The sequence below is a fragment of the Homarus americanus genome, unplaced genomic scaffold (assembly GCF_018991925.1).
Source record: "Homarus americanus isolate GMGI-L3 unplaced genomic scaffold, GMGI_Hamer_2.0 scaffold47177, whole genome shotgun sequence".
NCBI lineage: Eukaryota > Metazoa > Arthropoda > Malacostraca > Decapoda > Nephropidae > Homarus > Homarus americanus.
Genome location: NW_024723484.1, coordinates 193,026 through 481,383, shown reverse-complemented (window position 1 = coordinate 481,383; position 288,358 = coordinate 193,026).

Sequence of the window (288,358 nt, the reverse complement as noted above, 5' to 3'; positions counted from 1 at the left end):
TTTTTAGCCACAATATAACCAAACAATACCGTTATAATTATATTACAGCGCTCTAACTGCTTAGATCTTTAAATGCATATTTTGAGTTAGTTCATTGAGTCAACACTCAGGAATCAAGAGTTACATCTCCCCGGTTAGGTTAGGTTACTTAGACTATTATTGATGCTGTTCATTTATAGCTTGTGTTATGATTACAGGATCGTCGCTATGTAGACTTGTTAAAATGTTGGGAAAACTATATTTATATAAAACAATGCTGATTCGCAATTATCCCTTAAAACGCTTGGCTTTACATGCATATCAGTATATGCTGTTCATATCGCCTATATTAATCGTCCACCATCCCTGCTTTTAGGTATTTACTCCACCTCATTGTGCAGTAGCTGTAGCTCTCGCCTCTGGCCCTAAGGGTCACCGGTTCGCGCCCGGGGCTCTCCCAGTTTGCCCACTTTTGAATGGGTAATTTGTTTATAATTGGAAGTGAAGGCGGTCGAGTGTAGTGCCGGCCACACCACCTCCTTGTGTACTGATTAAAAGCTCGATCTCCAATGTTGTATCCAGCATTACTTATTTTCACTTTCATTCCATATAAGTAGTACGTTATTAGTCCTCGCCGGAAAACTAAATTACTGAAGCTCGCGACTAATGTAGACAGTATATCTAATTTATTTATTTATTTATTTATTTATTTATTATACTGCTAATGGACTAGTGTAGTTTACTAACCAAGATGCACATCTAAAGACCTGAATAGTCGAAGCACAGGAAGATGATAATGTCAAAAATATCATCATAGATTCTTTTCTTTTTATTTGATGTCGTCAGTATGATGTTTACTGTACATGAAGGTTTTATTGATCACGTTAACAAGTAACTTAATTGTGAACAAATGAAAATCAGATCGAATATTATTATTACGTCAGGATGAACGAAACGAAATGGAAAATGGACTGAGAGGCAATTGACCAGTGCATCTAAGAGTAGGTGAAAGGGAGAGGATATATTGAGAGCATTGTACATATATGATCTCTGCAGTGGTTAATAAAGGAGACCAGAAGTTAAGGAAAAGTCTATTCAAGTGTGTAGACATACAGTAAGTATATTAAGATATTTAATTTCTGACCAAGGTTATATTTACATGGTTTGTAAGAGGAAGAAATAATTGCCATTGTGTAGGTTCCGTGGATTTGTATTTCCATATGAGAAATTATACGTTAAAAAAAGTAAAAAAAGTTAAATGGTTTATATGGAAACGTCCCCATAGTCAATGTTCTTCACTTTCTACACGCGTGCCGATAATACCTGAGGGGATAATGGGCACCAGTTGCAGACATGTGAGCGTACAGTAGTTAAATTTTTGTTTTCTCGTTTATCTTTACAATTTCATTTTCGCCTCTTGGCTCGGCTGGCACGCTCCTGTTAGACATTCTGAGAGGGTACAGAACACGTCTTTGTCTTTCGCCGGGATATCGGTCCTTAATTCCTTAGACATATTAGGGATGATCCATTTGGCCTTATCACAGAAAATTCGACCAATATTTTTTTTTTAGCTACACGAGGATTGTTTTATGAGTATTCCCGCTCACGTATTACCTCAGGAGTGTTGCATCTTTTCTTGACAAATTGAGAACAAATTTAGAGTATTGAGCGGCCGGGCAGGTACCAAAGCTTATTAATGACAAAAAAAACAAAAAAACTAAGAGCCGCAAACTTCCATATTTCCTATACCTGTATTACATAAGTGGACAACATTTCTCTGGTAGCTGTTCATCTTGCCGTCTCTGTATCCACTCTTTCCATGCCCATTGTTCCCTTCTCTGACTTTACTCACAAAGACATTCTCCACATCGTTCCCTTTCCTCCTCCACCATCTCGCCATGTCCTTCGTTTTATAAGGTTTGTCATGATCACACTGTAACAAAGGCTGCTCTACAGAAACACATTTAACTAAAATGCATTTTATTCAATTTTGGTCTCAGATCTTGTCTTCATATTCAGGAGAATCTGAATCACTTTTTCCAGGTGTATTTACAGTATTTATTATTCAGTGTTCGTTGTAATAAACAAAATTAGAAAATCTGTATCTGTAATGTAATAATTTATTTACCATTAAGAAGAAGAACGACGACGATGACAAGACGACGACGATGACAAGAAATAGACGACGACAAGATGAAGACGATCTAATTTTATATACCTTACAGGGTGACCCATTTCTATTGTACAAATCTGCATGAGATACGTCTGTTGTTGATACGAGAGCATTCAGAAGGAACCTCAACACAACATGGTTGAAATGAGAGCAGTAACTTGTCTACACAAAAATCCCCTTAGCTACATACAGTGTGGTTAGGGTCATTTTGCAAAACGACCGGGATTTTGGCCTGTTTGCAAATTGACCGGTCTTTTTGCAATATAACCTATTTCGCAAAAATCCCGCCCTATATGTAAATAAATTTGTCAGCAACCAAAGAGATATATAGAGAAGAACAATGAAGAAGACCAGCCTGGATTGGTTGGCAGGACAATTGACCTTCAACAACTGGGCGGCACCTGCCTCGCCAGCCTAATTACGGTGTGCTTTCCAACATCAGAGGATAGTCAGTGGTGCCGCAGGCAGAGCCTGTTATTGTCTTGGCGTCTTGTTTGCTGCTTCTGTATTTGATCTGCAACACAATGTTTATAAACAAATCAGCGTCACTATCAACTACTCTTAGATCTTGCGCGTTATTACATTGAATTATTTTAACATATTAGGGCGACAAGATGTTTTCTAAAGGTTCATACTGGATCACAATCTTAAGTGGTTTTACCTAATATTTTGGTCGGGATTGGATCAAACCCTGCGGACTAAAAGTAGAATATTAACCCTAATTATTAGAATTAATGTTATTTTCGCAAAAACTAGAACTTAATTAGCGTAATTCTAAATTATCTATGCAACGTGACCCAGAATATTGCAGACATGGACGCAACATTATCTACCCTGTATATTCATTAATGGACTGGAATTTACATCGTCTTGGTTTCACTTACTGGAAGTGTAAATCTAGTTTAAATTTGCTCCTTGGACTCGACCTGTATTATCTTAAACCATTCTTTCCCAGTGTTCAGTTACATCGACAGTTGGTTATGTCTGGTTGATTAAGGATTCGTGTCGTCATGCATTGTACATCACCAGTAATCTTCTTCCCTTGTCATTTCTATATTCAATCACTTATCCATATTTGCTTTTGTACGTTTTATTAGTACTCTTTTATTTTACAAGTTACTGAATGCAATACCATACACGGTGCTACACGTAACTCTGGAACTAGAGTTCTTTTTTTTTTTACAGGTATTAGCCCACCCGGGCACAGGTCACTGACCCACACCGGGGCCTGGGGTGGCGAAAATGAGATAATAATAAAACAAATTATAATAATTAGTTCATAGTAAATCATATTTCTAAAACAAAATACAAGATTAAAAATAAAATATTAATAACAACACTAATAATAATAATAATAATAACAATAATAATAATAATAATAATAATAACAACTATAACAACAATAATAATAATAATAGTAATAACAATAAATAACCATAAAGAAATACAAAAATGAAACAAACATCAAACTGAGAAACAATATATGTATGTTGTGTTACCAATGGTAAGAGAAACAATTGAGAACTGCAATTGTGTGTAAATGAGGCAGAAAGTCAGAACAGCAACCCGGGACTTGGTCTCAATTTTCGTGATGCCATATGGCAGCAGCGTCTACCATTAGACAACACATTATGCTTCTAATATCTTATATCTTCCCAGGCGGTAATACCTACCTGCTTGATAGCTGCCTACTACTTAAAGATATACAACGAATACATTTACGAGAGCAATAGTCGCCAACTCTGAGAGTGAGGCTGGCACTTTGATTGATAGAATGTTGTTGTTTTATTCACAATAAGTAAAGGTTTAAAATTCGGAATTCTATTATGTTGGTGGATATTGCTGTTGTTTTAATGTGGATCTGTATTATGCACCACATTCGGCAAATTCTGAAAAAGAATGTGAACAAGAACCACATTCCTGTTATTTTAGTTCGTGGTATTTGGTAAACATAAAGGTAACTGTACAATAAATATTGACCAGTGTGTTTTTAAAATCAGTAACAGTCTGGGTATTACTACAGGTACAGGGTAATAAAAGGTGTAGACTAATGATATGCCTAGCAAATTTATTTGGTCTTACAGTACAGTGCTCATCAGATAGGTCAAATAAAGTCTCCAATATCGACAATGCTAAGAAATAATTTTTATTGCCATCAGTGACTGGTTTTTGGTGACTGCAACTTCTAAAGCCAATTTAAATTTGTTTAAAAGTAAGTCAAGTGAAACCAAGAGAAAAACAGATGCCGGAAAAAATAGTTTCAAATCAGGTTAACGGAAATATCTCTAATTGCATCAGACAGCGGTTGGTATTTGTGTGTTTGGTGTAGTAATGTATCACTCAGCGAGAAGCGTTTGTGTTTGACTTCCAGCACTATTGGCGCCACAATATACACGTTAAGAGTTAAAAATCTGAGATCACACCCATCAAAAATCCGCGTGGACTAGTAGTTTCTAGTGACGGATTATAAAGTGATTCCCCCATGTAATCAAATAAGAATAGGTTCACAGTCTGAACTTCCCAGATTATAAAACGAAAATATTTATAATCGAACTATTCCTGTGTGTTGTTAGGTCACCACTGCACACCAGGCTCCATCCACATCCCTGTATCTTTTTATGTTTCCTCACGATTAATGCGTTCATGAGAATAGCCGGTCAGTCTTAAGGACACGTTTTCCATGGCCTTAAGGTCCTCCCCCCTGGCGAGACGTGAGAAACAAAAGTAAGTGTTATGTGAGTCAAGTTGATTGTGGATGAATCTGTCGGAGCCGAGTTAAATTCCTCGTGTTTAATATATACTCAGATTTTATTCAGTGATGTTCGGGATTCGGGACTTCTGAGAATTGAAAGTTTAATAGGCGTTGCATTTTGAGATGAACATTAAACAAAATAGTTTACAGTGAAGTGACTGTTTTATATTTTATTGTATGAATTTCTACAACAGACATTAATTGTAGAACAAAAGTTCTTTCATACTCCTTTTTTTGTTTACCATTCTGTCTATTTTTCGGATGTAGTATTTTTCTTTAACAAAACAGAATATAATTAAAGAAAATGGTTTCAACATGTAAATAATTGTGACGTGAAGCCTTCGGTGTAATACCAAGGACACCAGACCACAGTGGGAGGAAATATCAGGAGTGGCTTCTCTGTAATGTGGCTTACAACTTTCTTGCCTCAACATTATTCTCTGCTTTGACTAACTGGTGAAATTCAGATTGACTCTTTCTGGATATGGTGTGTGTGTGTGGGCAACATAGTGATACTGGCTTACGTGTTTAAATACTGGCTGGTGGGATAACGATGGGATAACTATTTCATGTATTTATAAAATGTTGGACGCTGGGTATGTCAGTCACTACGTTGTGGTTTGACTCGTGGTTGAATGTTGTGATGTCTATAATTGCTAGTGTTAGACGTACGGTGGCAGCTGTGATGGTCACCATAAATAAAGGCCACATACCACAGCATTGGTTAAACTCAGAGTACTGCAGCTTGTCCTTTACTTTGCACTTTACTGAGCTGCTGTACCTTAAGATACATGAAACTCGGTAGTCGTTGGATTGTAGGAAGACTCATGGTAATCTAAATCGACAAGGCTGAGTATTTTAACAACTCGCTTAATATGGCGCTGGACTTGAATTATTTTGCATCTTGAGAAGGTATAGTACTCCATACACTGGCAGAATTATTGTAACCTGCCATACATAACTTTCTCAGCGGGTAGGGGTGACGTTCGTGCTGCTTCACTAATGAGACATTCCACCTCCAGAGTGAGTGTAACAATTTATCAACAGACAGTGTACTACATGTGTGTTCAGTAGGCGAGTGCCAACCTTACTCATGGTTATAACCAGCAAGACGAATTGACGTGCGAGTTGTTGTGTGCCATGATGCTGTATTTTTTTTTTGAAATTTTTGCGGTAATAAACCTCTTCCACTGCCCTTACCCTATATAGACATGCAGGACAACCTTAGTTTATTTTGTCTTGGAGAGAAACAAGAAGTGTAACATTTTGGGAATAAGTTGAGCCATCGAACGAAAATTTTAGCTTAGAAAGACTCAAAATTTAAGGCCTTACAACGATATTTTTCTCATGTTTAACCCATTGTACTTCGATTAAATCTGCCCGAAGCCCCAGACTCATTTTTTGCTTCACCGAGACTTAAAATTAATGCAGTTAAGAGGAAGGGTCGACGTGTGTATGTGTGATATTCATCTCAACTAAACCAATAATTGTAAAGGTGATGAAATAATAGGTATTAAGTGCTGGTTCGTGTGTCTTGGCAACGTTGGGAGTAGCGAGCAACAATAGGTGGACTAGTGGAGGCCTCGGGTCTAGGACTGTCTTTCATTACCTGCAGATCTTATCAGTTCAACAAACAGAGCTTATATGGAATACATTGATAGATGGTGGTGTGTGTGTGTGTGTGTGTGTGTGTGTGTGTGTGTGTGTGTGTGTGTGTGTGTGTGTGTGTGTGTGTGTGTGTGTGTGTGTGTGTGTGTGTGTGTGTGTGTGCGCGCGCGTTAATATGCGTATGTGGGTGAGAGGGTGGGTGAAATGTTTTCATATGCATGTTTCTTTGAGGGCTCGTGTTTTATTTCTGTTCTGTAATCATCGCTACAACACTACACTAACATCATCACTACAACAGAACACTAACATCATCACTACAACACTACACTATCGTCCCTACAGCACTACACTAACATCATCACTACAACACTACACTAACATCATCACTAAAATACTACACTAACATCATCACTACAACTCTACACTAACATCATCACTAAAATACTACACTAACATCAACACTACAACACTACACTAACATCATCACTAAAATACTGCACTAACATCATCACTATAACACTAAACTAATATCATTACTAAAATACTACACTAACATCCTCACTACAACACTAGACTAATATCATCACTACAACTCTACACTAACATCATCACTACAACACTACACTAACATCATCACTACAACACAACACTAACATCATAACTACAACACTAACATCATCACTACAACAGAACACTAACACCATCGCTACAACACAACACTAACATCATCACTACAACACTAACATCATCACTACAACAGAACACTAACACCATCACTACAACAGAACACTAACCTCATCACTACAACACTACACTATCATCACTACAGCACTACACTAACATCATCACTAAAATACTCCACTAACACTATCACTACAACGGAACACTCTCATCATTACTATAACACAACGATTTATGGACCAAAATTCCAACCCCAATATATTTCTGGACAGTCGAATTTTAAGTTGAGGTCCCTGAGTAAACTTCTTACTTCTCACAGCAGCTGAAGATGAGCCAAGTCCGACGCGAAAACAACTTCAAAGGGAAGGAAGGATTTATCTCCTTCTTCTCCCAGAATGTTACTTTTACTCATGATAAATCAGACATAATAATAAAAGATGATTTGTTACGAAAATATAAAAAGTACTGTCTTCACCACGACCTCGTCCAGGCATCAACAATAAATATTGGACGCTATCTAGGAATGTTGGGAGTGAGACCCTCCGTCCGAATCGGGGGAGTAAATGGTACACATCAAAAATATTGTTACCCAGGAATAACTTTCCAACCTCTTACCGAGGGGGTCACCCGGTCCTCGTCCTCCGCCGGCAAAGTGCAGGATTACAAAATTAAATTGAAAAAAAGAACCCAAAGACATGTTGAAGCGAATGAGCACTCCTTCGACCATTATGCCACACCTGACCAGGCCACGCCAGACCAGGCCACGCCAGACCAGGCCACGCCAGACCAGGCCACGCCAGACCAGTTCCAGAGTGACATTGATAACATCATGACGGATTATTTTTTCGAAATTATAAATGATATACTCCATCAACAGTGAATCTGATTAGTCTTCAGCTGCAACTGCGAGGTATTTAATGTAAAAAAAATTTTAAGAAATAAAAAATATTCTTTATTATTTACTTTTTTTCCCTTGTCTAAAATACTGTGTCACGATTATCAGTGATTTTGTTCAACACCTACAGTATAAACAATATAAAAAGATACACACACAAAGATAGATAAACAAAGTCTGATCGTAATTGCGATCCAGCGAGGTTCATTTGTCTTCTACACTGAAATCCGGCAAGACAAATAATTATCTAACCACAGTGTGTTAAAAATAGTTCTCTGTAATGTATATGATCTGTTTCACCTCCGTCAGAGTATCTACTTGGTGCTCTCTTGGAGGTCACCCATTTATGCCTAAACTTACTCGATTTTATTTTATTTTTTTATTCTATACAGTTATTTAAGATTAGTTAGACCAGGTACTCTTAACCTGTGGTCCATGGCCTATTTGTCAGTGGTCCACAGAAGGGTAAATATTCATCAAACTTACAAAGTAACTTTATTTTTATTTATTTATCTATGTATTTTATTTTTTTTACAAGGTTTAGCCCACCCGGGTACAGGTCACTGACCCACATCGGGGCCTGGGGGGCGAAAATATAATAATAATAATAATTCATAGTAAATAAAATTTATAATACAAAATACAAAATTGATAATAATAATGATGATAATATTAACAACACTGCAATGATAATAATAATAATAATAATAATAATAATAATAATAATAATAATAATAATAATTATAATAATAAAGAAATACAAAATGAAAAAAAATTATCAAACTTGAGAAAAAATATATGTATGTTGTGTTGCCAATGGTAAGAGAAACAATTGAGAACAGCAATTGTGTGTAAATGAGGCAGAAAGTCACATGAGCAACCTGGGACTTATTTTATATTACGGAAAAATAAAGTCCCTTTTAATTTTGAAGATTTTTTTATTCAGACGAAGTTTTTATTATTGATGGGTGTGTGTAATGTAATATTATGTATGTTTGTTTTTTGCTTGCTTGCTTGTTTGTTTGTTTGTTTGTTGATGCCATTTTCCTCTTTCTACCCAGTATTAATTGGGAACTTGGATGTTAATCGATTTGCGGATCGTGTTCCGGGGTAATGGTTAGCCAGTGCAGTTGGCGAGTTGTCCGGTCTTCTAGAATTATTCCTTGACACTGGGTCATGCAACTCGTTAACTTAGGGTGTGGTTGTTGTGTTGGCCACAGTTTCTACGTCTTAAATTCACGCCTAGGTGACTCTAGGGCCGGCCATCCTCGTTACACGAAGGGCTACCATTATGTATTATCGTATCATTCAAAGAGCAACATGGTCAAGGTTGAAGGCCACATTGGATACTTGTCATGTTTTATTTTCTTTTTCTTTTTTTCTTGTCAAGTTTTAGGCGTTCTTTAAAACCTATTTTATATGAGCCAATTTAATTCTCATGGAAGAAGTTTTCAAAAGCTTTTACTGTGTATTAAAAAAGACGGGAATTATTAATCTAGAAATCCTTTCTAATTATTGTTTAAATGCTAAAATCAACCCTGAATTATTAAGTAATGTAGAATACACTTTATTTACTGGGTCTCTGTTGTTTTTGTGAACTATCATATAAGTATAGTAGATTACCAGCAAGGGGCAGCAGACTCTACCATGATTCATTTAAGAAAAATGCTCTTATTAATTGATCTTCCGGAGAAACCATAAGATATTATTTTCCTTTATATGGAAAGTTTGGTGACTGGGGACTGGATTGAGCCTAAAACAGTGACGCTGTGACTCAACATTTGGCCCAAGAGTTTTTAAGTTATTTTTACTTACAGAGTTTACATAAATACCCAACAAATTTCAGAGAATTTTCCTGGTTGAATATACCACTGCAGCTTAGGTGTAAGGAGAGCGTCTCACGTTCTCTAAACTAAGATGACACTAATGCATATTTACGGTCATCAGTAAACTTCAAATCATACTAAAAGCGACAGATACAAAAACAAAAAATTATCAAGTTAACATAAGTATGACTGTTTAATTACTATTTTTTGTATTACCGACTAGACTGGTTTGTATCCCAAAATAGGAAGGCATACTTTAAAGTGGTGTTATCGTTTCCCAATTTAGTGTAGCGTTGAGAGGCAGTAACAACAACACTAGCGGCGGCTTGTTCCTTTTGTCATGGTGGGCTATATGCAGATGCTGTATTGCGGTCATAAAGAACGGTGAGTTATAGCGTACCTTTTTTCTACCACCTGCTAGTTCTGACCATTTCCATATTGCAATCTTGTCGAAATTGCCCTTTTTTTCATTAAACCGCTACTCCTTCATCCAAATCCTGTATCCCAGCGTTAGATGTTTGGTAGAATTACTGACCATCTTTCCCAAGGTTAATTGACCATTACTGGAATTGAAGCAACAGCTTTAAGAGTCACCTAAGATATTCATATTTTAGTATTCATGTTCCAGCCGTGCCTCTGGTCCCTCTTTCAAAGCATGACGCTACAACCTGTAAAGATCTGTTTTGTTTAAATGAATCATTTATGAAATTAAAGCATTTACTTTAGGAACCTGAGGACGACTTTACACTCAGGTACGGTAGGAAGACAGTTTTATGGCCAAGCGCAATGGTAAGTGTCTCATTCCGGAGCTACTGGGTGACGTTGTAACTTTATCTAACAAGGGCTGTTATAGAGGTGTTTGTGAAGGACGCAATAACGGTCCCGGATCCCCTGTCTGGGGAATTCTGATCTGGAAACGAAAGAAATCCCTTACATTAGGCGTAACTCGATACCATCTCAGTCATGGATTACGCATATTATGCGTACTTCAATTTTGCAACAATTATTCATTGTTTCCACAAATCGATTAAGTTACGGCCACAAATTCAAGAACTACATGACATGGAGATAAAAACTTATCCTATAGTGATAAAAAAGCGAAGTTAATAATTTTGTTTCAATAACTAGAATTCATCCAAGGAGAAATAAGGAACGTATCTCATCATTTTCGACTCTGGTGAATTAAGTTTCTCACACAAGTACCTGCTAATTTCGCGTTCTCGTTTCGTGGTAATTCTCAAACACTGAAGCTAATCTGGAGATAATGAGTGATCGGTATCAATAAACTGACTAACTCATAGAATGGTAAACAAGATTCTATCACGACACATTGTTGCATAACGTTAAGTGGGTTGAATTTTCCAATATAATTTTTCCGTCTTGTTACCTTGAACAGTGTTATTAACAATTTCTGAATCAATGTAAGAAAATTGTCTATACTGTACCAACGTCGTGAGTATAATATATATTTAGGTTATGTCAAATATATCTTTAAATAATTTTTTGCAACTCCTGACCGACAGAGGCATACTCCAGGTCGAGGATTGTATTGAATCCGAGCAAAAACTTGACAGCGTCTTCCAAGAGCTTATTACTCTTGGCATACAAGGCCAAGCCGGCTGGAGTTACCAAGCAAAAAGAACACCACGGCCTCTCATCCTGCCGTTTTTTACATGGTGGTACAAGGTTCGTGTTGTCCTGCGTATGGCCTGCCAGGCTACTGCATCATGAAAATTCTGATTATTTTGACATTAAAAAAATCGGTTTTACTCATCATAAATTTCAAAATACAAAGACATTTCTCATGCATATTTCTCACACTGAACAAACCCGAATTTATTTCGAAATTAAATGATAAAGTCTACGACCAATTACCCTGTGAGTGGTAGCTGTGAGCTTTCTTTGGTTTCAGTATCGTCCTCAGGAATGAAATTCATTAAATAGTCGAGTTGGGGTGAAACTCAAAGAGCTAACCCGGACCAAACCAATACCTATTGACAATTAGCTGGCGGGAATTATTGTTTTAGTTACTTGCCTATTCATGTTTTACTCGGACTCATTCCCAGGACCTTGAGCTGTAAATTCAGTACATGTACCGATTAAAAGAGAAATACATCCGCTTACAAATTAGCCTAAACCGAATTAAATTTCGAAAGCGTGATGAAGGAAATTCCTCTTTTAAAGTGATGACGGCCACAAAGCTGAGACAAACCAGCTGTTATAACTTCACAAAGATCAATCGGCTGTTACCATAACTTTTACACTGCCACAACTTTGCCAGGCATTTAAACACTAAGTAGCTAAAAACGGCATCATTGTCACAAATTCCAAAAACCTATTACTGGCAGGTAGTACTAGTGTTTTTGCGTTTGAATTTAAGTCCCATCTGTTTGGTTATCATATTATGCTACATTAAAAAAAAATGTTCGTAGGTGTTGTTACTCGTTAGTCAATTACGCACCTGAGAATCTGTCAAATTTTATCATCTTATCTGAGCCATCAACTGTTGGCCATTGCTTACAACATGCCTTCAGCGTTATTCGATTTGGTGGGAATGTCCTACTGTGTAACTTGATCCTAAAGAACCAATTATATGTCTTGCTTTTTACAATTAACATGACCTTTAAGAGTTTATCCAACCATGCGTACGTATAAAAAGTTTGTTAAGACAGATTCCGAGTTGGTTATTGGTAGGGTGAAACCATGATGTAGAAGTCCAACATAACCTAATGCACCCCCTTGTGATACACCCTTTTCTGATAGCACCCCATTCTGACTTACTCATTTTTTACACGTCCCCATCAGATATCCACCTCCTAGTGCCCTATTCTGATCAACCCATCCCCCTCTCATACCCATCCTTATCCCCACCTCCTTACCTGCTAATTCCTCTTCCTCTTCCCCTTTACAACCTTTTACTGACCCTTCGACAATACCTACCCGCAATCAAGTTCTAGATCCTTCACTGCCAGAACACGTAGCAATCTGTGAACTCCAGCCACAACTTTTCAGAATTACATATATTTATACTGACAGGTGATCTTTAGGATAAGTGGTGAATGTAAAGACGGTAATAGATAAGAATAATAAGGACTAGGTTCAAGTTTTGCGTGAGATAAGCTTTTGTGATCTTGAGGCTAAGGCGTGTGATGGTGACGATAACACTGAGAGATGCTCCTGCGAGAGGCTTCTTGCATGCACCGAAGGCAAGGTTATGGGAGGGGGGAAAATAATATCCTAACCACGGAGAATGTAATTTTTTTTAAGAGGAATTTCCAATTTATAAACGAGACGTCAAAATCTTTCATGAAGTACTTTTTCATTGTATTTATAATGACCTATTACTGTGTCTTGTTGCTGGTACCGCGAGCATCCCTGTCTCCCTGTAATGGCTAGGGCCATGTGTGTGTGTGTGTGTGTGTGTGTGTGTGTGTGTGTGTGTGTGTGTGTGTGTGTGTGTGTGTGTGTGTGTGTGTGTGTGTGTGTTTACAATCTAAAAAATAACTCTCTTCCCAAGATTGGAAACCTTGGAAAGGGTAGAGTTACACCATTGATTCCTTAAGCCACTTATTTGTTGACTTCAGGTTATAATAAGCAAATAATAAAAAAATAAACCTCAGAAGTGAATTTGTAACATTTAATTACGCCGAGAGCATCTGCCCGGGTGTCACTTAGCCTCCCGGATCGGAGCTTGACCGGGAGACACACCGAAACATATTTATTTAATATAGGTATTTAAATATTTGTTACAGGTATATATAGCAGTAGCAGTATTATATAAATATAAATAACATCTAAATGCATGTATTAAGTTTCAGGGTCTATTTAGTTTCTTATAATTTGCATTTACCACAATATTTGCTTTCCTCTCATCTGTATAGTTTAAACCTTTACTGTTGTGTTGAGTAACTTTACATTTAATTGTTTTTCTCCGAAACTCTAAGCGTGTAGTCACGATTACACTCTCAGTATTATCCGCCAGTTTTCAATATTCTTCGACCAAGACTGAGGATATACTTGTTTCTCGAACTGAACACATCTGTCCTATGGGGCTAGTGCTTGGGCTGCACCTGTCTCCTTTTTACGAGGCATGATACGTGTATATCCGTCTCCTTAATAGACTATCTCCACTAACCCCATCACTACAGCAACGTCACGTTTAATGTCTTATTGGCTCACGCCAGACGACTGAATTCATATTATAGACTACCCCGTACACAAGGAGTTTACAACTCATGTCTTGGAATACTAGTGTCTGTCTTGGCTCACCCCGTATGTGTGACCACTTAGTATCAGGGTGACGGGATGATCATTACAGTACCTGTCATCTATTCATCATTATCGCAGGTGCCCTTACGCATCTTTACACGTAACAGTTGGTTTACCTGTGTCCTTGTATTGCTGGTTTACCCGTGGCCTTGTATTGTTGGTTTACCCGTGGCCTTGTAAGGTCGGTGCAGCGGTCACTGTAGCAATCATCAAAACACCTTAGATGCCTTGTCTGGTGACCAATATCTTATGGTTGATAGCTGGACATGGTCCTCCCATATTAGGAAGGACTGGAGGGAAACAGTGTGAATACAGGCGATGGAATACATGATGGAATCGTTTTGATAATTTAAAGCCATAGCTTCCTGATCTTGAAGGAGAATGAAAGAGGAAGTGAGCGAGACTGATTGAGAAAGCGATTGATAAAGAATATTGATGAATCACACACACACACACATACGCAACTACACACACACACACACACACACACACACACACACATACTACACACACACACACACACACACACACACACACACGTCAACTAAGCAGACGTAACAAGAGACTCGTAAAGTGGGGAATGACAATCGTCGTCTGTCAGCTTGTTGTCTCTATTAATCATTTTGCAACATGTATAGTCTAACCAGCTATCTGAATTTCGCTGTTTAGTTTCTCAAACTTACATCCGTTTTGGACTACTTGATTTAAACAGAAAATTAAGTTTGGTGACCATTCCAACGAGAAAGAAGTGATGTAGATTCATTTGATACTCTTTTTTAGTTACTAGATGTAATGGTAAGTCTTTGGTCGTGTTGATCGTGGTGGTGTTCATAATTATCTCTGATTTCTTAGTCGTTTTCTTTTCTGTCTCGTATTGTGATTGTTTGTTATGTTGTTTATTAGATTCTTTGGTTCCTAGTTTTCATAACAGCATTAAATTGGTTATCTATTTTATAATTGTGGTGTGGACCATTTCTCCGTCGTCATCATCGAACTGCAGATTACAGGTCTTGGCGTCCCTCAAGGCGACAATCAGCGTGTCGTCGACCAAGACGATGTACTCAAATATTAGACTCAATACCTGTGGTTACTGGCGGTCTCCTCATCACAAGTGCAAACACATTATTCCGTCTTAGTGATGATGATAATTTTCTTCTCTTTCAGTACTGTATCATCATAACAGAAACAGGGCCACTTACCCTCATAAATTAGTCTTATATTTATTTATCTTATTGTGGTTGAAACGCCTGTCTGTGTTGATACTTTTCCAAGTGACCACAGTCGATTTGCCAATGATAGCTGTCTAGACTCCAGCTTGTCAAGAGTCAGTTGAGCTTAATCGTCCTGCCATTTGGGAGAGGATGGTATCACGACTGAGAGGAACACCGATTAGTATGACCATGGTCTCTAAATAAACTAGGTTAGGCCAGAAACCCGAATACGCTCATTTTGCACTAGAAGTCATGCAAGCCACACGCTCCCTAGTTACAGATTATAGATTCCGCTACTTATTTGTGCCTCTGTAGCACTCTCTCATGATTGACTCTGCTCACGACTAAATTCACTCAGCAACCAGGAGCCTCATTCTCTTACTGTATCTCGCAGACACGAATCAACAAATGGACCCTCTTAAAGCGCATAGGATCTCAGAAGGCAAATTCTTTCTTAGAAACACAAAGAGAAAAAGGTTTGTTGATTCCGGGCAAATTGCTATGGAACTTCAGCGGGTGATCTGTATTATAATCCCATTATATGAGGCTTGTATTGTAGAGTTCCAGTAGAAGAACCTTGTGGAATTTCAACTGGTGGACCAGGTGGGACTCAGGCAAATGTATCATGTTTGAACCCCTAAGAAGGTGTGGATCTTATGCAACCCAACAGAGGGACCTTGTGGAACCTATTAGGTATAGTTTTTGAAGCCTCTGCTGATGGTATAGAACACCGGCAGATAGGTCTTTATGGAGCCCCAGCAACCCGGCACGTACAGCCTGTGAACCACATCATAAACAACACCATGGACCACGCCAGTAACACACCATGGACCACACCAGTAACACACCATGGACCACACCAGTAGCAACACCATGGACCACGTTGCACCACCATACTGCATCACGTCACATATACTGCCGCTGGGACACCTCCATTATCTTTTACGTTAATTACCAAAAGCTTCAACTTCTCCTACGCTAATTAGATATATTTCATGGTTATCAACCTTGGGCAGACTACATCTATGGTGAAGGGCGGTAGCTGGTGTTAGCCTCAGGTAAGCCCTTATTAAGATTGATATCACCAAACAAATGAATTTAATCATAGCCATTGTATAGGGGTTTTCGGGACCACTTTTCCAGACCGTTAATTGAATTTGTAGATTAATTGTCCCTTTAACTACACTGGCTCCATCATTATTTGACAATTTGGAACAACGCAATTAATCCAGAGAATAGAATTAAAGTACTTCATAGGACTACATGTTTCCACGCTGATGAAGTATTTGTTATGATTGCATATAATGATTGTGTGTTTAAAGTGCTCTGATTCCTACCACAGAGGCAACCAGCTGTCAAGATGTCAGCAAAACTGGGAATTTCAGATGAGAGTTTAAGATAATGAATGTAGTTTCTAATTCCACCATAAGATGATAATGTGTGCTGTATCCCAGTTGGTGTTAGAGCAAGTGGATAAATTAATTAAAGGATTTCGTTTCGGTTATAAATTCGGATGAACTTGTAGATTTGGCTCACAACACTGCCTCCACTCATACATCTAAACAACGAAATCATTAGGAAGTATTGAACGCTGTTTACATAAAATAAATAATCGGAATTCTATGGGGTTAAACCGGTCACATTAGTAGTTATATTATTGTAATAAATAAAGTTTGCTTGTCATAATTACGTAGAAGTCAAAGAACAGACTTAAGGTTGGCACGAAGTAGTGTTTGTGTGATTGAGTATACTGGGTCTAACTCCCGCGTGTGTAGCGAGTGTAGCGCCTGACAGCTATAGACGACAAAGTACACATTTTCACGATACCTGGTGATCTTCACACACACCTTGAACAAAAAAAAAGTTGTGTCTCTTGATAGGAAACTTTTTACACACTGGAAACCACAACCTAGTTTACTCAAAAGTATTTACAAAAAGTAGTTTCACAGATGGTAGACCACGTTTCTGGCTGTAGTAGACGGGCCACAGTCTTACTGGTTCTTCATTCGGCTCCATAAATCAACCAATAGTTACTACATTATAATTCTATTCACTTCTTTGTTTCGGAGCATAACATAAACTTATTAATGAATAAATAAATAATTAATCAGAGAATTTATCTCCGGTAAATATGTAATCGTTGTCAACGTTGTCTATAAGAACTAACTGAAACGATAAACCATCACCCTAGCGTGACAGCGATAATTAGAAACTGGAGAAGCCAAATTATACCTCAGGACAAGCAGAAGGCACGACAAGACTTGGCAAACGGTGAGGGCTGGTAGCGCTCTCCTCCCTGGCAGCGGTCAGTAGTGCACCATCTGCGTTTTCTTGTTAACCTTGCAGTCTTATTTAGGATATTGTTTGTCTGTGATGCTTGTTTTTGTAGTTCACACGTAGCATCATATATGGCGTGCGCTTTAACAATATCCGACTTATTTAGTCTTAAAATGCAACGAATAGTTTTGTGATACATATATAATTTTGTTTTTTTATTGGAAAAAGTGTGTGAGTGTGTGTGTGTGTTATTTAAAGTTAACTATTTCCTTCCTACAACACATCCTTCGCTTTCTTCTCAAAACTTTACTTAAATTGGGTTGGGTTAGGTTTGTTAATTTATTACCACTGTTAACCTTTTATAGTATGTACTGTAGTTAGCAATACGATCTACTCCATAGAAAGATAAGTTGAAAGTTTCGATAATATGAAATGTATGGAAATTATCGCTAAGTCGAAATCATGCCCAAAACACATGATTTCATATATGAATTCTAACGATGATAAAATAAGAGAGATGTAAACAGCGAAGAATATTAATGCAATGATTATCCATATAGACAAAGCAGAAGATATATTTTCCTGCGACTCAATGATGTCGTGATTGATATGATTACATTGTGTGCATCATCATGAATTATTCATATATGTAAATGATCTTTCGTGACCCACAAGCTTCTGCGTTTGGACACACACACACACACACAGAGGGAGGACATAGTATTTCCTTTACTCAACTTTATAAGCTATAATGTATTGTTTCTCTGGTTATTGTCACGATGTATGAGACTATTTCGCTAACAAATAAAATCAATAAAGGAAGAAGTAAGAGCCAAGTGAGGTATAAAACAGGAGGTTGGATCCAGTAGCTCAACGGGAAAATGCTAACATCTCCCTCCCTGTTGGTTGACTCACGGATAACCCTCAATCATTAATATGTCATCAATCATTTCTTCTTCAACTTGCTGACAGACTGGATTTCTCTTATTCACTTATACTTTGGCTACATCCTCCCAGAAAGTTATAAAAATTGTTGCCTACTGAACAACTTAATGGTATTCTCGATCTTCCAAAGGCGGGCGTATCCTTGTGGGGACAATTGTTGGTTTAGGGAAGATGATGATAATGTCTATGGGAGGTACCTTGCCCCAAATCACTGGTATGGGAACCTCACACGGTTGATTTTCCACGCGAGAGGTTAGAAGGGACGATGGTTACTCAATGTAAAGTCCCCCAGAACCTCTCCTTATTACACACGTAATCACACCTCACACACGTACGTCGACCTGCCCTTGGTATCGTCATTTAGGGCCGTTCCCCCCCCCCCCTCTCTCTCTCTCTCTCATCCTGTTGACATGTCTCACTTGAATATCTACTTCGCGAGTGCGGATAGAGAATAGGGATGTCGTCCGTCTGTTCAGATGTTATCGTTACCTCTGAATGCGACACTCACACCACACCTCGCTATGGCTAGTGAGCTATCTGAGAGGTAGCTGACGGCAGCAGCGAATGCATTAGCCATTCCATTAAAGTCTTTTCTTATCCTCCAAGAAGGGATCTTAACAGAGGATTAATCTACTTTCATTGTGATGGTTCAGGCCTATTGTGATAATTGAATTTCAACGATCAGATCCTTTGATAGTTTGGAGAAAAAATCACAATAGTGCAACATAGTTCATAAGCGTTTTTTGCTACTTATTGTTAATGTAATAGATAATGTGGACTAAATGTGGATAATGTGGTCTTACTGAAGCACTAGTCACGAGTTTATCTTGGGCATACACCTTATAACAATTACTGTGTTGGCCAGCATATGTCGGTAACTATAATCTGTTAAGTATGTAAAACAAATTAGAGTATTCCCAGTATGTGTGTACACAATATCCAGTATTGTATTTCATGTAAGATTCTTTTGAAATTACATCTCTTTTAACAGTCGTCCAGTCATCACTACAGTATATACAGTACTATCTTAATTTTTTTTCTTATTCCAGGACACATAATTCAGTTATTGAAAACACTCTAGAATGATGAAGCTCTCTTGATTTTTAAAATGTTGATGACTAACCTTTGTTGTTGTTGAGCAGTAATCCATTAAAATATCAACACAAACCCATCAATAAATAATTGGCGACAAACACAATAGCCTGTTAAAAACCCTAATTTCAACACCTCCTTCACACACCCATATATTGTCGGAGCCAACATACCAGATAATTGCCTTCGTGCTCGGTAAAGTCATTTACTCAGTGCCTGAAGGTTAGGAGGGGATGTTACTGTGTAGCTTCTCATCTGTCTGTCTGACCATCACGCATCCTTCCGTTCGTCACGCACTGTTCTCAGCTCGTAAACCTACACTGAAAATCCCACCAAATAATGTGGGAGTAATTTGATATGAATAACAGGGCTTTTATCCTTCAAAGTCAGAATAGTTTAGCTTTCCTGTAACATTGATTTTTAAGTATTGTGTAACCTGTAATGTTGATGATTTTTTTAAATAAGAACCCTATTCATTTATTTGCCTAAAGTAAAAAGTTCGGTACAGTTACAAAGGACACCCGAGTCACGAAGTGGCTGAAACTACTGTAGACCCAGCGGGAGGAAGCTGACCGCCTTAAGGTATACACGCCCTCCAGTCCTTGCCATCACTGGAACGTCAAGCATAACTAACTAGATTGACTCGGTGTGGAAGATCACCTCTTTTCTACTCATAATTATTTATCTCACTCTCGTTTCATTTTTTGACCATATGAAAATTTCCAGTTAGGTTAGGTTAGGTCATACCTGCGCTAGATCAGGTACCTAACCTCTATTCCTTCACTTGATCATAACATAAGCACTTATAGTTAACAGCGGACTTCACTGCTCACTAGATGGACTTCCACTGCACCGTACAAGTTAATCATGACACACAATTCAGCAGCCTTTATAGTTAATATGCGCTACACCTTGAGCTCTAATTCCACTACGCTCTTTAAGGGGTAAAATACAGTTTGCTAGATCACCTGCTCGTATAAAGCCTGACCGTCCTCATACTATGCTTTCAGAAAACCTTATTTATATTAATACCATTCAAGAATTATCACACAAAGCGACTAATTGCGATACTTGAAGACTAAGACCTGACAATATTAATACACGCATGGATATAATAAAAACAAAATTACATACATTGATGATTAGGTTAGAACACATACAAAAATCAATACGTACATCTGTGTTCTTTCCTTCTAATCGGCTCCTCATGTACTATCATTATTGTTTTATCAAAAGCCAGCAACAAGTAAATGGATCAAAAGGAGTACATGGAATTTCATTCTGGACACCCCTTCCAAGAAAACAACAACATAAATGTTTCGGATATCGAGGAGACTAAAAAGTTTAAAAAGATTGGCATTTAAACACTTTATCATTAACCCTTTCATTAAGGGGACACCACTTTTAATAATTTATTTGGCTAGCCCCAGACGATTTTATTCAGCAGAGTGGACCCCGTACACAAATGATTAGTAGACTATCTCCCATAAAGTCTTCCATGATAGCATATCGAAATACCGACACGTAAACAAAACGTGAACCAAATTATCACTCTTAGTGGCTTAGATGACGAAAACGAACTCGTTACTCTCATAACCACTGATGAAGTCAAGACCTTCCTGATGAGATTTCGTAGAGCCTCAGTCACCTGACACAAAGGTCGTGACTTGCGTCATTTCTGGACTCTGTTATGACCGCTCTCGGCCACTTAAACAATGACTGCATCGCCTTTGGCGAGAACAAATTTAACTACCCCCAAAATTATAGCCCTGTAAGCTTTCCTGGGACTGTGGGAGAGCTTTTGAAAAAACTCCTTAACTTTAAAACTCAGACGACGCTTAAGTGAAAATATTAAATAACAACTATTTGCTTCAGACTCCATCAATGTACTCGAAACAAACAAAACTATTTCCAGTTATTCTCGCACTAACCAACACTTAATTTTTACAACTCCAAAATACTATGTTTTTCTTTTGGCAACAAGAAACAAAATTTTTTAACAAACTCGCTCTCAGATGACATTCATTTTATGCTGAAGTTTCTCAAGTATGCTCTCATACTGAGCACAGTATATAGTAATAACCTCCCCAGGCCCAGATAGAATGACTAATTAACATAACTGTGAAACGATGTGACTTAGATCTTTGAAGCACCTAACATATGATGCTGAGTCCTGTACAGCGAAACAGTAAATTGAACTTGCATTGTCATTAATTGAAGTGATGCATTCAAGCAAATTACGAAGATTATTATTATTATTTTTTTTTAAGAAGTTTCTTTTGCTCAATCTCCCTAAACCTCATCTCACACCCACACTATTGGGTCAAACAGTGACATCCGTCCAAATATACAAATCCAGACAAGAACTAAAGCGATAATCGTCAGTGGTGTGGTCACTGGATATATCGATGGCAGACAGATCAACCTCTCTAGTTCCAGAGCTAATAAGACCTTCGTTCGTGTATGTCCCCATAAGCACTCACCCCAAAACTAAGACAAACGTTCTTAATAGTGAAACATCAGACTTAATTTTTTTTTATCTATAGCACACACTGCCAGGCCTTCACTTCCTGCGAGACTCTTGTGTGAGCCACCAAACTTGTCTCCCATAAATTAAGGTAAACAGGAAATACAGTACCTGGAATGGCAGAGGTTGAGGGAACACTGACATACCTGGATTTATTACCTGAACGCCCTGGACTTAATGTTTGTTCCTCACATCACTAAGTAATTTAATATAACAAATCATTTTATGTGAACTAAAGTTATTTTGTTTTGATCTTTCCAATGTTTTTTTTTAAATTTGTGTGAAATTCACATAAACAAGACTTTTATCTCATACTCTGATCAGCGTCAAACTCTTTTTGATTGTTGATTCACAGTAACGCATAATACTACAAGGAAGAACATCAGTATGAAACTTTGTCCCCTATTAGTAGTGTACCAGAGGATATTCTTTTAAAATCTTGCCTCCTCGCTCAGGTGGCAACTTTATTATTTTTTTTTTCGTTCCTGCATTATAACGAGTCACTGCCAATTAGTAATGCACACTTATAATTTGGTTGTGTTTGTTAACTGGTTCACTGTTTAATAAACATGAAAATATTTATATGTTACTGTAACAGACAACAAAGAGATTCTTGGGGTATTGCCAGCGCCATATTAGGCTGGCCTTCCGCGAGTGCTGGACAGTGAAATGTTTACCGCCCCTCAGACCATCCTGGACCAGCTTGTGTATGACTTGATTCAAGGGTTCTAAACATCCTGGCCTCTCGGGAGATCGAGATATATCAGTTTCAGTGGAAGAAAACCTGTCATTTTTTTTGTTTTTGTTAAGCGATCTCTTCCATTATAAGTGAATCAAGATGTGAATCTCCCAGTTGCCAGTTCCTTCCAGTGAATTTTCTTCCTCACTGTTGATATTCTGCAACACAAGACGATCGATATTTGTATTAGGATGCAGAACCATTAATTATAAAACCAAGCAATAATATTAATCTGTTAAAAATCTTAATAGCTATGTGATTTTAATGTAGTCTCGATATATATGAAAAAATAAATATATAGATAATTAATTGATATTGCAAGGGTGCTGTGGCCAAATACATACAGAGCTCGTCAGTTGTGCAAATGGTCGTTAATTTATAGTTGAGGCTGTGAAGGTGGTGGGGTAGTGCAGGTCACGTTGCCTCCTTGGGTAGTACAGTATAACGTGCTTTGTATCCACACTGTCCTTTACGGGCAGTCATATCACTCAGGGTTTTGGTTTGCATATAATGTTTCGAACTTTGTAAAATATAGTAGGTAAAGGAATTTAATGTTACCTCAAACTTACGTTATAAATCATGACCCTGACAGTAATGTGACAACAGTGTGAGAGTGCCGGGTGTAAAGGCCAGGGAGGGAAGGTCAAGCTACCCGGTGCACTGTACTATCTCGTTATGATCATAGAAGAAACGTTACAGTTACGAGTTGTAGTTGATGAAATAAAATTTCGGCAAGAAGTGGAATGTCATCAGCAGTGTTGCAGCATCTAAGGCACTTAATTGTTGGTTCTTGAAGCTCCTGCAACATGTGCTGTGTTTATTGTCTCCTGGCACACACACACACACACACACACACACACACACACACACACACACACACACACGAGAGATCAATGTATACAGTTTTGTAAGGGGTGGGTTTAACAATACCATCGCTGCATTATCATCTGAAGTTTTTGTCATAAAACACGAACAGAAAAAGTGTCATGCGAGATACGAAGTTGTGTTGCTCGTTTTGACTGTCTTGACTAATTTACCTGTAGCTGTTTATAATATGTATAGTGTAAATCATTTGTATTCATGAAATGGGTCTATTGACGTTTAGTTATGGGTTAATAAACGTACTGTATTGTAACCATGTTGACTTATAACTGCTGCTAAGTAACCGTAGATGATTGGAATCTATAACTTACAACTACTGATAAATGTCTCCCTACCGACTTGTAGCGCCGATAGGTAAATGTTTACGACTGTAGTTATTGACTCGTACAGTAGAGGCTGATAAGTGTACACGATGGTTGAGAAGGCCAACACATGTTGATTTCACTGCTTCTTCTGTTCAGTTGATCGTTGTGTCAATGAGTTTCATTCGCGGTTCGAATTTCATCCCCTGTTGTAACGTTATGTTATGTTCAGTTATGTGATCTATTCTTTTCTAGAGAAATAACACCCGATATTTAGTTAAAAGGTTGACAGTTTTAGATAACATTGTTTTGGGATACCACATTACCACAATGCATTACTATGATTCAATTTAATATAATTCAATCTCTGCCATATATAAACGAATAACCACAGATAATCTTGCCACTTAAGGTGTAGCTGAAGTGAAAAATACAAAGTAAAGAAGAAAAAAATATTGTAGCTGGAATTTAAAAAAAAATACTTTGAATGTGTTTTATTTATAAACACAAAGCGTGACGTATAAGATATGAGATTGACTTCTTGCATTCGACTTGTGCTCTGGGATTGAAGAGTTTACATACTTTCTTTCACCAAGAAGCACTTCAGAAGCTCCAGCTTCACTTAAACTGGTCACGATGCAACAACGTATCTGTGAATTCATAATATAACTCACAGCTCCCACTGACCGATGAGCACCCTTGATGAACTTTATTATATACGAATTACATTATACTCGATGTATGCCTGTATATTACGGGGTCATATTTAATACAGTCGACTACCAAATAAGCTGGTCAGTATAGCTTACCCCTGTAATTGGTCGCTGGACAGATAGCAGACTTCCTTATTAGCGTAATAACCGGTCATCTTTCTCTGGCAGACCTGCGGGGCCACCTGAACCCTCCCACTGCGGAGGGGGAGATCTCGTGTCATCTCTGCTGTTGGTAGTTTGGGGATATGATACATCTTTGTGTGTGGGGGAGGGGGGGGGGTTCTGTATCGATGTCTAATCTTTGTTTACCTTGGGTGCCTCGGGAATCTTATGTATATTTATGTATATTTGATCATAATTAATTCATTCATAAGGTGCTCTATTTGGCGATGCATTCTGCTGTGTTTCTGAATTAATATGACCTCTGTTGGACTCCTTTGGTATGCTTATTTAAACCTTCAACCAGGTCAACAGGGAAGCCTTCTAGTAGACCCTTAGTCTTGCCTGCCCACCTAAGTTCACTGTCATTATGAGGCACCTCCACGATGGCATGAGCGGCAGTGTCCTATACAATGGCACTCAGTTGGAGTTCATCCCCATCCAATCCGTAATGTGTACTGGCACCAACTCTCTCTTCCATTTTCTTGGGTGCCTTCCTTACCCATGCCAGTGTCGGATGAAGGGACTTCTCAACATCAGACGACTCCAGTTAAGGACAAAGGTATCGGCTGCTTCCACTAATTAAGTTCAGTTTACAGATGGCCTCACCCTCATTGCTCACACTGAACGCGACTTACAGGAAATCCTAAACACTTACGGAAACTCGTATACATATTTCGGCCTTGAGGTGAACGTACGCAAGTCACAGATTCTGAAGTTGCCCAATAAAAGACTAAGTAAACCCATTACACAAGCAGTGGGGTTCTCAGCGGGTCGCCAGCCTAGACAATAAGCAGAGTGTTGCGTAACTTCCCCACTCTGGGCCAGGAGACGGCGTGCCTTTATATTGTAATGGCAACAACTTTTTGCCACTGTTTACCAACGCACAATAAATTAAGGAATGACATTTAAATTCTCGTGCTTCATTATTTAAGATGATTTATAGACCACAATATCTTTTTATTTTTGGTTAATGATGAGGCAAAAAACTAGAGCTAGCATGCACCTACGATGCAACATCCGGCTTCTTTGGATATCTGAGTTCTGTGTTATATTGTTGTTGTTTTCCCTTTGGTGAGAGAATTTGGACTATGATTATTATCGCCCCTAAAACTGTTTTCTCCAGCCTTCTGAATATATAAATCGTCTGCCTGAGTATTGTATCGAGGCTCCGACAGTACCACGAGCATTGAGTAAATAAATCTGGTGACTAATAAGATAAAAGGTGCGATGTGTCCGGCCTGGCTGAGTGAAGCTCTATTAATCACCGAGCAAGTAGCAATTATGGGAACAGATGAGCTATCGAGCTACATGAATAAGATACTCCCGAGTTATTTACCTAAATTTAAGAGACAAGTTGGCGGATTCAGGTGCCTCAGCCTTCACTAGTGTTTTGTAGTTGTACTTTGAATATAGTTCACAGGGGATGTTGGAAAAAGTTGTACCTCTACTCACTCTACTCTTGTTTTGCTTGTATTTTATTTATTTTAATTTTCTCTTATTTATATTTTACTTTCTTGAATATTTATTAATTTTGAGTCCACGTTTATAAATTGACACGACGTATTTTAAAACATCACCAATTTGGGGTAAGAAATGTGCCAGGTTTTGATATACTACTTGATGTGATATTATTACGACCAGTATAGAAAAAAATTAAGACAAATGATCAAGTAACAGCTGCAAGTTAATGATATTCTATAATTGTAATGGTTATGGTGGGGGTCAGTGGCAGTCCCCGCCGGCCTGTGTAATCACTTCTGAGGAGTCACACAGTCACTCTACAGATTAAACTTGACATTAATCGTGCAGAGATGCCGAAATTAATGCTCGGGAATCCATTGAAAAATCTAAAACTTCACAAAATACGAAAAATTAAAGCAGGATGTCCATATGAGACACTTCTGAGAAACGTCATATTGCGTTCCCATTTTCAGTTTGAAGCAAATCAGGCAAATAATTTAGAAGATAATTTCTAGGTCACACGGACGTACAGATTACTCGTTGAGGGATAATTTGGATACAACACTTTGATAAGCCTTCAGTTCACAAGGAGGCAGCATGGTTGGCACTTTACTCGATCCCTTTCACTTCCCAAACTGTTAAACTTAGGTGCCCATTTACATCTCTGGTAGTGTTCCAAAATTGAACCCTTAGGACAGAAGGCGAACACTGTACCCATTAGGCCGCCACATACCTAACGTAAAGTTACTAAAAAAAAAGTAAATTTGTTTGAGGGACAGAAAAGGAAGGTGTTAGAGCCAGTGGAGGACCCCCATACATGAAGGGAGGGAGAGATGTGCTGAGGTGAGGCTGGGGAGGGAGAGATGTGCTGAAGTGAGCCTGGGGAGGGGGGATGTGCTGAGGTGAGAGCTGGGAGGGATGAATGTGTTGAGGAGAGGCTGGGGAGGGGGGATGTGCTGGGGAACATGTACCTACTCGGCCTCGACAGGTGAGGATATTATCATCAAGGCTGCAGGAGAGAGACGGCGTCACCCAGGTGGAGGAGAGCCACTTGTTGTGCAACTCATCATCACCTCCCAAGGCCTGCCCTGACCACTGTTGGCAGAGGCTATTGGTAAAGGCTTTGGCTGTGTTGGCAGAGGCTTTGGCTTTGTTGGCAAAGGCTGTGGCTGTGTTGGCAGAGGCTTTGGCTGTGTTAGCAGAGGCTGTGGTTGTTGGCAGATGAAATAACTGGGTTAAGAGATCAAGTGGCTGTGTTGAAAGATAAAGTGATGCCGTAATACTGATCCAAGACACTTGTGAACAGGAAGTAACTCTGAGATTCGCCGATGTGAAGATCATCTTAAGGAACTCTGTTACTAGAAGCTCTCGGTAGGCCAGATAAAAATAACAATAATGATTAGAATGTACGAAAAACGGCAGAATAGATCAATTTACTAAAATTTTATGTAAAGATATATTTAATGTTAACACGTTATACAGTATGGTATAAATTACCGCTTCCCTACAAGTAGTTTGTGGGGAACACAGTACAATACAACTTAGAGGAAATAGGTCAATAATACTCTCACTTATGACAGAATTAAACTCGGGTGAATATTTTCTACTTATGCTGCACCTAAGCCTTTCTGGATATTTACTATTAATGCTGAACCTATGCCGGAAAGTCTCTATATATGCATGAATAGACTTGAAAGTTTTGTCTTCAGCTGACGTGCTCTCACTTACCAACCATAAACACGATGCACAACTTCACATATGGATTAAGATACACTATTACAATCTAAGGTCTGTACTGGTGCGATGTCTATAAAGTACATACAAACGTGTTGGGTCAGACGGCTATATTGTCTTGCTTACGTTCTGTGATTTGTAAACGAGGCCATGGGTTTGTCCTTGAAGTAAGCCAGTGATAAACGAGGCCAAGGGTTTGTCCTTGAAGTAAGCCAGTGATAAACGAGGCCATGGGTTTGTTCTTGAAGTAAGCCAGTGATAAACGAGGCCATGGGTTTGTCCTTGAAGTAAGCCAGTGATAAACGAGGCCAAGGGTTTGTCCTTGAAGTAAGCCAGTGATAAACGAGGCCATGGGTTTGTCCTTGAAGTAAGCCAGTGATAAACAAGGCCATGGGTCTTTTTCTTGAAGTAAGCCAGTGATACCCTGAGTCGCTGCCAGGCACTGCATTCCTCAGTACTACATGAATTTATTACTTTTTTGTCCAGGACCACAACACAACTCTCCTTCTCAGACCCCATAAATTATTGCCCTACTGTTTGTGTTTTGCTTAACAACTTAATAACTGACAATTCGAGAGACGGTTTGAAGAGCCATGAAAAAATAAATTGTTAGTTGGACATTGCTAAGATAAAAAAAATGTTTGGGTTTATTCGTTACTATGATACGAACATAAACGCAAAGAGTATATCAGTTGCCCAGTTAATTACCTTATACTTGTCAATGTTTCTTTTGTTTCTCAGTCTCTTAGTGTTCGTACTCCTACATTAAAGAAATCACAGGACGTCTAAAGGGAGCTGCCGTTTTTTTAACACAATTTAGCATCTTACACGGCGGAATATTATATGGAGGATTAGCTAAAATGTCCGGTGCTTCAGCTTTAACAGTCGACGTGTGGTGAGGAGGTGGTGGTGAGGAGGTGATGGTGGTGGTGAGGGGTTGGGGAGGGTTTTGTATATTCCTAGCAATTATCGAGTACATTTTGCGAATACAATTTGGGCGATTTGACGATGTGATTAAAACTAACTAATATATCAGATGGTGAGGAAAAAAATATACTTTAGTCCGTAATGATCCTTAAAATAACTGAACTTAAGAGGAAATTTTAGAAACATGTCTTGAGAACTTTGGTAAAATTTAAGAGATCGTTTAAAAGTATACCGAAAGGAGATCTGTGAAGGAGAGGCGTCAAGCATAATATAATATCTTGCGTAAATTTATAAAAAAAATTATTCCCTCTCTCAGATAATATATACTAATGTCGGAATGTTTGTTGCTTTGATCTATTGTGAATGTTGATTATAAATTATATACTAAGATTACACAGGGTGAAAAGAACTACAGTGACGACATTATTGAATACGTTTTAATTTCCTTCCACATAGTATGGGGTTAAAACCATCACAAAATTCATGGGTTCTGGCAGTGGCTTTGATGGTGATTAGATATATGCGGTGGTGCTCCCCTAACTACCAACACGTGGTAGTCAGGTAGTCGCAGAAGCAGACTTTAGGTGGTGTGTTTTGGCTTCCCGGCAAAATTATACCTTGGGGGCTGGTAGGCGCGTCACAGCGGCCCCGTACACACCAAGGTTAGAAACAATAGGAAACGTACAAAGAAATGGTGCACTAGTATAACATTTACTCCGGAGTGTCCAGAAGAAACGCCCATTACGGTTAATGTCAAGGTGGGAGATGGATGAAGGCCTCTAGTGCAAGGGATCTGCTGGCAAATAAACATCCAGACTCGGGTACTTGTATGAAGAAATGGGCGTTCAAGGAGAGAAAAACATTTGATGCACCAACAACGATCAACTCTTAAAGCCTTGTTTCTCCCAGTCTTACCTTGAGGCAGTTCCCAGGAGCCCCAACGCAACTCTTATACTTCACCTGTTATGGACGATAAGGAACAGCTTTAATCCTGATATACGGGACAAGTGGACAAGCAACACTGTGATGGCTCTGACGCGAAGGAATATTTCAGAGCCTTATGAAGCATATAAAGTAGATGAATGTAGATAATAATAATCAATTTACGACACAAAACTGTAGAGCGGCGGTGTTTAAGCAGACACAAAGGACGCCCAGGTAGCGATGAGGCCGCCGGCGTCAGAAAAACGTGCTCTTTTTCCGGCGGTACTCATCGTCATGATGACGCTTTGCTCTCATTATGAATGCTGACGACTTCTGCAAATTCCCGGGTAGACTCCTGCTTAGCCTATTTACTTTTTTCGCCATCCCAATTACCTAATTATCTTACCATTACGCTGAACACTACCAATTGGGGGATTGATAGGTTAGAAGCATAACCAGCGTGAGCGACACGGCTCGCCCGTGCCCGCAGCGTGGCCGCCACCTCCTGACCTTGCCAACCTCAAATCAGAACTGGGCTGAGGTTACCACAGATTACATAGCGGGGAGATAATTATCTAAGGCACTTTTATTGTTGTGGCAGCCGCAATTATAGGTCAGCAGGACAATAATAACATGTCACAGGACAAAAGCACATTACCTCACGTGTGCAATAGCGGCACCGTGGGACACTTGAATCCCTTGAATACCAGGCCGGTGCTTGACTCGCGCACCGGTAAAAAAAAAAAAAAAAAAAAGACTATTGTATCGGATGCTGTTATTCGGTGAGGAGAGTATCCTTGGAGGCGATTGTTGCCAGACCTAACATTTGGTCTCTCTAATAAAACGCCATGTACAGTAGGTAGGGTAGAGGCAGCTAGTATTTTTTCCCTTAATTTATATGTCCAGGATCGGTAATCTCGACCTGTGATGGGATAGTTACAGCTTTGCGGAAATATTAATCAAGCTGTAAGTGTTTTAAATGTCACATAGTTAATTCACAAACTTGTCGTAAAATTTTCACTGGAATGTATCTGACTAATCGGTTTTAATCGTCTCATAACCAGTTCAGAGATCCCCTCGTCGGTTCGTTGTGAGATGATGCTGTGAATACACCTTTGGCCCAGGTAATATAACAAACACTCATACTGTCTCAAACTGTATTCCTTGATGGCAAAATCTTATAGAAATTTATTCGTGATTTTTTTTTTAAATATCTTGGTGGATGACAATTATATAGAGATAAATATATAAATGAATCGTGTTTACCTTTTGCCTTCCGTAATTATCAAACATTACATGGGCCAACTTAGATAAGGAATACATACTAATGAGACAAAGGTTCCAAGGCAAAATACATTCCCACGGTATCCAGCATGTAGCCACACCTTCCATGGGTCCAGTTTTTGCTCCCTATCTTTGGGCTGGTACTCGTTCCAGTACACTCATATATAATACATCATAATTAGTGTATGATTTTATGTGACGGAATAGACCTCAGGGTGTAATCTTTCTTTATCTTGATATCTCTACGCCAGCTATGTGTGTAACAACCCATAATCACTGATGAATGATGATTTATTCCGTTACATTAATACGTGCATGAGTTGTTCTCGTTACTCAGTTGTAGTTTATAGAGTTTGCTGGACTATCTTTCTTGAAGTCGAATTTTGAAGAGTTTCGATATATATATTACGAGACTGGTAATGTCACCTGCAGCATCTGTGTCTTGTTTATTACCGTTGTTGTCTACCGTAGCTCTTCGTTGACATGCAGTTACCTGTAGCATCAGCTCATTAACGTGATGAAGATGTTAGTAATTAAATGAAGTTGACGGTAAAAAATATTCTTTGATATTTTTCTTACCTGTAATAACATCTTTGAGAGAATGGTATGGTGAAGTGAGGTGAAAAGTGTAATACAGTACATATGAATAGGATTCTTTGGGACAATTAATTATTAAATATGATAACAAAGGAACACACAGTTCTTTCTCTCTCTCTGACCATCTGTTTCCTCTGCTACCATATTACCATTTGTAGCTCATCTCTTAGACTTGATGACGCATTTCGTTAATGGAACACGACCTCGGAAGTCATAAAAAAAACGGATGAAATAACTAACAGAGTCATTCATACCGCAGCCATGTGAGTGTCAGCCGAGCCATGTTTGCATATTAACATATGCAAATCACAGGAGCCAGGTGTATGTCATATGTTTTGCTAAATTGCGGGTGTTGTTAACTGTCTTGGCTACCGCGGGTAATTCAACTGTGTAATCAAGAGGGTGTAGTGTGGTATAGGTGACTAGGAGAGCATTATAGAAGGGTGTAGTGTGGTATAGGTGACTAGGAGAGCATTATAGAAGGGTGTAGTGTGGTATAGGTGACTAGGAGAGCATTATAGAAGGGTGTAGTGTGGTATAGGTGACTAGGAGAGTATTATAGAAGGGTGTAGTGTGGTATAGGTGACTAGGAGAGTATTATAGAAGGGTGTAGTGTGGTATAGGTGACTAGGAGAGTATTATAGAAGGGTGTAGTGTGGTATAGGTGACTAGGAGAGTATTATAGAAGGGTGTAGTGTGGTATAGGTGACTAGGAGAGTATTATAGAAGGGTGTAGTGTGGTATAGGTGACTAGGAGAGTATTATAGAAGGGTGTGGTGTGGTATAGGTGACTAGGAGAGTATTATAGAAGGGTGTAGTGTGCTGCAGGTAACCGAATGGCCGAGTGACTACATCGTTCGCTTCCTGTCCTAAGGGTCGTCTGTTTGCTTTGTATGGGTACCTAATTTTACAGCTAGGGAAGTGACAGCGGTTGAATGCAGTGTCGGTAACATTGCTTCCTTGTAATAGAAAAAAAAGAGGCTGCTGAAAAGGTGTAATTGATACTTCCTTTTCGGTTAAATAATACGGCCACAGTATGCTGTATCTTCTCACTCTCCCTTACTAGAGCCATCAGGACTACGTTACTCTTTCACTTTCAGGTAACATTTTTAGGTTGTAAGATGATACTGTGGTTTAGGTGAATAGGCTAGTGGTGTGGTAGGTTGTAGGTGACTAGAAGAGTGGTATAGGAGTAAGTACTGTAGGTGAATGTTGTGTGGTGTAGGTTACCAGGGGAATGTTGTACAGGTAACCAGGTGAGTGTTGCACAGGTGACCAGTGGAGTGTTGCATATGTGACCAGGGGAGTGTTTTACAGGTAACCAGGGGAATGAGTGTTACAGGAACCTTCAGAACGATCAAGATAATGCTAGACAACACCATTGGCTCTATTTTACGAACACATAACTCTTGTATCGGTCCCTAACGCGTTGTTTTAATATATGATCAGTCTGCTGTCAGGTAGGAGAACTATAACTCGTTTACTTAACAACGGGGAGTATACTGAGGGACGTAAGAGCACAGGTAATAGTTAACTTCACTTTAGGTACTGTGTCATAGTAAGTGGTAGCACTGTATAAGGTTTGTCTGATAGCATTTGATAGGGGTATAGTGAAGATGTATATGACTAGAGTATATAATCATATTTAACAGGTATATAGTCTTAATTAACAGGTATGTTGTTATATGTAGCAGGTATATAATCGAATTTCGCAGGTTTTTTATCGTATGTAACAGGTGTGTGGTCGTTATTGACAGGTATGTGATAATTTGTGATCATCCTCTGCTCAGATGTGCTGGTGCTGCCCCAGGCGGCGACACCTGAAGCGAATATCATTGTTGTTGATGTGCCTTTTTGTGTGTGGGGGGGTTATTCAAACTACTGCAGACGGATATAATGACTGCTTGCGCTGTTCGATTTCATGAATGGTACTGGCGTCATACGATTTCCTGGCATTGATTGGAGTATGTGAACGCATGAGATGAAAGGCGCAAAACATACATGTGTGTGTGTGTGCCGGTGTGCGTGTGTGCGTTTATTGTTGGAGTGTATTTGTGTGAACGTATCTTTATAGGTTCATCTGTGTACCTATGTAAGTCTGTAAATCAATTGTGTTTATATGTTCGTTTGTGTATGTATATGCATATGTATGTACGCATACATACATAGACGAACATATTAAAACAAAGGAACGAGTAAAGCGAATTAAATTATTTTACATAGTTGTCTTAGATATTTAACAGAGGAAATTTGATCCACACTTTGTGAAAATAAATCAATGATGCTGAAGCTGAACTAAACATCTTTTGACCAGGTGAACTAATTAGATCAAGCTTACCAGGTATATTTGGCAACTAACAAGTAATTGGGACTAGTTAATTCCTATTTAAGCGCCTCCAGTGTTGGTTGCAGTCTTCCTTAATCGTGATGTATGACCTTTAACTTTGACCCCCTAAAAAATAAGTAGTTTTTGTCATTGCCCATCGTCATGCTACCTATTTAATAAGTTTACATAAAGATAAAGAGACAAGACAAATGGACATACACAGTTGCAAATATTCCTATGCACACACACACACACACACACACACACACACACACACACACACACACACACACACACACACACACACACACACACACACACACACACCATCCCATCTATTGTTAAAATAATAAACAACTGCTAATTTATGTACTGTACAGCCCTGTAAATATATTCAATGCATATTATATCATTATGTCTAAATCAAATGTAAGTCTGTATATTTTCAGCCACCGGCTACAACTCTATTAATAAACCGTTTATTATTACACACACACACACACACACACACACACACACACACACAAACACACACACACACACACACACACACACACACACACACACATTTACATTCACAAGAAACGGAAACACAAAGGCACGAAAAGTTAATCCTCGGAGGTTATATAAGAGTAGACTAAGTGATACTGTTTATAGCTGGTGGCGCCGCTGTGAGGAGGAGGGCGTGGTGACTCCAGGCTCCACGCCCCAAGGTGGGTCACTCTATAGTACTACCTTGATCTTGGTGACCTTTCTCTCACAGGTACCAACAACTATATCTTTCTCTTATTCTGTCTTTTTTCTACCTCTCAATTACTTTTGGCTATCATCACTTCGATTCTCTTCATTTCAATTTGTCTTCATTGCTATAACCATCTTCATCCTTCTTCAAAACTAATCATCTTGTACACACACACACACACACACACACACACACACACACACACACATCACTTATGTATTGTTATTGCAAAATGAAAAATCAGTACCATAGACCTTGAAGATCCGTTAAGGACAGGGCGGCTGCACAGCATTGTATATTTAGAATCAGTAGATAAGTAAGCAGCGTGACCGGCACTGCTCTTGACCACCTTTATATTCCGAGCTGTAAAGTTAGGAGAATAAACCTGTATCTATCCGAGAAAAAAAAGCTTACTAGATGCATGACAAAGATAAGATGAACCAAGTTGGACATTCATTGTAAATCGTGGACCATTGTGTTTGTCAATATAAGGGATTTGCTGGACTCTTTGAGATGAGTTTCAGTAACGTTTGGTCTAGAAGGTAATGTGTATCTTTACTTCTCTCGACTGCAAGTGAGAAAGAGGAGGAGAAATATTGGTGAGGCAAAATGGGCAGTGTACAGGTGGGGAGATGTTGGGTGTGACTGCAGGGGGGGGGGTGTTGGGGTGACTACAGGGTGTTGGGGTGACTACAGGGAGGAAGGGTATTGGGGTGACTACAGGGAGGTTATTGGGGTGACTACAGAGGGGGTGTTGTGGTGTTAAGGTAAACAGAAATTGAACATCCTGCTGCAGTGATCTTATCCTCACTCGACAAGAGGATAAATTGACTTGTCGAGACTCGATGATGGAGACAATATATTCATATACAGTATTTCATTATGGCAGTGTGAGAGGCGACGGAGATAAAGGTGAATATATAAATACATTAATAAATAAATACATATACTATATCTGCATTTATAAACATAATATATATTTATATACTATAGTTGTATAAGATTTTAGCTACTTTAGAAATTGTATAAAAATGAGAACTGTAGAGGAAGTATTATTGCAGCTGAGAGTTAATGGTCCATACAATACTCTCAAGGTCTACCTGTCTCATTCCCTACCACTAACTCGGGTACTTTCCGTCCTCTCTTCCGCAGTCCCACGAACCCTGTTTACCCGTTGTCGTCCTTCATTATTCATAGGTCTGGCCAACTCTTATTACCCTCTCTACCCTGTACAAATTCTCCTGGTTGTAATGTTCCCCTACAGACCCAGTAAACCCTCACCTTACACCTCCTCATGCGGCACAACCTCACCATCCACATTCTAGACTAGTTTTCTCTCTCCCTATCCAACGCCATACGAACCCATAAGTTATTCATTCCCCAACAAGTCTGAACAGTTCTCACCTTCCCCTCAAAAACTTATATATTTACTCCTCTCCTTACATCCTCTGCCATTCCACCCCCCATCTCGAATTAGTCTGGAGAATTATAATTATTTCTCCTCATAGGCTCCTGTCTACTCATCCTTCGACCCCCCACAGCTTAGGGCTTCAGAGAGGTGTGGTAGTCACTTCACGCCATCCCTCCTCGTCTCCCGGAAGTCTGAGCAGCCCTTTCTCTCCCCCCTACAGAAAAGCCAACTGTTTCCCTCAGTCTTATGTAGGCCTAGTGAAACCTTAACACTGTGCCACATTATGGTCTTTGTAAAGCTATAAGAAAATTAGATGCTTCTGATTATTTTATAGTACGAAATATTACTGCCCTTAAACCAATGCTAACTATGGCCGCCTCTGTCCACTGTTTCTGGGAATAATTTCATCTGTTAAGGAGGATTTTCTTTTCATAGCGATCAGTGATGCACGTGATTTAGTGATGATTTTAGTCTCATAACAAAAGTATTAAATTATTTGTAATGGTGGAACAAAATCAGGTCAACCATATGAGAAGTGGAAGAAGAATAGGAGTAAAGTTAGCCTATGGCATACCTCACTGTGACTCATGATCAGTACAGTTTCCAGTCTTCGTTTACTTTTTCACATCTGTGAGCAGGTGGCAAGGAAAGCAGACCATTTGGTAATATTATCTGCTACATACTTTTAAAACATCTTAGCACAGTCAAGTTCGTGATATTAATAACTTGACGAATAATAAAAAAAATTAATTACTTTTATTTTTAGAATTACGTTATTCTCAGAAAAAATCAAAATTATCAAGACCTTTACTTATGTATATTCAGTACACAGTCGTTCTGTTGTATTCATCCACCACCACTGGTATGTCCGTATGGAAGCTACTGGAAGAAACCCTGGTGGTGGTTAAGTGCATTACATCCTACTTAGGCGATCGTCTGTTCTATGCTATTTAGCGTAAACTAACCTAACTTAACCTAACCTAACCCGATCATGTAACTCCGTCAAGTGGCCTCAGGATACGCCTTACATCAGATAGACCCGGCTGACACATCCTTTTGTCATTTGGCCCCTCCACAGCTGATGGCGAGGTGACGTTTATAGTCTGCAAGGATTTTCGACAACGCTTCAGAAATGTCGATGTGATATTTTGCAGGTGCTGAGGTTATTGGTGGTTGGTCGCCTTAACCCTCCAATCTGGTTTTTTTTTTTTGGGGGGGGGGGGGCTGCATACTATAAGGACACCGACCAAATACTCATAACTCTGAAAGAAAAAAAATCACACACGAGAAGCCAAGTGTACCACGCCCCAGCCACCGCAACTGACCAGTATCTACTCCGAGCTTCGAAATGAAAAGGTTCATGTACTCTGAAGATGCCAATTGGTCTCGTGGCTCTGGTTTATTGAGCAGTAGCGATGCCATTATCCTTAACAAGCAATCAGCCTCGGTCCACACCCCGTCACGCTCTGAGGCTCCTCTCCAGTCGGCCTGGCGACGTCTCGGCTATGGACATAAAACGTCTTTATTCTCACCCAGCAACGTCTTTGGTCTTGTATTCAACACTGTAAATGACTGTATTATTAGAATGAATGAGATGGATAAGAGAGTGAATGATGGGGAAATGACGGGAGACTGAAGATTGATGTGGGTAGGAATAATAAACAGTAGACAAGAGTTGGTAGTATAGGAAGTAGGCGTGTGAGAGGAGTGGATGGTGTGATGGAGGCAGACAACTGGAAGCACTTAGTGGGTGAGAAATGACGTTAATTGTGTAGCCTGTTGAAAGGAAAGAGACATGATTTAACCAAGAACAAAAATGTATAACTTAGAGGTCATGGTGGTGGGTGTCAGTCAGTGGAAGTAAGGGAACCAAGTGTAGCTGACAGGTTGCAAGGAGAAGACAATGAGAGTTATCGCCTAGGAATCGCTATGTCATTACTGTGCGGTTATGACAGGCGGGTGTTTTCCAGGCGGGGATATGTGTGTTAATCATTACACCTCGTTGCTAAAGGTATATCTCCTAACATCTAAAAGAGTCAAATACATGGAGTGCAACGATGCGTGGTGCTACTGATGGTATGCTTTCAACGCTTGACTGCCGCTCCTGCCACCCACACCGTACCGTTCTGCACATAGCATCTGAAGACTGTATAAAACGGGTTGTTAGCTTCCAGATGAGACTCAATCAGCTGTAACCCTTGCTTAGATTATTGCAGATAGACACACACACACACACACACACACACACACACACACACACACACACACACACACACTATAGAATTCAATTCCTACAAAGAAACAAGCAAACATATGGCGGGTATATCCCTTGAGCATGACAGTACTTAATAGAAATTGGTCATAACTCTTACAGGCAGCGTGTCCACCTTAGCACCACTTTGGAATGCAATGGGTCAGTCTGACGAGGTATTGCCGGTGGTCCACAGTAACGAGATGTTGGTATTTGATGGAGGGTATCTAACACTAGGTACACAAGAGTAGTACGGTGGTCCACAGTAACGAGATGTTGGTATTTGATGGAGGGTATCTAACACTAGGTACACAAGAGTAGTATATGAGCGAACCTGTTCAGATATCTCGACTTGTTTACGTCCTATCTTGTACCTCCTCTCCCTTTTATCTCCCACTCTCTTCTCATATACAAGAGAGAGAGAGAGAGAGAGAGAGAGAGAGAAGAGTAAAGATGAAATACTAAGAAAAAGAGAGAGAAATATGAACTATAGGTTAGAGAAGCTAATCATCTTCTACTTGAGGGAATTAAAACACGGAACATTTTGACACAACGCTTAAGTTTATAGACTATGTTGTTCTCCACCAAGGCTGAAGAGTTATGTTTATCTCTGCCTTGCTTGAACCTTTGCCTTGAACTGTGCCTGTCAAAAAAAATTAAGTAAAGAGAAGGAGGAGGAGACGGTAGGTGTGTAGGCGAGGGAGGTGGTGGGTGAGTGTGAGGGAGGTGGTGGGTTGAGGTGGCCAGGAAAGGTAGTAGAGTTTATGAAGGAGGGTGGTGGAGGTGGTAGGGGGTGCGTGTGTATAGAAGGAGGTGGGGGAAGGTGGAGGAAGAAGAACCTGCTGAGGAGTCAATTCAGCTCCTCCTGTCCCTTCATTCCCCCTCCTCCCTTCCTTCACCTGGCGCCACCGTCTGCTGGGGTACAAATTCTACGGAGGTGAGTCACCCAGTTACAAATTGTTCCTCCTTAGATCCTTCAAGAATATTATGTGAGAGAGAGCGAATGAAAGTGTGTGTGTGTGTGTGTGTGTGTGTGTGCGTGCGTTTTCGGTATTGCTATTATACGCTTCTACTTCCCTATTGTAAAGGCAATGACTGAAACTACTCCGGTACTCAGTCACTCATTCACCTACCACCATCACCACCACACATACGTATGAGTACATCCTCAGTCAAACACCATCACCACTCAACCCCCACCACCGCCACCTCTTAACCCCCACCACAACCACCACCACTTAACCCCCACCACACCACCACTCACCCACCACTACCCACCACACTACCCCACACACCACCACCACACCACCAGCCAGGTGAGGCAGGGAGGTCTGGCAGTCAAATAAGGATGTAGAAAAGGTTGTTGTTCACGGCCACTAATCAGCCACCTGAGCAGCTATAGGTTCGTATCAGCGCCTAATGTTTCACTAGCGACCGTTTTCTTATCATGTTCATCTAGTTTCGTGAAATCCAACCAACTTTTGCTGAACCTTTTGGGTATTTTGTTGTTGAGAGATTTTGCCCCTCGGGTTTTTTCAGACACTCGTCACCTAACCTATAACCTAACCCAACCTAACCTAACCTAACCTAACCTACTTTCATATGAGATTAATATGTTATTTATTCGCAAACAAAATCACAAAGAGGATATATTCACTTTCATATTATGGTAAAGAATCAATATTTTTTGGGTTAGGATTTTATTAGCAAGTAGACATAAATTAATTATCTGAATTTACCTGTATTTATTCTCTAGAGATACAATGAAACATATGATCATGATAAACAGTTCAGTGTTGGCCACCAGACCCCGCTGAGGTAACGTGAGCACACACCCTAGGTTTACTGTGCCAGGTTTTTCCCAATGTCCAACCTTATATGCATACTACATAACCTCTATCTCTCTCTATCTTTCTTGTTTTCTCTCTTTCTTTTGCGTTACTCTCTCTCTCGATTCTCTATATTTTTTCTCTTGTTTCTTTCTCAGTTTTTCTTCTCTCTCTCTTGTTTCTTTTTTTATATTATCTATCTTTCGGTGTGTGTGTGTGTGTTAGTTTCGTTTCTCGTTATTCCTGACTGTCAATGTTGTTTACTTTGACCAGTCACTGAGGAGGCGTAGTAAGACAGGTTCTCAAACGTGTTCCCGAGCTTAATGATGAGTCGCTGCACGTTTTTCTCATGCTAATGCGCGTGTGTGTGTGTGGTTGTGGCGTGTGTAGCCAGGGTGATGTTTACTACGGCGGCGGGAACCGGTTCCTGCCGGTTGGTGAGGAGAGTAAATCGTGTGGAGACTACAAGGCGAAAAGGAGTTGGTGAAAGAGAGAGAACTTGCAAAGAAAATGGGATGGAAGAAATAAATAATGAAATACAAAACTCCTGCTAAAGAATAAATGTTGATTTGTAGCCAAATTTTGTTAAAAGAAGCATAGAAAAAATCAAAGAGAAAATGATTACTACAGTTGAGTGAGAATGAGAGGGAAAATATAAACCAACTTTACAATACGTGATTGCGAAATTTCAATAACGGTAATGAACAAGAAGAAGAAGTAATGTAAAAAAAATATATATAATAATAACTTTTTCCTTCAAGCGTGTGTGACGAAACGGTGTTGTGGTATCTGACGGCAGGTAAGTCAGTGGGATGTGGCTGATATGATCATTGGTTGCCTCACCCCAGCAGACAGAGCAAGGCCACTCACCACCACCCGTGGGAACACTGCCAGGAGCTGTTTGTCCACGGGAAAAAGACACACACACAAACATGCAGGACGGGTGATCATTTAACTTGATATTCATGAATGTCTTCTTATTGTTAATGGTGAGAAGGTCCTCCTGACGTGTTTCTTTCCGACAGCCACACCAATGAGAATGAAACGTAATAGAAAAGAAAATGTCTGGTGGCGGTGTTCCAGCCTGTAATCCCTCACCGACCACGTGTGTGTGTGTGTGTGTGTGTACCAGTGAGCGTCGTGTTGCCTTTTATTTATATATTTCTTGGCGAAGGATATTTGGTGGAAGTAATATTTTATGTTCAATTCATCTCGTGATTCACATTACCCATTGGGTTCTCTTTGATTATATGAAGAATAGAAATGGGAAGAGAGAGAGAGAGAGAGAGAGAGAGAGAGAGAGAGAGAGAGGCATTATGCAATATTTAGGATAAAGACGTGGTATTTTGGTGATGGGTGTCCGCCTTGTTAGTAGTCAACACGAACGTCTTGCGTGAGAACACACTGTAGAGTAGACGATTCAACACGACTTTGTCTCTTGCTCTTACACCTCCAAACATCTTAAATCTCCAGGATAATTATTTAATAATAATGCGTTCTAAGAACGTGCTGGGCGCCGGGGTGCCTGAAGCAGAGGAGTGTAGTGGGGGAGTATTATCATTTACAGGTCACCTGGGCCTGGCCGCCAGGAGGGACGCAACAGGTTCACCAGTATCTGAGGGCTCCAGGCCTTGCTCCAAGCGTATATCGTTTGACAGTAAATTATCCTGTGAAAATAATTTTAATATGAAGCATGAAAAAAAAAAGCGCTTGGGAACTTCGTGTTTTCTTCTTTCCTTGTGGTTATCAGCATATACCTAGATCACGCGCACCTACAGTGATTTACTTGCATATATATATATATATATATATATATATATATATATATATATATATATATATATATATATATATATATATATATATATATATATATACTTACTTTATGGCCTCTTGTACACTTTACAACAAGTAAGCAACTAACACCGCTTAATGTATCGCCCACGAAATATAACTAGAATAAATGTTAATATTTCAGGGCTGCGTAATTTAACTTGATGTAATGACTGGTAGATAAAGGAAAGTGAGAGCTTCTGTTAAATTGAACGAATAGACTAAACTTTTCTCGTGCGATAACTTGTCTCACTTCTCATTGCCGCTTTATGTACAGTAGGAGAGCTAAGTAGCATTTAATCAAGTAGTTATTTCCAGCTTATTCCAGCTGCCTAGGACACCGTTGTTGTTTAATGGTCAGGTCATCTAAAAGTGGAAGTAATATACTTAAAACTAATGTTCAGCTGCCAGGCAGATGCATGTGTAAGTTGGTACCCCCAGACACCAGGGCGCAGGAGCCCCATTGGCTGAACCACTAGCCAGGTGGCCCAGCTGGATAACTTGAGACCGCAAAGGCCCGGCGTTGATTGGTTGCCGGGAGAGACTAGCGACGCCCTGATTGGAGGGACGCACGTGTCGTCAAGGACAAGTGTGTCGGGCAGCAGCAGCACGGGTCAGTGGGTTAGTAACACTGCTGAATTATGGTTGACTTTTTGTCTTGTCAGCAACTTGGTCGCCGCCAACGGTCTTGCTGGGCAATGCCCCCCTCTCCCCCCACTTCACCTACCCTTTCCTGTCCCTCTTACATATTCTCCCTTCAGACCCCCATCACCTGCACACCCCAGAGGACGCCGACGGCCGCTCCCCTAAGATGGCCTCGGGTGGGTTCGCCGTCCAGGTCTTTCTCAGTACATTTATCAACCTTTTTCTCATGTCACGGCGTTGTGACATGACTACAGTGGTAAACGCCACAGATGGGGGCATCATGACGCTGTGGGGATACAGATCATGCCTCATTTGATTATCTTGAATACCAGTTGGTCACGACTCATCAATTCTCGCGTCTGTTTATCAATGGAGATTCAGTTCACGCAGACTGGCGGTAAAATAGCCGCATTTGATGCTGGGAACGGCCTGTTGTACTTTTTTTGTGTGTGTCAGGGTAGGTCTCGTAGTGAGTTTAGCTAGAGTGTGGTTATCAGGTTGAATATCCTATGCATGATAGTATTGTTGGTCTGGTTGTTGGTTACTCCATTGTGATTCTGTATGGAGTTGAGGCAATTGATGACTGGGTTAGAGTTGAACATGTCTACTCCAGTGTACTTACTCCGTTTTTTATTCTTACTTTGTAATTAAAATTCCAAGACAAAACTAGTATCTATTAAACTAATACTTAGATGCAAATTACCATGAAGTGTTTCCATAATGTCATAAAAATAAACTAAATATATTTTATGAATATTTTTGGCGAGTCATACTGATAAACTCTAAGCACTTTTCACTCCCTACTTTACACCTCTGTCAAATGGCATTACTGACGGATACTGTAGTAAAACTTTGACATTAACTAATACAAAAATTATTAAATGCTCCAATGCTTAAACAAAATAGGATAATTTGGAACAGCATCTACAAGCATTTAAAACCACGACCAAAGACCATAACCATCTCCACACCTTCATAAATAGAGTGTGTGTGAATGTGTGTGAGTGTGTGTTTGCGTGTGTGTGCGTGCGTGTGCGTGTGCGTGTGTGTGTGTCTGTTTGTGTGTGTGTGTGTGTGTGTGTGTGTGTGTGTGTGTGTGAAAAAAGTCTAAAACGATAGATAACAGAATTTATATAAAAAGAGAGTGAGAGTTATGGTGGCCTGGAGTGTATACAAGAGGATGTATAATTTGTATATTCTACTATTACAGGAACTGCTCAATATATCAACAGCAGTAGATTAACTTAATGATATCAAAGTTATTCATCTCTCATGTCATGGCAAGCTGCTTTAAAGGTTCATTTCTTACACAAACAATTATTGCATTTGTGACGAAAGGTAATAATGGTAGTTCCTTTATTTAGCACCAGTTCCCATCACCATCCATACACATCCACGTATCTTCCTCTACAGTCATCATAACGCACATAACAAACACAACAACAACAACATACATGCATTACAATACACAGAATAATCATAACATACATCGCATCATACATCCACGACATTACTCTTATAAATGTTACCACTAACACTTTCACATCCTCCATCACTACCATGGTTAACATATCACCACCACCGACAACACACTCCTTCTACAACCACGACAGAACACATCAACCATACCACCACCTTGACACAACACTGCCACCACACCCACCACCAATTACCTCACCACCATCACTACTACACCACCACCGTCACTACCAAACCACCACAATCGCTACTACTACCAGCAAACACAAGAACACGATCGCAACATCCACCACTACACCCACCGCCACCACCACAACCACCTCCACCACAACCACCAAACATAACCTCACCACATTCACAACCACCTCCACCACAACACCCTGGTCCCTGCGTGGTCACCTGAGGTACAGAAGGCTCCTTTAGGACGTGCGAGTCCCTGGAGATGTTTTTGTCCCTCACAGATCTGTTATTGTAATGAAGTGCCGCTCAGGTAATTACTCCTGCAGACACTGATGTAGTCTGAAGGACTTCATAATGCGCTCTTTGGTGGGCCGTCCATGCTGGGTGCAGGTAAGATGGATAAAGGAAATGACGGGAAGGAGGGGGAGGATGAATGGAGGAGAAGGAAGAGGGAAGTATGTGGGGGTAGGAGAGAGGGAGGGAGGGAGTAAGTGGGATGGGGAGGGAGGGAGTAAGTGGGAAGGAGGAGGGAGTTGAGTAAATGAGAGGGTTGAGAAGAGAAGGGAGGGAGAGTGAGTGAGTGGGGAAGAGGAATGGAGAGAGTGGGGGAAGAGGAATGGAGGAGGAGGAGGCCAGGGATATATGAGCGAGAGAGGAAGGGAGGGGTCAAGCCAATGGTGTGTAAGGGAAATGAGAGAGAGAGAGAGAGAGAGACTGCGGTCAGAGGTAGGTTGAGAAAAGGGAAGGTAGGAGTTAGGTAAGGAATGTGGAAGAGGGAGAGAGGGAAATATAGGCAAAAAGTATGTGTGAAGGAGAGGGGAAGGGGAAGGGGGATCAGGCTAAGGGTGTGTTAATGAGGGAGGGAAGGGGAGAGACGGTGTGGAAAGGCCGTATATTAAGTAGTTTGTGGAAAGAGAATAACTTTGCCATGGCTGCTCTTACTCACAACACTTATAAGTAATTCTAATGATAAAGGAGAATTCCCATCGCCCATTCAGTCTACTTTAAGATATGATTTAGAATTAAGAATCGGTTCCTTAGTTCATTAATTATTACTCTTGAATATTGAATGATTACATCTCATGTGTTGAATGTCAAGTTGCTACCACTGAGACAGACAGACACACACACACACACACACTCTAGTTTACATATAATTTTAAGTCCTTCCGCCAACTCAAGAGAAGAGTGAAGTGACTCCAGCAAAGGTGACCTGTTGTCGAGACTCACCTGCCGGGGCGCGTCTCTTGGTGGTGGTGACTTTGACCATCTCCTTCAAAGTGATCACTGCTTTCTGGATACTGTACGTTTATTTTCAGCTGTTATCGGAAGGTTTCAATTTGTATGATTTAGAGAGGAGGATTGTGTGTGAGGTTTCTATGTTTGTTTGTTTCTTTGTTTCTTAGTTTTCTATATTATATATATATATATATATATTATATATATATATATATTTTTCATTTGTTGAATTTACTTTTTTCTATCTCATCTGTCTGTTGTCTGTTCTCTTTTGTTATTATCTCTCTCTCTCTCTCTCTCTCTCTCTCTCTCTCTCTCTCTCTCTCTCTCTCTCTCTCTCTCTCTCTCTCCTCCTCCTCCTCCTCCTCCTCCTCCTCCTCATTCTCCATAATCGGATTAAAAACTCAATTGACAACTCACTACACTTCATTGATAAAACATCCTTCATACAATCATGTTCGGCTTTGTTTACACCCAACCAACCCGCTTCCTGTTCTTATTAGTCTCGATTTAGCGTTGGTCATGAATGAATTGCGGTAAAACCTTTAAAAGCGTGCTGTGTGTGTGTGTGTGTGTGTGTGTGTGTGTGTGTGTGTGTGTGTGTGTGTGTGTGTTCTTATTAATTATCTATAATCTACTATATATCCTTTATTTTATTTATTTTTTACTTAGAATCCAGAGGAGGTTAATGCCCCTTGATATGGTTAAGTTATCAGTCACTGCCCGCTTAACCTAAGAGAGAAACGCCGTGTATTAGGTAGTTATACAGTAACTATAGTCTTGGGAAGAAACACTCCTGATGTGGAACTGACATAGCGGTTTCATGGTGTGTGTGTGTGTGTGTGTGTGTGTGTGTGTGTGTGTGTGTGTGTGTGTGTGTGTGTGTGTGTATCAGTACACCCCCGCACCTGCCCTTAGTACATAAGCTGGGCATTTAACTGTATATAACCTGTGTCCGTCCTCCTCCTCCTCCTCCTCCTCCACTGTGTAAATACTAATAGTTACCGTATGAATAGTCCTGTGTATATCAGTCTGTTTGTCCGTCTCTCTCGCTTATGTATAACCAGAAATTAAAAGTAGGTAAATGCATATTTGAATTTGCACAGTCTCCTCACATGTCAACCTTGAGTCTGACATACGTGTACAGGTGGTGCCGTAACGAGCTGTCTGTGTTTGTATGTGAGCTCACACAGGGTGGTATAATGCGTCTAGTGTAGCAGCATTTTGCGAGTGTTTAGGTGCAGACACTGCTTGCTTCCTCTCGCTTTCAGCTACCACCGCTGTCTAGCCCTCGTGGTGAACAGGGAAGCAGCCTTACATAAGTCTTCTCCTGCCAGACAGGCAGGGCAGGGTAGATAACCGCCAGCGCCGGAAAGACGCTGCCGGTCCCGTATCAGCCTCTCCAGTCAACTCCTCACCAACGAAGATGGCATCCTTAAAAACTCTTATAATTGTATCATAGCTGGATGATCGTCATACTCGATTCCGAGTGACAGCAAAATAGTAATAGTAGTAGAGCGTGTGTGTGTGTGTGTGTGTGTGCATACAAGCTTAGGTGTCTATGAGCATGTGTGCTTGTGTGTGTGTGTCCGTGTGGTGTGTCCGTGCGTGCGCGCGCGTTTTTGAGCGTGCTTGTGTGCAAGCTAGGTAACGTTTGTTAGTATTGTGCTAAAGGTTCGATTCAAACGCACTGACGTTTTTTCCACCAAATCAATAATGATTTTGTTTTACTCCTATAAGTGAAAGGAAATAGTTCATAAATGGTAAAATTAATGTTTCAATTAAGACGTCGTTTACTATCACACATCCCAAGCTATACTTACCTTAGGTTATGTTACGTTCCTTTTGTTAATAATGATGCTCTTCACATACTGTTAGTATGTAAGGTTATCTACAAGAAAACCTGTATATAGAAACCTCTATAGATGGAGCCAGTTTCAATTTTTAGTTATGTGGGGGGCGGGACGTTTTCGGTTTTCCATGTGTACCGCAGTTCCTGGCCAGCGACCAAAAAACGCCAAGTTCTAATCTTACCAGGATATGACGCACATGGCGTCCGCTCTATCATACAACAAGGCGAGTTTTTAGGGGCGCGTCTGTTTGGACGTGAGTGAGTTCTGATATAAAGTACTAGCAGGTGTTTATTCATACCCACACTATTATTACAGAATACCTCGTCTAGACAACCACGATCATAAAACCTGGGCACGTCGGTCAATAGCGACACACACACACACGATATATATTCGTCTGTACTTGTATATGTAGTGCCTGTACACATAAAATATATAAGTATTCAATAATAAACATGTCTAAAAGTAGTCAGTAACACACTAAGAGGAAAGTCAGTTTCCAGCAGACACTCACAGGCGTCAAGTAACATATTTACAACAAGGTTTCACTTCCTCGTCCAAAAAAATAAAACATGATACACACACAACAGTTTTTTTCAAGAATTTTATCATAATCTCCTTAAAAGTTTGGCTTCATCATCACGTTTAGTTATATAATATTTTTAACTTTCATGACGTTTTATTAAGTTATTTGTTATGTAATATTTGGTGATTGTTATGAGAACGTAGGTGTAGGGACCAGGTGAACGTGAGTGTGGGGCCCAGCTGAACGTGAGTGTGGGGACCTGGTGAACGTGAGTGTGGGAACCAGGTGAACGTGAGTGTGGGGACCAGGTGAACGTGAGTGTGGGGGCCAGGTGAACGTGAGTGTGGGGGCCCACTGAGTGCTCGGTTGTCAGCCTGTGTAACTACTGTACTAGGTTTATACATTAATTATCCTTGAGGTGATTATTATCAAATCATCACGTATAATTTACATGTAAATTTGCGCAGTACAACTTTTTGAAACCTATAATTATACTGAAGTAAATCTACCAGTATTTTTTTTTTATTATTTCCAGTAAATATGGTTAGTAGGTGTTAATAATGTAATGTATTACTGTGATGTAAGTGCGTATTCTAAGATATTGCGTACGTGAGCCATTAAGCTAAGATAGTACGTACATGAGCCATTAACATTGGCCCGTATTGGAGTAGGTACAGTATAGGCACTGATAACGTTATGGCTGGGAGGTATAGTATTAAAAAACGACTTTATGCCAAAGCTACGTTACCATCTTTTTTATCTTTTTATAGAAGGTACTATTTAATGTACAGTATTATTACATATTTGTATTGTTAGATGAAAGATCAAACTTGTCTTGTCCTTCTACGCCACCTGTTGTATTATGTTGTATGTGAATGTGTGTGTTCGGTCCGAGGCACGTGCAGCTGAGTGAGGTAGTGGTCATGTTATCTGCTGCCTCAACACGGGGAGACACAAGAGGGCACATAATCTCACCATCAACAAACCCAGTCTGTGTAACATGATACACCTGGATATTCATCAGCTGACTTTTATTCTTTTGGAGCTCCAGCTATATCACCTGGTCTGTGCAACTGTCGCAAGATAAAACTTATGACCACATGATATCGAGACAATTTTTTTTTTTTACTTTTTCTTGTTCACGTTGATCCACTAATGTTTATCTAGAGTCATGGACGATCATTTCCAGGCCAATAATATTCTTGTAGGTGTATTATTTTTCATCTTGGACACAACTTTATCATCTTCTTGTTCATCAACTCTTCTCACGTCACCTCCTTTCTCTCCCGGTCAGCCTCAACCTCGCCCTCGCCTCCTTCACTCGCCATAAATGAGATAATAAAACGAAACCCACCTCACCGTCCGACACCAGCCTCTTCCCCTTCCTCATCCTCCTCTTCATCTGGGGTGTGTACAGCTGCCCACACCATCCCTTCATTAGGTGAGCAAACGACTGGTAATGTTACCCTGATAGTTTCCTCGGCTGTATATGGTCATTGGATTAACGAGCTACTAAAAACTGCAATGCGACCTCAGAACAAGGTATCTCACATAATGCTTACTAGACCAAACCGAGAACCTCAGCAAATGGGAGAATTATACTCATTGCATTTACTTGATACGATACAGAAGTTCACTAGCCAAATGATCCTCCCAGGAATGATTTTTTTCTAATTAACGTGTTTCAATGTATCCGATAAATTTTTATGTAATATGATCCTATAATGTAATGTATAGTTAATGTTGTATACTCCACTGTATCTGAGCATCAGTGTTTGTATTCTGAGATAATTTGCAATGAAGAAGACCCGTAGGTAAGAATGGAATGGAAGTGAGACAAATAATAGAGAGATGGGAAAGAACAACAGATAATTAGGAAACAGAATAAGAAGAACTATGTTAAAATACAAAAAAAAATAACTAAATAAAAAGAAATAGATGAGGAAGACGAAGAAATACAATGATAGAAGATGAATAATTGTTTTCATCTGCTTTTAGCCTGTGTACCGTGCAAGGGTAAGTAGGTTTGACAGTCTAGCTCCCTAAGAACAATATAACTAACAAGGGACCCCATATATAAGCTAGTCTTCTCTACCACACCTTGGATAAGAAAGATGACGATGCATTATTAACTGTGCAGGTGAACGTGATGTTAAGATCGTATCAACTATATATTATATTATCTTCAGTTAATTGTCATTCAGTTTTATGATTCACAAGACATTCATATTTTAAAACTAATTTACTGATTTTGATATATGGTTACTGGTATAGAAAATACACCCGTTGCATTTTTATATTTTTCCATCATATATTAAAGGGTAGTATGGGTTCATATATTGTATAGAGATTAATATATACTGGTGTTGTGGGTTATGAATATGATGAGAAACATACAGGAACCTAACAAAGATCTCTGAGGCCGTCAAGTGTGAAGTTCGAGCACTGTCAACACTAGGAGTCTTACTATACTGCGGCGGCCGAAAGAAAACAGCGCTTGTCTCCTATTCCAAGGGTCGCTGGTCCTATCAGCTGTAGCTAGACAACTGACTTTCCTGTTCGGAGAGTAAAGGTGGTCTTGTGCAGTGTCGTACCGAAGGCTTAGTGTACAGTTTGATGTAGCCACACTGTCCCTAACGAGCTTATGAGACCCAGTTTCACTCTGCCATCCTCTCGAAGTCTAAATGTGGCAGTATCTCGACAGGTGGAACCGTAGCTCGGGAAAAAGGCGAACGTCATTTACGGGTAACTAACACGATAAATAATAAACTGAACTATACATGTCTCTATTGGCTCTGTATAACTCTCGGACGCTTCATTCCTCTGTCCAATATATAAACTGAATTGTTGCAGCTTTACACACACACACACACACACACATGCTACAGGCGGGAGGGGAGCCGCTAACAGGAGGTGAGCTAAACAACACGGAGGAGGAACAGGAACATCTCCAGGTGAGGGATGATTCAAAATTTGTCTGGACCTACAGCCGTCATCACCATACAACGGGCGCTAACTATCAGTTCCTCTGCCCACACTAACAATCACCATAGATTATTGGGAATGTATTATGACGTTACATAAGCCCTGATGGCCACGCTGCTAACACCCAACATCTCAGTTACCTACAGCGTTGAATACTAAGGACTACCATTCACGGAGTAGAGTTTAGGTTGTGGTTTCTCGTCAAAGGAACCGCCATGAACAGCTGATTGGACAGTCGCAAATTACGATGTTCAATAGTTACTCCTTAGTTCGATCTTAAGGGTGTAAGCCATCTATGTTCTATATACAATAATATAATTGACCAAAATATATATATATATATATATATATATATATATATATATATATATATATATATATATATATATATATATATATATATATATATATATATATATATATATATTATCTGGCTTCTATAAAAAACGCATTAAAAGTACAGTACTTATCAATGACGGTGACAAATTTGAGACGATTTAATTTAACACTGCCGGAACATAACAACACCAGCGGATGGTAACGAGATGCAACGCTTCTGATAACCTAACCTAACCTCACAACTGAACTGTTATATTTAATTGGTTGATATTTTTTTCTTACATATATAGTCTATGTATATTGTGTGTTATCTGCGTCAGTGTAGTGCGTCACCTGTTGTCGGTTCAGCAATTGATAGTCTTACCTGTCTCTATTGTTCTTATGTACAGTACCTCACCTGTCTTAGCTCTACCAATTTACAGTTCAGATTGTCTCACCTGCTCCAATAAACAGTGTCTCACCTGTCTCAGCTATACAAGGTAGAGTGTTTAGATGGCTCTGCTATAACCCAATAAACCGTATAATGAAATCCATATTTAAGAAAAGTTTCAGTCTAACAGAAACTCGTCAGTGGCTGGCAACAGAACTCGACTTCCCATCAGATTACATGTGCTTAAATCCTATGAAAAATTATATATAGTACCAAGATATAATTTCTATTTGGGTGTGTCTTTCATTTCTCATTTTCTTTTTATTTAGGCTGTTGAAGCAAAACGAAATAGCAACACAGAGAGAGAGAGAGAGAGAGAGAGAGAGAGAGAGAGAGAGAGAGAGAGAGAGAGAGAGAGAGAGGTCGTGTGTGTGTATGTGTAAAATCGAAACCTTCACTTATAAAGACAACCCTCCCCATACTAGTTTCATTTCAACTTGTATTAAAAAAAAAGAAAAGAAAAAAAAAACTGCCGTGGAAATATCTACTTTAATTGACATTTCTTGTTCTACTGATCCTTAATTACAAACCACTTTACTTACCTGACGTCTGGTGTCTAAGAACGACGAGGTTACCTGAGTAAAGTTATGGCTCGATAATGACCATAATTGGAACGATATAATGGGCTTTTATTGGCATAGTCTTTGATATAGGGGAACGTCACAAGGTTATCTATATTTATTTATATGTCTGTATGTTCAGTTACCCTCTTCCTTTCAGTAATTAAGGAACACATACTTGACACTGAATTAAATTGTACAATGCTTTTGATATTTTTTTTAATGTTAAGTTCGATGATGGAAGTTCTAAATTGACTTTTATTAGCTCGCCTGTATGTGTGCTTTACTATCCAGTGTTAAAAATTCCTTGCCCAATTCACTTACTGTTTGGAATGCTGTATCACTGAACCCTGCCATCACACTCACCATCTTTAAGAACTTCATACACATATATACGGTCATACTAAACCAGATCCAGTGACACTTTTTTTATTTTTATTTGGGAGCAATATTCATCACCAATAGGAAATATCTGTTTATTTTTTTGGATCTTTGAGTTGAAATATGAAGCATCTTTGTGTTATTTTGATTCGTCTCGCTTCACAACTTCTCACATCCGATTGACACTCTACCTGTACATACTACACCTTGCAGCTACACTTGTGAAGGATACCCACCATATTCTGAAGAAGTGTGTCGGTGTCGAATTTATACCTTGTTGTTGTTGTCACCTTGAGATGATTCCGTCTGTGTCGCTCGCCTAACATTCACTTGTAAGAAACATGGTGAAATAAGTGTCATTAATGTGGATATACTATTGAAGGTTAAGTTAAAGAAGCACTGGGGTAAATTTAGGAAGTATATTAAATACCATACATGAAAACGTTGAGGAAAGATGACGACATAATGATATAATTATTGTATATAACATTCTGATCATTCTAGATCCTTCCTGAACCTGACCTGACAGACATAAATGCCCTCCACAGTTGAAGGTAATTTGCATAATCTAACATAATCGTGTCAGATCTGATGTATGTGCTGGTTTTTTTTGTTCACTGTCTACGGTGTGTTCAGCTCGAGAGAAACCAGATACATATAATGCTGGCGATAATTGAACTTCCTAAAGGAGACGTGTCACATTAACTTCTCATGCAGCTACTAATTAACACATCATGTTTATCATCAAGACATTTAACTGACATACATATTCTCCCTGAAACCAATCTTGATATAACGTGATTATGTAGTGTGGAGTTGTACCTCTCATGGAACATATTCAGTATTATGTTACATCATTGACAAAGGGTGTAATGAAGGTTTAAGGGATATCTCAATATACAAGAACGTGGCTGTTTTATAAGTAAAGATGATTAGAGCGTTGAGGAAAAACAATAGGGTAGGATAGGGAGTGTGAATCAATAATTTCTTCCTTGATAAACATAAACTAGATGGTTTTGTGCAGTGCTTTGATAATCCTAAAAAAAAGGGGGGGAATATTATCTTTAAGTTTAGGGACTTTTTCTTCAATAGACCACAAAAGTATTTGGTTTAAGAAATGTTTTTCATTCTCATTCCCTTCTCCCTTTACTCCCCTTTCCTTTCCTTCCCTCCCTCCCTCCTTTCCCTCCTTCCTTCCTTCCTTCCTTTGTCCCTCCCTCCCTCCCTCCAACCATACAACCACTCTCTCCTTCCATCCTTCAGACTCTAACACGCCAACTCATCACCACAACACTTACCCTCCCTGTCCGTCAGTCATAAACATTATATACAGCATTCATAAATCGTCCAGCTTACCAGGTTTTGTTGCGACAGCGTGTGGTAGTCAGGCTGGATCGCTGAAAAGATGGATTAGCGTCAACTATAAGACCTATAAGGGACTCGTGTAAGTGGTGTTCCGAGGGATCTGTTCTGTATTTTATATCCGCCTTGTAGAGTTGTCAAGAGATGGTTGCCATTGGTGGAATTTTTTTAATGGATTTCGATTTATTTTTGGAAATGAGAGTGGATAGAAATGATAGTATACAGTAGGTAGTTTATATAGTTTTTTTTTTCTTGCGATTTCCCGTTTTTTTTTTTGTTTTTTAATGTTGAAAACTTTCGTAAACACAGCATTTATGTTCCTCTCGTGATTTACATACATATATATGTTGTTTGGTTTAGATAATTATAATGATACTAAATGAGTACAGAATTGAGTAATTGATACACAGGAATAAAAAGCAACAAGAACAACCTTATCTGCTATGAAGTTAATACTGTATATGTTTCCTTCACTTTTGTATCATAATTTAACTTTATAACTCAATTTTTTTCATTATTTTATTTTTTAAAAGTACAGAACAAAAACATAATTCAACCTTTATAATGCATTGTTCTTTTACTCTCGCTTCAAAGAAATGTTCAATGATTAAAAAATTGCAATGGTATAACAGCGAGGCATCAGTACTTTTAAACCTTAGGGAGTCGTTCCAGTCTCCGTAATTGAGGATGTAGTGTCAAGATAGTTGTTATCACTGAAGAGCATCACTAACATCTGCTCGTAAATTACACCCAGTAGAAAGTCAGTGGGAAATAAAAACGCTATTCACTAGTAGTCGTAGTCAGTAGTTGAAAGAATAAGCTTGAAATATCCCCATGATCTTTTTTAAGTTATAATGAAAGGCGGAATGAAATTGTACCTGCGAGTTGTACACTGAAGGAGGAATCACCAGCAGGTAGCAGGACGTAGCAATAGAACCTGAGACTTTATCTTTCTGGTAATGAATGGTAGGATAGTCTTCACCTGGCTGGTAGTGTGAGGAGTTAATTTACTACTGTGATACTTAGACTTTATGGTCGGTGGTATAAAGTCGTGTAACTATACCAGGCTTCTATATAATAATTTTTGTTTTTTATATTCCTTTTTTTTCTACGATATAATGTGATCGGTCAAGTACTGATCACATGACCCCTAACGCTCAACATCTAGTGAATTACTGGGCAATGGTGGACAACCAAAGAGTTGTTCTACCACGGACACGCTAGTGAAGAAGGGACATGTACCAAGTCCTGTTTTGTCACAGGTAATCCAAGTCTGGACCATTGAGTGTGTGTGTGTGTGTGTGTGCGCGCGCAAAAACTGTTGCAGCAAATATACTGTTCAGTATATTACCATCACGCTGATACACAAAACAGACTGAACCAGCTTGACCACTAACACGGTTGGACCATCTGAAAAATAACGACATCTGACACGTCAACACGTCAGGACAGCTGACAGTTGAGATAAATGTCCAGTATATATCAAGTGCCAGTAAGAGAGCTCAGTCTCTCAGTTGGCTCAGCCATGTTAATATTGCTATTATTATCGACTCTATCTGTATATTTTTGGCTAAATAAACTGTTTCAATATCAATATCAATATCAATAACACGCCATGACAACTGACACATCAACACGGGCTAGACAGCTGCCTCAGCATCAACCTCAGACCATAAAATACCACAATTTATAGCTTTTCTCTCACGTCTGGATGGTGGGCGGGAAGGTGTGGGTCTGCCTGGCAGTCCTCAGGCTCAAGACCATGCCTGGAGGGTCCCCGGCAAGACCCCACAGAGCTTTATCTGCCGTGTCCATCACTCACCACCTCGGTAAGAGCTCTCGACAAGATTCCCAAATGTCTTCGTTACATCTGTTTATTAGTTCCTGATGTAATACTTAACCCAAACTGTTGGGACTTACCCTAATGTCTTCCTCGCTGTTTTAATATGCTGTTTCTTGCATCTAGATTTTCCTCTTTCTTATATTGCACTTTTAATTGTTTTTTCGTGAGTGGCTTTGTCAACACATCCTACATCAGTCATTCGTCCCTCCTTTCTCGCTGTCTTTCTTTATCTCCCTCTTACTTTTTCAGAATAACTACAGGTGTTTCTTTCTCACCTTTAATCTCCTGATGTCTCTCCGCCTACCAAAACACGGTGTACTGGCCCACAATAATATGAAGTCTCCTAGTTGTTATGTACACAGCTGAGGGTGTGCCATCGTGCAGTACTTTATTGTATTCCGCTGTCGGTCGAGCTCTGGTGATGCTGACTGGGAGGCCACCACATATCTCTCAAAATCTTGAGTTTATATTCTTTACTTTCAGTATTATTTTATTATATTCAAACCTAACCACGCAAAATGGAATTAAGATTTATTAACGCTGCATCCCTTCCCATCCCGCAGTACAGGGACAGATTGATGCTCTCTGAGTCGCTTCACATCTCGAGGTTGTTGGAGACATGTGAGGCGACCTGCACTTGTTGTAGATCTGCTGCTGTTGTGTACTGTCATACCGGGTTCACCTACAGTTACTCCGAGGGAGGGGGGGGGGGGAGTGTGCAGCTATATGACGCATGTAGTTGTGTTGGAGCTTCCATAAGTGAGACGCACAAATTTTTTTAAGGCATTGTGCAGGTGATACCCGCAGCTGCCGTGAGGTGTTACACAGGTGTGGCTGATTATTAAGATTCATCTCGTGAAATGTATATACAGTATTCATATATATTAAGGAAGTAGTTAATATAACGCTTCTATTACCTTTGCAGCCGGTGATAGACTTGCCGTTATAATAGACACCACTAGTACCACTACGGTTACTTCTGTGATTATATCCGTCAGTGCCACACAGATAAGCACGAAAAACTACTTAAAGCAGTCCCGACTGCATCTCCCCGGTTAAGTACAGATAACAACTTAAGGTTCCTCTGAGAATCACTTAAATTATAGGTGTTATTGTGTATATCAATGACTGAATAATAGATTAGTTACAAGAGCTATAAAACTTATCACTTCCTTGAAATATCAGAATAGTTTATATGTAGATATTTTATAGAAGAAAATAAACGAAAACAAAAGGACGTAACTCTTCATTATGTGTGGTCGCTGAAAGTTTAGGCCTCGGTTAACCGCATGTGGTCGGTGGGGGTCCAACACGGTGAAGGATAGTGGTAACAAAACGCCAACAAAGGGACGAGTGTGTTTCTAGATAATACTGACGAAACCACACATGTGTACCTGCCTGATAATAGTGGCAAGATGTCTCACCTGTCAGCACGAACCGAGTTATGGCTGTTCTTTATTTATTTATTTTATATATTGACTTTAAAACAAAAACGGAGATAACATAAGTACCAATAAGGTATATCAGTGATGGTAGCTATTACTGAATTATCATTATTACCTACAGTGTTCTGGGTAGTAGATATTACTGTTAATTGGAGGTGTAGTAAAGTGATTAAGGTACACCTGTCGTATCTCAAGCAGTAAAGGTACTAGTGGAAAAACTGGTCGTTTCTCTTATACACCGTGAGAACTGTACGAGAATAGAAATCATGTTAAGGGGGCAGAGGTTTATGCCGAAGAATTGAGTTTTAATATAGTAAGTAATCTAATTTTTCTCTCACTCACTCACTCACTCAGTCAGTCAGTCAGTTACATGAGCGACACAAATCAAACATCACATATTTATCTTCAGTATAAATTCTATCCACCAGCCATACAAAAAAATGCTCTCCACACACACACACACACACACACACACACACATGACCTTTGCAAGTTCAGAGATAAACTTTTGCACCATCCTTGCCATTTTTTTTGCACCCACCCGAAATCCCTCATCAGCTAATTGTTGTTCTCTGTTCGACACTTCAATCATCTTTAGCTTATCGCTAAAAGAACAGCCCAATTCCATCTATTGTAAATATTTATCAACAACTCGTAGTTAACCAATGTGTTCCATCCCTGCCAATCTCACCTTTGTACTGTAACTGTGATGAAATTCTTTGTTAAATGACACTCTTCCCATTGTCATTATAGATTATATTTACAAAACAAATATCACTTGTATATTACTTGTCAAAAAAGTCGCCCACTCCATAATTATGTAACTTTATCATGTCTGTGTATTGTATATTTCAGTAAACCGTTAATTACTATTATTATTATTTACACACACACACACACATACACACACACACACAGTATATAATTATATTTTCTCCTCCCCTTCTCAACACATAACGCCCCCACAACACATAAGACCCCCACTCACACATATTCTACAACAACGAACATCCGGGAAGATACTGGAACACCGGCAGTTATAAAACGAAGTCAATAAACGTAGTCTATAAAAGAAGCGGATAACACAACCAGTTATTATTTAGTAATAGTCTCCAACAGGGAGGTTATTTGCATGATAATCTGAACCCCTTTTTTTTCCCCTTCTTGATCATTAATTGTTAATATCCGTTTTCTGTTGGTTTGATGAGTCTCTGATTGGGTGGAGTCTGGAGGAGTAATCACCCATGTCCCCGTTACATACACACAAAAGGTTAGATAGGTACAGCTGCTTTTGTTTTCCAAGTAAGGAGTTGAAGCTTTTGTTGGCATGAGAAAGAGAGAGAGAGAGAGAGAGAAGGAGAGAGAGAGAGAGAGAGAGAGATCTTCATTATCTTTAGGCAAACAATAAAGTCGCTTACATTTCCTGCCGCCACTCCCTCTCCACATGTAGTTCTCTCAACAGGTAGACAGACAGTCGTACTCAGCGCCGGAGTTGAAGGTTGTATTAAGTTTATGATCGTATATATTAAGCCAGCAGCAAGGCAATGGTTAAGGGGTTTCTCTATACTGTTATTTACTTTAACAAATGTAACCTGACGACGACTTACTTCAGAGAGGAAAATAATTGTTCAACCTGGTTATTGAGAGTAATGCCATAATCCCGAGGAAAGAATCACTTTTCCCTTAAATTTCACTTGGACAGAGAAACGCTCACCTGGGATTGGTAGTCAGGTAGAACAATAGGCAAGTGTTATTGCGTCTTTGCCTCTGTATACCCAACAGTCAGTGAGGACCTTGATGCATACTGGCTACATGATGTTGTTTGTTAGGTTATCTGGTCCTGTTGATGGCGACAGCTTCTGTATCTTAAACTAATATAAGCATATGCAGGCCGCTAAAAGAACTGGGGTACTAGTACACGTGAAGTACCTCTCATGTTCTATTCTGTAAACATCGTCTTTATTCTTGTTTCTGAGGAAAGATGCCTGAATCTTGTGATATTTTGGCGTCGCAGCAGTCACAGAAAGGAACAAGTTAAGTTTGTGGTGATCGTGAAGGGTGGAGAAACATGTCGGGAGTTCCTGATGCTGCATTCACGTGTTTTGTTCTCGTGTCTTTGTTTGAGTAAAAAAAATATTCTTGAGTATTTTTTATTGTGTTAAATAAAAGTGTTGTATTTTCTATTTGTTTTGTAAAATATGCAAATATTTCACAAAATCTGGGTTGATCTGAATATGGGTAAATATCGTCATTACCTTACTACAAAGTGCAGGTGCTTCTTTTGGTCACGGGATCAAAGATCAAGGTAAATGTTGCTAGAAATAGATTTTGACATTTCAATTCGTTAGTATCAATAAGATAAACAATATATGATGTCTTTCTCAGCACTGTTCTACCACTCAAAGATGTAGTTGGGTTGTGACCTTCAAAATTATTGGTTCCCTGCAGGAGGTCAGTCACTGTTCTCTTAAGATAAGTTCTGAGTAAACAGAAGAGAGGACGTAATCGGTATTTAGTCGTCATTCTTTCTTTATGTCAGGTGAGGTAGTCAGGGAATACTGGCAATGGATCTCTTGGGACTGGTGACCCATTAGAGACAGTGAGGATGCAACATACTGTAAAGTAAACCTTTTCTCGGTTCACAAGAAGGCAGTGTGGTCGGCACTGCACACGATCGCCTTCCTTTCCAACTTTGAAGGTAGGCATCCTTGTACAACCGGGCCCGATCTAATGACCTCTGCACCCCTCATTTACAGTTACATGGGTCCAAATTTGACTTATGGTCACTGTTTTGGACGTATGTTAACATATATCATCTTGGGGTCAATAATCTTGGGGTCAATACAGACAAACTTATCATACCTCAACTTCTGCTAAAATTAATTATCCCCCCCCCCCCAAAAAAAAACAATAAATAATAAATAAATAAATATACTATCTCTCTGTACTTAGACTTCAGCTTCCAGTGCATCAAATATACAAGAACTTCTTGCCTTACGAGCACTAAACATCATCTATGTTGCTATGCCTTTACCTTACCCCAACAGTCAGGTTTTACTATGGTTCTCCTGATGTTGATGATTTGTTATTGGCTTTATCCTATTATACCCGTCTTATATATATCAGCCTCTTTATCTATCCACCAAGACAGGTGTGTATCAACTTCTCATATCTTTATTTGTTTATCTAAAGACGAGTATAATCAGTTTGCCTATCTATCTACTTCTGTCACTTTGTGTTTGCTTGGCTGTCTTGTCTCTGCTGGCTATTGGTGTGTTACAAGGACGGATGAGAGGAGGAGTGAAGCGAGGAGGTTGTGTTAACTGGGTCTAAGTGACGATGTTGTTGTGGTGAGGACGTCAGAGTGAGAGAAGAAAATGTTTGGTGAATTATTTTGGAAGAGTTTGTGGTTGAAAAAAGTTAACAGTGAATATGTACAAAATAAAAGTGATGACGGGGAAATGACTGTTGGTGTGAATGAATTTGTATACAGAAGAAAAGTTGCGTCTTACTTTTCATGAACAGTCCTTATCATGCCCAGGTATTGTATTTTTGTTTTAATCTTCTCAGGAATTATACACCAGCCACCGTCACATTTGAACTATTGTTGTTCAAGTAGAGTTGCCAGTATTCATGATTTTTTCCAATATTTCTGTAACTTATTGATTTGTGTGTAATAATAATATTTACTTTTAATATATATCTTCTATGAAGTATTTTATATCACTTCTTTAACTTATTCTTACTTAGATATATAACACAAGATTATTTAAGAAACCAATGTGTTTATATACAAACTATTTTTATTTCAGATGGTGGCTGTCAGACTGATGGGAACTAGGTATGCCATACTCTTTATTAACGATATGAATCAACCTAACCTAACCTAGTGGGTTAGTTTAGGTTGATTGGTTCGCTTTACTTGATCTAATAAAACTCAATTTGGAATTTCCCCTGAAAGAAAACCACTGAAAAAAATCCGAACAAAAAGTCTTGTACGGTCATTTACAGTAGTTTGATCGTGTCTTTAATTTCTGTAAAAATGGCAAACGGGACGAACCGATACCAGTTACGGAATAAATCTGTCCACAAGATTAAAATCACCATTAAACTCTGATACTTTACACAAGGCTCAATTACTTTTTGTCTTGTCTGTGACGACATTACAATGTTAAAGCCGAAAAAGTCTTGCCTCTAACTGCCAATTAGTTTACAACTCCAGACATCCTGGATGTTTCAACCACACGGTATTAGGGGTAGAGTTAGCGTCCAAGATTTTTTTTTTTCCTTTTCGTGTGTCGGCTAACAACAAATTATTGATTGTCTGAGTGTTGTCAAGCCGTTGTGTACCACTTTAAACATCTTTCTGATTATGGTGTTTACCTCAATATGTTAGTCTTATTGCTTAACTCTTTGTGATCAAGTTACATTACTGCAAGCGATATCTCTCTCCCAGTCCTCTTAGTTGCCTCGGAGCTTGTCTGTGTCCAGGAGAGAATCATAAAACTAGCGAACGAAACTTTGTGAGATTCTCGCGTTAACTTATTATAATTGGGAGAATACACTTGTACTTTATTACCAAATCAGATGAATTACGCTCCACTTGGGCGTCTGTAAAGGAACTCACCGCCAATATTACCACGTATTCACTTATCATACCTCAACTTCTGATAGATGATAATTCTGGACGTCTGTAATTATTGGTTGATTGATACGCCTTCCAGGTAAGGATTTCGATTGTTCTGAAGACAAAAAGTTGTCAGAAGACTAGTGAAATATATCACGGAGAATGATTTGTTAAACCCATGGAAATGTTATCGAGGCCTATATCTCTTTCATTGTGCCACTTATCCTGCTACCACTTAGGGTACAAACAGCTGACGGTGTGGCGTGGTGACCAGCGGCATTTTGTGGAAAAAGACAATATTTCAAGATACTCTGAACCACCCCTCCCACCCCTGTAAAAGACAATATTATATAATTACTATTAATAAATAACAATAACAGTAATATTCATATTATAAGACATGCATAACTATTAATTGATCAATAAGATATTAAATTAGAGATCCTGGTTTAATGAGAAATCTAAATCGAAGTCGCTTAAATCGGAAATAGATTGTGTCCATGACCTCATATTTATCAAGTCATATGGCTGTACTCTACGATCTATACCATAAGAACATAACAACAACCTGTCCTAACAATCAACAATGCGTGGCGTTCCCCCTTCACCCTGACAGTCTAGGCAAAGAGGAGATACTCCAGACTAACGTTCTCCCACCTTCTGAGTATCATTGGCTTCTGTTGTGCTATTAGCCTTAAAAAACTCCAGCTCAATGGCTAGCTTTAGTTCGCGTGCTCAGGAATGTCACCTCGGGTCTCGTCCTCTTCACCTGAAAAGTGTTCACTGTGGCTGTTTAGTGCTGAATTAACCAGACTGAACAAACCCAAATAAGACGAAATGAGTCCATTAAACAAACTGCTCGCCGAGTTAGATAAAAACCCGTCGAATCATCTCTTAAAAGAAATCCTTTTATTTTTTTAGGTGTGCTTCTCCCTTGGTAAGAATTTATGGGAAAAGGAGGCGTTAAAAGGAACAAAGGTAGATAAAGGTAATTTAATGATAAGTTAAGAATGTATTAAAGGATAATATTAACACACGTGTGTGGACCGTAGATAACTAACCTAAAAGAACTGAGAAATTTCACTGAAGTAACTTTTTAACCTGATTTACAAAGGTATATAACTGATGTGTGTAGTGGATGCCTCCCACACACGAGCCGAATCGTCTTTACGTCCAGTTTAATGCAAATCGTCATGACCTGTAGTATGTGGAACAACATCACTGATGATCTCTTGAGGCAACACAGCTCATCACCTCGGTTCAGCGTATCACTCTGACGCTGGAGCGAATAATGAAGAACCTCTGTGCAGTGTAATTACTCCTGATCACACCTATACCTAATATAGGACATGACTATAGGTAGTAAACCATCAGGAACTCTCCCAGATCGATTATGTTCGCTTGGATAAACTTAGTCATGGGAGCGTTCTGCGGTGGTATGTTAATGAGTCTCTTACACAAGACCCTCTCTTTAAACACACTTACGCACTACTATTTGCTCTCGAATTAGTTCCTATAATACAGATGCCAGTAGCCACATCATGTATCATTTACAACATAATTTTTTTTTTTTTTAGAAGTTAAGGAAAGAGGGAATGAGGGGGGAAAATAAAACTTGGATGACCAGCGGCCGAGAGTTGGTAAGGCAGACATAACTTGTTAAGTCACTCACGTCCAATCTCTTAACAATAACAATCTGAAGCTAGTTAATAATGGTAGACGTGTTAAGTGCGGCCGTTTGTTGTGTTGTAACTAAGTGCTGCATTGCACCTGCTTCCTGTGTCATTGTTGCTGCCAAAACAAAAGTGTTGCATGCACTTGTGCCCTGAAGCCTGCACAGATGATGGCTACACTGGCGTACTGTTTAGGTTTTCATAGCTAATGTTTTTTCCTGTTTCATTTATGATGTCGCACTGTTGTCAACACATGTGATGCTCTTTATTGTTGCCTACACGTGTCCTGTGTTGTTCCTTATAGTTGACTGTTTTGTTTACACTTAGTGACCTCACCATGTTATATATGTGATTCATGGCGCTACCTGTAATGCCTTACTTTGTTGCTTGTACTCTTTATTCCTCACTGTGTTGCCTGTACAAGCTTAGTCCAGGATGTTCTTGGTGGTTGAGTGTTGCCTGCATCATGAGGTGTATCACTCCTCATATCCCATACTCCTGCCTACTCCTAGGCATTGTGTGACGTGTCGTTCTTGATGCCTCATTGTTGCCTGCACCTGGATAGTGATGCCTGCACCTGGACAGTGTGTTTGTACGTGTTTATTTCTTAGGGTTGTTTTGGGTTTCTCTCTATCAGGTGTTGGGCAGTGCGACCAACACTCGTGCGTTGTGTATGTTTTTGTTTGTTTATGTGTTTTGTGTATGTTGTGTTTATTGTTATATGTACGTACAAGTGTGTGTGTGTTTGTGTGTGTGTTTGTGTGTTGGATATAAATACTAGTTCGGTTATATATTATGATGACGAAGAATATTCTGGTAATTCATCAACTGTTTCTTTACTTCTGCTTCTGACCTTTAACATCCTTTATCACACACTTCCTACCATATTTTTTTCTCCCTTGGCCTCACACCCGCCTGAAGGTCAAGGAAACCTCTGTATTTACGGTTAAATTGATCAGCATCGGCAATTCTCCAACTTCTTGATACACTGTGCTGACGAGTCACAACCTACCTACCCTGCCACCTGGTGTAACTGTCGCCTAGTGTACCTGTCGCCTAGTGTACCTGCCGCCTAGTGTACCTGCCGCCTAGTGTACCTGTCGCCTAGTGTACCTGCATCCTGGTTTCTGAAATAGTTTCCTAACCTATCCTAAACAAACCCAACATAGCCTAACCTAACCCTATCCAATCAAAACCAACCTTGTGTATTATAACCTAACCTAACAGTCCTGACTTAACCTAATCAAACTTAACCTAACTCAATCTAACCTAACATAACGAAAGATAGCTAGGTTACGTTAGGTAAGGTTTGTTTGGGTTAGCTTAGGTTAAGTTAGGTTTGGTTGAGTGGTTTAGGTTAGTTTTGGACACACACACACACACACACACACACACACACACACACACACACACACACACACACACGTATCCTTCAAGCTGGAAATGGATAATTCAATTAAAGAGCTTGAAGGGTAGTAATTGTCGGGGAGCTCAAAGGGGACACAACTGAGGCTGAGGGAGAGTGGGAAACTGGTTAGCGTGTTAGTGTGGTGGGGGTGTTGGGGGAAGGTGGTTGGGGTGGGGTGATGAGGGAGGTTGTTTGCTGGGGTGGGATTTTGGGGGAGGTTGTTTGCTGGGGTGAGAATCATAGTTATGGTTGTGGACAGTTTAGACAGATGATAATAGTGGAAAGTGTCACGTATGGTTATCTAAAACCTCCTTAAATTACCTTCTTATTCCTTAATGTGATTCACTTGTTCTCGCATAAAGGATTTGGATCTATCTCGTATATTTTTACCATTAATATTTTATTGTAATTCTAGAGTGTCTAATTGTCCTTACGTAATTACATTGTTTTAGTGTTGTTTTTCCTTATTAGAATTATAAATGGAAGTTTGTTTACATAGATGGCGTCACATAAGGTTAAGATTTGCTCCCATGATTCAAAGCTCTGGAAATGTTCCCATCACCTGAGCACAACATATAACGTATATAGCATTGTATTGTTTATTATATGCAATATTTTATAAACAGTGTCACAGGTATATATAAAGCAGACGAAAGACCTCTGTCAACTCACTTCCAAGAGATCATTTATCATTTATCAGTAGTGACTTTGTGCTTATAACATCATCGATATGCGTATACTGATCATCTATCTAAAGTCTACAGTGCTGCTGGAAGTTGAGGTTAAAACTGATCTCTACTAAAACACCTTTGTATACTGAACGCAGAATCCAGACCCGTATTCGCTACACTGTAAACTATCCCCTTATGACCCCGTGTTACATTTAAAGGGAAAGAAAAGTATTTAAGGAAAAAAAGAAGAATCAAATTACAACTGGAAATGAACGTGAGGATCTTTCAGGTGTCTGCCTATCTCGCGGGACACAAAAGAAGTTGTCTGGCGAGTAATTGAAAAGATTCACGCTAGTTACGAGGCTTTTCTAGTTCATTTCGTCTGTGATCTCCAGGGCCATGGTGGGTTGCTTAGTATTGCCTTATCTGTCTAAAGTGACGATATTACTGTGATCTTTACGCTGAGAAATACACGTCGTTCATTGTTTACTCTTTACTCAAGTGCCGAGACTCGCATGGTGTCATTTATAGTTGTTTTAATTGATGTAAAATTCACTACCTAATAACTCAAAAGGCAAAAGAAATCGAATCCATGAATCTCTTTCCCTCGGGTAATTGGATCCTCCCAGTGGTGCCTCTTGGGGCTCCCTGGCGGCGTCTGTCGTAATCTTCCTCACCTGTGACTCTCCTAGGTGAACTTGCCACTCTAATAGTGTGACTGTTTGATGCCTGGCATAATATAGAATTAAACATTGTTCTTTAATCAGAGTAATAATGCAATATTATTTATTTGAAATTCTTGGGTATTAAAAAAAATGTGAGCTATAAAAACAATAGTCAAATTTTTTTAGTACCAGTTTTCTTTTCTTGTTCTTGTTATTTTTTGTTTTTGTTTTCACGTTTTGACTAAATATCTCTGGCGGAAGGTAGGAGGCAAGACTAAAGTAACACCTGGCTGCTAGATAAGTCAATAAAATAGCATTGCATTATAACTACAGCTGCACAGAACATAACATTGAAGGATATAAAGACTAGTACTCCCTAGCACCAACATTTACTTTTTTGCTTGATTTACTGAAGTTATTTTTATTGCAAGATAAAATGCGTATAATAAGTGGAGTCACTGTGGCAGAACATCCCCTTCAATTACATCTCTTTTAAGCTTATTATATTAATCATTATAGTTGATAAATAATTCTATCACTGACGCTTAAATGAGTAGCTTATACATTTATTTTAGTGTGAGTTAATTCCAGTACAGTAATAAAATACGTTCTTATTATGTTTGTGTGCCATATATAATCTCTTATACCTTTTAAGTACACTCTTACTGTCAAACATGTCGAGTAATTGTTATTTTCGGTCAATTATTAAGAATTAAATATGAATGCAAATAAAACATTCCGTTCATCAAAATATTGTTGTTCTTGTCAGGAAGTAAGAACGTAAATTCGCCTTTCTGTTTGACTGTTTATTTATGCGTTTCTGCTCTATAAACGATGATTTAACTATAAATGTTGCATAAATGCTTTTATAATGTGTGTAATTCGAATATAAACTTACCTACGACATTACTTTGTACGCCCATGGTGGCTCTATCCATGAGCAATTTACCTTTATCCATGAGCAATTTACCTTTATCCATGAGCAATTTACCTTTATCCATGAGCAATTTACCTTTATCCATGAGCAATTTACCTCTATCCATGAGCAATTTACCTCTATCCATGAGCAATTTACCTTTATCCATGAGCAATTTACCTTTATCCATGAGCAATTTATATCCATTCATGAGCAATGTATCTCTCGACCAACAGTATATTAAAATGAGACATTGTAGGTAACTTAAATAGACATATAAGTTAATTAAACAGAAATAAGTTTATAAAATATTCCACATTTATTTCTGTAATAACTAACATATCCCTGTGAAAAATGGATTTGTTGTTTATTAAAATCGACCACATTTGAATGATTAATAAGCTCGCAAAACACACGTGGGACTTAGCAAACTATATATACGTGTGTGTGTGTGTGTGTGTGTGTGTGTGTGTGTGTGTGTGTGTGTGTGTGTGTGAAGATCCCTCCAGTAACCTAAGAACCTCTGCTTAATGAAAGACTAAGGTAAAACTTAAGAAATGCAAATAAATACCAGAAACAGGTTTTTATTTTATCTGAGATTGTGAATTTTTTCCCCAATAGTTCTTGAAAGCGTTGGCCTTGAGAGTAGTGTAGGGTTCCCAGTGTTTGATGATACGAGTTGTGGCGAGCGGTGTTGATGGTTGCTTAAAAAGGCGAGGAATTATCAGCTCCGCTCATCGGCAATGTAGGATCGTGTGCCAGAGAGGTTCCCGACTTACCTGCAGTATACGGCAACCTTTGGATAACTTATTTACAGTTCATTATCACATGAAGAAAACAGCAAGTAGCGACTGTTGGTTTTCCTCTGGGTGGGGTAGTTACGTTGATGATCTTCGTAAATATAAGCATTAAGACAAAGACATCATTTACATTCCATTAAAAGTTTATGCTTAGTAATTAATTAAACTTGATGTCATGGGAACGTCTGAAACTTTATGTGATTGTTGAAGAATGTTGTTGGCAGACTTCAGGATTTCGCATTAGTAATTTGCAGTTATATATTTTTCGTTTTGTCTCAAACAGCCCAAAACATTTCCTGACGTGTACAAATTATATATCTTCCAATTAATTCCACAGTTTATTTTCTTTTAATTTCAATTCTCGTGTAAGTGATTATATGCTTTTATCTCTATATATTTCTCTCTCCCTAAGACATATAATCTCTTTTTTCTTATTTCTACTCTTTTGGCTTAACATCAATTTTCCTCGTACTCACAAAAACTTTATCGACCTTTCATCACCTTGTTGTGAATTACCTTGACACATAACAGTTGCTTCAGCTGCTCAAAAAATATATCAAAAAGACTGTGATTGTTGGATAGAAAATTGTTAAAAGTATATTAGAGATGATAGAAGACATTACACTGAGAATTCAATACGTAAACAATATATTGAGTCCCTTCAGAGAAAGTCAAGTCATTAGTCTTCATAATAAGCAATAAATTAGAATAGAGTTATTTGTAAGTCTAGATACAGATATGCGACTGTCATTAAAATGTTTCTAGTGTTTACTTAATCTCGCAACGACCTTTAAGTGATTGGCTATTAATCGAGGAACCAGATAAAATAGTTGCTTGACTCAATTACGCTCTTAAATGGTGTACACAACGTAATGACCGGGGCTTCTTGTCTTCTCTGGCTGTCTCTCCGAGGGGTACAAGATCGAGCTCCTTGTTTCTGCTGGTCCACTAATTACTGTGTAACTAAGGATGTGTGGGTATGTATGTGTGTGTGTGTGTGTGTGTGTGTGTGATGGGAGAGGGATGGGTATGTGTTTGCGTGAGTTTGTGTGCCCATGTTTGTTATTAAAAAAACAAACAAGTACGTTTGGTTCTGTATTTGCATCACTTTTTATCAGCATCCTGGTAACAAAGATTGCCAGTTTTAGTGCAGTCTAATTTATAATCTCTCTCTCTCTCTCTCTCTCTCTCTCTCTCTCTCTCTCTCTCTCTCTCTCTCTCTCTCTCTCTCTCTCTCTCTCTCTCTCTACAAAAAGAAAATACACCAAAGAGAGAGGGAACGAAAAAGGGTGAAAAATATTACTATTATTAAAATTAAACGAGTCTAGTCCCTTCCAATACCTCAGAAAGATTAGACTAATCACACTAAATCGCATTGACTGAAGGAGGAGTCATAAACAATTATTAGAAGAACATAAATTCCTAATCCGGTGTGAACAATTGTCGTCAACAGTCTTTATAAGTCTATCAGTCTGTATTTATCTTCCCAGGGAGACAAGTGTGTTTATTGTTTTACGTGTCGCTGGCTGGACGAAAATGAACTTAATTAGCGATGTTTAGAAAGATTTATGGAGTAATTATTTCCACAAGTTGTCACGTGATGCACAATCGTTAAGACAAACAACGAGACCAGTGTTTACTTAAGAGGGGGTTGTAAAGTGTTCCCGAGCTCTCTCTTATTTTTAATTCTGTTTTTTCCCATCGTTTTAGGGTCATTTACTTATAAGATTATGAATGTTTTAATTTACAGTGAGCTTTGTATATCAAACGGATGTGTTGAATATATCTAATTTTTTTTTATTTATTAATTGTTTTCATTTTTAGATAACTGGTGCGGTGTTCCTACGTCTGGCAGGTCGGTAGAGAGTGTTGAAGGTTAGGGAAATAGTGTCGTACTGTATAGCTCTTGGAATCCTTCCCCCCAGGGCCACCTCCCCAAAATTCCACGTTTTTGATACTTGTGGACAATATGGCGTGTCTCTTTGCCAAATTATAGCTCTCATTCTTCAAAACTGTAGCCGTGCATAACGAACAGACAAGCAAGCAGACATTGTGCTTGACAAGATACATTCAGCATCTAGTAAGTGGATGGATGATTACTAAGAGTTAGACCAACACCTGCCTGGTCACTTGCCTCACAGTAGGAAATGTTTTACTATAGGTTTCACTTTGTACTAGACTAGACAGTAATCATGTTTATTATAGGGTTTGATGTTTGGCTTTTGTGACTTAAACAATCTTGCAACTTTGATGATATTTTGATTTATCTATTGTAAAATGTATCTTATTTACATACAGTATAACATGGGGTTTTGTCTAATTAAGGATAATCGTCTGGGTAAACCTTACAACGCAGCTGATACGTTTGACAAAAAAAATATATTGTTATCATTTAATACAAGTATATCTTTTAATGGAAAATGTAGTGTTTTATAATTATAAGAAGTCGCATACTACCATAGCTAAAATATACCTAAATTCGATTAGGTTAAGTTAGGTTACACTACTTAAGGATTGGTTAGGTTATGTTGTTAGGTAAGTAATGATGTTATTCATAATTATATACTTATCTACATGAGTGTCCCTATGTAAGTCCGAAGTCATAATTGCCCCCTCCCCGCCCCCCAGTAGCCGGAGCCACCAAAGTAAAGGCCGATATTAACACAGTTCAACATCCCCAGCCACGATAGTCCCAAAACTACCCATCAACGTTTAGACAGGGAAGGGTTTGTCAATCACTACACCCTCGGCTACTAGGAGGGAGAGCAGGAGTACCAATTCTTCGTCTGACCAGCTTGAATTTTCGAAAACAATAAATACATTATCGCTTGATCGCATTTATACTGCATAGTGAGAGTAAAACTAATTATCGTGTAATAGAAGTGGTTACAAATGTTCGTAAGGAATTAAAAAATTAACTTAAACTATCATTCAAACATTGTAGAGTTGCATACCAGAGTTCCCCCACCAGAGAGAACGTAGCAGCGGGCACTGTGTTATTCTCCGCTGCCTGGACCAACCGATGCAACGTCGACATCCTTCTTCAGTTGCTCAGTTTTAAAGTAATATTTTTTGTTCATTGGTTAGCTATTTAACGACATATTTTTTTAATCACATAAAGCGATACATATACACTCAATAAATATATGCAGGCCTACGTATGCAAATGTACCCTGACAAATGTAAACTTAAACAGCTGTCACAATGCAGCTCCAAAACTTTCGCATACATTTGTTGACACTGGCTATACGAACCGTATGTATTATCATACAATTAGTGCATTTTTCAGATCTAGTACTGTGAAGTAAAGGTCATGTTATGTACGCGCATGGACAGTACTGCCAAGAACCAAATTATACTTCTAAAATAACTTTCACAGGAAATACTTTCTTTTAACCATTTAATTTGACATATCACGCATACTGGACTCCCAAAAATCGCAATGTATCTGAATTAAACGCTTTAGTTTTTACAGGGGCGCTTATGGCTGCAATTATTTTTTTTCGTTGCATTTACTCGGGTATAATCATGGGAAATTAATTGTGTGAATAAAAACTTATGCCTTTGTAATTGTAGAAATAAATACGAGTGAAAACTGGCCTTCTGTGTAGTTTTTTAAGGAGTTCTTACACGTATTCATGTTAGATTTATTTTTTCTTCACACTTTAGGCACGAGACCGGTGGAAGGAAATCGATCATTTATTTACATAGTGAAACATACATTTGTAGTGTTTACATTAGGAATTCTCTACACAACCAATATTTAGCTTTGGTGATTTGATTGTATCTAACTCTTTTTTGTTTTAATAATTTTTTTTTTTTTTAGAAACTTGATTCTTACGCTTATTGGCAATTAGAAATTACAAATTATATAAAATAATTACAAGTAATCAATGCACTTTTATTTTATATATCAATTTTAGTAAATATAATTTAGTTTAACTTTATGCTGTGTTAATTTTAGAAGAAAATAAACTAACTCAAATATATTTTTCTTGTATAAATCTCAACCTAAAACTGGCTAACAACATTTAACCAGCTGACCACAATACATTGGTTCACTTGAAGAGCACTCATCACCTGCGCATGAAACCTGGCCAACAGGTGAAACCCAGCGGCCTCCCCTCACAGTGCGTCATCTCCCAGCCATCATAACCCACCAGGAAAGACACATTCCCTGTAACCAAAAAAATGACTGATAATGAACGTTCTTGACGAGAGAAACAAATACCTCAACAATAACACTTTTCGCGGTTATACTAATGACCGGTCAATATAACCTCCCCGATTATAACCGAGTGATTATAGCCCTCTAAATTATACACCGAACAGGAGGTCCGCACATAAATAAAAGAACAAAATTGGCGGATAAAACATAAAAATAACAGGTGAATTGGCCGTAGAATTGCACCATCTAGCCTACGGCGGAGTAGGTATTGGGGTTGGCTTGGGCAGAGGCAGGTGATTGAGGGGGCAGGGGTAGGTAGGTTGTATAGGGTAGGGGTGACCGTGTGAGGAAGTCGTATCCTAGTGAACGAGGCTTATGGTGACCAAATGAGGGAGGGAGGAAGAAAAAAAACGCCTATTGATTCGAATGGTGGATAGAATGAAATGAGAGGAATGGAGAGAGAGAGAGCTGGTAATGAAATGATGGAGAGTAGAATGGGAAAGAGAGAGAGAGAGAGAGAGAGGTGAAGGTGACGAGCAGGAAGGAAGGAGGGAGGGGGGGGGGAGGATGGTGATTAAATGAGGAGGGAGTGAAGGAGTAGTAGGAAGGGTGAAGAGTGTAAGGTGATAATTACATAGTAGGGCTGAGGTGTGGGTTCATCTCAACCACTGTTTTATTGGTGCTATTACGTTTGTTTGTCTTGGCTATAAGGACATCATTTTGTGTGTTTGTGTACAGTATGTTTGTGCGTCTTAGGATGTTTGTGTCCGTATGTGTTAGCTTTTAAAGTTATTGTGTGTGTGTGTGTGTGTTTGTTTAGGTGTGTCTGTCTGTCTATGTGTATGTATGTGTGTGTATGTGTCTGTTGTATCGGTAGGTGTGTGTGTGTCTGTGTGTTAGTGTTAACCAGAAACTCCTCATCACCGCAACTAGTGTTTTAATTTTGGGTGACTCGAATTGAAACTTGGTAAACATTATCATTACTACTCAGGGATGTGTGTGTGTACTCCCGGGGATCAAGAGGTCAAGATCACTCCTAGTAAAAACTGGCTTGGGGACTGCTGCTCTTGGCGTGGCCTTTTTTTTCATTAAATTTGTCTCTCTCTTCATTTTTCTTTTGTTCCCTTTCTTCAACATCTCCTCATTATCCCTTTTTTCTATTTTAGAATGGTCATTTTCCATCTCTTATTTTATTTCCATTTGCTCTTTGTCCTGATCTTGTGTGCCGGTCTTATATATTCCGTTCACAGTTGACCAGTTGTTGATATTTTACGAAATTATTTATGTTTATGTACTGTAACTCAAGTTGTTTACATTTCACGTTTATATAATTTAGTTCAGATACAAAAATTTATGGAATCTGAAGGGGCTGCCTGATATGGCGCTTTGGTTTGGTTAACCCTGAGAACTGTTCAAGTTAACTAAATAGATATACAGTACATGAGGATGAACCCGAGTAACTACGCCTCTTTGTATATAATGTTCCCGGGGTGTATTCAAGTTACTACCACCACCAACAACAACACTAATAATAATAATAATAGTTGTAATGTGTAATAGAGTTAAGAAAAATTTGACTGTCGATATTAGGCCGTTCAGAACAGAATGCTAGCTAGGTTTTGCCAAGAACTCTGTCTCTCATATATTTCAAAGATGTGTCTAGCAGTTATCATTAGAGTTGTCGGAAAATAATGTATGCTGTCTCCATTTTTTCACGAACTGATCAACGTGGATCAGTCAATTAATTTTATATTGAAATATTTAATTCAGACTGTATAATATCTACTCTTGGTTGAAATACTTTATTAGTTGTGTACAGAGCTGATGGGTTGGTATATAATAAGTCTTGTAAATAAATTTTACGTAATAAACGACGAGTGACTATGTGTAATGATTCCAATGGTGATTATTTGAGTTGCTTCACCTACGAATGTTATTGTTATTTTTTTACTGAGATTTTTTGTTTCGTTCTTGTAATAGTGTTGAATGTATCAATTGCTTGAGTTATTAAATACTGGTTTCAAGTGTCGGGTTCTTGAGGATATAACTTAAGAATAAGGTGGTAGCGTATCAACAAGGCAATATCAAAAAGTGGTCTTCTGAACATATAGGTCCACAACAAGCAGGAGGTTGAGTGTGTGTGTGTGAGAGGGAGAGAGGGATGACTGCTGCCAAGGAACTAACCACTGTTATTAGTGGTAGTTATTAGATTTATTACTAGAATTTATTGACTAATGCTTCTGAAGTGTTGCTGTCTGCCACCATTACTTGTTACCATCAGGAGATTATATTTTTTTTTTTAAGGTAGAAGTGTAAGTTAAGACTGAAACCATTATCCTCAATTCACATATCAGCCAGACAGGAACTGAACCAAATACTTTACTTCAACCTGCGGCAAACTTTTATGAACACAGTACCAGGTGTTATAAATCCGTTCCAGGGACATGAGGCTTATCACCCAGCCATCCCGTGTAACTTATATTGTGCAAGATCAACACTTAGTAGTAAACAACGATTATTGATAAGTAATACATAATAATTATTTCCTCGGGTTTTAAGGTTGATTACGAGATGAAGGTTGTACATTAAGGAGAGGGGAGGAGAGATTCCAGCAGTACAATTATCCCCGAGGAGGAGAGGGAGGATGCTGACCCTGAGTAGGGGAGGCAGTACAGGGAAGGAATAAGACATAGGGAACCATAATTTAGTTAATCATATAAATATTCCATTGATGATAGATCCTTCTACACCTAAACGATGGCCATGAGGCAACATGCACCAGCCTTGGCCACATTAGCCTAGCGGCACCCAGCAGCCACTCTTTTCCCTGTAATGAAGGTGTTAATACTGACGCTGTTTGGACACATACTTATATGCCGACTCTGATGACTGCTATAACACAGCTATGAATCTCGTGCAGGTTGAGAGGTGGAGCTAACAGGAAGAGTGGTGGCGATATTTCATGATAAAAATATTTCGATCAAGGTGTCAGTGAGTCCGGTTCTGTCGCAGGTAAACTGAGCAGTTACCATTATTATGTTGCCACGGGCGTGTAATGTGGTGTTTGGTTCTGATGGTTGACGGAGATCGTACTGTGGATGAGATGAAAGTGTTTGAGTTTTAGAAGTATTTGGGGATTATAATAATGCTGAACTATTTTTTCCTACATTCATTATACAAATTAATCTGAATTGATGACACGACCACGTATTACTTTAAGATTTAATGCTCTGTAGTCATACATGAGTACCACTCGTTAGGTTGTCACGGAAAACATATAAAAGTGGATTTCATTGGCGAGATTGACTTTGGCAAACATCTCATATGATAAATCTTGAACGAAGCGGAGAGACAATTGATCAAGATAAGTTGTGTATTACTTTGACAAACACTATACACGTTACCTTAAAGCCCTAGAAAACTCTCTCCAAATTACAATTATTCTCTCCTTACTCTCCGTTAAGGCAGAACTGTGACAATTTTAGTTCGTTTCAGTCCATCATTTAAAAACATTTGTACCATTGCTAACTGCCCCATTAAGTTCAATAGATTGGCTGACCTAGGAACATATTGTATCACGACCTCTCTTGGTGATGTATCGAATACGTTACTGAATGTAAGTTTATCCAATAATTGTTACATCTGGTAAGTTATGATAAATAGACCTAACATATAAAGTTTCCCATAATCGAGGGTGTCAGTTAAGGTGGTGTTATAGAGAGTAACATAAGTACCGTGTGAGAAAGATTACTATAGTTACCCTAGGTAGAGTTGACGTAATTTACACAGGTCGCCACTAACTGTGCTGGGAGGACACAACGCCACTTATACTAGAATTAAAAAAAAAAACACACCCTGAACGCCAATTGTCTTCACTTATATCTGTTTACACTCATGCATGTTTAGATGTAATTATTGCCAACCCGCTGTGCTCCAATCATAATATACTGGCAAATAAATTAAAGAACGATATCAAAACCCACAACACAGCAGCCAGCCTCATCACCTGTGTAGCTACCAGCACTGTAATGAAAATAACCCCAGCCACAATTAGCGTACTCGTATCTTGACGTGAAGGACGATTTATGGTCCTCCAACATGAACAGCAGCCACAGCAGCCAATACAGTAGAAGGGTATTTAAGCCTCGTGTGGTTTTTGTACCGATGACTGTACTGTATCCACGAGTTACATCCGAAATAAATTTACTACTCTCGCATCAATGACAACCTGGGATATTTCTTACTGATACTGATCCAACACTACCGTTTTTTTTTAGTAAATTTTTATGAACGGTGATTGGTTTAAAGATTGTTACCTTAATTCACTAAATAGTTTCTGAATGTTTTGTTCATTTTATTACCATTTGCAATTGATTATTTTGGGTAAGGTTAATCCTTTCACAGCGGGAGGTTACGGTAAGCTGAATAAAATCATCTGGCGGTAGTCAGAATAAAATGGAAAGTGTGTGAAACGCGGCGAAAGGGTTAACCGAGATAGGTTTTAAAGTATGTTTCACTTGGTTATTAGGTTAAAACACACACACACACACACACACACACACACACACACACACACACACACACACTAAAGTCACACTAGATCAAATTGTGTGAGGCTGTTAGTATAAGTTGGTTGCGGTTTCTTTTTTTTATGGTAATGGTTTATGCCACAGGAAGAGAGGATAACGCAAAAGCAAATAAGTTTAAATGTTGAGTCCATCAGGTCAACTACAATGCCTCGTGACCCACATATTAACATTAGTAAAGTGTCAGGTATTTTTCTTCTCACCTGTTGGTCTGTTTATTAGATTAACTCAGTTACTGCTTATAGAGGTTCGGCCTCAGACTTAGTACTGTGTTAGGGGACAATGATATTTTTCAGCTGGAGTTCCTTTGTACCGGATACTGAGATGTAACCCAGCTTCTTAATTTCACGCTTTATTGACGACGACCTTCTCAGTCCCTCTGCATTTACTCTTTCTCAGTAAATGTGCCGCCTTCAGCATTGCCCACGGGAAGCCGACTACCTCAAGCACTGAAGGATATTAACCCAAATACACTGAATATCCTGACCAGTTGCTGTCACTGTTACTCTGCCTCAGGTGTATGATATTACACAATAGCCAAAGGAGGATGAACAGGTTTTGTCTGATTACTTCCTTACGGTGAGGCAAAAGCGTCTAATAGAGGAACGCAGATGCTGTTACAACGCTCAATTACTGTTCATGATACCTGAGCTTGCTCCCAGATATGGATGTAGGCCGCAGCAGGGAGCTTTTAACTGCTGCTTGGCTCTTACTCCTAATAGTACCTCTCATTATACCTTGTTGCTTTGGAATGTGCATTTCACTTTTATATTTTCAGTTTATATGCGACAGTAAGTGGCTTGGTCTGTTATCTGGTAGTTAATCAGAACATAATCGGAAATGTTGGCCTAATAATTTTTCTGTATAATTATATGCCTTGTCAAGAACTAAGAACATCTGATACTCCGGGTAAACAAAACTTTTAAGAGTAGAATTTACTCAATAAAACAATGGGAATATACTTTTAAAGACACTCGGGAATGTTTCTATGTTAATCATTTAAAAGTTGTATTAATAATTTTCAATTTTTTTCTTCTTTTTTTAGCTGGTCTGTTCTCTGATAGGCCTCAACAACACGCTGTAACTTATCAGCCTTATTAATAATTGACGGCTGCCCTTTACATGGATCTCTCTTCTCAACCCATAACTTGAGACACCATATAATCCACTAGAAAATAAACCTTCGAATATCTTGGATTGACAACATGGGATTTGTGACAGTCACTAGAATGTAAAATATATCACAAATACTTTCTTTCAATGAACGTGTTAATTATATTTTACAGAGATACTAAGGTTTCAGTTTTACACACACACACACACACACACACACACACACACACACACACACACACACACACACACACACACACACACACAAAGGAAAATATAGCAATGTGAGGGCAACATTTCGGAGGACTTTGCAACACACTACAGGAAATGTCAGAATAACGAGAAGCGCTCCACATTGCCATTAGGAATTCCACAGCAAATACTTCCACACCTCTGTACATTCAGATAATCTTATAGGTTTTCCCCTGTGTCCTTGTGTCATAAGGGATGGATTTTATTAACTGTCATGGCATCGCTGGTGGATTATAAGACTGTCATGTCATAACAAATGGATTATTTAACTTCTGTCATCCCTAATGTAATATATACTGTATAGCTGCCATGCCATAACTGGTGTATTATATCCGTCATTTCATCATTGGTGTAGGATATATGTGTTATGTTATGACTAGTATATTATATAGCTGTCATGTCATCACTGGTGGTAGGTCGGACAGGTTAGGCGTACCGTGGAGAGGAGAGGTTAGGGGTACCGTGGAGAGGAGAAGTTAGGGGTACTGTGGAGATGAGAGGTTAGGGGTATCGTGGAGATGAGAAGTTAGGGGTACCGTGGAGAGGACAGGTTAGGCGTACCATGAAGTGGCGAGGGGAGGTTTAGGGTAGGTTTAGGAGAGAAGGGTACACCAGTTTGTCTCTCCTCAGGGTGTATCAGGGTATCCCTTATTTCACACCTGTTAGGGGCCACTGATCACCACGCCTCCTGTCAGCCTTCACACTCTATCACCGGTAATCCGCTCTGTGCTTTTCCCTCACCCAAATCACTTTCTTTTCTTTCGTTTCAATAAACTTTCGGCTCATCACTGTCAGCTGTCCATGAACTCTCATCCTTTCTTTCGCTAGTAATTCCACGAAGCTAAAACAGGTTAATAGCGTGGCAGGTATGTTAAGATATGCAGTAAATATCTTACCTGACATTGTATTGGAATTAATTAAGATAAAGCAGCACCTTGAGTTCTTTAATTTAACCGTTTAAATACAATGACTTAATCCCACGGTGTACGATGTATCAATCCTATGAACACGATGACCTATTCACCTGGGAAAATATGACATTGTATTCAGGAGCTAAAGTCATGTTATTTAAGGAGTTAAATTGATTCAGTACTATGCCAGCGGGTTATCTAAATGTAATCAAGTTTTATATTGGCGTGTTAATGTGTTACTATATAAGACGTAAGGTACTTGAAGTAACCTTTCTTCTTAGGTCCGTCTGTATTTTTTTTTCACAGTGAACCTAATTTCCTGTGAATAATGATAAAGACACATGCGCTTATGGATAGTTTGCCGATATATGTCTCTGAAAAAATCTACCATTTTGTTCAACTTAAATATATTTTGTATATGTAGTTAAGAAAATCTGTAGTTAAGAAAATCTGACCTACAATACTTGCCTTTACTTCGTTTTTACTTGGAATTTAACGGAATCAGTTCATCTAGAAATATTGGGTAAGGAAGGAGCAGAATGCACGAATGAAGATTAACTTAAAAAACAGTCATGTGTGGCATTTCACACTCAACTACCATTAGATTTGACTCATTTACATCGTTTACGAGGCAGGTGTAAGAGCAGGAAGGCAAAATGGCAGACACAGCTCTTCTCGTTCTTCACCATAAGGCAAGAGACGAGTGGAGTGAAGTGATGAACAGCCTCACAAACACTTGAGGAATCGGAGAACAACAAGCTGTATTTTCCGGCCTCCCAGAACTCACTACTCTAAGTGTTATTCAGCCCAACAACTGGCATTGTCTCTGGCCTGGGTGTAACATAACCCGGGCTCAGTTTTCACGCCATATAGCACCCAGAGTGACACACATGAACTGTTTCACAACGCTTGATGCAACTCTGTGTCTAAGAAAGCCAAGTGGATTCATAAATTTTACGCTGGTGTATTTAATAAAAGTTCAGGCAAGTCTTGATAAATTTGTTTTAAGATAATGGGAAACGAAACAAAAAATACAATAACTGATGATGTATGTATCGTAGAGAAGTATTGTTTATCCACGTTGACTTCTGATCTGACGTAACCAACTTATAGTCTCTCATTTTATTTTAGCAGCACCAGCGACTCTGTTCGTGATTCTCATATTAACTCACTCACTCTCATATACAGAAAAATAATAGAAGGTTAATACGTGACTTTGTTGCATACTTGATTAGCCGAGACAAACTTATTCACACGAAAAATAACTTATTCAGAGACAGAATACAGTAATGTATTTCAGAAGCCTAGAAGTTTAGTAGCAGGTGATCAAACGGTGTCTAAAGCAGTGTGTTACAGCTGGTCCGAAGAACGAGTCCAATATTGTTTTGAAAATCATTTAAAAAAGTGTGTAGGAAGGAAGCTATAGCATACGTTGGTTACTGTGTCAAGACCGCTAATAAACACCCAGCACTGAGCATTCTAACTTATTAAGAACATCGAGAAGAGAGAGGTCTTAGAAGCCGGAGAACAAGTGACCTGTTGCGGTGGAGAACGTCAATAACAAGGAGTTCTGGAAGGTTGGATAACAAGTTGGCGTTTGTGTTGGTGAACATAGATAAGAGAACAGAGGCGGACGCAGCTCGCCTCTTACCAAGGGTTGACTGCACTTGGAAAATACCTGACCTCACCTCCAACAACAACAACAGTCAATAACAGCCTCCTGAAATATCACTCGACGAAGTTAAAAAACAACGCAGTCTCCGAGAAAAGAGGTTTAAAGCTACGCGCAGTCGACGAGTGAAGAAAAGGTGTTGAATCATCTCTTCAACTTTTATTTTTTTTTTTAAGGAACAGTTTTTGTCGAAATAAAACAAGAGCTTGAGAAAACTAGTGGTAACCAGAAATGCTAAGAACTCACAAGCGAACGAAAACTTTAGAAAACAAAACTCACGAAATGGACTGAGTGTTGTGCTGTAGACGTTGTTCACTCGGACAAAAAATATAACAATTATTATACGGAAGATGTTTATTCCTGAGAGCTGATAATGTGATGAGAAATTTATAATAATAAATCCGAGAATAAATAAGACTATACTACTGGGCAAAATTAACTAAAAGAACCATTTGGTTTGGTGACTCGTCAAATGGGCTCCTCGAGTCCTCGTAAACCCTAATCTAACTTGACATAATCATTTGAATTAGGCCTCAATCCTAATGTGTCCCAGTCCTAAATTTTCTCAGTCCCAATAGCCCATAATTCTAATGGTTTGGTTGGAACCTACTGGGTCTGGTGTCTATATTAAGCACCAGAACTGGAATTAATCTATTATGGAGTATGATTACCTGTTCTTGTATAAAATATAAAATATTACCTAATTATACCTGGAGTAGGTAATCCTTGTTTTGTCCATTTTAAGAGAAACTCATTTTTACATCGGAATAAAAGACATTCAGTGTTTACCAATATGTATGTATGTAGTACAGTTTAGGGAGCCACAGACCTTTTAGGAGTTAGAATAATTAAAAATACCAACATTTGAATATACACTGTAATATATTTAGACAAGTGATGAACAAATGATGCTAATAATGACAGAAATATTAACAATGATGATGATAATCGTATTAATATTAATATTAGTAATTTATGATAACACTCGTATTATACAGTTCATCTGTTATGGAGATTTGAAGTTATCATTAAAGTCAGATCATCATGAACACGTAATTATATCTGGCCATGTAATCTTACATTGTTTTGATTTTAATCGACCGCGGAAAAAGAGTGACCAACAAATATTTATTTTTCTTTTATGTTTACCACCACACAACTCTTCCCCCTAAGTCGTCGGGACATAAATATATTTAACATAAAATATTAACGCTGGTGCATTGTTATGTGAGTTATGATCCACCTGTGAATAGTTAATTATCACGTAAATATATTAAAAATAAAAATCTAAAATATCTGAGTTGGAAGACAACCACAAGGACCATAAACATCGCGTGCCTTCCACAGCAGCCTTGCGAAAACAAATGAATTCAAAGAACAATAGCGCAATTTTTTTCCCTTTGTGTGTGAAATCTGCACAACAACAAGCGAATTTCTCAGCATTGTGAGGGTGGTGGCCGCGCGAATCTTGCGGTGTTGGTGAGGCTCACGCGTCGCTCCTCCTGCGGTGTGGCGACAATGGTGGAGCCCCGCACGCTTACCTCTGCTAATGCTGCCGCCGCTGGTCAGGAGAGACCCAGCGTCCTCCTGTGTGCTGACTTACGAGGGTTGGTGTTACCTTGACAGTAATTGTGACAAGTTCAGTCAAAATAATGCCGAAATATGACCCTGGGGATTAGATTTTGTCAGGAACATCGTTACTAGCAAATGAATTATATAGTGTACAGTATATTATATTACCTATACAGTATATCACTCGACGGTGAGGAGAGGGTACTAAAGGCAGCATTATCTACTGACACATCTAGACCTCTTCACCACCATATACTGGTCAAGGGCCATAAACACCTTTTTGAGACAAAACATTCTCTTTACGTCGTAAGTTCTCAGTGCACGCCAATTCTAAGAGAAAAGGCGTGCAAGCGTAGAAATGCGGCTTTCGTCGTCTGTCAGTGACCTTTAATTTTAGTCGGTCAGTGAGTGAGTTAGTGACCAAGTGACGTATACAGTTACTGGCACTGCAGCAACATATTATTCTGCTTACTAGAAGTGTGCTGAAGTGTGTGGCTCAGCTGATAACACCAACACTGATTGAGAAATTGAAATTTTTAATTTAATTTATATTGTATATGATTGCTTTTATTTGTCACACTAAGTATGTTGTTCTTGATGACATCAGTTCAGAACTGAATCCACTATAGTTGTATGTGTTAATCATTATTTAATTTTTATATTACACCTTTTACGCAGGTGTTTAACATTCACAATTGTCTTCCAGAATGCCAACAACAGCTGTTTTAATCAGCTTTATATTTAGTTCTTGGTCACATCTGAAATTAGGAGATAATAGTGAAGGACAGCACTTATTTCGTTAGCAGTCTTGCTTCAGTTGGTAATATTTATTGCAGTTTGAAATACGGCTTTAAAATTTGGGTATTAAACATTTCTGCTGCTTACTACCAGTGATTCAGCAGTCCCTTTACTTATATACAGTAAGTGAAAAACAAATTTATTGCAGTGTTTGCAGTGTAATGAACATTTTTGATGAATAAGTGTTTGTCGTACAATCGATACAGTAAAAGTAAATAAAAAATAAAATTGGAGGATATTCAATGCTATTGTTACACGTGAGACTCGACAGCTGTGACGTCATTCTCAAGGGTTACGAACCTAAACTCCAGAGGGGATGAAGAAACAGGGGTTGAGGGGGGAGGGGGGGTAGGGGCACTGGGGGGCATCAATCAGCCAGCGAAGGAGGATTATGTAGAACATCTTATCTTATGTAGATGAGCCGCATCTCCCAGCCCATGAATACTGAATCTTATTTTGTGTCCCCCCTTCATGAATTGGCTTTATTTTTTTCATAACAGTTTTGTCTGATTCAAACAGTAAATATTGATGTTACACTATTACTGCGCTTCAACAACCAGAATGTTTAGGAGCGTATACGGGTCCTTCCCTCAGACGGTGGTTGACAAGAATCACATTAGTTTGTCGAGGGAAAATGTTGCTGAAGGCCTGAATAGATTGATACTTCCATATATATATTTTGAAACCGAATAACCTTTGATTAGTGATCTTGAACTTTGACCGAAATTTATCACATTAACTTTAAATGAAAACCGTAAAATAATCAAACCTTTGAGGCAATAACTTGAAATTAGCCGAATAACGTTTGCATGACGCTTGTTCTATCATTTTGACAACAGCAATACACTTTTGAGGATGTTCGTAGGCCAAAGAACATTTTGACGTAAATTAGATACCTCCAGCAGTCTCCGTTCTTTAGATGCAATCGAAAATTTTATTGTGACATTTATTGGACCTTGATTTTGATTTATACAATGAAACTAGTGAAATTGGATTATTAACAAGCTAGTACAAATGTATCCAGACGCTGCCAGTCAGCATAACGCAGCAGCCACACATACTTGGGGATGTTCAGCTGGGAGCAAAGAACATGACTGACTGATCAATATGGGCAACGATTTTATCCAAATACCAAAGAAGAAAAACATAGACCACAGTTCAGGATGTTTGTCGGTTTGAGTCAGATGATAACTAATTGTTCAAGCTACGAACACCTCACCTGCCGATGGAAGTCACCAGCTCCCACTTCTGAAAATTTGTAATGTTTATGACCCGAACCGAAAGTGTGGGGTGGGGGGGGGGGGCTTAGTGCAACATGAAGGTGTTCCCTCGTCTCGGAGATTAATATATTTAGGCATTGATAGTCACCCGCTTCATAAATAATTAATCACACATTATCATATGGACGAGGAACATGTTTGTCTCGACCAATGGTTCCGTGATCAAATTATTTTAACACCTTTCCCGAATCAAAATTCCTGTAAGCTACTTTTCAATCGATATTTACTATTATTATTCGTTATCGATGAATAATTAAACATCTTTTTTTTTACTGTACAGTAGTGCGAAACGTTTTGCACCGTAGCAACTTGCCAGTAACATTGTAAAGAAAAATGTCATAGATTTAGTAGATATTTATAAACTTTACTCTTCCTCGCTCCCCTCTTGCAAAGGTAATGCTTCATCACCCTCTGTGTGTTACTCGTAAACTTGCCGACACAATCGTGTTAAAAAGTTGGTGCTACTGAGGTATCCGCACGACCACATTTTCCCAAATCGTTACACGGTTCTCACTTTGCATTAGTTTTTTCACCAGCTGAGAAAAAAACGGGCCTCCGAGGCTCAATGATGCGTCAGACGGCGTTCCTGATGGCGCCGAGAGGAAGCGACACAATGATGAGAAAATCTGGCAGTCGTTTTTTTTCTGACGTGACGAAATAACGAACAGGATAAAAAACGAAGCAAGAGAGGACAAGGACAAAGTGAGTAAAATGAAAAAAAGGTCCTAATATCGGTGTTGAGGGTTGACAGACAGCGATGGACAAAAAGGAACAAAGCGTTTCTTGCCTCTACACAACAATGTAAGGCTACCTGCCAGGGGTGGGGGTGTCGGCGCTAGATTCCCGTCTTCATTGCCTACGTTCCCTCATATAACATATTCTTTATTATTTATATACATGAAGTCACATTAGATTCCATTTATCTACATATAGATTCCTGTCTCAAAATTGTCTGAATCATAGCAATGTTTCGTGATACCAAAGAGGATGAGACATTTGGGAACCGTCGCACAATCAGGCGAGAAAGACACTCTGGGTGTGGTGGGGGGCAGCTGAGAAACACAGAGGAGGGATCAGACCCCTTTATGCCCTACTTGATCCTCTGTGACGCGAGGAAGGGACTTTCAATTCTTCCGTTAGAATTTTTCAGTCACTGGAGTACATTTGTTCCGCTCGTATAAACTTTCAACGTTGGGGGAATTATTACGTCTTTTGAAAATTCTTTTTAATATCTTTTAACTTTTGTCATTAGTTCTTAGATGACTTATTTACTCTATTTAAGCCAGACAAGCATATAAGTACTATCCATGAGGCTGCTTCATGACTGGAATAATATACGCTTGTAAATAACCATGAGATGAGGATGGTGTTGTAAGATGGGTGACACAACTTACACGCTAATGCTGCCTTACCGAGGAAGAAGGGCGTATACATAGTGTCAGTAAGGAGAGGAAAGACCGCCCCACTTTATAATGATTGCAACTAAATGATTGCATATAAACTAACTTAGCAAACGGGTTTAAGTATGAAAGCCAACGGTGAAGGCATAACTGGACCATGTAAACACTGTAAACACGACAATGTAAACCTTATAAACTGTAGTATATAAACATTACAAGCTGCTCTATATAAATGTTATGAAGAATGTTTATACTTTCTCAAGTCAATTGCAGGTATTTATATATTTCCGTACTTCAACTATTGTATCTAAGGTCTCTCAATAAATACTCTTAAGTAAATACAAACATCAAACAACAATTATATTAAACATTACAGAAAGCAGTTTTTTTGTATTCAAGTCGGTCGTGTTGTAATGTTTTAATGTAACGTTACGCTTCATTAGCCAAGGTCTTCAGCGAGTCATCTCAAATGGTAAATGCATCTCTGGGTTTATTTGCCCAAGTATAAGAAACACCTGTGTTACTTTGTTGATGAGAATAACTAAGATGTTATTTATACAAGTAATCGAGACTTCTGGAGTAATTATTTATATTATATTATCTCACTTTGTGTTGTTGGTTATCCGGTTTTACTATTGAGAGTTAGTTAATGATGAAAAATAACCCTGGTAGTTGAAACACTAACAACTTCATGCTCTTTTGTGTGTCATAAAGTATAAATTAGCAGGAAATAAAAACAAATATCTTCGTTATAATGACAGTTTAAGGTAATAATCGGTGTAAATTAAACGAACAATAAGACAATACATGACTCCAATAGCAACATCCCGGCTGAGGATGAAGGTCACTTCTGAGCGTCGGCTGCTGGTGACAACAAAAAGCAAAATTATAGTCTTGTGTGCATTCCTGTCGAGCAACGAGCCAATAAAATCACATCACTGAATTTAAAATCATTGAGTAATTAATCACGTTGTCCTCGAACAAGACAGTTATGCCGTAAAGATGATTTATAAACTGGGATTAATAATGGCCGCTTTGAGATACCCTAAGGCGGTATAAGACAGATTTGGCATAATTTTTTTTCCGAGCTCAAGTTTTGTATCATTAAGATGTCCGAGGAACAGAATATAGTTTTATGTATGATTTTTTTCATTTATTTGATTTTTAACTGTGTGTTTGTCCCAATTTTTATATAACTGTGGAGTGAAGTCATGAACTGGCCAGGAATAACGATTGAATATAAAAATAACAACTACAAAAACAGATTCCAAGATGTTCAGTGTAGCAAGGCGAGCGAAACTTTTGCTCAACCTTCTTCCCCAGAACAGGAAAATGAGGTGTGTGACCAAAGTACAGCTCTTTATTTTTAGAATATAATAACTGATATGACAATGTGCCGGTCATGTTACAGGAGGAAAAGTTCAATTACCTGATGGAACGAAGGTGTGTGTGTGTGTGTGTGTGTGTGTGTGTGTGTGTGTGTGTGTGTGTGAGGAATCATTCTTGGATTTTTGTGTGTGGGGGCTGGGGGTGGGGAGGGGGCATTCTTGGGTCTGTGTGTGTGTGTGTGGGTTCGGTCGTGGGCATGTGTGCCTGCTTATCTGACTGTGAGTGTATTAGCATGTATGGTTCTGTGATCAGAGAATCTCCACCATAATTTTCCAAATACGAGATTTATATCATGAGTTATAAAGCTGCCAGAGTCTCTCCAAACTTGACGTAAAAACCAGCTCATCTGACCCTGCTAGGGGACAGTCTGGGACACCACCACTCTGCCGGCCAGGATTATCAGCCAATAGCAGACAAGGTGTGGCGCGTGGCGTCGGCCGGCTGGGGCCTCCTCAAGGCTGACTGGTATAGTAGCTTCTGTAGACCTGATTTGCAGCTTTTGCACCTGAACACTTCCATAATATTCGCTTATCTATTAAAAAAAAGGCATTTTGTCTCTAGCCAGCGGGGCCTGAGAGAGAGAATCTTGGAAAGCAGGTCTTGAGAGGCAGGTGGTTGTGGTGAGGCGAAGAGAGAGTTCAAAGGAAGCAAGGGGTGGTGGGCTTAGAGACTGACAAGCAACTCAGTTTATAGTCGCAAATGAGTGAAATGTAGGATATGAGAAGACTAACTTTATAATATGAGGTATTGTGCACTGCAGACTTAAACACAGGTTGGGTAATGTACTGTGCAGAATGTTGGGTGGATGATACCAAATTTGACAGAGAAGCATTTATAATGAAGTGTGAGACCTACGATAACTTTGAAGGTACCTGGGAGTTAAGCATCTCTCTCTCTCTCTCTCTCTCTCTCTCTCTCTCTCTCTCTCTCTCTCTCTCTTTTGTTGCCTATATACAAGTATTTTGCGTCAAGGAGTTGTTGAAATTAGTTTTAATTTTTACTGAGAATTTCCTTTCGCTGTTTTAATAAATCATGCGAGCAAGTTTAGTCACATAAGTAATTGTGTTTAGATAATCGCCCTCTACTTTTTTACTTTTATAAAATATTTTAATTTAAGTTCATTATATGTAACAAATTGTTTTATTAACGACACCAAACATAACAGCGCAAAGATAAATGTTTCAGCGTGTATCAGTGACTTTAATTATTTCAGCATGTTTAAATGTTTTTGACGGGATTAGCCACCAGGGCACATGTCAATGACCCACATCAGGGCCTGGAGCCAAGTGTATGGCGGGAGGTGAGACATGGTCGAAGGAGAGGTTAATATACTGTACATAACCATGGTCTTGGTATGGTTGATGGTGACATGGTTAGTGGTGAATTAATCATAGAGACTGTTCAGTTTATTCTCGTGGGTGCTGTAGTCGGGAGCCCAGTTGTTCACACTGATGCCAAAGATGGAGTCGTCGACATATTTCCAGCAACGGGAGTATCTTTAAGGGGGCCGTTGATAAGGAAGCTCCCTCCACCTGCCTCACTCGGGGCCACCTGCTGCTGGCAATTAATTTCTCTCTCTCTCTCTCCACAGTAACTATAAAAAATATTTGGTATGACAAAAGTCGCCAAAGAAATTTTATTCAAAACACACTTCTGCCGCACCCTGTAGTTACTGTATGGTTACATAAGGATTTTTGTTTTGTTTTACCTTTGATATACTTTCCGTGATGCTGTGCTGTCAAACATTTTATCTGGGTTTTCAATCAAGTTACAATGTCCACGTTTACGGTATCACAAGTACTGACTGATGTACTACTTGAACCGGTCACAGCGGCTCTGGGTCGTTATGTCCAGTATTCAGTAGATAACGGATATATCTCCTCTGTGTCTTAGATTCTTGACGAGTTTAGTTGTTCTATTAGAATATATTTGGATGTTTCACCTTAGTTATGACATTTAGATAAAAAAAATTTAAGATGTAATGAAAGGTCTTCAAGTGATTTACCTGCTTGTTGGAGGACCAATATGATGAATGGCTACGGTTTGAGAGCTCGAACATGCTTGTCAGGTGTATATTTAATTATTTTTTTTGTTGGTCATATTATAATGGAAGCTATCAACGAAAATATAACAAATACATGGAGTAATGAAACTAAGTAAAACAAGATGATGACATCCCAGGTTCATGTATTTACTTTTGACAATTCTTACTTCAGTTTCCTCATGACTAATATTAGAAAGAATCAGAATTTGGATTATTGTCTTCATAGAAACCTTAAATAACAAACGTATAACCAGAGTGAGGAAAAGTTTGGAGCGCCTGTTGTCATCATTGGAATATTGTGTATTTCCCCCATTGAGTCACTCGGATTGTTCTAGTTATCATTCAGTGTACTTGAAAGTTATCCTCTTTTATTCGTAAACTCTTAATACTAAATTCATTAACCATTTTTGGGTGGTATGAAAGTTGGGCTCCCACGGAAGCTGTGTAGATCACTAAGAAAACAGTGACAAAAAAGCTTATACAGTACACGTATCTTTTTTTTCTGTTTACAATCCACGCCAGAAGCTTCGTCGTATAAGTAGCCCAAAACCAGCTATTTTGTGGATAGATTATGCGTGTTTATACACCACACTCGATGTGACATTTTTGCGAGGCGGGTGGCCAGCCATCCACGTGCGAGTGTTGCCACGTCCAGACATTTACGTATAGAGGGTAACTATCCAATGTTCACATCGGCGTTGGGTACGATGGAAAAAAAAACAAGAAAAACGAGTCAAAGTATAGGGAATAAGTACATATTTTCGCCACCGATAATCATACAGTGGGTGTCGGGAGGAGGTTGTTGACCTTCGGGTTCTGTCTGGTGATGGGAGATAAAGATCGGTCAGGTGGGCCTCGTCTCACCAAGGTATGGAGAGCCACCCGTAAAATGTACACCATTTTTAAAGACCATCTCGAGTTCGTAAGTTTCGATTTTAATCTTACTTGTATATTTCCTACAAATTATAAAATCTAGTTATTAAATCTACCGCTAAAGCAATAAAATAGTGCGATGGACTGAATTTGTTTTACAGTGGACATGCAAGAATAGGGACCACCTTTTTCACTTGAGGGGTGATCTGCCATTATCGCCATGATCCCTGTATTTACGTGTAGTCTGTGAACTCCAGTTTTAGAGTTGATTAGATTTTGTATTACTGTGCAAAATTCTCCAGCACGCAGTGGGTAAAATTGTATAGTTTTGTTTCTTTATATATGGCATCCATAGCCCCCTTACGTATGATGCAGTGATGACATTGTACGATGAATGCAAAGTGTGGTGAGGAGGGTATAAAGATAAGTAGTTTGAGAGCTTAATATGCATCATCGTCATCCGAGTCTTAAATCTATAATATATTTTCAGACTAAGTAATATACATCAACACATTTATTTAAGACATATATTTGAGGTTATGGCACAAAATCACTAACGTAGAGAATCTTCCCACAAACACTGTTTCAGCTATTCTTTCGTCTTAACTTGGGCTCTTCTTAGGGTGATACAGAGAGAGAGAGAGAGAGAGAGAGAGAGAGAGAGAGAGAGAGAGAGGAATAAATGATTAAGCAAAACACAATATCAGTGATTTATTTTAATGCTGGTGGGAGGAGGAAGGAGAAAGGGTAAGAGAAGTGCTCTATAGATAACCATAAGCATTATTCCAAACCTAAAGGAGAGAAGCATTTTCCCATTAAAAAAAACTGAAGCATGTTGAAATAATGATAATAATAGAAAATAAATAAAAATATCATGAACGGCAGACATGTGTAAATAAAACATACGGTAGGACACATTGAGAGCAAGAGTTTAAACAGTGGAGTGAATCATTAAAGGTAATAGCACATTATCTGGATAAACTCATAACTCGTACAGCAGCCAAGGAAGATTCATCTCTGGCTAAAGTAAGAATTATTGGTTTATCAGAATGTGTAAAGTACTGTAGACCGACTATGTTTTAATAAGACCTTTGTGTTCTTTCTCGTAATTAACATTAAACTTCTTGTAGTGTACTTTAGTCATCTCATTACTGGAGGTAGCAGAGGTAATTAAGAATGACAGTAAACTCAATCAAATTACTGTCATCGCTATAGAGATCATTAATAGTAGTCATAGTCGTAGTAACAGTAATTATACAGTTGTACCTGCAGTAATGGCTGTCGTAAAACTATAATTGTTGGCTGGGAGTTGTGTAGTTACAGTGACGGTGTTATTATGGTGATTGTATTGGATACTGGTGACGTAACAATAGTTTAATAAAAGGTTAGGTTAGGTTAGAAAGTTCTATAACATGTGGTAAGTTATTGATGCTATACATATTTACAACAGAGAACAGACAACAACGTGGTATGAGTTCGAACTACGGTAGTCTGATGTGGCTCACGTGTCCCGAGAAGCTCCATAGTAATAGGTTCTAGATTAATTCACATTTCATGGTCAGTTAACCTTTATTACTTGCCTAAATTAACTTCACTAATGACCTGCCACACTATCCGTGCCTTGTTGCTCTCCCTCTAATGGATCCTGTCTAGTCAGCAGTATATACAAGTTTATTTCATGGTCTGATTACGCCGTGTGTATGTGTGTGTGTTTACCGAAAAATCAGAACATGTCTGTATTTTGAGATGATCATGTTAATACTTGTAATATGAAATATACATGAATAAAACACACACACACACACACACACGCGCGCGCTCGCAGTATAAAGAAAGACATTGTTACACTGATTTTATTCATACAAATCTGTACCTTCTTAGTTTACCAATGTGAAATAACTAATGGGAGTACCACTTGACCACTCGTTCCTCCCATACTTGGCTCCCATCTCCTAAATATCTGCCATTAATTGAAAACGATAATTGATTGCATTATCTCGTGTTTATAACCCTTGACCAGCAACGTGAAAGGGAGGGCAACTCTACCTGTTGAGCCATTTAAGGGATAATGAACATACATATCATCAATGATGTCCACCACGTAACCTGTACTCAGACGCTCTTACACTTGTATCCAGTCCCCTCCATCTAGAGTGCCTACTGATCTCCTGCTTGACTGCTTCCTCTACATGCATACATCCATACATACATACATACATACATACATCCACAGTGAGTATTATTCATTATTTGTTTGTGTACAGAAGTGACCGAGGTTAGTTAGGGAAGGTATAGCAGATTGCCAACAAACCACCGTGTTCCCCACACCTCTCCCTTACCCCACGCCTCTTTCGTTACTCCACGCCTCCTCCCTAAGCATTATAAACGCCCAACAAGGAAGAAAGCTTGAGGGGCCATTGGTTGTGTTAGTTCACCAATAATATCAAGTGTCAGGCTTGTCTGTACAAAAAGAGTAATTCATCTTGCAAGAACAACTGATAGTGAAGGCTGAGAACATATAAGAGGTCTGGATATGTTAAAGGGGAGGATATCCGGGTCGAATCATCCCTAAAGGTAATGTGGCCAGGCTCTCGGTTGTACGCGTACATGTATTCCCAAGGTTACCTGCACCCAAAGCGTAATCTTGTATATACAATCACACGAGACCGAGATAGAGGTAGATATTCTTTGTAATAATAGTTGACACCTCCGTCAGCTGCGTCGTAATGGAACAGTGGGCGGATCCCCAGACGTTTAAGATTCGCCCAGTGTTTGTCGAATAAAGCGAGTTGTACGGGTGTGTGTATATGAATTTTGCGGTGATGAGGGAGAGGGCGTGGGGTGGCTTTTGTGTATTCCTCCTGGGTTGCTTCTTTAGCGAGGCGATCGGTAGTGTGTCTGGCAACACTTTCTACCTCACACCTTCTCTCTCACCCGACACCTCCCCCTCACCCCACACCTCCCCTTCACCCCACACCTCCCCTCCACCCCATGTTTCTCACGCGTCGCACGCCGTTCACTCACCTGTCCCTCATCTCCCCCATCACCTCCTCCAGTAGCTCTGGGTGGGTTATAAAAACACGGCTCGCGGGTGATCCACTTCACCTTGGTAATTGTGGGTTGTCCGGCGGGACTAGCTAGACCTGGGACCTGTTGTGGTGATGTGACCCGTGGAAGACCCTGGTGTGTCCTGGAAAACATGATGGTCACCAAGTAACATATCAGCCAGGCCAGTCACGTTTAACATATGGCCTTTAAATCATAGTGAGCGAGTAGTCAAGTGTTCAGTGATCACTCCTAACCCAAACATGGAACACGTGTGAGCATCCGAATTCACAAAAGTTCGTACTATTATCCACGTAACAGAAGGTGGAAGAACATACCCATTTAGTTTAATTAACGTAAAGAATAGACAGACATCCATGCTGAGACTTAACTAGACACATTCATTTAGAACCAGTTAGGGAACAAGAATCGAGGAACAGTTTATTTTGTGTAGTATTACTTAACCAAGGAGAATACAGTACACGGATCTGAGTTTATTAACCTGTTAATCTTAAGCTACTGGCGCCTGAATGTGATAAAGAGCATTGTGGACTTGTCAGTGAAATTGTTAACATTGCTGGGGAACGATTTATGTGATAAACAGAGAACGTGCATCCGTTATTAAATCCTTGATACTAAAAACATGCTCTCTCTCTCTCTCAGGTCCAATTTGATGATCTACGTAAGAGGTGTAGAATTTACAGGATATATTGTCAACTTTGCTATAAGGAAGTCTCTACGTTATTCTAACTAACCCCCCCCCCCCAGGGTAACGTTCAGGTGTTTAGATTACCAGGTGAAATAAACTATGGTTAATCTTTAGGTGATTATATCTAATTGTGTTGTGAATTAAACTTTTATTTATCGTTTTTGAAAATTTCATGCAGACAAATTGTATCATATAGACGAACTCTGACGACAGGATTGCGACCTGAAACGAAATCCCGTTTACCAAACAATAATTGATAAATACGATCGAATACCAGTGAATCATGTTGATAATATTTATTGTTCCAGCTTTGTTACTGCTGAAACTTACACGGCGAAAGTAAATACAATACTCGAGAGTAAAGTTTCTTCAGTGGAAGTTAAAATAATAAGAGAAAAAACTGCCAAACATCACGTTCTTTGTACCTTTATATTTTTTCCCTTTACAGATGAAGGAAATCAAGGTACCATTTAAATAAAGAAATGTAATATATTTTTTATAACATTTCCTCTATAGATCTGAGGTATAAGGCCATCCGGGTTATCACTGTAAAGGAAAAAGAGAAAAAATTTACATGGATATTGCCACTCGGAGATGGAAACGAGACTTAACCGGGTAACACTAAAAGGTTATGTTGGTAAGGCTCTGGCGTCATCAGCCTTAACCATGACGCGTTCTTTTTTTTTTTTTTGGTCAACAGTTTTAGATCTCTTAAATTTGGCAACGAAAATATCTTTGTATTTTTTCGTCCGTGTTTCCCCCGTCTTACTGTTTGGGTCTTGGTGTTAAAGGCGTCCCAGGATTTTGTTGATCCGAGTGCGTTGTTGTTGTTGTTGTTGTTGTTGTTTTACTTAGTGTGACAGTAGGTGACGTATTTAAAGTTCGTGGTTGTTTCTTTAGTAATGTATTTGGTCAACATAGAGTTTGTGTTGAGTGCGTTGAAGCCTCGTGTGAGCTGCCCTGGCTTGCTGAAGAGTGTGTTATTAGGTATGTTGGTGGTGGAGTGTGTGTGTGTGTGGGGGTAGTGGTGAGTTTTACAAGGTGTGTGGATGTGTGGGTGGTGAATGAGTTACTAGGTTTGTGGGAAGTGGTGAGTGTGTGGGTGGCAGAGTGTGTGGGTGTGTGGGTGGGTGGTGTGGGTGGGTAAAGACCTAAGTTGTCTCGTCTCGTGCTCTCCAAGTATGGATTTTCCAAGTTGTTTTAAGATTTTGTCTGTTATTTTTATTCAGTTTACATTGTGCCATTTAAATGTAAGAATAAGTTTATACTCTAGGCAGTATTACAACCTTGCGAGCGATGAGGCATTAAATAGTGTTTGGTCTGGTTTGAATTTACCTGCTGTGGAACGACTGTGTGTATAGTAACTTGTATTTTTTATTTATGTTTTGTTCAGAATGTCAGATGTTTTTCATATAATGTTTTAAAGCTTGTATAAGCCCTGACCGTCATTTTACAACTCAAAGCATATTAAAAAAAACCGTATTCAAGGGATATTTTATTTTTAATTTGGAAAGTCTATGAAAAACAGTTTAAAAACACCAGTTGTTCTTTAAATTGTTGAAACTTTATATGCTGTGTCACATTATCTTAACCAGTCAAGATATATAATCAAAATTTGAGTTTCTTTTGTGCTGTTACTGGTACCAGGATTCACCTTTGTTCACATGTTTATGTCTGTCTGGCTGTCGACACTCGGTGATACTTGTCCCTCTGTTGTGTTGATTTGTTCTGACGCACAGTTTCCCCGCGGCATTATAACACATCTTCTTTCTTGATCTGTTTTTTATGTGTTAACGATTATCATTTTACATCGTCGGCATATGAGGTTCAAGTGCTCTGAAAGAAGCATTATTTTAGAATCGTTATTATTATACTGTCATATGGTCTTACTTCCCCACAGGTGTCAGTCCTATGCCACCTTTCCACGTTTAGAAATGTGTACCGATAGTCATAGATTGGGTAGGGCGTTTAGCTGAAACTGTATGTACGGTTTTATGCTTGGATATTTGACTCTGTATTCTTGTTTTTGCATGTGTATATCTGTTAAGATTAAAACAAACTCTCAGAACCATTCAGGATCAGGAGGTCAAGGGTCAAGGTGAGAAGGTCAGACAATCAATAGACTTAATACCTTCCCGGAACGTTTGTAATAATCGTGTAGTTTGGGGTTGAGGCAGTGGTGGGTCTCTCCTCCGTGTTGAACTGTACCTCCAGGTGTAAATATATCGATTTCACTATCCTATCCTATCCTATCCTATCCTATCCTATCCTGTCCTGTACTGGTTAGATTTGCTGCGTCCGAGTGGAACTAATTCTCACTTCCCATCGTAAGAGTTAATGGTTTGTTTACGAGTCACCCACAGTCAACCCAACTGTGAATATGTACCTGTCATTATAGTTAGGGAGATGAAGGCTGTGAAGTGCACAGATGACCACGTTGAATTATTGTGCACCGATGACTTAAAATACAGTCTGCTTAAGCCGTATTCACTGTACTAGGGAAAATTTTTATCAGTTTTAGGGGGAAATTATTCATTCTTCTGTCGTCGTATACATAAATATATATAGTCGTGTATTAAGGGAAAATATTCTGTTTACAGGATAATATAATCATTTCTTCCTTGTAACATCCACAAAACACGTTCATCAGACTGACTCGGACATTTCTATACTTATATATGTTTCTTTGTTCTCCTATATTCCTCCACCTTTATCATCCTCTCTCTCTCTATATATAATACGTAAAGTCATATATGTAATTGAAATGTATATGAATAGTGATTTACATGAAAGACAATTAATATAAATGAAGTTAACGAAATATACGATTGATTTTATAATGATATTTTATGTTTAAAGGTAAACTCTTAAACCTGATAATATTGAGTAACAAAAACTTGAATTCCGCTGGAGTGGTTTCTTCCTCCGTCCCTCCCTCCCTACCTGTCTGTCTGTCAATCACCATCTTGCAAACAACCACCCGGGCACAAAAAACACTGAAACAAATCAAATCCATCACACAAACGCCCAAACATCCTCACAAACAACCATACAAACAAACACCCAGAAAGCAAACAAACGCCCAAACGCCCATACAAACAACAAAAGAACTATTAAGTAGAAAAAAAAATCTAATTAACTAACAAGTCGGATTATTTGTGAACAAGAACACAATTAAATAAACAGCCAAACTTAAAGAAACTTAAAAATAAATCAGTATATACCAAGAAAAATCGATGTAAATCACTTCATGTTATTGATGTTTTTCCCGGGTTGATTTTTAGGAGTCTTAGTTATTTGATATTCCGTCCCTTAACAAGACAAGTCAAGGGAAGTATTGGAATTCATCAGACGAGGGAGAGGAACACCTGCCCTTGGTTGTTCTGTCTCACCTGCCATAGTTACCTGGTGGTGGAGACAGCTGAGGCCACCAGCCATCATAATGTGCCTGGTAGGATACAAAGAGATAGCAACAGTGAGTGAGAGAATAAAAGAAAATATCTAAAAGAGAAAAATAAGAGAGAGAGAGAGAGAGAGAGAGAGAGAGAGAGAGAGAGAGAATGATTGACAAACAGACAGACAGACTGACAGACAGCGAAATAAAAAATCTACAGACTCGAAAATCGCTATAAATTATTTCAATTAACATGGTGTGTGTGTGTGTGTGTGTGTGTGTGTGTGTGTGTGTCCAGTTGGCTGACCATGTACATCTTATACAGTAAGTATGAACATTATTTAAAGACTCCGTAGTCGTGTGCCTGAACACGATTCTTCCACTAACTGATTCTGGCATTTTAATCTCCTATTAATGAGTTTTTGGTAGAGCTGTAGCAGGCACCAGTTAATTTCTTAAGTGTGTGGAGAAGATCGTTCCTTGGCAGGCCGTCAGGTTGGGCAGGTGCGGGTGCCTCCGTCAGGTTCCCCAAGCAGGTGTTACATTCGCTGACCATATCCCAAAAAACTCGAATTTCCTGTATTGTACTGTGTGTGTGTGTGTGTGTTGCGTAAACGTGTTTTTTCTTTCTCTTAAGTCTTCTACACACTCTCGTCACATAAGAGGAATATCTGCACTATTTACTAGGATACTGACAGACACATCCTCGGGGCTTATGTACTGTACGTAAGAAACATTACAATGTGATGGAAAAATTGATCAGTAATTTAACTGTTAGATGAAAAACATTTCACCGAAATATACCAGATTATTTTGTTCTTAGTAACGTTTGAATCAATTTTATTTGGTCTTATTTTCACAAAGTTTCATGCCAGGAAGAATTAAGAAAGTGTTATAAATTAGATTAATTCTCTTCCAACTTTAGTCAATACTAAAGAATGAGTATCAAAGCCATTTTCTCCAAAAGTTTAAAAGTAGAAAAAGTATTAGCTAACAAAAATATGTCAACTTTGTTAATATCCTGAAGTAAATTTCGTTTTATTTCCCTCACTCTGACTTGAACGAGAGAGAGAGAGAGAAAAAAATGAGTATCCTGCATCCTTGAACTGATTTGAACTTGGCCGCTACTTACAACTTTTGTGTGTAATGTTTCAAAAGTGTGCCGTGAGAGAGAGAGAGAGAGAGAGAGAGAGAGAGAGAGAGAGAGAGAGAGAGACCTAAGCTAGCTATCATAAGTAAAGACAATGTTTTTTTATGATCTCCATCTATACATGACATACACCTTCATTTTCAGGTTGTAAGTAATCAAGTAACTTTTATTGGCTGTGGTGAGATGGGCAGCATCAAGGTCGCCAACATCCTCCTGCTCGCTTCACCACCTGCTGGGGAAGTCCTCCTCACTCTGCCTCGTCTGCTTTCTGCTGCTCTTACTCTTCTGCTGTTTGTTAGTCGTAGGTTGTGAATCTACTTTTATCGTGGTTCATGTTAGCAGGTTAAATTATGTGTCCCGTTATAGTTCGTTATCAAGAGTAATTATGTGTCCGTTATGGTTCGTTATAGTGTTGTAGCTCCTGCCTTACGTTTTTGTTCATTAACGTCATTGGTCAAAAACTATGCCAGTATAATATCCTGCCAGTGTAACACCTATAACACCCTATCAGTATAACACCTATAACACCCTATCAGTGTAACACCTATAACATCCTATCAGTATAACACCTATAACACCCTATCAGTATAACACCTATAACACCCTATCAGTATAACACCTATAACACCCTATCAGTAACCTATATCACCCTATCAGTATATAACATCTACAACACCCTGCCAGTTGTAACTACTTTAAAAGACGAATATTAACAGTTGTTGAGTTAATTGTTCTACCTCAGTATTTAGTTTTGTGGATTGACAAAATATGACGAGATTATTGTACTAAGAAATCAAGTCATGCACCTCTTGTGTTTTGGCCTCGGTCAGTTGTACAGGAGATCAAGCCTTATGTTGTTCTCAGATTGTGTTTTAGCTCGATGATTCTGAGACACACACACTGACACACAGAGCAGAGATCACTAAGTCTTCCTGATCTTGGATGGAGATAGGTTACAAGCGAGTCATTTTAGCCACCATCCCTCTGACCATCTTCACCATAATTAAAGGATTGTTGGGGGGGGTCTAACTAACTACCTACCTACGTACCCATTGCCAGGACGGACATTAAACAGTGGTGACTGTCTAAACTTATACGTGACTAATGATTTCAGTTCTTTGTTATTTGCAAGTTTAGAATTGGGATATATTTAGTTAAGTAATGACCCTTTTCCGAATCGTTAACTAAAGCTTACAATGTGATAATTATTCATTTATTATTCATTGTAGTTTATAGAGAGAGTTGAATTTTCTTATGCTTGAACAGATGAATAAATACACAAAAGTCTTACCGATAAATTCCTTGTTGATTGATGATGTCAGTCGTTCATTGTTTTTTTGTCCAGCTTCTCCCACACTTCAGAAGACACGTGTTGGTAAATACTGATCCTCGATGTTTATTATTTCTCGTTCTATCGAGGAAAAGGTTGAAGGACACTTGAAAACAAAGGTTGTGATTATTTGGTGACTCATGTGATGTCCAGGTAAGTGTTGTTACTGTTGTTTTTGCCAACTTGATCGAAAGTAAAAAAATAATTAACCACGCGATTCACTGGAGGTACTAAACATTCTCTCTCTCTCTCTCTCTCTCTCCATATGTGTGTGTTCGTGGGCTTAGATGCATAAAAGATTACTCAGTTGTGTAAATGCCATTGTTGCTTTTACAAGGAAATGCCCATAAGCAGAGAGTACATATTTGTAGCACATGGTTGCAGGTTTTGGTCTGTTACTCGTCTCTACCTTACTGTCAGTCCTATCCCCAAGAACCTCACATCACTTCTCAACACGAAGGACCTTGTAAATTATCATATATCCCCCACCTCTCTTATTATTCTCATCACATCTACGACATCTGCTGGTCCTTTGTGCGTATCCCGCTAAGTATTGACAGTTTGCTGTTGTGTGTGCGTGTGCGTGTGCGTGTGATAAACATGTCCCTGAAATTTGATTTCAAATGTTCTGTCTGTGGATCTCTTGAGCCATCGAGCTGAAGGTGATATATAGTTCTGGAGAATTTTTTTTTTATTGTTCTCGTCAGTTGGTTTTGTCGCCCTTCCTGAATTGGTTGTATTCCTCGGGTAGTGTTCCTGAAATGTTATTATCTCTTTAATATAGTTGAGGGCGTTAGCTGTCACAGGTTATTATGACCTCCGTCCTTCAGTACCCTGAGTCTTTGCCCCAGATGTGATTGAATTATGACATTACGCTGGAGTAATTGTTAAGTAGCAGTGGCATAGATTACAATGTGCTGGTGTATGGCCCCAAGTCAACAGACTCAAACACCTACCAGGTCTGTCAAAATCAAGTCAGGTAGCTGAGAGGAGGAGTGTGGGAGCCCTGGGTCACCTCCCCGCTGGTCACAGTTGACCGCAGTTAGTCTGCCACAAACTTCAGGAACTGTTAAATTTATGATCCAGCGTCACAAGGCCAGTTTTTTTTATGACAGTCTTACAAGTAACTGATGAGCCTAAACGGGGAAGTGAAATGTAAATGAAGTCACTTCAAAATCACCTGCCTGTGTTCGTACTAAAAGGCTATTGTTAGTAACGAAAAAACATGTTTTATAGTTATCCAAGAATCGACTAATGTGGCTCTGCTTTTTTTTTTTCTGGGAGATAAAGAACCATAAAATTTATTATGTTTTTAGTTGTAGACTCAATTTGAAGTTGCTTACATGAGGACCAAATATCTATCTATCAGTTTATTTCGATATATTATATGGGTATTATGTGTATAAGAAATAGCTACGAGGTTATAATCGATTTTGAAGGACATCACGGAGCACTGAAGTTATTAATAATCTATTACTTTCAACCCTGTCTTGGTGAGTCATTGTACCAAGGACCATAATCTCAGAATTTTTCACTCAACTTTGTCTATTCTTACATGAAACTAAATGGAGGTCGAGGTTTACTAGATGATAAATAGCACTGTTGTTAACCCTCCATCATGCTCTTAAAGACTGATGCCTCAGACCTCACAAGCACTAGGCTGTGAGTGGCTGTCATGGTACAAACTGTCCAGTAATTCCAGAACCCATCACTTACTTTAAACCTTAGGCTGTAGGGTTTGCATTAATTCACTTATTGTTATTAAAGAAATAATTTAAGGCTTGTTAAATTGATACTACTAGAATTTTGAAAGTGATAATACCCGATAAATAGATCATTCAAGTGTAAGAACAGGTCCCGCGTGTGCTCGGAATGTCATAGAAATTATCACCCCCCCCCCCGGCAGCCTTACACACACGCACACAGTGACTGTTAGGACATGAGAGGTGTGGATAATAACTGTAACTGTATAGAAGTTGTTGAAGTTTTCATATGATGTTACCTTAATGTATTATATAGGGAATGATTTTAAGAGGAAAAATAACTTCCGCGCGAGACTGTTAGTAGTTATATAACCTCAAACTACTTGGCTATAAAGCTTAAAGTGGACTAGGGTGTAATAATGCTTCTGATAATCGATTATGCTCCATAGATTGACAGGAAAGACATTAAACGTAGATCTTGGAAGAAAGTTAGTCGAAAAAAATGAAAGTATAAACAAAAGGAAGAGACTGTTGTGATGGGAAGACTGTATAGAGTGGTGGAGTGACTGGAAGGTTTGGAGTCCCTGGAGATTATGGAAATGGAGTAGAAGTACGTGAACTGTGTACATCAGTGTGTTGCAAACTCCTACTTTCACCACAAACGAGCACACGAGGCCGGCGGCCCTTAATACAAGGTGGAGAGAAGCATACTGGATGTATTCTTGGCGGTGGGGGGGGGGCGGGGGAGTTAATCATTAGACAATCCGATGAAACATGGATTAGAGATGTGGATGGATACTTATGCCTGATCATGCGTTTCTTATGGACGAGATAATTATGAGTCGATCTGTTTTGGTACAGAAATCTTATACGATAAACCAGAGCTTGTTTAATGTTAAAGGTGAAGGATGAAACCGTGAAACTGGATTTACAAGAGAAATTGACTTAGAAATATTAAGAGTATGAACTGGAGGACGTAAAGATACGGCCCTTCCCCAGTGTATTTCACCTGAAGATTAACCAACCTAACATTACCTGGGGGGAGGAGGGGTGGTTAGGTTAGCATAACGTGGGTTATTCTTCAGGTAAGTCTCCCGCCATGCAGATCACTCAATTAGTGATGAACCTAGATGTGGAGTCCGTAGATTAATTAGTGGAGGGAGGTACAAAATAGCCTAGTTATATTCAGTACTACTAAATATCAACGTCTTACCGTTTCACACAGCGATTATTTTCATCCTCTACTTACATTGAGTAAAACTTAACCGTACTAGTTACCATTGTCAGTACCGTTTGCCTTACTAGTACTAATAACCTACCCTGGTTTAACCTTTTTTTTCTAAGTATGAATGAGACTGACAACTTACAATACGCTGCTAAATGTTACGAATCATTATAATGGAAGGAGATTTTATTGATTCGGTTTGTTTACCTAGTGATTGACTTGGGGCTATGAAGTTGCCTCTTATTTCCGTATTTTTCTTACAATTCTCTCCTTCTGTATATTAAATTTAGATACTCTTAATTGAGTATTTCTTTTTTACGAAATGTGTGTGTTGTAGGATCACATGAAGATTAACTCCCAGTTTATTTCACCTGATGATTAAGCACTCTAACATTACCTAGGGGGGGTTAGGTTAGGTTAGAATAGGTTAGGTTAGGGTAGCGTTAAGGTGACTAATCTAAAGGTGAAATAATCTAGAGGGGGCTAATCTTCATGTAATCCCTGTTGTAATGTAAACAACAAAATGAGCTGCATTAATTTCTGTTATTAAAATCCCAAACAGTCCCATGTGTTACCAGCCGCGAGTAGTTTCTATATAAGTACTTTTGGAATGAATTTATAAATATTAATAGTCTCTCTCTCTCTCTCTCTCTCTCTCTCTCTCTCTCTCTCTCTCTTACTGTGCGGTACAACTACACCCGGCTTCACCAGTGAGTCATTGTTAACATAATAATAACATGATACATTACGCCATGAGGAAACTCGAGGATTACGTGATTCATTTCAAAGTGCAGAGGTGAGCAACACAGGCCACCGTTATACTGTGTGGGGGAAAGTTGTCATTACGCTTAAGCACGATGGATATATTAAATGAGTTGGTGGTAATAGTGATGTGATAGTGAATAATAATAATGGTAACGTGGAGTATTATCAGCAATGTCTAATAAAGTAGCATTACATCCCCTTATAATAAATACATTGTGGTGTTTAGTTATTTGGAAATCATTATTTCGTAGAGTATTCATAAATGGTGATTAGAATTTATCAGTAATTAAATGTTAACATAATCTTGATAACGCTTTTAAGCTGGAAAGTATAATTCACATTCGGCTAAAGGTTTTTAGTTCATATGAAACTCACCGAACAAGAAGGTTAGTTCCGTGTCTTACAAGGAGCCTGCCGTCGCGTGCCTGGCCTTGGTGACACGCGACCGACCAATGGCAGCGATGTGTGCCACGTGTCTTGAGCCAATCATCTTGTTCACCTCACAAGCTGCTGACAGGTGTGGCCGTGAGAGACGACTGCTTGCGCCAAGATGTGCATTAATAATTATATCGATACACCACAGCTGCTTAACTCGTTTGATCCAGATCAGTTTTTGCTGTTGACGAAACTTTCATTTTAAGCAAACTCCTTTTTGTTTTAGTGACTAATATAATGATATGCTACTTTTTCTCTCCGACAACAAGTATAATTTTGACTCGAGCTGTTCACCGCCATAACTTTTAACAGGTCGTTGAGGAAGAACATGTTTTTTTAAATCACTCTGAATCACTTGATTTGTGTTTCCAGAGGTGTCAGGCGCAGCAACAAGTAAAGTTGGTTTTCTTGTCGGTCTGTGAAGTGGAACGAAAGTAGTCTCTTGTATCAGAATTTCTCAACCTATACTTGTACTATCGTGCACGAAGGCTCCTTCCACCAACCAGCCACAGTGTGAGTCTGAATCACCCGAGGTTGATTCAGCGAAGCAGCTGAAGGAAGTGCCTTGATGGTCCAGATGTTGGACCATCAAGGGCACTTCCTTCGGCTGCTTCACAAATTCAACTTCAGGTTCGGACGCCTCACTGTGGTTGGCTGGTAGAAGGATCTTTAGTGCACGATAGTACTCCTATGAGTGTAAGTCATTTAGAGTAGACCATCGTGTGTAATAATAATAATAATAATAATAATTATAATAATAATAATAATAATAATAATAATAATAATAATAATAATAATAATAATAATAATAATAATAATAGCATGGCTGCCATAAGGCTGAAAACATACAGTTACATAATTGGGGAATGAGTCACTTGATTGGAAAATAATATATACAGGTAACATAAGTGATACAAATATGATATATAATAACTCGGTGGGGAGAAGGTTATACTACAGGGCATTTCAACACAGTGACGGTGCAAAAAGGTAGGATTGACCGGGAGTGAATACACTGGTTGATTACGAGTTGTTGCAATTTTTACAAAGGTTGGGAATGGGATATGTGCCTGCGTGCGTGTCCCTCCCTCCCCTCACTTCTACCACCCACTTTTCGGCTTGAAACTTGTAGTGTCTGTTACCTTGATCTAAGACGTCTGGGATCCTGTATATCTTCATTATTTTTAAGATTAAACTCACTGTAGCCTTCAGTTACCTCTTATTATTATTACTCAATAAATATGAAATTTGGCTTTAATACGAGTACAATGGCCGCCCGCCTTACACACCAGAGCAAACTGTATGCGAAGTCCATCCATGTTGTTAACTTGGCAGACATCAAAGACCAAATCTCGTCACAAAATGAGTTCGTTTGTTTAGTTTTGGGTTTTGGTTTCTTTGACTGCCACTCCTTTGTACTTTGAACACTATTCAATAGATACGGCTGCCTGAAAACCTATTTGAAATTTGTAGTACTGATGTCGCCGGAATCAGAGGCCACATATTATATAAGAAAATATATTGCATTCACTTCGATTTTTATTTTCTCGCGACGGTCACGTTTACCAGCTTACAGTTCACCAAGTATGCTGGAGACAGACTCAAGCACTATACATATATGCGCACATCGCACTATAAAATGCATCCCATAGACTGTCTCCACTATCCCTTCACTACGGGGACGCCACTTTTATGGTTTCATTTGACTAACTCCAGACGATTTTATTCAGATCAGAGGCTACGTCGTACACAAGGGGGGTAACAATCTCTTTGAAGTTCCGGCCTCAAAAGTTACCGACAGAAAAAGCTCGGCAATATTCACGACACGTCAAGTTGAGAATCGTCCCGCTCTCCTCCTTTGGTTTTGGAAAGTCATTCACCATCGTCCTATAGTGAAATATCATTCGGGAGTATTAGCATTCCAGTTGTTAAGTTAACCATACAACGTGTCCAAAACAGCTGTTCAATTTTTTACGAGAATAGAGTATAATAAAAAAATATTTGTTAGATACAAGACTATAATGGATGCTGCTGTAACTTGCCAACCTGAGTGTTTTCTTTCTTATGGCATCTTTCTCAACCTTCTTTTCACTCCTGTGTCACACATGGGGTGCCGTTGTTGATCATATCACAGGATATTCAAGGAAAGAGAGAGAGAGAGAGAGAGAGAGAGAGAGAGAGAGAGAGAGAGAGAGAGAGAGAGAGAGAGAGAGAGAGAGAGAACTCAAAATAAGAAAACGCCGAATGGAAAGAAATAATAATAATTCGCCAAGTCAAGAATCCGTACAATCAACTCATTTTTATTGCTAAAGTTAGGTTGTCTTTCACACTTCTTTCTCCAGTACACAAGGAAGTATATAGATACCCTCTCTGATGCTCTAGTAATTGGTTAGGTTAGGTTAGTATTAGGGTAGTTAATCTTAAGATAGAATAAACTGAGGGACTAATCTTCAGGTCATCCGCTTTTTAATCTTCAGGTCATCCAGCTTTTTAAGACAGGTTAAGGGCAACAGAGAAGCCCTAGAGTTACCGATGGTCGTCTCAAGCCTTCATTACTAAACTAACACATTAGACACTCCCATACACTGTTCTGGTGTGTCATGCTTACGTTCCCATACTCCTTTATCTTTGAAACACACACACACACACACACACACACACACACACACACACACACACACACACACACACACACACACACACACACTAGATAATTGTTTGTTTTTCTGGAATTATAATAAAAGATTCGAATCATACCTGAGAAGTTAATTATTCATGACTTCATTACTCGATTGGTATACGTAAAACAAAACGCCCGTCTAGGTGAGTGAGGTGTGGGCCGGGGGGTGAGTGAGGTGTGGGCTGGGGAAGGTGAAGGCGAGGTGTGAGGGTGAGGACGCAACCTGACAGTGTAGGCAGATAAGATCCTCATGCATTATTAAACAGGTAATTCTTCATGTTTCAGCTACCCTAGATGGTGTCAGTTTTAGTGGGAATATGATAAATTTTCTATTATACCAGAGTTAAAATCTCCTTAAAGAGAGAAAGACACACACACACACACACACACACACACACACACACACACACACACACACACACACACACACACACACACACACACACACACACACACACACACACACACACACACACACACACACACACACACACACACACACACACCACATACACACACACACACACACACACACACCAATAAATTTAGGACAACACACCATACAAGTCACTGCACTACAATATGGCTCAGCAGCTCAGGCAGGTGCATTGGCATATCTCACTGCAGGTGTAGGCCATAAAAACCACTAGCACAACACCTTACCTGCCTCCTGCATTGTATACCCCTCAGTTAGGATTTTTATGTTCTCTCTTAACTTACTCTACAACACCATCAACCTCGTACTTTTCTTTATATTCACCATCATTGCCTGTCTCCCTCATCATCATTTGGTCTTGTCTCCTTTGCATTTTTTTTCGTCGGGTTGTAGTTTAAGATGTAGCTTCTTTCGACGAATATTTCTTCATCGTCTGTGAGTAATTTTCTGTAAATATTGTTAGGAACTACAAACGTCTGTCTTTCCACACAGCTACCAAACAGGGAGGTACTACCGCCTGGGAAGATAATGTGTTGTCTAATGGTGGACCCTGTTGTCATATGGCATCACGAAAATTGTGACCAAGTCTCGGGTTGCTGAACTGACTTTCTGCCTCATTTACACACAATTGCAGGATCTCAATTGTTTCTCTTACTTTGACAACACATCATACTGTGCATATATTGTTTCTCACTCTTGATTTTTTCATTTTGCATTTCTTCATGGTTCTTTATTATTATTATTATTATTATTATTATTATTATTATTGTTATTATTATATTTTTATCATTATTATTTTATTTTTAAATTTGTATTTTGAATTATAAATTTATTTACTATTAATTATTATTATTTAATTTTTAATTTTGTATTTTTTATTAAATTTTTTATTTAATATAAATTATTATTATTATTATTACATTTTCACCCCCCAGGCCCTGATGTGGGTCAGTGACCTGTGCCCGGGTGGGCTAATCCCCATAAACAAACACACACACACACACACACACACATATACGTGGGTACGTTGCTTGTATATTATTTGTCAATCAAGTGATCCATTCCCCAATTATGTAACTGTATATTTTCAGCCTTCTTGATGCCATGCTCTTTGAATAAACCGTTAATTATTATTATTATTATTATTATTATTATTATTATTATTATTGTTTCACATTTGGAGTTTGTGTTTCTTTTATATAATTTTTTTAAAGGTCTTGATAGTCATCCACTAGTTATATTTAAGTACGTGTATATGCAAGTTATTTAATATGAAGTTTAAGCATTGAAAAAATCGGTCCGAGATCTGTAAAAAGTGAAGCTATATAACAAGTAAGTGTTGAAGCTACCGAGTATCGAGTCTGTGGATCACATGAAGATTAGGCCCCTCAGCATATTTTATCTTAAGTTTAACCACTTTAATGCTACTCTAACCTAATCTAACTTAATCTGACCTAACCCCACAGGTAGCGTTAGGGTGGTCAGTCTTCAGGTGAAATAAGCTGGGATCATCATTTTTTTCTTTTTTTATGTTCGGCAATGAGACAAAGGGAGATTAAATTAAGGGATAATCAGTGACTGCCAAAGATAGTGATCAAGGGTAAAGTTATAGGGTCAGGGTTGAGGGAGGAAGAGGTAGACTCAGGAAGAGACGGAGAGATGGGGGGTCAGGGAAGTAGAAGGGGTGCTTTGGTGGAGGCAACGAGAGGGTGGCGAGACCAGACATAATGGAGGGTTCTCGTGTGTGTGTGTGTGTGTGTCCAGCTCACTAGCTCGTTCTCCCTGCTCTACACACATAACACATCCCGAGAGCTTCCAGAAACATAAATATATCCTCTGTTTTACTCAACATACGTCACTCCCCGTACATTCCTTCGGCCAAGTGTAATCATACCTTCAAACACTAATTGACTTGTTGATACATCTCTTTTAAGGGTGATGTGAATTAGCCCTGACACACTCATGTCCGTCTGTGATGGAAACAAAGTTTTCCCGAGTATACGAGGCAGGCTTTAGCCCCGAGACGCATACCTCCACGTCCTTACTTCACCTCTGTCTGCTGAGACGCCACAGAAAACGGCGTTGATGTTGTAGGGGTGTTGAGGTATGCACAGTAGGTAGCGGTACTCACTGGCTGGGACGGTGCTCATTGGCAGGAGGGTGAGGTGAGGTGCACACTGCAGGCAGCACCACACTGTAAGCAAGAAACTGACCACTACGGGTGACTCGCCGACAAACACTACTCGCTGTGCCTCTACTGATCCCCTCACTATCATGACAATATTTTATACGCTACGTTCAAGAGATCACTGTTTCCTATATCCTACGAAATCAATGTTGCTAATATTTAGAAATAAAACGTCTAGACTTGAACGTTAAAACAAGCGGTAAACATCTCATTTTCATCCCGATTAATGGTATGTTTTGTTTCTCTATGGCTACATTTATCTTGCCCCTTCATGCTCACCGTTGGTCAGCCGAGGGCAAGACAAGAATATTAATTATCAATCAGTGTTGCCATAAGATGCTGGAGAGATTTTTAGCAATGATGTTCAGCCGGGGTGTCGAGACGAATGTATCTTAACGCCTCCGTGTTCATAAAAGGTAAACTCGTGTGTTCTTGGGAAGGTGTAAAAAGCACTCACAGTAAGGTGGCGATGTATCTTGTGTACGCATGTTTGTGTGTGTGTGTGTGTGTGTGTGTGTACGAAAATTAAGTCTTTAATTTTGATCTTAATTTATAATAAGTATACTTAATACACAATATACTGTATATCATACATACATAAAGGTGAAACTAAGCTGATATTTAGAGAGCAACAAGGACACGCTTCATCAGTAGGTGAGGCAGGTTAAGGATAAGAGTTTTATTAAGCCTGAAAACACATCAGATTCTTTTTAATTAATGGTAACTTTCTCATCACTTTTATAATATAAATTACGTAGTGCATAATATGGTAGGAGCGATTCATATTTCATTTAAGACAATATTTTTTTTCCAAAACGAAACCTAACGTAAATTAGAAATATATTTAGGTTATCGCCACGACACAGCCATCTCTATACTACGTAACTGGGCTGTGTTGTGTAGCTCAGTTAATTTCTCGGTTTTCTTTATAAGGAGCAGCAACGCGGAAAGGTGGGATCATTTTCTCTTTTACCTAACAGACTTACAACAAGTATACCTTTCATCTTTTTTTACGGAAAGTTCCTCGATCATTGTCATATGTGTCACCTTCAGTAACATATAGCAGTTCTCACATTCGCTGGTTTGTACTGAATTATTAATCTGGAAAGTTTTCAAATACATGAACGTTAAATTTAAATTTGCCTTGAAAGCAGATTTAATGATCATTTCTGGAGGTTATAAAAGTGGTCCAGCGACGGGTTTTTTTGGTCGCGGTGGTGTGTGTCTCAACCATTTTTTACATGACCTAACAAGACTAATGACGATGGCTACTGGGTTGTTAACGACTGTATCGATACTTGCACAGGTTTCCTAAACAGATCTCTCTTGCAGGTACACAGGGCTAACTTAACTTATTGTTTCAATTAGGAGAGAAATCCCCAAACTAAAACAGGACTTTCCTAATATTATATTTTCTCACTGTAATGTTTAACTAAACGAGTCAACATTTTATACACTTGCAACTGATGATCATAAATAATGGAAACGTATTGTTTTATCCTCCCCGCCAAAGGAGACGGGTGACACACAACTGTCTGCCCTATTTATGATCATGTCTGTGTCTAATAATGAGGTTGTGAGATCAGGTCGTCAAACAATTTTCAACGAAATTTTAATATAAAAAAATGGCTTAATTCTTCACTGGTAATGCGTTTCAGAGGAGAACAGTAGTTAAAGTTCAGGGTTGTATAAGGATGAAAACTACACCTCATCTGTCTTGGATCTGACGTGTTCACAGGTGAAGATGACTGAAGAGATTGTACCACTTGGTCCTCCCAGTGTGGTGCAGCAGACTCCGAGAGTGGCTCACCTGCCACCACCATCGCTAACTGATTATTGAATCAATATGTACTGTACCGGGTGTACCCGTATTATATATACACACAAACACACACGGGCACACGCACACACACGCGCACACACACACGGGCGCACGCGCACACACACACACGGGCGCACGTACACACACAAACACACACACACACACACACACACACACGCACACACAATCACGACAACGAGAGCAATTCGTGTGTAAAAAGAATTGTCTAATGTAATCACATTCGGAAATTATTATCGTCTGATGGACGGTAGAGTTGATTGCTAATTAATCAAAGCTTTGTGTCAGCAACACTACCTGTCAGGATCAAGAAGCGACTTTAAAATGCTTAATACTCCTTAATAGTCTGGGGGAGAGGTGGCTGTTGACGGTACAGGTATATATAACCATGGCAGTTGAAACATGTAAACATTTACTTGTGTGTGTGTTTTTATATCAGTCTTCATGGGACGCTACGCTCCTCCTTTAATGCATGAGTGAAGGGGCGGAGGATGAGTGGTGTCAGTTCCTGTAGGGAGGGAAGGACGCCTCATCTATCACTGGAGGCGGGATTGCCAGTCAACTGACCAAGCCATTACTCACTCGTTAGTAAAATTGAAGCGCTTTTCTTGTTAATAGACTATCTCCACTAACTCCTTCACTACGAGGACGCCACTTTTAGTATTTTATTTGGCTAACGTCAGACGACTTTATTGAGCCCAGAGGGGAATCCGGACACAAGGGGTAAATCTCTGAAGCACTGTGTTTTAAGAAGATGTATCCTAACGAAGGCGTGATTGTTCCCTAAGGTCCATGTGTGAACCTACAAGCACAGGTAGATGTCTTCTTCAGTTTATATCGTCACAGAACACTAAGAGACGGAGGGAAGAAGCGGCAGGTGGTGTGAGTCACTTCTCTCATTGTGCTCTGAGGTCCCCCTCACATAGTCGAAGTTGACAGAAGTTCAGGATTTACATTATGGGTGTCACTAAGACCTTCATCCAGGTGTATTGATTTTAATGTTACCAGGGGCATAGCTGGAGCCAAGTGGATTCACAGATGATAAACAAATTATCACCTGATATAATTAAGGCTGATTTTCTCGATTCACGAGTTCAGTGTTGCTCGATACATCGCTGAAGTCAATTCAGTAAAAACTTGCCAGGAGCGCTTCTGTCGTAGGCTGTGTAGCTGTCACTTTAGATTGGAGAGCAGGTAAGGGGGTGTTAGCAAGACTGTACCTGAGTAAGATACAGGATACTCAGCCACCTAACTCACCAAAACTTACGTATGATGTATAATATAACTCCACATCCCTGTTTATCTTATTACAATGAAGCGATTAGCCCTTTTACTCACAGTACGTCTCGCTCAGCCTCCTGTAGTAAGGCTGTCAACTCCTTAAACGCCAAAATTACGTAAAAATATTACCGGGAAGACCCTCCTCCCCGCTTACCTGACGACCTTCCAACCATTATTATGTTAATGAAACTTACCTGCGGCTCTCTGTTTACTTCTTTCATATAATAATTGTATCTTTATCCTTATATTATTCTGCTCATTAACCTTTCTACTACAGTCTTACGCATTAACAGTGCAGTTTGTTTAAGAATCACAACAAGACTTCCAACTGAAGTTTTGCATTTGACATTCTTTTTTCTTTAGAATGTGACCAAAATCATTTACTGTCCACATAAGAAACACCTTAAGTGATGTTTAGATTTTTGCACGCAAGTCTTTGTTGACGTTGGAAATCGGGCCTCACCCCTCCCCTCCTCCTCCTCCTCCTACCTTACCTCCCTACATTCCTCCTATTCCTACCTTTAACTCCTCCCTCACCTTCCACTCCTCCCCCACATTCCATTAATACCCAACCTCTACCGTATCCCTACCTTCCTTCTCACCCTCCCCACACTACCTCTCTCTGCGTCCGCCGCTCAACATAAAATCATCGGAAATCAAAATCATCATTCACACAGTCTTAGTCACTGTTGCCTGACTCATCACACGGTAGTTAATGTGCCGCGGTCCTCTGTGTCACACCACACAACATATGGGCTGGGGAGGGCGGGTGTACGTCAGGTGATCACCATTGTTCCTCCGTCATGATGGCTTTTGCAACCATTACTCAGAAGTGACGATAAATCCTTGTTGATTGTCGCCTCAGGTTGCAGGAGACAAGTGCATCTCGCTGATTGAATCTCGGCATATCATATTACATCCATTTTGTCATAAGAATAAATTCACCTTAGTAGTTTTTTGTTTCGTCATTGTCTGTAGTAAGTATCGGGCTGATGAAATCAAATGTAACTTTTATCATTTTTAGGTACGAGAGTTTAGTTTAAGACGCTACTGGTACTTTGAAATTGTGATTTTGGTTAACACTTATAGATAAAATCATGTTCTAGGCATCTCGCTAAGTCCTGACTAAAACATCATCCTGACTTCCAGGTTTTAATCTTGGAAACAACAGATTTTTATCTGGTCAAAAGCACTATATGAAACATTGATTAATGATTTCAATATTTTTTTTTCGAAAGTCAACATTTTAGAATTTACTTATGGTTTATATCTGTTAATTACCTTGGCATTTAAGGTCCGAAAGAGACACCGGTAAGAATGAGTTCGAGTTAGTGCCTTAATTTGTTGACTATTGGCAGCTTTTGGTGTTTAATAGTCAATTACTCACAACTCCTGAATATCATGACTTACTTTACCTATACACAGGTGAGAGGGGATATAAATCACCCAAGATCTTACCTGCAGGACCCAAGTATGGACGAAGAACTTACCCAGTCAGGATTCTAACGCCACTTTTCTAACAACCAACCTTCTGACGGCCCCTTTGACTTGAAACCTAAAACCTACCAGCCCTTATATTTAGAGACCAACAATGTGAGTATTAGAATCGTTGGTGTCGGCGGCCCGGCCATCAGCGCCAGTATACACTTGTCATAATATGTCTGACGTGACCTGCAGGGGTAGCTGGAGTGGACGAACATCGCTGTTTAGTCTCTTCTATATTCTAACGACTGGAGATCATGAGACGAGTGAAGGCAACCCACCCACCCCCCCCCCTACACGCACGCACACACACACACACACACACACACACCTGCATCTCGTCTTTACGTGTTAAGTGATCATATCTCGAATCATTGCAGCGTTACGTTTTCTGTACATGTGTGTGTATATTAAATATGATTTGCTCTCTGATAATTTCATATATTAGAGAAAAGACTAGAATATTACACTGCGTTCAGTAGGTTTATTACATAATGAAAACTAGCAAGAGAAACTTAAGAGATGATAATAGAAGGTAATGAGAAGTTGGGTTGACATTACTTTCCCTTAACAGGAATATTCCACGCTACTTGTTTTACATACAGCATCACCACTGCCAATAAATAAAAAATTCTGAGCTATTTATCATTTTACAAAACTGAGGAGATTCATTTGGTTATTATTTTCCTGACAAATTGTAGACCTACACGTACAATCACCACAATTATTCATATTTACGGGAAGTGAAAAATAATAAGGTATTGGGCTGTTTGTGCTTAGTAATGAGGCGTCGTCGGGAGGGTAAGTGGTGGCTGACCCAGTGACCCAGTATTATCTTCAGAAAAGGAGGTAAGGTTTAACACTCTTGAGCGTCAGTACAAGGTGTCAGGGTTAGTCCAAGGTGTAAGGGTAAGTACAAGGTCAAAAGGGTCACTCAAGGGTCAGAACAAAATCTTCTAAGCCAAATATAATAAAAAGGCTTCATAGTTAATACAATAATCTTCTGGTGTCTTGAGTTGAATCACAGGTCATAATGTGTTAGATGATGATGGTTGATGGCAGGTTAATAAGGATTGCGACTGGTAATTGGTAGTAAAGGTAAGACATTGATGGTAAGTGGTAAAAGGGTTAATGCTGGCTGAGTAAGTAGTAGGTAGTTGGTGATTGACGTCTGGTGGTATATATTATACGCCAAAGTGACTGTACTATGTGTGTACGGTGTCTCAAGGCTTTTCTCTGCAGATATTTTTAGTTGTTTTTAACGTCATTATCCCTCCATTATTATTCATATGCCGTAACTTAAGGAGCGTCATGAGTGTAAAATTATGAAGTCGTCTGATGGGACTGTCTGGGGTCTATCTGAAGTGTAGTCCGTGTTGTAAAGTATGGGAGATGATGAGCTGCTGGTTACCGTGTCTAGGTTTGGCCTCGAACATGATTAGCTATAATTCTTATTTTAAGCTTCTATTACACCAACAGTACTACTCTATCTTACACGGTTAAGAACTCTGCTTTAAGTATAACGAATGACTTGATATCTGTGACAGGGTTCATCAAAGACTCCCTTCACAATGTTATCTGTATCGTCTCGCTATACCAAGGTCTGGCTAGGCTCATCACCCACATCGTACCCAACTTAAATTACTGGAAGATTATTTTACTTGTTGATGCTGCACTTTAAGGTGTCTCATGTTCATATATCTAATTATCAGACATGTAAATGAGACTTTGACACGACAAAAAAAAAATTCTGATTAAAATAACGCACAATTGAATCCTTAATGCAACTTTTGTAGGAAATTGGTTTGACAGGTACTTTAATATAGTCCGAGATATAAGACGGGTACATAATGCTAAGGATAAAGTGAAAAGAGACAAGAGGAGGCAAGTTAATTTGTATTTTGAGAACAGAGAGAGAGAGAGATGGTGTGAGAGAAAGAGAGATGGAGTGAGAGAATAGAGATATGTAAGTGGTGTGAGAGAAAGAGATAGATTGCGCGAGGGAGAGAGAGAGAGAGATATCATTAAGAGTACCCTCAAGTCTCAACCGCATTAAGTAAGGTAGCCAAGCTTCTTCCCCGCCAGTCATTAAGTTTTTGTCTACGTTACCACCCGACTCCTACACGACCATCATCACAACAGGGGTCCCACGCAGCTCCTACTGACCATGTAATTATACCTCGCAAGTAATCGTAGTATTAGTAGCTAAATTAATTTCTTCCAGTTGGTCCATCTGTCTGTCTGTCTATCACTAATTGTAGCAGCAGTCTTATCGCTGAGCTGACGTTCGGAACTTAAGTGTGTTGAAGATCATTTATAACACTCGAGGTGAAGGCGGCTATCAGCTGGTCTAGGAGCCACACGCTAGACCTTTTCTGCTGCTGCTAACTTTATTCATTATCCCAACAAAGATATTACACTTACAGTAGGTGTATATTTCATTTGATCTCCGTCGATTGTGTTAAAGGTCAAGAAATTCACTGTGTAATAAGTCTAAAGTCATGTACAAAGTTTTGATTTAGTCTTTTATTAAATTATTTTATTACAATATGTTACATTAAGAAGCGTATATCGGAATCGTGGGCTTCTCTACTTTGTGAAGATGTTTTTCTTTTGAACTTATCTTTGTCTTTTGATTAATTATCGTTATGTTCTTAATTTCTTCTTCTTCTTTTATCTTGTTCTCCTCGGTATACTTCTTCAACTCCTCTTATTCCTTATTTTTTTTCTTCTTTATTTCCTTTTCATCATCTAATTAATTTTTGCTATGATTCTAAGTTTTCAAATTTGCTGTCAGTTTTTTTTGGTTATTTCTTAGTTTTTCACATTCTATTTCGTTGTAATAGACATTTATTTTTTGTTCACCGTATTTAACAGTTACTGTAGTTATATATATATATATATATATATATATATATATATATATATATATATATATATATATATATATATATATATATATATATATATATATATATATATATATATATATATATATATATATATATATATATTTTTTTTTTTGGGGGATGTATTAGCACCTAAACTAAATAAATTATAGAAGAAATACGTTTGTCTAGAAATTAATAGTATAGAGTCATCCTACTTTAATATGCTCCATCATATTATCATCATTAATTCTTTTATAAGAGCAACAAAAATCACAATAGGAACAGTAGTACACTATAAAACGTCGTCCACCGGTGTAAAACAACACAGTATCCCTTTCATTCATCATCGAGGTTCCATTTTCTTCTAAGTCTCTCAGTTTCTTCAACCTCGCTCTTGATATTGACAGATTTCGCTACCTGCTTTGTAGATTTATTTATCCAGTGTCAAGTTTGCTAGTCTTATGCTCCGGATTCGCTCATGAATATAGCCCAACTTCGTGTAAATATGTCACCTCCTTAACGATAACACTTTTATTTGCATTGTATATAGATGGAAACTTAATGTAAAATTTATTTGAAGATTAAATTGATTAACTCGTTCTTGTAGATACACTCACCCTGGCCGCTAGACGTATCCAACACTGTTAAACCTGATTTATTCTCTTGTCATTATTATTTGTAACAAATGACATCGTTCATCTCCTTCAGGAACCCAAATTGGAAAAACGATATGAATTTTGCATTTGGACGTTGAAGAGTAACATGGAAGCAGCTGATGGATGAGTGATATAGTTGAATGGGTAGCAACACAATGATTTTTATTTAGTTATTTTGTTAAGCACGAGTAGAAATGAAAGCCATGTACTAGTTGAGTATTCTGGGTGTCATTAGCTCACCTGCACATAAATTAGTGAGTTAGATGAAGGAGTTTATAAAATACTTGAACATTATTTTTACGTTCTTGGTGGATAAATAAACATACATTAGTTAGATGTGTGTGTTTGGATAAGTATCTGAATTACAGAACATAGTCAGTAGTTGGATTAGAGAGGTAATTTGAGCTGTTAGGTGAATGATTTAGATACTAAGTTGGGTTAGGTAAGCAAGTAGCTTACCTAGCTGGATTAGCATGTTAGGTAAAAGAAAAATGAGATCGATATATGAACAACATTATAGAGTGACATTCAGTTACCGTACACGAGAGAGGTAATGGGAGTGTCGTGGTGTGTGTGAGTAAGTGAGTGTAAGTGCAAGTGTAGGCGTAAGTGAGTGTAAGTGTAAGTGCAAGTGTAAGTGAATTGGGGACTGCTGAAGGTGGTCCGTGACTTCTTGCTGATAATTTCTGAAGTTTATTGATGTGTGTGTGTGTGTGTGTGTGTGTGTGTGTGTGTGTGTGTGTGTGTGTGTGTGTGTGTTACTAATACTTTCACTTGACTTTGTTAATCATGGATTTTTGGATATTTGTTAATTCGTCATTTCTGTTTTCAGTTTTCTGGTTGTCAGTTTGTATGTAATTACGAACGATTATTTTAGCCCACGATTTATTAGTTATTCTCTATATATCGTTGATCAGTCATCTTCAATAGGAATTAACTCTTTGTTTTGCTTCTAGTTAATTTTTTGTAAAGCATCAGATGGTGTTTTTATTATAATGATTCTATATGGTAATTACTGTGTGTTTTCGACAGGTAGTTATCCCTTCTCACCTGTTCTCATACAATCTCTCTCGCAGTCGATAGTTGTGTTGTTGCTGGTATGAGTCAACCTCACCAACAGCACTGAAGAACTCTCGTCTGTGTATCCGTCATCAACATGGGTCCTATCTGAATCGTTGATAACCTACATCGTTCCATTCGTTGCCTTTGAAACTCCACTTAACTACTTCTGAAATATTTTTTTATACAGTAGTTTAAGATTATTTAGAGTTAATGTCTTGGGTCATATTGTTGTCAGTTCGTAAGATCATTATTATTCCAACGTCAGTATATAGTTACTGTAAATTACTAGATTAATAACATCAGAAGTATTGCTCTTAAATCACAGTCTAAAGAAAAACAATTACCGTAATACTTTAGGATGTAAAATTATTCATTAAGTGATTTACCTTTGTAAATTGAAACCTTCGCAATAAGCGGTATAAGGATTTTTGTGTTGTGTAGTGTAGTAGTGTTCTATATATTGTTTACCATGACAGTATAACATTCTAACACAACGGTACAGGGCGTTGCAAGTCATCAACCATGGGAGATTTATCACTTTCTTCTTGGTAGTGTTTTGTTTGTGGGCGTGACCATACTGCCAGGTGTGTGCCAGGTATACTAATTGTGTGTCAGGTGTGTGATCCAGGTGTATGCGGCAGTGTGTCAGGTATGTCTCAGTGTTTTAAGTGCGTGCTAGGTGTGTGTCAGGCGTGTGTCAGGTGTGTGGTAGGTGTGGTAATGAAACACTTAATCTTAAACCAGTTGAGTCACCATATGCTTACATTTGGAAGGATCTAATATTAAATAAGCCTACGTCAAAAAATATGCGAGTTATGAATGAACACCTGTAAAAGTTCTTATGCATATTAAATAATAACACTCATGAATAAAATACATAAACAATACAGACTAAGCGAATTGATATTACTTTGAAAAATTACTAATAGATCTTTGGGATACAACGTCTAATAAATATTATCAACATGGTACTAAATTATAATGTTGAATAAATTTTGATGAAAAGTCTTATTGAATTTATTGACTCGTGGGTGTGTGGCTCATTACTACCGTAGATTTTGTTAAGAGAATCTATCCAGCATCCAGCAGGTGAGTACGATCCCAAGTCGCCTCGTGATTGGTTAATGAGGGGTGACGTCAGGGCAGGTGTTTGTTGAGACTGTCGGGAGTGGAGGAGAGAGGGGGAGGGAGGGGGGGGGAGTAGGGATTGTCGCCGGAGTTTCCACAATGACCACAATTTTACTTCGACTGTATCCTCCTCCTCCTCCTCCTCCTCCTCCTCGCTCTTGTCTCTCCCGCGGATATTCTATTCTTGATTTTTTTTTCTCTCTCGATCGTCCTCCAGTCATCCAGAACGTCTCTTACTCCATTGAAAAGAAGAGAATAATTAGAATAATTGTCGAGGAAAGAAAGAATGTAAAGAACAGAATACAGGAAAGGTAAAATTGCAAATAGAAAAAAAAAGGGATTGAATTTATACACAAGGGATAATTTAGAAGCAGAGAACAGAGGAAGAAGAAGAGTAGGAGTAGTAGGAGGAGGTGGAGGAGGAGGAGGAGGAGGAGGAGGAGGAGGAGGAGGAGGAGGAGGAGGAGGAGGAGAAGACACACTGACCGACTGAGTTAGAATCAGCTGTTGCTAACTGACTAAATTGTTATAACTTTTCACTCGCTCTCTCTCAGATACGGTAAATAATACTGTTTGTTTATTTAAAGGAGATGAGCAAGAGGGAAGGGAATATTTAAATTAAGTAATCAACTCATTATAACTCACCTAAGATACATCTCAAAGTCCTAATTCATATGGGATCAAAAAAGAGTAAATTTTTGTATAATAAATTACTGCTTATTCCTTAATTGAGTTAATTGTACTTATTATTTTTGTTTGCCTGTAAATTTTGAAGTCCGGTTTCTCTTATTTAAAAACTTGAATATAAAACCCGTTTATCTTAACTTCATCTCAATGACAACAGTGTTTAACGATCCTAAAAAAAAGTTAAAATTATTGAGTGTGTTTTATTATTTATTATCATTATTATTAAATGTCTCGTTTTAAATCTCAGCAAAGGAAATAAATTAAGTTTCTGGACCCAAGAATTTGTACCAATCTATACTTTGTCTTAACGTTAATCATGTGTGTATTAGTATCCTGTTAGAGGGATTTATTAGTGAGGTTTGATGACGATGCTGCAACTTTTATCTATAATTATTCTCTACTACCAGACATTTTACCAGTTAAGGAAAACGATGAAAATAATCTCCACTGAAGGCTGAGGTTTTACATCAACGACCGAAGGAAGAAAGAAAGTAAAGGCTTAAACTGATCATTGGACCTGTTTCTCATAGGTCAGGTTCTGAAGGTGACTGACTGACTGACTGACCGACCAATCAGGCGAATAGTACCTGGCTGTAAACCCACTGGTCGGATTGCCTCGTATACTAGTCTAGCGAGTGACTGTTCCCTTACTCTCACTTTACCACCCCCCCGCCTCCCCCAACTCTGTCAGCCTCACAGCAAGTCTACGGTTTCTGTACAGCTTTCTCCAGACACCGCCGCAGTTACCGTTTGTGTGTATGTCGTGTTACAGGGCTCTTTCAACGGCATCACCTGAGATTCCTCCCTACCACATCACCCACAGCACGCAACGATATAGCCTTGATATAGTACCGACACCACCACCACCACCACAGCTCCACCACATCACTTGCGCCACGAAATTTTTCTCTTATTAGAAATAAGCAATAATACCTACACCATACCTGATGCAGCGTGACCAATTGCTATTCAACAATGCAAATTTTCGTTGAGAACTCCAGCAGTGTTACCATGTCGGCATGAGAGCTCAATATGGTGAAGGAAGACGCCATCGGCATGAATCGTAGTACTTTTATTGTAACATAGCATGAAATTCTTGACAGCGTTAGCACTGCCTCAGAAAACTCCTGCAGGGTTGAGCGACTGTACTTACACTAAAAATCAGTCTGAAGTATTGTTTATGTTGCCACAGTGGGGCCGAAACCTTGTGAGTATTGGCACAGTGACGAGATAGACGGTCAACCATCAGGATTGAAATTCCTCATGACCGAGCGCCTCTGCAGCACGAACTATAAACACATTCCACCGAACAACAACACGCTAGGTTGATCATGGTAATTCAGCACCATTTCAATTTAAGTAACATCGTAGTGATGTCATTGCATTATAATTAGTTAACAACCCAACATGCCCAGGGCAATTTAGCAACATCTTAGTGACACTATTACCATGGCATACGACACCCTACCATTAATACCATCGTCCTATAACAACATCCAACATCTCTCTCTCTCCTTTTCATTCAATTTATGGTTTTCTGTCCTTATGTAGATGTGTATTTTATAAGACTTCATTTTTTCTTTTGGCTTCTGTAAACAGAGAGGAAAGGAGGAGAGAGAAACAGTGAAACAGAGAGAGGGAGAGGGAGCAAATCAGGGAGTGTTCGTCCCATAGAGTAATAACTGCAATATGGTGCAAGGACCGAGTGTATCCCCATTACAGCTGGAGACGTTCACCAGTTTCTAACTCAAGTTATGATACACTGAGAATAAACAATATTAGCATCACCTGAAGATTTGGCTACCTATGTTAATTTACCTTAAGACTAACAATCCTAACTTAATTTAACTATCTTAATACTTAACCTAACTGATCCACCCTAACGATAACTTAACTTGACCTAACCATCTTAATACATAACCTAACTTATCCACCTTAACGCTAACCTAACTTAACCTAAAACCCCAGGTATCATAATGTGAAATAACGCATATCATGAAACCGAGGAGAATCCATAGTAGTTTGAAAGTAACGAGAATATCAAGGGGAAAAATTAGCTATATGCTGGAGAGTGAAAGTGACGAGAATCATCGATGCGATGATAACAAAAGGAATCACTAAACAATGTAAAGATATATAGTAAAGTGACGAAAATCTCCTACAGGCTGAAAATTTGATGTGAAAGTGGTAAGAATCCTCAGTAAAATGAAGGTGATAAGAGTCTCCAGATATAAGAAAATGCTGAAATTCCACATCAATTTTGTAAGTATTGTTTCAATCTCGGCAGCATTCATTCCCACAATGGTATGAACCTCTAACAGTGTTACCAGAGTAGCATTGTATTGGACCCCCCCCCCCCATAGCTGCGATGCCAAAGTGGTGAGAGTCTCCAGCCGGGATGGTAGAGAGGCGTAGCGCGAAGATCCTCTGTAATTAATGTAATAACCGGAGGACCCCTGCGGTGAACGTGCTGAGAGAGACTACTACGGGGCCCCCGTACGTGTCTGCTGGAGTAGTATTATGGGATGTAACAGAGCTAAAGTCGGGCCATGAACACCGGGGCCGTCCCTACAGTAGCACCGTTGACGGGGCCGCCGGTCCCAGTGTTACAGAGGTGACAAAGTTCCTCCAGACAAAACCTGACAGACAGAAAAAAAAGATAAAGAATAAAAACTCCGGCAGTGTTACTGGCCCGTTGACCTGCCCAGCGGCCGCCCAACACACTTGTCCTTCGCGACGCGTGCGATTAACCAATCAGGGCGCCCCTGGTGGCTTCCAGCGACCAATCAGAGCAAGGCTCGGGAAGCCTCCCAGCCACCACCTGGGCCACCTGGCGAGTTGCTCAGCCAATGAGGTTCCTCCGCCGTATCTGTGGGTACAAACTTACGCACGCACCATCCTACAAACTGAACGTTAATTGTGTTATTTATACTAGTTTTGCCACTAATCGTTCTACTCATCGATAACACAGCCTCATTACCACCTGAATTTAGAGTGTTGATATGTGGATGGCAATGAGAACAGCAGCGAGACACCGGGAGAAAATTATACACGTTGTCTCGTGGACCTTGTGGCACTGTCTTCCTTGCTATCTCGTCTCCCTGTCTCTTATGTCCCATTGTCTCTCTTGTTTTGCCGTCTCTCTCTCTCTCTCTCTCATCCTTGTATCTTATTTCAAACCTCCTTTTACTACACAACTATGTCTCGCCATCTCTCATTACCTCGACGACTCCTACAGGATTTTACCTCTTGACAGAACCAAAAAATGGATTACCACGTCAAACAAATCCAGTTCTCCAGACAATGTCCCAGTGTCTATCTGTCTGTCTCTGTTGTGGGGGTATTCTGAATATGCAAAGTACATTAACTTAGTTTATTATATATGAAGCACAAACAGCGAGTCGTACATACATACATACATACATACATACAGATACATATACACACAAACACAAACACACAGTCTAGTACAACGAGACACAGTATACTTTCCCTTGTAATACGTCTCTCTCTCTCTCTCCTCCTCATTAGTGACCTCTACCCCCCGTCTTACCTGCAGTAACCTGCGAGGCGGAGGAGAACCCGTCCTGACTGCCGTAGTAAATACTCAAGGTCACATAGTTTTTGTACTTGAAGGTGTAACGGAGTGGTGTAACACTTTCAGCTGAGTGGTGGCTGTACATATTGACACACATATATCTCTGTCTGTCTGTCTGTCTGTCTGTGTCTATCTGTCCCTGTCTGTCTTTCTATATACTTGTCTGTCTGTCTGTGTCTATCTGTCCCTGTCTGTCTTTCTATATACTTGTCTGTCTGTCTGTCTGTCTGTCTATATACTTGTCTGTCTGTCTGTCTGTCTATATACCTGTCAATCTGTGTATTTTATGATCACCTGGAGATTAGATACACTAGTTTATTTCACCTGGAGGTTAGACACCTTAGCTTATTTAACCTAACCTAACCTAACCTAACCTAACCTAACCTAACCTAACCTAACCTAACCTAACCTCCCACATATTGCTATGGATGTTTCTCTTAGTTGTCTTTAGCCCTCGCACTGCATCTTGGCGAGAGTTACCACAAGCCTGGGAACGCTGATTGCTCAATACTCTCTTTTACGTATTCACTTATCAATTGTTGCTATTCTTAGTTTATCATTATTACTGTTAACATTATTACTGTTGTTGGTATTGTTATTGTTAGATTTGATTATTATTGTTGTAGAATGGTGATTAAAGAAATATTCAAAGGGACAATAGCACCAGAAGCAGGTTCCTAAACGCTAACCACAATAAAGTAACAACGTCAACACCTTCTGTAGTTTGTGAAGATCAAAGGAACCACAAAAATAAGCGTTTACCACCGTGTGATGTCTTATACCTGTGGGCGTCTCGGGTAAGACTATTATTCTGACCAACAAACTATAATATCAGTACCCGGGTGTTAGTCGATCCACCGGAGACAATGCACGAACCTGTCTCGCCTGTCTCACCCGCCTCACCTGTCCCACCTGTCTCGCCGTGATGATGTTTACACGCTTATCTGAACAATCTCCCGTCGATTCTCTTTGGGTTCGAGGGAGTGTTAAAGATAAGTACTGTCGTCAACACGTCTCATGCGTCTTTTAGGAAGCCAGGACATATTGTTCACTTGCCCCTTGTACACCTTGACCTTGACTAGAGACATTTGTTTTTGTATTCTTCGGATGACGACGGTTTCAGACGCTTCCTATCAGTAAAATCTGCATGATCAGGGTGTGGCAGTCGCTTGATCAGCATCCCTTTCATACATGATGGGAAGATGTTGGGATGTGACAGGCGACTCCTCCACCGCCACAGTATGTAAAAAATGATCACTTGTTGAATTTCACAGATTTTTTTCTTGTGTAGTGTGAGGTATTAACCGCTGGGCCAGTGAGGAGGATGTGCTGTAAGGCTTTACTAATGACTGTCTGCTGTATCTGAGTTGTTTCACCCCGATAATAATAATCTTAACATGAAGTATTATACATTGTGATGAATGGACTGTTGCAATCTAAATAATCTTTACACACACACACACACACACACACACACACACACACACACACACACACACACATATACACACACACATTTATGCATGCATGCATAAATGCAAACACACACAGAATGTGAAGTGTCAACAAGCAAGAATCCAAATCTGGTAACTTAATGCCGTAGACATGTACTGGGTCTTTTATTAAACCACATTCAGCCTTCTTCATCCTCAATTCGTTAATTCTTACATCAATGATTAATCGAATTACATTTATCAACCACATCTAGTGCCATATAATTCACCTCACCACTCACCACACCACAGCAACCACCACACTGCACCAACCACCACACCAACCACCACATCATCCACCACATCAACCACCACATCATCCACCACACCACCACCACATCATCCACCACATCAACCACCACAACCACCACACATCAATCACCATATCAACACATCACCACCACATCATCCACCACACCAACCACCACATCATCCACACACACCAGCCACCATATCCACCACACACCACCACATCAACCACCACAGCAACCACCACATCATCACCACACCACATACACCAACCACCACATCATCCACCACACCAACCACCACCAACCACCACACCAACCACCACATCAATCACCATATAAACCACCACCACACCAACCACCACATCATCCACCACATCAACCACCATGACCATCCACCACACCAGCCACCACATCCACCACATCATTCACCACATCAACCACCATACCAACCACCACATCATCCACCACATCATCCACCACACCAACCACCACACCAACCACCATACCAACCACACCACACCAACCACCACACCCAACCACATCATCCACCACATCAACCACCACATCATCCACCACACCAACCCACCACATCACCCACCTCACATCATACACCACATCATCCACCACCAACCACACACCAACCACCATACCAACCACCACATCATCCACCACACCAACCACCACACCAACCACCACATCATCCACCACATCATCCACCACATCATCCACCACATCATCTACTACACCAACCACCACATCATCCACCACATCATCCACCACATCAACCACCACACCAACCACCACATCAACCACCACACCAACCACCATATCATCCAAGACATCATCCACCACATCATCCACCCCTTATACTTCTCAATATTCTTTTCTTCACACCACTGATTATCTATACTGTTATATACATCTGTCTCCACCACTATGTGTGTATATGTACGTGTGTGTGTGTGTGTGTGTGTGTGTAATTGATTAAGGTGCATGAGATGTGTGCAATGTAGGGTATGTGTGTGTGTATGTGAGTATTTAAAAGGAGGAATGTTTGGCCAGAATGTATACAGAAGTGGGAGGTGATAGGTGTCAGTGATGGGTGAGGTAGCAGTGGGTGTGGAACAGCGATACCTGCAGTACGTGGGTAACCTTATATGGTGAGCTTGCTGCCGGTCACTGCGAGGTAGTGGTAGTGGTATCTGGAGTGTGGCTGCTACCCCACCCTACCCCGCATCTCCACCCATCCTCCTCCACCCCATCCTCCACCCCTTCCACCTCACTCCCCACCCCATCCACCACCCCACCCCACCCCCCACCCTACCCCACCCCACCTCCACCCTACCCCACCCCCTCACCCCACCCCATCCCCACCCTACCCCCCCCCACCCCACCCCCACCCCACCCCCCACCCTATGCCCCACCCCGAGTCTCCTATCCCGCTGACTCATACTCATAGTCACTAACGAAATAACCCATTGAATCAACTCTACACAAGATGCTTCACGTTGATTCAGCCACTCGTGTACACAAACTTCTGAACACGAATTCTCACTGATCCTTACACATATATACACTAAAACACACACAGGTTACTTTCACTGATCCCTTTATTCAGACTCACGAGCACCTGAATGCTATATTACATCAGGCCACAGTTTTGTACATACTAACATACACCAAATGGTTTTCTTGGGGTCGATATTTTCATCTTCACCAACTCTCACTAATAACTATTTGTTTTAAAAGATTGTATCCTCCAATTGAATTTTCTATTATTTATATAACTCTGCCATACTGTTCATTTCACTATTTAAATATTTAGTTTCGTACCTCGTTTAGTTCTTTTAAACACACACACACACACCAACCTTGTCACCATCAACCATAACACGAAAATGCTTATACTCATGAACCTCTCCTCTGACCATCTTCAGTTTTACTCAATCAACATACTCTTCGGCATCACTGTACTGTAGGTGACAAACAAAGCCGGAAAGAACACGTCGCTACTGTCATCACGTCTTCCACCCGTAGCCTCTAAAATTCTTCGTCGCTTCAAGCCTTCCTTCGTCTGGACTCAAGAACTTTGTACAACATTCATAATTCCCAAACTCACCTACGCTTCTCCTACCTGGTCTTTCTCCTTAATTACGACGCGACAAAGACTAGAGAGAGAGAGAGAGAGTGTAATACAAGGCCGTGAAAGATTAGATTCTTCGCCATCTATCTTACACCACTTATCAAGAAGCACTCAATACACTGGACCTCTCAACTCTATCTTATCATCATCATGACCTCATCTGTCATTTTGGAACAAAGTTGCTACTCCAACTTCCCCAACGCAACCTGTAGCCAATAAAAATTCCTCACCTACGAATTGCTGTTCGATACCACAACCTTATCATACCGTACGACCTCGCACAGACGACTGCACAATCAGCCCCTTGACAGTTTCGTAGATATCTGATACAGTATCTCCCCCACTCATTTGCTTTTTGTATTATTGTATACAGTCATCCATCACCTCTTTTTTACTATCTGTTGTGCATTTTTAGTTTTCATCATGCATCAATTAATATTATTATTTTTATTATTATTATTAATTATTATTATCATCATCATCATCATCATCATCATCATCAATCATCATCATCATCATCATCATCATCATCATACACACTTAGGTCCAAGGACCCCAAAATTAAACAGGTCCTATACCTTTACATACAGGTGCAATAGTAAATGCCCGAGAATTTTCACACTCTATCTTTTTACTCGTGAGATACTTTTTATACAAGTAGAGAGACGCAACACTCACTCCAAAAGGTATTATAGGATTTCGACAACCCTACCTTACCGAGACAACAGGAGTCGCGGTGTTCATTTTGAAATTTATGGGTTACCACCTTGAAGGTACTTCTTGGAGCGCGTGTAATCACAGGGCAGATGGCTGAATCAACCGAGCTGATGCTACGTAACCGTCTTACTGTATAGTGGGGATAATATTTTGAGTGAAGAATAAAACTTAAAATTAATATCCTTATAAGATTCTGCTGGTTTAATATAATTTTTTATCTTGAATAACGATAGCGTTAATAAGCGAGTTGCTGAGGAAGGAGTGAGTTTGTCCCTCGTTAAATAATACGATAGTCACTGTTCGTCTCTTTCAGCGACGTTATTTGTTTCTATGTTGGTGGTGAGAGGGAGGGAGGGAGAGAGCGAGAGACGTGGGAAGTCACACCTGCAATTACCTGGGATGAATAGATAAAAAAGAATCTGCACCTTCATCCACCCTGGCAGCGAAGAGTGTTGTACGATTCCCGGAGACTGATGAGCCGCGGTTTCTCCCTTAGTGTTAGTGAGGTTAAAAGAGAGATGTCGAGGCGCTGAAAATACCAGCGGCTACACGATGATGCCTCTTTACAGTCTCGCTTAAATAGACAAATGAGAAATGTAGACGAATAGAAGAAAATTTTGCAGGAGAATAAAAGTTGTCTCGGCGTAAGTGTCTTGTTGGGGGTGGGATACCTGGGGTGAGTGAAAACCACTATTCCCCACCTACATTTATTAATCACATCCACCCTTACCCCTCTCACGCCCGCAAACCGGAGTTGGCACGGTGGCTTGACGTGCAGGTATTAATGCAGTGTATGTTGGATATAAATGAGTGAGAAACATAACGAACAGCATGGTGAACGACACACATGCACGTGACTTGTAAGTCTGCCAGCAACCAGGCGTGGGAAATCCGGGATGTTGGGAGAGGCGAGGTGGGGAGGTGTCGTTTGGTTTAGGTGGGGGTTACTGTGTGGAATGTGGTGGGACGAGGTGTAGACGTGAGAGACGAGGAAGAGGAAAATAAGGTGAGGGGTTGTGTTAGGCAGGTAGAGGTTGGGGTGATCACCAAGGAGGAGGGAGATAGGTCACAGTTATTGTTCATCACACCACCTGCCCATTTGTGTCGGGCAGGTGACTGTCAAGGTGAAAGCACAATATTTCTTCCAGGTAGGTAGCTGGTGCCCAGACAGGTGGTTGTCAAGGTGAGAGTATTTCTTCCAGGTAGGTAAGTAAGTAGTGTGCTGGCCATACGATAGCTGGTCATTTCATGGAGATAGGTGCCTACCATATAGATTATTGATTATTTCTGTTAAGCGACCGTAAGGCTGACAGTGATTATATTTGCGAGGTAAATGACTTAACACCATGACACAGATTTACCTCTAAAGAGCAAAATTGCAAAAGGCTGGAAACGATTCCTCCTTACTTGTTGCACCTCCCTATGTCATAAGAACTTGCTGGGCAGGAGTGACGTAACTCTTCCTGTACACCAAAAGAGACAATCGTGCGTCTGATGCTAGATACCACACCGAGTCGGAGAAAGTAATAACATTAAAAGTGTTAATTCTCCCAGGAACAGTGTCTAGTTCTGTTACAGGTGAAGGAATGAAAAACAAACCAGAATAAACAAAGAATTACTCAAGAAAAAAAAAATAGGATTTCAAAATGTAGGACTTTTCAAAACTTTCTCACGGTGATTTTGTCCTTAATGGGATGTGAAAAAAAAATCTAGTTGCAGTAGTCTCTTTCTCTGCTACAAACAGCCATAATATAAATGTATCGCGGTGTTAGACACTCTCGAATAATAATTTGAAGGTGAAAAAACGAGCCCTTGAGAATAGTGGCAATTTCCACAAAAATTTCTAGTTTACTTTGTTCTGCCACAATCGTCCGTGGTCAGTTTAATCAGAGAAATGACCCTGTTTTTGTCAGAGTCCGTGTCAAGTATCCAGCATTATTTACCCAAAAACTGAGAGTGGTTTCAAGCTGTTCGATAAATCCATTAAGTCGTGTCCACTTGGCTACTTCTGACACAAAATCGGTTAATGTTGTTTGATCAGTGCATAATTGGGTGTCCACTTTGTTAGTTCAGTACATAAAAGTGGACTGTGTTGTTAGTTATGATGCTAACTCAGCCTAGAGTTAGAGGTACACCACGAGCCCCCGCACCTATTACAGTGTCACATGTGGTAAAAGAGTAGACCATTCCTCTCCATTATAGTTCTAATTATGAAAATATTTCAGCTATTAATTCAGTCAGTACGGTATAAATAACCTAGTTCTTAGAAAGTTCTTAGTTACTCTTCTGGTAGTGAGCTATTAAAAAATGTGTGAGCTATTAATTCACCTCATGGAAATGTTTCAGGTATTAGTTCATGCCATAAACATTTTTTAGTTTAGGAAATGTTCTGTAATTAGGACAGTTCGTACAATTGTCTTAGTTAATTGGTCAGTTCATATTAATGTCCGTGGTGCTATTTATTCCCTAAAAATATCCCAGTTAGAATTTCCAGATATTAGTTTTGTTCATATCATTACTTTTCATTTTATTTTTTGTTTTGCTAATTTATCCTTCAACTTTAATTTCAAGAAGAAAGCAAAGGTTATATCCGACACATTACACTCTCTCCATAGTCTTATTCTCTTAATCAACATGATGCACAGTTACACACACACACACACACACACACTGACCATCACCACGACCTCATCTTCAAATTTGGTGAGTAGCTTCTGCACCATCCTCGACACCGGCTCCTACTACCACCTGAGATCCCTCGCCCGAGAATTACTGTTCGACACCACAACTGCATCCAGCCCACACGAGCACAAACTGATTGCTATCAGAACAGCCCAGTCCCAACCATTGTAAAAATTATCAATAACTTGTAATAAACCAGTGTATTCACTCCCAGTAAACCTTACTTTTTGCACTGTCACTATGTTGAAATGCCCTGCAGTTTGAACTTCTCCCCACTTAGTTATTATACAAGTGATCGTGGGCCCTTCGTGCCCGGTGAAAGTTTGAACGCTCGTGCTTGGCTAGCGCTCAACCGCCGTCTGGATGACAGCGTACAGTGACAAAATGGTTAATTAATGCCTTCCTAGAGAAACCATCAACATGGAACCAGGTTTGTTCCACTCTACGATTTGTTTGCGATTTTTCCACCAAGTTTGATGAAAAACGATTGTGCCATTTCGGCTGCCCAGAACAGACACACACACACGGCTATTCCTATAGTATATTAGATATAATATTTGTATCACTTATGTTACTTGTAAATTATTTGTAAATCAAGAGACCCATTCCCCAATTATGTAACAGCAGGAGAGAAATGAGGGCTCCCTGCTTCACCCAGGTGAGGAATTATGAATTCCCAACTACTGTATATCACATGAGGAACAAGAACCATCTCCAACACCCTGTGTGAGCTGAAGGACCTACCCGGACCACGTTGTGGATGTGGTAAATGAGAGCAGCTGTGAAGGACTTTGTTGGCGCCGATATCAAGTCACGAGAATGTTTACAAGACAGTACCAGTTCTATAGTTAATCTATATGTTGACTCTATGTTTCTTATATTTTTTTGTATTGAAAGCTTTCGTCAATCAGGTAACTCACTCCTCGATTTCACCATATGTATCTTATCCCTGCTTATTGTATATTTTCACCTTTCGGGCTGCCATATTATCTTAATACATGTAAACCGTTAATTATTATTATTATTATTATTATTATTATTATTATTATTATTATTATTATTATTATTATTATTATTATTATTATTATTATTATTATTATTATTTTTATTATTATTATTATTATTACACACACTCTGTTCCATCCTCTCCCACAAGGTTTTCTGTTACTATTTCCACGCAATCATTTTTGGTTGAGTGGATACAGGGCTCGCCTCCTGTCTTATGGGCCGCTGGTTTGCGCCCACGGTACCCCTAGCTCACCCACCTGTACAGTATATGAGTAGCTGATTTTACTGTTAGAGAAGTGAAAGTTCTTGAGTAGTAGTGCCGTCCACGCTGACCGTATACTCTATCCGTATTATCCCTTATGGGCAATCAGGTCAATTGGACTCACTTTTACAGTTTTTCTACGGCCTTTTTCTTGTGAGTTTGTGATTATTTTATTCTACAAAACTAGATATTTTCTGTCTTTCCGGCCATATGGGACGCGTTTACTATTGGATGCAGTTAATACAACATCCTTGTCCACTTCAGTGCTGCTTCATCCCCATCGTCTACCACCTCTTCGTCACTCTTCCTGATTTCTCCTCACCCTTCCTTCCTTAATGTCTTCTCCTCAACGCATTGTCATACTTTTTTTTATCTCGGATTCCATAATATTTACAATTTTGGACCATCAACTTAATAAGTAACAAAAGACTGCAATGAACAAGCAACAGCAAGACGCCTCAACTCTCTAAAGGTTAAGTTCTAAACAACTCTTATTAATTTAAAATTCAGTTGAGATTACATGACAATTATCTTGTTTAATCAGGAAACAACGTGATGCCTTCGTGAGTTATACTGGGGACACACTGACAAGATCGAAAACTATGTAAAACAACAAAATAAAGATGCTAAACTCAGAATTGTTGTACTTAAAAGGTAGGTGTTATTGTTACTTATTGGTTAACTTGTTATCTTCACTACCATACCTGTACGTGATGAGAACGATGAAAGTTTGCCTACTCAGACACCTACCTAATTAAAGCATTCATAAATACATGGACAAATTAAGAATGAAGAAGAGTTGAATATTACGTATGAAGTTTATTTGGTTATGAATGTGTGATGAAAGACAGGCGTACTTACTAGCATCAATGTGACCTCTTGCTGTTGAATGAAATTACTCTGGTAATTAATATGATGTGTGTGAATATCAAAGTTATAATGCTGACTGTGGAATACGAATGTCTTTTTATAAAGTCGGCAGTTAATTGTGACTGTATGACTACTGCCTAATTAACCGTATTCACATATAGTGTTCAGTTAATGTGCTCACCTCACTATTATTTGTACTTATCAGTGAGGTGTGTTTACTTCGTGTTCATCTCACAAGTTTTGTTGACGTTTGACATGTCTGAGGTGCCTCCATCTACTGCAAAATCATAGACTATTTTTAGGAGTTGTGGAGCTTATCCAGTTTAATCAAAAGTGACACTAAATAGTGACTACTGCCTGATTGTCAGTCCTTCTGCCACTCTATTACTCAACCAGTCAAATAAGGGAGTTTCTGGGGCTAACTTACGCGCATCACCTAAAGATTCACTCCCCTTGTTATTTCATCTGCGGATTAGCCTAACCTAACCTAAACTAACCTAACCTAACTTGTATATTCTTCTGATGACGTATGCTGGGGGTAAATCATCTGGTTATCCACTAACATAACTAATTACATGTACGGTTACGGCCGGCGAGAAATGATATTGAAATCTTTTAAGAAATATTTGCAGATTCCTACATTCGAAGCTTGTTGATATTTGGAAAGTTTTGTCAACGATCACAATTACTGACTATAAACAATCCTCCAAGTATCAATATCAGTCAGAGACCAACTTCCTTCCCTATTAAGTCACTGGTCTACTTCCTTTTCCTCCTGTGTGTGGTAAGAGGCCACAGGGTGTAGTGCAGTGACGTGAATAATAAGAATGTTGAAGATGACGGGGTCGTTTAATACCTTTCAGGGCTGCAACCATAACTGACTCAAAACTATTGTGCACGAAAGTATTCTCACTGTGTTCTTAGAAGGAATCCAGAGAGAAGTGGATGACATTATAGTTCGGTTATTTCCTTCCACAGAAACTATGGATGTAAAGACGAATTAAAATTATGTTCCCCTGGTGGCCATACTGGAAGCCATCCAGTAAAGCTGCAATGGTAATATCGTCGAGAAGAGAAGTCTGATATTCATTGCGAAAAATTAACTTAATGCTCACAACAATAATAATAACAATTCTCTTGACAAATCCTTCATAATAAATCAAAAGCTCAGTGTTAACGCTGACTCAGTAAGATATTCTAGTGTCCAGACTCGCCTTGACAGACACACATACACACAGTAAACCTTCAAGGGTTGTTGTGACATCCTGGACACAGTTACCAAAAACACCGCCCGGAGGCGTTCACTTGGGTATTGTCGTCTCACTTCTTGTTTCTGGTCTCCAGCTGTCCTCACTACGTTATTATCAGTTATTAGTGCCAGTCGTAGCCTCGATGACAACAGTAGCCTTAACGGCGTCTGTGTCCTCAGTCTTGTTTGAGGTAGTGCGTGTTTTTACCACCAGTACTTCCACCACCAATAGCACCAACATCACCACCAGTAACAGCAAGCCAGCAACCCCAGTAACACTACCAGCGCCTGTAGCACCACCACCACCACCACCTGTAGCACCACTACCACCACCACCACCTGTAGCACCACTACCACCACCACCACCTGTAGCACCACCACCACCTGTAGCACCACCACCAATAGCAACACCACCAATAGCAACAACAGTAGCATCATCACCACCACAAGCTGAGGGAAGTGTTATTTGGGGTGTGAATCCTTGGAGAATGTTACGTTAATTTTCTCCCCTAGCTTTCTTAGTCCGAATTCTGATCATGGGGAATTCTTACACCATTATGTTTTCGGTTTAACTTTATCCTTACCCGTCGGAAACACCTTAAGCCGACCTCTAGGTTTAATGGACGTTAAAATACTCGTGATGGATAACACACCCAAAGTATTTAAAAAAACGCTCCGGATGCACCGTACGTTTGTGATACATAGCATACCTTGCAACACAGGACGCTTCTGCAATACGTTAGAAAATCGCAGCAAAAACATCTGCAACGGAAAACACACTACATCCGTATTACAAACAGTCCCGTAAAACATAAAAGAACTACGAAACAATACATAACTGCAGTGCAGTTCATTCACTACCGTACATAAACTAGATCTGTAACACGGAACACTTTCGGCACACATATTCCATTGGCAAGTGAGGCACGTATGCTATACCTGCACAAGACAAGACACACCAACACTTAAGCTATAAATACACTAATGATGCAACACACAGACGAAACATTAAGATACAACACATGCCAAGGCACTGGCAAAAGACGTAAAATTAATTGTTCTGCTATATTTTGTTGTAAAAGAGATTTACGTTAAGTTAAAATTACCAGTTTAATGAGTGTTAAACGCGTGGTTACTGCTGTGTAAAGGCGAGAGAGAGAGATTCGTGTGTGTGAGCTCATTTGGTCCTCGCACAGGTAGATACAATGTTCATGTAGATAACGCCCTGATTAGTGTAGAAGTTTTGGCTCTTCGAGGATGATGCAGGTCTCGAATCTAAACTATCCAAATATGATTTAAGAACAATTCGCCTGTTTGTGAATGTCTTCCAAAGGAGAACAGATTTCTTCTATCTGTTGATAGTTCTCTAGCAAGAGTTTTATTGTTTTTTTTTTGTGAGTGCCCGTGCATGTATAAATGTAAAGGGTGTTGGGTAACTTAGAAATTCTCTTGGTGTCTTACCTCCCTCCCCCCCCCCCACCCCTGCAGAATAATGTCATGGGAGAAGACACTCTCTAACCAAATATTGTACTTAGCTTTGTTTCTTGTTAATTTCGGGATATTTATAAATGACAGATGATGACACACATTGTTAAATTCAAAAGACGCAAATTATTTCCGGACCCCAGCAGCTGTACGTTGAGGTTCTCACCCTGGAAGATGGTCTATCAGGTCCTGAGCCCAGCAGCTATAGGACTCGTCCCCAGTACTTAGTTGTAGACTCGTACCGTACTATTTGTTGGGAAACTTGTAATCGGTACCGTATGTAAGTCTGATTTAGCTTGTTCATTTAGCATTGAGTTTAACCTTGATACATTGATTCGATGAAAAAGAGTGCGTGTCACAAGGATCTCCTGTGTCCATTATTGTTCATTGCTGAAGTACTTCTCACTAGTCAGGGCCAACGGGGGGGTGGTGGTGGCGGTCTTATAAGGTGGACTTATAAGATACACTTCCTTTTCTTAACTCTCCCTGTGTTCGTAAACTATTCCCTGGAGTTTCTTAAGATTTTTTCCGATTCTCTATTTTTGTTGACCTAGCATACTGATGTTAGTCTCATCTCCCGTTGTGTCAGTGATAGGATAAGGAAACAATGCCTCCCAAGAAAATGTATCACAAAGCCCATACTCGTTTCCCGTTTGCATTTAAGTACATAAATATTGTTTCTTGTTAGTAGATCTCTCCCAGAATCCATTCATTTTTTGAGAAGAGTACCGACGTGACCTTGGCCGGAGGGAAGTGAGGAAGGTGGTGTGAGGGACATACACAATGAAGCCGCCAAGGGTGCGTATAAAAGTGAATTGCATGTTGCCAAGCGGGTTCCTCAAGTCAGCACTTTCTGGACAGCCATTCAGTAGGGCTCTATTCATCAGTAGGATCTGTCGGTGTTAAATATATGCAAATCAGGGGATAAAAAGATCCTAAAGTTGCTGTCAACATCGAGAGTATAATTAATGTGAAAACGTGAAAATTTGCATACAATGACCGGCATGTGTGAGGTAACCGGCGTTTCAGAGGTATCCCACCAACATCTCTCAAACAGTGGCTGTCCACATGTTAACTGCTGCGTGTTTAATATCTAGTACACTGCGGGAGGAGAATATTTGACTGAATCTCTAGCGTTCTCAGTTTTAAAAATGAAGCGGTTTATCCTTCTAAATATCTATAAAACCTGAGACAGCTTTATCCTCAGAAATCAATATTTACATTTACTTTTATACCTTTCCGAACATAATGGTAATCCCCAACATATCAAGGCGTTCACATAAACCCGTACATATACTTGAGCATTGAACACAATAATGGTACACCCAACACTATTTCAAGTCAAGAGAAGCTTTGCAAGACCTGGTACCAAGCTGTTAGTGGATATATTATCATCCTGGTTATGCGCGCTCTCTCTCTCTCTCTCTCTCTCTCTCTCTCTCTCTCTCTCTCTCTCTCTTCAGTTGTGCGGCTGTCTCCCCCTTTATGTGTCTTGGAGGCAGGACAATACATTAATTACAAGGAGTGATGTATAGCTGGATCGCCAGGGCATCCCACTTAACGCGGTGAGCGGCTTTTATGACTCTGCGTGCAGCTAACTGACCTGTCATTTGCATAATACCCCCTCATAATCAATTGAAATTGGGCAACGTGAGAGAATGGAGGCTGTTGGCTGGACATAGGTGTACTGGGGCTGAAGCACTGATGCAAACTAAAACATAAGGTTTTTTTGTGGTCTCGAAAATATTTACAGTCCTAAAATGAAATTGTGTGTGAGATTGTCTAAATAGAACTTAGGGATTTTGAAATCACAGAATCTAGCTTGGATTATCTGTATCGGTATTTATTATGACTGAAAACAGAAGCTACGTTGTAAAGAAAGTTTTGCAGGTGTCTCATGCTGTATTCTCTTGTCTTGATCTTAATAAATATTCTAATGTGATATATCTTAACAGGAATATCTTTTTGTTTTGTAAAAACGTTTGTAAGGCTCAGTAAAAGGTAGAATGATTATGTATGAGTTGAGAAACTGAATCACAAGTGGTTGTACTTGTTACCTGGGTGTGAAATCTGCCACCGTGGTGATAATGGCCATGACATAAATTTTACAGCGGCATCAATGGTATCGAGGGGTAGCAGCAATATGCGTTTCCCTTTTATCTCCAGCGTTAACTTTAATTCAGGAACACCTCCATTATCCCAACGACTAATTTCAACACCATTAGTCTAGCTACTGTACTGTATAACCCTTACAATGACCACATTTATAACATTATAATGGATACCTTCAAAGAATTAAGCTTCTTTTTTCGTAGATGTCCATGATTCACTTTCACACAACTTGTTCTTCGTAATAATCGTGTCAGCCTTTAAATGGAATACTGCTTTCCCTTGTTGTACTCTGTGGTGAAATTAAACTTCCAACAAAAGGTATAGCTGACCCCTGTTCTGTGAGTCTTGGAGCACGGACTCGCTTATAGCTGCTATATCGATGTTTTACTTAGACAGCTCTTCTACCACACGGATTGTCCTCTTCTTAGGGATCCAGTTTCCAGAAGATTCCTCACATTCCATGCAGCAATCAGAAGATTGTTTTGTTCGTTTTTATATTTGGGTGTGTTCCGAATGAGTTGGGATGACTTTACCGGGTGCGGTTGTCCAATCAGAAGATTATTAAAAGGCAGACTTTGTGTGGGGGACCTTTTCGGTTACAGACCATTGCGGGACATTACAAAAACGGTACATGTAATTGTAGTTCCGGTTCAACCTAACTTTAGAAACCTTCCGAAGATATTGAACACCAGCTTTTCTAGTTCCTAACCCCGTGTACGGTGAGTCGAGTGACTCCTGAATACGGATGTTCAGTCACACAGACATCTGTGCCCCCCGTCACCACTCATTTGTTTCTTTAGAACATTTTTGAATTTATGGTGGTAAGAGTGGGATGAGCTGTATGCCAGCTGCAGGTAGAATTGAATTATGTGGCGAGGAAGATGTGCCAGTAACAATCACACATCTTGGGTCTCCTTGTTCCTGATCCATTGGTGTAGGCAGCTGCAACATCTAGGGAGAACAAGAGTTGCAGTAGACTAATGATAGGGTGTTTGGATGATGTGCCTGTCCATTATATGCCTCACAAGGCCTAAGCCGGTTATTGTCTGGGATCTCTCCCATAATCTTTTTGCTGGAAAGTGTGACCATGATACACCACCAAAACATTATATCTATACCCAAGTAAACACACACACACACACACACACACACACACACACACACACACACACACACACACATACACACACATAGTGTGTACAACTGGCTCCCAAACTACCAGATGAGTCATTTATCATCAGTTTACAATTCTAAAAACGCTTCAATAACAATAATGCTACCTACTTCGTACCTACGATGTCACCCATCTGTGATGCCGCCCACTTAGCGATGCATTCCACCTTCCACTACCACCTCCCATCTGAATCCATAACCACCCACCAGCGAGTACCAACTCCCATCCGAACCCATGCAAAACCGCCCACTACCACCATAGCTTTCTCACAGACACAAACTAGAAACAAAAGCACCACTTCTTTATCACCGTCACCTTGGGCCACCTAGCACAACCTCGCCATCGCCTATAGTGAATCAGGCACCATACAATCATATCTCCAACACAACCCTAATTCAGATAGCCGGCACAGGCAAAACCTGAGGGGCAATGCCGTTCTTTTGATAATACTGAAGATAAAGGAACTGGAAATTCTACATGCCGGTATTATGGAGGGTCTTCACTTACACCAAACCCGTTAATTTCATCACATATACACGATACAGTACACTAAATTGTTACTGTAAGCTCATTCATTGTACTTAATATATGTATTTTTTGAAGGAAGTATTTACTGTTTATATGTGTTTAGTTTGTTATTTTACTATCTGTATGTCTGTTTAGATTATTATTGTCATTATTTGTTATTTTTTAGTGTTATTATTTTTGCTTCATTATACTCTCTCTCTCTCTCTCTCTCTCTCTCTCTCTCTCTCTCTCTCTCTCTCTCTCTCTCTCTCTCTCTCTCTCTCTCTCTCTCTCTCTCTCTTCGTAATTATTCGACTATTTGTGAAAGGATCAATTCTACAGACACTTTCTAAATACGATGAAGCAAAATAATTCCTCGAAAAATATCAACAGGAGTTACAGTACCGTACTAACTGGGTGATAACAGGGAACACCACAGTAAATAGGTTCTATCCAGGAGCTGTTGGTAAGTTCTGGTGATGAAAGAATACTTATGATAACATTATTAACTGTAGTCGTGGTTCCGTGGTTGATTAATTATGGGAGGACATGGCCAGGTTAGGGTGTAATGTTGATAAGTAATTTATTTGAGGCTTTTTATTGAACTCCTGTAATAGATGCAAGGTACCTCAGGCAATAATTAGTGAGGTTGTTACCCGTGTGTGTGTGTGTGTGTGTGTGTGTGTGTGTGTGTGTGTGTGTGTGTGTGTGTGTGTGTGTGTGTGTGTGTGTTTTCTTTTAACCTTTTAAAAGAATTTTGAACAGGAACATCCCCCAAAAAAAAAATGAAATTATGTCCATTGGATCAATATTTAAGGAGTAGAAATATTTCGATAACCTCAATACTTAATGTAAAAGTTAAGGTAAAATCAAGTGTTTTATATATAAGACAATATTTTATTTTTCACGAGATTCTTTCTGCTCTTGAGGAGAAAGTGTGAAAGATGAAAATCGGTCAGTTATTTGTTACGTTTCTTCAAAAAAATAAATAAATAGACCTTTCACCCAATGTACCATTTGAACTGGCATGTTGAATCGCTTGTTCAATATCAGCAAATTCAGTTGTCTCTTCCGCAGTCCTTGAAAAGAGTTCGGGTCCTATCGACAGCTGTTTTTGTGCTTGCTTCTTAACTGACAAGTACACAAAGTAACCTGGACTGATATTGGTGGCTTGATAGCGACGGTAGTTATTACCCTCTCTCGCCTGTGATTAACATAACGCACTTTCCTTAAATATACAGATCCGATTACCAGGTTTGAAGGATTGGCTGCTGTGAGACGTGTTCCAGCCTCCAGCCTGTAATATGATTATTATCGTCGTCGTCCAAGGCGAATGTACTTTCCCTCATGAGGAAGTTATGAAGGTGAAAAATAGCTTAAGTATTGTTTGCTTATGATATTTGTTAAGGAAGAGCTTTTGTTACTTTTTTTATTTTTTATATGTATACTCTTAACAATTTTTTTCAAATTAATAGAAACTGAAAACTAAAAATATGTCAGTCTTAACTCTTAACTATGGCAATATTTAGTAAACATATTCTGGGATTCTGATTATGTTTAGGTGTGTAACCGCTCTAAGTGGTCCTGATAATGAAGTGAATATCCAGCATAGTAATAACAGGTAAGAGTCTGCTGCATTAACAGCTGGTAATAACTCTTTCAGCACTGTGTTAAAACCTAAGTGGTGTTGCAGATAACATATAATTAAAATTTATTCAGTATAAGTTTAAGTTATAATAAATGCAGTCTTTCGCTATTAGCTATACAAAACCAGATTAAGATATTTTATTTTTATTTTTGTGAGTGGTCATCCTTCAGAAAGATTGAAATGAATTTTAAAAGATATGATAGATGTTGTTTACAGATTTGTCTAAATAGGAACTAAATCGCTAACAACATCATTTGTGTTTATAATCCAGTTAGACAATAATCATGATCGACAATGACACGGTAAGACACACTCTTCATACAGACAAATCACCGCACTAGCTCCTCTCCCTCCTGTTATTATCATCATTGTTCAAAGTTTTTTAGTAGTGTTATCTTTACACACACACACACACACACACACAAAGAAGGAGCGAGGTAGACGCCTCCTGGTGATGTTATATTTTGTCTGAGTAAACATTAAACTGGCATGAAACGATCTCACGATCAGCAGGACGTAAATTTTGTGAACAATCCGCCTGTAACGTTAAGGAAGTACTACTGTATCTGCTTAGAGGTTCGATCCGTTGTGAGAGCCCCCGACAGTTTATTGCACTTTCCTTTAGACTAAAAACAACCCTACATATCTATAAGATCAGATACCATGCCTTTTTTATTAAGGGTAATTGCACAGTTGGTCAAGACGTGTGACCTCTGAACGGACCTCCACCGTGGTCAACAACGAGACCGGAATGGGAACATTTGAAACACCTGCTGGTATATGACAGGTGATAATGGTTCTTCTCACCACTCGTTTCACTGTCTTTTTCTGACTTGTTTTTCTCGTGTGTGTGTGTGTGTGTGTTTGTGTGTACGTGTGCGCTCCCTCTTTGTGACAGATTTTTTATTTATTTTTTTTATAATGTTGCTCTGTAATAATGGCCGGGCATTTTTTTTTCATTTGAATTATCAGCGGTGTCTGACGCCTTAGAAAAAATATTAAGTAATAATGTTAGTAATAATTATGTTACTAATTACGTGTTAACTTAATAAATCAAACCAAATTATAGGTCAGCTAAGAAGGTTTCTAATTATATCAAAATTTATCTCGTAGCTTAAGAAGCGTTATAATTACGCTCATTTTAAATACCACATGACCTCAAAATACAAGACTATCCTACACTAACTTAAATGTTAGAGGTAGCCTATAAGGTGAAGAGTTATTTGACTAATATATTTTGTTTATTTTTTTATGGTGGCATTGTTCACTGGCCTAATAACACCAAACACGCTTGACTAAGAACGATTCACTCAACTGATTAGTCAGGTGTGAACACTATTCCATTACTCACTGGCATGTACAAAACAACCTTGCCGCTGTATACGCTTAAACACCGGTATCCAGTCCAGCATGTCCGAGGATGGCAGTACATTATGTTCCTTGAATATTGTCAAGTCCTATGAATTCTACCCCAGTCATTCATACAGATGCGTATCACCGAGGTAACCAGCCGACACAAAACGAACGCTCTAACTCTGAACTAGATAATTTACATGATAAGGATAGATGAAAAAGAGAGGTGTTTAACTTGTAGCCAATGCTGTATGTACCTGGGACACTGATATGTCTTAATCATAGTTGCTTGCGGTATATCAGATCAATGTTTTGTGCCACTGAACCACAAAGGCACCTACTGGATCTTGAATGACGCGGAGGTGAAGGGGAGGGAGGAGACCTGAGATGCCCAGTTGGTCCGAGGGTCGAGACTTTTCACGAAACCCCCAAGTCATTTTGTGAATGAGTCTCGGCGATAAAATCTTCCTAAAATTTATTCTTTATGATCTGTTTATCGTAGTTTTAACAGGTTTTACAGTTCGATAATGACAGAAATTTGACCCATTTTTCATAGAAGAAATAGGAGAAAATATTTACTTCAACTGACACTGATCCCCTGTTGGTCCTCTTAATATCCTCGTGTTACTGTTTTGTGCTCAGTATTAACCCTAATAATACTTCCGGTAAATAAACTAATTAATGGAGTATCCGGTATTAATATCTTATTGTTGTGCTCCTTATCAATGTGAATTTTATCCTGACATACGAAGTTAATATTTTAAGTGGCACGTCCAAGTATAGTGCTTAATTCACTCACTAGATGGCACTGGCAGGGTATACATAAACTACTTGGCAACTGTTCAGGTTACATCAATAACGAATGACTTTCCTCTATTAACCCAAATTCTTTTATGCAGTATTAGTGTATCATTGTCACCAAAACATTGTCGTGTGTGCGTGTTGCGGGAGTCTTGTTTTATTGTGTACGCAGGGTGACATTTTACTACAGAGTAAGTCATTTGGTTACGTATTGCTGCTTAAAACGACTTAGCACAGCTGATTGGGTGTCTTTTTGTGAGAGTATAGTCCTGTACGGATCCTTACCTAATGCAATATGAAATCTCTTAAGGAAAATAGAACACATCTACTCCCAGTGCACACAAACCTAAACGTAATGGGTGTTAGGGTTCCCGGATCACATTATAATGGCATACACAGTAAAACGAAGAAATTAAACCTATCTTACCTGTCTTAGCCACACAGTTTCAGCTCATAATTTTGTTAGGTTCAGTTAGGTTAGGTTGCGTGTATCTCACCTTAACCACATACTGGATTTTGAGTGGTCGACGCCATCTTGCATTTCCATCTCATATTTTACTTGAGTAGCTCAGAGACGTTACTTAAATGCTACGTTACTTTCAACTTAGGGAGATTATTACTTGTTGTATAATCCCAGTTTTCATGTTACAGTGTGTATGGTCGCAGTGATGGTGTACCCTGGATCCGTTCCCACCTCCTGGAGTTATTGGAATGGGTAAGTAGGAACATATTTTTTGACAAAGGGCCTATTATAGACGTATGCTAAGTACCCAAAATTCACTTGTGAGTTCTAGTCACAAGGGTAACCTAACTCGATTAAAATTTTGAACTTTTTGAGTTAGTAATGGAGCGTCTGTCATTAGCCTTTATCTTTATTCGTATTATTTTTGCTGGTTTATCTTTATAATAATTTTTCCTATATAACTTATTCAAGGGTTACAATACGATAAATGTTTTTTGCCGTCGATATTTGCCATAATCTAGTAAAGTGAGGTATTTAATAGGTTTCAAGTTCAAGTGTTAGGATTCCAGAAATATGAGGTAGTCTGTATTTAGTTTAGACATGAGGGAACTTTGGTCTCGGGTGTGGGAACAGTAACGTGTTTAGATTATCACGTGTACACAATAATAGTGATCAGGTTCGAACATACCACCGTACTCCTGTGATTAAGGTGACTTTAATTGGGTTTGGAACTGCCATATGTAGTGCCTGACAGTGTTGTTGGGATGCCCACTGTTGGCTCAAACACGCTCCAGGAGATTACAACAGAAATACGCAAATCGACTCAGTCATATCCCCGAATGCCATGGTGGAAAACTGCCTTGGCCACTAGCTGACATACGCCCTCTTGATGGCCTGAGAGCTTTAGCCAGTAAGTAACAACTGTCACCACAAATACATATTCAAAGCTGTTCAGAAGGCGAGGGAAGGAAGGGGTGCATTAAAAAGAAGATGATCTGTATAAGGAAGAGTGTAATAACATTTGTGTGTTAAACAGGCTTGGTGAAATTTTGGTCCTTTTTTTTATATTAGAGTCAAGGCTTTATTGGTTAAGTTTCGCAATAATTAAACAAATAATTGCCCTTCATTATAACGAGGTGTATATGTGTAACATCACGGTGCTTGTATATCACCAATCTAACGCCTTCTTGGACCAGGAACTTCTTGATATGCTTAATAATATGATATGAATACCAGCTGTACATTCATAATGTATTGTATTTTTGGTTTTGGATGACACCCGTGTATCATTGTATAAGTTCAACAGGCTGCAGACCCTCAAATAGTAATCTGTATGCAGTCAGACGTGTGTGGCTGGCATCAATTTCAATGGGTTGTGCAGTACAAGACAGTACACGCACTCCTACACCATCAACTCACATTATGTTATTATGTTATATGTAAACGAAATATTTTGTTACTGGTAGTTACGCAGGAATGTTAAATTTTCCTAGTCGAATTTTTAATAGCATCATCATGGACCGTCTTACTGCTCACTGATATTTGAATGGAAAGCTTCTTTTTTCCTTTGCATCGGTAATCACCATAAAAAAAGGTTATGATACCAACAAATACTTATTCATCAGTGTGTAAAAAAAAAAATAGCTTCTGACAAACAACACTACACAATCATAAAATCAGTAACAATCAATTCACGAGGACATAATATTCTCTACACGCACTAAAACTCCATAAACGCTCCACACTGCAAAATCAAATCATCTCATGAATCCCTGACAGATTCAAGCAACTTATGTCCATGATCTAAGATGCAGCATGGTAATGTGGCAGTGTGTTGTTAACGGGGAGGGGGGGGGGGACTCGAAGGAAAATAAACAGAATAAGCATCTGTGCCCCGTACGTACACAGACTGTTTTACTAACATGTAAACAAGGAACCCAAGGGAGACGACCATCAGGAAGTTAGTAAGAGTGAAAAGTGAAAGATAAGCCACATCTCCACTCAACCATGACTGACAGTACCTTTAAACCACAGTGATAACAGATACCTGAGACACTGCACGATTTAATGATTAATATTTTATTTTTGTTTCCTGATTAGTATTTCTAAACAAACTTATATCTGCAGAGTTTATTTAGCATCTATCAAATGACGCTCTGCCAGGCCCCCTCAACTCAGTTATTATCTGAGAATGTCCAAAGGCGTCGCTCAACATATATACTGAAGTGTCCTCTACTACCTAATTATGTAAAAATTTGAAAGGGTGTTTGGCCATTATGGAATGTCAATAATATCTTTGGTTGTATAAAGAACACGGGAGTCGGCACGTGAAGAAGTGATTAGTGTAGGATCTTATGATGTATATACAGGTGTGAGGGTAATTATACCTCAATTTTGATTCACCTGTATGATTCATAGTAATAAATAGCTATAATTCGAACGTTATTTGTAACTAGTGAATAATTCTCTTCGTTGTTAATCTCCCGAAAAAAGTAGCATTAGATTATAAAGAAGAGCTCATTAATATTCGATAAGGTGCTCCGTCATTCAAGGCTCGCAACCTAAGGAGCAAGGAGAATCAAACTAAATCTGCTGATATAATCTTGGGCAGCCGATGTTATCTCTCCGGGCAGCTGAACAAACCACACGCTGGATCGTCTGGTGTTGAGGGCCGGGACCCCGTGTTAAGTCTTTCCCTGCACGTAATGTTGTGTCTATTGACATTGTTACGTAAAGTTTCTCTTGCATCTTAAGGTTTCTTTGCAGATTAAAGAAAACCCAATTTGTCTTTAACAGTCCCTATCATATATACTGTACTACGGAGTTTTATTTTAGTTAACAAACGAGTATAAATTGAATAAAACTGGGAAAAAAGTGGTGTGGCAGATTCATTTGCAAGATATTCATGTTTCTTTTGTACTGAAGAATCCTGAGGTGTTGGCTAGGAAGAAAAAAAAAACTTGTTACAAGATAGTTTACATTATTTGTCGTGATAATTTGACAGGATTTGTATGTTAACACCAAGTTATTATATATGTTTTTTTGATGACGCTGATACTCTCTCTCTCTCTCTCTCTCTCTCTCTCTCTCTCTCCCCACTGTATGGCCGCTTTTTAATGTCTACCAGTCTGTCTTTCCTTCTCGAGTTGCTTTCAGACAGACAGGCCTGAAAGTAACTCGAGAAAGGGTATGTGTATTTTCATAAACCTTTGGTGCAAATCGCTGCAAAATTTACCAAGTGTTGCCGTGATGACGGTTTGTTCACAGATAACACATAAGGCAAAAATATTTCAAGGATTTTAAACTTTTCAAGTCTTAAAGAAAATAAGGACTACATTAATTTACAGTACCAACATCCATATTACCCTTCCATGGTATGTGTCCATTTTGTTATTAATTTATTTTATATTTGTCTTTTATATTTATTTATTTTTATTAAGCCATTTATCTTTACAATCGCTTTTGTAGTCACAGATTACACACTATGGACGTCAAACTGACTAACCACGCTATCATTGTTTACACCAAAGCTGCCAGCATCCTAACCATCACCGGCTTTCCCACCACACTGTCCAACCTTCACCCTGCCACGGATCCCAGTACGTTCGGCGCGCGGGACGAATCCTGTTCTGTAGGACCTGTCATTATCTGCCTCATAACCACTTGTTACCACGGTCGCACACGCCTCTGTCTACCATGCTCTCTGCCTCCCTCCCATCCCCCTACCCCTCCCTCTATCCTCCTCCATCCCGTATCATCCTTACTCTCCTTCTCCGTTCCTCCCTCATCTTCCTCGTCTTTCTTATATTTCCTGTTCCCCCTTCCTTCCCACCCCTCACTTTTCCCATTCCTTACCATCCGTCTTTCCCCTACCATTCGTCATTCCCCTACCATCCCCTTCCCTCCTACCACACCCTTTCCTCCTACCACACCCTTCCCTCCTACCACACCCTTCCCTCCACCCCCCTTCCCTTACCACACCTCTTCCCCTTACCACACCCCTTCCCCTTACCACACCCTTCCTCCACCACACCCCTTCCCCTACCACACCCTTCCCCTTACCACACCTCCACCCCTCCCCCCACCCCCTTCCACCCCACACACCCTTACCACACCCTTCCTCTTCCCACACTACCACACCCCTTTCCCCTTTCCACACCCTTTCCTCCTACCACACCCTTCCCTCCTACCACACCCTTCCCCTTTACCACACCCTTCCCTCTACCATCATCCACTTTCCGAGAGTCGCCACAGCAGTCATTAGGGTTATTCTCCGCTAACGAAGGACACAGGTGAAAGGTTGAAAACAATTAAGGTGAAATGATGATGATGATGCAGGTGTAGGATAAGGACGTAGGTGTACGATAAGGACGTAGGTGTACGATAAGGACGTAGGTGTAGGATAAGGACGTAGGTGTAGGATAAGGACGTAGGTGTAAGATATGGACGCAGGTGTAGGACAAGACGCAGGTGTAGGATAAGGACGTAGGTGTAGGATAAAGACGCAGGTGTAGGATAAGACGCAGGTGTAGGATAAGGACGCAGGTGTAGGATAAGGACGCAGGTGTAGGATAAGACGCAGGTGTAGGAGACGAACACATGAATGAGGAAGCAAGTGTGTGAGGTAGCTAATACGTGGAGCTAATCTGTCGAGTCAGTTAACTTTTTATACTTTTTGTTGAGTGATATTTCCAGAATATTGGTAACAAGTCGTACCTCTAAAACAGAGCAGAGGTGTAAACGACATGTGATTAAATCGAGCGAATATATGATCCATGTATTTGTTAAGGTGAACAGTTGATCTTCTTTTTGTTCACCTCTCTTGGTATTCTGTTCATCAGGAAATTGTTTGTTTTTATTATGACATAAGAGTTTCAGAGTGGAGGAGGAGGGGGATGGAGGCTGGTCTCTACAGGTGGTAAGAGCAGGCAGGTGAGGTTTAGCAAGGTTAGGAGTTGTAGGTCTCTCTCTCTCTCTCTCTCTCTCTCTCTCTCTCTCTCTCTCTCATCGTGATGAAACAGGAAGTACACGAAGATGTATTACTTGTAGTTGGGTTGAATGTTACTTGTATCTGGGTTGGGTTGGATGTAGTTTGTAGCTGGCTGGGTGGCGGAGGATGCTCCAGTACTGTAACGGGGTCGTGCCGCGTGAGACTTATCGCTGTGGTAGGTGTGGCTTGTCCCTGGGCGGGGTAGCGAGGGATGCCCCAGTACCAGGGTTATCAGGGGGTACACATGGGAGCTGGTGGGAGGCCAGCATCATCTCGTAGCCACAGGTAAAATCTGCATAATTACCCACCAGTAGTGAAGGGGGCGTGGCTACCGGAGCACCGTCTTTAACCCGTACTAGTCTAGTAACACCTTCACCACTTCCTGTATCTCCACCATCACCTCCACCACTTCCTGTACCTTCACCACCCCCTCCACCACTTCCTGTACCTTCACCACCCCTACCACTTACTGTACCTTCATCACCACCACCGCTTTTTCTACCTCCACTACTTCTTGCACCACCTGCACCACCTTCTGCAGATCTGCCACCACCTGCACCTCCACCTTCACCTCCACCACCTCCTGCACTTCCACCTCACCACCACCATCACTTGCACCTTTACTACCTCCCGCACCTTTACTACCTCCCGCATCTCCATCACCTCCTGCACCCCCACCACCTGCACCTCCATCACCTGCACCTCCATCACCTGCACCTCCACCTCCACCACCTGCACCACCACCACCTGCACCACCACCATCTGCACCACCACCATCCTCCACCACCATACTGCACCACCACCACCACTGCACCACCACCACCACCTCCACCACCACTGCACCACCACCTCCACCACCGCCACCACATGCAGCATCACCACCACCACCTGCACCTCCACCTCCACCACCGCCTGCACCACCACCACCATCTTCACCTCCACCACCACCGGCAGTAGCACCACCGCCACCACTTGCAGCATCACCACCACTGCACCTCTACTACCACTGCACTCCACCACCACTGCACTACCACCACCTCTACCACCTCCACACACCACCTCCATTACCACCACCACCACCTGTACCACTTCCACTACCACCACCTCTACCTCCATTACCACCACCACCTCCACCACCTCCATTACCACCACCACTGCACCACCACCACATCACCACAACCACTTACACCACCACCACCTACACCACCACCACCACCACCCACACCACCACCACCACCTCCATACCACTACCACCTGCACCACCACTACCACCTGCACCACCACCATCACCACCACACCACCACCACCACTACACCTGCACCACCACCACACCACCACCACACCACCACCACCCACCACCACCACCACACTCACCACCACCTCCACCACCTACACCACCTACACCACCATTACCACCTCCACCTCCATTACCACCACAACCACCTCCACCACCACCTGCACTTTCACCACCACCCGCGGCTCCACCATCATAACCCACCTTACTTGACAGCTCATCCGTACGATATGCTAACGAGCTTATGGTATAATCCCAAGGTAGTGTTCGTTGTTACTATCGTTAGCTACATCAATTATTATTTGTTTCTAACTTATGTCACATTTCAGTAACTATCACTCGAGTCCCAGTGCATTTTTTGAAACGTGAAGCCATTAAACACAACTGGCGAGTTACGATGTGTACAGACACCTCTTGTTGGTTATGTTATAGTGAGCCCTAATACCTTGTCAGATGAACTCAACAGATATGTCAAGGCCCCTCAAAGGATGGAGGAGGTGGTATCAAGTGTGTGGGCTGGTAGGTGTATGTGTGTGAGGCTGGTAGGTGTATGTGTGTGAGGCTGGTAGGTGTATGTGTATGAGGCTGGTAGGTGTATGTGTATGATGCTGGTAGGTGTATGTGTGTGAGGCTGGTAGGTGTATGTGTGTGAGGCTTGTAGGTGTATGTGTGTGAGGCTTGTAGGTGTATGTGTGTGGGGTACTTATAGGTGTTTGAAAAAAACACGCGTATAGGATGTCAGACGTGCAATAATGCCTCGGCAGTAGGTCTGAGAGAGGCTGCGACGCTAGTGTGTAGTTATATCAGTAGACGTGTGTGTGAGACAGGTGTGTAGAACTGGCAATATGTAGTCTTGGCAGGAGTGTGAGGCTTCAGGGTGTGAGCGTGTGTTAGGATATTAATCGTGTTCGGCTGACAGGCAGGCAGGTGTGTAGTCAAGTCCACCATACCACCACCTGGCCATTAACCATAATAACGAGGTGTGTGTCGTAGGACGGAGGCTCCCCATTTTTAACACTCACACGTGGACCTCCATTACTATTATACTATCATAAGGAACACTCATATAACCGTAATAAGGCGGTGGATCAAACTGCCCATTGACACATGAAGAATTTACGAGCACTTGATGGTTTAGTGACGAGTCGTGTACTGTCGCCGCAGAATGACCGCTGACACTTAACTCGCCGGCATGTACTGTGCCTGAGGCCACCAAGGTGGGTTGTACGTGTGTTGTGAAGGTGAGAAGAGGCATCTGTTATTTACACAATATATCGCTTTCTCAAGTCCAAGGAATGAGTAAACGATGATACTTTCATAACCTAAGCATGCTTCTGAGGTCAATAACATATACGTTTAAGATGTACGGGCAGTAACTATTTAAAATCCAGAAGCCGAGGATTTAGAAACGTTTTGACAGCGCTCAAAAAACACATAATATCCCTTCAGCAATACAGGCAAGGCACTAAAATGTATATACTGTCGAGCCCCCATAACCCTTGAGGTATTAAGGCATTCTGAAAAATAATGGGCATTGTGGGAAATATTTACGTCGATAAACCTTGAAGGAAAATTCATCGAGATAACCATTGCCACGAAATTGGATGATCTTGTAACAGATGTGGCTCTAACAGATGTGGCTCTAACAGATGTGGCTCTAACAGATGTGGCTCTAACAGATGTGGCTCTAACAGATGTGGCTCTAGACTAATGTGTTCTTTATAGTTCCATCAATGTTTTTCCATTTACACACGTGTTAATATTTGCTTTGTTACTATCAGGGAACTACACAAAACATAGGTGAATAGAATAATAACAAGTAGGGAAGATGTAAACAAGAACATTGAGCGTTTTGTCAGTGTTCAAGTTGTCATGGATGCAGCAGGCAACAGCTCATAGCTTTTCATTTTATTTTCCCTTCGAGTTATATTAATACACAGTTCCGACTTTAAACTTTTTGGAGGTTTCTTGGTTGTCCTTATTGTCTAGTTTATCTGTTGAATTCATCCAAATATAGTTTCACGGATGATGATGGCTACTTCGATAATAGCCCAAACACGGCGGACAGGAATGTACTACATAACCTCAGCTCACATACTGAGGACAACAACATGACGCGACATAATACTCTTGACATATTGTGTTGTTACGTTTGATCATTATAATTTACACATTTATTTTTTTTCTTTGGTTCGGCAACCATTGTCTTGATCCTTCTTTACCATGAAAATCACACACCGAACCTGACCTTACCCAGGCAGTATTGTGCCAGTGTATAAATGCATTCCTCCTGCTTTTATTTCTGCTTGTACATATTACATGAGGAAGGCGCTCGCTGTCATAACCTTCAGTATGTCATTGCTGTAGAATAAACAAAGGGAAAATTAGAAAGTGTGTATAAGTACATTGCTGTTAAGGCCGTATCGTAACAGTAAACAAGTTGATGGTAAGGTTAATGTTTTAGAATGACTTACGATTGTCATGCACGTATCTGCCTGAATATTGAAATCATATTTAGCATAATAGACTGATGTTGGTGACTAGAAAGTGTTTTGCATCGTGTCAATGTTTATAGTTTACGACGCACGCGCGAGCTTATATTAACTATCCTGACAGCATATCTTCGTACAACTTTTATGCACTATGCTTATTCGGCCTCTTATAATTGCATCTCTCGTCCTTATGTAAGTGGAGACTACCTCTTGTAAGACAGCGAGCTGCTCAACAATATAACAGGGGTCCTGCAACTATATAATGTTACTTAATTTCATCGTTACACAGGTATCATTCAATAACTGTGATTGGATTAGAGTGAGGAAAGAATTATATTATTGCAACCCATTTTATGATCCGATTTTCTTGAATATGAAAAGTTACCCATGTGTGTTAGGTAATTTATTCACGTCTGATTAGATACTCTATAGGAGATTAACTTTTAATTTGTTTACAATATTTAAGTTAAATTTTGAAAGTCATACATAATAGAAAGTCCTGAAGGATAATATGGGAGACAGGGATGGGTTCAGGTTCATGTATTTGTGCTGTACTGAAGGACATATTTTCATGTACTTGTACTTAGGGGTTGTCATATTATATCTAAAGTAGTTGTATTTGTACTTAGCCCCATAGTACTTGAAAAATTAAGTACATTTCAAGTAGAATCATGTACATATGTTCATGTTTATTTCAAGATGCCTACAATGGGGTACAGTCAGAAGCAGTAATTGCCTCCCCTCCCCCTCCCCTCCATATTATTTATATATTCGGTAGGTATGCTAGGCGAGTCAATCCGGTTTATTTACTAGAGGTTCCAAAGGTTTGTTTTCTAGGGGCTCCACAAAGACTTATCGGCTGAGGCTCCACTATTACCATGAGTCACATTCCCTGGTGCTTCATGTGATCTAACCTTATGTGCTCCACTAAAGGTATTTTCCATAAAATCATCTAGATTATGTTCTTCATAAACCAACCTGCTGGGGTTCCACACAATTGCACTCGGAATCACAGGGTTTAGGTCAGGTTTTCGAGTCTTGGTCGATGGTTCTAGAAGGTTTAAATTGCAGCCGCTGGCACAAGTCGGCCATGATTGGACGTCATCTCGGGTTAGCAGGAAATATACAACATTGTTCTAATGTCGTGTCGTGGTGGGGTAAACACAGATGTCATTAATGTATATATACTGTATATATAGCTAAATATATATTGACTTTTCTTAGTGACAGATATTATCTAAGTTTATTACCGTAAATATCTTGGCCAGATCCTTTTATGTTCATTATTTACGCAGTAGCAGTGTAGCTATTTTCTTACGCCTGCTGTGTTATTTAAAATATTAAGGCATAATAATGTGTAGTTCTACACCACGCACTGTGATACAAGCTTTGTAAAACGAGGACCTGCTGGCGGTGATAAGTAGGGACTGTCGCTGGCCCAGAAGAAAGTGGGTAACCACAGGCCAGACCAACAACTTAAGATAGAGTATTCCTATTTAATACAAGTTCCGCAGTAAATATGTTCAATCACATACTTAAGGATACTCGCTGAAGGCATTATACGGAATACCGGATCTTCAAGGTGAGTTGAGAGTCCTGATTACCACCGTAGGGAAGGTGTTATACCTGTACACACAACACACTCAACTATGAAAGCACTATATTGACTGAAACCAATTCTCACTGCTGTCCGTTAACCCACACCAATTTTTACAGACATTGGCCTCCAGGAACTTTGTTCTCGTTCTCAACCATGTTGTTCTCGACGCTCCTGGTTGCATTAACTCGCCAAGCAGTAAACAATTCCTTGGCTTAAACGAACACACCATAAGGAGACTCGGGTGATGCCCTTCTCTTGCGCTCTGTATGATAATAAAGAATATTATGAAACTGGCACGTGCTTCACAAGGCTCCGATCCCGTCCAGATAGCTGCTTTTTAGGGCTGGATAATGAAGTCATCTTGCCATTTTTCTCCCTGCATGATTGAAATGTTTACAAGAATTACAATGTCCGGTAGAGGTACAGCGGCGTATCATGGTGTTTTCTGAGGAAGACAGTGATGGATAGGGATGCAGGTGAAGGAAGGTTTGGCTGACAACAGACACATCAACACGTTCCTGGCATAATAATCACAGGGAGCAAGAAATGGAGAAAAAAAACCGCTTGTGTGTCGCCCTTGAGTAGGTAATAATGACACGAGGTAACTGCGACGACTCTCTCTCGCTGGGGAACTCCTGTTGGTGTCTTAGATACTTTAAAGATGTCCTATTTATCAGCCTGCCGTATTTTATGTAGATTTTTTATTGGTTTTGATTATGTAGTTTCATGCTTCTTGTGTATTTTTTATTTGTATTTATTTTTTTCATATAGATTACTGTCAATTCGTACTGTAAGAAGTTAGAAGTCGTATTGGTAATCTCACTCATACAAAATTTGAAAGATTTTTGAGTTACTGACATCCTCACACAATGTCTTTTTTTCTTATTGGGAAGAATGAAAGGAAGGAGGAACATTTATAGGTGCAGTTTTCCGACGATAAGTCTTCCTCTTACAATCCATTGCCAACATCTGCTAAAAATCATATCGCAAGAGATGATTTAGTGGTGTGTCGAGGTCCCGTCTATTTTGAGATTTAATGAGATAATGTTGTTAAAGCTGTGAAGAGACTTGAGCCTTTTCAGGAGTCAAAATATCATAACAGATCTCTTTATATTTGATTATGAAATATTAAACGGCAAGAAGACAGTGATGAAGGAGTTGCCATTTTTATGACAAGGATATCATAATTTTTTATTGTATATTACTACCCTGTATACTGAGATCCTCAAGATGGTGTGAAAATGTAACATACTGTACGGTACATCCCACCGGTAGCCTTCCAGTGTACCGCACCGTCAAAGTTAAACACTAAAAATATGTTTTTAGAGATTTTTTATGAAGTTTAGATTTAACGATAAGTTTAGAGCAGATATAGTGTACTAAAAGTGACATAAATGACTTTCGAGGAGTGGTGACCACCAAGGCGTGACGGAGCACCGGCCAGACTACACTGTCCTGCACTCATAGCATCCTACCGCCTTGTCTACTTGCCCGAGGTCTGTGATAAGGGCCAGTTTGAGGAGGATAACATCGACCACTGTTGACCTACTGTGGAAAGGCGAATCTTACCAAGTGCAAGATCATTCTTGCCCAACTGGAGAAGGACGAGTAGTAATCACCTCACAGGCCGCAATATGAGGAAGGCGTGTGACACCTGAGGCTGAATCCGCCACCTCTACGCTGAGCTTTATAAGTATAACCTTTACAATTGTCTTTTCCTTCTATGAGCTTTTCCCATTACTGTGGTCGCTGAAGCGTGTTTTCCTCTCCCAGTTCTGACTATGACCGTGTTCGTCTCCCACCTCCCACCTCGTCCATCCCCGCAGTCTATTAGCTTCCTCTTTGATCTTACTCCGTTTCTTCTTTATTGTCTCTTGTCTCGGTGTTCTCGTTAAGTAGTCAGATGGGCTTCTTCTGTTAATGTGGCCAAATTACTAAGAGTCTATTCTCCGTCACTCCCCTTGACTGCATGATTCTCTGTATCTCTGCTTTTAAATCATAATTCTTGTAACTTCATTCGTCCATTTCGGTGTTTTTTTTTCCTTTACATCTAAAACTATTAAATTCCTTATTAGTTATTCTCTTCTTGATTTCAACATGAGCGTCCCACAACTAGTTTATCTAAAGTACAACTCGGCCTCAAGTGTATAGCTACCACCTGGTGCTCAAGACACTCGCCACGGCGCAAACTCTTCCATATCAATTCCACTATTTACTTTTCTCGTTCTACATTTTATCTTCTTGGTTCTTTTAATCCTAAACATGTTTCTGTATCTTGATTTTTTTTTTTTTTTATAGTGATCTGGTATCCTGTCCCTCACTAGATTGGTCGGGTATGTTCTCTGTATTCACCCGACACATACCGGTACCACATGTTCTCTGTATTCACCCGACACATACCGGTACCACATGTTCTCTGTATTCACCCGACACATACCGTTACCATTATCCCTGCTGCCTACGTTCTCCAGAGGGCTACTACCTTGCACTTGTCCAGTTAGTGTTCAATGTATCTCTCTCTCTCTCTCTCATATCATCATCATTTATCAAAGTAACGTCGTCCTCAGTAAGTCTGTCTCTTACTCTCCTGTATATTTATACTTCCATAAAGTATACCTAAAGTGAAGTGTATTTAGCATACTCGCATCTACGTTTGGGGAAGTCGTATGTAATATTACTTTGCATTGAAATTTATTGTACATTTACTGCCGAGTTATTTTTCCCCAAGTTATATTTTCACTACGCTTTACAGTAAAGATTCCATCTGGATATTTTCAGTACTGATAATAATTGTATTTTCCAGAGAATTAAAGCTTTAAAAACATTGAGCAAGTACATTTTTTCACAGAAATTTAGAGGAATATTTTTAGAGACTGACTTTGGGATGGTTCTCACGTGCAGTAGTCGAGGAAGGTTGAACATCATCTTCGTGTGTAATTTTTGTGAGGTTGAAGCGCTGTTGGTCGATCCATTTGTGGCCAGACCCGCATTAGCTCGTTTAACTATTTATCAACCACTTCTCTCAGCACGCTGCTTTGCACAGTTAAGAGCAAGCAAAAGGCTTAATTAAGTTGGACAATATTTAACAGTCGTGAGCCCAGAATGGAGAGTACAGATGTGGGAGAAGAAGAAGCGCTACAAACAGGACCAGCTAAACTCGTCCTCTCACCCACGCCTCCCAAATTTACCACCCACTGGTCATCACCATGGGCGGTGTGACAGGTGTGCTGCCTACTGTTCGCCATCACGGGCAGTGTGACAGCAGTGCCACCCACAGGTCACCATCAAAGTCGATGTGGCACAGGTCACTATCAAAGACCACAAGGAATCAGCAAACAAGCCTCAGTAGGGCAGCGGGTTACGAGCAAGGCCACATCCAAGACGGTCTTAACTTGTAGCTACGTCAGAGTTAGGACCCGACTACCATACTAAAGTACTACATCACCTGACTGAGGCCCTGTATAAAAAAAAATAATTGACAAAACCAAAGTGGAATTATTAAAATGAGTTAAACAGAGTTTAACAGCATGGGTTTACCTCCTCACATGGGAAATGTGATGGTGCATTTCATAAAGTTGTAATCAATTTTTTTAATCAAATTAATAATTAACTATAGGAAGGGTTTGATTCTCCCGTGGCTGAGGACAGAGCCAGGTCACACCACCGACGTCTGAATATAATGGCATAAAACATGCGTGCGCTCAGGTTTGCTAGCAAGAGGACGCCTCACGATAAGATTATAAAGCTGCTTTACTTAACGTGAGGAAGTGTTATGTTCGACGCTCTTCTAAGTGACTTGCAAACACAATCGAGCGGGTTTATAGTTTGGTGCACTAGTGTCATCATCATCATCAACAAAAATAACCTGACAGCGAGTAGTGGTCTCCTCTTCACTGTGATGCGAGATAATAGACAGGTGTTATTTGGTGCCATAATATTGCATCCATGCAGTACATACTTCCAGCACATAAAGGTAGTGATCAGTGCCAATAAAAAACACACACTGTACTCCGGATGACGATATTCTGGCGTGGTTTAACAGGTGGTTGACCTTAGGCACACATACAGGCTGCAGCCGAAAACTTGCGAAGCACTCAGTGTTAGCGCTGCGTCTTTGTCTTCTTCAGGAGTACTGGGAACAAAAGAATACCAACCATTAGTAGAAGAAAGGAAGAATGTACTGCTGGCAACTGGAACACACCACAATAAGTTTGCTCTCTCCAAGGGTAAATGCTCAAGTCTCTAACATTTCCTTCATGTGTCCAAAAAAAAAAAATGAAGTCTGCATTGTCGCATTCATGTGGGTGAAAAAGGGAATACTTGTACCCGAAACATATCGATTGTGTGGTACTGGCGGCATTCCTTGTGTCGATGTCGTGTGGGAAGTGTGGGAGCGAAAGGCTGTCCTTGAGTTACATTACGTAAATGGAGTGAACGAGGAAAAAGAGAGGTCAGGGGTCAGGAGTAATTCAGACAGTACTTTTTTGTCAGAAACATGTAAACAGTGAACACATACACAGATCACATCCATTCAGTGAATATCGAAACCTAACACAAAACACCAGTAACAATATGGGAGTTATAATGCTTTTTTTTCCTTTACTTTTCTTTTACAGCGTTGGTGACAAGAAGAGATAAAGGTACTCGCATTATGTTAGTCTTTCCCCATGGTGTTAAACTTTTAAGTATATTTTAACTGAAGCAAAATTGTGTTAGGAAAAGATGTGTTTTTCTTGCCAGTTAACGATATCAGATACTAGGTTCTCACATTTTCTCAGAGCTCAAACTAGTCTATTAAACTCATCCTGCGATACTAAGGCTTTCAAAGTAAATTACGAGTGAGACATTAGAGGATCTATCAACGTCATTGCTTCTGTAAACAAGACCTCTGCTTCGTACACACTTGGCAACATATGCGTCTTTTGATTCTGTATCGTCGAGTATTACGTCAGCCATTAAGGTATTGCCTGCTCTAACATCAGCTGAGTAAGCAGTATACATACTGATGTTAACTGAAATTAGCATCTGTAAAAAAAATAGTTTATTTTCGTAAGAGCATCTGTAATTCAAATGAGAAAAGAAGAAGCTTGGTCTACTCTGTAAATATTGCTGAATTATTAAAGGCCAGTCATAATCCTTCCTTAAATATCCCTGGACGACAAGGATTAAACCTACTACCTTTTGCATGTTAAAACATTATTACTAAATACTGCTCCATGTTATATAAAGAGCAATTATCCCAATCACTTGCACATACGAAAGACTATTTTGATTTTACAATATAACCTTTCAGAGTTAGGACTTGTAGGAGGATCCTCTTGTATCCTATGGCTACTATATACCGGTGATATACTTTCTGTAATGTAAGAAGCATTTGTTGTTGGTATGAGAGGAATCTAGATTTTTTTTCATTATATTTAAACCCTGTGTTTGAGACTGTGAATGACGCTACTCTTTTAAATATTATTCCGCTTATGTTTGTATTTATTTGTGGGACAACCATTAAGGGATACCAAAACATCTACGTCTTCATTAATGCTGTACTGTTTTTATTTTATTAATATATACACATACACCCTGCATGACTGAGTAATGTATATTATGCTTTTTTCTTAATAATTCATAATACCACCTTTTTTGTGTCGTATGTTATATCCTAAACACTCATACTATTATTTTGTTACATTTACCACTTTTATTACATTTTAAACACATTTTCAAAAATAACTTTTACAAACTTCTCCATAATTCAGATGATGACCTCGACGAATTCAATTCATTCCTCATTGGTGGTCACCACCCACTGTCGTTGGACTAACTTGACCATTATAATTCGGAACTCGTGCCGGCGAATTTTGTAATGATCAATCAGTCGTGCAAATACGGAACCATCCAGGATATCGAAGTTATGGTTGATGAATAAAGTCGTGTAGTCCGGTGTACATAATACGATTTGTAGAGACTTTGTAGTCGTAGCCCCGGTGTGCATGTTTACATAAGCCGTAAAATTATCTACTTTAGGATCATGAACTTCAGGACTTTGTGAATCCTGATATCGACCTGTTCATTTAATTAAAATGGAAATGGGCAACTACCACCATACATGATGAGACATAGTCATTTATCCGTGTATTATAAAAGATTATTTAAATTACAACAATACCCAATTTACAACTTTCTATCATACACAGATACACACCATACATCAACACACTGGACCAAAGGTAAGATCGTACCATGAGTATACTGTATACCCAGTATAGTTGACAGCCTAATTCACCTGATGACAACTAGTTCTTTTACCTTGACCTTTACTTGTCGTTTTGTCTTAAGGCAGTTGAGGACACAGTACTTTGAATATCAAGTTTACGCTGATTCAACTATTACTATTATAATTTTAAACCCCATTTAGTACTTAAATTAATACATTTTATAGTCCTAACTCATTGCATTGAGAATTTCGACCTATGCCGGGGAAAACTGACCGAGACACCAGGTAATAACTAACTTTTGGTGAGAAATGTCCTCTGCTGGGAGCACCACCAGTGTCTCCCAGCCATAATGACTACAGGAGTGTCACCAAGTGTGTTCATTATATTATTTATTGTTATACAAGATCCTGGGAAAAACTTCTCATCACGTGGTAACAAATCTCCTGGTTGTTGAGTTAAAGAAAACAGTAAGGTGGTGGCAACACATTGGGTCTAAGGCACTACTAGCACACCCGGATCTTATTAGGTTGTGGTAACACACACGGATCCGACACACACACACACACACACACACACACACAAAGTACCGGGTAGCTGAAATCACCTTCAGAAAATCAGCACATGTGAGGCACATACTCCTTAACTCAGGTACACCCACTAAAAAAATTTGGGGCACCCTTACGGCGTGATACAATATAACACGGGTGCCGAATATTTTTTTAGTGGGTGTACATCATGCTAGTACAGTACAGTTGCCTCCATTTATAACGGGTACAGTGGTTGGCGTGTTTTGTGAGATGTGGCACCACCGCCCACCAGACAACACACAGGAGCTAATGACTTCCTACTTGGTAATCTATATTAAAGCTAACCACGTAGGAAATACTCGCAGTCACAGATAGAGGGAGACTGTTTATTTAGCAGTCTTGGTCTGGTTACTATAGCGAGGGTTGTTCTGCTCATTTTGATAGTTTTACTACGATGTAAACAAACAGTGGCGCCATATCTCACAAAACATGCCAGCCACTGTACCCGTTATAAATGTAGGTAACTGTACATTCAAACGCAATACGTTCACTTCAACACCGTATTAAAGTTATATAAATTTAAGATTATTTTATGTGCAAACTGGGATACATGAGTGGTTTTATGGTGTGTACAGTATTCCAATTTTGTTTAAGTTAATCAATGATTTGTTCTTTATTAAATCAATTTTTTCGTAATATAATTAAGATTATATTAAAATTATTTAATTAAGATTATGTAAATTTATTCTCTGAACAAGAGATGTTATTGTCTTCAAATTTTATCATATAGTGAACACAATGCAGAAAAAGTAAACACTGTGTTGTCTTAACATTATTCGTTGTCTGTTTACAGATAAGTTTTACATGGCGTGCAAGTGTTGTCAGTTTAACGACTGAGTATTTTTGTGTATTGCATAAATAATGATGTTTGTGTGTTAGAAATGTCATATGTATTTGTTATGCATTATTTTCTTTACCCCTGAGACACACCATAGGTTCTTTATAGTCTGTACGAAGAAATAAATGGAACACAACTCCCCTGAAGCTTGGTATCTCTGGTGGCCCTTCCCAATTAATTCATCGTGTTAGTCATTCACCGTCCAAACAAACTCCATATTCATATTTACTTTTATCTCACCGCCAAACGTCCATAACTGCCATAGTATTAAGGACGTCCAACAACAATAACAACAAGTTGGTTGTAATGTTTATAGTGGAAAGGGTAATGTTGTACCAGATGGTTGCATTCAGAAGACTTATAACTAATGACCTCTTAGTGACATCTGCTCGTAAATTCAGCAATAAACAAACGATGTCCATCTCTATACGGTACTTCATATCATTCATCAACATCTTCATTTTTATCAACTTGGTCTATTGTTTAGACTAACTTATTCTTCCGAGTAAGTCACCAGTGATGGCGTGTTGGTGAAATAGAGAACTACTTACTTTATTGTTCTGTTTGAATTGTTCTCCTTTATTATCTGTAGTTCACAGCCCAGGAGACTATTTCGCCGACTCCTCTCCAATTTACTGAAGGTGTATTCTTTCCCGGAGGTTTTAGTATAACACCGAAGAGCATAGAGAGTTTGGGAGCAATATAGTACCCTCTTGGCCTTGATAGATGGCCTTATAAAACAAGACCTGGGGTATTGAAGGGTATCTGTCTCATTAGGACTCGTGTAACCTTATCTCCTCCATATTGTTGTACTTCCCACTTGATTCAAGGCGGAAGTTAGAAGTGGAGGACTAATTTTACAATCTTATTTTCGAACAAAAGTTCTTAGCTAAGCCTCAGATGTCCTCCCTCCATTGGGTTTGAGAATTGATCGGCTGGAACTGACCTCGAGAATAGCGGATTGACCTAGAAATCAATATGACTTAGTGTGAAATGTGCTGGGTGGACAGTCGGGGTTCAACGAAGACCTCCTAGCCTAGGTGTGATAAAGAGGAAGGTGTTATAATCATGCCCAAATGAACTAACAATCAACTATTATATTCTGTTGGTTCGATATCAGAATCAGTCCACCAGATTATCTGTGGACCGTATAGAACCACTCACAGACACTGAAGAAAAAAGTAAATGTTTATCTCAGGCTCTGGTAAAAATATGTTGGCACCTCAGCAGTTTTAAGGGACGTTTCGACAATCATTGGAAATATAAACGTATTCATTAACACCTGATTTTTGTCTACCTTGTTTACGTGTTTTCTTAACATTTTGGTCGATAGTTTGGTTCATAATTTGGTTAACACTTTCATGGTCAGTGTGTAGAGCAGGACAACCGCTTCTTGTGAACATCCTTTTAGAATGTCTTATGAATGGCAACATACAGTATTTGTAACATGCCATGATAAAATTTCAATAACTACCTTACCAGGCAATCAACTATCACCTTATTTAAAGATCGTATACAGATAAATTAACCTTTGTTCAGTAATTGTAAGTAATAAGTACTGTTTTTATTAGAAACTCAAATCGTGTTATTAATCATCTTTGGATCCATGTCTTTTATCACTACTAGATTAACTATTCTGTTCGTTACAATATTAAGCAGTAAGTGCCTATATTATGAACTTAATTTATTCAACGTTAAATCACTGAAGACGTAAGTTAACAATATGCAGTATAAGATATATGTTTTACTGTTGTGGTTGAGAAGTGTACGTGTAGTCCACCCCAACGATGCTGCATACGGGTGAAGGCAGCTGCACTTTTTATGTATGCTTGTCGCCGCTCACTGGTAACACCTCGAGAATACTCAAGTAACTTGTCCTCCACAACACGTACAGAAACAACCATCATTTAGTGTATACAAACAAACTATATCACTGGACATTAACTCGTGTTCTCTTGCTTACCGTTTTGACACTTACCCCAATTCTTCAAGTAGCTGCTCAAGACTTCCAAAGAATTCAGCAAAATTGTCAGTGCTGGTGGTTGGTAAGACGAGGTCGACGGTAATGCTGAGCTGACCTTGTCTCTCCAAGTGTGTGTCTGTGGGTTACAAGCGTCAAGGCTATGGACTCAATCGGTGTAATCCTTGCCAGCCTCCCTCTTGCTATTCCGCCAGTCTTACCTATTCGATATACTGTAACTGCCCAGTGTTGGATGATATTAAACGGGTTATTACCTTAGAGACTGTATCAGTAATGTAATCAAAGAAAATTAGCACATCATAAAAAAAGGTGTAGCATAAACAAAGACCACGGGAGTCCCAGACGTGTGTGTGTGTGTGTGTGTGTGTGTGTGTGTGTGTGTGTGTGTGTGTGTGTGTGTGTGTGTGTGTGTGTGTGTGTGTGTGTGTGTGTGTGTGTGTGTGTGTGTGTGTGTGTGCGTGCGTGCGTGTGTGTGTGTGCGTGCGTGTGTGTGTGTGTGTGTGTGTGTGTGTGTGTGTGTGTGTGTGTGTGTGTGTGTGTGTGTAAACTACACATTTACTACCAGCTCTGGGAAACTCGTCTCTCAGGAGTGTGCCTCCATGAGGCCTCAGGCAAAGCAGGTTTTCTCGGTCGCCTCTGGAACCTTGCTCAAGCCTTGAAGAACCGGGTGTTGACGGCCAGAAGATCGACAACCTTTACTTGAGGATAAATGCATCTGCGATTTTTTTTCTTGTGTGTGTGTGTACGTGGACATAATTTGTACTTAACTATTTATGTCATTTATACGGTATAACGCGTTTGTTTTCGTGATTTTTGTGGTACTTAAACAAATCAACTTTTGCTGTGCCTCTCTTTACACTTAACACTCCACGGTTCATTATTTATCCGCCGCTGCATTCATTTGTTTATCTTGTTACTTTTAAACCTGTATAGTCATTCTGCTTCTTTGAAAATACATATGAAATTATTTTAAATTTTACCCTTTGGTGATATTTAGAGCCCTATTTACATTTTACTCTTATTTGCATTTCAGAATATATACAGAGTTCTGTATCTCAATGTAATTTGAAAGATATTGGCAAGCAGTATCTTCCTTTATATTCAACAGCTTCTCTATATAAGAAAATAAATCATCTCCTCCAGTAAACAAGGATATACTATAAGAATGAAATATTATCAATTACCATTTCACCAGACAGAGACTGCTTGACCGAATAGAAAATAAAAACATGAAAAAGTAGGACAATTTTGATGAAACATATTTATACAAGCAGCCAGAAAGAAAATCACTCAACGATTTAACTAGAAGAAAAAAGACGACGTAAATGATGCCCTTCACATGGGACGATGATTTTACTCCTAATTAAATCTTTATATATTGACTATGTGTTTAATGAGTTTTGTTTTATTAATGTTGAATTTGAAACTTATGTCACTGAGATAAGTATTTTGCATCAGGACTTGTCTTTAGTTGTTTATTAATTACAGCATGCATGTCTGTTTAAAGCTGCGATTGTCCATGGTTAATTAAAATTAATTATTTTTTTAACAATCTTAAATATTACACGTATCTAAGTAGAAAAATCTATTAATTTTACACTTACACACTAAATCCAGTCCAACGAATTTACAACAGGAAGTAAATTTTTCTCTGAGTTTCTAATTCTGCTTAGTCAGGTTTTACTGCCAGAGAATACCGTTCTAAATATATGTTTTGGCTGTTAGTCGCTGTATATATATATTTACGTAAAGGAGATCATAACATAACATCCTTTCTCCCTTTCTGTTAGGTTATGTTGTCTGAATCCGGTGAAATCCACAACAGGAGGCGAATGCTGTATCCGTACTCCCCCTTTACATTTTATACTTGGTAAGTGATTAAGACATCATTGAGATAAGCATTAATTAGAACAAACTTAAAATCACTGTCGACATATTTACCTCCTGAGACCATCACATGATATTTAAACGTCACTGCTGACTACACTATCTACAACCATTATGTACCATTATGGCTCTTAAAAAAATGGTTTAATAACTCGATGGCTTCTTATATAATGACACACTGTTGATGCTGACAGGTTTATCTGCCGGGCTCAGTGGATGTTGCCGCTATAATGGAGCTCTCAAGTCTCAACAGTGATAAACGAAAGAGTTCATGAAAAGGATAATTAAGTTAAGAGGAGACCGTAGTTCTAGAAGGCCAGGGTGACACACACAACTTATCATCAGTGTGGCACCCAAGGAAACAATACTTCTTAGACGATGGTCATAGGTGCTACACAACGAGGCAGAAATATATCCTTACATTTACCTGAATTGTGACTGTACTGTAATATGTGTGTGTGTGTGTGTGTGTGTGTGTGTATGTGTGTGTGTGTGTGTGTGTGTGTGTGTGTGTGTGTGTGTGTGTGTGTGTGTGTGTGTGTGTGTGTGTGTGCGTGTGTGCGTGCGCGTGTGTGTGTCAAGAAACTTTATGGATGGTTGGTGATAAGTACAGGGGAAGGTGGAGCATTATGGACCTGCCGGGGCTATCAGAGATGGGTGATGGAGGCAGAGGAGAATTAGAATGACGTACGAAATGGGGCGGAAGAGGAGAGAGAAGGTGATTAATATAGGATAGAAGAATATGGAGGAAGAAAGAAAGGAAAGCATGGGTATGAAGGTGATGTTTGAGAGAGATAGAAGAAAATAGATTGAGATGGAAGATAGTAGAAGCAACTTGAAAAAAAAAGTAGGTTAAGAATCTTAGTGGGAAGTACCTGACGATTCGCCCTCACCTCACTTGCATAGCAGGATCGTCCAGGTAATCAGTAGGTAAGTCTAACTACTACTACGACTATGTGGGAGCTTAGACGTAGTGTAGGCATACGACAACTCTCAAAGCCACTCATGATAGTAACTAGATGGAACAGAATGTCTTATTGTGCCATATAATCCTTTAGCGTCGAGATTATTATTCGTATATACGTCTTTACTCTTATCACTGCGCAAACGGTACATAGTTGTGACGATCATGTCCACGTTACACTGTCGGGATGGTAAACAACTAAGTTTATGAAACGCTCATTCTGGTGAAGTTCTCAGAGGTGCTGAATAAAGAGAGGTCCTCGTCTTGTTGAAGTAGAAGCGGCTATCTGTCCAGTGTTTCAGACTACTGACGAGAGAGAGAGAGAGAGAGAGAGAGAGAGAGAGAGCACAATAAATGACCTACACCACGTGTTTTCGGACGTATTCCCAACAACACTCAGCGTTATGGGAAGCTACGAGCTTTTCTACCTCCTTTACCCTCCCTCCCCTCACCCTCTTGACCCTTATCACCACCCTACACTTTAATCCTCCAGGGGTTGAGTGGCCCGGTAAATGGGATTATCTCTAACGCCTGTTATTATGATTAGCCTTTACCAAGCATGCCTTCCCTACACCACCACCACCACCACCCTCCTCAGGTGACGTGACCTAGTTTCTTCCCCGTTGGCCATATTTTTGTGCCGAAGTGACCTAGTTTAATGCCAAGAGAGGGACCTTGTTTTGTGCTCCTGGAGGGTACACAGGACTATAGGGTCTCAAGAGGCTGATTGTATTTCTGTCAGGGAGGTCTTTGTTGTCGTTCTGTTGTGTTACTTGAGTGTCGTAGATTTATTGGTGGTTTTGTGCCTGTTGTAGTTGATGTGTTTGTTGGAGTAGTGAGTATTTTTTTGTTGATTGTAATATGTATAAGCTCAATCAAGTCAGTTTTGTTTTTGTTTAGTTGTTGTTTGATTGTTATGTATTTTGTGTCCGGGCTCTTTGTTTACATGTTATTCGGTCTAGGGAGATTCCGTGGTTCAATTATTTTTTTGGGTGGTTTAAATGTTACTGTGTTTCCTTGTAAAGTATGATTCGCGTTGTGGTATGGTGTCTGTCTGTCTGTCTGTTATGTCTGTCTGTCTGTCTGTTATGTCTGTCTGTCTGTCTGTCTGTCTGTTATGTCTGTATGTCCAGTGAATACTCTTTGAAATAATTACTGTTTTCTTTAATGTTGTATTTAAGTTTTTACCCCGCAGGCAGTTTTAGTCAGGGTGTGATATCGTTATCCATGTATAAGTGTGTCTGTCTGTCTGTGTTGTTAACCTAAACCACAGAACAGCAGTGTAAGATTTTTCCTTCATTGAACCACACGAGCGAGCTACAAGGTCATAGCTGTGGAAAGATGTCTATTTTAAGACTGGATCCGAGCTGTTATTCTGGGTCAGGTCAGGTCACCTCAGTCCAGCTGACCCCATTTCACCTAACGGGGAAGGGAAGGTCATCAGCAGGAATCGGAGTAAACATCTGCTTTTGTTTACATTGTTCGCTATTGTGGTAAGGGTCTGACAAATCCAGGCTGAGAACTCTTTTCCCTCAAGTTCACTGTGTAAACAAACCCATTCTTACTTGTGTATTTTTCCCTATACCTTCTTATTTTCTTATTATTATTTATTTCTTATGTTTCTTTTTGGGTTAATTTTAGTGTTTCTTGTTTCTTGTTCTTTCCTCTTATCTTTTCTATTCTAATGTATTCTACCTTAACCTAACCTAATCATCAGGTGAAATAATCTTGGGAGTGCTATATGCTATATTAATTTTCTTGTAAGCTTCAGTATTTGCGCTCTGGAATATTTGCCCAAAAGAACATTAACCATAGGGACAGAACACGCCTCCCAATCTAGTGTCTCTGTTGGTAGTGGAGAGTCGGTGATCTATTAGTATAGTTTATCAACACTGTGTAGACAACTCTTGCTTTTTTAAGTTACCGAAACGACATTACCAGAGGATTGTGGGAAGTCGGAGCCGCTAATGCTAAAGTTCAAGAAATAATATGGATTTTTTTTATATAAGTACTCGGACTACACGCTTTCCTTACGTTTCTGAACTTACCGACGCTACTAGACAATTCGTACGTGGGGAGAAACAACAACACGGAGATAAAGGCGGTGTCTCGCTTCACTGGGACGGAGATGCGCGCTGCAGGAACGAGGCTCGACATCTTGAGACCTTCTTGGAATGATAACAAAGAATGGATGAATTAGATTGGATTAATTAAGTTACTGTAGGGTAGATTGAGTGTTCAGTCACGCACGAATACAGCCGTTACCACCACGATACGGGACAGTAAGAATAATATTATCTTCATGTTTTCTTTATTCATTATTAACAGTGTGTTGATTAGACCAGATTGCTTCCACGTCGAATGTATTACCACTCAAAACAACTCTTTTTCTAATAACTTACATGCTCATAGCATGGGGAACCAGTTCGTCTCTTACCTTACACGTGATTTGCTTTTGTAAGAAACCCTAAGATTTATAACATTTTAATAGGTCGGAAAACGTGGACTGTATTGAGATACCTGTCGTCAAAGAAAGCGACGCGCCCCAGACAGACAAACATAAACCTTCAAGATATAAACTTCCCACAAAAGGCTATCCTGTGACGCCGCTGAGTTGTTTACTCCTGGTGGGGGAGTTAAGACCTGCAGCTCCAGAAACTGTGAGAGGTGCTGTATCCTATCCTGACCTCGTCCTCGGAGCGCTCTTGAGAGGAGAAATAGAATACAGTAGAGATACGTTTAGTGACTGAAGGGTAATGGTAGGTGGGCATTAATTGTGGTCAGCGTCAGCAGGGGAAGAGAGGAAGTTCAGTGTGTCGGGGTTGGAAAAGTTAAACCGAGTCAGGGTGGAAGTTCACTGTGTCGAGGTGAGAGGTCATATTGAGTTAGATTTCAGTGCTGGTAAAGGAGAGAAACATTGAAAACTTTTACTGTACTGTATGCAAAGAGAAATAATAAATTGAAGGTTAGATTTAAATGTGGTAACAAAATATGGAGAAAATTCTACTCTTAAATCAAGGTATTGGGATTGTACCCAGCGAAGAGAAGAACCAGTAAAGGAACTCCAAGGATAAAATTAACATCAATCATTTCTCAGAAGACATATTAAGGAGCAGGCGTATGTCTTAACCCCAGGACCAAATTATACAGGGTTTTCAAGAGATTAAAAAACAAAAACAAAACACAAGTAGTACAGTATTTTAACCAATTTCCAAGAGGTTCACAAGAGTATGCTGAAGAAGATATATATATTCCTCAGTTACCCGGAGAAGGCGGTTGATGAGGTTGTAAATTTTGCTGGGGGGATTAGCGGTATGCGCGTGGGTCACGGTTTAGACACGGAGAGAGGTAATTATTACGCACAACGGGTTTGACATAGCATTAGTTATGGACATTTTAATCTCTTAATCCTTCATTTGTGATTTTTTCTTTTCCACTTTGTTTTCCAGTTTTCTAAAATATGAATAACTTCTTTTGTCATTTTCATCATCTCTGCTCCCATTCACATCTTCAGCCTCTGAGGATCTTGCCTACTGTTATCACTTGCGATAAACCTCTAACTGAATCTCACACGGACCCACGTTAACTGTATTGACTGTCAGGGAGTCCCGAGGTTCGCTCTTAGGTTTATATTTATTAAATCAAAGTCGAGTGAAAGTTTGGTTCAAAAACTCTCGAAACATTAATTGGAGTAGACACGTATTAAGTAAAAGTTAATCTCGAAGTAATTCTTGTTAAGGTGTGTAGCTTAGACCTTTAATGTAAATAATAATAAATAATAAAAAAAAAATCATGGAGTTCCCAGAAGAGAAAATCTGCGCCATATTGACATTGAGACAGACAGGTGGTTAGATTATGCAGCTTGGGTGTGTGATAAGCTGCCGTACCTAGAAGATAACAGACGAGGTAAATTGTTTAACATATGGTATGGAGTGAAAGTATCTACTCACTCATCTAGATTGCTTTATACCTAAGTTGTAAAATTTCACATCCTCGGTATAAGAATAAGGTGGAAAAAATAAGTACCAACAAGCAATAATTAAGAAGAGTGAGACGTACCCTCATGCGATCGACGACTTGCTGAACGATTATTAAAAAAAAACACCTCCAATATTTATTACCTGGGCGTGTATGATGAATAATGGTATCTGGTGTTGTGGTGGGTTAGTGGTGTGTGGTGGAGGCTACCTGGACCATCCTGCTTGGTATGGATAGTGAATATAGACGTGGTCGACTTTAACAGTGGTTTAGTATCCCACATTACTACGGGACTGATAAATGCTCGTCATGAATAAATAAATAAAACATTTTCTTGCCTAACTCATGTGCGGTCTTTCTGAATTCACGGGCAATAGTTTTTTTATAGAAGAGCCTGGCGGAAGGTAGGAGAATGATGTAATGCTTCCCATATGCTAAGTAATTTGTCATTAGGCAATTGTATTGGGTATTACATTTGAGAGATATGTGTATATGATAATTTTTTTGTGAAAATAATCACAATTTTAGTTTATATTCTTACTAAAACTTACCTGTGCACTTTGCTATAATATCCACTGACCACCCTGACCCTTGAATGTCTTTATTAGATGTTTACGGAATGCAGCACTTTGTGTGCACTGTTAAGGATATTTGGGTTTTGCCCTTGTACTGCAGTTAAATTCATTCTCTCTGCATTGAAAAGACTAGCCTTAATTCTTTGCTACTGAGACGATTACGCCAAAGAAGAGTATTATGGTTAGAGTTCTCAAACCGTTTGTTTTGTGGCTGCACCAAGCTTGTGAATTTCTGAGCAAGCTCCGGTAGATGAATACAAATTCTCTATTATATTGACTATAAACAGTTGATGGTCTGCTTACCTTCTTTTATTGCTGGACGTCCCATGGAGTACTCCGCATCACACACTGCACACTCGCCTTATATGACCGCGTCTCCTGTAGTGTGAACTCATTCACCTTGTTTGGCTTACACTTAACTGCGACAAGTAATGAAAGACGAGTGGCAGTGATGGGGGAATTCTAAGACCCAGAGAGAGACTTCTAAGGAACACATACAAGGTTTACTTTGGTGATAATGCAAGGCGTCAAAGATAATATTTCATCTGGAGTATAAAGGAACCCTCGCTTGTGGTAGTGCAACCCCTTGTCGTGGTGACTTTCAAAACAAGTAATGTACACACACACGGACAGCTGCCTAAGAATGGGGAGAGCCACACAGGACTTTAAAAAAGCTTGGTGCTATTTGAGTAGAGTAAAGTATAGTACTGTCCGGAAAGTATGGGTATGGTCGAGCAGCAGCAGCAACCGAGCAACAACAGACAGCTGGGAGAAGATGAACACAATCTTTGCCTCAACCTGAATGACAAACAATGCTCATGAACGGAAACTAAAATAACTTCCTGTTATATATATTTTTTAAGATAATCTACACCAATATTTTTAATTTTAGGTACAGTTATACCATTGGCAAGATTTATTGAAAAAAATTAAGTTAAAGTCAGGATATTTTTTTCTCATAATGGAGAAAACATATACAGTATTGTATATCAGCATTATACGTCATCTTAAGAAATGTCTTTGTTATTTATAGTTAATAAATCAGTTTTTATTAAATTTGAATTGCTTACCTTCAAGCTCAAAATCCTTCGCATACGGTACTTGCAAGATCCATATCGTTGACTTTTGGACAGCTGAATTTATTTGGTTGCAAGTGTAAAAATGCCTCCGAGAACTTCGTCACTGCGGAGAATAATACCCCGTGATGCCCACAGTATGAGTCAGTGACCTGATGACAATACAGGGCACGAGTATAGAAATAATTTATAAGTAAATCTTTGTCGTTCTAACCTAACCTACTTGACAACGTGTGTAATGTCTGCTGTCTAGCCTAATAAAACCACGAAAACTATCCTGTTGTCATTTGATTACGTTATCGTTGTTAGGTTAGGTTTGGTTGCTTCGTGACTGCTGTCGAATTTTTTTTAGCTTGTTCACACGGTAGTTATACACGTTTGTAAATGTTAGGTATACATGACAGTACACAGGATATACATACATGACTACACAGGCTAGGTGTACTTGGATCTCTCAAAAGTATCTTAAGAGCCAAACCCGGTTCTATCAAGAGACAACAAGCTACATAATATAATATACTTGTCCAATAAATAATCGTAATCCCTCTCCTCTCACTTGACCACTTACTGAACTTTATTTAGTTATGTTTTTGCACGAATGATACATAGATGATAATTTTATTTTTTATCCCGTGTGTCCAAGATGTTAACAAAGTAATCCTACTTAATCTTTAGATGTTGCCGTTATATTGCAGTTATTTTTAAGTTTGTGGCTTCATTGACCTCTTTAACTGTGTTTGTGCCCAAGTTACACTTACCCCTGTACAAGGTTCCAGTCATTATAAAGGCAAAAAAGATGGTTTCTGAGCCATTCATGAAGCGCCCTTCAGCTTATTGAATATTTATGACCCTGGTAAAAACTTGCGCAAATATTTATTGACATTTAATCATGATAAATTTGCTGTTCTAAAACGAGTTACCACCGTAGGTTAATTTGGTGGCCTAAAATGTCTGTCTAAATTCTTGATCTGCTACTGAAAACTGGGCTCTTACGGACCCAGGCGAAATCCAAAGAATCTTATAGGATAATGGAACGCCGGAGTTACTATGTGTGTGGCCCGCCGGCGCGTGGATAATCCCTGCCACTCATCTAGCCAGCCCGGGCAGGTGGAGGAGCTCTTTAGTTGTTGCTGACAGTTTGCTTACGGGGTTGGAGACTGAGCACAGACACCAGGCAGGTTAAACTCCAAGGTCTTGGGTAACTTTACACCTAGGAGGACACTCTGATTTGTGGTGGAGGGATAGCGTGTGGTGGAGGGATAGCGTGTGGTGGAAGGATGGCGTGTGGTGGAGGGATAGCGTGTGGTGGAGGGATAGTGTGTGGTGGAAGGATAGCGTGTGGTCGAAGGATAGCGTGTGGTAGTGGAGGGACAACGTGTGGTGGAGGGACAGTGTGCAATAGAGTGTTATTTTGGTATTTGATACTTTCAGGAAAATTGCTTATAAACAAAACTACTGCTACTTAAAGAATGTGTGTATGTAAAATAAAGAAAGCGATTTGCAACGAAAAAAAAAGTAAATAGAACGTATAAAGACATTTCATCCACCTGTTTCAACCGCTTATTGCAATAATATATTAATTGGAGGTTGAGAATGTCAGTACAGGACCCGGATGACCAGCGCCTACAGGTTCACTCCGCGGGAATAATCTCCAACAGTTAGAGCGCGACCTCCAAGTCTTAGTTTGGCGAGCAGTGGTAAACCAGCAGTCACCATCCATCACCAGCACTGTCAGCATTACCAGCAGGGGTAGACTAACACTGTCAGCATTACCAGCAGGGGTAGACCAACACTGTCAGCATTACCAGCAGGGGTAGACTAACACTGTCAGCATTACCAGCAGGGGTAGACTAACACTGTCAGCATTTCCAGAATGGGTAGACCAACACCCAGCCTCACCAGCAGGGGTAGACCAAAACTGTCAGCGCCAAAAATAAACCTGATCGGCGCTTAAACTTGACATTATCGTCGTCAGGGAAATTGCTCTAGTTAGGTTTTTAGTGATTTTTATGACGGCTGTCAACACCATCAGCCTCTTCGCCACCTAGGCTGACTCAGCAGGGGTAAGCCAGCCACATCATCGCTCTGTTGTTTTGATCTGACCACAGGACGAGATGCTGGCGCTGCTGCCGGATTCCGCGCTGCGAGTTAGAGTTCAGGACTTGGTAGTTTAGTGCCAGGAATGTATGGATGTCTTAGGAGATGACCGGGAATGCTTTTGGTTGTCAGTACTTCTTAGTTAATAATGTGATATGTTTTGTATCACAGAGCTGTAAAAATAAGGTGAATATGTATTGAATACTTGTGTGAGCTTTGTGTCTGGCGTGTGTGAGAAACAGATTTACAGGTAGACGAAGACAGGGGCGTGTAGATATGGACCAGATAAACAGACAGAAAGGCTTAAAAAAAAGGTACATGATAATTATGTTGTAATTATATTAGTAACTTAAAAGAAATCCCGGTGGTTTGTTTATATATTCTTAGGATCGAACAGTAGAAGAAAAGGGTTTCCATGAGTCGCAGAAACAGTGATGAAGACTCAAGGGTAGTGAGCGATGACGTCGGGGAGGAAGCCATTGATGACCACGGGAGATAAAGCCAGGTGGGCCTCGTTGAGGACCCACTGGGCTAAACCTTCCCGCCCACCATCCAGACGTGCGAGAAAGGTTGTAAATTGTGGTATTTTATGGTCTAAGACTGATGGTGGGGCAGCTGTCTAGCCCGTGTTGATGTGTCAGCTGTCAGGGCAGTGTTGATATATCATCCGTCCCGAGTCTGTGTTGATGGTCTAGTCATGTTGATGTATTGACAGATTCTGCTATGTTGACATATCAAACTAATTGTTATGCGGGATATAACCAAGGGAAGTAGAATACGTGGTAGAAGCACAGGCACCCTTCATGTACAAGTCATCTGTGTAGTAGTTGTGTTGCGTTGACTGAGGAACGTTTGTACAGGTATATCTACAGTATATACAGGTAGTCTGTTGGCAGTGTTTAGGTGGACATCGAAAATAGACAATTCGATTACCGCATAACTGGCGATTTGGAGACAGTTTTTATAAACCTCATCGGTTCTTGAAGAGCTGTACAATTTTGGAGGCGTGTATTTAAATTAATATTTTTTTTATTATAGTTATGAGTGAAAGTCTTTCGTACTAAATTTAGGTTTGTACCATTCACTACTAACTCACTCACTTTGAAATAATTTTCATCTTTATATTGGTGATGAAATGATTTTTGCTTTAGTTTGAATATTCCATTTTGTGGAAAAAATTGGGTCCTTACGTTTGTGTTACCTTGAGTCCACACAGGAAGACGAAATTCGATGTTTTGAATCTTGTTTTAAACTGAGGTGTTGTCTTTACAGACTCGTCAAGCTGCACATAATGCTTCTCACTGAAGCAGACACCTGTGACGAAGACGAACTACGAAGCTTTTTATATATTTGAGCGAAGGTTAGGGTAAATTTGCTCAATTTTCAGTGGTGAGAGAGTAGGTCGTTAGTAGTGGGTAGGTATATACTGGGTGAGGAGTTACATAGGGAGTTGGTGAACAGTGAACTTTCATGGAGGGCAGTTAATAAGAGAGATCACAGGGTGGCTAATGGGCACTGAATGAGTGGCGTGGTTAAAAGTGGGAGGGCACTCAGTGGGTGGGTAAGGGCCGATGCCAGGGTTGAAGGAGGTAGCGAGTGGTCAGAAGTCATTTGAACGTCAGTAGGGGTCAATGAGTTGTGAGAGTCACTAGGTGGTAGCAGCCCTTAGTGGTATCCAGTTGGTACATAGGTGGTGCATTAGCCCGCTGTTAGTTCCTATTTTGTGCACCAACGCGATTAGGTTTGGGTGGCCAGATGATGGAGCACAGGTTTCTCAGGTTAGGGCACCGTGGGTGGTAGGTGGCCAGGGTTCGGTGGGTGGTAGGTATAACCGGTGCTCATTGGATGGTGAAGGGTCTCGTAAATGAGTAATAAATTGCGAATGATTAAAACGGGTATTTGGTCATTATTGGGTGATCAGTGGGTCGTAGCCGGCAAGTGGAAGCATTCCACCACCACGCACAATAACACACTCCATCACCACCACCCACAACTCCACATTCCACCTACAACTCCACACCCCACCACCACAACCCACACCACCACACAACACCACCACCATACAACATCAGGTGGAGACTATTTTAATGTTTCTCATGGTATTGTCAATAGATAACGTCATCACGAATAAGTCAGTCGTATATTTAATATTACCGTATTGGACAAGAGAATCCCTTGTAAGGGTCAAAGTTGGACCGTTCATGAACCCCATGATAAAGAGGTCATCCACTCGCTACCGTCTGTGTGTCAGTGGCAAAGAACCATTTCGTTGTAGTCTTTAGTGTCACTTTAACAGTCCAGCTCACTACCCACAGTTTCTCCCTACATATACTGTAACTCTTGGGAGATTTAAGTACTAACCCTCGCCAAGCTGCCTCCTCCTCCTCACCCTAGGTTAATGGTCGACCACTTCAACCACCCCCGCGATATTGTGCTCAGGGTTATCATCTTAAGTCCAGAATGAAGGTGGCCTAATTTCGTCTATTCACCTTTGACACTGCTACAGCTCCTCCCATCCTCACCCAAAGAGAAGAAGAAAAAAAATCTGCTACGGGTCACGGTATAAAATTAATTAACGAACTTAACAAAATAAGACGAGGCGAAGATTGATTACGGTCTGGATCACGTCTTCTCCGACAGTTTTCCACACATCACGTCGAGCGGTAATTGATGAAGTATCCATCAGACATAAGGCAGCGAGGGTTGTAGTCCCGACAGGTGCGTGACGATGGTGACAGAGCAACTCCTGTTAGACCTCGGGGCCCTCGCCACCGCCCCACGCTGGACATGGATGATAGAAGGACTTAAGGTCAGTAAAGAAAGCCGAATAAGGAGATGGTTCTTGAAAGAATTGAACAGTTCTTGAAATTAATGGAAAGCTTCCTGGTATGAAGAGGCTGGACTGTTATCTCTGGTAAACACTTGTAATATTACATATAGTTGTTTGTCTTTCGGTGAAGGCTTGATATTTGGGGCTTGTAAGAACGTTTGAAATATATATATTGTAATCGTTCAAGCGTTTGCTCAGACAAATAACGCTACTTTATGATGTACTGACTAACATAATTTCATACGTGTGGTTCCATGCCATCTGATGTGGTCATAAAATAATTATATACAAAAAACTATTCTAATGATGATAATAATGATACATATGTTAACACTTATAAAATAAAATATACTTGAAAACTTGAAAGATCAGGACTACCCCTTCAAGGACCTAATGAATGGAGATACTGAGCCTCACCACCTCCTCATCTTACCATCTCAGTCTTAACTTCTTATCCCGCCATCTGCCACCAGCCGTCACTGTTATCATGTAATCTGTTAACTAAACGAGGATCTGGATTCATAAATTAGGGGGATGTGGTTAGGTGATGCTGCTGGACCCAGTGTGAGTCTTGGAAGGTTTAATGGTGAATGCTTACGCTCGACAATTGTGATAACTACCGGTGTATACTTTAAAACGTACATGAGTGATGACTGCTTCTGTATACCGTCAAACGTACATGAGTGGTGACGTGTATAATATGTCTAAAGAAAATAATTAATATAAGAATTCGACAAAGGTGGAGGTTTATGCACCTGTTTACTGTTGTTTTATAAGTCTTAGATGTTTGGACGTTTACTTAAAGCAGTATGTGTGAAATGCTCAGTCGATTTTTTGCTGGCAGGTTATGTACGTTGTGTTGGTATTTCCTCGATCTGGTAATGCCAGGTTTGATATTTGCACGGTAGCATCCTTGTTTACGGTATTCTCTCAGTAAATCTTTATAAACCATCAAGGCACCGTATCCCTGTGTGGTTTATCATGGTTTATTATGAGGTGCGGCGGCCGAGTGGATGTAGCACTCACCGTCTGCTCCTGAGGACTCCGGGTTCGATGCTAAGCTACTCCCAGTCCATTGAACAATAAATTGATACAGTACCTAATTTTACCAAGTTGGGGAAGTGAAGGCGGTCGAGTACAGTGCTGGTCACGCTGCCTCCCTGCTTATTATACAGTGTGCATTACCCGTGCACACTGTCACTAACGGGCCGTTTTACTAGCCTTCGGTACATAAGGCAGCAAGCGTGACTAACATCCATTTAATGCAGACAATATCATCATTTACTATGTATGTTGAGTTGTGTTCATGGTCGTATTGAATTAATTAAAACAATACAATATCATCATTTCATTAATATCTTCATTAACCATTGTATTATGGTTCTTATTCGTCAAAGGTAATAGCTTCTGAATTTATCATGTTGTTAAAGTTTTTACCATTGCCGTGATAATTGTTTTTTTTTCTATTTTGCTATTATGGATAATGGATCCGTTGCATAATACATGCAACATGACATTAAAGGATAATAATTGTATTAATATAAGTTTTTTGACATTGTGGCGTTTTGTATTTCGCTGAACTTCCAGGAGGACTTTTAATATTATTTTAACTATGGTATTTTTATTTATTTATTTATTTGTTTTTACTCTATTACTGTTATTACTTTGTTTTCTTACCCTTATTTTTATTTAGTTCTTATTTTTCCTATATTTTATTATTCTATTGAGGGGAATCATCGACGCTTTACTTTTTATTTTGACTTAATCTTAATATCCAGTTTTCGGCGCGATTTTAGTAAACCTTGGATAAACCTCAAAGCTGTTAAGGTTTGGTTAAAGTCTCGTGGAGGTAAATGTCAAAAGAGCAAATAAATTATCACCAAGGGCCTAGGATATAAAACTTAGTGGACGAGGCTTCTATTAACACAGGGAGGCTCCAGTGTTAAGACTCTACTGACGAAGCTCCAAACCCAGTTAAGCTCCATTGACGAAGCTCCACTCTGGGTGTTTGGCTTCCTCGACCGCAGTAACTGCTGTCCATCCACACCCGTTCCTCTGCCATCCTCCCGTATCCCACCATCCTTCCCGCACCCCCGTCTTTCTCCCGCAACCCCGCTGTCCTCTCACACCCCCGCCAGCCTCTCGCACCCTACTATCCTCCCGCACCCTCGCCATCATCCCGCACCCTCGCCATCCTCCCGCACCCCTGCCTTCCTCTTGCACCCCGCCATCTCCCGCACCAACTCTATCTTCATCCTGTCGCATATATGGTAGTTGATCGAATCTTTACTTCAGTATATGGAAATAGAGACGAATTTGTAGTCATGATGCTCGAATAAGTCTTAAGTACAGGAGTATATGTATGTATGTATGAAGGTATGTATGTATGTATGAAGGTATGTATGTATGAATGTATGTATGTATGAATGTATGTATGTATGTATGTATGTATGTATGTCTGAATAATATTTCAGAATCATATGTATTGTTGTATAATGAAATCTGTGGGGAAAACTTTAGACGAAAAGAGTTTGTTCATCATCCATCACAAACCATTATATTTATGTTCTTCTCATTAACAAATTAACCATATGCCAATTCAGACCTAAAATATACCCTTTACTTATCCTGACGACTATTAAGGCTCTGTATGATGAGGCATATTTTAGAATCGACCTTCAGGACCTAACTAACCAGACACACAAACGGAATAATAAATGACATCTTTATTTCACACGAGTACCACCACCCCCCTCTAGTGTAATTTACGAGTGAGTGTTAGTTATGCGCTGTAGAGATAACCTTTTATCTGTGTGTATCTCTAGACTACATCTACTGTTATGGACTCCGGCACTGGGTATAAGGGTTTTAAGTAGCGACTGGGGGTCCTCTGATGGTTGTATCAGGACAAGTATGGCTCGGATTGGTGTGAGTGATTGGCGAAACCTTTGATTTTTATGAGTGTGTAGCTTGTAGTGTCGTCCATCCTGTGTTTTTTTTTTCCCCTGCTGGGTTTTTTGTTACGAAAGACTATCAAGTAGAAATGAGTAAAACAATGCATTTATATTTTGGATAATTAATTTGGTGGAAGTAGAAGGAAAGATTTGGATAAGAAGAGTGGATTAATATTTACGAGTAATGAGTTTTTTTTTTTTTAAATTAGACCCTGTGTTATGAGTTTGTGGAAGTCGAACACGAAATATATCCCCAAACGCCGAGTCATACCTGTTACCGAGCTCCTCTAGGTGATATGAGTGTAGCCAACCCACAAAACTCAATTTCTCTAATTTTACTTTTTATCTTGCTGCTGGTAATAATAATAATAATAATAATAATAATAATAATAATAATATCGATAATAATAGTAATATCAATAATAATAATAATAATTACTATGGTAACTACTATTAATAATATGTATGCTGTACACCTTCATATTACATTTATATACCGTCCAAATTACCTCCGATTTCATCCCTTGAGTTACAGTAGAGATTTAACCTCGTTCATGTGTACACAGTATATACTTGGCTCTCCCAGGTGGTGATATACTTTTACACACACACACAAACACACACACACACACACACACACACACACACACACACACACACACACTCCGTCTTTTCCTCCCCCATATTTGGACTTGGCAGGTAAATATAAGATCCAGCCATTATCTTATTTGAAGTTAAATACATTGAGAGTGATTAATGATATTTAGAACTAATTTAGAACATTCAGTGTGTTATTGTAAGTCATTCGGACAAGTATAACGTCAGTTAGGTTAATACAATAGTAACGACTAAGAAAGAACATGATAATAGTGATCAACTTAAATGTTTTGAGTATTGTTGATTAATTCCAGGATATATTTTTGTATTGTTGTGACTTAAACTTCACTGTGTAGATGTCAGCGTATTGATTTATTGATATTTTTAATGTAGTTTCTTCAGTCTGGTTTACAAACAAGGTGGTTATGATCGTCAAAATAGGGTGTTTCAGAACAAATGAATCGTTTCCTTTTGTTATGTTAAATTTATGTGAAGTAATTAAAAAAAATAAAAGAATGAATCGATAGTGAAGTCATACGTGGAATTTTTGTATATATGTCTTAGTCTATTAAAAAAAACAAAGGTATTTTGGCTCGGTTGTAATACTATATAGAGGAGATTCACAAAGCTCCTGGACAACTAAAGGTCCCATGCAGTTTCTTTACACACAGAAGGTTGTTTATTTGAATTCATGTGATGGTAATCTTGTCAGGGTCGTATAACCTCGTGTCCTCGCCTGTATACTAATGTAGAGATCAAGGGTCATGGTGAACTTCTTAAAGTGTCAAGCGTATGACTACTGACTAGTGTCTTTGTCTGATGATGGTCGCTTGAGGTATCGTGTCTCATTAGTCACCTTCAACCATTCTAGTTTTAATGTGGAATATGTAAGAAGTGTTATTTCCTTGAATATATTAGTTACATTTGCATTTGATGATCGATATTTTGAAACAGCTCGTAGTTATGACAAGTTTGAGACATGAACGGTTGATCTTAGTGTGGGTGGGTACTTTCCTAACACCTTAATTCAGTATTTTCTTGAGATGTCATTAAGGTTGCCATATGTTACATTGTCTATTTAACTTATTACATTTGTTTTTATCCATTTCGCTGCAAAAGGTTTGAAAGCATTATAGCTCCGTAAGTGAACTTCGCGTCTGTGTTCATTGTATTGAGTTTTCTCCCGACAACTTGCTGTCGGCAGTCAACATTTGAAAGTGATTGAGGCTTTAAGACTTACTGTCAAGACAAATCTCTTCACAACTGTACTAAAGTGATTCGTAATGGCTTACAAACTCGCAACTGAGTGACTTTCAAAGGCACAGTCATTAGTGGACAATAGACGTGAAACAAGCATTAGCCACCTTCAGGTAAACAGCTTTACATCACTCCAGCACCGAGCGTAGACTCCATCCATGCTCTTAAATGCGTAGGTAAACCTGTGAGAAAATAAAAGTGGTAATGTTTGTAAAAGCAAAAGAAAACCTTTAATCCTGATGTGCGTTTCGGTAAATACAGAAAGCCACGTCACTTACTGCACACCGCCACAGTGTTTCCGCACTTTTCATAATTATAAAGATGAAGTAAACTAATGTTATTGTTTAAGTAAAGTTTAACTACTGTCAGATTTTATTTTAATTTATGATATGGACAAAAATGAAAATGGTATAGTGCTTTAGTTTACGATAGACCCTTTTGAAACCAATTATATTATTTTTTAGTAAATTTATTGGTTACAATGGTTCATCCGATTGAGCCTCAACACATGGCTCAAGTTTTGCCAGAATAGGATAACCTTCTTTCTCTATTGCTATATCTCAATGGCAATTAATTCATATATGAAAAAAACATGCGAGTATTCTATTTGGGTCGTCGTTTACTGTAATGACATAACCATACTTTACGTTAGGTGAAGTTAGGTTAGGTTAATACTAATGCTATTCATTTGTCTATATGATTGTTCTTACATAGAGAGCTATTTCATTTTCGTTACACAGACAAATACATGAAACTTATTGTTCTTTTGCAATATATATGATAACTGTAATTCATTATATTTAGTCGCGGTGAGCTCCTAACTGGTCAGTGTTGAGTGGCTTCACTTAGGACTAATTAATGAGTTGATTAAAATAATGGGAATGTTAACCGATGCTGCTTGAATGTTGATGTGAAGATTCATCTCTATAATGCAAATGGTCATGAGTTTTAAGTTCCTCATGGTCGTCACTCTCTTTCAGCATCCCTACATTTTCGACCATCATGACTGTATTTTCATTGATCACAGTAACCTAGGTGTTTAATAGTACTCCTATTAAGGGCTCTGTTGACCTTACCAGTGTTGCCAAAGTGGCGAAATTGATAGCCTAGCATGGGGCATGGAAACCGTAGTAGATTGGTTGCTCAGTGGATTGTCTACACCCTAGCTTGTGTTTTCTTGAGGCGGAGATATTACGTAACACTAATTGACATGCGGTATTCATCTATTCTTAACGATGTTATTCTAGATTTATGTGCTTCATCTCCCTGAACACAGTTTTGGGCGTAGGTGAGTCGAGAGTTATTGGGCAGCATCAGTCAGGTTTGGTTTATGGTAGGGAGGCTGTTGATATGCCAGAATTTTGTGGCGACATAAATGACAAAATGCGGTAAAGTTTTCCGAGTAACTGGACGAATTTAAATGCAAATGTATGAAAGAGAAACGCATCAGAAATAGGGCAACAAAAACTGGAACTAAAACTGAAATAGAGATAAGAATAGTTAAGCTAAATGCTATTGTTAACACCTTAATAGTTTAATGTCTAAAAAATGAAATATTTTGTGTTAAGGGTAGAAAGCAAACAGAGGTTTCTATAGTAATGGTATGTGACGTTGTTATGTCATCCACAGGCACTGCACATTTTCATGTATTTTAGGTGTTATTTAAGAAGTTCCTAGAGAATAGTTTCATGTGTGAATCATGATTACGAGTTTACTTACACTTATATATATATATACATAGATATACAAAATGGGGGAGACAGAATACATAGATTTCAGGAAAGCACCAATTAAGACAGACACACATACCGTCACGTATTTCTTAAGATCTGCTAAGTCACGGCTGGCTGGCAAAACTACCTCGCTTCTCTGAGGACCATTTTTTTTAAGGCCAGAATCGCCATGTGCTGTTGGCTGTATCATTTGGAGAATCCTGTGTAGGACATCTAGGATATCATTATACAAGTCTCCTGCTGAGAGAGGAGAGGCAGGAGGATTACTGTCATCATCTGGGTTGATTGACAGCCTATAATGTTCTTGTATTTTTAAGTTTGTGGGCAATATTCCATGCCAGGTATCTTGTATTATTTATCGTTTTAGAAGTAATCAGTTGAAACAGTATTTTACAGATATTTCGGAGTAATATCAACAAATAATAAAATCAAATTTAGTTTAGAAAATGAACACTAAATTTGATTGTAGTTTAATTTAATCGAGAGAGAAGTTGATTGGTGTACCAACGTAAGTGGAGGAACACAAAATAATAACAAGAAACATGGAGGTAAGTATGTCGAGTTTCATTATCATAAACTCATGCCCTTCAACGCTGCTTCAGCACTCACAGCCACCACTTGCATAACTTGGCTCACTCGTGAAGAAAATCCGTGAAAAAATATTTGCAAGCACAGACAAGTATCTTACTTTTCAGTAATACTGGATGTGTGTACATATATATATATATATATATATATATATATATATATATATATATATATATATATATATATATATATATATATAAAATGTGTGTGTGTATATCAATAAATTCTTAGGTGTTGATCGATCCTCAGAATATTTTGGCTTTGCTATACAGTACACTAGTGGGAGTGGTACAGTACGGTGGTATCAACTCAACACCTTGTGGCTTCTCATGTGTGATCTACTGTGCTGTATTATACCATATACTGTTGTTGCCTCACTCTGTACTAAGTTACCTCTCCTGGTACGACCATTATTTAACCTTACATCAAAAATAATGTTCATGAAGGAGAAATAGTTTATGAAATTAATGTAAGCACGTTATCAAGGATTGCATAGTGCATTGTAGAAGGAATTTTAAACAGTGAAGATCATCGAGTGGTTTAACAAATAAATGGTTGGTGTGGGGTGGGTGGGGAAGGGGTTAACCAATACCCTCACATTAGACTAAGCGGAACATTCCAAAATAAATCCCGAGCAAATTCTGACACGCAGTTAACAATAGAAAACACAGAAGGTAAACCTCTGCTGTATGTTGAGGCATTAAACTAGACACGGAAGTAAGATGTATAATGAGCAAATTAAAGTATAGTTTTTGTGTGTGTGTGTGTAGGGGGTGGGGGAGACCTAACACAAGCCATCGACCTTCCTCCGACTTAACTTTCCCTTGTTGTGGTGGCCGCCAGGTAAACAGGTAGATTAAATATTTCTTTCGGGAAGTTCAACTAATCACTCTCTAAAAAGCAGTTTCTTTGATATCTAGATTTACGAACAATGAGAATGTTATATATATTTTATCTTTAATTATTTTGGGAGTTAAACATGATATATTATTTAAAGGAATACATTACACGTATCCCTGACATATATATCATGTCGATTACATACGTGATTTATACAAGTTAACTCAGATATGATAATGCACAAGAGAGGATATAGGTGAAGAAAAATTGGGTATAATCGAGAAGGGTTTTCTTGTCTGTGTATGTCACCCCTCCAGGGATCTTTTGTTATGTTAATCCGTCTGATATTTTACCGCTTTTGAGGCGCTTTGTATTGAAGACTTGTGGTTCCTTGCCTCGACAAAAGTCTATGCCCAGTCCAGGAATTATAAACTAATTGTGTTTTTTTCTGGGATTTTCTTTCTGGTAAATTCATAGCGACTTCTTTTCACACAGGCAAAACGTACCAATCAAACACAACCTAACCTCATATAAGATAATTTAAAAGTATTCTGAGGTCGTTAGGTTTATTTGGTGCACATTAAAATAGAAACACTGAATAAAAAAAAGTGAAAGAACGAAATGCCCAACTTACAATTCCTGTTCTTGGAGGAACAACTTTTTCTCTGCACACAAGTTAGAAATAGATAGTTTAAGTGGGCAAAAACGTTAAATCATTATCCTAATTTTAATAACTTAAGCTTCAAACTTTGTCAACTCACTAATGATGAGGCAAACAGATACATATATTGTACTCAGAGCGTAGTTATATAAAATGTGTTAACATTTTATATAATATACATTTGATATTTGACACAACTGACCAAAATCAATTTTAATTAATAATGCCTCATTACAGTCGGCATAAAAAAGTTTGTAACATAAGAAATATATAAACGTATTTGGCACACAGCTTCACATGGCGACAACAGGAGAGCAACTTGGAGTTGTTCTCTCAGCCTTAAAATTATCCAGAGGCAACGAGTCTGCAACCACGAGTTTGAGAAGTTGATAATATCAGGTAGTCGTTAAGGTGGACGGTGATGATGATAAACGTTCACACGATCCTTGAGTCCCTCAACTGGCGGCCGTGGTGCTCTCTGCTGTGACTTAATGGTTCATGCTGTAGGTAATAAAACTAATGATCCCTGCCTGAGTATCTCTTTGGTCAGATATTTCCAAAGAATCATTAGACACAAACTGTTTGATCCACGTAGTCTGCCACCTTGTTGCTGGTGCCAGAGTTGGTTTTATTTGAGGAATACAGATGGTATCATCAGCCAGCGTGCATTGTGTTGTAACCTCGCATCTGTGGCCGAGGACAAACTTGACGTACTTTGCTACACTATACAAAGTGTTAAGTTTACACTGGTCTCCTTGTAGATGTATTATCCATGTTAATGTCTTACTGACGGTGCTGACCAGATTGAACGGCTCCTCAGTCTGGTTTTCGTATATATTTTCCTGGTACTGTACTTGTTGACGTTGTTGCGGCCCTGTTTTATGGCACATTAATGCTTCGCCTGACCAATCCAATCATGTTTACCAGCACTAAAGTCACATTTGATTTTTTTTAATAGGAGGCATCATAATAGTCTTCAGTACTGGTACGTGCTGCAGGAGAAGATTTTATTAGTTATGGTTAGGTATGTAGGTGTTGGGTCACTACTATGCATGACTCCCTACTCCCTCCAAGAGTTACGGTCGGCTTGTGTCTCCGTGGATGGCAAAATCAATAAATATAACGAATAAAAAATATTTAAGATATACCTTGGGCATATTGCTAGTAGTGCCCCTTAGCTATTACTGACATTTAACACGGGTGAGTGTGATTTAGTATAGTGTGAGAAATTTATTATGAGAGTAAAAGAACAGGTGTAATCTTAATAACCTGCCTCAGGGAAGCTCGTCTAGGTCAATTTAATAAAAGAGAGACAACGGTCGAAGAAAGTGATCTGTGTGTTTGGATTGTTGTGTCAACCTGAGCAGTGACGGTGATAAATAACACTTTGAAAGCTTCCGTAAAACTTTGGTTAAATTAGAATAAACATTTTTGAGCTCTACGTTACATCTAACTTTGATTATTTTATCAGCGCAAGAAGAAATCTATTCCTATTGTCTGTTGAGTTCACCTCTTAGCCAGTGTTCAAATTATTATAAGCGGCTAATAGGTAAAAGTTAGTCCTTTATTGACCTCGCGGATACAGCCATTTTTTTTGGTACACAAGGAAGTTAGGTATCGGGTATTCATTCAGAGCGTCCAGAGTTCGAGCCAATAATCTTTAGGACTTTAGACTAGTAATTTATCCAAGAGACCGCCGTACTACTGCTGATAAGAATAGTGTTAACATTCTAACCTCGTTCCGTAATCGTTCCATGTGCTGACACTACACTTTATAGTGATGTTCTGAAGTAAGTGTATAGCTTTGAAATTCAAGAAGTTATTGAGAATTAATTAAATGAAGAAGGCTACTCTAATTAATTATCTTCAACGTGTACGAATGACTATTTTATAATTGTTTCATTAATTTATGTAGATACGAGAGAAGCAAAAATATTCCCATTGTTGATGTTTTATGGTAACTGCACCCGACAGCTACTGTCAGCTCTTTTCATTAAAATAATAAATGTAGTTGGTATTAATGATCTGTCAGTGAGGAAAATGCCACAATACCTTCCTTGCACTTGTGGGATGAGTCACTAGTTGTTCGCCAGACAAAAACTATAAATCGGCGTTGCTTTTGATAATCTTTAACGTATAATAGAAAGGAAAGGTATAAACGTATTATTATATTGTTCCTGGTGAAAGAGAGCACTAAGGAAACATATAGAAGGGGAACTGATAACAAGAGTGTGATGGTGTGTCCCTATAGTAGTTAGTACACCCGTCCTCACATTCATTGTTATGATGTTAAGAAAAAACCCAAGCCAACGTGTTTTACAGGTCTTAAAGCCTCACACACGCGAGTTCGTCTCCACTTAGCGAGCTTCAACAGAAATAGTCTCGCAGCCATTAGGCATTGCAGACGAGATTGCTGTTCATATCACGTTCCCCTGGCAAGACAAGACAGAGTACAGGATATTGTGTTGCTGTTGGTGAACATGATAATGATGGTGATATGTATACATAATCACCATAAAGTGTTGCTTTTATAATAGCAAAGCGTAAAATAAAAAAATCAACAGCATAAAATTGTTGGTAATTAACACTTGTGGTCTTCAGTGTTACTCGAGGGAACAATTACCATTCTCTGGTCACCGCAAGCTTGTAACTGAGCCATGTCAAAGGAAGCTCGATGGTAGACTCACACGGGTGAATATGCACGGGTGGTGATCTAGTTAGGCGTAACTGATTATTCTTATCTTTTTCGTTTTTCACTTTAATAATCTACGTTATCAATGTGTTGCACCTGCTAATTATTATTTCCAGGCTTCAGATAGCATTCTGGATCAACAATAATTTTTAGTTTTATTTGCAATTGCAGACTGTAAATAAAACAAATATTGAAGAGCTTTATATTAACTCAACGCACCTCATTCAACCAGCCAGTCAGCTCCATTGATTTAATGTGCTTTAGGCTCTGGATGCAAAGCTCATGTAAACAAATTATAAGAGAAATCAAGGAGAAAAATTATATAGCAATTACCTGGTTAAGAATTTTCATGTGGCCAAACAACTTTCTGGCCAGCGAGTATTATTGGTGAAAAAAGTACCGGTAATTAAACGATAACAACTGTGGCTGATAGTAGTAATTATAAATATCCAAAGTCACTCATGTTTCCCACCCCAAAGGCCCAGATGATTTCTTAAACACTATAACAAGTATAATTTATCTTGTGCTTACAAACGGGTGTAGTGGAGTCAAGGTACAGTGGTGTTAGCAGTACACTTTTACCTTTAGTGAAACACTCTTAACCTCGATAACTGTTAGTACTCGTTTAAGGTGTGCTCAGCTTCTTGAGGCCCTCTGATTTATAAGGAGTGAAGGGAGAGAAATAGAGAGAGTAATTTTTTCATGTAGTAATTATTTATAAGCGCTGTATCTGTAACCTGTACCTCTTGCAGTCGATAAGAGTACAGTGTTTTACGGTGAAGGTATTGGGACTTTGTGTGTGTGTGTCTCGGTTAGATACTCTTGTTTGCCTGTACATTTGAATGTGGTTGATATTGTTTGCATCATTCTTTATTGCATGGCTAATCTTGTTTGCATGAATCCTTGTCGTATGTAATTGGTCTAGTTAGTCTAGTATTTGTTTGTTGTGCGTATTTTTTTGCTTATGTGTTTTTTTTTTACAGGGATTAGCCCACCCGGGCACAGGTCACTGACCCACATCGGGGCCTGGGGGGCGAAAATATAATAATAATAATAATAATAATAATAATAATAATAATAATAATAATAATAATAATAATAATAATAATTGTAAAAAATCATAATAAATTTTATAAAAAAAACAAAATTAAAAATTAAATAAAATTATAATTATGATAAAGATCAATAGTGAGAAATAATATATTTATGTTGTGTTGTCAAAGTGAGAAAAACAATTGAGACCCTGCAATTGTGAGTAAATGAGGCAGAAAGTCAGATCAGAAACCTGGGACTTGGTCACAATTTTTGTGATGCCATATGGCAGCAGCGTCTACCATTAGACAACACATTATGCTTCCAATATCTTCCCAGGAAGCAGTACCTCCCTGTTTGGTAGCTGCCTACTACCTACTACCTGCCAATGTGTGTGCTTATTTGCTAGTTTTATGTTTGTGCGTGTGTAATAATAATAATAATAATAATAATAATAATAATAATAATAATAATAATTAACGGTTTATTGAAAGAGCTTGGCAGCCAGAAGGCTGATAATATACAGTTACATATTTGGGGAATGGGTTTCGAATTACAAATAATATACAAGTAACAAAAGTGATACAAATAAGATATATAATAACTAGATGGGGAAAAGCTCAAACTACAGTGCATTTCAACATAGTGACAGTGCAAGAAGTAGTATTTACTGGGAGTGAATACACTGGTTTATTACAAGTTATTGATAATTTTTACAATGGTTGGGACTGGGCTGTTCTTATAGCGATCAGTTCGTGCACGTATGGACTAGATGCGGTTGTGGTGTCGAACAGCAATTCTCGGGCTAGGGATCTCAGGTGGTAGTAGGAGCCGGTGTCGAGGATGGTGTAGAAGCTTCTTACCAAATTTGCAGATGAGGTCGTGGTGATGGTCAGTGAGAGTCGAAAGGGTCAGTGTGTTGAGCGCTTCTTGATATGTGGAGTAGGAAGGGGAGAGAATAATCTTGCATGCCATCTTTTGCACTTTTTCTAGGTGTTTACGTTGTGTGGCATTTAGGGAGGAAGACTAGGTAGGGGAGGCATAGGTGAGCTTGGGAAGTGTGAATGTTGTGTAAACACTGAGGAGCTCGGGTGCAGGAACTCCGAGGGACTTGAGTCGGCGGAGGAGGCGGAGACGGAAACTGGAGGATTTGACAACTTCACTGACGTGTGGTTTCCAATTTGGTTTGTTGTCTATGGTGACGCCGAGGAGCTTCGTGGAATCTACAACCTGGAGTGTGTTCGGACCTAAAGTAATGGAAGGAGGTGGGACAATGTCAGAGGAGAGGTTGATGTGCATAACCATGGTCTTGGTATGGTTGATGGTGACATGGTTGTTGGTGGCCCAGTTTTGAAGACTGTTCAATAAATCCTGAAGGGCGATATAGTCGGGAGCAGAATTGTTGACGCTGATCCCAATGGTGGAGTCGTCGACATATTTCCAGCGAGCAGGGGTTTCTCTTAGGGCATCATTGATGAGCATAAGGAAGCAGAGTGGTCCCCATCTTGGTGCCTTGGGGGACGCCGCAGGTGAGTGACTGTGTGTGTGTGTGGTGAGTCTTGGTTTCGGCTGAGATGTTGTGGTTTATGGCTGACACGTCTCTATTTTGTCTGGTTAATCACTAGGCCGTGTCTGTGTTAGGTGTGTTTAGCCTTGGTTGCTTCAATGTCAGGTTGTGGTTAGTCTTGGTTCCGTCTGTGTTGAGTGTAGATAGCTTTGGTTGTGCGAATATCGAGTTGTGTTGAGTTGTGTGTGTGTGAAGTCCCCTGTGCGTGTATTGTGTGCGTTTTGTGTTATCGAAGGTGACTAGTTTTTGCAGCTACCACTCCCAGGTGTATATCTCTTACTGGTGTTTTTGTGGGTAATTATTATTATTTTTTTTTACCTGTGTCTGTCTCTCGTTGTTGCTGATAATTGTTGGAGACATGCCAGCAAACAGATAAATCTGACGGAGACATTAGTTATCTTTATCTCGCTAATATCATAACATTGTTTTCGTTAAATTTCAGACATTTAAATCCACAGACATTATATTCGTTAAATTTCAGACATTATGATATCCGCAGACATTGTATTCGTAAAATTTCAGACATATTGATATCCACGGACATTGTATTCGTTAAATTTCAGACATGATATCCACACAGTTTATTTATTTGTCCTACCTAGGAAATGTTAACTCTATTACACTGGTAATTAATATCAATGTCTTAGTCAACATGATTATCTTAAACATACAGCGAATTAGTTAATGAAGCTCACCATACGTCAGTGTACATACAACATCACCACTAGACTCCCTGGCGCCCACCACACGCCTGACTACTCTCTCATATAATTATATTTTATCCAGTTATTAATCTTTGTTAAATATATAAGGTAAATCCCCGATGTTAAGCTTGTTTGTTGTTTAAATTATTTATTTCTTTGTACAATTCACTATTGAAATAATCTTTTAAATAACTTCCAGTATATACAATCTTGTTTGTTGATCATTTATTCGTCAAGTATACTTCTTTCTTATTATACTGTCTTTGAGCCTTTCTTACAATATGTATTTAATATCCTTTCCTCCTTACATTTTGGGTGTATCTGCAATCTTATGTTATTATCTAGGCTACGATCCATGTCTCTGTATATGGAAGCACGTGGATGGAATTTTTTCCATGACTTCTCTTCCTTTGGCTGTACTCATATACATAGCACCGAGACAGTGATTGTCTGCTGAACATCTTCCAAGACAACGTTGTTCTCTCAGGGGGATGATATTAATTTAGTATTGTATTGTGATATTTATTTGTCAGACTTACCTGTTTCTTCCTTTTAATATGTCCCTTATTTACCTGTTTCCTGAGGTTACCATCGTATTATGAATTCTAAAAATGTCTTTCAATATAGCAGAAGAGTTAACTTGAACACCGACCTTGTCTATAATATTGTCCATTTTTCAGCCCTGTCTAGACTAGTTAATGAAACAGTATTAATGCCGGCGATCACTCCACAAAGCAGATCGTTTGACTGCTTTAGACAGAAGTAAAAGTTATAATGAGATGAAATGTGTTGCATCATGGCCTAAAATGATGTGTATGAAAGTAACTACCGGGTGCCGCCTGATTACCGCCTGCCAGACTCTACTTGATAAACAGTTAACAAGAAAAAAAAATCTGCAACTGTCGAGCCCAACCATAATTTTGCTGGTGTGATCTTGACTAATAGCCATGGAGTATATAGCAAATTGATTTACTGTGCTAGATGAAATATACCTCTTCCCATTTATAACGACAGTGACGTTCAACTGTTAGCTAAAGGATGTATAGAGAAATGAGCTGAAGGTAGTGGAAAGTGAGAGAGAGTTGTCATTGTTCACCAATACTGTTTTATTAGCTAATTACAAGATCTTTCCAGGCAAATATCGCTTATAAAATTTTATTATGCAATAGTAGTTTATTAGCAATTCACAAATTTAATTCATTCACAGTTTTTCGTCAGTATTATGCGTAAGGAAACACATCTAAATTGATTTCTTTCAGAGTATATTAAAAGAAAGTTACTTATATCAAAGTCTGTCTGCTCTATGATCATCACCTTAACTGTTTCATTAAAATATCATATAAAAAACAACAAAAAACAACCCCTTTTTCTAATTATAACAGCCAGTGATAAATAACTACAACCATTATGTTACCAAAGGTGCTGAATCTGTGATGAACATTTTGCACGATTGGAATCTTTTTTTTTTTTTTTTTTACGAGACAGGTACTCTTGGCCTTAAGTTACGCCTCGGGCCAAAACATTGCAGACTCAAAACAATTTGTCATGACTGAGCTTCTTGATCACTAGCCCCCATGACCACCACTTTTTTTTTTTTATGAACATTTGAGTCTTTCATGCTGTCAGTGGTAATTTATTTCTTTATCGTTATCCAAAAGCTCAACTTTACTAACTCAAAAGGGGCAATTAGTGTTGTGAGGATGATTCATCGTTGTTGCCGCATGCGAGACTGGCTAATGATGATAACACACACATATACATATATATATCATGGGGAGTATCCATCTGTTCGCCTCTTCTCAATTTCTTACGTGAACACTGAACAGGTTAATATTCAGACAGTCGAGAAATATGAAATAAACCTCTTGTATCATGCTGAAATATTTTCCTTTTATACCGGTATTTTTTCTTTCTTGTTTATCTCATTATTCTTCTCCTGCATTAAAAACAAAATAGTTTGGTGAGAGGAGAGTGGTAGTGAGAGGAGGAGAGTGGTGGTGAGAGGAGGAGAGTGGTGGTGAGAGGAGGAGAGTGGTGGTGAGAGGAGGAGAGTGGTGGTGAGTGGAGAGTGGTGGTGAGAGGAGGAGAGTGGTGGTGCGTGGAGAGTGGTGGAGAGAGGGGAGGTAGAAGGCGAGGAGAGGAGAATGACTGGAAGGAGAACAGTATCTACGCTAGACCCCCCAAAAAATAAAATAAATCCAAATTAGGAAAAATATAGATAAAGAATTTATTGATCTAAACTTATTCACCTCAGCGATCGTCCGGGAAAGAGACGTGATACAGCCAGTTTACTTATAAGAAAAAAAAAGTGATATCGGGCTTCATGTCGACGAGTATCATCTATTAATGAAATATTTCAAATATGATATAATAATAATAGTGAACCGATCAAAAAGTTCATACATCAGGTGTAGATGTAGTCGCTGAGGTGGCTGGCTGCTGGGCCTGAGGGGGATTTTCCGAGAACTGGAAATAAAAAGCAAAACAAGTGATGTGAACCCTGAAGGATTGTGAAGCTAATTATTTGTGACAAGTGCATTTTATATGCAGTGAATATATATACAGACATACAACATTTAATGCAAGGTTGAATTTTGCATGTCTATTCGTATTACCTCCGGTGTACCTCGCAAGCCTGCCTTGAATAATATAGGTCAGCATCGTGTGTTCCGCCTTTAGACCATCGGAAGGGTAAAAACAAAAACAAATAAGAAAAGTATACCTAAGGCAAGTGTTGGACTCGATACAACTTGATCTGAAAACTCCAGTAACAACACAATAAACTTCTGTCATATTTTTTTTTTCAAGTAAGCGAGATAATGATACGTTAGATGTCTTAGACCCCCTCAGGTTGCGAGTGAGAGCATATCCTGTAAAAGCAGGAAAATATTAATATTGAACAGTTTCATAAGGACTTGTGAATTATCATGTGAGAAGTGTACATTCCATTAATTCTTAAGTGAACAGAGAAAAGTATGTGAATATTTCTATGGAGTAAATAACTAGAATTTATTTTAATATAAGATTTATTAAAAATGGAAGTACATTGACACATTTAAGAATTTAAGAACAGACTGAACCAGATAATAAAACTAGATACATGAATACACATACACATCAAATGTACAGAAAGACACACACACACACACACACACACACACACACACACACACACACACACACACACACCCATTTATTTATACGTGTGTGTGTGTGTGTATGTGTACTGCAAATGGCTAGTATATATTGCAACATCAAAAGTCGAATGCGTTGAACCTCACTACGAGTATATACTGTACAGTGTGCGGACGCCCAAGATTATCATTGATTTATGCTTGTCGTTACTTTCCCACTTGAGGTTTCAGGAAACATGAGATCGTGCAGTACAAGAGATACAACGTAAATTAAATTTTTCTTAATCCTTGAGGATGAATAGCGCTAAGATGCCAAGTATTATTAGTGTGATATTATCGTTAATATAATTGATAAGAATTGTAATTTTGATCTTATTTTGTATTTTAAGTGGTATTGACCGGACATTAATAGATTGTTTCTTCTTCTTTTTCTTCTTCTTGTTCACATATATTGATCTTCTTTCCATATCACCTTTACACATTATTTTAAAACGACCAGATGAAAAAACCGCCATGGCTGATAATGAAATAAGCTTCACAAAACTTAAGAGATAAATTACTTCATCCCTTATAAGATTTTGTACCGAAATTTATGGCTCGAGAAGAACCATTGTATCAGGATCGTGGGTAGAGTCTCTAGTGAGGAGGTATAAATAAGACTTCATTATATAACTAAAACAAATTCCTTATTATAGTTTTAAAAGTTCATCAATTACACTGTTATTGGGTAGATTAATAGATGAATAACGCAGTGAAAGTGAATTATTTTGGGTCTTGTTATAACGAATTGCTTTATAAATATCCCTAATTATTTTTACAATTTCAAGAATACAAATGGCAATGTTGCTTAGTTTGCCCTATAGGATCATGGAAATAGACTTTTCAATATAATATAAGGTTTTAGAACGTATAATACTCTGTCATTATTATTCTATACTTGAAAGCATATCTCTACCTTGTATATATTTTACGTAACGCTGACATATTGTTAACTGAACCTTAAATAATATGAAATATAATGGAGGAAGCTCTGATGGAACTCACTTCTTGAAAACTAAAGACAAGGAAAAGAAAAATATCAATGTGTGATTCAAAGAAGTTTATTTTATTGGAACTAATTGCTTATCTGTGCTTCCTTTACAGTTGTCTTGGTTTATGGACTTTAATGTTAAAACTTTTATCAATAACCTCATTGTGATATTTTTTCTTGAGCTGTGAAATATTTACTGCAGAATAACAATTTTGTGTCTCATATTCTGGTTTTAAAATCCTACACAGACTTATCATTTCCTAATCTTATCGTCGATGTCTTTGTTTACTCTTCTAGAAATCTATGTCTTCGTAGTTTAATTAAATGTTCATAATACTCTTAGACATCTTTTGTAATTATTTTCTTATATAGATAAATAACTCCTTGAGATAAAGCTTAAACCGTCTGAGTAATGCGGGAACCATTGTGTCCCAAGTCCTCATACAACCTCATGCCTAACTGATGTGGGTTTTGATCCTCTTAATACTTTCCGTGAGCCGTACAACAGCATCGATACAAATGACGCCATATATCATGCACTGCCTACCGAGAACTAACCTTACAGAGGAACCCTCGGGGGATACGTAGTCATTTTCTGGTGATCAGTCCGAGTGTCACTTTTGTAAAAGACGGCCTCGGGGAGCGACGCCCCGAATTTTTTTGCCATTGAAGCGTTTAGTTCAGGAGCGGTTGGAGGTGAGTTTTTGTGGGCGAGTCCGCGGTCAGGAGAAAATCTACTTCCGATGATTTCTTCTGAATGGGAGTAGCTAGAGGTCTCTTTGATTATCCTTTCAGGTTACAAGGCAAAGAATTGGTGGTGTTTGTAAGTTATTCTGGACGTTTTTAGAGGTTTCTTGTATGTGTGTGGAGTTTAGATAACTTGGACGAAGGTCAAGAAAACAACGAGGCAGCTAGAAATAAATTGATTAAGAAGCCGTGAATGACAGCACTAATTACAACGCAGCGTCCGTGGAAAAGGTGTCAAGTAATTAGCATGGAGACTGTTCGTTGATAGGCAATTGTAAGTCAGGTGATTACCATAGAGAAGTGACGTGGCCACAGGTTGGATATCACACTGCCTTGACACGTCATTATCACCCAACATCACAAGTCCTTCTCCCCGGTAATTAGACTCAATAGCCACGAAATTGATATCTGGCGTAAAAAGAGAAAGGAAGTCTCGGTCGGAAACCTGTAATTTCTTTCTTTTTTTACATTTTTAACGGCCAGAAAAATCAAGTTTAGTGGCGAAATTCTAGTGTCGGTGCACCTGTCCGGTGCCTTCCATCAGTCAGCCAGGTAGGTCCTCTTTGGCGCATCAGATACCCTCTGCAAGCTAGATTCCTCCCACCAGGCCAGGATCCCCTCAGGTTTTCTGGGTAGGTTCCCTTCACCTAGCTTATGTTCGTTGTCCTAAGCAGCTACAGGCACCTCCCCTCCAGTCCTCGATCAGAAGGCCAGGAGGGGGTCCTGAGTGGCACTTCAACTACCCTAAAATTACCGCGGGTAGACCATCAAAGGGTTCGGGGTATTTTTTACTTTGGTGGTCAGACCTCACGTCTATTAAAAGTGTATTTCTAAACTCGGCACATTAATGCAGGTAGCTGGGAGCCATTAAGGCGTTATGAAAGAGTCTTCACTGTAATTTGTATTGATTACACGCTGCTCAACACTGAGTTGCCAGTAAGCATTTGTTCGACCAAGTTTTGTGTGTGTGTGTGTGCGAGAGAGATGTATTTTGTGCTTCGACGGTCGGGTCTTTAAGCAGTGTTCTGTAAGTTTCTCCACTCAACAGACTTTAAAAAGTACAGTATATCTTTACTGATAGAATTTCGTTAGATACGCAGATACTAGACATTAAACAGTGTCCAAATTTTCTTAAATAAACACACACACGCACACACACATAGTATAAACGTACATGTGTGTGTCACGTTAAATGGAGATGAATACTATAGAGGGATAAGTTTTATATAAAGTTAAAAGAAAATGAAGGTGATGTGTTTTAGAGTGATGCTGTGTCGATGATCAAAACACAGACCATGGCAGGGTATATATTGAAATAGTGACGCAGATACTGTGAGTTAATGTCGCCTGGTTGTGTTTGTTTAAATCCCCCCAAAGCATACTCATGTTATATCATTGCACCAACACTTACGACTTCAAGATTTTATAAATTTTGCCGTAATTTGCACCAGAAATGTATTGTGTGGAACTTCTTGCCACATGCTGATCAAATCTGCCAAGTTTTGTGCATTCCGCATCTCTCTCTCTCTCTCTCTCTCTCTCTCTCTCTCTCTCTCTCTCTCTCTCTCCCCTGTTAAGGCAGTGTAGTTATGTCATGATAATAAACAAATTCTTAAATTAGTAAATTTTGCCATATAAGTTAATTTTCATTAAATTTAAATACGAAAAACAAAAGTTTATCCCCATTTGGCATAAAGTCCGTTGAGCTTCAAGACTTATGATGAGTATCCCTTTTTAAGTCTCCTGTAAATGATCTGCACAGTATGTAAACAAGTTACATAAAGGAGCACTTGATTCAAGTAAGTATAAGTAGCAACAATGATAAAGGAAGTATAAACATTCGAAACATTTACTTTATTTGCATCATAAGAGGAAAATTTATTCAAGTAACAAGGCGGAGCACAGAGCAGGATCAGATTATATTGTGGACTGGTAGTGAGACTCAGCAGGCCATGAGATAACCCCGGGTAAGATAAAAGGTTACATGATGAAAGAATATTAACTTATAATGGGCGATTTTGATTCTCAGATTCTTACTTTTGAGTTCTTATCTGACTCGGCATTGCCTTATTTTCCCGTCAACACGTGAATATTTTTGAGATTATTATTGTTTGAGACTTTATACCGGTATGAAATTATTATGACCACCAGACCACAGAGAAACATTTGTGCTCTACACTCTTTTATTTACTGAACAAGTGTGCAGTTAGAAACTTCCTCATTTGGTTAAGGGAGACGTGTGGACCTTGTAATTGACTTAAAGGTGTTGGGCATTGAATAAACAAGAAATAATTTAGTAACGAGAACAAACTCATCATTAATGTAGTCGTATGTTGTGTATGAGTCTTTTTTGTATTGCTGGTTCGTGCTTGCCAGTTCGATCCTTTCACCATAAAATAAAAAAAAAAGTAGAAAGATTAGGACTGAATTGACAAGTTAACCTTTAATTATCTTACCTAAGGTGTTTGTTCATCTACACCTTATAGATCAGGTGAGGTCTCATTACCTTACTAACCTGTAAAGCCTCTTGTGTTTTGTCTTGTTCTTGTCTCTGATGCCTTTAGGATAAGAGTACATTAATATGCTTGGGCAGTTAGTTCTCATGTCTCTCTCTCTCTCTCTCTCTCTCTCTCTCTCTCTCTCACACACACACACACACACACACACACACACACACACACACACACACACACACGCACGCGCGCGTACAGTTTTCCGTACGTGTTCCCCCTTATTAGTGTTTTTATCTCGAGGTGTTCTGCTTTGCTTTTCTAACAGACAGCTCCAGTGAACACAAACTGGATCTTTGTCGGGAAGTAAGTAACTAGTTTTATTAGAACATCAATACTTTCAGTGCAGCTGAAGGACCGGACCATCAACAAACGTGTCTTTGTTCAATAACTGTGAAGTCCCGTAAACACAGTTGTACGACCCTTCAGGAAACATGGATTGAATACTTCATAATAAAACCTTTTTGCTTGCCATGCCACCTAAGAGAGAGAGAGAGAGAGAGAGAGAGAGAGAGAGAGAGTCCTTCCTCTTATAGACAATTATCATTTCCTTGCTATACCACATTGGTAAGATACTGAACGAGACGTTTTTTGCGCCATGATCCCTTGTCGTTTTGGTCTGCCTGCAATCCCAACGCGATAATAAAAGTAATTAATCTTTTGTTCCAGTGACCATAAGTTTCTAAAATATTCTATTGGAATTAAAGTAGTCTTAGGTTTGACTCTCTCTCTCTCTCTGTACTTTTTTGGACTTTATGGCTTCTCTGTAGTCACATACACCACTTTGGTTTGCTGCAGCTAAATTAGGTATAGTTCCACACCCCTGTCTGCTATTTCTCCTGTCGTATATTTTATTGAGTCGCCACCGAGACATTTATTCTTACTATGTTTGGGACATTTTTTTTAACTAATATGAGTAATTTATTTATTTATTTATTTATTTTATTTTTTTTCCATTTATTATTATCATTATATTTTTTTTTTTTGGGGAGGGATTCCGAGCCAAATTGGTTTTGGTTTCAGCATGGTAGAAACTTCTCGCCTGACTCTTCTAACGACAGCCCTGGCTACTCTGATTCCACCATCATCTTTATTCAAAACACCACAAGAGAAATCACACCGAAAAATTAACGTTTAGTTGATTGAGGAACATAGCCCGCCAGGCACATGTTGACGAATTTGGCTATATCACCCAGGAGGTAGCCAACAATAGGACCGATAAAAGGGTTGACCACTTTTTTGAGGCCTGGGACCTTAGCCCTGTGGCTCTAACTATTGTAGGTGCGGAGGATATGGCTGTTTTATATACACCTGTCTCTTGAAGTGTTAATTGTTTTGTGTTGAGGATATCGATGGAGATATCCTGTTATTGCTAGAGGCTCTTGATAGTTGGAGGTTTTGGAGGCGTGTATGAGCTGTGTCAGGGTGTGTGTAAGTCAGTCCTCACTACGTAATGAAGATGGTTGTCACGACGATATTGCCTCATTGTCTGTCTGTCTGAATTTCAAATTCGAAACTTCACCAAACTAACTTGATGCCTTTAGACAGCGTCAGCAGGAACTCCTTAGCTTTGTGTCATAGAAAATAAAACTTGTGACCTGGGTTGTTTATTTTGATTTAAGGTATAAAGACAATAAAAGAATTTAATGATATATGATTTGAGTATTCAGTTAGATAAACCAGATTATAATAGCCTTTCATGCTTAAGTATGTTTTAGTCGCACAACTTTGTTTTCTTCTTGTCTGTGCCACTTTTATGCCTTGGAAACACAATTCTCTGTTTGTTCTTCCAATCTTTTATCAATTTGTAGGGTGGGCTGACCTGTTGTTAGTTTGTTGAATAATACGGGTAAGGTAAGGTAAGGTATCATGCAGTCACAATGCATTTGATTAAAGGTTTGCTGGTTAATTGCAGTCCAGTCGTTGCATTTGGCTAATCGCGAGTCCACCACATCATGATGTAAAAAGGTTTTATGTCGTATTGGGCATCTTGTTTAGCGTCTTATTTATCAGAGAAGAGTTTATTGTATATTATGATTTATATATCACATAACTTCATGCGGGTATCTGTGTGTTAATCAACATTTTTACATGTCTCACTCAAACATTGAAGCTAAATATATCCAAATTTGCCCTTCAGCTGTTCCACTCTTGCCGATAACAGGAGAGCAGTTTTAGGTCTTCTCTTCACTTGTTTGCTCTATAATGACTTTGTCTCTCTAATGTACATTCATTTTCCATTCTACTTAGTCTTTTTCTAACAGGTAAGACATATACAAGGTTAACTACGCTTAAATTAAAGATACCTACTCCTAACATGATTGAGTGTTCCATGCTACATAAGACGATTTCTTTTATATCACTATTAAATATAATTTTTGTGTGCTGCTATATTTTGCTCGAAGTAGTACTAAAGTAGTTCAGTAATGTTACAGGAACAACTGATAATGGTGTAATAATTATGTTCTGTCTCTGAGATAATATTCAATCATAAGTTATTGACAGCATGATTACTTATATCTCTCCACGTATACAGTCACTGTTCGGCGATTTGAATGATCAAGAACATCAACTAAAAGTAAATCTAAATGTTTGACACTAAAAATAGAGTGTTAATGACATCGGTAAATATCCAGACAACAGGTAGATGAATAGGAAATCTAGTTATAACGAAATTGTACCATAGATAATTATAATAACAATATTAATAGGAATAATATATGTTTGGGGGTTAATAGTGTGATTATTACATCCAGGTAGACGCACTAATAACAGGGTGAGGTGAGTGATAGAGTGCATACGTGTGTGTTGAACTCACCTTGCTAAACAGGTAACCATAGTGTGAGGTTGAATTATCCAGTTTTGATATGAAGACCAAGTAATTATGTATTATCAGGTTCTACATATGTCTAGATAGAATTGGGGGGGGGGGACTTATTTAGGAGTGATGGATAATTAGAGTGTGCAGACAATATATTGGTTTGTTACTTTCACCAGTGTTTTATATATTTATTATACACAGAGTTTGTGTTAAGATGTGGCTACAAAAAATCTTATTCAACAACTGCTTTTGCTAATTGAGTCTTAGCCGGTAGATCCCGTTTGTTTTAACTACACGCACAAACACCTGTGTGTGTGTGTGTGTGTGTGTGTGTGTGTGTGTGTGTGTGTGTGTGTGTGTGTGTGTGTTGATTGGATTCATGATATTGATATACGAGTGAATTGCTGTTTATAGATGAAGCACACAGAGACATGCTCGACAACGATGCATTCCCGGTGTGAGATATTGTCGTCATTATTGCTAAGGATATAATTACATAAGAAGGCGTTGACAGAATGATCTATGTTCTATAATAATTATGTCACTTGAACAAATAACAATCAGTTATATATAAGACAAACAAACTTGAAAACTAACCTAAATATATTTGTGAATTATTAATGAACTTGTGGCTGTGAATATATACCGAGCAGATGAGAGTTACGAGGTACCGATAATTAATCACTTCTACCTTATGGAGCGACAGTAGAGTTGTTAACGTCAACAGTAATGAATATATCTTTGCTGAAACTAACTAGCACCGACACTGTTAAAATCATTAGTGCAACAATAAACTCACTTTCGACAAAAACTTCCTTAAATTCTCATTGGTACTGATTAACAATTACACTAACTTCAATAGCAACATTAAACCGTGAACCACACACAAGGAGTATAATTACAGACCATAACATAGAGGTAATACCGTTAATAACAGCAATAATAACTAGAACCTTGGCCCTTTATACAAACCATGATGTTATACTCAAGTCCAATGTGTGGCGGCTAATTTCACATGAATATTAAATAAATCCCGTTTACGTATATGATTATCTGAAGACACTGAACACGCATCACCTAACTGTGCCGTACAACTGAGGATGGAAATTAGACGATGGTATAAAGTTTGGAACATCTCTCTGGCCGTGTAATATGGTGTTATGAGTGTTGTTACCCCCTGTTGTGTCCTATTTCAGTGTAATTTACCGATAGAGTTTTACGAGGTTTCTTAAATGCGTCGTAACAAAATGGAATGAATGAGGTTCGGAGGAGTGGGAGGAGATGGAGAGTGAACCGAATAATAAACAACACGAACAACAATTGCAATTTATTTTTTAAGCCTCAAGTGTCTTGGTAGAATTACGTAGAATCATTGTATAGAATGTATAAATAAATAAAAATATATATCATTTATGGGATTAGAATGCCGTAATTACAAAAATTTTAAAATTGTCGGGAATTATTTTTAGTGTGGTCAAGAAGAGCCTTTCCCCAAAATTATTGCTTTGTAAATGTTGTTGCTGTCGTGAATGTTCCTGTAGTGAATGTTGTTGCTGTCGTGAATGTTGTTGCTGTTGTAAATGTTGTTGTTACCTTAAATACCTGCTGAAATATATAAATGATATCAGTTACATACCACAGTAAAGAACAAGTAAGGAACGTGAGATAAAAGTCATATATTGGCTGAGGTAAAGACGCATCTACGAGAGAACTGTATTGAACGTAAACCTACATCAGTGTGCATGCAACTCTTACTTCTTTAAATAATGGAACTTTGGAATTGAGAACATTACACAACTCCGTGGGGGTTTAGAGAATTTGTTTTTGTATTTGATGTTACATTGTCACTCTTAAGACGTGACCCAGAAATAGTTAACTAGTTTTTATACGACTCGGCAAGCAGTGGTTCCAATTCTTCTAATATCAATAATACCTAAAGTTGTAGTGCACTGAGGGAAGTTATCCATTTGTTTCTGAATAACATCACTGAGGGAAGAGCTGAGACGAGTGTTAATCATGTTACTCAGTTTACAGTCATGCTATCATGTTAATGGCAGTAATCTTTAACAAGTACTATAATTTCTACTTTATATATTGTAATTGAAAAGTATTGAAATTAAAAAGAAAAAAAATGTGCGCTGTAACTTTCTTCATCACCCTGTATTTCTGAGAATATATTTTTAATATAAAATAATATCGATTATGCTCATAAATGGCACAGGTTAGGATGTGCAACGATTTAAGTTTATTTAGGCAAAAAATTTAGTCAGCCGTAGATGATTGTGAACTGTAGTCTGTGTTTTAGGATACATTTACGACTTGAGAATGACTCTATAGCCGGCGACAAAGTATGAGAGTAGAAACTAAGTGTTCACCGTGTTGATTTAACCAACCCTAGCAAGACCATACCTATGTAATGTTCAGTTAGTTGGGACGTTATTTTTCGTCATGTATTAGAATGTTATAAATGTTTCCTTGTGTCACCGGCTATGGATCTACGACCTGTAAATTGTAATCCTGAGTAGAGGAATTTTACCTGTGAAGTTAATAATAACGAAACTAATAATATTCAGTAATAATAATAATAATAATAATAATAATAATAATAATAATAATAATAATAATATAGTAATAATGGCGCTCATCTTCACTAATAAATACAAATGTGTTTATACCATATTATACCATAGTGTCTTAGGATTCACCACCACCTCGTATGAGAGATAATATACCTCGATACAAATTTGACACAACAACAAATATGAATGTCACTATTTTGATTACTCTTCTGATTTTAATATAGATTTTATTTCTAAAGTTTGTTATTCCCGCAGTTGTGAAAAATACCAAACCGATAATTGTGGTATGATTGACAGTTACGGAAACATACTAGTTAAAGGTTATGTTATATACTAATTATTATTATTAGGTAACATGATCTTTATCTAGCGTATGGCGGGTTGAGACTTAAGCTTAGTATTTGCGGTGTCTTTTTTATTCATATTCAGTGTAATGAGCGCAAAATATTTAGTTTACTCATATTAGGGACTTATATTTCCTGACTTATTATATATTACTGTATGCGTCTGATTTTTTTCTTCAGATATTAAACGAAATTCACATCTGCAAAATATTTGGAAAAATATGTGTAAATGAAAAAAAAAATCTTTGATGGTTCGATTTTTAGAAGAGAAAATATGTGAAACTGTCTTATCATTTGATCAAAAGTATAGATTACCTCAGATATATCAGCTTACGTTAGTGAATTACTAGTTCGCTTATTACTCCTAATTACACTTAATACTACATTATACACACTCGACGTGATAAAATATATATTTGTAGTTGCATGTGTCCGTCATTCAGTATTGGTACCAGAGATAACATCGCGTGCCAAAACTGCAGCCTCTGGCAGCTCGCTGATGGCAGGGTAAAATTACAGTCAGCATCACGACTTATAACGTCCGGAGTTGAATTTTTTTCCGAAATAGATTTTAATAATAAGAATACTTAGCCAAAGTAATCTTCATTACACCTGCCCAGTTCTGTATTTAACACATATTGAAATACCTTTATTTACGACACGCCACAATCGTAGGGTGGAAGGAGATCATTAGTAGTTCTACAAACAAGGACGATGATGTTTGCTTTGTTAGCCAAATATAATTATAACGACTATCATTTGTCACTTTATCAAGATGTTAATTGTTATGAAAAATTAAGCATTAATGTGATACTTAACTGTCCAAAAAATGTTTGATCCACATTGATAAACTTATATTTTTCAATAAACCGTTACAGAAAATACTTTAGTATATTTAATGCTCATACAACACCGTACTACTTTGTTGTGTAGTTATCAGACAGAAGTAGTTGTTAAGGGTGTGACTTAGAGTTAGTTAGTGTATCGTGTATGTTGAGGTAATGTACACTGAAGTCTCTTGAAAATTTTAATATTGACCTGATAAATAATTCTTGATGACTCGGTAACACATTGGTGAGTAACTCTTAATACCTAAGAACATTCTAATGCCTTAAATTTTCTTGTTAATGGACATTATTTTTTTAATTCAGGAGTTAGTTTCCTTCCCATGTTTACTACTACTAATCCTTTCTCTAATGCCATCAGTTGTGTTGTCTAATGATTTCAGTATGTGTAAAATACTGTATTGTACTATGAAGGTATACTATAGATGTTACTTTGATTGTGTAAGCTGATGACTCGAATCCATGCCGAAAACATAATTGATTTCGCGAAGCAACACGAGAGCAGCAACAAGCGTTCATGAACAAGCACCGCTACCTTAAAGCTCCAATCTTGACGTGTAATCACACAGCGGAATCATCTTCACTATCATTACCTTGTGACTGTCGGGAACAAAACTCTTCGACAAACCATTCCATGAATCAGATTTAACTAGTTAGACGGGGAACAGAATCATTGTCTATCTCGAAGAGTAAGTTGGTGGTGGAAAAACTTGAATTAAAACAACCAGCAATTATATATTATCGCTTACTATGTTACTCTCTTCAGTAAATAAGGGTCACTGGCAGGTTGTAAATATAAAGCATAATCATTGTGCTTGTGGGAAAAAAATAATTATCCTAAACCGGTTTCTGAAGTGTATGATGTCTAACGTTTGGTGTTTTATATGTATTAATAATCTAACTTAAAACATAATAATGGATTAATTAAAAAAAATCTAATTTACTCTTACATCATTTGGTCTAGAGTCTCTTTACCCCTAATCACCTCCCAATATCCGCGTATCATCCTTCATCTGGTTGTTTTTCTTGTTTGTTTTTTCTTATCGCTTGGGGGTGCCTTAGAAAATTACTTTTGCTGTAGTGTTGATTTGTTTTTCTTGTAATGTGTGTTGGTCACTGCCATTTCAGTTTCTTTTCTTGTATAATAATAATATATTTGGCAAAAGAGCCCCCCCCCCCTCTCTCTCTCTCTCTCTCTCTCTCTCTCTCTCTCTCTCTCTCTCTTGCACACACACACCAAAATGTCTGATTGTATAACCTGACGTGCCTCGGGAAGCGAAGGTTTCCATCCCTCACTCCTTTTCTCTTCCAATTCTTCCTACCATTATTGTGGTTTCCTCGTGCGTACTGCCACCCCTGATGAGATCTGATAGATAGAGGAAGAAGGGATAAAGGAGAGAGGGAGAAAAACACAATGAAACCTGGTAGAGGGCGAGAAAGAAGTAAACACAATGTCTAAAGTCGCCGTTAGGGGAGGCGGCGGCGGTGTGATGGTGGTGACGACGACGAGGTGGAAGGTGTAGCATATTGCTTCGCTCAGGACACGGATGTGGGTAATATAGTAAACAATTAACATCCATTGATAATATGCTTTCGTATTTATTTGAGCTCAGCAGAAGACAGATTTATTTATAGAATCTTTTTCTAACATTTAAAGTCAAGGCGTGAACATCCATGTGTGATTTAAGACTTGAGAAAAAGACTTGGGAAATACTAAATCGAGGGAAATATTTATCTTCTGCTGGTCATACCCAGGTGATGAAAAAGGATATGATGGGAAGCCTTGATGAAAATAGAAGTAGACAGAATAGGGCGAGGATGGTTAAGGGGGTGAGAGAAGGAGAAGAATAGGCACTACACAATGCGTCTAGATTAAAAGGCCGGCATGATCTAAAGACCTTCTCACTGGAGTGACCTCTCCGTGGGAGGGATCATTGCTCTCATTTACCTGCTTGATGCTACTATGCATTTTCCTGTGGGGAGAGTAGGAAGTAGAATGGCGAAACAAGAAGGCAGGCAGAAAAGGAAAGAGTAAAGAAAGAGGGAGAAGTAACAAGAGAATGTGGTGCTGGAGTACACGCGAAAAACTCAGGTTGCGTCCCTAACATATACAGTCTCGCCTCTCAAACTCCCTCGCTATTCAACATTGTAAGATCAAATAAAGATAAAACATTACATGGGTGACTGGGCCAGCACAGATAATGTGAGAAAGCGGGACGTAGAAGAGGGCGAGAATAGAAAGACATGATAAAGACTGTAAGATGAAACTTACTGATAAAGGGGGGAGGGAGATGAAAAAAAATGTTTTTGTGGTTGTAGAGGTAAACTTATCACTGAGAATATTCTGTTGGAGGCAGACCTACGGCCACAGTTCTGAAGTACCGTGATTTCTCGCTTCTTATTCAACTGATAATGAAAAAAAAATATTTTAATCTGATTGTTCAACACGGAAATGTGTATCAGTAAACTATTAACAGATAGATATAATCAGAATGGTTGATGTGTATTGTCAGGAATTTCTGAAATATTGCTTAGTTGATTGAAAAATATTGCATTTTAACCCCTTGTGGTGTTATTATTACCCACCTTGGTAGTCATGGTTATCTCGTTAGTGCAATATTCTTCTCACCAACACTTAGTCTCGGGAAAGAACCAAGCGGTTCCTGTGACAATCTCGGTCATAAAGGGTGGTACAAAGTCTCGACCTACACGACCTTCTGGATAGTCTACAGTTTGTGCTCAGCCGTGTGAGGGGTGTTGGTAGTGCGGCTGTAATCATTTCAGGTTCACGAATGACAAATGCTTTATTCTTCACATGTGAACAAATCTGTCTTTTATTGTAATTTCTCAAGCACCAAAGGTGGTGTGATTCATGTATTTGCACAAGTGACGCTAAATTTGACCTAATCATTTATTTAGTCATTGTTGATTAATATTACCTATACACACACACACACAGTATAATAATACCCAGTTTTTTATATCAGTTCTCTCCTTCATCTTCATTTAATATTAACTACGGTAAAATATCATTGTGTTAGTAACGTGAACGCTTGAATATTTAATTATATGAAATAAATATTCACACGTAATTGTTGCATATAGTTAGTGTCTGTTGTATTTGATTTAATTCCGTATTACTTCATTAATATTTTTGTCCACCGGTGCTGCAACTTCCGTTCTTACTGGCTTTAGTACATAGACTGCCGTTACTAGTTAACTACATATGTGTTTACACCGTACCCGACTTTCAAGACTGTTCATAGCATTAAATTACAGCAAGTTTCTTAACAATCTAGCAAATTTAGGATTTCATTCTCAAAACTTTTTAAAGTTTCTGCGAGGAAAACCTTTTATTTGACCGTCAAGTGCGTTAATCAAACGTTCTTTCAACCTTAACAACTTTTCCCGGTTTTCTAAAAATTCTGCAAACTTAGGTTTAGATTTTTATATATTTCTTACTTGCCAGATCATAAAACACTTTGGATATTGTTATATAAAAATATGTTGTAACATCAGTAACAACTAAAGCCCATTTTCACTATATTATTATTTAATATATGTAACATAGTAAATGTATCACAGTTACTTGAAAACGTTAGTTGTTACAATAAAGAAAGTTACACAAGAATATAGTACATGTAGTCATGTTTTTGTCCGTTTGTCGATATACTCGTACATCTAGTATACCGTATAAACTGACTTGGTTTATGTGGTTAAAGACCTTAGTTGCTGAGGCTCAGAAATGCAAACCAAAAAACAAAAAAATATGAATGTTATTGACTATGTAAAAATTATCATTGTTGTGTGTGTATATAATGACTTTATGACCTGAAGCTCGGGAACATATTATGGCAGTTACATCATTAAAGTTATTTTATATATATACAGTTTCAAAGCAAACCTTCAGCAATCAACAAAGCAAAATCTAGCAGGACATTATGAGAACCCAAATTTCAGTTCTAAGTTGTTGCAATAAATGTTTTCTTTTCACTTGTTCAGCGGGTTGAATCATAAGAATTAAATTAACACCAGTACAGTACAGTATTGTATTGTGGGCTGTAGGGAAGTCTGCTAAGGGATATAGTGAATACATTAATGTTTAGTAGTTGCTTGGCTTTTCATATTATTTCATGTGAACATCCCTCCATTTACGACCTATGCAATGAAGTGGAAGATTTTGTAACTTAGTTTATGCATTTGAAATATTTAATTATGTCGAGGCATGTACAATTTGTGTAAGTCACGTGTGTTCACAATTTTAATTTTTATCTTTACTAAAAATGGATTAATTAAATCAGTATTCTTTCGAGCCGTGGTTAGTGTTAAGTGTTATGTTCGCGCCTTTACGTGATTATGAAAACGAAAAGTCATCACATAGAAAACAATTAAGTAGTAAATATAAAGTGAATAGTAAGTGAAATGGGTTGTTTTCATCTCATGTTTAGTTCATGTCAGTGTACTTGTCTAAATGTTTACCACGTGGTACTGTTTCCCAGAGAACACTAAGCATAAGTAATTGCCTGTATTTGATGAAATTATTAGAGTATTACAAGGAACAAAATAACCTTGGCATTGGAGGCAATTACAAGAAAAAACAAGTACCGTACGTGAACTGTATTTTAAGACTTACAATATACGTCGCAGACACTTGTTCTGTTTCTTGTTAGGACCATGTTAAACAGTATTCAGCTGACGAGACTCCACGACAAAACACTATTATAATGAATGCCTTGCTGTAACTTGATGTGGAATAAAATTACAGTGTTATCTAAAATGAATTAAGAATTAACATATGATCCAACACGTGGAAAAACATTTTAATCATAGATGTGAAATGTATTCAAATAAATTGTATACACTCTAATTCCACTTGATATTCCCTCAAACATTTAATATTATGAACCAAACTCGATAACAGGATGTAGGTGATGTTGTTATGTACTACAAAGCTTCAACAAATACGGTCTTTTAATATAGTAATCTGGGTTAGGACAATATATACAATAACCAATCCATGTGCAGTTGATTTGATTTAAGAGATACATGTACCTCTATATAGCAGGGAGAACGCGAGGTAGAAGTAGTAAGAGTGAATTAATGATAAACTTTTTCAAGGAATGCTTATGAGATCAGATTCTGTAATTGTTCCTGTGTATATCCAACCGACTTACTTGTACTGATGTATTTTTTCTTCTGTGTCCCTTACGATTATTTTCCTCTGTCGTTGATTAAAGGTAAACTTATAAATAGGCCAGTTCAGTGTATCGAATTATTTCGAAGATTACTTGTACAATTGTTTTAACTATTGGTGTAATATTCATTCTTAGCTCCGGTAACATCATCAATTGTAGTATTAGGTGATAGCGCTACACCAATCATTAATTCTTGATCATTACTTCGGGCATCGTAAGAGAGTTATTCCGCCACTACTTCCTGTTTATTGTCAGTCATGTAAGCGATGCTCGACCTTCCGCCTCCTGTGATCTGCCATACTACCAAGGCGACGTGACGACGGGCAAGTAGTCCCGGACGGCCAGGAGCCAAATCATACGTCACCACCTTTGGTGAGCTAACGTTACGTATGAAAAGTCTCTGAGAGACTTGACAGCGTCCAATATGGCGAATCGAATACTCTTCACGTCACGTCACCAGAGGATCAAGTTGAGCACAAAGGGGTTTGATCCCTCTTGTGCGTCTCTCAGCTGTCCTCGGCCATTCTTCAAATGTTTTGTCACAAAGAGCAAACTGGTGCCTAGATTTACTTCTTTCTTAACGAATTTATATTTATGAAATAGTAACTTACAAAACACCATTAAGAGGAAGAGTTTGAAATTATTTTGAAAATGAGAATAAAATTATGGTGTGTTTCAGAGATCTTAAACTATTTCTAAACAGCAGAGAGACTCAGAGTGGTTTAAGGAGTGAGGGAGAGAGAGGGGAGGGCTGGCGACGCCCCCCGGCAGGTAGCCTTACATTGTTGTGTGGAGGCAAGAAACGCTTTGTTCCTTTTTGTCCATCGCTGTCTGTCAACCCTCAACACCGATATTAGGATTTTTTTTTCATTTTTTCTTCCCCCATTGTCCTTGTCTTCTCTTACTTCGTTTTCCACCATGTTCGTTATTTCATCGTGGAAAGAAAAAACAAATCACAGATTTTAACATTGTATCGCTATACACCATGAGACCGGAAGGCAATTTTTTCTTTACACGTAAAATAAGGACTGCGTGCGTGCGTGCGTGCGTGCTTGGAATTATTCAGTTTATATGGTCGTATTGTAACACACTCGTCAGTAAAATATCATGAGAGCAATAGTGTAAAAATTCCTTCATATGAATACCCGCAATAACTCAAGTGTTTATGAATGAACTGCATTGGTGTCAGATAAATCCTGTATTATTTGTCCTAATTATTGTATTCTTATAATTATCAAAGAGTGTGTGAAAAAAATCCCAGAGAAATTATAATCATTGAACAGTACTTATTTCTGTTGCAGTATGTGGGCTGTGACGTAAAGTGATCTACTGACATTCCGAGGAAGAAACAACGAAAGAGACTGGCAGACAAACAAAGGTAAATTAAGGCCTTTTAAATCTCTCTCTCTCTCTCTCTCTCTGGTAATTTATGTTTTTTGTGTATAAAAAGTCCTAATTTATCTAAATCCTCTTGAAGATGAAGGATTAAAACGAAATATTTGATACAGTAAATATAGATTATTCCTTGTTAACCAAAACTTATGGTAATACTGTAATAAAATATCCATACGATATTCTTGGTAATTTAAGCTTTCAATATAATGTCATGTTTACTCGGCCAAAATGTGTGAATATTAAGGGTTAGAAACCAAAGTAATTGCAGTATTATGTCAATCAATATAAAAAGTTAGGTTAATAATTTAATTAGATGTGGTAGAACACAGGTATATAATTCAATACAGATGAAATTAGAAAATAGTAGACATCAGGGAATGAGTGATGATATAACCAGTACTGTTACCTAACAGTTGAGAAATTAGCATCATCCATTATCAACGATGTCAGGTCTCAGGCACACTAAAGTACGTATGATGCATCTAACAAAGTCTAATGTATTATATTCCACAACGATGACAGGGTATCGCATTGTCTGATCTTTGTCCATTTAGAAAAAAACAGTTATTTGGGGAAATGGCTCTAAGGATTATTTTATGAAATTCTGTCGGAGGCGGTTGTTAGTTCAGGATTTTTTTACCTTAATTTCAACAGCTTACTATTGAAAATGTTTATATATTAATTCTTATCATAGTTACGAAGTTATGTGTTATAGTAGGAATAGTGTTGGACGTTAGAAGAAGCTGTTTTGCTTTTAATATCACTTTCTACACTGAATGCCGAACAGCCATTTAGAATTTAGTGATTTACAAAAGTAGATGACACAAACCAACCAAAGTTAACCAAACAATATTAAAATTTTCTGGTTGACAGATTTGTTAGTTCGTTTTTTTGTTTTTTGTTTATAATTTCTGTAAGAAACTCTGTATGCATTTCCCAGGTGACTTCTATGCATACAACATCCTGCAGTTTTTCTGTCTTGTTTATTAATGTGGAAAATCGCCGTGAAATACTATAGGTGAGAAACTTACCAAATCAGTAAAAGAAACACACACACACACACACACACACACACTAAATGTAAAACGGAAACCATAGAAAATAAGTTCCTCCACTTGAAGTTTAAGTTGACATGGCATCAAAAACTTTAACTAGAGAGAAGTGACAGCATTTTTCTCTTTTTCCCAGGCAGCCAATGTCCCCACAGAGAAAAAGAGCAGAGCAAAAACATAATGCCCCTGAGAGACTGGCAGTGACGATTCTAATATTCATGACCACAGTGGCTGATCCACACTGAGATGAACAGATGCCTTTGGGTAATCTTACCCCTCTCACTTCTTGTCCACCTCTCTCATTTGAACCTTCTTGTCAATCCCCTTATGACTTCCCTCATGACCCCCACATAGTGTCTCTAAGCCCCCCATCCCCCCACCCTACCCACTACCCTACCCTCCCCCCACCCTACTGCCCCCTCTAAGAACCTTTCTTGTAAACTCATTCCATAGCCTCTGCTCCTAGAATCTCACCCCTTTCAACATGCGACAAAATAAAGCAGTCTGTCTTCAGTTTATGCAATTAAAAGTTTCCATGGATAGGCCTAGATAAGAAGGCTGGCACTATTTATTATCTATTATTTTATGGGCGGGGTTGGTAGGGTATTTGATAGGGTTATTTTTTTTTATCATCGAAAGTCCTGCTTGTACTCTTAAAGAAATGAGGGACGAGAATTATTAGTGTCCAAGAGAGAAGCCGTTACTTGTCGCCATTGATTTTGGTCTGGTAGTGTAGGATAAGTTTGAGTCTCCCTGAAGTACGGTAGAGGAACAGAGAGGTACAGTATCGCACGGGAAGGGGAGATGGAGACGAAATAATGCTTGTTTGCTAAATTCAGTACAATCTAAGGTGAAATACCTTCCTTCCCGTATCAAGAGAATTAAATATAATCTATCGTCTGTTTCCATTTTTTTTATTCAGTATGGTCATATATTATTATTAATTTGTAAAAGTGCAGCTATCTAAACTATATTCACCTTACATATATATTTTTTTATTTAAAAACGAATAGAAAGTAAAGCCACGATTCCTCGCCACTTTGTATGTTTTCACTTCCGTTGTCACTAAAAATGTAACTCAAAATCATCCTCAAAACTAAGAAAAAGATTTTCTGTTTGTCTTCACGGCGACGGCAGCATTAGCGGAGGTAAGCGTGCGTGGCTCCACCATTGTCGCCACACCGCGGGAGGAGCGACGCGTGAGCCCCACCAACACCGCAAGATTCGCGGCCACCACCCTCACAATGCTGAGAAATTCGCGGCTTTTAGTTCATTTTTAGCACAAAGGAAGTCTCGGTGTTTTTTCCAAATGAGCAAATTAGTTCTTTTACAGCTGTCTACGAGAATGACAACTTCATTGAGTTAATCCTGACCCAGAGGAGAGGAATATATACAGTATTCACAAAGTTAAACGTTAACATACAGTGTAAGAAGAATATTGTGTTGATTTTCTATCATTTATAAATTATAAATGTTATTCGTAATTGTTTTCGCTTTATTGCTCTACAGGCTAAAAATATAACCAGGATAGATATTGGGTCACAAATTATTAAAACACTTCTTGATGATAATATAAACATAAATTATTGTTATTTAGGTGACACAAAACGCTTACCTGTGGATTTGTAATAACTAGTGGTATAAAATTTAATTTTCAGTATGATTTAAAGGATTTTGTTAATATTTACTTTATTGATTTCTAGCACGTTATTGATTCAGGTGTATCGATATAATGAATTAAGGTTATATATATATAAAATTGGCGTTAGAACGTGAGTTAAGTTGTTATTTATTGCACTCAATTGTACCCAGTGCGTGATATAACCTACATCGCTTTTCACAATTTTTTTTTTTATGAATTCTTCCAAAATTTGAGAGAATATTCCCCAATAATTATAAAACAAATATATCTGGACCTTTAAACAAACAATAATCTTCGCCGTTTGCTGTACTTTGTATTGTTCCATAATTGATACATAATTTAAGCCCCACCAGCTAATACTGTATATTATCTGCCGCTCGTGAGAAGCTCTTTAACATTATTATATATCTCCCTTGTTCTTATCACCTAAAACTGTTGCCTGTAAAGAGTTCTCGGTCGGATCCTTACACAGTCCCCAAAAGTAACATAAATGCAAATTTCTCGAGCCAAATTACTTCATGACGGGAATACAGAATAAATGTACTGCCAACTGGACAAACATGATGTACCCTAAATCACTTCAGAGATGTTAGGAGAACGCTACGTGTCTATACCTGCCTCTTTATATTGTTATTTTATGTACTGAGGAGCATCAACGAACGAGTTATGGCCTACAAAGTCCTCAAGAAGTTCATAGACTGAATTATTAACTCGACGCTGATAGCATTATGACAAAGGAGTCGCGTTATAAATATGAAGTGCTCATTAAATTATGTTTACTCTGTGTTTTGTTAACGTTGCTATTTTAACGAACCTCTTTACTTATCATCGTTTATTTCTTATATGTTAAATAGACCAATTAACATTTATCTTAACGTCATTTCGCTAAATAACTGTATACTAACTTGGTTTATCTGGGCACAATTTAAAGGCACATTATATATGAAACAGTAACAACAGCAGTTATTTCCACTCCACATATCCAACTTCCTCACTTGGTTTCTCCATCCAGACACCCACTACTCCTCTACAACAAGTGCGTGTATGACAGATTCGCCACGCCACTCATTGTCTTCATAATTGAGATGAAAAAACTTGTTAGAAGGGTTAACTCCTCCTATGGAATCCTAAGGCGAGTGTTGAGATCAAATGTTAACGATACGAGGCAAATTACATAGCTCAGGTTGACATTGTGCCAGTCAAAGTGTTCCTCCCTTGATAAGATTAACAGGTTTTTGTCTTCTCTCTTAGATCTTTCTCAGTAGTGTGAGGCGTCGTCGTAAAAATTGAATCAAGAAATGTCGTAAAAGTTTAACTCAAGGGACTGGTGTAAAGTATCGTTCTAATATTTCAAGGAGACGGAGAGGATAACTTTTTATCTGTGGAACTTATTGTAATAAATTTTAACCTCGTATATAGTATTATGTAGATTGAAATAATAAAGTCGTTCATTACTACTTTCCCTTGAGACACAGCCTAAATTTAATAGACATATATTAATATAATGTAATGTAAGCTTATTGGCGTTAAAGCTTTGAAAAAACCTGCTTCACGTGAAATGTAACGGCATCCAAAGTTTATTAATATCTCGTAGAATAAATCCGAGAACGCATTGAAACCGATTTGAGAAAATGATTGTATATTTCGTCTGTCTCACTTTTCACAATTAAAAAATATATATATATATATATATATATATATATATATATATATATATATATATATATACAGTATATATATATATATATATATATATATATATATATATATATATTTGAACTAAAATCTTTTATTTCATGGGTGGTTTTACAGTAAAAAGGAATTGGTTAAATTTAATTTATAAGTAAAGTTAATATAAGAGACGTAATTAATGTTGTTTATTAATATATTTAAATCTAAAATACGATATATTTTCTTACATATAAAACCACATTCCCATAACCGATGCTGGTACGTGTGTGTGTGTGTCAGTGTTAAGTAGGATTTAATAACAATTCAAGGTAACAATCAGACAATCCTCCTTTTAGAATAATTACGTAAGTTATAGAGGAATTTGTCTCGCATAGCTGGGATGGGGGGCAGTATAAACTTGTCATCGTTGAGAGTATTGCTGCTTATACATTAGTGCGTTAGATGAGGAGCAATGTGGGGTGCAATAAGGGAAGAAGGTGTGTTAGTTTAGCAGATGTTTACATGAATGAGTTTTGGAAATATGCTGCTGATGGGTGAGATTTGGAGATATAGTCATCTGCTGTGGGTGATGCTGGGGTGTGTGAAGCGATGAGGGGAAACCAGATGGTGTGGGAGCAAAACGTCTCTGTTCCAAGCCGTAAGAGGGAATTATAATGAATCTTTACAGTTTAAGATTACAGAGCAAAGGTTACGCGTGTCTTGTAGCACCTCGGGGAACTAGGGGGAGAGTAGAACGTACTTGGCACTTTCTCTCTCGATTGATGTACCCAAAAAGCTGGTCGCCCTTGGGTCATTTCACTCGGCCCGGAACTTAAGCAATTTAGGATTTTTATTTCTCCCTTTGCCCCCAGGGACCGTGAGCTTTTGAGCGTATTGGAACAAGGTTATATAGAAGGTCAGATCTCCTGCTCGTGTGTGTGTTATAAGAACGGAAAATTAAGTCAGGGAGATAAAGTGTGAAATTACTACAAAAAACAAAGAAAGAGGAAACATGGGCATTGTATCAAACGTTAATAAAAAATAAATCAACACCCCTGCCAGCCACCTTGGTGTGTTGACAGGGACGTAATGTCAGAGCGGCGTTTAATAAACTACTCATTTCTTGAAAATCAATTCTGTCTCGTCACTTTCAGAGGAAAAATCTCGCGGTTGATGGGGGCGTGTGGTTCAAAGTTGATGAGAAATGAACTAAGGGGTGGGGACTGATTATGCATATTGGAAGCGAAAAATCACCATGATCACTACACAGAAGCACCTGACAGGGCGATAAATGTCTTTTGCAAGTGTCTCGCGTGCAGGTGAATAGCTTGAGTGGCGGCTAATGTGAAATGCTCCCTAACAAGTGTGAAATGAAGGGACCCAGACGCCCTGGGGATCAGCTGGCGGGGCGCTTAGTGGGAGGACCGTGGCCACATTACTGATGCTGCCGCTGTGTGGGTCTGCGTCTTTGGTTCACCGTCACGTTGCTCACCTCCACTCTCAGGCTACCTAAACACAGCTTGACCTTCAATATCGCACCTCAACTGCGACTACACTTCACACAATCTGTTCTCTCTGCAGTCAAGCTCACCCTTCATGCTAATTCAGTTCCTCAGGGTAATTCCTCGTGACCGCAATATTCAGGCCACTTCGAAACATACCTGATAATGGTTCCCACACTCGCTTTCCCAGGATTCTGGAAAGCCCCCTACCCCCCCCATTCCATTCTGATGATACCCTTTCCACCCCATTTACGCTCTCCCTATCACCCATTCTCACATTCTTCCACCGCCCCCTCTCCTGGTCCCCCCACTCCTTCATTCTTCCTAGACTCAACCTTTAATTTCACGTGACTTGATCTAAAAATATTCCTTCCTGTTCACTAAGCTCGCGGTGAAGCTGTCGTAGCTATACTGTTTCCAATCTCCGTCCACTTTCATCTTGTTAGACACCCTATAATTTCCCTTCTATAAGCTATATCCTTATATCCTCTTGCTTTCATGCCGTCTCATTCGCCATAAACGCCTTTTAAGATCTGTCGTGGCTCAAGATCGTACTATATATGCAAAGTAACCCAGAGCTTCCCTAAACCTCAATCCTTACTGCTTTATGTCCCCCCAAAAAACACAGGTTGCTTCATTTTCTATCCACAGACTACTTAAGTTCTTTACACAGACTTTCCCAGATCCCAGTTCTTAATGCACCAATACCTTATGATACACCATACTGACCCACACCCACCATTACCAGCATTCACCCTCTCACCCCAAGCACTGACCCTCTTCCACTGTTCATGTGACTCAGGGGCTGGGATAGAGGTAACGCGTGAGAACCTGTCAGAAGAGAAGGTAGTAGAGAGGTAGTACAGTCGATAAATAGTGATGATGGTGGATGAGACGTTAGAATGAAAAATAAAATATGTTAAAAATCATTAGGGAAGAGGAGGAGAGAGAGAGGAGGAGGAGGGGAAGAAGAAGAAGAAGAAGAATTAGGGACAAGGAACGGGGTCAGGGGAAAAGGGAAAAAACTTAGCCAGAATTCGGAGCGGTTAATGTGTCAATCTTTCCGCTTTTATAATTTTGCTAGAATTGGCCTATTTACCTTGAGACGATTTTATTTTTTACCAAGTTATCTGGGCTATGGAGTAATACTTATATTATTTATTTAGAAGCAATAAGTACTGATAGACATTATGATGCAGCCTGCATGGACTAGCATTCGTAGTGTATTAGTGCAGGGTGAGGATATGAATGAACGTTGTTGAATGTTTTAAGTATGATCAATAATTATGAAGGAGTTTTATTAAATGTTTTAGTAGGAAGGGTAGTTTAGGAAGGGGTAGTTTAATATTTGACCTGACAGTACGCCCTGATATCCGTAATTGCAGTCAGTTATATTTTGAGTATTATTTTTTATGGGTAGATTGAAGATTCGCTCCGCACCCTGGCGTAATTTACTTTAAAGTTAACTATCCTAACGTTACCTGGCCGGTGGGGAGAGGGGGTTAGTTTAGGTTAGTTTACAGTAGATTAATTTAGTTAGGTTAGGTTAAGTGGTTAATTTAAGGTAGAGTAAACTGAAAGGGGGGGGGGGCGATACATCAAGTAATACCTCCAGTGTTATGAGTTGTAGTAAATCCTCTAACTTGTGATGAAACCATTGAAGTTGTAGGTTGTTACTCCTAGTTGTGAGTGTTGTAGAACGAGGTGAGGACACTGAGTCCACTAATACTGACACAACGGCTATATAATCCACTAATACTGACCTAACACAACGGCAATATCCGCTAGTATTGATACAATGGCTCTTTAGGCCATTAATATGGAAATGGTATGACAGTGATATACGTGTCATGATAATGGTGGAGCAGTGTTTTATATGTGTCATGGTAAAGGTATGACAGTGATATACGTGTCATGATAATGGTGGAGCAGTGTTTTATACGTGTCATGGTAAAGGTATGACAGTTATATACGTGTTATGGTAATGGTACTCGTCCACCGTGTGTGTGTGTTTTGGTTGAACATGAAGAAGGTGCAGTAGATGTTATGTACTTATGTTTTCCTCAGTCATCCCATTAAATGTCTCGTTTTCTCTTGACACCCTATAATCACTGTAAAGGTTAAAGTCTTCTTAAGATCGTGATATATGTTTTGTTATTCTGATTTGTGATATGTTTTAGTAACTGATATGATTAAATAACATTAATATATGATTTTGTGAAACAGTTTTCAATGTGAGAGTATTGCAGTGGTTTAAATGAAGAATGTAAACAAAATGTGGATATGTTAGTGAAATCGTATTGGAACAAGGAGAAGCAGCTCTCTCTCTCTCTGGGTATTATTGGTGAAGGGCATGGTATTTTGTATCGTGAAAAACCCACAGGTTGTAAGGGTAATCCAGTGTTTTCTGGTAGTCATAAGATATTGTAATCTACTTGTGAAGCATATTTGTAAAGTAGAGAGAGAGCATATTGTTGGATTATGATATAAGACTGATATTAATGTAAACTTTGCGGAAGCTATCAGCACGCGTGAAACCATTATTGTTTAGTTTATTTTTATGTAAATGCTTTATTTCCCTATCCTGCTTATATTTATGTTACAACATAAGAGAGACTGTGACAATGTATAATACCCACACACAACTGGATTTATCAATGTTGAGATGTAAAAAAGCGAAAAAGTTAGAAATCACAGAATCCACTTTTGAATCAGTTCTCCATAAATCTCAAATGACATTTTAATTACGTACTGTAAATCGTAATTAAAAGCAGAAGGTGGAGAGGAGAAACTGCGATAAGTAGAGTGACACAACAACAACAGGTTTCAAGGCTTGGGTTAGTGGCTTTTAATATTGTTGAGAATATTTTCCTGGTATCTAGACCAGGAAAAGTTCATGGGAGGGTTTGGTGAGGGGGGAGTTCTGAGCCACTGTTTTGTCATGAGCAGTGTGATGAGTGTTCCAACACTAATTTCTGTACTGCCTGTGGGCAGTACAGAAATTAACCCGGTGGTAGAAGGTTTTAATATGTGATCTATTTAGTTGATGGCAATAGGATGAAGAATGACAAGGTAACATGACACGGGTAATATAACCTCGTATTAACAGGAACCAGACGAGTCATTATCTGGAGATGTAAGATGGGGCCGGCGAGTACAGGAGAGACGACATGAAGACCAAATTAAATAATATCTTGGTTTTGAGGGATTTTATTACCGTTAGAAAATAGTTGTGTGGTTACGTACACCGAATAAAGTACACTAAACAGATCGAATTGGCAAACACGGGCAGTTAAATAGATAACAATGTATACTGTACCTAGATGACCGCCACTAGTACAGTATATAAAGGTAAAAAGAAGAGACACTCCTATGTTCAGAAATCTTCCCAACGTTATGTATTTGGCAACCGCAATACCACATAAACATACGTGATAATCGAAGTCCTTCATTTCTATATCAAGCCACAATATAGATACCGAAGAACTATCACGTAATTGTCTTCTCTGGTATCTGGATTACGTCGTATACGGACAAGTTGTAGTGAAAACATACTCACGGGAGTAATTGACATGCCTTCACCAGTGCCTGAGGAATTAGTAATCGCTTGAAATATCGTCATTGCTGTTAACACGTGTAATTCAGGCACTCTGGAGCAATCTTCTGGTTCTCTGTAACGACTTGTAAGTTGCATCCTATCCACAACTGGCGGGAGGCGGGGGCCATTATATTCCAGGAGGAAAATTGACGCCTATAAAAATATACGAGCAACTGGTTGTGTCAGTGTATTAATAATGTTAAGATGTTGTTATCTCCTTCTCATATGTATTTGTTGGTCTATCTGATCAATCCACACAACATAAATTCTTGATCCCCCCAAAACAAGCGCGATGGTAGTTTTTGGGTGCACGAGGGGATGGAGGGAGTGTCTAAATAGCTGGCTCATAATCTTGGGGTTGGAGGTATTACCATCACACGTCTGTCTGGGCAGGTGCTCGTTGTTATAAGCCCCAGGTATTCATGAGGCCACAACCAGTTAGTTACCATCTCTCCCTCGCAGACACGTAAGTAATAAGTGTGACAGGAAATACTCTCTCTCTCTCTCTCTCTCTCTCTCTCTCTCTCTCTCTCTCTCTCCAGTTCGTGCAGCATTGAAACTTTCGGCTGAAATTTGATTTAGTTTCAGTCTTCACTTGTTGGAAGAAAAAAAAAACGTAATATTTGTCTTTGTTACTTACGCCGCCTTACTGTGACAATGGTATTACAGGTCTCAAAAATTTTCCTGTTGTGGTTCATTACAATTATCATTCCACTAATCAACTCACGTATTCCTCTCTTGGCTATCATGGAGAAAGAGAATTAGAAACATGAAGATGGTAAAAGGAATAGATCACCTGGATGCCATGTACCTCCTTCCTCCTTTCTTTCCTTTCTTTACCGAAACTGACGAAGTACTTTCCTGCTGTGTGATCCATCCTTCAACAGCCATAAATAATGAGGGTATGATGAGCTCCCACAAGTAATATTCACAGAAGCCGTAATCTCGCACTATATGCTTAGAAGAAGTTGGAATCGGCAAAGCTTATTAAATTGCGTTCCTGTCATTCTGATCTGCCTGTCCCTTCCCCAAGCGGCCAGATCAACATACCCAAAGGACCACGAACATACCCATTGGTAGAAGTCCTGTGTGGAGATGATTGGTTCAGGCATGTTGAAAAAGGCATTAACAAGGCCGCCTCAAATTCCTAATGTACCCACCTCGACCCACAGGCTTTCCATATTTTAATAACCTACACCTTGCTGCTCCTATCCACACTGACTGACTCATCATCCACAACCCTCAACTGTGGCTCTTCTGTAGGATGGCTGATGGGGGCTCAATGAAGTCAATAAATTATATTAACTGACAAAAAAAAATAATGTTTGAAATAATAAATTGATACACAGGTCTGCTCCCACACCCTATACCTGTAACATATTCACCCCCAGCCGATTTACGATCAACACGAGGCTAATAGGTGTCTCCTAATATTACCCTTGAACTGAAATATGCTTAAACATATCACATTGAACTCGACTCTAATTACTAGACTGGGAAGAGTTGTGTTCCACCCCATTAGTTGCACTGGGAGGCGGCGGTGTGGTGTAGGGTGACCTGCGGTGTGACCAAATTATACACCTGTCCTTCGTGGAATATATCGCTGATTTGTTTTAATAAAAGTTTACTTCCTGCTGTCAGTTAAATATCTCCAATAATTATTCACATTGCTTAATTAGCCATATCACTGCTAATATTTATAATGGTTACTTTTTATGTTAGTTAGAGGATGGCTGACACGAAGGCGGCCACTTAAGAGTGAATTTGTTTTCAGGTGTAATAACTGTCGCCAATAACTAGAGCTACACCTCTGAGTTAATAAGCTGTATAACCCAGTGGCAAGATATAAAGTTAAGACCGGACAAATTGCCAGCAGCACTTTCCTCTTCATAAACAACAAACGTAAAGTGAACTGTACATGTTAAGGGTCTGCGTTATGGTTTATTATTATTATTATTATTATTATTATTATTATTATTATTATTATTATTATTATTATTATTATTATTATTATTATTATTATTATTATTATTATTATTATTATTATGGGTGGAAAGTATCGGATATACAAGTCGAGTCCGGCAAGGTTTCGTAAGGAGTCTCCTGGGGCCCTTCCCCTTCCCCTCCTCCCTCCTCCCTCCTCCTCCCCCTCCCCTCCTCCCTCTCCTTCCTTTCAACCCACTCACCCAGCCCTTCCCGCCGGCCCTGGTGAGAAACATTGCTATTAATGTCTTTTTTTCGTCCTCCTCCTCCTCCTGTCTTTCCAATAGCCAGAGTCGCACGTTATCTCTCTCTCTCTCTCTCTCTCTCTCTCTCTCTCTGTGGATCTGATCGCCTTAAACTTAAATGTTTTTTGTATCGTGGGTCAATATAATCATTTTTTTCTTGTTCTTTCTTTTCTTGTTTTTCCTATTCTTGTTCTTCCTCTTCCTCTTTTTCCTTGTTTCTTTTTCTTCTTTCCTAGTTTTTCTTCTTTCTTAGTTTTCCTTCTTCTATTTCCTTCCTTTCTTTATTTTCTTTCGTCTTTTGTTTGTCTATAAGTTTTTTTTCCTTTTGCCTTTCTTCTTTTTCTTCCTTCTTTGTTCCTCCTTTCCATCATCTATTTTCGGGGATCAAACGATAACTAAGAATTACGTCTTATTATCTTTACTCTTTCAAATCCATAGCTCATAGCTCCCTCATATTGAGAGGAGATGTATAACCAAAATAATATACAGTCATGTAACAGCTAGCCCAACACGACCCGTCCTGGATGGTGTTTAAACCCACTCATTATATTGTCACATTGGAGCTTGCATTTAATGATTTTATTTTTTAGTTATTTTTTTTTTTTTTTGCGTAACAGAGGTCAAACGTCAAACTGGAGGAGACTCAATGTATTTGTTTATGAGTAATGGCGTTTTTAGTTTTTCTTGAATGGTTTAAGGGACGTTTGGCTATGCCCTTCTGTGTTAATGTTTTGTGTATAAAAAAAATAGTAAATTACTCGATTTTGTTTCTTCTCGTAGAACTCTCCTAACGCGATAGTAATTACTGACCTTACATAATTAACGTTTGCTTTTAATGTTCCAAATGTTCGTCTGAGGTGATGTAATGTTCGTCTATATGTTCAATGTACGCTGATAACCTGATCAACATGTGTAGTGTTCTCCCCTCTAGCATTACCTTTTTTTCTCCCCAAAGGCTCTGTACCCATGCAGTTGATGACCTCCAAGCACCTCCTGATTTTATCTTTTGTAAAGTTATTGAAGCACAAAATAAATTCAACTATATTAACACTAGGCCACGTGCACTTGATTATAAAGGACTTGGGCCGCTACAGGGTTAGCTGTGGGCAACCGCCTTTGCACCACAACACCCACTTACTGTTAACTGGTTAATAGACCGCCCAAGTCATTCCCTGCGCATCCTACCGTCCAGGATTGTATTGGTGAGCTGTCAGTGAGTTGCCGTCAGCGCCGCCTGTAGGGAAGTGCGATCATCCACACTGTTGTTATGCAGCCTGAGATGAGCGGTGGTGCCGACAAGTAGCAATGCAACAGGAAAGGGAAGAGTGTGGTGAAGAAAATGTGAGATGACCGGTGAAGGGGGTAGGGGGGCACACACAGAGGTTAAAATAGGCCAAGATACGTAAACTACATCTGTACCCTTATGGAAATAATTACGCATACAACATCTGTGACTTGTCAAACTTTAACGGTGGTAATTGTTACAGAGTCCGGCCCACAACTCCCCTCAGGTGCTGTCTATATTTCATTCTCTCTCTCTCTCTCTCTCTCTCTCTCTCTCTCTCTCTCTGGTCTGTTTTATTAAACAGACGTTGTAATCAAGTAAGGGAAGTAAATCAATGTGTACTCCAATACAGCTATAAATTACGTTAGAATTATAAAATTAACTACCATGTAACTTCTTATAAACCCAGCCATTATCATAAAATAGTATTAATAATTATAATAGTGAGAGCTCTTTATGTAGATCTACAATATCGATGAGGCGGCAGTAAACCAGAAATACTTATATTTATCCTTGGGAGAAGTGAGGTCATTGTAAACCTAAATTAAATGCAATAAATAAACTTTGCACTTTCTTCACAACTGAATTAAACTTCTGATCAGAGTCTAAGCAGGAAACATAGTCAAGAAAATTTTTATTCCAGACATGACTTAGCCGTCAGATAATGATAGAGTCCACGACGGAAATCCACACATTGTAAAGTATTAATAAATTGGCTCATGAAAGAATCTTGCCATCAGCTAAGTAAATGCATTTGTTTTCGATTAAAGAATAAAAAGTCACCATCAGGTCTTCAGGCAGCAACTCAAAAAATTTCACTTCTCACTGATCGCTCACGGCTGTTGTGCTGACCAGTTGGGGGTGAGGGCCGCACGAGATGAAGAACGCCACAGGTAAACAAGCTGAAGAACGCTACAGGTGAACGAAAAGAACGCCACAGGTAAACCAGCTGAAGAACGCTACAAGTAAACGAGTTGAAGAATGCCACAGGTAAACGAGATGAATAATGCCAAATGTCACAAAACGAGTCCACTACTATATCGTTTTACTAAACACCACAACAGAGGTGTGACATAGAGTGGTCATGTAGTAAGGGTGTGACACAGTATAATCACATAGGAGAGACCTGTGACGTAAATTCTTTCAGTATCAAGGACGAAGCAGCATACAACAATAGAAGCTCTGAAACAAATTTTCCTGTAGATCTAGTGATGCAGCATTGTATATAAGATGTGACGCCTATTATCTTGCAATAGAGTATAGGACTATAGGCTGTGACGCAACATCTTTGAGTAGTTTCGACGCAGATTATCTTTTAAAAGTCGGTGATACATTTTTATCTCTAATCAAGTGTTGTGACGCAGCGATTCGCAATAGAGCCAGTAGCAGATCCTTATGTAGTAGAGACCCCTAGAGTAAGTAACACCTTGCAGATGTTTAAGGGGCACCACCACCACTTGCGTATACCACAAATTAGTGTTGCAAATATCATAGTTGACTACAGCCGGCGCTACACAGCTCGGTGTATAAGCGCTACGTTCTCTCTCTCTCTCTCTCTCTCTCTCTCTCTCTCTCTCTCTCAGACCCTTACATTTATCTTCAAAAAGAATAATTTGATAAGAAACTATTTATTAAATAAAATAGTTTAGTTTCCGGTCTTGTCTGCTTGTGTTTCCAAAGTTATAAGAACAGGTTTGCGGACTTGATCAACATGGCCAGATCCACACGATAAACTTTGGGTACAGACTGGACTACAAGTATTTGCCAGGGTAAGTGTGCAATAGAGATTTTTTGGTGATAAAGAAAACGGTTTTGTTTCTCGGTAAAGGTTCGCGGTCAGGGTTTGCATCTACTTGAATGCTGTTTTTTTATTATTGAATTATTTTTTGTTTTGTTTGTTCATTTTCAGTCATTTTGTTAAATGATATAGTCAAATTATGAAATTGTGAGGGATATTAAAGTTACTGCTTGAGAGTGTTGAGTAGGGTTGTCCCTGTGTGTGTGTGTGTGTGTGGTATCGAGGAAGTGAGTCCTCTAGTAAATTATTTCAAGAGTCAGCTGCTACTGGTGTGCTCCTTCAACGTCAGGAAGTCGCTCAATAATGTAGACACTCAGTGTTACGCACACAAGAGCAAACACGCTTGCATACACAAACATTTGTATACATAATTACACACACACACACACTCACACTCACACTCACACACACACACACACACACATATATATATATATATATATATATATATATATATATATATATATATATATATATATATATATATATATATATATATATATATATATACACACAATTGCCTACAAATACGCACGGGAACACACCTGAAACCTTGTACAGCGAACACAGGTGTCGCGTGGCACCAGCCAATAGCAGAGAGAGAAATCTGTGACGTCATCGCCAGGGTCAAAGCAGCATAGAAAGGTCGCCGAGGCAATTTGTATTTGTATTAAGGTCAGCCTCTGAGCAGCCATTTTGTTGCCGCCATTGCGAAGTGAGAGGTAATATTCCTTACCAGTTATTAAATATTATATTTAGGTGTGTGTGTGTGTGTGTGTGTGGTGATCTGAGACGATCACTTGGCCAAGACCTATTTATTAAAGAGGACTTATCCATACCCACACCCTGCAGGGTATTTCACAATCTCACATAAGTGGAACTAAGATCATTATCTACAACAACTACTGGATATCCAGCTGCTTTTGCCTTTACAATTAAGTCAAACAAAATATTCTTGGTCATGTCAGTATCCAAATTGTAATATATGAGTTGCTTCCATGAGCCACTCACTCCTGGTATTATTGCATATTGAACTCGTATTTTAGGTGCATAGAGGATATCAGATGCTTTACCATAGGTCCATTAGTGTGCAATACTTGTTTCATCAAAAAATAAAACACATAGACGTTCACGGTCATCCATCAGCCTCAGAACTGCAGGCAACACCACTGGCTCCACATTGAGCTTAGAAATCCAGCATATATATTCCGTATCACCCACTGCACTGATTGATGCCCTTAGCTAAATTTAAATGCAAGATTAGACACTCTACTAGTATTATTTTCTATACGAGATACTGAGATAACACACTATAAAATGTAGAGCCATAAATGTTCGGTTTATGAAGGCTTAGAGGGGGCGCGGGTGTCTTCCTAGTGACGGCACTATTAAGGTTGTCTTTTCTCTTACAAGTGTTAATTCACTTCCATCTTGGTTCTTCATCTTTAGGAAATGTATGGGGGTGTGTAGTCCCCTCTCGTTTGAATGAATGATTACACACAAACACTGCACAATTAGTGGACGTCTTGCGTGAGCTGGGTTGTATTTTGGGTCAGGTGTGGGCAGACCTCTCCTTTAGATCTTGCTCTTGGTAGATCACAACACTGAGTTAAATACACAACATGATTAATCCTGTATTTTATTGCTATATTAATTATGGTCTCATTTATTCCTGACTTTGATATATTGTTAAGTGAGAAGGACTTTGGTTTTCCATTATTATAGTTTAACGTGGATTGTGTAGGCTACCTGTGTTTTTATATTTGCACAAGCGCAGTGAGTTGTAATATAAATCCTTCCCGATATTTATTGACAAGTTCCCTTCAACTTTTGTTGGTTTTTAAATGGTTTATGGGCGTTCAGTTACCTACTGGAGTGTGTGTGTGTGTGTACTTGTCGTGTGTAAGTAATTATTGCGCAACATCATGTACGATGTTTAGCGTGGCTGTGATGTTTCGCGTGTTTGTTTTGTGTATGTGTCCGTTTTCTGGGTGTGTCATGTAGTGTCACTTTACTTCAATCTTTTCAATGTCTGTCATCATCTTTCACTACTCTGTTCTTACTCCATTCATCCCTTTTTGCATAACGTGTTCCTTGTTTATTCTCGTTTATACACTTCTTGTTTCTTTCCTTTGAATATTCCCTTCATTTTGGATAGTACGGTACTTCGGTTGACCATCCTTTAAGACGTCCGTGGCTAATCTTATTTACTGCTTGTTGTCTGACTGTTGCTCTTGTTCATTGTCTTGGGTCTATCTACAACATGAGTTACTGTCTTCTTCACCGTTCCTTTTACAGTCCCAAAGTAAGTGTCTCGTCTCCCTCATTGATTATTCATTTCTTTCTATTTTCAATCTCGTTCCATCTATCTCCGCGCAGAACCGCAGGCGACGTCAAGCTCTACCTAGCGTAACTGTCAGCTTTAGATACAAAAAAAAAATAAATAAAAAATAAACAAGAAGCTCCAGCGGCGAGACAAGAACCTCCTTGCCACACGTGATGGGGAGAGGCGCTGAAGGAGTCCGTATCATGGAAGGTGGTAATTGTGGGAGTAATTCATCTATGACACCTTTCATCTATCATGCCTAGCAGATATGGAGCTGGCTCAAGGGACTAAAGTGTCTGGGGGTTAGAGGGCAGACCCCGTTATAACTGTTTCTAATCGACAGCTGGTTACAACTATCTACATGAGCTTGTGTGATTCAGGAAGAGCTGGATTCTGGCTGCAGGTGTTTGTCAGTAAGATCATGTACTCCAAGGGCAAGTGAGACTGAACTCAGCTGTTTGTTGCGGAATTTTTGCGAGGCTGAGGCTGAGGTCAGGTTGCAAATGTTAATGAATGTGTTAGTTCCGGGATGGCTTCAGGGATCTCATGCAACCAGGTACTCGTTATCTGGCTCTGCAGGTAAGGCCTTGCTGGCGGTGGGACATAAGCCAATTATGTTATTTCCTAGATTAGTAAGAAGGCCATTTATAAATGTATATAAATGTGTAAGTGTGAGTCTTGGAGATACCTGCTGTATCTCATTTGTGGAATGTGTAGTAATTAAAGCCCTGTCGTTTGGATACGTCCTGGAGAATTCAAGAAAAATATCTTATATAGGCACAATTTTCAATCACCGAAAATAATTAATGAATGTTAATGATTAAATTGTTCCTAAAAGACAATTTTTTCTTGAATGACCAGAATAATTTTATAGAACCCCGAAGAACCTTTTATGTATCGAGTGACTGCTTGGGTGTATTAGACTGTTGTGGCCTCGGTGTGTCATGCAATATTTTCAGCTCTATGTTCCTACCTTTAAACCCTTTACCTAACCCCGTAATTTGTCCCTATTATTGAGTGAGATACATCACCCCTTGGTCAGTGAAAGACAAGGGCATTAATGTTTATGTCACTGCTAATGTTTGTACACACTGTCTTGTCGCGGCTGTTGTGTTTATTCCTTGATATTATTAGAATATCCGTAATTTTCATCCCTAATTGTGTACCTCGAATAAGATCTAAAGTTTTTAATTCACTTAGCAAACATATGAAAAGTTATCCTTAATAAACATGTGCAAACAAGCCCCCCCCCACACACACAGACACAATACAGCCTTCCTCCCGGCCACCAGATCTCTCGTTATTGTTTATTACCTCACATTGTTCTAACAAGTGTAGGCTAGCTTAGATTAGGTCTTGACGATATTTCTTCCTGATTTAAACACTATAAATCACCCTCCAATCTTCCAAAGCTTGTTGGTATGTCTTGTGTATGGCAGCTCTGTGACTTTGCTATTAAAGATACGTACTGTGTAAACAAATACATATGATGTTTTGGACTAAATCATACGGGAAGGTATATCTTGCGTCCAGTCATGGGGTTACCTGAGTAGCATAGTCATTCTCGAGTCGTGTTCCTGCACTGTTAAAATTAATAGAAATTGTCCAGTCATGTTACAAAGTGGAGACCCTACAAACACAGTCGTGGTGTTGGCCGTAGGAGTTCATGAATCATTCTTTCTGACATGAGAACAGCGGTAGTTAAGATACCACAGGTACCTTCATCATACTCCACCGTCCACGACACCCGCTGCTCTCTCTCTCCCTCTCAATCACAACCTCCCGCCGAGTACATTAGGAGTTTTTTTTTCTTCTTCTGAGTCTTATTACAGCATCAATAGATTTTAAGTCAGGGTATAGAGAAGGAGACTCAGTATACGTTGTTTTGAATCTTGAGGTTACAGGTGACCTAAGCGATAATTAATTAATGTTTGTGTTTGACGTATTTGTTAGCTTACCTGCCTCTTCCCCTCTCCCTTTTACCTACTACAGCGGCTCTCAATACACACGCACACCATGATCCTCGCCGTCAGTAGTTGCGATAGTTAATTTTCTTCTTAAATAACAGCTGAGGAAGTTTATCAGGGTAGATCATTCTGACATAAATGACTGTAATCATCTCAGCTCTGTGTGTGTGTGTGTGTGTGTGTGTGTGTGTGTGTGTGTGCGTGTTAAGTGGAGTTGATCATGGAAGCGCCCCCAACCTTCAGCGCTGGGGAGAATTCTTAAATAGATTCGTACTTTTTTTTTCCATCCTGCCAACACAATTAATCACCTCATTTTAACATAGGAAACCAAAATGACGACTAGAATAGCATTGTGAGGGAATCGTAGTGAAAATGCGTTACTTTATCCCATCTTAAGAGGTAAAAAATTACTTTAGAGGCTTTTAAGAGGTCGAAGCTAAGTGATTCTGCATACCTTCTGCTAGCGTGGATCCCCTCCGCCCCAAGCTGTTTTTTAATTCCTCTTTATCAAATCAACAGTTCCTCCGGTGGTGTGAGTCGAGTGGTAGATTACTCCTGGTCATATATCTACACGCCTGGGCTACCTTGGGTCACATATCCACACGCCTGGACTATCATGTGTCACATATCCACACGCCTGGACTATCATGTGTCACATATCCACACGCCTGGACTACCATGGGTCACATATCCACACGCCTGGGCTACCATGGGTCACATATCCACACACCTGGGCTACCATGGGTCACATATCCACACGCCTGGGTTACCATGGATCACATAATCACACGCCTATGTTACCATGGGTCATATCTCCACGTGCCTGGGTTATCATGGGTCACATATCCACGTGCCTGGGTTATCATGGGTCACATATCCATACGGCTGGGTTACCAAGCGTTTAATTTGAGTTGTTTATAGTCAGATAATTAACTCGTTTGATCACTCTTAACACCGGCGTTGGAATTGGCTTATCTTGGCTCTGTTCTTCCTCGAATTCAGATCCTTTCTTACGCATAGTATTCAAATCTTCAGGTCCGCCGCCCGCCCTTTGTTCCCCGCCCACCCTGTGTTCACCATCCTCCCTGTGTTCCCCACCCGCCCTGTGTTCCTCGCCCTCCCTGTGTTCCCAGCCCTCCCTGTGTTCCCAGCCCTCCCTCTGTTCCCCACCCTCCCTATGTTCCCAGCCCTCCCTGTGTTCCCCACCCTCCCTATGTTCCCAGCCCTTCCTGTGTTCCCCACCCACCATGTGTTCCCCGCCCTGCCTGTGTTCCCCGCCCACCCATTGTTCCCTGCCCACCCATTGTTCCCTGCCCACCCAGAGGTCTTCGCGGCACGCATATGACAGCGGACAAATTGTTGGACATACGACATACTCTTTACCTGTCTTAGACGCCAACTATATCTTCGTCACTCCACTTTTCACCACAACCACCTCGAGGCGCCCTCACCTGACGAAGGTATAGGGTCAACGTTTTAGTAAACTCTACTAGTGGTATTATATTATCAGAAGGTGATAATTTATGTTTTTCCTATAGTTTCTATTCGATTAACATAAAAGTACTTTAACATTTTTTATTTAATTCCTGGCTTTTACATTCTTTATTTTCTTTCCGTTGAAAAAATAAGGTGAGTGTTATATATCTATCCACTCTCTTGGATACATAGTTCTTCACTTCGTAAGGCAGGGAGTGTGTGTCCGATGTCCTCTGCCTTCTTCCCTGTTTAAATATAATAAACCCTCTTTGTAAACATCTTATATCCAAGGCTACCTGAGAGTAATTCCCCTTAAACACGAACATTAGGTATTGTTTATATTTTCCCCAAGCATAATTTAGTGTCTTGTATACATTATATTTGAGGATTAAGTATCAAATCACCACAAAGGCATTTTGGGGGTAACTCTTACGAAAGCCCATCATCCTCATCCTGTGTCACCTTACTCTAGTCATTAAGATTACGTACAAAAGTTATTTATGGTGCCAGTATTCCAAGGCATGTAGGTGTATCGTGTACAGGTAATGCAGGGGTAGGGGGGTGTTCATCAGTGTCTGCCGTTGAGAACGTTATCTTAAGGGTGTGTGGCAGTATCTTGAGTGTCCGGCAGTATCTTGAGTGTTCGCAGTACCTTGAGTGTTCGCAGTACCTTGGGTGTCCGACAGTAGCTCGAGTGCCTGGCCGTACCTTAGGTGCTCGGCAGTCACTAATGCCCAGGAGGAAGGAGAGGTACCCCTGAGGTCCTCACTTTAACGGTGTTATAGACCCAGATGATGAGAACCTCCGGTGCGTAGCGGGTCATTTCAGCAGCTGCCGCAGGTCACCACCTCCAGCGGAGCCGTCAATAACACCCTTGTCTAACACCCTTCACTAACAACCCTCAATTATTGCCCTGGTAAGTGTCGGGCTGCGTGAAAGTAGCGCGCTGCTCATAACTCTCAAAGTGGACAAGAGTCGTGAGCATTGATCAGGCGTGAAAATGGCGGTGTCTTTCTGCGATAATGTTAGCGGTGAACAAAAGTCAATTTGCGGTCAAATGGAGCGCGGACACACCATGAAGCCTCATTCTGGCCAGAACGAATGTTCTCATGTGATAATCTGGAGGAATTTGCCGAAAGAATGTTATGGGGCGTGTAGGAACACCTCGATGCAGTAGTGCGTGTAGAGTACCTGATAAGATTGAGTTATGGTCTTGTGAGTAAGGCATCAGTCGATCAAAACAGGTGAGTGGGTCACCTTAATTCCGCTTCACATAAAGGTCACCTTAAACGGTCTCATAAATTGCTTTTTCAAGAACTAATAATTTCAATGCATCGCTAAAAGATGTCTGGCGCTCGAGTGAACGTGCTCGTTACCTGTGAATCAAGTGGAGGCAACGGCGGTACATCCTGCTCCTCGACCCATATGGTGGTTGTCTGCTTCACTTAACTTCTGGCTTGATAGACGTGTTCCATCTCCTGGGTAATGGAAGAGCCTTTTTAGTAAGGTGTGTTTGTGCTGTGTTATAGTAATTATATGATAAGGTAATACAGGTATGAAAATATAAAGGGAACTTCATAGTACTCAGAGAAAACCCACATAATGAAGTGAGTTTTGAAACGACAAGTACGACGGGTGGGTCATACTTCAGGAAGAACTACAGACAAAATGGTAACCAGATTGTACTCATGGCATCGATATCACTGTGTAGTCATAAGTGCGTCAAATTTTTTTTAAATGTTATAAAAATAAACATCAGATTCCCATTTTTTCCAATTTTATCTTACCTTTGAGATCGAATTTCCTACCTGCAGAGTTATTAACTGTACTGTACTTCTCTAAATGTTCCCCCATGATATTGTTTTCAAAGTCAGACGAAAGAATGATTGTAAACTAACCTACAATTACTCGTCAGAATCATGATTATAGAAAAGCACTTCATTCATCCAAGAATCCTTCGTATGGATTAAGCCAAATTCATTCTAACAGCCTCAACCATTTGTCATTATAAAGCTGTAATCATCTCTCTCCATATAAGTATAAATTACTCGTTTCTGTCTTAAATTACGTTGCTGATCTGACATCGAGGTGGGCAACACGATAGGCTTCTGAGGATTGAGAGTAGCATTTACCCAACTGATAATTTCCCACATATCTACGGCAGTCATAATCATGGCGAGGGACACACACACACACACACACACGACTCAACAAAACCCCAGATGATGGTAGACGTAATTGTGATGATAAGTTTGGTTATGGGATGTTCGTGACCACAGCTCCTCACCCCGGTAGGCGTCTTTACCCTCCAGAGCCTGTTCATCATCCCTTAACTCTTGTGATGTTTTTTTCCGGAGGCCTCTTGAGTTTAATTTTTGGTTTCCTTATCCCTTTTACCCATAGCTCTCATTTTGGTGAGTCTTAACCCTCATTCCTATCATTCCTAGGTCTGTCTCCTATCATTTTTAGTCTTCCTATCATTCCTATCATTCCTAACTCATTCCTTTTATTCCTATGTCTCATTCCTATCATTCATAAGTCTCACTCCTATCATTCCTAAGTCTCACTCCTATCATTCCTAACCCTCACTCCTATCATTTCTGGCTCTCACTTTTACCGGCTGTGCTTTCAATATGTTCTTCTTTTCATCTCCAACCATAAGAAACTTTTAAATATCACCAAAATGAAACACCAGTGCGTGAAATAAGAGAAACTTCAGATTGGGTGAGATAATGGACTCGAAAAATGTGAAAAACCAAGTGAGGAAAATTGGAAGGTTATAATGAGTGGTGTTGACTGCTCGATACGAGAGGTGACGAGTTAATGGAAATACCAAAGTAACTCCAAATAATAACTTGACGAAAAATGATGTGTATTAGGTGTAATATTTTGAGACAGAGAAAGATTATAAATGGATAGTCAGAGTTGAAAGGAAAGAAGGTATTAGTTTAGCTTAATTCCTCTCTTAAACTTTGGCAGTACAGGAAAAGTTCTCAACTAATATATATAAATTGTCGTTTCATAATGTTTGTTTACTATGGTGCATCTTTTTGTTTCCCTCATTAATGCAGCATTCGGATATAATATTTGTTAGTGTGTGTGTGTGTGCTACATATACTGGCTACATATACATAAATACATATGTATTCAACTATTTAAATTTTAAGGTCATCTTAATTGCCTGCTAGACTAACGAGAAAATTGTTCTAGCAAGCAAGTCAGCTCAGCCTTTCCACCATTATGCCGTCTTACCTTGAGATTTACTAATGCTTTAATAAGAGGGTAAACACGTAAGTCATCCCTGAGACAAGGGAAGGGGAGGGGAGGTCGTGCCCTTGTATGGGATTTGCGTGCTTAAATGTGTATGTTCCCATGTGTGTGTGTGTGTGTGTGTGTGTGTCTTTCGGCATATATGTATGAGAATGAAGACAAATGAGCATGTTGATGGTAATGTTATAGTGCTTAATTTAAGTATATTTCTTGGAGCTCCTGTTTAGTACACCCATAACAACACTGGTCTCTGGGGTATACTGTATGTTCTCATAAAAGATAACTAGTGACGTGCGTGCAGACAATCATATTCCCAAACTATCTGATAACTGTAGACATATGAAAAAAGCCACAGGGGAAAAGGCTGGCGATGGAGTGTAATTTTTTGCCGTCGTTCTACCGTATTGTAAGTGTCGCCTCCTGATATCGTAAAGAGTTTATCGTAGGAGCGAAGGGCAACGGGTAGTATACACTTTAAATAATTCTTTTGGTGAAAACTAATGCTTTGAACATGTATCTCAAGGTAGGAGGGAGGGTCGGGGTGAGGAGGAAAGAGAAGTTCTCGCCTTGCATTAACTCTGGACAGGTAAGGATGGCCTCTAATGCACTCTTACCTCTGTAGCTGAGGCGTTTGTTTGTATCCGTCGCCGTTGTTGGATGACTGTGGAGATAAGGTGAGGACGCTAGAAATTGTTATAAAATGAAGAATTGTGGGAGGAGGTAAATAGGGATGTGATGAAGGCGCTTGACACAAACAGTTTCACACATACAGTACAATCAATCATATGAACATCAGCTGTCATAACGACTGACTTAGATGGTAGTGTAAGTTGAGTCAAAAATCAAATACTCATGAGGCAATTGCTAAACCTCAGGCCCCCCACCCCCCAGGACGACTCCACCGCCACAAGCGACAAGAATACTAAGTTACCTAAGGAGGCGGTAGTTAAGTGAATGATCTCATTTGTTTGACGGTGGAGGAGACCCGAGCTTTCTCTAACCACAAGAACACTGTAGCACAGTGGTGGGCAACCTAGGCTAGTGAGGAGGGTCGCATGAGTAGGCCCTTCATCACCTCGGTGGAACGGATGAGTGGTCATATTTCATCTCAGTGGGCCACAAGATTGAAATTTGTCAAGTGCAGTAACCATGATCCCACGAAATTTATATTTCATACAAGTCGAACTTTTAATAATGAGTTATAGAAAAGATTATCTATTAATAGAATTTGTCATTAACTTCAAATAATAAGAACAAAAAACACAATGGTTCGTTCAATACACCGCCTCCCATACTGTACGACACCTGAAGACGAAATTAGTAGATAGGGGCGGTGTACTATGTCTATATAGGCTTACCGTACTTACAATACATCATAGGTAAACACAGCTACTGGCAGTAGAACACCGAGTTAATCATGAAGTGTTGCCATATCATAAAATGGATAGACCTACTTTGTGTGAATCTAAATGTATAAAGGGATTAAATTAAATCAAATCAAATCAAATAATCTGTAGATTATCGTAATATTTATATAAAATGAATGCAAACAGTATATCTCGTGGGCTGTACGCAGAAGCCTGATGGACCACAGGTTGCCCACCACTGCCTAGCATATCTCTGTGAGTGGCCCCGCGTCCTCAAGCATCTCTCAGCAGGAAACACGGGGTTAATAACTGAAGCTGGCTTATCCGGGTTGTTCCAGCCGCTCTTGCAGAAACTGTATTTGGATATCATGTTATATTGCTGTACCTTTGTAATAAACTGGTTTAATGGCCACAGTTACTGAAGACTTATAAGATCTTCACATCGTGTTTGGAAAACGAATGCTTTGATAAGAGATGTTGCTTCACTGGCACCATTGTAACGGTCTACACATATGTTGCTATAAGAGAATTTTGATCGTTTAACCAGAATTTCACTACAATTAATGCTTGTTCAACTGGGATGTTAAGCATAAATGATTCAACATTAATATGAATGTATGCATATCTTTCCATATGTACTGCCACAATTATTGATCGTTCAACTTGTGTTTCATTATATATATTACCTGTTCAACTGTTATGCAAATTAAAAACAATCTTTTTCCTTAAAATTTTGACTTTTTAATTAGGACGTCACTATAAACCGTTCAACTGTGGTTCTGTGTGTGTAAACAGTTCAAAATCACTGTTTGGGAGTATAAGATAACTGACTGTTCAATATTGCATAAAGACCAAAAAAAAAAGGAATCTTGTTGACAACGTCCAATTATTGCTCAACGGGTCGTGGTCCTAATTTTATATAGCAGTTAAAACAAGTGTTCCCGTCCAACAGTGAGCTTACCAAGAGAAAGGGAATAAGAAGTCGACTGTATGGTCTTCTCTTTCTCATTTTCCTCCTACCCCCTCCTCTTCCTCCCTTCTCCTTTTCCTCCTCCCTTCCTCCTCTTCCTTCCTTCTTCTTTTCCTCTTCCCTCTCTCCACGACTGCCCTGCATACCAACTTTCATTGAAATCTGCCTCTTATTCAATATTAATTCATTCATAAGATACCCAGACGGAAGTATGTTCACCCACATGGACAGACGGACGGGTGCTGTTTTCATATCCGAGGACGACAAGAACTTCCTTTCGTTTTCTCTCCCAGTTTCCAAGTGGTAGAACTAAACTAGCCAGAAGTATTACCGCTCTAAAGATATTACTACTTAAGAGGGAACTGGCCAATGACGGTAACAAACACCAACGTACAAGCACCACAAACACCTTAGTTCAACAGAGGCTGCCACGGGAATACAATAATTATCTGGACAGAATTCCTACCCCCCCCCCCAGCAATGACTTTTATCAACAACACTAATTACCTTTGCCATAATTAACAGAGTCATCAACAATATGAGAGCATTTTCCTACACACGAGCAACATTTATCAAGAATGAATACAATGCCAGGGAAAAATGTCGAGTCGGGTATAATAAACACAATCACTCATCAGGAGGCTCTCAAGGCAATGAAAAAAAGGGTGATGGGTAGTCTCTCTCTCTCTCTCTCTCTCTCTCTCTCTCTCTCTCTCTCTCTCTCTCTCATTACGGCAACAAATAACCTGAAGATGAGACAAAAACTGGAGATACCTGTAACAAAAGAGAGCGAAAAACAAAGGCAGTCTATCATCATCTGTACTTCAACCTTCTCACCTCCTGTCATTGACGCTGTTCTCATCTTACTGTACATCTCATTAACACAGGGCGCCAGTCATTTATGAACTAGGTGGTTGGCCTCCTGTCCAAGTTTCTTCCCCGGTCACTAACTACTACCGGAGGCCCTGGATCATTACCTACCATTAGAAACTGGCTCGCGAGATTTACGGTGTAGTTGACTTGTTTACAACCCTGCTACATCTCTGTTTTACATGGCATAATTGAAATGAATTCGTTCTTAAAATGCGTAACTTGATACAATGGCCCCTCTCTTGTACACTTAATATGTTACTTGGTGCTGAAAGAGAGAGAGATTAAAGTTCGGTATATCAGGAAATTGTCAGATATTATATGAGATAAGGATGTAGTCATGGCGTACAATTATTTGATTATTACTGAGATGAACGTGAACTAGTCAGGTAAGTTGCTCAAGGCATACCGTAAATTGAAAATGAAAAAAATTCAAATGAAAATCCCGTAAAAACAAATTTGAAGGTGTGTTATATGTAGACATTCAAAATTTCTGATTTTTTGTTGAGTAACATTAGTTCAGAGGATATGTACTCAATCCTACACGATAAATAAGGTTACCAGCGGGTATTGTGTCAGCCGGGAGCAACCAGAAACACATATACAATACCCTGCTGTTACCTCTTAATGCGGTTGACTTGGGAGGCCATCACAAATTCCATTCTCTTAGACGGTAAACAAATGGCGCCTGCATCAGCTTCACGAGAGGCGATTTGAAGCTGTAAATCTCTGATCCGATTAAACAAGACATGACCTGGAGGCTATATTGCTCTTTATATAGAGTCTTGTACTGATGGGCAATTGAATTCGCTTACTTAAATGCAACATAGAATCAGTCGACATTTGCCTAATGTCTTACCTTCGTAATAAAATTGATAGAAAAACACTTGTTATTTTGAAAACGAAATTGAAGACGATTTGTTTTAACATTGTTTTAACACGCGATCAGAAATCAAATAAATGAGCAAGGAATTCAAATTTGTGTTAAACGCAGATTTTGCTTTTTTTTCTATAAGCAGTAAACTCGAACAAGCGGCGAGGTTCTTTGACAACCAGTTTTTTCTTCATTCCTTAAGATATATGTTGGAGCTGAAGTTGATTTTCGGTACTTTACATTGACTGACAAAGGTTCTCATCGTTAACTTTGTTACCGGGATGATCACAGGTGTATCATTGAGTTCGATAGACTTAATTGGGATTCACTCGGGTTCACTGGGATCCATATAGGGTATCACTGGGATTCACTCGAGTTCGTTATTTGCTTTAACGTTCATTGATGTCTGCCTTACAACTGGTGCTCGGCGGGGTAACATTGGAGGTGGATATCAATGATAAGTGTCGATAAGATAAGGAAATATCTCTCCCTCGTGTGTGCTAAAAACGTATGTTGTCCTTAAACCACAGGAACTTCCAGAGTGTCTTAGAAAAAAAAACATTCACATACACTTCTTTACAGATTTTCGTGGAAACAAAGTGAATGTTTGTATTATAACAGCAACATTGCCTTCATTTGGTGAGTTGTGAAGGTTAGTTAGGTTAGTTAGGTTAAGCTGGGTTAGGTTAGGTTAGGACAGGACTATGTTGTTGTAATACAAATATTCACGTGATCTACAGAAAAATGTGTAAATCAGTGTATTTACGTTTTCCTGAGACACCCTGGATATGATGTATAACGTATAAGCCTATATTCTGTAACTGTTCAGACCGCAACTGTATCCTGTTGTTCAATTTTACTTATGTTTCTGTGTTGGTTTTCTCTAGGATTGGTAAAAACAACCCAAGAACGTTTAGAGCGGAGGACTGTGGTCGCCAACCCTCAGATATAAAGGACGGTACTCTTGACTGCTTGAGTGAGTGTTTTCCATTTCATTTTTGTTAATTTCATCTATGTTCATTTCGTATTGACATATGAGTCACCTGTTTCTGAGCTGTTTCCCGAGTTATCGTTTATATGTTGTAAGGAATGCTTTGTTTGCTTCTTGTGGGGGCAGTGGCGGCATGTTAGAAAACAAAACAATTAACCAGTTAGGTGAGGTGAAGGTAAAGCCATAAGGTAGATCCCCATCACCTGTACACTCCTTGAGAAAGTTACTACACCAGTGCTCGACCATCCGTGAACATAGTAATTTTCTACAAACGCTTCCATTAATTTGACAAAACAAGCGATAAGTATGGGGCGTCAGACAGGCCTTAGGGGTATGGCAGAGTATATATATACCGATGTTTTCCTGTCATTTACTGAGATGTATGGTAGATGGACATGGTTTTTACTTTGTGGCTGTTAGAATTTCTTAAAACTATATTGTAATTGTTAGTGATCCATCGATTATGTTGTTTTCTCTTCAGTGGGAATGCATGATAATTTTGTTGTCATGTATCGACGTATTCTGTTATGCCTTCAGTACGTAAGGAGGAAGACTTATTAATCTTCATCCAAGTGTGGTAGCAATGTTACTTTAATCATCGTGACACGTATGGTTACATAGTCTGATTACATTTTAAAGCTGTTTCATTGAGCTTTGCCATGTGTATTATTTTCCCCGTTCTTATACTTTGAAACATTATTTAATATTTTTTCAACAAATAAAGAGAGATTTTAAGGACATTCTTTACGAAATTATGACAAAAAAGATGTGACACGAAATAAGTAAAGTCAGTGAAAGAATATTTATCAGTCTGGAGGTTTTGTGAGGAAGGGCAAAATTGCGAAATTTTGAGAGCGAAAAAATGCTCAATGTACATGACAAGATGCTGAACCACATAAAGAAGTGCAGGTCACCACAGAGGAGTTGCCCTTACATCACACACACTCACTTTCGGTATATTGATCCATGGTATGTAGTCAAATACCGTCTACCTCAAGTCTTGGTATCACCGTTCACTATAATCGGATACCTGGTACACCTTAAGCCTATTAGAATATATCATTAATATTTTGGGAAGACACATAACATTGGTAGTGAAAGTCAGCAAGGAAAATCACCCGTAACAAAACCCGCCAGCAGATGTGTGATGTTATGATGTACAGCCTCTTTATACCTAACAGTAACACCGTATAGGTATGAACTAGGGTCCGTCGGCTGACCACAAATGACTAGCAATGTCTGGTATCAAGGTGAATCCACGATGAAAGGATCTCAAATTGAATGTTTTTTGTTTGCATCACCCTCAAACAATTCGAAAGTTTTAGCTTATGTTAATAGCTATGGGGTTATGGAACTGAGAATACATTATCTCAGGGTAGCAGGTGTTGTGGCGGAATTATCTGTCTCTCTGTTGATATATATTGTTGTGATGATATGGTGAAATGCCTCGAGGAACCATTAGTTGGTCAAGTGTCATTATCTTTTTTTTTTTTTTTGCTTCTTCTGTAGTGTCGTTAAAGCGCCTGTTGATACACACAATAGAGACTGTATTTTAGAATTGGTCTGCTCACTCTATGGTAGTAAGAGATGTCGGCAGATTAATGAGTGTAGTCGAGACCACGAACGAGACTAAGAGCACACCTGAAGTCTCAACCCCTAAGCTCAACCAGCCTGAAGTTTTGCCACCCTGAATTCAGACATTCACATACACACATTTTTGATGCTGATGTGATGTATATTTTTATATTTTAAATTGGTATTCTTTTAATACACCTAATTCTAAATTTGGTAAGCGTCTATATAGTTCAGGTGTACAGATTGATTACGTTATGTGTTGGTTCTCTTATACAGTGTACAGGAATTGATAAGTTTATTATGTAAACATTACAAATCAGGTCGACAGAATACAATAATACGAGAAATAACGATTTTTGTTTTTGCGAAAACAAAGTGCGAAAATTATGCGCTGGTCACCGTCGGGAGTAGATGTATGTGGACAAGAATACCATAACAAAATACTTCTTTTACAGCAGTACGAATGATTGACTAACAACCAATGAAAGGGAAGAGTATTTGTGTGTGTGTGGAGGGAGAGAAGAATGATATATAATTCTTGTAAAACAACTTACTATAAAATATAACCTTAACCAATATGTACTTTGAAACAGCTAAGCAATATGTTACGTGAAAAAAAATAGCGATTAAATGTTGACAACAGAAAGGTAACAAAAAAAAATGGGTTACAGCTAAAAATTTTAATAATATTCTGAGTACTGTGAAATAGGTACGGCTGGAACGCATGAAACCCAATGCTGCCTGTGCAATATATGTCTATATATGAATGTATATCCTGTAGGTAAACACCGTAAATACTTTACATTACAACAAAATAGGTTGTAGGCAGCTATCAAACAGGGAGGTACTGCCGCCTGGGAAAATATTGGAAGTATAATGTGTTGTCTAATGGTAGACCCTGCTGCCATATGGCATCACGAAAATTGTGACCACGTTCCAGGTTGCTGATCTGACTTTCTGCCTCATTTACACAAAATTGCAGGGTTCTCCATTGTTTCTCTTACTTTGAGAATACAACATACATATATTGTTTCTCACTATTGATCTTTTTTTTAAATTTTGTTTTTCCTTATTATTATTATTATTATTATTATTATTATTATTATTATTATTATTATTATTATTATTATTATTATTATTATTATTATTATTATTATTTTATTTTTTATTATAAATGTTAATTACTATGAACTAATTGTTATTATTATTACATTTTTGCCCCCCAGACCCCGATGTGGGTCAGTGACCTGTGCCCGGGTGGGCTAATCCCCGTAAAAAAAATACATTATTAGAAAGGTCTTACCCCAGGGAGCGTCTTAATGATAAAAAACCTCCGTGTAAGAGAAACGTATACTGGGTGAAGAGCAGAGCTTGGAGAGGCTGTAGGTAACCTTTTCTTAGAGCACCTTGATGGCCACTAATCATTGGGAAGGAGGGAATATTCAGAAATAACTAGGCATTTATCATAAGTTTTGGAGGTAACTGAGCATTATGATTGTATGTAAGGGTGGTGGTGGTGGTGACCGGTGCTTATGGTGGGTGCAGTATTAGGACCTACGATGATGGAGTCAGCTGAGGGGGGGATCTTGTACCCCTTCAAGATAGCGCTGACGTGCTTGGCAGTACCTCACTACGAGACAGTACCTCACTAAGAGACAGTACCTCACTAAGAGACAGTACCTCACTACGAGACAGTACCTCACTAAGAGACAGTACCTCACTAAGAGACAGTACCTCACTACGAGACTGTAGCTCAGCACGAGACAAGACAGCAGTATGAGAATATACCTTGTACAGAAGGGCGTCGTAAAGTTGGCTCGTGTCTTCCAGTAGGAGAACATACCATAAACAGAATGAAGAATGTGCGTGTTGGATACCTAACCTGTCAACACGTCTTCAAAGCTTGACTGAAAGTGGTGACCATCCATCTAGGGGGAGATAATAAGAAACAGAATACCGTCACTCAGTCGTTGTAGACAGCACTTAGCACCTCGCGTCTAGTAATTAGCGCGAGGCAAAACCCCAATGTCATGGTGATTAACGGCGACCTTGGGATTACTCTCTTTCCCATTAAGGAACCAGTTAATAGCCCAACTACTATTTACGACGGTTAAGTGACACTCTTAGAAAGATTCATTGGTGCTCAGTTGGCGCATTAAGTCTGATTTAAGGGGAATTATCCAGGTAGATGATATAGTGGTTAGGTGGAAGGTGAGTTTGTGCTGGAAGATCTTTCGGGTGTTGAAGGATGTAGGAAGAGGGTTTGGAGGGGGATAGTGTTCTTTGGTTACTTATAAGTGCCTGGAACAGAGAGAAAGGATCATGTGTAAACTCAGGGGTACTGTAATAAAATGCTATTCTCATGTACTCTTGTTAGGATGATCAGTAGCGTTAGCTGGTCGAGACTAAGTGTTATCATACACAAAAAAACTCACTGTTTGAATAATCTTGGGAGAATAAAATCGTAAAGTGTCGAGAGACCAGTGAACGGGGTTGAAGAACTTCACCTAACCCTCTTATTCCACCTTACAGTGTGTTAACTTTTACGTCCGTTGTAAAGACTTTTATCGTTCTTCCCACCTGTGGTAATTGGTCACTTTTTTTTTGCTCCCATGAGTTAGGTTCATCTCTAAAAGAAATTTCCTGCTAAGATATTGAACTCTCCCGGTTGTCTGTACTTGGTAGTAAGACCTCAACAAGTGTACATTCCACAGCCTCGTGTTTAAAATATTTGCCCTGTAATATCACCTCAGCTGATACGCAATGTGGGATAGAATTGAATCATTATAACAGTACTAGATAAACTGCTGCTCTGAATACTAATATACCTAGAAACTGGCCACTGGCACTGTAACTACTGTATTATACTGTTGTTATATTGGCGAATTTTCTTGTACTTTCATCAACACATCAACAGTAGTCTCCAACACATCACCAACAGTCTCCAACACATCATTATCAAGTCTCCAATACACCATCAAGTCTCCAACACATTATCAAGTCTCCAACACATCATCAATAGTCTCCAACACATCATCACGTCTCCAACACATCATCAATAGTCTCCAACACATCATCACGTCTCCAACACATCATCAATAGTCTCCAACACATCATCAATAGTCTCCAACACATCATCAACAGTCTCCAACACATAACTCACTGCACACCATTGTCAGGATCACAACATACCGAGAATAACTGACCACAACCTCTACTAGCCCCGTCAGTACCACTACTAGCACCACCACCACAACTATCACTACTAGCACCACCACCAGATCACAAAACTAATCCGTGTGTCTTGAGAGATGGGCACGAGAGATGCGGTAGACGTCTTCAGGTGGGTCCGTCTCCTCCACAAGGCACCACAGGGGGGAGGGGATCAGATAAAAGGATTTGATTGCCTTTGTGTATATTCCATTCAGTGGGTATAAGTCGGCATTGTGTATTGAAATGCGCCTGATGCAAGATGTTGTATGAGAGAGAGTGTGTGTGTGTGTGTGTGTGTGTGTGTGTGTGTGTGTGTGTGTGTGGTGTGTGGTGTGTGTGTGTGTGTTTAGATTTTCAGACATAACATTGGTGTAATAAAAAATGGTTTAATATATAACCTAACCTAAACACTACTTATCTCACGTTGCTGCCAAACGATTATCGTAAACGAATTAAGTTTGCGGTTACAAAATACGATTTATTTTGCCCGATAAATTACTGACACCATTCATCTTTTTCTCTTGAGTAACTAGTTAGTGAATTTTACCTCGGCTTGTGTCTACGAATTGATCTCTAAAATAGTGGTTGGTCATTTCTTGAAGATAATGCAAGTCACCTAAGTAGTTTTCCTCCGACGTTGTCCTCAAAACATTTATATTACCTGTCTACTAAAAATTAATAATCATCATTCTTTACGCTTCTTGAACCGAGTAATTATATACAAGTGAGAGGAAGGAGAAATATTCCCTCACATTAGACGCATTTTACACTATCGTTCCCAAACAGATTTCCCAGAGGCTGTCAATAATTGCGTCTTGGTTTGTGACGTGTGGTGAGAGGCAGTGTGTTGCCTGAGTGGTGAGAGGTAGTGTGTTGCCTGAGTGGTGAGAGACAGTGTGTTGCCTGAGTGGTGAGAGGCAGTGTGTTGCCCGAGTGGTGAGAGGCAGTGTGTTGCCCGAGTGGTGAGAGGCAGTGTGTTGCCTGAGTGTGGTGAGAGGCAGTGTGTTGCCCGAGTGGTTATAGGCAGTGTGTTGCCTGAGTGGTGAGAGGCAGTGTGTAGCCTGAGTGTGTCATTGTTATTATTTTTTTAGATAATTCAGTCCATGATAACTTGCCCAATAAGAGTGTAATAAATTGCCCAATAATACCCGTTGAAGGTAACGTTCCACCACTTTAACAATTATCACCTGCTTAAGTGTTACCTCCGTGAATATTGTAAAACAGCTTTGGATAATTCGGCTATGAATTTACAATACTGAAGCTTTTTAACCTAACCTAACCAAACCTAACCTAACCAAACTGTACACCTTCCCTTGGCACTATACCACATTTTTTTCTGTCACTGTACTTTCTTCTGGCACCATTCCATCATTTGTGGCACTAATCTGTCTCTTCCTAGCACTCCTTCATACAGTCAGCATTGTTTATTTGCCAGTACCCGATCATAAAATCTTAATTTGGGTGATCTTGTAGGTACTAACCATCGCGTGTTTACCTTGGCATAGTGATTAGCTGTGGAGGAAAGTTTTAATTCAGGTAAATGTACACCTCACTCGGTCTGTCTCTTTTAAATATGTACAGGAGACGCTGGTGGTGATGCTTAGCGAGATATTTTCAAGGTGTAATATTTTTTTTGGTCATTTCCTTGAGATTGGATTTTTTTTCTACTCTTGAGAGATTATTATTTGTTGTTTTTGTTATTATTACAAAGAGTTGATATTTAATTGATTGGTAAAGGATTTTTTTTTATTCTGTTTGTGGAGAATTATGTTATGAGTGTTTAATCTGTGTCTGTCTGTCTGTCTGTATCAATCTGTTTGTTTATCGGTCTGTCTGTGTCTGTCTTTCAGTTTGACTGCATGTGTGTGTGTATATCTGTCTGTTTGTGTGTCCGTCTATCTACCTGTCTGTCATTGTCTCGTATGTCTTGCTGTCGGTCTTTCTGCGAGTTTTTGAACAACTATTTACATGACAGGTGCACCGTCTCCAGGGCAGGTGCACTTCAGTATAGGTACACTCGGCACAGGTACACTTCAACACAGCCGTTTTGGCTGCCCACCAAAATTCAGGGCCATTATGGGGCAACTCCACGATGGCATGCACGTCAGTGTCCTGTACAATGGCACCCAGTCTGAGTTCTTCCCCATCCAGACGGGGATATAACAGGGATGTGTACTGTCACCAACTCCCTCTTCCATTTTCTTGACGGCCTTCCTTACTCGTGCCAGTGCCAATTTAGCCGGCGGGGTGGACATCCAGTACCGGATGACGGGACGTTTCACCAGGCAGGAACAAAGGTGTCGGCCGCTCCCATCCCTGAACTTCAGTAAGCAGACAACTTCTCTTTCGGCGCTCACACTGAAAGCGACCTACAGGAGATCCTGAACACCTACGCAGACGCGTATGCACACTTCGGCCTTGAGGTGAATGTACGTAAGACTCATATTCTCTTTCAGCCTGCCCTTGGTTCAACCACACCTCCACCATCCATCCAGTTTAACGGTACTACCCTCTAATGTTATTTACTTTCAATATCTCGGCTCCCACTTGTCCACCACCGCGAACATCGATAAAGAGACTCAACTTCGGATCAGATGTGCATATCAGGCCTTGGTAGACTCCGTACCCGTGTTTTCAGCTGTAGGGAGCTGAAATTATCTAAAAAGTTGCAAGTATATCGATCAGTGGTCCTCCCCACATGGGTCACATACAGGAGGCACCTCAAGGCACTTGAAAACTTTCACCAACGTAGTCTACGTTCCATCCTTCGAGTTCGCTGGGAAGACAAGAGAACAAATGCCAGTATTCTCGCTGACACCAACTGTAGGAGCATCGAGGCTACCATTATCCATGAACAACTACATTAGACTGGTCATGTTACTCGCATGGACGACAGTAGACTGCCAAAGCAGCTGCTTTATAGTCACTTAACGAATGGTAAACGTATCGCGGGCGGGCAGATAGTCTTAAGACAAACCTGAAAAAGTGCCAAATCGACCCTCTCACCTGACAGACGATTACTCCACACCGTAACGCTTGGAGTAGCACCACACGAGAAGGTATCAATACTTTCGAATCAGGCCAACTGCATACTGAAGAAGACAAGCGCCAACGCCGGAAAGACGCTACCGCCGCCACTCCCGTACCAGATGTAGCCCTCCACGTGTGCAACATCTGTGGACGGCCCTGTCGGTCCCATATCGGCCTCTCGAGTCACCTCAGAGCTCACCAACTTCGGTGACATCTTTAATAACGCATATCATTGTATCATAACTGGAGAATCGTCATACTCGATTCAGAGTGACAGCAAAGTAGTACTGTACAGTAGTAGGTGAGAGGCATATGACTCACCAGAACTGCCGCTGGTATTATCTGTCAAGTCATTTTGATGGATAATTAGTTACAAAAAACTGAACTGTAATTTTTTGACACGTACGAAGCTGAAGCTTTTCATTTAAACTTAAGGTCATAGTAATAACGCTTAAGTGAGATATTTCCCTTCTCTCCTTAACCTTAAACTTGTTCACGGTAAGTAAGTAAGTCTCCGCTGTCTCTGTTATATATGAAGAGAGAAATTAATAAGGTATGATATTAGTTTGATGGTCAGATGTGATTGATGTTTAGTTGTTGTTATTTGCATTTGTCATTTATATAGGTCAAGGTAAAGGTGTATTTTTCGATAAATTGTTCATTCTATACATGGATAAGTTATTTGTTGAACATTTGCTAAAGGAGAGAGTTGATCAGTTTGTCTGTCAGTCTCTTTATTACAATAAAAATCTCAAAGAATGAGATCTTGCGGTCATGTGCCCTCTGTAAAAAAATATATTGTCTCTCAACAGAGTTTCTCTTTTACTGGGAAAAGTTGTTTGACGACCGACTGCGTCACTAAATGCCCTTGTTTGTGAGCACAGTCCACCACCTTGAGTCTATGTTTATCTAAGTTTTAAGGTTACTTGGGAGCTAGATTTATAGGTCGGATTAAGGCCATTACACTTATTACATTCTGAGAAAAAAATTGTCCAGGGTTTTATCCAGTATTCAGTTAATTGTCTTACAAATTACAATTTCAAAACTAGATGAAATAACATTTGTAAATAAACTCATTAATAAGAACTCATATCACAGGAGTAAGAACACTGACCATCACACGCCATGACGCTCATTGCTGGTAAAAACACAAAAAGCTCAAGTGATCGCAGTGTCACAGCTAAATTCCTCATAGCAGCAGTTGATATAAAACAAACTGATCATGAAACTGCCTTTCGGGGTGTTTATGATGATCAGTAAACCCACAGAAATTGCAATTTGCAAATAAAAGATAAACGTTATTTGTTTTTTGCTTTTATCATGTGCTCATAGCAAGTGAAGACTCTAAAATGACTTGATGTCTCATGAAAGGTGTTGAAAATGACCTTCGTGGTGATAACTTCAGGTAAAAAAGAAACACGGCACAAGCCAACCGCCGTCAACATTGTTAAGTCGACACACGTCTCCTGGGGTAAAGAGTTACATCAATTTTTCTGACAGCGTTACGACTTTGTTGCATATCTCTAAACAAGAGTTAAGAACTTGCTACTTATTAACTAGAAATCATCCATTTTTTCGGTAACCTAAGATTGGTAAAATATATATATATATATATATATATATATATATATATATATATATATATATATATATATATATATATATATATATATATATATATATATATACCTCAAGAATGATTGATCTTTCATTCATATATAGTGCTGATGATTACATGTGGTTACTGGAGTTAATAAAACCATGTAAGGAAATGGAAGAATTTTGATTGGATGTCGCATGCTGTAGTGGTAATAAGTATTCTGCACCGACTGCCTCAGAATCATGTTGATTTTCTTGCTCATAAAGTTCAGTGATTGATGATAATGTAAATAAAATGTTTATCTTTAGGCTAGGTTTCGGGTTAAGGAACAATACCACACTTAACATGACCGAGAGAGAAAATTTTGATGTCTTGGATAAAACGACATACTCTTTCAACATATTTTTATTTGTATAGCCAGAGAGGAGCGAGTGGTAACAATAACCAGGGTATAAGTTAAGGTGCAGCTGACCAGTTTGAGGTGAACTAGAACGTTTACACTGCTGTAAAATATCGACAATAATAATTACGGTAACAATTTCACTGCCACATTACCATTCCTAAATCTTTGCTTTTAAGAGTGCAGACCACCCAAATATATAGCGACTCGTGTGTGCTTGCGTTTTTTGTCGTCCTTTCAGAAGCGAGAAAACGACATGCCAAGAGATTTTTTTTCACCGGGTTAGACAATTTATTACCCCACAAAGCAGCAAGTGGCTAGGGATGTTGTCGACTTTCCATGGACTCTTGATAATATTACGAAATTTCAGTGATCAGTCTATTTTCTAGTCGTGTACTGGAAATAACACCTTGAACTATTAGCTTGTGCTTCATATGTAAATGGGACAATTGGCGAGCAAATAATCATCATCTGTATATACTGTAAGTTGCAATCGACTCTTCTGTGTAACCTGTGTAGCCAGAAGCAATAAGTGCTACCTCCCTCTCTCCCGTCGTAGCCCTAGCCACAGCCAGTTAAGGCCGATATTGACACAATACAACATCCCCAGCCACGATAGTCCCAAAACCACCCAGCAACGCTTAAACGGGGGGGGGGTCTGATTTCCAGGCTTTCACTGGCCGTGGCTCAAGCTACTGGGTGGCGGGGGTAGCAATTATTGCTTTTGACTATAGTACATTCACACACGACCGAAAAAGGGCAACACGAGGAAATTACAGCATTGGTAATAAATGATAGACTAAACTCATAGGGATATATTTTATATTATATGAAGGTTTCTACCTTAACGGATATAATTACATGGAAATTGTCGCATTATTATTGTTATTAACTTTGCCAGACTTTAAAAGTAATTTTCATTTTAACCGGAGGCCAGCCCAGTCAAAAGTTATAGTTTATAAATAATTTAGAGCTTCCTGGTCATCAAGTATCCAGACTCATAAAGTGAAATCAAATTATTATGATTATTTATTAATGATATATTCAGGCAGTGTGGAGAATGGACACACACAAAAACAAGATGATGTGAAAGGGTATATTTATATAATGTATTGGTTGGTCATTATTGGGTGCCCGGGCAGTACGTGTCGTGGAGCGGCATTATTCAAGCAGTGATAATTAATTGATAGAGCTGTGTTCCTGTTGCCGCCGAGCTGATTTACGACCAACTATTACGCACTATATAAGGTGCTGATGTGATAAGGTATAATAATATGTCTAGGAAGGTCTCTATTCATCAGGCCAAGCGATGGGATTGTTGTGAATTGGCTTAGTGATCCAACTCTCTGATTCATTAATGGACTCCGATGGGCGCTGAGACACTATCACTCGTCGCGCTAAACGTGGTACTGTATTTAGAGGAGGCAGTCATGACTCAGTGAAAATGTGTGTGTGTATGTGTGTGTGTGTGTGTGTGTGTGTGTGTGTGTGTGTGTGTGTGTGTGTGTGTGTGTGTGTGTGTGTGTGTGTGTGTGTGCGTGCGTGCGTGCGTGCGTGTGTGCGTATGTATGTGTGCGTGTATGTGTGCGTGCATGTTACAATCTTTTTAATTCCAGTCGTTGTTGAAGCACAGAAACACTTAAGAGCAGTAATAGGTATACATATTTCTTAACTTGTGCGAATTGTTGTCCATTGCAGAGACAAGAGACTAATTGGTGGAGGCTCGAGAGTCCCCTGGCGGTAGTTGAAACAGCTCTTCATATAAACAACATCTTTACCCTGTGTCCTAAGTCTCCTTGAGTTCTTTTCCTCACCTTTTACTTTATACCCTCACTCTCTTCCTTCTCTACTTCATTTTCTTCTCTAAACTTTCTTTTATCTCCTTTCGTTCTCTTTCCTCACTCTTTTGTTCCTTCTTCAACAATTTTGCTGTGCCATTGTCTTAATTGGTTCAAGTCTGGAAACTAAAGGTATGGCAAGTATGTTTACGAGGATTCTCTTGACCACCTTGATTATTAAAAACCTTGACGATCACCTGAAGATTGGGCACTCCAGATTATTTCACGTGAGGTTTAAGCACCCTAACAGTAGCTACCTGTGGGTGTAAATTTAGTTTAGGTTAGCGTTAGAGTGTTTATCCTGCACGTGAAATAAGCCAGTTTGTCTAATCTTCAGGTGGTCCAACCTTTAAAATTAGGCAGTGCTATTTAGGTGAGGGGTGCTTGAGTGGCTCTGCTGGAACACAATGACATGTGAATAGGAGGCTCTAAGAATGCACATGATATGGTGCTGTGCTGTGCTGTGCTGTGCGAGAGGGTTTCTTCGTGAATGATGACCAACGATGTAAAAGATTTATTAACGTGTTTGTTTATCATGGTACTTTTAGCTTATTTTACGAGTTTGTTGCTCTGTCTTCAGTATCTGTCTGTGTCAACTCCACTACTTGTGTTTGACATTTCCGCCGGAGTTTGGAAAGCAAATGAGTTTTCTAGAGACATTTTGTGGTGTTTCTTTATGACCAGGTACGCAGGTACCAAAACATCCAGGTATCACTTACCACACCTTCATCATTTGTCAACCCTACTTACCACACCTTCACTTGCCATACCTGCTATCAGAACCTTGTAATCTGGTCTTATATTTGCAAATTTCAAGGTTTTGTCACATCTGCTTTATTCAAGTTTACAAACATCAGCGTCTAATGTCCACACAATTTAGTGCTGTGTGGTTTAATAATTTACACGTGGTTAGTGGAATTTGCTTCAGGAATTATTATACACAGTCAAAAGGTGTGATCTACTGCAGTATATACACAGTCAGTTGAGTTTGTATCAGTAATTTACACACTGTTATGTGTTGTCACAGGAAATCTTGCGGACAGGTATACGGAGACATTCAGGTGTAATTTTATTATTAGTTTATGTAGGTATATGGGAGTTAAGTATGTTAGGTTTCTAGTGAGCTATTTCTAACAGTTGTGTAAAAGAAAATATATTTTAGATAGTTACTCAGGGTCAAATATAATATAAAAAACTGTAGCATTTTAGATTTTTTTTCATTCTTGATCGGTGCCTATATACGAAGGTTAATGTTGTGGCATTCGAGATATGTAGAATATTATAATTTAACTCCCATCTAAACACAAGGGATGACACAGGTTAAAGACAAAGACACAGTACACTAATCGGAATGAGTTTGTAACCGCAGATTTTATTGATGTCTCTCTGCCCATTGTTGTGAGTGAGTGACATTAATGCCCAGACAGTTGTTTTAATAGAGAGGATATCTTGACGTTAAACCACCTTGATATTTAAAAAGATCAATGGAAATAAGATCCAATCAAAATAGAGCGTTGTCGTATTGTCCAAAACATAGTGTGCTTGTCTGGAGGAGGAATTATACAGTGTACACCTAATGAACGTTGGGGTACAGTTAACAGTCTGCGCATGAATGGCTTTTTTTTTTTTTTCTCTCTCTATCTCCACTAGGTGTGCGCTATTGACTTGGTTCCTAAACAGTATGTCGGTCTCTTAATCTGTGGATAGTGAGTGCCCTGAGGTAAACAAGTCGTCTACAATAATGCTGAGGCAATAGAAGTTCACTTGCCCCGTTGACATGTACCGAATCTTGAGAAATTTATGCTGTATCTTTGAGTATCACAAACTTACTGAACCTTACTGAACTTATGCCTTGCCTTGGGAAGTTTTAACATTCTCCACACCGAGATGTCTTGAAAGTGTCCCAGAGAAGTAATGAGTAGAGAGGGCCCATTATCTATAGGGTTATGATGGGGGTTATCATGGGTTTGTGTGGGTTGGATGACGTTATGGATGGGTTTGTGTGGGTTGGAGGTATTGGATGGTAGGGGGGAACGGGGACAACCAAAAAAAAAAGGAGACTGAAGGGTGGTTGTGAAGGACAGACAGACAGACATTCAGGAAGTAACAAGGTGATTGTTTGACCAGAGAGCGTGTGGTGTCCTGGGATTGGTAAGAAAGGTCGTGTTGCTAGTGGGGTGATAACGGTAAGAAAGGTCGTGTTGCTAGTGGGGTGATAACGGCCGTGTTGCTGGTGGGGTGATAATGACAGTGTTGCTAGTGGGGTGATAACGGCCGTGTTGCTTGCTGGTGGGGTGATAATGACCGTGTTGCTGGTGGGGTGATAACGGCCGTGTTGTTGGTGGGTGATAACGGCCGTTGCTGGTGGGGTGATAACGGCCGTGTTGTTGGTGTGATAACGGCCGTGTTGCTGGTGGGGTGATAACGGCTGTTGTGGTTGCTGTGGGGGTGATAACGGCCGTGTTGCTGGTGGGGTGATAACGGCCGTGTTGCTGGTGGGGTGATAACCTGTTGTTGGGGGTGATAACGGCAGTGTTGCTGGTGGGTGATAACGGCCGTGTTGCTAGTGGGGTGATAACGGCCGTGTTGTTGGTTAGGTGATAACGGCCGTGTTGCTGGTGGGGTATAACGGCCGTGTTGCTGGTGAGGTGATAACGGCCGGATAACGGCTGTGTTGCTGGTGGGGTGATAACACGTGTTGCTGGTGGGGTGATACGGCCGTGTTGCTGGTGAGGTGATAACGGCAGTGTTGCTGGTGGGGTGATAACGGCCGTGTTGCTGGTGCTGGTGGGGTGATAACGGCCGTGTTGCTGGTGCTGGTGGGGTGATAACGGCTGTGTTGTTGGTGGGGTGATAACGACCGTGTTGCTGGTGGGGTGATAACGGCCTTGTTGCTGATCGGTGGTGCAGGTGAAGTAGAATAGTAGAACACGTGTTATAACAGAGTGTGTGTGTTTGCGAGAGAGAGTGAATGTGTGTGTGTGTGTGTGTGCGAGAGAGAGTGAATGTGTATGTGTGCGAGAGAGAGAGAATGTGTGTGTGTGTGTGTGTGTGTGTGCTCTCTTGATTCCGGCCACCCGACACAAGAAACGAGATAAGGCATGGAAGCATGTTAATAAGACCATCACTCATTCGGCGAAGTACGTTAGTCGACCTCGGTTGTATGTTTATGGCAGGTGTCATGTGTTAGAGGTTACCTGTCCAGCTGTAAAGGAATAGTGTGTTGAGAGTTGTTGTCACACCTCTTATATCCAGGTTCTACTTTAGGCACCAAGAAAAGTTACAAAGATATATAGTGATATGGACACAAAAGGCCGCTGTCATCCTTGCACATACTAACATTAATGTGTAAACACTTTGCTATTGTAAGCTACTGACACTCTCCTTTGTATATGTATACATTTGGCCACTTAATGTTGTACATACTCTGGGATACTATATAGCACAAGAGGTAAAATTTAAGCTTTTTTGAGCTGCCTGAAGACCAAACCTTGGGAGGCTATCGTACTATGCAAACACACTGCCTCTTTACTAACTTGTCACTAAATTAATATAGAATAAAGTTTGTCATTAAGATTGTCTTCTGAATAACTTCATTCTACTACTTCTACGTACTGTACTACTTCTGTGCTACTTTTCTGTACTACCTGTGTGTACTACTTCTATATGTACTACCTTGACTACCTCCCTGTTCTACCCGTCTCAATTCTCATTTTTTTTTACCAACAAAGGTTTCATCTTGCTGAACACTTAGTTACAACTGTGAACCCGTAATTTTGGACTCGTGTATTTATTATCAGTCACCTGGTGAGCCATTCATATTCTCGTCTGGGTATTATAGATGTGGAACGAATTTAATTGGGAGGTGGTTAAGGCAAAACAACCAAAAATTACATGACATTGCTTATGGAGAAGATTAAGAGTAGGATGTATGTATAGAAAAACGAATATATTACACATACCAGTAATGTATTATGTGTGTGTGTGTGTGTGTGTGTGTGTGTGTGTGTGTATAGTTATGAATCTATGAGCCATTAATCCATGCCATTAACAGCACTAAGATTTCAAGCCTCAGGTGGCAGAAGAGATATAGTTGGGGGAAAAACACCAATAAACATCATCCCTCCGCCTTGAGGTATTCCGGCCAGTGCCCCGTCAGTTACCAACAAAGACCCACCGGCAGGATAAACAACACAGCAGCAGACGGTAATGTGGATGACGTGGGTTTAATACTACCCCTTGAGGCATCGTGTATACCGTGTCCAGTGTAATTGACATCGTTGGTGGTCGCGAAGATCTGTGAGAACCGATGCTGCCCGCCCCTAACGATTAATAAACCGGGCCTTGACTGGCAACAATGGGCCGCCGAACGTAAACACACGAGCTAGCAGCAGCGAGTTGGGCGAGACTTGTGGGTCCCTACCAACGGCACGCAGCGTAACCAAGAAGCTGCTGCCTTTTGTTGTTCGTGTTGACGGTGTAACTCCTGCCCGCTCTTGTCTAATTTGGTGCTCACACACACACACGTCTGGTCTACACGGGCATTTGTATGGACCCAGCAAGAGAGTGTACTCATTCTAGGTCCATATAAATGCCTGATCTACACACATTTGGTCCACATAAACATGCCTTATCTGTACACATGCATCTAGTTTGTAAACACGCCTGGTCTACCCATACTACTGGTTCATACATACACACACATGACAGGTCCATAAGATCTATGGTCCACACACTCTGGGTCCACACACATGACTTGACCACATACTTGCAGCATCCCCCAGGGCATAAGGAGGGTTCTTCTTTGCATCCTCATCCTCATCAACTGTGCCCTGAAGGACACTCCTACTCGTTGTAAGTATGTTGACGGCTTCGCCATTATCACTGTTGACAACTCGGCTCCTGATTATAGGGTCCTCCACAATTAACCCGCCGTCGCCATCAAATCACAATCATCCATATGAAGATCTTGTTTATTCACGTTACATTCTCCTCCGACCATAATCCTCCGACGACTTTCCAGGATGTGAAATCAAGAAACTCCTCGGCATTATTATAGACGACAAACTAAGCTGTATTGTCATGAAATTTTCCACCTGTCGCCTCCACATCCTTCGTCACCACAAGACCCTCAAACTTCCTGCGTCAGGACTCAAGAACACTTAACCTTCAGACCTCTCAGACTCTCCTACACTTCCTCTGGTTGGTTTTCATCCTTGGCGGATTCACGACAAAAAATTTGAGAGAGGCTTCAACAGTCAGTTTGGGATAAAGCTGCTAATCTACCTTCCCGAACTCCACCTTCCCCAATTCCAGTTTCCCCAACGCCACCTTCTGCCACCTGGGGTTCCTCGTCAACGAGTTCCTAAAACTATCACCACCTCGCACAGATCGCTACAAAAAACAGCCTCATTCCAACCATTGTGAAATTCCTAAATGATTCGTAGATATTTTGTATGTTAGTTCCACCTTTTTGACTTAGTTACTAAATTTACACCAATGGCTATGTTCACCAACCCCGCCCTTTTGTTATTACTTTGTGTTTGTGTAAATGAAAAAAACTGGTGTCCCCAGAGAGATACACACATAACTTTGGAGTGTTGGTAGAAGCAGCCCGAGAACTTTTAGAGTGGAGGACTGTGGTTGCAAACCGTCAGATATGAGAACGTTACTCTGGTTAGTTCCAGCAAGCTGCCCAGCATGAATAAAGACCCAAACTCAGGGATTTTTTACTTTTTTCCCTCAAATATTCCCTAGGCTTGACATTTCCCCCACCCCATGAGCAACATTAACTTATGTAATTTGAAAAAAAAAGACGCAGCGTTTATTATTCTAGTATTGTGGAATAATAAACTGCGATAAGAGAAGAAAACATTACACTCGTGTCAATCAATATTACATACCGTCCCATAATAGTTCCTGAAGCCCGTGGCAACTCTGTGGTTTTGCCGACCTGAGACTATAAATTTCATTTCCCAATACTCTAATGCGATTTTGCTGGTGAGAGGCTTAAAAATTTCATTATTTTGAATTGGTATATTTACTCTCAGCCATAGGATTGTATTTACCCCCGGTTAACTAATACTGTACTGCCTTAACGTGATGAAGCTAAACTAAAATAGCTTAAGATAATGCAAGCTATCCTGACCCATACTACCCTGTTCAAACAAAGTGCTCTGGGTGGTGGGAAATGGGCGCGGTTATTGAGGAAGTGACGTCACGCTCACTGCTATTTGTGTACATTATGGGGCAGCCTCTCGGGTCAATACTTAAATAACTGGAAATTGCTGAATCTTTATATATATCTATATTTTGTTAGAAACATATTGTTTATATTTTTATGGATGTGGAGAGTTTTTGTGGGGATGTTTATATTTAATGTTAGATGCAGTATATAAATCTAGTATGATGAATAATGTATGGTTTAGGGGAGTGACTCTTAGGATACCTTGTATATATGAGCGGCGTAGAGAGATAACGTGTTGCTTATACATGGTAGACTATAGCTGTAAATCAAGGCATTGTCAGTTACTGTATAATGCCAGGAATGATAAACAGTTCATTTACAAAGCGTTATAGGTATGTAACACTATTTTAGGGAATGAGTGGCCACAATACTCGTTTTCTCTTCTAAGGGTTGCGTCCGGTGCACCTCCAATTCACCCAACTGTGAATGGGTACCTAACGTTATGATTGTAGTAGTGAAAGTTGTCGAGTACGGTGCAGGCCACACTACCTCCTTTTGTATCGTAAAAAGGCTGGATAAACTGTACAATGTGTTGTATCCGCCAGGTCTAGGAAGCCCAACTTCGACACTAGTTTGAGATCGTTATCCTTCTCGCTTTATGGTGAAGACATGAGGGATGGCCTTCTAAAGCATGATCTTTAAAAGAAGACAATAGCCGGGAGCTGATAACAACAGAGTAAAAGACGAGAAACAAATATACTGATCAACATTTCTTGTCAAGTTTACCAAGTAATATATTCATAAATGAGACTAAAGCTTGAATAAATAGACTCGTTGACCCCTTTGGCTCACGTCACTTTGGTCAACTAAAAATAATTTAAGTACATAAAAATTTAGCTACCACTTAATTCAGTAAATATGTCTGATGTCCAATTATGTGGAAACAAAACTAAGCGAAAAATTAAGGGGTAACATGGTGTCAGTAAATGCTTCTATCAATCAATAATCTAAAATTATCTCAACTCGGGAAGCAAAATTTCGTCAGATTGCCATATTGGGGAAATTTCTTGACAGAGTTCGCTACCTGGCCTTCAGCTCCTCCTTCCCGGTTAACACGTGCGTTGGGTCACCCTCAGGGACACACAGTCGCTCTCTTGGGTGTCCCCCGTCTGCTGCCGATCATGTTGGTGATGAAATTATTCATAATATACTGTTTTAACCTTTGCATGTTGAGACCTCATTTTCCTTAAGTGGGATAATCTATTTCTTCACGTAACACCTCTGCAGCTGGCTGTGTATGTGCGTGCAGGTAACTACAGTATGATGAATGTAGCGCTTACTGCTGTTCTTATGTTGTATATTATCTTTACGTCTGAGCGTGCTGTGTTGTTGGTAACTTCACGTGTTGTTGGTTCATCTGCAGTTGGCTCTCTTGTAATAATACATGATGTTGATATGTTCGGTACAAGTATTTGTTATATTCTTCACCTGCATTGGTTTTTGTTCTTAATGCCTCTACCTGATAAAATGTACACCAACTGTAGGCTCCATCTGTTGTAAAAAGAATATTGAAAAAGTTATGATAATAATAATACGTCTCTTGTGTGTGGTAATTGTGTCAGATGTGTTGTTTTTTTATCCTGACACTATAACTATACCTGAGTCATATTACTATATTGTACTCTTGACTGATGATGTTGTTGCTGTGTGGGAGTTAAAACGCTTTACTTTTTGAGAGTTTCATGTTGACATACAAATTGTTCTCTGGCAGGCGTTATGTACCATTGAGTCGTTTACTTCTACTTCTACTTCTGCTTCTATTTCTACTTCCTGCTGTTGATGTTTAAAGGACTTCACTCTCTCCACTTTTTGTAGACTTTTTCCTGGCTGGCACTTTTACCTTTGCCCGAATCTGAGATACGTTCTTCCTGCTTCTCTGTGATACTGTATTCTACTTCTGCGTAACTGGGAGTTGGTTCGCTTAAGTATCTGTTGCTGGCCTGTATCTGCTGTTCAATGTCTGTTGCTGTGTCTGCTGTAGCTGTTGTCTGATCGTGGCTCTGTCTGCTGTTGGCTGTCTACTACTGATTCTGTCTACTATTAGCTCTGGCTGTCAACTACTGATTCTGTCTTCTATTTGATATGTCTACTTCTGGTTGTCTGCTAATACTGGTTGTGTCTGCTGTGGACGTCCACTGGCTGTGTCTGCTGTGCCTCTGTCTACTAGTACCAGTATTTGCGTCTGGGCTGTCAGGAAAAATCTAGCTGTGTCAACACGGCGCTAGGCTTGATTGCATCCCTATTTGCCATCCCAAACCGCAAATCCAACATAATCAACCCGCGGATTTTATTCCAGGGTTTTTCGTTTGTGTGTTTCTATGTCGTCTTTTTATTTGTTATTTGTGGGGTTAATTTCCATAGGTAGACCGTAAAGTTGATTGGGCACATACAAGAACTACAGGCATTCCGGCCCAGATTAGAAACTCCCTGAACAGACAGGTATAGGTAGAAGAGCGGCGGCCGCATAGCAAGAGATACTCTCTCTCTCTCTCTCTCTCTCTCTCTCTCTCTCTCTCTCTCTCTTCAGACATAATTATGCTTTCATAAAGGATTCATTTCTCCCATGTAACTCTTAAAGATATATAATTTGGTCAAATACTGAGTAAACTTTGCTAAACTCTCAGGTAATTAAAGGTTGTACAGTCAACAGCAACAAAAATCTGACAGCTTTACGATGTTTTACAATATGACACACCGGGCCAAGAATTCTGAACAACACGGGTTTTATATGTACTGTATTCCTGTTAATTTCTCTGTAATAACTATACAGTACTTGATATTTGGAATATATCATATTGGTTATGCAATGCATCACTCAATCAGAAGTACCAACCTTACCAAATGAAGATGGCCTCAATTAGTGATCGTTGCAAAAGCCATCAGACCAAGGATTGCAGAATTTTTTTTTTTTTTTTGGGGGGCATGTGAATAAAGGAATATATTTGCGTGTTTTCTTCAGCTGAATGGATATACGAGTATAGTAGATAGAAACGATCACCCGAGTACTAGACACCCCAAGCTTATTTAACCATATGATTATACACCCTAACCTAAACTAATCAACTTCAGCTTTATATTACCTGCCCTACTCTAGCTTAATCTAACTTACTCTAGCTTAACCTAACCTATCCTATCCCCCCCTTCCAGGTAGCATTAAGGTGTTTAATTTTATCAGGTGAATTAAGCCAAGGTGTCTCATCTTCAGGTAATCCGATTGGTATTTCGAGATAAAGAAGACAAATAGTGAACGTCCCCACCGAAGAGAGGCAATGTTATTACTCTGTTTTGTGTATAGAAGATTGGTTGGTTCTCTGCCACAACACCGAGGTCATTCACACCTGATACACGAAAATATATTTCTTATTTTCAGACAAAACAATAATAAGAATTAAAAAATCCGCAAAAACACAAAAATTTATTTATAAACAGATAAAAACAATGGGCTGAGGGACGTACGTTCTTTGATCAGCGTGGTTTGTTTACATCTTCCCTTGTGTACGATGACCCTTGACTGCTTTGGGCTAAATAAAAGATCGGTCACGGTGTATTGTTACTGGTACGCGTGTTATGAATGTTTTTTTTTTGTGATTACATGTTTACACAGTGTCACGTAAATATTTGTTCAGTTGCTGTTGCATCACCGAGAACAGTGAAAGAGAAAGCTACCAGTTTACGGCGCCTGTTCTCCGAATATTTTACTCTCAATTATAAATTCTTTCACAGAAACTTCAGATAAATTGAACTGATTATTTTGTGTTTGTGTCCACCGCTGATACGAAATGTGTACACAGTGAGACACATGAGGCAAGTTAAATATCGTCTCTGCCACCTTACTTAAGTAATTATTTTTTAAATTCAAGCAACTGTATATATTTTAAAGAAATGCACAAATTAGTTACAATAGATTTGTACCTAATGATGTCCGGGCTAGGGGCTGGGCAAGTAATTTTTTTCAGATCCATGTACCCGGCACCTGCCCCGCTGACAAGCTGATATTTGAGCGGAAAACCTGACGGGAATTTGTTGGTGGTGTAACACCAGCCTGAACTCCCTCTCTTCCTGCTGGAAATGGAGCATCACGTCCAGCAAGTACTCCCTTTGCTTGAGCTTCAACACAACACACCGATCACCAGAACCTTTCCCCACTTGGACGTCAACATATTGGGGCACAACACAGGCAAGGGGCGGAGGAGCACACCAGGCCGCCTCTGTCCAAAAGAAGGTACCAGTGTCCTCAATCATGACCAAGAGGCTAAAGAACCAAAGCTTCCAATAAAACAAAAAGACAAATGAGACTCAGCGGGTACAAAAGGATAAGACTGTGAAGGCCAGTAAGAAGCAGTGAGAATCACCCACCAACTTCTGTCCCCACAAAAAGAATATTTTAAGACAACCAAGAAGAAAAGTAAAAGAATTTGGTTAAGGAGAGCGAGAAAGAAAAGAGTGTGTGTGTTTACGTGCACGTGTATGTATATACAGTATGTATGTATGTAGGTACAGTATACGGTGTCTTGAGCACTAAGATAATTATCAATATCTTCCTTTTCTTGCTTTCATCGTTTATTGCAAGATATTTCACGGATATTTTCTTCAGCCAAAGATCTTTTTTTTTAGATATCTGTACACAATATTACATCGAAAAAAATATTTATGGGTTCATATATTTTAAAAATATCATAATATTTGATGTGTTTTACTAGTATTATTTTGTGCTTCTTCAGTGACATCAGTTCGTTCAAGCACCGCCTCTGGACCTCACAAATGCCTCCCTCCCCCATTACTCCTTTACCTTTACGTGCTATACAAGTTTATACAGTATTCCCATCAAATTCCGGAGCAGAGTCCAGGTAATTACAGTGCCTTGATGGAGATGACTTTCCTCTTTATTGATGACAAGTCTTTTTGTGTGTGGTCACTTGGCCGAGTGTTGGAGAGGCGGGGGGGCCAACACTTCTGCCGTCACGACTCGGGCATTCCACTCTCTCCCTCTCTTGCTTTGCCCACCACTGTGTCAACTCTCTCTCTCTCTCTCTCTCTCTCTCTCTCTCTCTCTCTCTCTCTCTCTCTCTCTCTCTCTCCTGTTTATGGCCTTTGTACACTCCTCCTCCTCCCCATTACCCTGTGTGAGGTGTTCCCTTACCCCCTGCCAGTTATCTTGGTGATGTACATTAAAGTGCCTCCTCCTCGTCCTTGTCTCATTGTCTTGGTAATGTGTTAAGTGTATCTTCATCTGTCGCTTAACTTGGTGATGTTTGCGCTAGGTGCCTCCTCCGTGCCTATTATCTTAGTGTTGTTCAAGTGTCTCTTCTTCTCATGTTATCCTGAGGGTGTTCTGTATTCAGTGCCTCCTCCTCCTCCTCCTCCTCCTCCTCCTCCTCCTCCTCCTCCTCCTCCTCCTCCTCTCTTTTCCTCTTCCTTTCCTATTGTCATGGTAATGTTCTTCCTCACTTTTCTCCTTCATTCTTATTATATTCTTGTTATTGTCGTAATAAGTAGATAGGTTAAATTCCTAGTAGTAATTCTCTTTCAGTTAAGTTCGAGTGATTGGAGTGAACGATAAATTGCATCCATTTCATAATCCCGCTGCTCACCGAGTACCACAAACAGTGTATGTGTAAGCGTCTACTCTCGTGTTTTATTGTATTTTGTCGAGTTTTTTTATGTGGATGGTATATCACTTCCCTGTGCCCTTTGTCCGATAAATATTGGATGTAACTGGAGAAATGTTATGTTGTGTACACAGGCAGCGACTGGAACCCACAACACACTCGGGCTGAGTCTTGCCGTTAGAACAGAGAACAGACGCGATTTATGAGACTAAAACTCAATAGCCTAATGCACTGATGCCTCGTAACATTATCAGCATGAACATCGTCGAGATAATGTGCCATAGAACGTCGTTACACCATCAGTAACATCAACATCGTTAATTTGTGTGTATTGCAATATCATTATTCATCGATAACATCAATCTTGTCAGGGTGTATGCATGTCTAGCAACATCTTCATACATCATTATCATAAATACCGTCAGCTCTTGCATACCTCAGAGCACCATGTATAGTTTCTTTGTTTACCATCATGAACACTGGTGGTAATAATTCCGTTCTATTATTTTACCATACTGTTGTCTTATGCTTCTCTTTTTTTCTCACGCTATTTGTCCTTTCGTCATGTCTTTGTCCGCGGTCGACTTTGTCCCTCCTCCGCTCGTCAATCACCTCCTCCTGTAATTCCATTGGTCACCAACCTCTTTGTCCTAGAGTTTCCTTCTGGTCATCAACATCTTTGTCTCGCGTCTCTGTTGCTGCTCTCACCATTCGCAGCTATTGTTACCGATCTGTTAGCTCAGCAAACATCGTCAGAGGTGATGAATACACCGACGCCGGAGCTGCAGTCAGCCTGGAGTCTGCGGGCTGAGGGTCCGGACGCGGCCCTCACAATGACCGGGCCTTTTTGTTATACTGCCCACTATTGTTCATCAATGAGCTTTAAATACTTTAAGAATTTTCTAATGTATTACTAGTGAGTGCAGAGTCCATTTTTTTTAGTGCAAATTAGTATAGCAGTAGTATTATAATTGTCTTTCATTGTACTGATAGTATTTAAATGGTACCTGGCCAGCATAAGAATAATATTGATTGTGTAAACCTTGCAGCAGTGTTAAGAGAGACTGCGTGTTCATCCGCTTACTTGGCGACGACAGTAATAGACAGAACTCTACGGAGGAACTTCGTTAAAATGATTAAAAAACTATATTACCGTATCACGAAGGCTGCCTAATGTGCTGTGCTGTTTTCCCCAGACGTGTAAAACAAAGATAAATTTGTTTCCGCTAATGGTAACTATTTTATCGTGCATCACATTATGCAAGAAATAATGAATAAATAAATATAAAAATTTTGTGAAAATGATAAGAATTAATCATACATTCACATGCATTTTTAGAATACAGAACTCGCTGTGTGTGTGTGTGTGTGTGTGTGTGTGTGTGTGTGTGTGTGTGTGTGTGTGTGTGTGCGTGTGTGTGTGTGTGTGTGTGTGTGTGTGTGTGTGTGTGTGCGTGTGTGTGTGTGTGTTCCCGGACTCTGTGAGCAACTGCTTGACAGCTGCATCAATATTTGAAGTCAATGGCCGGCGGAAGGATCGGCATGGTCAATCAGTCACTATCACAAAGACTGAGCAATGAAGCATATTAAACGTGCGGTGGTGCGCTTGAGTCTGTTATCCCTGGCCTGGGGGCGGTATCTTAATCGCTTTGTCAATGTGCAGTGTGTAGGCGTTTGTTCGGGAATAAGATATACAAGATCTGATGGACTATATGAAATGAAACTTGGCAGCTGCATTGTCGAGTGGTTAAGGGAAAATTTGACTTAATTTCGGTGATCGTACTGTACTTTCACTGCCCGTGTCGAGGTAACAAAAATTGTCCTTCGAATTTTTTAATGACCAAACACCTCACTACTCACTTAACTCGGAGGTCAACACGAAATTCATAACATAATGCTGTCTCACTAGAACTCACTCACTCAAGTTTGTTCTTGTTTTCGGTACAGTTAAGTCAGTATTTCCTCTAGCCGGCAGTGTGCTGTTACTCCACAACACCATAGCGGTCCCTGTGTGTGAGAGTTGACTGGCTGCACGGCGCCTGCGCATACTCATCGTGTCTAGTTTGTTTACTTTATGTTGTTGGATGCTGCAGATCCACTTCAAGAAATATATAAGGCTACTAAGTGAGAAGGTTTGGCTTATGTTCCGTGGAGGATGTACTATACAACAAGGTGAATAGATGTTGGCAGGTATACGCGCTCACCAACACAAACGCTGACACACATGATCATTGTTACTCTCACAGATTAAGGGTTAAGTCATTATAAGTCTAAATACATCTTGATACTTTCATTTTCTCCCTCCCTCCCTCTCTCTCTCTATCCCCACCCTCCCTCTATTCTCCCTCTTCCTCCTTTTCTCTTCCTCCCTCTGTGTAGCCTTAAGTCACTTTTCAATCATAATGACCCTCAGAGAGGCCACACTCATGTGCCACCTCCCTCGGTCTATTACACAGTTAGGGCAGACAGTAGAGCTGGGGGCAGGTCGGTTGTTAAATATTACCAGGTCGTGAGTCTGTCTGTTCTTGTTTGACGAGTTAGACTATATGTTATGACACCAACTAGATACAGTATATCTGGAAAATATCGGATAATAAACTCTCTCTTAAACCCTGTAAAAGGTCAACAGTGGGTTTAGCCTTGTCAAAATTTTTCAGGAATAGTCGTAAGTCTTGTCTAGTGTTAAACCTTGCTTGCCAACTATTTTGTTTATAATTAGCAATCGTTTGACGGCGCCACAGTAGGAGGTGAAGGAGTTCACCCATTGGAGTGAACCTTCCTCCTACGGAATAAAATTCTTGGTGTTACTCATGGCTGACAGCGGACACACACACACACACACACACACACACACACACACACACATTCTCTATCTCAGCACTTGTAAGTTTATTTGATATTGTGCTTTAGAATATTTCAGTAATGGTATGTTGCGGTAAGCCGATTCATTACCTGACATGATTCTAAAGAAATTATCAGACTTCAATCTGGCAGTGAGTGTGTTTTAAAGACTTAGAAAGAAGACGCAACCTGTTTTCTGCGTTCTGAACAATAAGAGATTCCTCGGCATTTTATCTTGTCTCGCGATACATCCAGGATTACCTCTGGCTCCACAAACACCAGCGTTTGTGTGAGACATAAAAGACATGGTAGAACCAGTGTATATCTATGACTTGAGAGGAGTAAACATGATATAATGTTTTGTTTTCTTCCTCCGTCCACAAGGAAACAAAATATTTGTTTCGAGACATATGGGGACAATCTTTAATTCTTGCACTTAGTCGTCTAGAAATCTAGATAACCAGTCCAAAATTCTCAGGGGATAAATATATGGTGCATAAACCCTTTACTGTTACACTATGAAGTGTAATACACAGAGAGGTGCAGAACACAAACAACTCTGTGTGTGTATCTTGTTATCATGCAGCTGCTCTAAGTCTGTGTCTCTTAGGTTCCTGCAGCTGCTCTAAGTCTGTCTCTTACTTCCCTCAGCTGCTGGTACCTAAAAACACCTGAACTCACCCGTATATAGTACAAGGTTCCTTGCGCACTAAAACACTGGTCTGGCCAAGTCTTCGGTCCAATGGTATTTGAAACGCCCCGTCTGATCATCTGTTGTGGTCAGGTTACGAAAGCTGGTCAATGTACTGTCAGATATGGATATGAAAGATGGGAAAGGTTAGTAAAGTAATGGAAGAAAGAAGGAAGGGCCATGAACGAGAAGCCCAAACCAATGAGTCTACAGTACATTACTTTAGTAGCAAATGGAAGTATGACTGGACACAATACCCTGCACATAGTGTAGGGTAGTGATGGTGATGGTGATGACTTATAGATTTATGTAGAAAGCTTTGAGTACTCGTAAGATATGATGAGTTATGTTCATTTCACTCACAAGGCAAATATATCATATGTTTTATTTATATGATTTTGATTCATATTTTATGGTATTTGTTAAAACATTGTTATGTTCAGATGTAAATTTCCACACATTAACCAAACGTTAAAATTCATTTAATACCCCAGTGGACTTGCGTTTAATATGCATATACTGCCCACGTCATAGTATGTTATTACACACACACACACACACCCATATGTGGGGAGGGGGAGTTGTCCACCTAGCATGTACTCCAGGGAGGCAGTGGAGATTAAGCAAAACCCTCTCGACCTTCTACAGCAGATCAGGATTCTCGAACCCCTGTGGCTCCATGGTTGTCTGGGTTATATGCTGAACTATTAGATTACATGAGTTAGGGTTTTTTGGTGTGATTAAGTACTACGAATTACTTTATTGTCGTCTCGAAATTCGAACTCTTTTTGGTAACATGGATGAGTGTTCTGGCGTGTCATGATGGTGTGGCTGTGAGGAGAATGAGCGTGTAACTAGTCTGAATACCGAGTTAGTTTCAAGTAGGACTGTGTGCCAAGGGTAAGTTAGGGAGAGTACATCTACATATGGTAATAAGCTGACAGTGGCCAAGAGGACCAAGGCTCTCACTCGATAATAATTATTCGTATATACTTATTATTTAAGACGGCTCTTCTCTTCTCTCTTGTTCAGTCGAGGTTAAGACCGTGGAAATTTGTACTAAAGAGATTCTGGATCATTTAATAATCTTATTTAACAAAACGGAACTCTGAGGACATCAATTATTAAAGCAATTAGTTGGTGTAAGGTAAGTGTATGACTGTTTATTTCCACACAAGTTTAAGTTATTGCGAGGGTGTGTATGGTGTGCTGTGTTATTAAAAGTTAAATTAGGTGTTGAGTTAATTCATTTTGTATCACTTTTTTCGTGGTTTTTTGTTTACAATTATGCGAAGAGTTCCACCAAGTGAACAGTAATAATGTCTAAAATATTTCAACGAGAACTGAATTACATGCAGGCCTTAACATAAATTTATAATGAGTTCTCGGGAAAGAATAATTATAATCAACGGTGATCGCGTTAGTAGGATAATAACTCAATCAAGATGGATTAAAGTAGACGGTAATACACGTGTGGGTGTCATACTAAGTGTGGATTTATGTGGATGTCAGACCTTCACACACCAAATAGGATTTCTACACACCTGGAATCTCTACACTCGCACCCTCATTACTCCACACACACACACACACACACACACTCACACACACACACACACACACACACACACACACACACACACACACACCTGCTATCCTTCACCCTTCTTATTCCTCCCTGTCGTTATTGTTGTTATTTTGTTTTTTTGTGTGTTGAGTCATATATATTTATTTTCTTACAAGGATCTGGGTGTGGTGGGAAAGGTGTTGGTGTTAGGGGAGTGAGGTAGTCTCTCTCTCTCTCTCTCTCTCTCTCTCTCTCTCTCTCTCTCTCTCTCTCTCTCACACACACACACACACATATAATTACCTTTCACGCAGATTAACAACTTCATGCCTCTATAGCCAATGGATTTAACCCATCACCAAATCGCCACGACACTCCCTCGGGCCTCTAATCTTATCCAATTAATTAAACCCACCCATTGAAGCCCACAACTAAAACAAAACTTAATCTTTTTTCATTATTTTTTACGGCATCACAATCTTTCCCAGGCGATTCAAACCTTTTGATGGTTGCTACTGCTACTACTACTTTTTAACCACTACTTTTTTCTACCACTATTTTTTTTTTTACTCCTTTTACTACTATACTGTTTTTTTTAATGTTGTCTCCATCCTCCCCTTATTGCCGAACCTTCTCTATCCATTGTACTACTTACTACTACTCCTACTACTACTAATAATAATAATAATACTTCTTTATACTTCTACTACTCAAAACGTAGTAGCCCCCAGCTTATCCCAATAGCCACACCTTCGCCGCCATTTTATTGCCTTAAAATTAAATATCCTGAAGAAAAGGTAATTATTAACTACTACTACTACTATTACTACTTATACTACTGCTGCTGCTACTACTTACTACTCATACTTAATACTTATACCACTACTACTTTTTATTATATGACTTCCAAACTCCCCTTACAACCTCATCTTCGCCACACATTTTATTACCTAACTATCCTAGTACAATAGTATCTATCCTATAGCTGAATTTGTTAAGCCACAGATCCGTGGCATTCTGTGACATAGTCTGTCTCCGACTGTTGTTGGTTTAGGGACTGAAGATCTTGTTCCCCTGAGACACAGCAGAGCCGACCTGAGCGAGAAGAAGGATAGGCGACACCTCAACCAGTCCAAGAGGTTTCTTTTGGGTTGCTGCTTCTGTTCTGATAACACTTCAGCCAGTCTTGTGTAGAAGCATCTTGCACCAGTTCCCATCTCACCCAATGTTGTGAACACCAGAGGAGTAAATCTATTTTGGTCCACGCTCTGGGATCTCTTTCCATATTCTTTGTTCTTTTCGTTCTCGTTCCTCTTGTGTGCAGCCTCAAGATACAGGTTACAGTGACATGCGGCCAGGTGATCGAATATCCTTATATTAAAAAAGGTTCGCTATCCCCTCGTCCAGAATCCTCAAGCACTGACATCCACACGGGCTTCGAAGGTTGTGTTGGTAGTCCTGTGAAGGAAATGCTCGCTGTACAATGGCAGGAGTGTCGGTTCCAAAGTGACGTCGTGGCATATCTCCTTCAATATTCGCTGTGAGGTCCCTTATTTCATCGTGTCTTTGCTGCTGCTGCTGCTCCTTCTCTTCCTTTTTTAACATCTGCATACTTAGATAAGTTTAATTTCTCGGAGTTATCTGATTTACGTTTTACTTTAACAGAATTCACCACCAAAAAGGTCAGGCTACAGTGGTGCTAGGGAGGGCGATACTTTCTTTGCCGACTTCAGCAAAAAGAAAGATCCGTCCGTCTGTCAAGAGATTGACACATCATTGTTTTTATAACGGTGAAGTTCACGGTCGTACAATATGAACACTCACCACATTCTGGTATTATTACAGCAGACACCAAAATAACAGTCATTCTGCCGCCAAGAACAACCACAAATAATAAAAAGAGAATTGATTATAATGAAGGAAACTCTGGGCTGTGTACTCCCGCCACAGTGTTCATAAAGCTCACTAATACTTTATGTTTATCAGAGTCCCCCCAGTGAGCTACACATCCATAACATCGGTATGCGCCTCATCAACTTTACATATAACTGTACTCCTTACCATGCTCCCTGTGTCTTAGGCCTGTAGGGTGAATTGTTAACAACGCATCATGAACTTCCACAAGGGACTAAACGTTATAGTGAGTTTTCCATCATGTTCGTCTTTTGATTTCTTGTTGATTAGCTGGAGGCACCTGGCGTTGCCTGGGTTTATTTGTGGGCCACTTTTAGATAAGGGGCAGTCCCCAATTTTGGCAGTGGCAAACGTAGTCAAGGCTATTTACATATAACCATGGCAAATTTCAGATATATGTTTCAAGACTTATGGCCATGCATAGCAGACATAGAAAGATAGACGTGCTTTTAATGAGGTGATTCCACATTTGGGGCCTGGGAGGACGATCACTGGGGCCAACACCTCAAAATAACTCCCCCGTAACTCTTTCAGGGATGATACAACACGTGACGCAGTGTAAGTGATCCACAAAAGTTTATACAATAAACATTCCCTGTAACTGAAGGTGTAAGAATGCACTCAGCTGATTGACTTAAGCTAAAACACAAAAGCAACGTCCAAATTATTTAGTCTGATATCAAGTGAACGTGTCAGACTGAACCAGGTGAAGCCGGCGTCCATATTGAGCTTCCTGCACGATATATTTTGTGTTATTTCTCAGATTTTTTCATCGTGTTTAATTTTTTTTTAATTATTATTGTCATGTAAGTGTTTGTATGGTTGGATGGTTCTTTACATCTGACAGGACGGTAGGGTGGTCTTAACAATGAAGGAAATATTATCATACTGTATGGCTCCTGGCAACCAAACTCGCCTTCTGGACACTTCTGTGGTGCATACTCATCATCTTGTCAGTTTTCAGCCCTCTATTTTCAAAACTTTAGCCGTGCATAACGACCAGAAAGACTGTGGTTTATATAATAATATATAGACGATTTTTTGTGTGTGCGAGTTTGTAGTGTTTGTTGTGTGCATACGTGTGTAGTGAGTGTGTGTTTGTAGTGTGTGTGAAAGAAAACCTCAAATTTTGCCCGCATTACCATGGGCGAGTTATTGTCTTCTATTAACAGACGTCTAGCTCTCATAATATGTATCTGTTGATGGACTTGTGTAATTACTAACCTTGCTACCCGCTTAGAGATCTTGGTTGTTGAATCGCACTAATAACACTACAGTATAACAACAAAGTCTTCTACTGACGCGCTGCTCTTCAACCAACTTTATTATCATTATCTTAATAAATGATCTGTACCTTCGATGAATATTTCAATAATGCGCACAATTATGTTTCAATCACCAAAACCATTCAAGTTAATGGTGGAAATTCTGACCGGACAAGCTGAAAGAGAAGGCTACTCCCGTAAGGTGTTGTGCCTCATTTGGGGATAAAGGCGCGTCTTACCTCATCACTTGACAACTCCCCGTTATAAAATGTCGACAAGTGTAGCACCTTGAATATTGTGTTGACGGGGGGGGGGGTATTATAGATATAAGCTACCTCACCTCGTCCAAGCGAGTTTAATGGCGGCAGCAGCACCTTCGCCACACACATAATGAAACTCTTGGCTGATGCTCCCATTTAAAAGAGGATTTTTTCTTATGAAGCTGCCGATTAAATCTTCAAATACACATCAGGTGAAGTTTACACCAGCTTTGTGTCGCAATGCATGTGGCGGTCTGTTAAAGCTGGAATTTGACCAGTAGGTTCCGAGGTGTGTGAAGTTATTTGTTCAAGTACCATCCATCCTTGTGTCTGAGGGTTGGTGACCACGACCCACCCACCATTACACGTATTTCCTGGCTGTTTTAACAGTGTCATTCTTCTTTTTCTACCATTTTCCAAGATTTCTCTCTGCTGTTATCAATCTTAGTATTTCATTTGTTTTCCCATCATTGTAACTGATCGTATTATAACCTTGGAACGCCACATATTACGACCCTCCTTCGGGCGTCTCCTGAAACTTTCCTCTCTCCTGACCAACTCATAGTAATACTGACCATGCCTAGGATTTGAGCAGCTTTTATTCACAAACTGAAATTAAAAATGTCTCTTTTTAATAGATTCTAAGTTTTTGTTTTAGTTTCCCTTTCATATTTGTTATCATCCATCATGCTACCTACCGTATAATTTTCCTTTTAGATGTTACATTTTTTTATACTAATCTGTTGATCAGACTTTGTATTGCATCTTCGCTGTTTGCAACAAGTTCAATATCATTGGCATACCGAATATATATTATTTAACCATTAACTTTTGAGTCCTTCTTCGCTTCTTACAACTTATTTATTAACGTTTCTGAATAGATGATACTGGAGATGGCAGGCATCCTCGTCTGCTGATTGAACATGAATCACAATTACGACTATGTTATGTAAATTTCAAGAACCAAGTGTATTTACAACCGCGCCAAGCCAGTTATTTAACGAGCAGTATCATGGGTTCCAGAAATTTTAATTTAGATCGTTTTATGTGCTTAGTCTTGACTTTACAGTTATTGAAGTGCTGGCCGCGCTGCCTCTTCTTGCATACACAGTGTACTTAGTCCACACTGTCTCGTATTTTGTGGTTCAATGGTATTAGGTGAAACGAAATGAAAATTGATCACGTCTAGGGATAGTTATATTGATTTTTTTTTATGAAGGTAATTTTTTTTTTGGTGTGTGTTGTCTGTCCTTAGAAAAAATGCTTAGTAATTTATTTTTAACCATAAATAATTAAGAAAAATATCCTGAGAGTGGAGAATTAATGGGTTAAGGAATGATACGAGAACAACATATGAGAACCAGAAAGACTCAAGAGAATCTAACAAACGAGAACACAATAACAAAGTGAGAACAGAGCACATGATAAGGGAGAATATTACACAGTGGAATATATATCAGAAAATGAAGACACAAGAACAAGAGGTAGAACCAAAAAGTGATTGATGGACTAAATACCTGAATTAATGAGGTCGTCTGGGTGTCACGTTAATGTAGATATTACCAAAAGAAGAATTATAGACTCATTATATAGGTGAAGCTAATATGAACGAACATGAGGCATCAGTTGGTATACGTACAGTCTTGAGGATAAAGCTTCATTCTGTATTGTGTATGAACGTTGAGTAATTAAGTATGTGTGGATGTATGTATCTTTTTTCTTAGTTGTCCCCCCTTCGTTTTCCACATGTTGTCTTACCTCTTGATCCCTCCAAAAATAATAGTAAGAACGGCGTAATAATCTATAGGTCGAGTGATAGGTGTTGGCTTCGTCATTTACCCAGTGTGTTTAGTTGCTCGTATCCTACACCTGGGCTGAGTTCAGTAGCCACTTGTCCTGTTAAAAAAAAGCATAGATGTAAAGAAGAGAATTACCAACCTGTGAAAAAATTACCAATTACTGAATGATTAATGAAACAGGAGGAATACTTTTTATTAGAATACTTGTTTTAAATGGGTTAATTAGTATATCATTAGATTATCAGTACTTACAGTGAACACAACAGAAACTAAACCAAGTCCTTGAAAGTACTTGTAATAAAACACTTACAAGATAATAAACAGAAGGTTAACGTGAATTAGTGTAAACAGTTGGGAGAAGATAACTAAGAGATGCTTAAAATACTGATCTCAAGGTAACACGGAAACTGGGTGAAAGAATATCGTATAAGTTGGTGTGTAAAGAGGACAAGAACCAGGAAACTGACTTGATGAGAGAGTAACCATTATCTCGCTGTATAGGTTGATCCCTGTACACGTACACACACACACACACACACACACACACACACACACACACACACACACACACACACACACACACACACTCTCTCTCTCTCTCTCTCTCTCTCTCTCTCTCTCTCTCTACCGGTTTAACTTGATTCTGCATAATCAGAAATTTGGCACGAGTTTCTTCCAATATAAAGTTTTATATATATTGTAATAAACTTTAAATTCTATTATTGTGTTTAATGTTTACTAGTTGCCATTATCTGGGATTTCATTATTAGAACACACTGCATCAAGGTTACTTAGCAATTAATTAATCTCCTGTTGTTCTCTATATTCGTCAAGTCAGTAATTTGTAAAAGTGATTTGTTAATAGATAGGAGGAGATAGTGATGTAAATGTAGACAAAATATATTTACGTTATTGCTAGTCATAAATATCGTTTGGTGTTTCTACAGCTAAACGTGTAAGGTATGTCGAGGAAACGCAACATTCAACACAAACACAGCAGCGGGTAAGCAGAATACTCCTACAGGCGAAACAAACGCAAATTACCCTCAAATATGACAGTTTTATTCAAGTAACTGACAGATCGAGCACACGACAAGAGTTAGTGCTGCAATTACGGTAAATCTGGGTGTTACGGAATGTAGGAGATGTTTTATTAAATGAGAGAAGATAAACAATGCACAGGACCCGAGCACAGGTAAGGCTTAGGTCACTCCGTGGAAAAAACTTGCAGTGGCATCGTGGAGAAGGAGCTGTGATAGAGACTGTGGTGGCAGAGGCTGGGGGTGATGGCAGAGGCTGGGATGGTGGCAGAGGTTAGGGTGGTGGCAGAGGCTAGGGTGGTGGCAGAGGCTGGGATGGTGGCAGAGGCTGGGGTGGTGGCAGAGGCTGGGATGGTGGCAGAGGTTAGGGTGGTGGCAAGGCTAGGGTGGTGGCAGAGGCTGGGATGGTGGCAGAGGCTGGGGTGGTGGCAGAGGCTGAGGTCGTGGCAGAGGCTGGGGTGGTGCAGAGGCTAGGGTCATGCAGAGGCTGGGGTCGTGGCAGAGGCTGGGGTCATGTGGCAGAGGCTGAGGTCATGGCAGAGGCTGGGGTCATGGTAGAGGCTGGGGTCGTGGCAGAGGCTGAGGTCATGGCAGAGGCTGGGGTCAGAGGCTGGGGTCATGGTAGAGGCTGGGGTCGTGGTAGAGGCTGGGGTCATGGTGGATGTGTGCGTTAGTTTGTTTACAAGGAAATACACACAATAAAAAGTACATATATAGAGTACATCTAAATACCTCTATAGTTCCGCATGAGACCGAGGACGGGGAAATGGTTATATTCAGGAACTATATTGTGTAAGGCCTTGAATTGAGGGGTGTGGAGTGTCGCAGTGGAAGAGAAGCCGAACTGTTGGATGTTAGGGTGATGAGAGAGAGAGTGGTGGTGAGGGAGTGGTGACCATGGTGGGGTGTTAGGGGTTAGTGGTGGGGTGAGAAGATGGTGGTGGTGGGATGAGAGGATGGTGTGGTGAGAGGGTGATGCTGGTGCGGTGACAGGTTAGGGGAGGGTGTTGGGGTGATAGTTGGATGAGAGGGTGGTTGTGGAGTAAGAGAATTGTGGGATGGTGGTGGTGGTGGTGGTTGGGTGTCGGGAGAGGAAGGTGGTGGTGGGGACGTGGTGTTGGAGGGAGAGGGGAGGTGATGGCCCCCGCGGGTGTGGGAAAGTCCATGGCAAGCCTCCTGAAGAGGCCAAGCTTTACCGAGTAGAGAATAAGTAATGATGTGAATTTGTTTATGTCAGAAGTCACTTTCTAGTTGATCATTATTATTACCTTGGTTACATCTACTGGCAGGATATTGTTTCCGTTCCTGTTTGTCTATTTGTGTGTCCCAAAAATAACTTGAGAACGGATTTGTGCCACACTTAGTTAGACGAGACACACATGATAACGTTCTGGAATAAATCGCTCCAAATTTATCAAGTGTTGCAGTGGTTTTGTTAAAGAAAACGAGGACAAGAGTCAATCCCCAGCGATAACTACATTAATTTATAGTAACAAATATACTAATTAAATATTTATCTTACCAGTGTAACGATTCACGGGCATGGTTGGTATGAGCTCGGATATTATTATTATTATTATTATTATTATTATTATTATTATTATTATTATTATTATTATTATTATTATTACTGTATTATCATCTATTCTACTTTTCTTGTAGGTACTTTCTTTCATTTTCTTCGTGTATCTCCTCTCGATATTTCTTAATTTGTCTTTTCCTGAGTTCTGTCTTTTTGTATTCGTTGCTCTGCTCTTTATCTTCTATCCTCTCCTTTGATTGATTTTAAATTTTCTTTCCCTTAACTTAATAAGCAGGGCAGCACACCTTACTTGATATTCTCCTTCATTATTCATAGGTCACCTGTGTCCACATATGGTCCATCTGGCAGCCGTAAGTCATGTTCCCTCAGAGCCAACGTTATGCAGGAAGTGTGTCCATAAAGATTTGTTGTGCTAGCAGGTTGACATTGAGGAAAGGCAGGTGTTGTGGGGGAGTAATTAGCTGTTCCTCGTTGTATACTGTGTTGGCTGTGGAAGGTACGGCAGGATAGCTCTCTCACTGCAAGGATATCGGTCTCATTACCTCTGACCGTGGCTGGGGATACTTAAAGAATTGGCGGGGAAAGTACGACCAGTCCAGACTACTAATTTAGTCGGTCATGTAGGCTACGCCACTTTGTCGTTAGGCCACTGTGACGGATGTCGGCCCCAAGACCAGAAAGCCTTGTAAGAACGACAATAACTGGCCTACTGTCAGCGTGCCGCCTGGACGGGAGGCTCTCACTGGCTGCCAGCACGTGTCTCCCGCCTCTCGCCAGCGAATAAGAGGCCAGGATCAAGAACTACAGGTGCAGTCCGTCCAGCTGCTTCACGACTGCTGATGTACGATACTTTCAGATACATGTTTCAGCATCTTTATTTTTTTTGTTTCTTTCGTGTTAATTCATTCATCGTAGGTACATAGTTGCCATATGTATATACTGTGTGTGTTTAAATGATAGTTCATGTCCATTACTCTGATTATATTATCTCCAGTAACATCATTTGAATACCAGAGATATTAATGAAGAGATGTGGGTGTGAAACTCACGCCTCTGGCACCACGTACATGAGATAAGGTGAGAGAATACACTGTTGCGTCTCTAAATAACGACATAGTCTCGCTGTTTATCTGCCTTATCTTCTGTTAGTAATTAAACGTTAGATTTAGTATGAGTATGTCATAATCAGTACATCCATGTGCAATAAATAAACATTTCAACCTATTAGTCATTATAATCAGAAGTGAAAAGTAATGTTACCTGATTTAACCTGGCTTAACGTAACCTAAATAACCTAATTTTAATCTGCCTAGCCTAACTTAGGTATTTCACTAGGTATTTCATTGAGTTTTATAACTTAATCTGAAAGTAATAAAGAATAATAATGGTTGCCCCTCGTGTACGAGAATGGTCGACCTAAGGGCGTGAATTTTTTTAAGGTGTCAATGCAACCACACTTTAAGTTAACGAGTTGCCTGACCCAGTGTCAAGGAATAGTCTGAGAAGACCGGACAATTCGCCAACTGCACTGAAACACGATCTGTAAATCGATTAACATACTTGCCCCTAGTTTTATTCTGCCCGGGGATCGAACCCGGTCCACTCGCTTGCGATGCGTGCATGCTGACCATTACACCAAGCACACGTGTGCATCTCACTAATACTCGTATGTCAGGGGCTCGAATCATGCTTGGCCCATATTCACGTGAGAAGGGTGTTATTCAGTGTGACCCGCACTACCAAACATCACAGGTTTCACGGACTCCGGTTTCCTACTGTACTAACGCTGGACAGACCAACCGCCCGAACGGCTAGTAAGCTGATAAATGGTAAAGAAATAAATCACCTGTATTCTAATACAGGTGAAAATAAATGGTACATATAACCTTAGAAGAGCAGCTGACAACTGACGTCACTAAACAGTTACTAGGGATTAATTTTACAAGTACAGGTACATCATCTATTTGTCTTGAATTTTTCTAGTGCTTATGGAGCTATAAAAATAACTCCTTCATTATTCTGAATATTTGTAAGATATATTCAAAGCATAATTATTAATGCATGAGGTCACAGTAAAAAATATTGTGGAAGTGTGTGGCAGCAAGCGTGTTGTGGCGCTGGACTATTGATCTGTTTCAGTATTAACGTACAGTACAGTATACAGTATTGATGTGATGATGCTGCGTTCGCCTGTTGCCATCTCTCTCTCTCTCTCTCCATAACTTAGTCTACTTTTCATTTGTCTATCTATTTACTGAAGTGTCTGTCTAAAAATATCAGTTTATCCACCCATCTTGTTTGTTTTCATATGAAAGAAAACGGGGTTCATGTTGATAGGAGAAATCTAATATTTTACCGTCGCTTACTCAAAACACACACACACACATCTCCATGTTTATACAGCTGTGAAATTGTATAATCTATCTTTTAAGTGTTCCGCGTTTCGTTTCCTGTGGTCCTCGGCTGCTATTGTTTTATCTCAGGGTATATACAATTGAACAAAATGTAAGTGTGTGTGTGTGTGTCTGTCTGTCTCTCTGTCTCTGTTCCTGGGCAGGATGAAACTATGGGCAAGTTTCTTTTTACCTTTTGCCTCTGTCTACCCAGCAGTAATTGGGAACCTAGATGTTAATGGACAGGTGGATCGTGCTCTGAGGTAATAATTAGCCAGTGCAGCTGGCGAGTGATATTGTCTACTTGGCTTAGGGTGTCGGCCAGTCCCCAGAACGAGAGAAAGGCAGTCAACCGTGTGCGTGTGTGCGTGCGTGTGCGTGTAAGAGAATATTTATTTTTTTCTTGATGTTGCTCGATGGAGATACTGTATATATCTCCCTCAACATACCTGAAAAGGGTAGAACAGGTTATGTTGATTTCCACACCTCGGCAGGGACCCAGTGTTGATGTAGGTGATAGTTTACCTGACGCCTCTGAAACTTTAACACTGATGGCATGTTAGCACAGAGCGAATTTCTGTATTTGTTCATTAGTATTTGGTGAAGTGACATTAAAGTTTTCAGGTAATTTATTTATTTTTTTCTCTGACACCACCTGTCTTATTAAACTCGGTCTATCCATGTTTTAAGATAATAGCTGCCAGAAAATACGTACACACACACACACACACACACGGGGCTGAACTTTTAACTGTAATTGATGCTGAAAATTATAATGTCTCGCTGAAATCTAATTTACTCGAGCTGAAAGAAACCCCGTAAAGTCTGATGTGAGTTAAATCTTGTTCATTGTTTGGGAAATGGTTTCAACTCCCGTCAGAGAATTACGACTTATTTGAACGCGACTGTGGGCTTCCTCCCTTACAATAACTTACATTTCCTGGTGGCGCAGACGTATTAAGTTCATCTACACCTGCAGTAGGACACAGGAGGAGGAGGAGGAGGAGGAGAGTGAATTAATACCACCAAAGGCCAAGCGGTATTGTGAGGGTTTATAGTCGTGTCCACATGATGATACTGTCAGTTCCCCTTCAAGCGTCACAGATGATCATTAGAATTAAGATTTCTTGGTTTTATACTACGACTGTTAATGTTTTTGTTTTTTTCTATACCGGGACAGATATTGCACCTAAGAGTACAGTATATCAGTACAGATTCTAACGCCACCTCCTCAAACATCGTCACTGAACATAACATGGTCCTCGGTGCCACGCCTAGATGTCTCAACCCTTTAGCCATCAGGGTCAGTAAGAGGTGGTCGAGAAACTATCATCAATATTAGATAGAAAACAAAAATATAACCTCAGTGTTCTTGTCTTGGCTTGAATTCGTAAACGGACTCAGCCTTCGGTCAACTTTAAAAGACTTCTTGCCGTGTCTGATGAGTTTCCATAGGCCCGCTTCTATGTACCTCATATGAAGAATGTGAACGTTTTTATAGATAATCTTTTATTATATATCCCTCTTACGGATCACTTGAAGATTAGTCCCATCTTAACGCTAACCTAACCTAACGTAACGTAACCTAACTTAACCGATACCACAGATAGCTTTAGGGCGTTTAATTAGTGAACGGAAATAAAACCACAGGAAAAAAAGTCACATGACTTGTACAAATTGACAACACAATATGTATATGATGGCATTGCACATAGGTTAGGTTAGTTTTTCTGTGACTTTTTTTCTTGTGACTCTTTTTCCTGGATTCGTTTAATCATTAGGTGAAATAAACTGAAGGAAGCTGAGGTTCAGGTATTTCCCTCATAATTACTGTATATACAGTACCTCTACAGCACCTGGCTCCTCCACCAACCATTCCTCCTCCTCCTCTGATTCCATCATGGAGGCTACTTCATCAAACCCACTTAGGGTGGCCATGAAGACAATGTATGTGGAGTACACACACACACACACACACACACACACACACACACACATACCTACCTCGTGCTTCCAAAGGGTTGAGGAAGTTGTCCGACACTAAATAGTAGTCATCACAACATTGCCGTATTTAGCCCCTCATCTTTTACCGTCCTGAAGATCATTACCACTTACAAATTAAAATAAATATTGGTCTAGAAGCCATGTGTAATTTGTACTCCAACTAATCAAAACTAAGATTAGAAGTTGTGACGACCATTTGTCAGGATCCCATTGAACTGCATCTCTTTGGCCAATCAACACCAGATTCGTCTCCGGCAGCTACCAAGGTTTAGTGAAGTCATTCGTCTCAGTCAATTTAACAGCGAGTGTTGTACATTAGCACCGATTTAATAACAATATTTACTTGAGCCAGTACCCAGCAGCACCATTCACCAGCTGACTTGAATTTTCTTCCTCATCAACAGCAATTAATTATCTCAGTAAACATGATTTTAATGACATAATAAGTAGCATCCAGACTCAATATGTCAAACATCCGTAATTTAATTTGTTTCTTCATATGGGAGAGAGAGAACAAGTCTCCTTATGGTAAAATCTTGTTAAAATATTATTATTGTTTGCCATATTTGTGTCGTAGATTAAATGTGTTATTTAGATGTGTTTTAACATCACACCAAATATGAGGAAAGGTTATCGCATGAAGAAGTTAGACTGAGTGTAGTGTTTCGTATTGACTATTGTTTTTGTTTTTATAGACTGTGAATATCCTCGTTATCAAGCGAATGAATGTTTTTATTATGATTTAATGGTTTTACAGGTGTCGGCCATCCACTGTCCTCTCCTATTTTTTAGCATTAGTCGCAATAAATAAGAGCTTAATGGTGCTACTGATGTCAGCCAGCCAGTTTCTTAGGTCGACTTTGAGTCTCCATTATCCCAGACAGTAAGTGACGTGTGTAATCCTCTTGACAAAGGAGCATGTGACTGACTGTACCCCAATTATCTCCCAATTTAACTCGTATGTCGTCTGCATTGTCACCCATAAATCTTAGTCTTTTAAAGAGGCCTTATGGCAAGGTCGTTAACTGGGGCGCCCCCCCCCCCACCCTCTCTCTCTCTCTCTCTCTCCAGCACTTGAAGGTTGAAGTACTGTAGTAGCTGTAAGTACAAGAGACAAGGGTGGTAATGTGTGGTAATAGACTTAGTGTTTGAATCCTTCCAGCCTCGAACGCTGTCTTCAGGTAAACACACACACACACACGAATGGTTACTTGTCACTCTCATACATGAAAGGGGTAAGACTCAGGCCTACAATATCGTCAAAAGTTTCGCTACGTCACCTTCTTATAATGGCGTTCATTAAACTTACCTGTCGTGTGATGGTTCAGTGGGAGACAGGTATCACTGTGCTCCACTAAATCTCCTCTCTCGTCTCCAGGAAATTAATTTTTCTACCCATTTTCTTTTCATATTTACTATAACACACACACACACACACACACACACACACACACACACACACACACACACACCTTTCCGGATGTCGCGTGTCCTGACAAAAAGACAAGGAAGCACGCATGACCTTTTCCCCAGCAACCGGACGCTCAAATTATTGATCAGGTCCTTCCACCCCACAACCTGTATATGACTAATTCAGCCGCCACACTTGCAACGCTTCCGTCTCGCGGCTCTAGCCAGAGTCTCCAGAAGGAGTTGTTATTTCCTCAGTCTTCGTCTTCTTTGATACCATGCAACTCTTATGAAGGACACAGGAATTCGGCCAAACGAAGGGAGGTATGAAGAATGGTTGGTGTGTGTGTGTGTGTGTGTGTGTGTGTGTGTGTGTATCGGGACGTGTTTGCGTGTGGGGGGAAGGTACTGAATAAGTAGGGGAACGTGTATTTGGGGATGTAAGGTGTGTGTGTGTGTGTGTGTGTGTTTGTGTGGTATTAAGGATTTAAAGTAGCAATTGCGATAACAGTGACACCAGCAGTTGTAAAGGTGGTCAGTTACACCTACAGTACGCCAGCTCTAGTTGACAGGGCCAGGACTTACAGTAGTTAAGGCAGAGGACGTAGCAGCAGTAGTATTAGTGTCAACAGTAACAGTAGTGTCAGGATTAGTAGCAGTGTCAGCAGCAGCATTAGTACCGGCGATAATAGTAGTATCAGAAGCTGCATTAATGTCAGCAGCAGCAACAGTAGTGTCCGTAGCAACATTAGTGTCACCAGCAGCAGTAGTGGTATCACCAGCAACTGTTAGTGTCAGCAGCAATAGTAGTGTCAGCAGCAGTAGTAGTGGCAGCGCCAGTAATAATAGTAGTATTAGCAGCTGCAGGAGCAGCAGTAATGTCAGCAGAAACATAATGTCAGGAGTATCAATAATGTCAGCAGCAGTAGTGTCAGCATCCACATCCTCTACCGTTCCGGACATCTTCGATGCACTAACAATTTCTCGGTGGCTGGAGACCCTGACATTATGGGGCCTGGTGTACACTTTACCAACAGGAGGGGGGGGGCAGCTGGTCCACCCTAATGATGCCTGCTGTGTGTGTGCGTGCATGTATGCTTACACAGAATCCACTTAACATACATATATATATATATATATATATATATATATATATATATATATATATATATATATATATATATTATATCTTAAAAAAATTAACAGAATTTAGTGTAAAAGCCTTTCAGGCCTAACACTGGCTACCGTTGTAGGTGTTACGTGAAGGTAAACATTTAGCTTGTCAACACTACTGTACAAAGTCATCACCTTCAGCTGTTGCCAGTCATAAATGGGAGTCAGAACCTACATCCACAAGGGCAGAGGAGGCCTTCCCTCCCCCCCTCCCTTCCTTCCTCCCTCCCTCCCCCCCCCCTCAGAAGTGAGTCCTGAGGAGCTGAACAGTCAAGTGAGGGAGGGGGTAGGGGTATCATGTTGCGAGACACGTTCCTTTGCCTTGGCTAATTGATCAGAAAATGATGTTGATCTGAATGGTGTCCAAGCGAATGATGATTAATAGCTAAATGTTGTAGGAATGATTGGTTATATTCATGTCAGTAATTGTTAGTTCTGGTGTTCAGATGGATGATGAACACTTCCAGTAATGAACAATCCTGATGTTCATACGAGTGATAAATCTTGTAATGGTTTTAGATTTTTTTTAGACTGCCCCCTAGGGGGCTAGTTTATTGGGCACCCCGTTACATCCTGTGCAAGGTGAGGCGCATGCGGAGTTCATGCTTGCCTTTGTGACTCATGCATTAAGGGCGTAAAAGCCTGAAGGGTCATGGGTTTTGTCAGCAAGTTATATAAAGTGACAGAATGATGAATGTGTGGGGGGAAATTTCCCGGCACAATTTATCTGTATGGCAAAGCGTGGCAGGTCCCTAATAATGTCAAGTGCCAGGCCCTAGGCATTGACAATATTGAGGGACATACCTTTAGTGTGATTGTGATGGCGTGTACGTCGGTAGTGTCGGCTTCAAGAGGGGCGTCGAGAGGTTGGTAGGGGACGAACTTTTTTTACAGGGATTAGCCCACCCGGGCACAGGTCACTGACCCACATCGGGGCCTGGGAAAAAATGGTAATAATAACAATAATAATAATAATAATAATAATAATAATAATAATAATAATAACACTATAATAATAGTAATAATAATAATAATAATAATAATAATAATAATAATAATAATAATAAAGAATCATAAAAAAGAAAAAGAAAAAGAAAGAAAAAGTGAGAAACAATATTATGTATGTTGTGTTGTCAATAGTACGAGAAACAATTGAGACCCTGCAATTGTGTGTAAATGAGGCAGAAAGTCAGATCAGCAACCTGGGACTTGGTCACAATTTTCGTGATGCCATATGGCAGCAGGGTCTATCATTATACATCACATTATGCTTTCAATATCTTCCCAGGCGGCAGTACCTTCCTGTTTGGTAGCTGCCTACTACCTAATATTATTTGTTGAGTTGCGGTGGATGACCAATCAGGAGTCTGTGTGGAGATGGATGATCAGTCTGGAGTCTGCCCTCAGGTGGGTGATCAGTCTGTAGTCTGCCCTCAGGTGGGTGATCAGTCTGTAGTCTGCCCTCAGGTGGGTGATCAGTCTGTAGTCTGTCTCAGGTGGGTGATCAGTCTGGAGTCTGCCCTCAGGTGTGGGATCAGTCTGAAGTCTGCCCTCAGGTGGGTGATCATCTGTAGTCTGCCTCAGGTGGTGATCGCCTCGGTGGGTGATCAGTTCAGTCTCTCAGGTCTGGAGTCTGCCCTCAGGTGGGTGATCAGTCTGTAGTCTGCCCTCAGGTGGGTGATCAGTCTGTAGTCTGCCCTCAGGTGGGTGATCAGTCTGTAGTCTGCCCTCAGGTGGGTGATCAGTCTGGAGTCTGCCCTCAGGTGGGTGATCAGTCTGAAGTCTGCTCAAGTGGATGATCTATCTGGAGTCTATCCTCAGGTGGATAATAAAGGTCGGTCTTCCTGTATCTGATTGGTCAGAACTCAACACAACTAAGTCAGGCAGGTGGTTACAAACTGACGTCAAAGGTGTTGGTCATTCTTGGCTTGGTGTTCAGGAAGTGTTTTTATCATCCAGGAGGTTTCAGTGGAGGGCTGATTTGATAAGCCTAATCAGATGTGACGTCGTGATCTTAACCAGTGAGTGGATGCTAATATTATCTAGTCATTAAAGGTTGATTAACTATCGTCATTCGAGGTCTACTGTAGTTTTCTTATCTACCAGACCTAATACAGTTTGATCTCTGAAGGGTTGCTGCAGTAAGAAGGGCTGGTATTTAGTTACATGATAGGTTAATGTACTGTCATTAACCAAAGCTAATGTCTGATGAGATACAAGGTGACGTAAATGGAGTGAAGAGCAGATTATCCAGTATCTTATCAATCGTGATCTAAAAACTGGTGATCGGTTATTACTGAAGTTGATAGATTGTAATAATTATGCACTCTCCTTATAAGTCAAATAGCCCCAATGAATTTAGTTTTGGCAGCCAGGAGAATATTAAACTAGGAACGTGATCTGCTAACGAAGGTGAAAGTCAGGGAGAGACAGCGTACCGAGTGGGTCAAATTAGTCAATTCAGATATACAGGATAACCGGCCAGAGCACCTGTCTAATTATCGTGAGGCAGGTGTGGGCGCTGGACACTTGTTGATGGTATCGTGTAAATGAATCACAGGTGTCTCATTGAACAAACAGGTAACAAGTGTCACTAATAGATAACCGGTATGGTGCAGGTGTGTTGGAGTTAGCGATTCATGTGATTAAACTGAGGAGGTAAATGATGATGGGAGACAAGGTGAATTGAAGTACTGTATGTAATGTAATATGTTTGACTAGGGCGCTGCATCAAACCTTTCTGTCATATGTTACGTCAAATACAAGATATTGTGGCGTTTGAGAAGCTTGGGTCCCTTCGTTTTGTTTTTTTACATATTATCCAAGATTTAAACTCAACTTTGGAATAATGGAATCACCTTCATAAAGTTGTTGATGATATTAAATGACCATCGTCTTTTTGGGGAAACTTTGACCAATTTCTCATTCTTTGTCGAGTGGTTTTTATTAACTACGTTGGCCATGAAGTGAGTCAGGGCGTGAGAAGGGTGTAAAGTTTAATGATTTATCTGTGTTAATGCGTTCAAAGGCCTACCATTCGTAGACTTGGTACATTAGTAATCATCCTTGAAGTCTATGCTTAAGCCTACATCA